General features: G+C 34.3%; 31 protein-coding genes, 1 long non-coding RNA gene and 1 pseudogene across 44 annotated transcripts; 19 read left to right on the top strand and 14 right to left on the bottom strand.

The window, feature by feature from the left end:
- The first annotated feature begins 10,894 nt into the window (after positions 1–10,894).
- On the top strand, positions 10,895–12,766 carry LOC142518945 (cyclin-U4-1-like). The gene is made up of 2 exons (XM_075621805.1): positions 10,895–11,264; positions 12,319–12,766. Exons 1-2 carry the CDS (start codon positions 10,927–10,929, stop codon positions 12,599–12,601), a joined length of 621 nt encoding a protein of 206 aa, XP_075477920.1. The 5' UTR covers positions 10,895–10,926; the 3' UTR covers positions 12,602–12,766.
- A 3,561-nt stretch (positions 12,767–16,327) lies between these two features.
- Positions 16,328–17,783, top strand: LOC142519050 (uncharacterized). Its single transcript, XM_075621943.1, has one exon. It carries the CDS (start codon positions 16,557–16,559, stop codon positions 17,583–17,585), a length of 1,029 nt encoding a protein of 342 aa, XP_075478058.1. The 5' UTR covers positions 16,328–16,556; the 3' UTR covers positions 17,586–17,783.
- Positions 17,784–22,240: 4,457 nt separating this feature from the next.
- On the top strand, positions 22,241–26,121 carry LOC142518019 (casein kinase II subunit beta-1-like). Of its 2 annotated transcripts, XR_012813453.1 has the most exons (6): positions 22,241–22,693; positions 23,814–24,032; positions 24,728–24,837; positions 24,930–25,095; positions 25,675–25,918; positions 26,036–26,121. XR_012813453.1 is itself a non-coding variant. In XM_075620594.1 (5 exons), exons 1-5 carry the CDS (start codon positions 22,441–22,443, stop codon positions 25,803–25,805), a joined length of 879 nt encoding a protein of 292 aa, XP_075476709.1. In that variant the 5' UTR covers positions 22,241–22,440; the 3' UTR covers positions 25,806–26,121. The 2 variants fall into 2 exon arrangements, 1 of the variants encoding a protein (XP_075476709.1); XM_075620594.1 differs by having other exon boundaries at positions 25,675–26,121.
- A 2,761-nt stretch (positions 26,122–28,882) lies between these two features.
- On the top strand, positions 28,883–32,728 carry LOC142518596 (uncharacterized). The gene is made up of 3 exons (XM_075621386.1): positions 28,883–30,320; positions 31,752–32,013; positions 32,188–32,728. The coding sequence occupies exons 1-3, from the start codon at positions 29,230–29,232 to the stop codon at positions 32,398–32,400; spliced, it is 1,566 nt and encodes a 521-aa protein (XP_075477501.1). The 5' UTR covers positions 28,883–29,229; the 3' UTR covers positions 32,401–32,728.
- Positions 32,729–35,387: 2,659 nt separating this feature from the next.
- LOC142519297 (large ribosomal subunit protein eL43) lies at positions 35,388–37,688 on the bottom strand. The gene is made up of 5 exons (XM_075622265.1): positions 37,610–37,688; positions 36,546–36,585; positions 35,857–35,945; positions 35,681–35,763; positions 35,388–35,584 (listed from the first exon to the last, which is right to left on the bottom strand). The coding sequence occupies exons 1-5, from the start codon at positions 37,610–37,612 to the stop codon at positions 35,521–35,523; spliced, it is 279 nt and encodes a 92-aa protein (XP_075478380.1). The 5' UTR covers positions 37,613–37,688; the 3' UTR covers positions 35,388–35,520.
- A 974-nt stretch (positions 37,689–38,662) lies between these two features.
- Positions 38,663–42,450, top strand: LOC142518858 (metacaspase-1-like; annotated as a pseudogene).
- A 5,310-nt stretch (positions 42,451–47,760) lies between these two features.
- Positions 47,761–57,162, top strand: LOC142517762 (eukaryotic translation initiation factor 4G-like). The gene is made up of 11 exons (XM_075620191.1): positions 47,761–47,942; positions 48,094–48,261; positions 48,423–48,556; positions 49,996–50,175; positions 50,314–50,387; positions 50,491–50,547; positions 51,113–51,892; positions 52,032–52,424; positions 52,522–55,541; positions 56,244–56,438; positions 56,520–57,162. Exons 2-11 carry the CDS (start codon positions 48,104–48,106, stop codon positions 56,848–56,850), a joined length of 5,322 nt encoding a protein of 1,773 aa, XP_075476306.1. The 5' UTR covers positions 47,761–47,942; positions 48,094–48,103; the 3' UTR covers positions 56,851–57,162.
- Positions 57,163–62,780: 5,618 nt separating this feature from the next.
- On the top strand, positions 62,781–73,538 carry LOC142517760 (eukaryotic translation initiation factor 4G-like). 2 transcript variants are annotated; one of them, XM_075620189.1, is made up of 11 exons: positions 62,781–62,940; positions 63,083–63,307; positions 63,483–63,616; positions 65,046–65,225; positions 65,362–65,435; positions 65,549–65,605; positions 66,168–66,965; positions 67,105–67,497; positions 67,596–70,699; positions 72,833–73,027; positions 73,107–73,538. In XM_075620189.1, exons 2-11 carry the CDS (start codon positions 63,147–63,149, stop codon positions 73,435–73,437), a joined length of 5,427 nt encoding a protein of 1,808 aa, XP_075476304.1. In that variant the 5' UTR covers positions 62,781–62,940; positions 63,083–63,146; the 3' UTR covers positions 73,438–73,538. The 2 variants fall into 2 exon arrangements, with proteins under 2 accessions (XP_075476304.1, XP_075476305.1); XM_075620190.1 differs by having other exon boundaries at positions 62,787–62,940; positions 63,091–63,307.
- Positions 73,539–74,076: 538 nt separating this feature from the next.
- LOC142517684 (uncharacterized) lies at positions 74,077–85,458 on the bottom strand. The gene is made up of 11 exons (XM_075620064.1): positions 85,424–85,458; positions 84,540–84,807; positions 84,203–84,361; positions 83,278–83,565; positions 82,321–82,596; positions 81,939–82,199; positions 81,543–81,815; positions 79,513–80,759; positions 77,311–77,466; positions 75,167–77,115; positions 74,077–74,400 (listed from the first exon to the last, which is right to left on the bottom strand). Exons 1-10 carry the CDS (start codon positions 85,424–85,426, stop codon positions 75,190–75,192), a joined length of 4,857 nt encoding a protein of 1,618 aa, XP_075476179.1. The 5' UTR covers positions 85,427–85,458; the 3' UTR covers positions 74,077–74,400; positions 75,167–75,189.
- A 2,754-nt stretch (positions 85,459–88,212) lies between these two features.
- On the bottom strand, positions 88,213–88,843 carry LOC142518325 (uncharacterized). Its single transcript, XR_012813523.1, has 2 exons — positions 88,554–88,843; positions 88,213–88,408 (listed from the first exon to the last, which is right to left on the bottom strand). It is a non-coding gene; the product is annotated as an uncharacterized LOC142518325 (long non-coding RNA).
- Positions 88,844–96,521: 7,678 nt separating this feature from the next.
- Positions 96,522–100,984, top strand: LOC142518379 (uncharacterized). Its single transcript, XM_075621141.1, has 7 exons — positions 96,522–96,760; positions 97,667–97,939; positions 98,376–98,990; positions 99,487–99,663; positions 100,127–100,272; positions 100,421–100,531; positions 100,772–100,984. Exons 1-7 carry the CDS (start codon positions 96,602–96,604, stop codon positions 100,848–100,850), a joined length of 1,560 nt encoding a protein of 519 aa, XP_075477256.1. The 5' UTR covers positions 96,522–96,601; the 3' UTR covers positions 100,851–100,984.
- A 4,737-nt stretch (positions 100,985–105,721) lies between these two features.
- LOC142518297 (formyltetrahydrofolate deformylase 1, mitochondrial-like) lies at positions 105,722–111,373 on the bottom strand. 4 transcript variants are annotated; one of them, XM_075621061.1, is made up of 9 exons: positions 111,241–111,373; positions 110,142–110,412; positions 108,793–108,905; positions 107,688–107,838; positions 107,512–107,585; positions 107,265–107,424; positions 106,602–106,700; positions 106,432–106,518; positions 105,722–106,000 (listed from the first exon to the last, which is right to left on the bottom strand). In XM_075621061.1, exons 2-9 carry the CDS (start codon positions 110,280–110,282, stop codon positions 105,854–105,856), a joined length of 972 nt encoding a protein of 323 aa, XP_075477176.1. In that variant the 5' UTR covers positions 110,283–110,412; positions 111,241–111,373; the 3' UTR covers positions 105,722–105,853. The 4 variants fall into 4 exon arrangements, with proteins under 4 accessions (XP_075477176.1, XP_075477179.1, XP_075477178.1 ...); XM_075621064.1 differs by having other exon boundaries at positions 110,142–110,406; positions 111,241–111,361; XM_075621063.1 differs by lacking the exon at positions 111,241–111,373 and adding an exon at positions 110,899–111,128.
- Positions 111,374–116,964: 5,591 nt separating this feature from the next.
- Positions 116,965–118,304, top strand: LOC142518248 (E3 ubiquitin-protein ligase ATL4-like). Its single transcript, XM_075620994.1, has one exon. It carries the CDS (start codon positions 117,096–117,098, stop codon positions 118,104–118,106), a length of 1,011 nt encoding a protein of 336 aa, XP_075477109.1. The 5' UTR covers positions 116,965–117,095; the 3' UTR covers positions 118,107–118,304.
- A 1,889-nt stretch (positions 118,305–120,193) lies between these two features.
- Positions 120,194–122,424, bottom strand: LOC142518366 (uncharacterized). The gene is made up of 2 exons (XM_075621124.1): positions 122,013–122,424; positions 120,194–120,844 (listed from the first exon to the last, which is right to left on the bottom strand). Exons 1-2 carry the CDS (start codon positions 122,104–122,106, stop codon positions 120,252–120,254), a joined length of 687 nt encoding a protein of 228 aa, XP_075477239.1. The 5' UTR covers positions 122,107–122,424; the 3' UTR covers positions 120,194–120,251.
- Positions 122,425–133,836: 11,412 nt separating this feature from the next.
- On the top strand, positions 133,837–136,148 carry LOC142519169 (10 kDa chaperonin 1, chloroplastic). The gene is made up of 7 exons (XM_075622103.1): positions 133,837–134,049; positions 134,155–134,213; positions 134,313–134,363; positions 134,825–134,890; positions 135,017–135,070; positions 135,256–135,285; positions 135,920–136,148. The coding sequence occupies exons 1-7, from the start codon at positions 133,965–133,967 to the stop codon at positions 135,986–135,988; spliced, it is 414 nt and encodes a 137-aa protein (XP_075478218.1). The 5' UTR covers positions 133,837–133,964; the 3' UTR covers positions 135,989–136,148.
- Positions 136,149–137,989: 1,841 nt separating this feature from the next.
- Positions 137,990–148,676, top strand: LOC142517707 (NAD-dependent malic enzyme, mitochondrial). The gene is made up of 19 exons (XM_075620093.1): positions 137,990–138,238; positions 139,146–139,242; positions 139,954–140,072; positions 140,849–141,016; positions 141,567–141,695; positions 142,372–142,432; positions 142,849–142,952; positions 143,041–143,124; positions 143,706–143,812; positions 144,640–144,751; positions 144,930–145,043; positions 145,236–145,301; positions 145,467–145,539; positions 145,618–145,704; positions 146,840–146,894; positions 146,978–147,049; positions 147,440–147,502; positions 147,589–147,703; positions 148,361–148,676. The coding sequence occupies exons 1-19, from the start codon at positions 138,053–138,055 to the stop codon at positions 148,433–148,435; spliced, it is 1,887 nt and encodes a 628-aa protein (XP_075476208.1). The 5' UTR covers positions 137,990–138,052; the 3' UTR covers positions 148,436–148,676.
- A 2,179-nt stretch (positions 148,677–150,855) lies between these two features.
- LOC142517884 (phragmoplastin DRP1E-like) lies at positions 150,856–164,368 on the top strand. Its single transcript, XM_075620382.1, has 15 exons — positions 150,856–151,205; positions 151,467–151,530; positions 151,668–151,775; positions 152,078–152,179; positions 152,311–152,361; positions 152,442–152,503; positions 152,789–152,879; positions 152,978–153,042; positions 162,155–162,349; positions 162,453–162,572; positions 162,647–162,717; positions 162,830–163,055; positions 163,140–163,190; positions 163,277–163,684; positions 164,002–164,368. The coding sequence occupies exons 1-15, from the start codon at positions 151,065–151,067 to the stop codon at positions 164,128–164,130; spliced, it is 1,884 nt and encodes a 627-aa protein (XP_075476497.1). The 5' UTR covers positions 150,856–151,064; the 3' UTR covers positions 164,131–164,368.
- A 1,745-nt stretch (positions 164,369–166,113) lies between these two features.
- On the top strand, positions 166,114–172,673 carry LOC142517759 (uncharacterized). The gene is made up of 14 exons (XM_075620188.1): positions 166,114–166,254; positions 166,328–166,461; positions 167,557–167,677; positions 167,756–167,820; positions 167,905–168,018; positions 168,306–168,380; positions 168,906–168,944; positions 169,026–169,097; positions 169,365–169,478; positions 169,916–169,987; positions 170,070–170,106; positions 170,671–170,783; positions 171,495–171,701; positions 172,262–172,673. The coding sequence occupies exons 1-14, from the start codon at positions 166,173–166,175 to the stop codon at positions 172,346–172,348; spliced, it is 1,332 nt and encodes a 443-aa protein (XP_075476303.1). The 5' UTR covers positions 166,114–166,172; the 3' UTR covers positions 172,349–172,673.
- A 332-nt stretch (positions 172,674–173,005) lies between these two features.
- Positions 173,006–175,508, bottom strand: LOC142519419 (phosphatidylinositol N-acetylglucosaminyltransferase subunit P-like). Of its 2 annotated transcripts, none has more exons than XM_075622427.1 (4): positions 175,246–175,508; positions 174,665–174,707; positions 173,567–173,685; positions 173,006–173,409 (listed from the first exon to the last, which is right to left on the bottom strand). In XM_075622427.1, the coding sequence occupies exons 1-4, from the start codon at positions 175,430–175,432 to the stop codon at positions 173,255–173,257; spliced, it is 504 nt and encodes a 167-aa protein (XP_075478542.1). In that variant the 5' UTR covers positions 175,433–175,508; the 3' UTR covers positions 173,006–173,254. The 2 variants fall into 2 exon arrangements, with proteins under 2 accessions (XP_075478542.1, XP_075478540.1); XM_075622425.1 differs by having other exon boundaries at positions 174,665–174,737; positions 175,246–175,504.
- Positions 175,509–180,071: 4,563 nt separating this feature from the next.
- LOC142517758 (DNA replication licensing factor MCM2) lies at positions 180,072–185,649 on the bottom strand. The gene is made up of 17 exons (XM_075620187.1): positions 185,306–185,649; positions 185,018–185,196; positions 184,367–184,545; positions 184,067–184,256; positions 183,678–183,897; positions 183,392–183,599; positions 183,172–183,306; positions 182,884–183,075; positions 182,612–182,784; positions 182,356–182,544; positions 182,162–182,278; positions 181,443–181,527; positions 181,186–181,338; positions 180,970–181,095; positions 180,701–180,883; positions 180,422–180,583; positions 180,072–180,299 (listed from the first exon to the last, which is right to left on the bottom strand). The coding sequence occupies exons 1-17, from the start codon at positions 185,563–185,565 to the stop codon at positions 180,183–180,185; spliced, it is 2,868 nt and encodes a 955-aa protein (XP_075476302.1). The 5' UTR covers positions 185,566–185,649; the 3' UTR covers positions 180,072–180,182.
- A 549-nt stretch (positions 185,650–186,198) lies between these two features.
- LOC142519243 (ADP-glucose phosphorylase) lies at positions 186,199–188,415 on the bottom strand. Its single transcript, XM_075622191.1, has 3 exons — positions 187,894–188,415; positions 187,043–187,333; positions 186,199–186,557 (listed from the first exon to the last, which is right to left on the bottom strand). The coding sequence occupies exons 1-3, from the start codon at positions 188,359–188,361 to the stop codon at positions 186,294–186,296; spliced, it is 1,023 nt and encodes a 340-aa protein (XP_075478306.1). The 5' UTR covers positions 188,362–188,415; the 3' UTR covers positions 186,199–186,293.
- Positions 188,416–195,857: 7,442 nt separating this feature from the next.
- Positions 195,858–204,514, top strand: LOC142517738 (putative ABC transporter C family member 15). Its single transcript, XM_075620142.1, is given in 12 exon segments — positions 195,858–196,075; positions 198,333–199,463; positions 199,466–200,673; positions 200,797–200,883; positions 201,168–201,815; positions 201,898–202,062; positions 202,222–202,516; positions 202,642–202,856; positions 202,942–203,247; positions 203,521–203,584; positions 203,678–203,917; positions 204,021–204,514. Coding segments are annotated over 12 exon segments (4,521 nt in total). The 5' UTR covers positions 195,858–196,041; the 3' UTR covers positions 204,149–204,514.
- Positions 204,515–205,877: 1,363 nt separating this feature from the next.
- On the bottom strand, positions 205,878–212,265 carry LOC142518076 (serine/threonine-protein kinase BSK2-like). The gene is made up of 10 exons (XM_075620700.1): positions 211,918–212,265; positions 211,152–211,372; positions 210,443–210,578; positions 210,099–210,232; positions 209,694–209,799; positions 208,330–208,415; positions 207,972–208,160; positions 207,467–207,625; positions 207,004–207,117; positions 205,878–206,400 (listed from the first exon to the last, which is right to left on the bottom strand). The coding sequence occupies exons 1-10, from the start codon at positions 211,997–211,999 to the stop codon at positions 206,149–206,151; spliced, it is 1,479 nt and encodes a 492-aa protein (XP_075476815.1). The 5' UTR covers positions 212,000–212,265; the 3' UTR covers positions 205,878–206,148.
- Positions 212,266–219,237: 6,972 nt separating this feature from the next.
- Positions 219,238–220,542, bottom strand: LOC142518412 (AT-hook motif nuclear-localized protein 23-like). Its single transcript, XM_075621195.1, has 2 exons — positions 220,470–220,542; positions 219,238–220,346 (listed from the first exon to the last, which is right to left on the bottom strand). The coding sequence occupies exon 2, from the start codon at positions 220,341–220,343 to the stop codon at positions 219,471–219,473; it is 873 nt and encodes a 290-aa protein (XP_075477310.1). The 5' UTR covers positions 220,344–220,346; positions 220,470–220,542; the 3' UTR covers positions 219,238–219,470.
- A 3,170-nt stretch (positions 220,543–223,712) lies between these two features.
- On the bottom strand, positions 223,713–225,497 carry LOC142519566 (uncharacterized). The gene is made up of 3 exons (XM_075622611.1): positions 225,285–225,497; positions 225,030–225,179; positions 223,713–224,804 (listed from the first exon to the last, which is right to left on the bottom strand). The coding sequence occupies exons 1-3, from the start codon at positions 225,495–225,497 to the stop codon at positions 223,713–223,715; spliced, it is 1,455 nt and encodes a 484-aa protein (XP_075478726.1).
- An 8,924-nt stretch (positions 225,498–234,421) lies between these two features.
- LOC142518130 (uncharacterized) lies at positions 234,422–238,015 on the top strand. Of its 4 annotated transcripts, XM_075620815.1 has the most exons (4): positions 234,422–234,530; positions 234,878–235,236; positions 235,396–237,267; positions 237,769–238,015. In XM_075620815.1, exons 2-4 carry the CDS (start codon positions 234,893–234,895, stop codon positions 237,836–237,838), a joined length of 2,286 nt encoding a protein of 761 aa, XP_075476930.1. In that variant the 5' UTR covers positions 234,422–234,530; positions 234,878–234,892; the 3' UTR covers positions 237,839–238,015. The 4 variants fall into 4 exon arrangements, with proteins under 4 accessions (XP_075476930.1, XP_075476932.1, XP_075476931.1 ...); XM_075620817.1 differs by lacking the exon at positions 237,769–238,015 and having other exon boundaries at positions 235,396–237,271; XM_075620816.1 differs by lacking the exon at positions 234,422–234,530 and having other exon boundaries at positions 234,548–235,236.
- A 14,288-nt stretch (positions 238,016–252,303) lies between these two features.
- Positions 252,304–256,710, top strand: LOC142519013 (CBL-interacting serine/threonine-protein kinase 1-like). Its single transcript, XM_075621890.1, has 12 exons — positions 252,304–252,675; positions 252,897–252,959; positions 254,073–254,144; positions 254,458–254,565; positions 254,696–254,776; positions 254,878–255,057; positions 255,158–255,373; positions 255,462–255,566; positions 255,652–255,768; positions 256,008–256,070; positions 256,156–256,230; positions 256,299–256,710. Exons 1-12 carry the CDS (start codon positions 252,442–252,444, stop codon positions 256,368–256,370), a joined length of 1,386 nt encoding a protein of 461 aa, XP_075478005.1. The 5' UTR covers positions 252,304–252,441; the 3' UTR covers positions 256,371–256,710.
- A 1,032-nt stretch (positions 256,711–257,742) lies between these two features.
- On the top strand, positions 257,743–260,476 carry LOC142519896 (large ribosomal subunit protein uL3m-like). 2 transcript variants are annotated; one of them, XM_075622910.1, is made up of 5 exons: positions 257,743–257,824; positions 257,871–258,199; positions 258,854–259,055; positions 259,477–259,581; positions 260,271–260,476. In XM_075622910.1, exons 2-4 carry the CDS (start codon positions 258,035–258,037, stop codon positions 259,548–259,550), a joined length of 441 nt encoding a protein of 146 aa, XP_075479025.1. In that variant the 5' UTR covers positions 257,743–257,824; positions 257,871–258,034; the 3' UTR covers positions 259,551–259,581; positions 260,271–260,476. The 2 variants fall into 2 exon arrangements, with proteins under 2 accessions (XP_075479025.1, XP_075479023.1); XM_075622908.1 differs by lacking the exons at positions 257,743–257,824; positions 260,271–260,476 and adding exons at positions 258,390–258,486; positions 259,821–260,243 and having other exon boundaries at positions 258,087–258,199; positions 258,854–259,063.
- A 2,743-nt stretch (positions 260,477–263,219) lies between these two features.
- On the top strand, positions 263,220–267,245 carry LOC142517975 (uncharacterized). 2 transcript variants are annotated; one of them, XM_075620523.1, is made up of 8 exons: positions 263,222–263,401; positions 263,528–263,609; positions 263,868–265,203; positions 265,325–266,011; positions 266,085–266,168; positions 266,268–266,343; positions 266,422–266,738; positions 266,870–267,245. In XM_075620523.1, the coding sequence occupies exons 2-8, from the start codon at positions 263,605–263,607 to the stop codon at positions 267,059–267,061; spliced, it is 2,697 nt and encodes an 898-aa protein (XP_075476638.1). In that variant the 5' UTR covers positions 263,222–263,401; positions 263,528–263,604; the 3' UTR covers positions 267,062–267,245. The 2 variants fall into 2 exon arrangements, with proteins under 2 accessions (XP_075476639.1, XP_075476638.1); XM_075620524.1 differs by lacking the exon at positions 263,528–263,609 and having other exon boundaries at positions 263,220–263,401.
- Positions 267,246–269,886: 2,641 nt separating this feature from the next.
- On the bottom strand, positions 269,887–271,524 carry LOC142519565 (uncharacterized). The gene is made up of 3 exons (XM_075622610.1): positions 271,278–271,524; positions 270,729–271,213; positions 269,887–270,615 (listed from the first exon to the last, which is right to left on the bottom strand). Exons 1-3 carry the CDS (start codon positions 271,522–271,524, stop codon positions 269,887–269,889), a joined length of 1,461 nt encoding a protein of 486 aa, XP_075478725.1.
- Positions 271,525–271,978: 454 nt separating this feature from the next.
- On the top strand, positions 271,979–273,773 carry LOC142519432 (rRNA-processing protein fcf2). Of its 2 annotated transcripts, none has more exons than XM_075622449.1 (5): positions 271,979–272,318; positions 272,421–272,481; positions 272,991–273,068; positions 273,156–273,271; positions 273,460–273,773. In XM_075622449.1, the coding sequence occupies exons 1-5, from the start codon at positions 272,089–272,091 to the stop codon at positions 273,563–273,565; spliced, it is 591 nt and encodes a 196-aa protein (XP_075478564.1). In that variant the 5' UTR covers positions 271,979–272,088; the 3' UTR covers positions 273,566–273,773. The 2 variants fall into 2 exon arrangements, with proteins under 2 accessions (XP_075478564.1, XP_075478563.1); XM_075622448.1 differs by having other exon boundaries at positions 271,980–272,318; positions 272,991–273,072; positions 273,160–273,271.
- Positions 273,774–274,640: 867 nt separating this feature from the next.
- Positions 274,641–277,751, bottom strand: LOC142519310 (pyruvate dehydrogenase (acetyl-transferring) kinase, mitochondrial-like). Its single transcript, XM_075622281.1, has 6 exons — positions 277,302–277,751; positions 276,101–276,359; positions 275,772–275,952; positions 275,466–275,613; positions 275,095–275,308; positions 274,641–274,992 (listed from the first exon to the last, which is right to left on the bottom strand). Exons 1-6 carry the CDS (start codon positions 277,548–277,550, stop codon positions 274,934–274,936), a joined length of 1,110 nt encoding a protein of 369 aa, XP_075478396.1. The 5' UTR covers positions 277,551–277,751; the 3' UTR covers positions 274,641–274,933.
- A 4,759-nt stretch (positions 277,752–282,510) lies between these two features.
- LOC142519564 (uncharacterized) lies at positions 282,511–283,035 on the bottom strand. Its single transcript, XM_075622609.1, has one exon. It carries the CDS (start codon positions 283,033–283,035, stop codon positions 282,511–282,513), a length of 525 nt encoding a protein of 174 aa, XP_075478724.1.
- Between the last annotated feature and the right edge of the window lie 2,558 nt (positions 283,036–285,593).

The following is a 285,593-nucleotide window of genomic DNA, read 5'->3' as shown; positions in this document are numbered from 1 at the left end:
GAAAATCTATATGAATAACATTTTAGTTGTTGCGTTGAGTTATGGAAAAAAAGGAAATAATTGTAATTTTGTATTGAAGATTTTAATTTGAATGTTTTTGTTTTGTTGTGAGTAGGTCTCTTGTGAGACGGTCTCACGAATTTTTATCTTTGATTCACAATAAAAAGTAATACTCTTAACATAAAAAATAATAATTTTTCATGGATGACTCAAATAAGATATTCGTCTTACAAAATACGACCTTGAGATCGTCTCGTACAAGTGTTTGTCTTTTGTTGTATACTGAAAATATTAAAAAAAGGCTTGACTTGACTATGAATATTTACCGGTAATTTGGGTTCATTATCTTTAATTTTATTTTATTTGACATTCATATCCCTTTTTGAATTTTTATATTTGTTTTAAAAAAATTTGTTTGTGTCAAATGTACAAAATATAGGAGATGTGAATGAAAATACACCGAATATTTACTATTTAATAATTATAAAGAGTTTTGGTTCAATTTATAATTTATCAAATATTATAGAATTATTTTAAAATTATCATAACAACATGAATATTTATCCTAATCTCCTGCACTAGTATTTAAAATATATTTTTTCCGTTTAGAAATATTATAAAGATACGTTTTTAACGTGTATGAATTAGGACAAGATGATCAACATAGAATATAGAATTTTTTTTTTTTTTGGAGTTGGGGGAGATGGAGGTGTGTTACCTTTGAATTTCAAAGTGGATAATTCATTTTAAATTTGATATTTTTGTATCACATGAGTTAAAAACAAAATATCAAATAAGCTAAACATAATCGAAAATTAAAGTAAAGTAAACGAAACTATAAATAAATTTGAGTTAGAATTCTTGGCTGAGAGCATGCATCTTCCTGGAAACCAAGGGTCGTACGTGTTGGGAATTAAACTATCAAAGATCAAACTAATTTGAGAGAAAAATCAATCTATTCAATTCATAGATTTAATTTACAAAAAGAAATAAAAACTCTCAGATCTCACAGCACTCTCAAGGCTCTCCTCTACTTGGGATTAGGATTCCTCAACTGGGAATGAGATAATTTAAACAACGAGCTGAAGCCTCTAATTATAGAGGATATTCTGCACATGTTAATTGGTGTGAATGGACGATGGCAGCCATTGGAGAATCAACAATAGCTGCACCTACCGTGGACCTTCTAGATGGTAGCTGGAGATTTCCAATTTGAGTTCTTCAATTCTCCCCTCCAGCCATATCCAAAACAAGCATTCCAGCTATGTCTTTGCATAGCTCTAACTTTTCTCGCGTTACCACTTTTGTCAACATATCTGCTGGATTCTCCTTCGTATGAATCTTAACTAGTCTCAACAGTTGTCGATCCATAATTTCACGTATCCAATGATATCGAATATCAATATGCTTTGTACGGGAATGGTACATGGAGTTCTTGCTTAAGTCGAGAGCACTTTGACTGTCACAATGTACCTTGTACTCTTTCTGCTTGATTCTAAGTTCTTGAAAATATCGCTTTAGCCACAACATTTCTTTCCCAGCTTCAGCGACAGCAATATACTCTGCTTCTGTTGTGGATAAAGCAACACACTTCTGCAGTCGTGACTGCCATGAGACAGCTCCCCCCGCGAAAGTGTAGATATATCGTGAAGTAGATTTGCTACTATCAATATCTTCGGCCATATCTGCATCCGTATAGCCCTCCAATATTGGATCAGCTGCCCCGTAACAAAGACATAATTTAGTAGTATTCTTTAGATACCTGAGAATCCACTTTACTGCCTCCCAATGCTGCTTCCCAGGGTTGGAGAGAAAACGACTCACCTTTCTCACTGCATGAGCAATATCTGGCCTTGTGCATACCATTGCATACATCAAACTTCCAACAGCTGAAGAATATGGTATTGATGACATTTCCCCGATCTCTTTCTTGGATAAAGGACATGCACTCTTGCTCATCTTGAAATGATTGGCAAGTGGAATGCTGACTGGTTTGGCGTTGTTCATGTTGAACCTCTCGAGCACACGTTCAATGTACTTCTCCTGAGATAACCATAACCGTTGGTTGTTTCTGTCTCGAACAATCTGCATTCCCAAAATCTGTTGAGCTGGTCCTAAGTCCTTCATTTCAAAAACTTAGAGAGTTCATTCTTCAACTGACTAATCTTCGTTGCATCCTTTCCCACGATCATAATATCGTCTACATAAAGTAGAAGAGCAACGAAACTCCCGTCTGAAAATTTCTGAATGTAAATGCACTCATCTGCAGCAGTTTTCTTATAGCCTTGACTTGCCATGCATGAGTCAAACTTCTTGTACCACTGCCTTGGTGCCTGCTTTAGACCGTACAAGCTTTTCTTAAGCTTGCAAACGAGGTTATCACCTGAAACCTCAAAACCTTCTGGCTGCTCCATATAGATTTCTTCTTTTAAATCTCCACGAAGAAAAGCTGTCTTCACGTCCATCTGTTCAAGCTCCAAGTTCATACTTGCTACCAAGCCAAGTATAACTCGGATTGACGTCATCTTGACTACTGGTGAAAATATCTCATCAAAGTCAATTCCTTTCTTCTGTTGGAATCCTTTGACTACCAATCGTGCTTTGTATTTCACCACTAGTCCGCTGCCATCTTTCTTCATCCTGAACACCCATTTGTTTCTTAGTGCCTTCTTCCCTTTTGGAAGTTCTACGATCTCATAAGTGTGATTCTTCTGCAGAGATTCCATCTCATCTTGCATTGCTGACAACCATGTTTCTTTGTCCTTATGAGATAGTGCTTCTTGGAAACTCTCTGGTTCTCCATCTTCAGTAAGCAGAAGGTACTCGGATTCTGTATATCTTCTAGATGGAATCCGTCCTCGTTCAGACCTACTAACTTCTGGAATAGTCTGAGAAGATTCACCATCATCTGGGCCTTGTGATGATCCTAGAACATCTGGTGGAGTGGGTTGTGGCTCCCCCTGCTCAACACCCCTTTCTTCCTCAGCTTCTGCTTCTGGCATGTATTCTGTCACTATATCGAACGGGTTTAGTGCTGCATCTGAATTTAGAGCACCAACATTTGACTTCTGAGACATTGTAGGTTTTTCAATGTCTTCTATTGTCTGGCTTTCATGGAACACAATGTCCCTGCTTCTGATCACCTTTTTCTCCTTTGGATCCCATAGTCTGTATCCAAATTCTTCATCTCCATAGCCAATGAAAATGCATGGAGTGGTCCTTGCATCAAGCTTTTGTCTGAGCTCCTTGGATACATGTGCGTACGCCAAACATCCAAATACTCTTAAGTGTGAGTATGATGGATCCTTTCCAGACCACAGTTTCTCCGGAACTTCAAAATTCAGTGGTACTGATGGTGATCTGTTGATCAGGTAACAGGCGGTTTTGACTGCTTCTCCCCAGAATGACTTTGGCAGTTTAGCCATACTGAGCATACTCCGAACACGTTCCATGATTGTCCGGTTCATTCTTTCGGCTACACCGTTGTGTTGAGGGGTGCGAGGGACCGTCTTCTCATGTCGAATGTCGTATGTTTTGCAATACGCATCGAACACCTTGGAAGTGTATTCGCCTCCATTATCTGACCGGAGAAACTTCAATTTCTTCCCAGTCTCACGTTCTACCATGACATGAAACATTTTGAACTATTCGAATACCTGGTCCTTCGTTTTCAGGAAATAGACCCACACCTTTCGAGAAGCATCATCAATGAAAGTCAGAAAATATTTATTTCCGCCTAGTGATTCATCCTCCAGGGGACCGCAAACGTCAGAGTGTACCAGACTGAGCAACTCTGATCTTCTCGTTGAATAGGAACTGAATGAGACTCTGTGCTGCTTACCAAATAGACAATGAATGCAAGGATCTGGTGCAGCATCTTTGTCAACGATGATAAGCTCTTTCTTTATTAGGGTAGACAACCCTTTCTCACTCATATGGCCGAGTCTCTGGTGCCACAAATTTTGAGAACCCTCCTTCTCAGCTACGTTGAGGGTGTCTGTACATATCTTCATGTGGGTCTTGTACAGTGTGCCACAAATGTGTCCTCGAGCGACTATCAAAGCACCCTTTGACATCTTCCATGTGCCATTGCTGAAATGATTATCATAGCCCTGGTTGTCAAGGGCTATTCCAGAAAGAAGATTTAGCCGAAGATCTGGCACATGTCTGACATCCTTCAAAGTGATTGTACTTCCAACACTTGTCTTTATTTGGATATCTCCAATTCCTACAATCCCAGAGGAACTGGAATTTCCCATCTTCACTGCTCCAAAGTCACCAGCTTTGTATGTCATGAAGTATTCCTTGTGCGAAGTCACGTGGTAGGAAGCTGCAGTATCTACCACCCATTCTGTGTCTTCTTTTGAAACGTGAAGGCATGTCTCATTATGGGTCGAACAGAATGCTACATCTCCAGGAATGATGACTAGCGTTTCTCCACCCTTGTTCTTCGACTGGGAACTGCTTTGGCCTTGCTCCTCTAGCCATTTGTAGCAATTCTTCTTCATATGACCCTCTATTCCACAGTGATGACATTTATACGAAGGTTTTCTGCCATCGGTGGATCTGCCTCTCCATTTGACTTTACCCCTTTGTTGTTTCTCTTGTTGTCTTCCTCGGGGCTCTGTGACAATGGCATGAGTCTGGTCTGTGCTCATATCCTTTCTCCTGGCCTCCTCGTTGAACAGGGCATCCTTAACCATGGACATGGTAAGTTTGCCATCTGGAGCCGAGTTGCTGAGAGAAACTACAAGTGTTTCCCAGCTATCAGGAAGCGAACTGAGAAGTAGGAGTGCCTGCATCTCATCTCCAAGCGGCATCTCTACAGACGATAATTGATTTACCAGACTCTGGTACTCACTGGTATGCTCGGCAACAGAAGTTCCACTTTTGAACTTCATATTGACTAACCGCCTCATCAACAGAGCTTTATTCCGAGCGGTCTTGGCCTGGTATATGTCCTCCAGCTTCTTCCAGAGAGCATATGCGTCTGTCTCCTGTGCAACATGGTGAAAGACACTATGATCAATCCATTGTTGGATTTGACCAATAGATTTCCGGTTTAATTTCCTCCACTCTGACGCTTGGGTTGGATCAGGATTTTCACCTTTCAATTCTACGGGATCGAACAAATCTTTACAGCTGAGGAGATCTTCCATCCGAGGTTTTCACAGCGTGTAATTGGTTGCCGTGAGCATAATCATAGCTCCAGAATATGATGTTGACTCTTCTGTGGTCATCTTCAATATTTATTTATCAAAATAGGAGCTGAATCTCATAAAACGGAGTACAACGTTGTGTCCGGAACGGCCAAAAATGGTGGAATAGGCACTTCGGGGTCAGAAATTCTATTGCTGAAAATTTTGGGATCACTACATAACTTTCTGATAGTTCAGAGGTCTCTAAGTCATTACCAAAAGCTCAGGGGCCATTCTGTACTTTAGGAAAGATAAAGACCATTTTGAAACGAGCAAAAAATTAAGGACCAAAATGCAATTTTCAGAAAATTGAATAGTGCTGATGACGTGGCACAGACTGGACGCTTACGTGGCAATGACGTGGCGAGCTTTGTTCATCATCTTCTTCGTAGAGAACTTTTGAAAAATCACAGAAAATTCGTTTGATGTCCGATTTTCGATCTAAAAATACCGGTTGACTCGTGGGAACGAGAGCTACGTCGTGGTATAATCAAAACAAGATTTCAGGCACTTTCACGAAATCGAATTTTTCACAGAGAGCTCTCCTTTGATGGCTAATACCTCTAACCAGGCTCTGATACCACTTGTTGGGAATTAAACTATCAAAGATCAAACTAATTTGAGAGAAAAATCAATCTATTCAATTTATAGATTTAATTTACAGAAAGAAATAAAAACTCTCACATCTCACAGCACTCTCAAGTCTCTCCTCTACTTGGGATTAGGATTTCTCAACTGAGAATGGGATAATTTAAACAACGAGCTGAAGCCTCTATTTATAGAGGATATTCTGCACATGTTAATTGGTGTGAATGTAGGATGACAGCCATTGGAGAATCAACAATAGATGCACCTACCGTAGACCTTCTAGATGGTGGCTGGAGATTTCCAATTTGAGTTCTTCAGTATGATCGATAAGTTTAGCATTGACTTTTACTAGTTGTATTTCCTTGGAACAATTTGTATACGCAATCATGCTATAAATTAAACATATACAAATATAACATACTCAAGCGCACACAAAAATTATACAAAGTCTTTGGTCAAGCTACCAATTTCTTCGTTTAATTTACCCTGATCAACTCAGCCGTGGCAAGTTACGGCACCACCACGTCACTCCGCCACTTTTGTTGGAGTATTATTTTTTCGCATTCAAGACGTAATGTGAGTTTAAAAAATTTTGTTATGACATTCAAAATATTCATTGGCGTCATGTGATTTAAAACATTCATATGATGTTTAGATATGTTTATTTTATGTATTTAACGTTAAATATCAAATTTGTACACGATTAGTTGAATTTGTCTTTCTTGTAAATCATTACGAATTGATCTTCTTACTTTTTTCGATCGTCCAATAAAGTTCATGATCATATACTAGATTTTTTTATAGACCGCACTAAAGGTCTAGACAATTTAGCGTCGAAAGTGGATTGTTGGAATTTTACAAATTCGGCAGCCTAGCGACGGTGGTGGAAGGGTAGCTGAATATTCCTTGCGAAATTAAAGGGTGTGGCCGAAAATCCTTGTGAGCGAGGAGAGTTTTTTGTATATTTTTATTGTTTGGTTACGTTACATATTGTATAATTTTTAAACATATTAATAAAAATACACTATCCCAAATTTACCGGGATTCATAATCTTAGTCACATTAAGATTCCTTCATTAATCTAAATTATCATGTAATATATATCATGCAAAGTCAACTCTTGGTAATTACATTATTTATGTATATGTGTGTGTGTATAGGCATATATGTAAAATTAGATAATCATTTTATATATATATATATATGTATATATATATATATATATAGTAGTCATCATTACTAACATTATATATAATTACTATATTCTAAATAAATAGTAATGTGAATTTATTATAAATAACTGTGAATTCATTATAAACAATTTGTTTGATCCTTATCATACTGCAGTCATCAAATTCAACTCTTTGAACTAGGCTATCTCGACAGGAACATATATTCCGATACATGTGCGACCTCAACGGTTCATGGATACAGCTAGCTGTGGGTTCACAATTTCATTGTGATTCAGAATAACATTTGTTCTTATCTGGGCTTACCCTAATTAGTCTCATTCTTTTTATCAACCTCTTGTTCAAGAATGTCATAAATCAAGTCTAATCAGATCATGGTAAAAGCGTCTAGTAGCATCGTCTCATGATCCCCTAAGTATCACTGATAGTGCCGGCAAGAAGCTTAAGTTGTGGTTAGGGTACAGTGCGGTCCTTTCACCTCATATACCAAGATCGAATCTGCAACCATAAGTATATCGAGAGTTGTAAATGAATTCGATAACTATATCTTTGAGTAATAATAGTGATACGATATGTGCAAATGAGAAAACATCTTTCTAAGATACACATGTCATACTTTGTCCAAAAATTCATTGCACTATTAACTCATTAGATCATATAGGATGTCTTTAATCGTTGAATATGACTCTATCAACAATATTTTGTTTGTTACGTTGAGTTATGAAAAAATTAAAAAATAATAATAATGAGGAAATAAATATCATTTTGTTACTTATCTTATACTACATATTAAGTTGGATATGATCGAGACAAATAGTGTCATGCTATGATTTTTAGCATCCCTAAAATACTCTAAAGCTTGAAGTAAAAACGGTGGTTGATGCTATAAAATCTTCGGAAAATGGCGGTACTGAATTTGGAGCTATTGTTGTGGGGACCCGGACGCTAATTCATTTCTTAATCATTTTTGGGAATAATTGGATCATTTAAATAAAGTGGGTCTAAATTTATATATTTTTTATACAAGTGCGGAACATAATAAAATCAGTCTGATATACATATCAAAAATAAAAGTACAAGTCTTGTACCATTACATTATATTCAAACTAGGGTTCAACTATTAAATATCAAGTGCTGAAACCTATTTTACTTCTGGGTCCGAATCTCCACGCTAAAGTATAATCTCTCATCCTCGTCTTGACCCTGATCATGTCCCACCTGTTGTCATGCACACATACAAACACAACAATAGCCAGATAACTCCGGTGAGAATAATATTCACAGTATAAATAACGTATACATGCAATCATATAAAAGCATATAAGAAAGCATAACAATCATCAATAACATGTATCAATCTGAAACATGAAATGATATAAAACTGTAACTCAAACTCATATCTCTGACTCGACTCTGATCTAGTCTAGTCTAGGGATCCCGGACGTTGGTATATCATATCGAATCTCTGCAATAGAAGTCGATCTACTCCTAAGCAACATCGATATAACCAAACATCCAATGTCTAGGTACCTCTGCCCAAGACTTGGCACCTATACCAATGACTCGTTCTCGTAATCTATCTGTTATAATCTGCTATTCTCTAAGTCAATAGAATAGTGATATACATTCAAATAATACAACAGTATTAAAGCAGTAACAAACAAGTATGTGGTTTAGGAAAACTCAAGTCGAATCTAACTCGAGTCGTATCTCCCGGTTAACATTGATTTATACCTTTCTTTTGTCGGTTTCTGGCTCTGTCAAAGTCTTGAATTCGAATCAGTCAATTACTCAATCTGGCAATGACAATATCGAGGAGTACAATATCAACGTATATTCCACTCAATACCAGATATAATCAAACTCAATCTAATTCTGTTTCGACGGCATAACATCACAATCTCAATATACCCAGCAATACAAATCAACATATATCAATTCCCACAACTCATAATTAATAATAATATAATTCTGATATCAAATCTCAATCAAATCCATTCTGAAAATCATAACAATTTCATACGGTATCCGTTCTTCAATCCGATTTCGATTATACGATGTCTACTATATCAAGAACACCATATATGAATCATATCTGATTCTTTCAATAGCATATTTTCAAATCATATCAAAACATACGAAAACTTATGTCTGTGTGAAGCCTGTAACGAGAGAAATACGGTACTTGAACTCGGATCGAAATTCTGACGGACGGATCTTGCACAATCACAAATCTAAAATATGAAAAGGCGTAGAGATTTTCACGGGGCTTCCTCGATCGTTTTCCTTGAAAATCTGAAGGAACAATTGCAAATTCTACATATATATATATATATATATATCCTAATGCATGCTAAGGCCATGTGGCTAACTCCTTGCACTGCACGTCTCGCGCATATGCGCAACCTCCCTCGGCGCATATGCGCGAGACCTACTAGGTCTCAGCGCGTGTCTCTCAGCAGCTCGCGCATATGAGCGCCCTCACCCGACGCATATGCGCGAGGTTCTCTGTCAATCTCGCGCATATGCGCGATGGCTCATCCTCGCACATAATTCCAATCTTCTTTCCGGCTTTTCCGGTCCGATCTATTACGTCTATAATCACATCAATTTATCAATAATCATTTCAGATTACAATAATCAAAATTCTCAGGCATTACAATTGTGCACCAATGCAAATATCTTTTGCACCAAAGAACCTTGTTCTCGGTTCAGTTTGTCTATAGACAAACAAATGTAGCAGCTCATGCTCTTGCCCAGGCTGTCCGTTTCTATGCTAGTCCATCTATTTATTTTGAGACCCTGGATTGTTTAATTGAACATTTGGATCTTTGTAACATTTCACATAATTAATGAAATTCATTTCAAAAAAAAAAATTAATCGTAGTATCTTATAAATTAAACATTTATTTTAAAATATAACATTATTTTTTAAATTTATAGTTAATATATTTATGTATTATAATTCTGTAAAATTTAAAAATAAAAAAAATCAATTTTAGTATTTAGTGTTTATTTATATAATATAAATACGTTCAAATACTACATTTATATTATAGAAATATGTTGTTAACCATTAGAATATATATAACAAAACAAAATATGTAAATTACTTAAAACTCTTGGTTTTAGTCTTAAATTTTAATAATTTAAGATATTTTGTTTCACTGTTCTCATTCAACTCCAAAACCACACACGCGCGGCACCAATGATCTTTTATTTATAGATTTATTTTGTCCTAAAGTTTATTCTTTATATAAAATCATACACAAATATGAAAACAAAAATTTCATTAGAAAATAAATTTTTTTGAACAATAATATAATATATAGAGATCTTATCATAAATATCAATATTCTAATAAATTAAATCTCATTAACTAGTCTAGAAAGACAAAACTTCATACGTTAAATATCACAATATTACTGAAAATGAAAATTAATTAAAAAACAAAATATTCCTTTTCTGAATATTGGATAAACTTTCTAAAATGTTAAAGTTTTAGTTGTTGGCATATGCAAGTGACACTAGTCTAGACGCAGGTTTTGAATTTGTCATGAGCTTAAAATCACGAAGAAAACCATTAGAAGGGGGACGGAAAGGTGTCCCGGCGTAGCTCTTCCGACGCTCAAGTTAGAGACTGAGGATATAAGAAAGAACAGCTAAGGGTGCTGCTGAAAAATAATATATTGAATAAATGAATTAATTAATCAAATCTGGTATTTATAGGGAAATACTTCATGGCCTGCCTTCCATTTGGGCTAGAGATGGGCCAGGATTAGTGGGCTCATCCATGTGTATCAGCATATAAAATATTGTATTTGAGTTTTTCAGGTAAATCAAAATTAGCAAATCAATTAGGTAAATTCGAGTGTTATTAAAAGTGTAAATATATAATTTTTAAAAGTTCACATTTCAATATCACGCTCCGAGATTCAAGCAAGACAACAATGGCAGAACTAGATAGCCGAAACATGACGCCGCCCAAGCTCATCACCTCCCTCTCTTCTCCCCTCCAACGAGTTTCAGTGTCGAACGATCTCAACCCTGAATTCAAACCAAAGAACACCTCATCATTCCATTGCCTCGCGAGGCCAAATATCACAATTCACAGCTATCTGCAAAGAATTTTCAAGTATGCAAACTGCAGCCCTTCTTTCTACGTCGTTGCTTACGTTTATCTTGATCGGTTCACACAGCGCCAGCCGGAGTTGCAGATCAATTCTTACAACGTACACAGGCTGCTCATCACCAGTGTCATGGTATCTTCAAAGTTCATGGATGACAGGTGATTACTTTGATTTATCAATTCATATTTTGTGCTTTAATTTTTTGAGTTTTATTCTCAAGAAACTTAAAACTTTAATGTATAATTTTCATGTGAATTAGTTTATTTGTAAACACATATATTATTTTCTTTCAGAAACTAAGTTATATGATAATCTAAATTATGAGAGGTTTAGCATTGGTTAATTTGGCTAGTTAATTAATTAATTAAGCTATTGGTAGAGTTTTATTTCTTGATTATTCTGAAAACCTATAAATATAAATTAATAAATACAAGTAAAGTTAGGTTCATGGACAAAATCCAGCTTTCACCTTCACCTCATTCCATCATTTTTTTCAAAACTTTAATAATTCGAGTCCCCTCAAATATTGTTGAGGATGGGTGTATATGATTCAGGTCTTAATCTTGCATTTATTTTTGAAAGTTACGGTCCAACAAAATGTTAAAATTACATGATACCAGGTAAGTTTTTTTTTTTTTTTTTTTACGCTTGACCACGTAAAAAAAAGATATTTGGGAAAATAGACTTTGTCAATTATATTTTTTTAAAAAAATGACGTACTCGACTGTATTTTAAATACATAGCAGAATGTCATTTTTAAAAAATCATGTACATTAATGTCAAATTGTGGTTTAAGAACATTCAATGGGGTGATAATAAATTATTAACTAATCAATCCTAATTACACATTAGTCCCACCCAACTAAACAGCTAGCCCCAAAAATTAATTAACGAAGTACTGGAGTGGTTAACTCAAATTATTCATAATTTTCTCAGAAACTAGGTGTCTATGCCTTCTATATATGATTCATATAATTTTAACTATATTATTTATTAGTAATTTTTTTATAACCCACCAATTTTTTTGGATATTTAAGGTATCGTTTGATGCGAATATAAGACATAATTAGTTGATTACACATCTTTATTTCACCTAACTATCTTCAAATGATTAAAGTTATAAATAATTATATTATACATGCATCATATCTAAAGAACCGAATTATATATAATTTACTTTATCTTTTAAGTTAATTAATGTTGCATTTTCAGGTACTACAACAATGCTTACCACGCAAAGGTTGGTGGAATCAGCACAACTGAAATGAACTTTCTTGAATTGGATTTCTTATTTGGTTTAGGGTTCCATTTGTATGTCAGCCCCACCAATTTCCAGACCTACTGCTCTCATCTCCACAGACACATGATTCTTCATAGTCCTAACCTTAATTTTGCAGAAGATCATCCCTCTCTCTCTACTGCAAAAATTCATCTGTGTTTTAGTGCTGATCGTCAAGATGAATCAGCCCTTCAGAAACAACAACTTGCCGTATGAGATTAATGAGTTTTTTTTTTAAAAAATAGTTTTATTAAATTTTTTGTAACAGTGGTAAGTTTATGATCAGGGATTCTTGATTTTTTTTTATTTTTTTTTTAGGTTTCTGTCCTGTAATTTTTATTTTTTATTTTTTTCCCTTATCAGTGTACAGTTTGTTGTTGGATTTCTACAAATTAACAGGCTGTTGGCTGTATATTTTATCTACTTTTATTGATATGCAGCTTTAATTTGTTTTAATTTGTTTCTTGCAGTTCACAGGACTTTAAAAAGTTACACCTACACACATATGTGTGTGTGTGTGAATGGTGACAAACTGACAATGAAAGGTCTCTGCTTGTACAAAGTGAGTAGCATTGTGAATTCAAGATTCCGTATTTCATTCTTTTATACGGACGTATTTTACATTTATTTAAACGAGGAGTGGCATTTAATTTTGTTTTGTGTATATATATATATATATATGAAACATACATTAGATTAAAACAGAAATTTTGGACCATGAGTATATATACTATATGTCATCAAAACCGGATCGAATCAATATTATCGGTTTAGCGAAAACCAAACCGAATGTTTGGTTCCGTTTGACTTGGTTTTGATAACCAAATTTAATTTTTGCTCAAATAAATTTTTAATATATTTAAACATAACAAAAGATCTTGAATAATAGTGAATTCGGATCTTGCAAGAAGATTTAAAATTCTTCAATTTGAAATGATTGATTTTTAGTCGAGAGAGTTGGTCTCTTGTGAGACGGTCTCACGGATCTTTATCTGTGAGATGGGTCAACCCTACCGATATTCACAATAAAAAGTGATACTCTTAGCATAAAAAATAATATTTTTTCATGGATGATCTAAATAAGATATCCGTATCAGAAACACGATCCGTGAGACCGTTTCACACAACTTTTTGTATTTAGTCGAATACCATTTGAAGTTGTGCATGTGCCAACTTGAGAGAGATGTAGACAATAGCAATAGGCAAAACAGTGATTCTCTACTGGTTTTGGATCTTAGGAAGATTTACCTTTGATGCGTGGGCAAACATGGAAGAAATATTTGGCAATTATTTTGAGGGGTAGATTTTTTGTCTTTCAAAATCAAATAATTTATAAAATTTTGAATATTTTTATGTCTGGGTATCCTCCATTGATTGTACGTAGCAACTCGAAAATGTTTAAATTAGAATTATTTTATTACGTAGTTTGGAAAAATTCAACTTTTTTATTAGGCAAAAACTTGTGTGAGAGGGTCTTACGGATCGTATTTTGTGAGACAGATCTCTTATTTGTGTCATTCATGAAAAAATATTATTTTTTGACAAAAACTAGTGTGAGACGGTATTACGGGTTGTATTTTGTGAGACAGATATCTTATTTGGGTCATCCATGAAAAAGTATTACTTTTTATGCTAAGAGTATTACTTTTTATTGTGAATATCGGTAGGGTTGACCCGTCTCATAGGTAAAAATTCGTAAGACCGTCTCATAAGATAAAAATTCGTGAGACTGTCTCACAAGAGACTTACTCTTTTCATTAACTTAATACCTTAAATGCAAAATAATTATTTTTTTAATTAACATCTTCACAGACAATTGGGTGCCTAGCAGATTTTCTAATCTGGAGACTTCCATGGCACCTGGGCAGCTTTCACTAAAGGTGGAGTCTCTTATTAAAGATGGGGATTGGAACATCGACCTCCTATCCAGCCATTTTAACAGGTACATCACCGAAGAAATTATCAAAATTCTGATCCCATTGCGACCAACAAAAGATACATAATTCTGGCGTTTTGATAAGGGTAAGTACTCGGTGCGAGATGGATGTCGTCTACAAAGAGGCCTTTTCTTACCTCCAGCAAACCAGTCGAAGTTCTCAGCTGATTTGTGGTGGTCGTTTATCTGGAAGTTAGCTATTCCCCCAAAGGTTCGCATATTTTGGTGGAACTTGTCTAACGACACAATCCCTACCAATAGAAACCTGCTTAATCATCATGTCCCGGTCAACCCATCATGCTCCTTGTGCCACTATGCAGAGGACTCAACATGTCACTCCCTGTTCTCATGCAGGGCGGTTAAACACCTATGGCAAGGTACTGGTTTCTACGAGACCATAAAGAGAGCAAACTGTGCAGACACCTCGACATTCTGTGGATGGACGTGGGCTCAACTATCGAAAAGTGAGTTTGAGAATTTTGCTATGATTACTTGGGGAATTCGGAAGGAAAAGCAAAATCATCTGCATGGTGGAGCGCAATACCTACAGACGAAAAACATCACATGGTGTACTTCTTTCCTTGAAGAATTCCAAGCATGTCGCAGAGTGGATCTTGGGGCAACTGCATCTTCGGTGCCGAGACAGGAAAAGAGCTGGTCTCCTCCGCCTAGTAGCAACCTGAAACTTAATGTCGATGCCTGCGTCAATGACAAATCAAACCGTTATAGAGTAGGGGGTGTGCTCCGCGACAAGCAAGAGAGGCTACTACTAGCTTTTGGAAAACAAATCACTCAACCACTATCACTAGTCCATGGAGAGCTTCAAGCTATAAGGGAAGGTTCTCTACTCTTGTACCAAAAACAATTCTAGGATGTCCAAATTGCAACAGACTCGTTACTAGCCATGCAACCAGTCATGGCTCCTCAAGACGATCTAGGTTATGCGGGTGCGTGTGCCTTGGAAGTCAGAGAACTTTTGAAAGTACCGGTAGCCTCAGAAATTGTTCACGAACACAGATCGGCAAACCATGTTGCCCACGTTATTGCTTCCTTTGTTTCTTCCTTTCATCCATCCTTTGTTTGGGTGAATGGCGAGTTTCCACATTGGCTAGTAGAACTTGTAAAGAACGATATTCATTAATAATATTACAAGTTTTATTGTCAAAAAAAATACACAATACAAAAATTCATGTAATTATATGTCGAATCGATCCGTCTCACAACAAACATAATCGATAAATATATATGCTATAAAAACGGATGGTGCTTTTAATTTGCACCAGTGATAAGATATTCCCACTTTTATGGGTTGTGATAAGATACTCTCGCTTTTAGTACCCATAAAATGTTGCGTCATCTTTTTTTAAGGCAACCCACCGTAAACTTTAAGCTCCCCAAACAGAGTGAGCATATCTATGCAACTTTTTTAAATCTAACGACGAAGAATTCTATTAATTTGCTGATATATATTATGTGATACATCTTCATATGTCGAATTATATAGATATTTTTCTTTTGGTACCGATTAAACTCTTATACTACTTACATTCGAATTATATATCTGTTTTTTTTTACACAAAAATTACAAAATTAGTTAGAGATATAAATTATACAAACAATTTTCCAATTTCACCTTATTTAATGAGTGCTTATATAAATAGTTTGTTATCTTTTTATTAGTACAAAAACTCTTATGAGATTGTTTCACGAGTCAATTTTTTAAAACAGATTTCCTATCTACCTAACTCAATATTTAAAAAATTTTAATTTTCAATCTAATTAGTTAATATGCAAGACCTCAAATTAAATAAGCTACATAAGAAAATTATTATTAAATATAGATACATACTTATATAAATGCGAGAACAAAAAAAATTTAACACATATCAGGACGGTGATTATTTAATTTAAAAAATTTATTTTACATAATTTTCAACTTCTACTTATATTTTCAGATATTTAAAAACTTAGAAGTTTTTTCAAATAATATCGTAATATAATATCAAATCAAATATGACAGGCGTTCTAAAGACAAGGCGCATTTTAGCACCGCTGCACCACGTTAGCCTCCCCACCCTGAGCGGTGGCCACTCATCTTGGTAGATCCCCAACCAAGTCAGCCCCGCCCGCCGCCCCCGCTCCACCCTTTCAACAAAATTTGACCCACCCACCATCTGTCATTCATTATGCCCTCACAACCACCCTCTCCTCCGCCACATCTCAACATACCCACCCATGGCTACCATCATATCCCCTTCCTCTTCCTCCCCCCGTGATGACGACAATATTCCCACCGCCACTCTTGCCCTCCCCTCCATTGCTATTGCCGCGGCGTCCACGTCTCGCCGCCTCCCGCCGCCTTGCTGGTCCCCGGAGGAAACTCTCGTCCTCATCGATGCCTACAAAGAGAAATGGTACTCTCTGAACCGCGGAAACCTCAGGGCCAACCACTGGCAGGAGGTGGCCGATGACGTCGCGTCACACTTCCACGCCAGCCCCCCCAAGACCTCCGTGCAGTGTCGGCACAAGATGGAGAAGCTTCGGAAGCGATACCGCGCCGAGATCCAAAGAGCCGCAGCTCACGGCGGCGTCCGCCGCTTCTCCTCGTCGTGGGCGCACTTTCAGAGCATGCACGCTATGGAAAAGGGTCATAATAACCCCACTCCGCCTTCCTCAGACGACGAAGAAGATGATTTTGGCCATAAAAACAGCGTCAAGCGCATTAACGATATGTATAATAAGAATCAGAAGGGTGTCGATCAAGGCCCCGCAAATAATGGGTCTTCATCCGGATTCCGGATCAAGATCCCGGGCATGGTATCAGCAGGGCCCGCTTTGTCGAAAGTGTATAGTAGATTCAACGACGTTGATGAACCATATCATATTAACCCTAACCCCAGATTTACTAATTCTGTTGCTACTGGCTACGGGACTTCTAGCATGATTCTGGGGGATGGGTTTTTTAGGAGTAGTAAATTGGGGAAAAGTGCTGCTCAGATTTCAAACGAAAAAACAGATTATGCTGCTGGTATGGGTGAGATTGTGGAGGTTATACAAGCCCTGGGAGAGGGGATCTTGAAAACGGAGAAGTTAAAAATGGACATGACGCGGCAGATGGAGGAATCGAGAATGCAGATGGAGTTGAAGAGGACGGAAATGATACTCGAATCACAACAGAGGATCGTGGAGGCATTTGCTAGAACAATTTCCGAGAGACGTGCTAAAAAAGCGAGAAAATTGTCCTCTCCTGAGCACGAAAGTTGAGTTATGAGTAGTTTTGAAAATAGTGATCTCTTTTGTGTTCAACATCCGAGTGCAGCTGATATTGGTACTAAAAATGGAGTTGGAATTGTTAAGACTTTGAGCTGCTTATTTCTTAGGGATTGCTATTGTTCTCTGAACTGGTTGAGCAAAGACTGTCGAATATGTTGGTAACTTGGAAGTTCCATTTTCTTTCTTTAATTTTGATTGGGGATACGATGGCTTGATTTACTTAAACTTGCACTGCGTCCAAAAGCTATCTTCTTGTTTGAATGTTTACATTAGAGCTTGTCATTCTTGAATATGTGAACGATCTTTGTGGGTGTTGGAGACTTCAGCTCTCTATGTTTTTTTAGCATAGAGACTTCGATTAAATCATTTTTGAATTCTGATTTTAGCCATTGAGACATATATCTCTGGGAAAAAAAAAAGGACTTCGATTAAATCAGTTTTGCTCCATATGCGTATTCCTTATTGATTACATGATTGAGAAGGGAGCATCGGTGCACTGTAGTACTATTTTAAATGTAAGCTATTTGCTCAAATATTCATGTTTGATTTCCCTGGTTTCTGTGTTTACTTTGATTTTTGGGCTTAAAACCCCATTATTTGTTTGTCTTTCTCAATTTTGAATTAAAATCTGATCAATTGTGTTCTTCGATAAGCGTTGATTTTTGAAGCCATCTTGAGGAGTCTACGCGATCTATGGTCTTTGATTAGAATGTGTTCCCACTAATTTTGTATATAGAATATTATGTCATATCTTATTTTTTGAAATAGTGTTGTAAAAATATCTAGTTTAAGACTATTTAAGGAGGAATACTTATTTGTAATCACTAAGCAACAATTTTTAGTGGAATAAAAGCTCAATCTTTACATTGTGTTTGGCAACCAAGATTTGGGAGGATTTCATGGGATTTGGATTTCAAAATTCTATTTTTACTGTTTGGCAAGATGATTCAAAAAAAAGATTCGAATTTGTTTAGAATTTTATGGGATTTCAATAAATATATTCAAATTCCATCAAATTTAATAAGATTTGGTGGGATTTTGATTTTAAATACATACAATTACTTTTTTATCCAATACATTACACATCATTCTCATCAACACATCATTCTCCACCAAAAATTTCTACATGATTAGACTATTTTTTCCTTTTAACTTTTTTTAGAAGTTAAAAAATTTCGTTTAAATTTTATAAGTTTTTTATGTTATTTACTGATTAATATAATAAAAATTATAGTAATTACCAAAGCCTCTTTTTATGTTTAATAATTAATTTCATGTTAAAGTTTGAAGTTATTTGACGATTTTTTAATTATTATTTTATGTGCACTATGATTAATAAATAATAATTACTTTTTGAATTTACAAATACAAATAATAGAGAAGAATTATTAATTTCTCAACTTCTTCGGGTTATTTATGTTTATATGATTTCTAAAGGTAGCTTAGTAAAATTTTAAAATTCCAAATTCGAATTTTTTTTTCTCCAAACAAAAATTAGATTTGTAAATGCCATTTTTAAATTTTAAATCAAACACCAAATGGAATTAAAAATTCATAAATTTCCAAATCCAATTCCAAATCCCATGAAATCCTCTCAAATTCTGGTGGCCAAACACACTGTAGTTTTTCTCAACTCAACTCTATGAGAAACTACTAAATCATGTAAGTTTTTATGAATCATATTATATTTGACATCTTTCATTTGATTATATCATGATTAATGAAGTTAATTATTTTAAAAAAATTTAAAAAGAATGTAAAATCTAACAAGGATCATATTTCTTTTGTTAAAAATAGATCCAGAAATCAACAGGATACCGTGTTCTCATGTATGCGTACAATCTAGTAAACCCAAAGTGATAAAAGGAAAAAGATTATTTGTTCTGTTCAATAAGCTTGGTTCACATCACAAGTTTTCAGAATGGAGAACCACTGCCTTTTCTAATCTTAAAACCTTACCAGACTAGTAAGTTTATCTTTCAACATTCAAGAATTATTCCCCGAACTAGACTATGCATATGGACCAATCATTGCCATCAAATGCCATGATTCCAGATCATGCGTTTTGTACACACACTGGCTTGTATTTTTGCTCGGTGATCAAATTCATGTTCTGTTGCTTGTTGAGGGTAAAAGAAACTCTCCGTATGTGAAGTCTGCTTCAATTTCAAAACTATCACCTCTTTCATCTCTAATGCAGGCTTAGAAGTGTGTAGCACTGACAAGAGTAAATTTCAACACTTTTACCTTCTCTTTTTTGCTAATTTCATTTCGAAATTGGTTGTTGTTTTTATTTCACCCGATATGCTTTGTGTTATCCCTTTGGTAATTGCAGAGGGGAAGCGCGGCTGGAACGCAATAAATCGGTCTTTATTCTCATGAAAGTCTGGGTTGGTGGGTAGACAGTCACGTGAATTTTTCTTAGGACACGATCAGAGTATCCAATTTTTCTCTTACAGCTCACCACTCCCCACATAATTTCCAAATGGATGACGAAAAACCCATGTGAAAATATTTAAAATACAACAAAATCCTTCAATTTGCATGACCAGCATAGCATAAAGCATTGTTCAAATGCCATTATTATTCTTATATTTACATGTTCTTGAATCTGAGCTCATCAAATATTCTGTAGATTAACTTAGCTATGGCTTATAGTATACTGCATCTTAATGCATCAGATTCTCTGTACATAGATTTCTTATCTGCATTTTTTTTAAATTCGTTACGAATATCATCCTTTGCGGATGCTCAAAATTCCAAATCTTACTCGTGCTATCTTTGTTTAATATTATCAGCACAATAGTTGAGTTCAAGCTACTCAGAAAACTCTATCTCTAACAGTTGATCTAATAACACATGTTTCGATATATTAGCACTATCAATATTAATATTAATCATGTGTCGAGATATGGATATTTGGATACACGACTGAGATATTAACATAAACGGAGCATATCATCAACCGTGTAGAGTTCTATTTTGTCCTTTGCTCGAATGTGCTCCGGAAATATGTATTTTGCTGCTACTCTTAATTTTTCCGACTCTGCTATTTATTTGTCCGGCTGATCAGTGCGTGAGTTTTATTTTATTTCTTTAGGTGAAATGGCAAGATGGTTAGTATTATAAATAATTTTTTTGAGTTTTATATTTTATATATATTGATTGATATGGGTACAAATATATATGTGGTCATCGTTGCAAAAGATTAATATATATTAGTGCATCGATACAATTGTTGCGTGTTTGTATAATAATTTTTATAATTCATTTGATTTATATTTAAATGAGGATCAAAATATAATTATAAGAAATATCGAGGGATTATACTGTAATTTTGATATATAAATTAAAAAATTAATTGAAAAATAAAATAATACAAAAATGACCTCGGTAAGAATTGAACATATAACCTAAATTCTAAGAAATAATTACTATATCCTGTTGAACTACATATAACTTGCATTAAAATTTTAACTATTTTATTAATATATATAATTATTAAAATAGACCATGACACCAAAGTTAGGTTACTCTAAGTGTCTCAAACTTAATAAAATAGTATAGATATATACATATATATATATATATACACACACCTAAATTTTCAAATTAATTTTTTTATTGCATGTGTGTGTGTGTGTGTGTGTTTTTATAGAATTTTTATGATTATATAAATTTTCAAATTATTTTTTTTATTACAAATTTAGTCTATTTAAAATTTTCTAATTTAATTTTTTTTAAACACACTATTTAATGCAATTTTAATTTTTCATGTAACGAATACTGAAAAATGGAGTGTAGGAGTCAAGGAGTTGGCATATATAATGATATTTCATGAAATGGACTTATCCGGAAGATGGATTCCACTCCATGAGACTTTGAGGCACAAAAAATATCTTGAGAAACCAACAAGAATACAATAAATGGTGAACATGTGAATTTGTGTGTGCCTATATATATATACACTATTAATAAAAAAGAGAGGTGTGAATATATTTTTTAAATTGATTTTTTGTTTCTTTTTTTTTTCAAAATTTTCAAAATTATGGTATGTCTCTCATTCAATTATAGTTAAATAAAATTGTAATATACAATAATTTCAAAATAAGTACGACCAGTCACTAATTTTTATAATGGTGATATTACCTCTATTTGAATTAAATCAAATTAACTAAATAAACTATATAAGTACTCAACGCGTGCAAAAGATACTAGTGTGTGTGCGCGCGTGTATTTTTTCCTCATCCATAGACGCACACTATATAATTCATAAAGGCATAATTGCATTCGAACCCTTTAATATTCAAAATGTCCATACCGAAGCAGTAGAGATTGGCATGTGAACTAAAAAAACTTTATGAAAAACATCGGATATTTAACAGATTAAATGGATACAAAATTCACGTAGTTTGTCGAAATTTATTTACAACGATGAAACTTATCACTACGATTTTTCGATACATATCGAGTAAACTTTGAACTGATGATATAGTTTGTATGCATCTATAACATGACATTAAAAAAATATGGATGGTGTAATCAAGAATTAAGATTTGCAGGGGGTGATGTGCAAAGTAGGCCTAATTGTTTATTTTTTGGGTTTGGAAATAAAAATAATTTTACTACATAATTTTGGAGGAAAACCGAGAAAAAAAATCTGAAAAGGAAAAACAAACAACTCCACTCCAAGCTCCAGCTGAACCATTGGCTCTGCTCTCTCTGTCCCCTTTGTGTAACGAGAAAGGGAACCCTAGTTTTCTCCGTCTCGTTCTTGCGCGGCATACGCACTGCACGAATCTGTGCAGTTGGATTGGTAGTGGGTTCGGTTCTTCTTCTGATATAGATGAATATGTACAGAGATCGAGGGGGAGGTGGCTCATCCAAGGGCGGAGGAGATTTGCTGGATCGGAAGCGAATCAACGATGCGTTGGACAAACATCTGGAGAGGTCTTCTCCTTCTACATCTAGAAACAAGGGTGCTGCCGTTACCGCCACGTCGACATCCGCCGTCACCGCGGCTACCGGAAAGGGTATTGAACACCGGGAAAATAGATCTTCATCTACCATCAATACTAGCAAGAACAAATGCTCCGATGGTAATTTGGTTATTTTGTTGGGTTGATCTTTTTTACTGAAATGTTTTGGAGCCTGGGTGATTTTATTTTTCCTGAGCCTTTTTTGTAATTGTTTTTGAATTTAGTGCGTTTTATGTTACTGTTTCTCATGATTTTCTTGTCGTTCTGTAGTTTGTGAAATTCAAGTGATTCTGTATTAATAACTGTTCTTTATGTGAAATTGGTAGATCTGGATCAGATGATAGATAAGACATTCTGAAGTTGTCAGTAAGGTTTTGAATCCGCGGATATCATTGTTGACGAATTAATTTCCTAAATAAAACTGACTTTTGTGAAGTTATTTGTAATTTGATCTAAACATGATTATTCTAGTTATTTCAAAGTAATTAAAAGCTCAAGGCGCATTTAAGTGCTCAAGTGTCTTCTTTGGGCTTTAAGCGCAAAACTAAGCTTATGCCTTATGGAAATAAATTGCTGTAAATTAAATATTCTAAAAATATTAAAATGATATCAGATATCTTTATAAAAAAATATGTAACTCGAGGTATCAAATATTGTAATCATCATCTTCATCTTCCAAATATCAAATGTATAATGCAAGGGCAAAGGGCGGAGGCAACGTGGGGCAGAGCCGCAGAGGAAACATGGGGGCAGAGGCTACATGATGATATCAGGGTTTCCTCTGTTCCTTTTCAGTTTTTGTAAACGGAGGAGAAATCACACTTTTAAGGGGCGATTTCTCATCTTTCACCTTTTTCCCGTTATTTTGTAGTAGCTGCTATTTACAGATTAGGATTCTTGAGCGAATAGAATACATTGAGTCAGATTGACAAAAGAGAATGCCTTTTAGAATCTTTTATTTCCTTGCATTTGACACTGGATTTTCCTTTTTTGTGCACATCATCCTCGCGCCTTGCACTCAAGTGCAGAGTGAATGACATTCAATGATGTGATCTGCAGTGGATTCTTTTCCATGCATGCACATAAGAATCTGGTTTTGTACACTTATGGACTGACATGAATCTGGTTTTGTACACTTAGGAAAGACATGTTTTTGTTTGTGTGCTGTGTATGCAGCTGTATAGTGAATTAGTGATCAATTAAAAATGAAAAGAGCTTGATTTTGAATGCGTTTTTTCAGAGGAGTCTGAGACAGACAGTGAAGAGTCTGATGTCAGTGGCTCTGATGGGGACGATACATCTTGGATTTCATGGTTTTGCAACTTGCGAGGAAACGAGTTCTTCTGTGAAGTTGATGATGAGTACATTCAAGATGATTTTAACCTTTGTGGATTGAGCAGTCAGGTTCCCTATTATGATTATGCGCTTGACCTAATTCTGGATGTTGAATCTTCTCATGGTAAACATATTGGTGTCATTGACCTTTTTAAAATGTTCTTTTGATTACTTTTTTTAAGTTTTGTGTTGAAAGAAACCTAATTCTGTTAGGTGTGGTGTAAGCACTCTGTTGTATGAATTGTTTTAAAATGAAATGGAGCTTTGTTCCTTTAATGGCTTGGACCTGTTAGTTGAGGTTATAATTTGCAGGATCATAATTCCATGTGGCTGTCAAGATGGGCCTAATATGCCAATGACTAAAACTCTCTGGAGTTGTTCCAGTACTTTGTTGAGTCAATCTCTAACAGCTTCAGAACCTTTTTGAGTGAAGCTCGAGCTTTAAAGCCTTAGGATTGTTTACTTGTCAAATTTTTGAGCACTAATAGTAGAATTGTTATTATTTTTAATTTTATTTATTTATAGAACTTTAATAGGCGAAGAGGGAGACCCAAAAAAACTTGGATAATAACAGTTAAGCATGATATGTATTATCTACATATAGATGATGATATAATTAGAGACATCACAGTGGCGTAGGAGGATTCATTTTGTCCACTCCACTTGTTGGGATAAAAACTTGTGTGTTGTATTATTTATTTTATTATTCTACTTCCAATTTTATCATAACTTACATATTTATACAATTAATTAATAATTAATTATACAAAAATTGAAAATTATTTTCATCGGCATCATCGTCATGTTGGCTTCATGTAGGTGATATGTTTACTGAGGAACAGAATGAATTGGTTGAATCAGCTGCCGAAATGCTCTACGGCCTGATTCATGTCAGATACATTTTGACAACCAAGGGAATGGCTGCAATGGTAACATGATTGAGTTTTTTTATTTATAGGTTAATTATTGTTCTCTTTGTGTTGGTTAAGTCTCCTATAACTCGAGTTTAATCTTAAAACAGTTGGAGAAGTACAAAAGCTACGACTTTGGAAGATGTCCAAGAGTTTACTGCTCTGGACAGCCTTGCCTTCCAGTCGGACAATCAGACGTACCCCGCTCAAGTACCGTGAAGATATACTGTCCCAAGTGTGAAGATATTTACTACCCCCGGTCGAAGTACCAAGGCAGTATCCTTACATTGTACTCTTGCTTTGATTCTTTAATTGCATTGTTCATTTGCATTTTAGTATCGGGTGCATCTGTCCATTCAAACTTTATCCCTTCACTCTTTATCTGGCATATGCGTCCAAGTTCTTGGTATTCATGGAAATGCGCATATGATGAAATAACAAGGGAATATAAGTGACATGTTCATGGTCAAATCCCATATTTATGTGAATTTCGATCTATATAAGCTATTTCTCTGTATTTTTATGCACAAACGACTGAAAAACATTATACCGTGTCTATTCCAATCATTTGATGGACAATTCCGCGATCCCCACAAGCATGATAGGAAATTTAAATAAGTTGGATATTGAATGGTGTGCTTTGGCAATGAAGATTAACAACTCTCATATAATTTGCATTTTATATCTTTGTATTGAATCGTGTTATAAAATCTTTACAATAGTCGACTGGAGAGGCACTCAATGATGGAACTGTTGAAGTATGGTTCCTTGATTAATGGTGTTTCAAAGAGCTTCCCTTATTGATGGTTTGAAACCATTTACGTAGTTTAGATACAGTTTCCTTGACTGTCAAAGATATTGATGGATCGTATTTCGGAACAACATTCCCACATCTGTTCCTGATGACTTATGGACATCTCAAGCCACAAAAGCCGACACAGAGCTATGTTCCCAGAGTCTTTGGCTTCAAGCTCCACAAGCCTTGACGGGCTAGCTCTCACTCCTCTGCGATCGAGCTCATAATTCTTATTTTATTACTCATTTGGTCTCTACAATACACAAGGGAGTTTAAGCTCGCCCAGCCGAAATGCTCCAGCAGGTATTGATGCGTCAAGTTGCTTACCTGATGCAGAAGCTATAGTTCTTCATCTGTGAGTAAATTAACCATTAAATTTCAGGGCTCGTGTAAGTTTTTCTTGTTAACTTTCGTTTTCAGGTCGCGAACTAGGACGTCTGAGTGCATACTTAAATTTATGTCAGCCTTGTGGTTTGTGCTTATTTAAACATGGGCAGATTACACAAGTGGATGGCACATGCTTATCTTTTTTCAAAAACAAAAACAAACGAAGAAAAATTAAACCAATCTTGAATCGTTTTCATCACATTTGTGGAATATTTTTAGTTCTTCGTTCTTTCGAGAGATTAGAAACCAACCAATCAAAAAAAAATTTAAAAAAAAATTGTTGGAAAGAGTATATTGTTCGGTTACAAAAGTTATTTAAAAACAATATTTTTTAGAAAGTATATTTTATAAATTATAATTTTTTAAGTTTGGGTTTTTTTTACTTTTATTTAAAAATAAATCTTAACTTTTTTTCAATATTTATCAAACTTTAAAAAAAAAAAAAACCATTTTAAAGAACTGAATCTATTTAAAGGTTTTTTTAAAGCTGTCATTTATGTATCCAAACTTGTTAAATGATAAATATACATTCCATTTTCATAGAAGAGATATACCTTCCGATAAAGATTCAAAAGGTAAAATTTGAAAGGCTTGTTAAATTTGTAGCTTTTTAGTGTAAATTACACATTTGCAGGCTACTATCATCACTTAGGGGAGGAGCATTTTCAAGTTTAAGCAAACAAGAACTGATGATATCTCTATATCTTGCAATATTTATTGGCCATTGATAACAAACAGTATATCATCTATTTTCAAACCGAATTTTTTATTTTTAAATCTTTTAACAAATTATTCGATCAAATTGATTTAAAAAAAAACACACAAAAGAGACCATTTTCGATCTAATTCAAGCTATCATGGATTAAGTTAGCTTAACAAAAAAAAAACACAAAAGATTGAATTAAACTGTCTTGTATTAAATTAGATCGAGATCTAATTAAAGCTATCATGGATTAAGTTTGCTTAATGTAAAAGTTGTTCGATCAAATATAATATATTATTATCGTTCGATCCCTTTGATGAGAACATCTTAAAATAAAATTATTTTATTATTTAACATCAAGATCTTGGGTTTATGACCAAGTTTCTGGTTCTAAACTCAATTTTAGTTACCTATTTCGATTTTCTATTAAATAAATTGAGTTATATGTAACAGAAGATATCAACTCCCACAAAATTGAGATTATCGTAAGCAAAAACAAAGGTCATTTTTTAGTAATAATAAATTTTAAAAATATATATATGATTTAACATATTTTTAATGTATTTGAAGAAAATTTTATATATGTATAAATATTTATGATGACTTATAGTTTATCTAACATCAAATCTCAAATTTTGAACGAGAAATATATATAGGTCCAAAAAATGATGTCATTTTCTGTGAAATAAAAATGTCAGCCATTTTAGAAAGGGTATATTTCATAGATATGTATGTAATTACATTGTAATATGCTATTTCTTTACGCCTTTTAGAGTCAAACTTCTAAAAATAATGATTGTTTAATACTGCTGATTACTTAAAAAATAATATTTTATTTAAATATTTTCAATATAAATCATCTCGACTGTTTAATATTATTTTTAAAAAATCAATTAATCGTAAAAACCTGATATTTAAATTAAAACGGATATATTCTGGGGTCCTATGAATTCAATAAATAATAAAATTTTAGTGTCGTTAAATTAATATATATCTAAACCTAACCCTGAATTAAATGAAACCTAACCCTGAATTAAATTTGATTTATTTAAAACCTCCGAAAAAAAATTAAAAAAAATATCAACTTGTTCTTCAGAAATTAATAAATCAAATCAACTTGTTCTTTAAAAAATTTGATTTTGATTAATTAATAGAACATGGTTAACGTGCCATTTCTTTCAAAATTTTCAAATTTTTGAAAATTTAAAACCAATTTCGAAAGGTCTACCTTACTTTGCAGCTCGAGGGTTAGCTTATGTCAAATCTAGTATTCCACCAACTCTAAAAAAAATATTGAAGATGTTTAGGTCTATTTGGATATTAGATATCATAAACTAAAAATATTTTTAAATTATTTTTAAGCAAAATGTAGAAGACTGTTAAATATTTCGAATTCAAAGAGTGAGACGATCCCACAAATTTTTATTCGTGAGACGGTCAAGCTAGTACATATTTACAATAAAAAATAATTTTTTTTCATGCACAAACTAAATAGAATATTCTTATCACAAAATTGATCTGTGAAATCGTCTCACACGAGTCTATGTGAATTCAAATATATGGAAAATGAAAAGTTGGCGATAAATTGTGTAAAACATTAGATTTGATAGACGCGTGTTATTTTTCCTTCTTATATTTAGGTGATAATTGGTTGATCACATTGTAGAGGACCAATTAACACCTTGAGCTTTTGTTCGTTATTCGTCGTAACTTGGTTTTCAGAATAGTGGTTTATGATTCGACGAATAAAGTATCAACCTATAAACTCTTGACACAAGACATAATCTAATAATAATTGTAAATAAATAAATAAATATAGTTTTGATACGTTGTTCATCTATATGTATACATATATACGTTGGTCTATTGAATATGATGAAGTATATTCAAATTTCAAGATTTTAGTCGTCTCATATTCGAGAAGTATATTCAAATTTATATATATATATATATATATATATATGGTTTTGACATGTTGTACACTGACCGTGCATATTTATGTGAGCTCTGATGATGTATCACTCATCTTTTAGATATACAATTTTGATAATATTTTATTAAAATCAGTGACGGATTATTACGTCATCGGTGTTCATATAAATATGTATAATGTATGGTATATATATTCAAAAGTACAAGAGGATAAAAATGCAAATTTGAAAGAAATGAATATAACCTTTTTATGGAAAAAGGCAACAAGGCATTTGCTTTTACGGCCGGCCGCCTCTGGTTTCATATCCATCCTTCCACACGCACCATTCCTTCCTCGGACTCTTCGCTCGCTCTTCTTCTTCTTCTTCTTCTTCTTCTTCAATTCTTTTGTTTTTCTCTCACACACTCTATCTGGCACTCTCCCTATTATTCCGTATATAGCAACCCACAAATTCGTTCTTCCCACCATTTCAAGAAGCTAATCGCATAATTTCAGAGGATAATTACGAATCGGATCGCAGAGAATTGTGGAAAATACTGTTTTTTCTTTGTGGAAGTTTTCGAAGGGAAAGGATTTGGCTTCGTATATTTAATGCATCAGAAAAAATCTGAAGTACAGATCGGAACAGAAAGCAGCGGCGTCTCTTCCGATTTCAACCCTACCCCACCCCTTACCCCTTCTTACCTTTCCCAGAAACACCCCCACTTTTTTAATAATATCCGATCAAGTCCTCACCAGCCTTCTTCTGTGAATAATCCTACCCTACAGATTCTTATCGACGATGAGAATCAACAGCAGCAGGAGTCGAATGATGCGTTTGCCCTCAGGCCCACCACCCCTTTCAAAAGACCCCATATTCAGCAACAGTTCGCCGCTTCCGTTGCCAAAACTCCGACTCTATCGAATTCCCTCCATAGATATGGGGTTTCCGCGCAGAACCCACCAACAAGATTCAATATTTTATGCACCAAGTCTCAGAAATTCTTGACTCGTTTCCACCATCACCTCCGCCTACTGCGCCGCCGCCTCCGCCCTCACCTTCGCTTAATCCTTCTCCTCAGCCTTCCCTTCTTTTATTTTCTGGTTTCCCATCCTTCAAGTTCGTTTATTCTTGATTTCCTCTCCGCCTTTGCCTTCTCTGCGGCGCTTTTGTTTTCTCTGAATTTGGCCATTCCACGGCTTCCCACCATAAGGTTGTTCCTTTCCAGGTCGTTTCCGATCAAGATTAGCTCGAAGGATCATGTTTGTCGACCGCATTTACCAGTTTTTTGGTCAATTGGGTCGCGGATGAAGGCAGATAAGAAGTCAATATCGGGGTGTTATGTGCAGGCGTATAGCAACGGTGATGTGTACGAGGGTGAGTTTCACAAGGGGAAGTGTAATGGGAATGGAGTTTATTACTATTACTTGAGTGGAAGATATGAAGGGGATTGGATAGATGGCAAGTATGATGGTTATGGGGTGGAGACGTGGGCTCGTGGGAGCCGGTATAGAGGACAGTATAGGCAGGGGCTTAGGCATGGTTATGGAGTGTATAGGTTTTATACAGGAGATGTGTATGCTGGGGAGTGGTGTAATGGGCAGAGCCATGGGTGTGGAATTCATACTTGTGAGGACGGGAGCCGGTATGTTGGTGAATTTAAATGGGGTGTTAAACATGGCCTTGGACACTACCATTTTAGGTAATATAATCATCGTTTTCTTCATAATTGACCACTCTTATATGCTTATTATTTGTTTGCTTAGTCCATTTCGGTGTTTGAGCTTGAAGTTTGAATATACTGAATTATTGTTGTGGCTGTGTTGTCCACTTTGCTGTGTTTTAAAACATATCTAGAGAAGTAGAATCTTTTTTCGATTTCATTGTACTTGTTTACTTATTAACATTATTTATTGTATCGATATGCTTCAAAAGTCCAACATCTTTTATTGTTGTCTTTGGTGTTCATTTCCATCTAAAATAAATGTGTTCTTGATGACTGTAGTTTATTTTTCCTTTGACTATTTGAGGTTTTTAGATTAGATGTGCATTTTTTGGTTGACCAAGGTTCTAAAATTCGCTAGGCATTAGTCGTGCCAAATCGGAGCCTAGGCCAAATAGGCGGGGCAAGCATTTGACGCGGATTTCATGGTATCTACATAATAAATCACATATTATAACTCCAACACAATAACTTATGCGTTCAAAATTACATAACTAATAGAATATCGCAAATTTGCTCCACTTCTTCTTCTCCATAATTTTCAACTAACTTGTTCGTCATTGGACACAAACTCAATATCATCGTTGTGATTCTTTTCTTCTTCTTCGGATGTAAATCATCATCGTGAAGTTCTGTCATTCTAGATTGCTGACGGAGATAAATTTTAGTGTGTTATGGTTCACCAATCAAATTGCATTTCTTATTGAACTTTGGTTTAGGACCTATAAAAAAATAAAATTTCATTTTTAAAATTTGGCTTTTAATTTAAATTAAAATCCCAAAATAGAAGCCCAAAACAAAAAAAAAACATAAAAGCCCTAATCGTCCGCGGCGGTTAGGACGCACCGCCCAAGGCCACGGACTATCATTTTTTTGGTGCGCGGTGCCTAGTGCCTAGGCCGAATTTAGAACATTACATTTCTTGGTACCCTGTTAAACTTAAAAGATTAATGACCCCTTTAGTAGATTCCTCGGTGACTTCTGGTATCCAAGAATTATCCCATTTACATGCTTCAAAATTAGTTGATGCAAGAATTGTAGAAAATGGTCGTGTATAGTTAGGGACTTAAATATTGTCAAGGGCTTTAAAATATTGGGCTTAGACCAAAACAAGCCATCGGAAGAATCTAGATATAGAGGCAGGAAAAAAAATGTGAAGGGGGGAGAACACTGTGTGAATCATCTGTCATTTTGTTTTTTTAATGTGGTTATTAGCTTAGGATAGGGAAAAGAGGGTGAGTCTCATTGTACGGAGGATTTCCTCTGGGAACTATATTTTCAGCATATGATATTAAATTTTAGCTATGTCCTTTATTTTGTTGATTATGGTTGATAAATTGAAAGAAACTTGTGGCTGTAACTAACAATCATTTCTAAATTAAATTTCTGATCCAGCCATCTTCTTTGCAGGAATGGGGATAGATACGCTGGAGAATACTTCGCTGATAAAATGCATGGGTTCGGGGTTTATTTCTTTGCGAATGGCCACCGTTATGAAGGTGCTTGGCATGAGGGCAGAAGACAGGGGCTCGGATTGTACACATTCAGGAATGGAGAAACTCAATCAGGCCATTGGCAAAATGGAATTCTTGATGTGCCTAGCACTCAGAGCAGCATCTCTCCTGTGTCTCCTGTTGCTGTTAACCACTCGAGAGTGCTTAACGTTGTTCAGGTAAATTTTTCATGCTCCACTGCCATTCTCCGATGTTATTTATCAGCTTAATCCAATTTTTGTTGGTAGATAAGGTGGTGTTGGGCTTGATCTTATCATGGATTGTTAAACGGGAATTCTAGGCTGTGTTTCCCATCTTCTAGGATGTTTACCAAGTTTTCATTAACCTTTCAGGAGGCTCGACGAGCAGCGGAGAAAGCTTATGAGGTGGCCAAGGTAGACGAGAGAGTTAACCGAGCGGTATCAGCAGCTAATCTGGCAGCCAATGCTGCCAGAGTTGCAGCAGTAAAAGCCGTGCAAAAACGAATGCATCATAGAAGCAATAGCGATGAAATACCAGTTCCTGTAGCTTATAACTTTGTAACTGACGACCAACTCAATCATTAGTACCGGTGATGATTTTAGCCGAAAAATTGTCGCAGGATATGACTCTAACGGTATTTGTTACACCTTCAAGTTTACTACTTTTCTTGATCAAACATAAGATGGTTTCTTGACTAAACCTGAGTTTTCGAGAAACTAGCAGGGAGAGGAGAGAGATTTCTCTCCCAAGTCGTTTGAAGAATTTTTTTTTTGCTTAATTTTTGTAAAGTTTAAATAGGTATGGAATTAAGTGATGGTATACAGGGGAATTCCTACTCCATCCAGTCAGGTCTTGTATTTGTAGTAATGTGTTGCGTACTGAGAAAATCAAGAAATATATGTATGTCATTAATCAAGTTGTTCTGTTTTATGTTTTTGTATGTCTCGAGTAATTCTTTTAATTTGGCTTGAAGAATGTTGCCTTTGACTGGAATCTAGTTTTGATACAGTATTTTTCGATATTGAATTTGATAAAAATGTCATATTCTGCTGATTCATTCAGTATTTTTTATCTGTAAAATTTCAGCAAAATACAAAATATAGCTGTGATGTTGAATTTCATATTTTACTAATTAATAAAGCCAAAACTAAGTTGTTTTTTTTCCCAATCTTATCTTCCAACTCAAAGATGAAACCAGGATCCGACAAATGGGCGTTGACGCATGTGCAAATGTCCTTTTTTCGACACATGAGGATATTCACCTCTCTCTAAGATATGTTAATGATAAAATAATAAAACTTCATTAATGACTTTTGAGGGAAAATTACTGGGAAAATTTATTTTTATATCAGAAAACTCTTGCCGACTATTTTTCAAATTTCTTTAAATGATAGAATTTTGTGAATTTGATAGATTTTTATCCTAGTAATTCACATATTTACAAGTAGAATTTCATGGATTTACTTTTTGCAAGATTTTTATTCACATTTATAAACTTTTTTTTATAGAAATATATGGATTGTATACCTTTATATCTTATTATTTTTTATTGATACTAATAGAAAATACTAAAAAAATGAAAATATATTTTATTCAAATTTTAATAAAAAAAATTAAACTTTACTTATTGAAAATTTTATATTATTTACAAGTGTACGAGCCAAAAATATATGATTGTTCAACTATTTACGAATTAATATGCATTATAGTTTTTTATTATAAAATATTTCAATCATTGATGTACATACATCGTACATTTATAAACACAAAGTCAATTCCATAATTCAAAATTTTATACCACATTTGTAATTTTATTTTGATTTCAAAATATTGTAAAAAATAGTAAATTAGCATTTTAGAAAGTATTTATATCTCACTAAGCGAAAAAAGAAAAAATATGAAGGTGAAAATAGAGAATTAACATGTGTATACGTAGAGATATATTTTCAAAAGAAAAGAAGATGAGATTTAAATGCGATGAGATGAGAGAGGTAAAAGAGAGACACGTAGCGTTTGGGTGTGAGTTAGAAGTTTGAAAAATCCATTCAGTATTTGGATTAAACCAAATACAATTTTTGACATTATATAATTGTATTTTAGGCTTTAATATTTGTACATTAATGAATTTCATGAAGTTATTAAAAATCTAACAATATTTTAATAACATCTATGCTTTTGTAGATTTTTTAAAATCAATTTTGAATACACTTGAATTTTAAAACTCTACAAAATTATATATTAAATATCACTTGTTGCGTGTAATAATTGTCCATGTTGTGTAGAACGATCGAAACATGATTTAAAATATTTAAATTACACTTTTACCATTAGATATAGGTTGTGATAAAGCAGCAAATGAGCGGTCCACAAATTGGTATCATGGTCAATATATCGGGTTCAATTCTAGCTGATTGCAATTATCAAGAGAGAGATTGTATTGTTACCATCAACTATAACTTTTGATCAATCGACAAGCGTCCGGTCCTATATAACTAGACTTATTTAAAATATACAAATATTGAATACTTCTATACCTTTAAAATCCACAAAAGTAATTAAAAATCATCAAATCTCCTGTATCGAATACAACCCCCTAAAACACCAAAATTTAACAATTTTCTAATGAATATAAAATTCGATTTTACATAATTAATGGGCATATATATAGACTTGATCACATACATGCTAACCTTGAACACTACAAAAATAATTGAATTCGATCAAATTGCTGATAAAACCATTAATAATAATTTATAATAATAAAAATATCCATTAATCTATTTCATCTAACAAGTTGTCTACTTGACACAAAATTATTGAATTTGATATCATTTGGAATGAGACAGACAATACAAGCTTTATGTAGAAAAATAATTCCTAAGACCTTTATGTAAGAATATTCTTTCTTGAATTTCATTAAAAGTTATAATTTTTTGAATAGATCACACTTGTGAAGAAAATCTTGGTTATGCTTGTTTTAAGTGTAGAGAGCATAAATTGGAGGAATCGGCATTTATTGATTTTTATCAAACCCAAAAATTTGTCAAATGTGAGCACCCAAATGCGAAGTAAACGTTTTCCCGGAAATTGGGATTACAGAAGTTCAAGTTGGATGGCTTTGCTGCTCAACATACACCAATTAGTTTGTGTGACAGGATCATAAATAAATAAAAAAAAATAGCATAGATTTTTTTTAAGCCACGTCATCATAAAAACTAAAGAAAGTTAAAATTTCATCGTTCACATCAAACAATGCTTCAAAATAACAGTTGTCGATCGTCAAAATCTTGCTATATTACCTTTCGGATCTGGATAAATTGACACAGAGAAGTCTGAAATCAGACTCATAGTTCCGATAGAAATCTCAATCTATGAAAGATTATTTCATAACAGATTGTCTCACCATTTATCTGAAAGCAACAATTGTCCCATGTGACAACAATCAAACTATGACGATTAAAATCGTCTTTCAGCTTTTCAACAGATAGAGATCAACAGATATTAGAAAGTGAAAAGTATGCATACATCATGTGACAAAATGGGGAATGCACAGTGGGAAATGAACAGTAGATCTCGAAAAAAGAAATATTATGGAAGAGTACATATAGTTGCTACAAATATCACAACTATGGAGTCAAAACACTTCAATTAGGGATGAAAATATGAAACACGAAAACAACGGCAAGACAATCTATCTCACTAATTTAACTCTCAGTCTGCTCCCTCAGCCTTCGGATGGTACTCCGAACTGTCACAGCACTAGCAGTGCTGCAAGACACATGATATACATAGAAGTAAGAAAACGATACATGACTATCAACTATCAAGTAATTCATACATGATGGAGATATGAAAGATTATTACTTCAATGTGTAGGCACCGCCTGCTTTCACTTTGCCACAGTCCTTGCATCCCCAAATGCCAACAGCTTTTCTTTTCACTGCATACTGTAACAGAACTATCACACTCAGTACACCTATAATCGACCAAGATCATACTACAAATGAGTTATGGTCAGAAACTGAATTCTCCCTTCATACCTTCCCACAGAATTCGCAAAAATACTTGCTGTGCTGACTAACTTCCATCTTCTTAATCTGCTTTCTCAAACTAGCACCATAACGGGTGCCTGAAAAGTTTAAAATTCGACATAAAAATGCAGTAGGTGTACCAGAATAAATTAAATATCGAGTTTACCACTAAGAATTCAAAAACTAGCACCCGTTGAATGGCTAAAATCGAAAATGAAGAAGCATTGGATCACTAAAAACACTGCACGCACTACCATTAGATTCATCATTCAGATCTACAAGTTCATGAAATACACCTCTTTTTGCAACATTAAGGTCACAACGTATTCATAACAGAAGTTAACGCATCACCGCCTTCCTTCAAAGCAACAAGCCATGAGCATGGACCAACAATTACTATCCCGAGATGAAATCAAAATCGATTTTACATATTAGAAAAATAATCTCCCAGTTATATAATGGAACAATACTTGGCTGTGCAAATAAATAGACCACAAAAAATTCAACTTTCATATTTACCACACATCAAACACAATTTTCATGGTGGTAAGGAACTCATGACAGAAGTTAACTCATCATCTCCACCTCTCTAATAACATGCCAAGGGCAAAAAACTAGACAACCCAATATACACAAGAATACAATGAAAGGATAGAAAACAAATTGAGAAATAAAGCAGTCATGGAAATACGACTGACCGTATTTCCCAACAATGCCAACCTTCTTGGTTCTCTTGGCCTGCACAAAGAAAATAACAAAAATGAATACACAGCTAACTGATGTACATGGGAGATGTTTGGTAGGGCTTCTTTTTTTTTCCCAAGGTAAACTTTTTAAGGTACCTTTTGGTATTGTGTTTGGTTTTACATTGGAAAACTAGTAAAGTGTTACAAGTATCGTAATTGTGTTTGTGGGGTGTTTCTTACTTTAATTCTTTGCGATGCAAAAGAATAAAATTATAGTGTAACAGAATTAGTTCTGAAAGCAATTATATTAATATTGAAAATTGATTAAACAAGACGCATACTACGATCCTAAAGACAAATGACCAATGCCCACGTAAAAGGATTGGTCACGTAAAAGGTAAGTTTGCTATTAACATATGCAAAAATAAAGAAAAAGTATAGAAAGGCACCAAAAGAAAAATTAATTAATTTTGAAGTACCGGATGAAAGGTCCAATCAAGTTGCCGGGAAAAGAAAATATACACATGGTTATAAACCAGGATCCAATTAAGAAATGTCACCCCTACTCAATGAGAAGCAGATTGCAATTTAGTGCATCAACCAAATTTTTACGAAGCTATAAAGCAGATAGTCAACCCACATTACAACAATAAAAGGACACTGCTTCAAAATGAAATTTAATTTAGAAGAAAATTATGACAACCAGCAGAATTAGAAATCCTTTCTACCTAAAAACAGCACACAAAATATACTAATTCCTATCATTAGTATACAATATTAAAAAAATGAAATTTTACAAAGATCAACCACTAATTATCCAACTAGCTTAAATTTAAACACTCATATTTCTACAGATACAAAAAGAACAGTCAAATGCTTCACAAGAACTATCATGATATTAACAACCTGATGTACCTTTGAACACGAGAAAAAATAAAAATCAACATTCTAACAGCAAGCACTTAAGTGCAGCATGAGAGGATTGAAAGAGATCACCTCCCACTATTCGAAAACACGAAAATCACTGCGATACAGATTATGCGTTCGTGTGAGAAAGAGAGAGCAAGAGGTAGTACCATTGGAGCGGAGATGGAGCTGCTGCAGAACACGATACCCTAGTTGTGACGAAATGTAGATTGCATCCTTGATATAGTAATCCACTCCAAATAGTTGGCCCATTATTTTGAAAGCCCAGTCAGCTCTGGGCTTAAGAAGCCCAATCCATATTTCAAACTGAACCGCTAGTTCCATCAGTTTCGGTGAATTTATTAGTTCATCAAGTCCGGCTTCAATTCGGAAAGTTTTAAAATCATCTTATATGTTATTGCTTGACTTGAATTTTATAAGAAATTAAGAATATATATTTCATACAAAAATATAATACTTAGACGAAAAAGTTATATTTTATAGTAAAATTCATGAATGTCCCAAGGTGTTTGGGCTTAAACAAACAACTTATGCGATCGACGTCTAAGCACTAGGCCGTAGGTAATCATCCGTCTAGTGTTTACCTTTTTTAAAACAATGATTTACATATCAACAATATATATTTGAATGAATATCAAATGAAAATATTAATCGGTTAACTTGAAATTCATCTAAATTAAAATGAAAATATTATATTAGCATATAAAATGTGAATTTGAAGTCTTATTTTTGTAAATAAAAAAATATATTTAAAATCCATAAGTCGAACACAAAATAATATAATAAAATTGCTTCAAAAATAACTTTCTAAAATTGCTTCAAATTTTACATTTTTTAACGTAATAATTTACTATCGTATAAGTAGTTGGCAAATCCTTGGCGACGATTATTTTTAGTAGTAGGTCTCTTATGAGACGGTCTCACGAATTGTTATCTGGGAGGCGGGTCAATCTTACGGATATTCACAATAAAAAATAATATTCTTAGCATAAAAATTAATAATATTTCATGGATGACCTAAATAAAAGATTCGTCAGACGAAATACGATATGCGAAATTTTTTTGCACAAATTTTTGTATATTTTTAAATGGTTGACATCTCAGCTGTTCCCATTTCCGTGGTCATATCAACTTTTCCGTTGTCCTTCTGTAAATGTGCACTTCCAAAAAAAAAAAAAAGAAAAAAGAAAAATGTGTCAAAAATGTAATTTTATACAATTTAATTGATGCGAAAGCGATGCAAAATCCACCTAAACCTCTCCGCGTTGTGTGTCTCTGGATTTTGAGATTTTGACCATTCTTCTTCCTGTCCAAGCCGGTGATCATTAGAACCCTCCTACTGCCGCTGCCACCGCCGTCGCCGCTATGTTCATGTTAGTGAATTGCTCCAACTGTCGTACTCCATTGCAGCTGCCGCCCGGCGCCCGATCCATCCGCTGTGCCATTTGTCAGGCTGTTACGCAGATCGGCGACCATCGGAACGCTCCACCACCACAACATCATGCGCCGATGATGCAAGGACCACCGCCTCCTCCCTCTCCTTACAACCACGCGCCTCCGAACCCCCCGCCTAATCCTCACGGCCGTAAAAAAGCTGTGATCGTCGGCATATCGTACAGGTTCTCCCGCCATGAGCTGAAGGGATGCTTAAATGATGCTAAGTGCATGAAATATCTCTTGATCAATAAGTTCCAGTTTCCAGAAGCTTCGATTCTCATGCTCACTGGTAAATCAAGAAAGATGGAAAAGAATCCGCGTCTTTTTTGCTGTTTTTTCTCCTTTTGTATGCATTTGGCTATTTGTGTTTTTCTTTTCTCGAGAAGTTTTGGAATTGGCACAAAGATGGTTAGTGCTTTGGTAAAACTTGAAGTGACGATATCTTCTTTCTTTTCCCTGGAATCGGATGATTTATGCATTTCAATACGGGGCCTAAAAATGTTAAAAGTGCTATTTGTGTAGTGTGTAGAAGGTTTTTGTGCTACATTGTTGGAATTCTTCCATCGATAGATTAGTGGTATACTCTGATAATGCTAAGCTGATGCTTTGTAGTGTTGTGAGTACTGAAATGTTGTTCTTTAATTTTGGTATTGAGGAACTATTTCTTTACGACCATACTGTGAAATTAGTTAGAAGAATGAAGGTGTTTTCATGAGTATGAGGGGATTATTCTTTGATAGCTTCAGGAAAACAGAGTCATCAGCTGGTTTTAATTTACTGTTCCTTGTGGTCACAAGTACTGTGAAGTGAATACTTTTTCTTTGCTTTGATTGCTTCCACCATGTTTTATATTTTAAAAGGTTTTAGTCATTATTGGTCATGAAATTGGGGGAAATTGTACAATTTTCTATTGTGGCATATTCAATCCAAATGCAGAAGAAGAAAGAGACCCCTACAGAATTCCAACAAAGCAAAATATGCGAATGGCATTGTATTGGCTTGTACAAGGATGTCAACCTGGAGATTCCTTGGTGTTTCATTATTCTGGCCATGGTTCAAGGCAAAGGAACTACAATGGAGATGAAGTTGATGGATATGATGAAACCTTGTGTCCTCTTGACTTTGAAACACAGGGTATGATTGTAGATGACGAGATTAATGCATCTATTGTGAGACCTCTACCTCACGGGGTTAAGCTTCATGCTATAATAGATTCTTGTCATAGCGGAACAGTTCTTGATTTACCGTTTCTATGCCGGATGAATAGGTAGGGAAAAGCACCTTTCATTTGTATTTTCACGAGTAACATAATCCTGTCTTTTTATCACGTCTGATTAGAAGTAGTTGGTGGTAGTTTTTGGAATCACGACTGGTATCTCATAAAATTATCAAAAATAAATGGTGCCAAAGATGTTAGAGAGTATGGTGCTTAAGTTGCCAGTAATACTTCATGGAGCCGTGGGCTTTAATTTTCAAGCTATTATGTGGCCATAACCATTATTTCTCTAAATTAGGCTACCGACTCAGGAACCAATAAAGTGGGAAAACAAACTGAGGGCACTTTGTTCATAGACCTGGAGGCTGGAATGTTTTCTGTGTTTGATGTAAATGAGATCTATGGAATCAGTTGACCAATTGAAAATGCAATTAGGTTGTTTCTTCAGTCACTTACATGGTAGAGTGATGTTATGTTCTTGTTGATCTTGTTTGGGTATCCATTAGTTACTCATGTCAATTGGGGTGCACTGTAGAATAATCCATTCAGGAATGTGTTTTTTTTTTTTTGCATAAAACTGAACCTATAATGACCAGTATGTTTCTCGCTTTCACAAGTTAGTCATCTAAGAGAAAGCAGGTTGTTAGAAAATACCAATCCCTTCAACCACTTAGGGTGATGGGGTTCTTTGATCAGTTTTACAGTCACCATCTCATTGCTATTTATGAATCATTTCTTGAAGAGTCGTTACCATGACACAGAGAAATTTTAATTGGTGTTTGATCAAAATGCGAGCAAATGGTGGGAAATATCTAGAATTTAAGAATGTCTGGAGGCTGATGTTTTCTTTGATTTGTAAAATGAGAGTTCTTGAAACTTTTCGAATGGTTTCATCGTGGCATTTAATCATGTAGACCAAAATTATAATGTTCATCTTGCATGGTTTCAATTTAAATTGTCTCACATCCTTGAGAAGTAGTATTAAATTGTCACTTGGCATGTCTGTCATTAGTATTCCTTTTTTGGTACATCTTCCAAAAGAATGATTTTTTATTGTATTAAATATCATGGTTTGCTACTTATGTCAAAACAGGAGTGGACAATATGGGTGGGAGGACCATCGTCCTCGATCGGGTGTGTGGAAAGGATCAAATGGCGGTGAGGTCATTTCTTTTAGTGGTTGTGATGATGATCAAACCTCAGCTGATACCTCTGTAAGTTCAAGATGTTGATAGGAACGTTAACATGTTATTTTAAGAAACAAGAAACATATTAAAGTATTATTCTTTTTCTATCTTTCGGTTAGGCCCTATCAAAAATCACTTCAACAGGTGCCATGACCTTCTGTTTTATTCAAGCCATCGAACGTGGACATGGAACCACATATGGGAACCATATTAACTGCCATGCGTGCAGCTATTCGAGATGCTGGCAGTTCAGGTGGCAGTCTTGGGGATGGTGCTGTTTCATCACTTCTTACTATGCTTCTCACAGGAGGTAGTGTTAGTACTGGCGGCCTCAGACAGGTATTTTAATAAATCAGAAAATATAGTTTGAATCAAAATTCGATGTTATGTGATTAATTTAATTCTTAAAAAACATTTCTAGCTTATTCATCCCAAAATATTCACATTTATAAAAGTGTAATGTGATATTCTATGGAAATAGATAATAGATTAATAGAGTCCTATGTCACGGACCGGAACTTGGCATGCTTGCAAGAGTCTGAGTCCTAGCTCTTGAATGTTGTGTTAGAATTCTCTATACAACATACTTTTATCGTTTTAAAATTCAGCAATTATATTTACGTAAAAATTTGGGTATGTCCGTCCACACAGCAGCGATCCATAAACATGTGAGAACTCTAAAGTTTTCAAAACAATGAGTTGGACAAAACTTTGTTACGATGCTGTTCCTATGAATTTTTGTCTTCAACAAATGTGATTCTTTGATCACACATTATTATTAATGTTTAAAATCTAGAAGCTCTGCCAATTCTATGCATCCTTTCAAATGTTTTCTTGTTGACATAGCTACAGTTGATGATCTTGTTTGTTTTTTCTTGTCAACAGGAGCCACAGTTAACTGCATGCGAACCTTTCGATGTGTATGCGAAGCCATTTTCGTTGTGATATTTCGGTTTTATGCATACGCAGTGTGTTTTATACTTCCACGTTTAAGATTTTCAACATACATTTTTTAAATATTTTCTCTCTCTCCTTGATTTTCTGTTTTTGTGTATGATTAGTATGCTGCAACGGGATATTCTTTGTGATTGTATATGTTTATTGGAGGAAAAATTTTAGTGATGTATTGCTCATTTGGTTTGTTGTGTCATTAGTTATGTATTGCTCATTGATGTTTATAATTTTCATTCTGGATTCTTCGAATTTGAGTTGGATCAACTTTTTCTGTTGTACACAGGATAACAATTTTAAAATAAAACAATTAAGAATTAAATCTCGTGGAATGGGTCGATTAATGAGATGATATCTTCAGGATAATATCTCTATCATATATTTAAGAATAATATATCAACACATATAGTTATATTAATGTTGTTAGTGGTAATATTACAAAATATCAGTCATTATATTAAAATTTATGATTGCTTGAATTAAATGTATTAGTCATTATTTTTTCATGTTTCTTTCGTATCGAATTCTTATTAAAAAAAAATAAGCGTTAAATATTTTTATATTTAAAATTGTTGCAGAGGTGGGATAACAATTTTAAAATAAAACAATTAAGAATTAAATCTCCTGGGACGCATAGATTAATAAGATTATATCTTTAGGATAATATCTCTATCATATATTTAAGAATAATATATCAACACATATAGTTATAATAATGTTGTTAGTGGTAATATTACAATATATCAGTCTATTATATTAAAAGTTATGATAGCTTGAATTAAATGCATTAGTAATTATTTTCCATGTTTCTTTCGTATCGAATTCTTATTAAAAAAATAAGCGTTAAATGGATAGTTTGATTAAATTTTTAAAAAATGCATAACTTTAATAAACTTTTTTAAAAAAAAAACTATGATAAACTGATAATAAATCCTAAATTTATAATTATTCAAATAATATGATTTTAAATTTTTGTCCCACCTCACGTAAATATTTTTATATTTAAATTTGTTGTAGAGGTGGGATAACAATTTTAAAATAAAATAATTAAGAATTAATATCCTGGGACGGGTCGATTAATAAGATTATATCTTTAGGATAATATCTCTATCATATATTTAAGAATAATATATCAACACATATAGTTATGTTAATATTGTTAATAGGGATGTAAACGAACCAAACCGTTTGTGAGCTATTCGAAGCTCGATTCGATAAAAGCTCGTTTGAGCTCGTTTAATGAGGCTCGTTAAGATAAATAAACCAAACTCAAGCTTTACAATATTCGGCTCGTTAGCTCGTGAACATGTTCGTTGGTAAGTTCATGAGTAATCTTTTAGATAAAAAAATAATAGTTTTGATATTTGATTTATTGATTTTGCATATTATTTATGAAATATATAGAAAAATCTATTAAATTTATTTATTATAATAAATTTACAAATTTTAATAAGAATAATATATTTTTCTTTAAATATATAATTTACTTTTTAATTATTTTAATAAAAATTTAAATGTATAATTCATATTTATTAAGTTTGTTTATGCTCGATAAAGGTTTGAATAAGCTCGTGAGCCATGCATATATTCGTTAAATAAAGCTCGAGCTCGGCTCGATTATAAACGAACCAAGCTCAAACATTCAAGAGTTCGGCTCGACTCGATTACATCCCTAGTTGTTAGTGGTAATATTACAAAATATCATTCATTATATTAAAAGTTATGATTGCTTGGATTAAATGCAGTAGTCATTATTTTTCCATGTTTCTTTCGTATCGAATTCTTATTAAAAAAAATAAGCATTAAATGGGTAATTTGATTAAATTTTTAAAAAATGCATAACTTTTATAAATTTTTAAAAAAAATTATGATAAACTGATAATAAATCCTAAATTTATAATTATTCAAATAAGATAATTTTATTTTACATGTATACTATTCATACATATAATATAATATACATACACTCGTCAAATATATATATATATATTGTAAATTGCAAGTCCCCCGGCCATAGAAAAGGCGGAGATTTGTTTGCTCTTTGGGCGAAGCAGCATGAGTTATTTATTTATTATAATTTTTTGCGTTATTTTGTTAAAATTTTAAAAAATATGGTAATTTGATAAATATTTCTTAAAAACACATTAAACTAATAAAAAACTCATCATATTGTCTTGTCAGCATTATGGATGAATATTTTGGAGTAGGTCTCTTGTGAGACGGTCTCACGAATTTTTATCGGTGAGACCGGTCAACTCTATCGATATTCACAATAAAAAGTAATACTCTTAACATAAAAAGTAATATTTTTTTATGAATGACCCAAATAATATATCCGTCTCAGAAATACGACTTGTGACACTGTCTCACACAAGTTTTTGCTAATATTTTGTATGGGGTGTTGTGTACTCAATGTGACTAGCTCGGTCAAGTATTTTTCAAAAAGTGTCGCGTTTGCGCTGAATTTTTAATTTCAAATTGGTATCGGGTAATTTTCGATTAAAAAAAATATAAGGTCTTTAGCTTTTAATAAATAAAATGAATGAAATTACATTTTACAAATATGACATTTTGTGTATTTAGAAGCATAAAATGTGAAAAACATGTCATCAAACGCAAATAAAACGCGAAAATTTACAACTACGAATTTGAGGTTTATATGAGTTTTTATTTTAAATAATGGGGTTAAACACCTGTCAAAATTTCACATGGAGTTTTAAGTAACTTTGATTTTTTACAGGAGAATCGAGTTCAATTTTCCTCATATTATGTTTGGTACATGATATTTAATTTATGCAAAAATTCCTATGAGATCATCTTATGGGTAATTTACTAAATTTTGGGAGACAGATATCTGATCCGACCATAGTCGATATAAATATTACAAAAATTAAATAAATAAGCATCCTAAAAAAAATAAATAAATAATATATATAATCTAATAATTAACAAATAGTTCACATTTAAAAAAAAAAACCGAAAAGATAAAAACTAGATAATCTCCCGGTTACAATGATCTGTCGAACAAAATTCATGAATGTGCTATTATCGAACAAAAAATTATAGTACTTATGTTAATTATTATTAATTATAATTTAAAAAGTCTGAATTTTTCATTAAAATTTCTTAATTCAGAAACTAAATTCTCTTTATTTCAGTAAAAGTAATGAACAAATAAAAATAAATATGATTATTAAAAAATTAGCATTTAAAATTTGGGAATGAAATATATTTTCAAATATAAATACCAAGATTCTGTCTGGATGAGTACATAAAAAAATCATTTTTACACAATTATAAAATGTATTTTAAGAATGAACATACGTTTTGGACAATTATTATATAAAAACTTTTAAAGTAATATGTTTTGATTTCAATCATTTATAAAATATTTATCAATTGTTATTTTAAAAATATACTTGAAAACCATATTTTAAAAATATTTTTCAAAGACGTTTTACAAAAAATTTATCTAAACATATACTTAAGTTATTTTCACTTTTAGAACATTAAAAACGTTTTTAAATGTAATCATCCAAACGAAACCCAAATTATCATGTACAATTATTATCTTTGACTCGTTTCTATAAGAGTAGGTCTCCATGAATCTTTATCTCTTACACGAGTCAATCCTACTGATATTCACAATAAAAAGTAATACTCTTAGCATAAAAAGTAATATCTTTTCATGGATGGCTCAAATAAGAGATTCGTCTCACAAAATACGATACGTAAAACCGTCTCACGCAAATCGTCGAATGAAAATAAGGGCTTGTGTCGATGGCCAAAATTCCACACAAATGAGAGAAACAAACAGAAGATAGATAATTCGATCATAATAACATAAGAGCAAAGCATTGATGGAAGATCCAACAACCCATGTTTGACGGAGTATATGGGCTCCACGGTAAACCCCGTATACCAAGCAATAATAGAACCAGAATATAAAATAAAAAAGTTATCGATCTAGCATTTGAGAATTAGGCGAATCAACAAATAAAAAACAAAAACATGTGTGAGACGGTCTCACGGATCGTATTTTGCGAGACATATATTTTATTTGGATCATCCATGAAAAAGTATTATTTTTGTTGCTAAGAATATTACTTTTTATTGTGAATATCGGTAGGATTGACCCGTGTCACAGATAAATATTCGTGAGAACGTCTAACAAAATACCTGCTCAAAAAAAAAATGCAAACACTTCTGAAATTCCGAGCAACTTCATATTTCCTTCAAATAACTAAGTTAAACATAACCCAAAAAAAAAAAAAAATCAAACTCAAATATAAATTTCATCGGATGAATGAAAAAGCAACCACAAATGAAAAGTAAAATATTGGTGTCAAATAGAGAGAACCTTACACAAATTCAATAAAACTTGAAAATTTGCAATCCAAAAGAAATGCAATCTGTTCAAAATACACTGGAAATTGAGACGTGTGATTGAGAGAGTGGAGATATGGGGAGGAAGTGGGTTTAGTGTTTATTTTATTTTTATCATTTTTATGGCTATTAGTCATTTGAAGTTTTAGATGATATCAAGACATGTGTCAAAAGTTATTTTCAACAAAATATTGGAAATGGGAAGACTAGAGGTTACGTTTGGATTTGTGAGAAAATTTAAAATGATTTTATATTTAAGTAAAACAATTTTTGTTAAATTCAAATAATTCATTGTATTTTAATCATACTCACCCCAACCGAAGAATCTTAAAACCATATATCTAATAATATGATATCTCTTTTTTCACATGATAAAAATTAAAGATTTAAAATAAATTTATAATGAACTAGAAATGAACTTCTATAGAAATTTGAGTTAATCATTTTCGTTAAAGTGAGGAAGGATACGAAATAGTTGCTATATGAGCCTATTGTGTAGTCACGCAAGCGCAGGAGGCCCTAGCTCGAGGTGTGTCGGAATGGTATCAGAGACGATCACGAACACCGAGAAATAAGTGTTATGCAGGGCAAAGTGCTACGTGCATGTGAGTCATCTCTTGAGCCTGCAGGGCAAAATGCTTTATGACGGAAGCCACCTCTTGAACCTGTAGGAGCCACCTTTAGATTCTCGATACCGGTGAATCGAGGGGTCGGGGACGTCGCGTTCTGAAAGAGGAGTGATTGTGATACTTCTTGTCCCACGTTATAAAAATTAGATATTTAAATGAGTTTATAATGGGTTACAGTGAACGTTTTTTTATAGCAATTTGAGTTGATCGTTTTCGTAGAGCATGAATGGATACGAAATAGTTGTTATAAGAACTCATTGTACAATCATGTTGGCACGAACCCGATCTCGGTACGCTACATGTCATATGGTCATTAAAAAAAAACTTAAATTATGAATTTTTCATTTAGATTATTAAAAAAATATTATTTTTTATGTAAATAATATTATTTATTATTATAAAAAAAATAAAATTAATTCGTCGCACGCGTAAAAATCCATAAAATGATATACGAAACAGTATAACAAACATACTACACGTTGACAATTACAGCTATGCTTTGTTCTCCACTGGGACTGGGATTTTAATCTTCGTACTTTTTAATCACTTGATCTCAACACAGATTTTCTTCGTCTTCTTCCTTCTTCCTTTTGATTTTGCTCTTTGGATATCGGTCATCGTTCCCGCCATTCATGTCTACCATGAGAAAACCCTAATTTGACGTTCTACATTCCAGGTAATTTTAGTTTAATCAGCACCAAAACGCAATCTTTCGTTAACTGCTTAACCGCCGTTTAGACTTTTTCTTCTCTTTCTCCCCTTTCTACGTGCGTCAAAATTATAGGTTTCGATGACTTTGATTGATCGGAGATTTTTTTTCCCTGAAGATTAGGATTTATGTCCCATAATCAATCAAGGGCTGACAGGATTGAGTCTACGCAGCACAAGAAAACAGGTCGATCTGGAAGCTTCAATCAGCAGCACCAATTTCCCGGGAGCGTCTCCGGTAAGGGTGGTGGTGGCACCTCCGCCCCCTTAAATTCTTCTAATCGTGGGTACGCTTTTCATATAATTAAACTTAATATTAGGGGTTTTTTCCGCTCATTTACGACTTGTTCTTGTTCATGCATGTGGTTATGCGTGAATTGATCGATTGATAATGGATGTTTGACGATGTCTAGTGAATTGCTTTCGTGTGTTGTTTTGTGAAATGCAGTGTTAAGAAATATAATGGCAATGCACCAGGAGTGCATTCGAGGCCAAGAAGTCCGAATGTGAGCACAGGTTATGGTAATTCATATACATCACAGGCACTGCAGAATGATGTTCATAAACAGCAGCCGGTCAACAGTGAGTGGTTTTCTTTCTCCAATTTGTATTTATTTAACCTTCTCTTCGGGAGGATTGAGATGCTTTTGATTAGTTCTCGAGGAATCTTATTTATGTGCACATAAGCTTTAAAATGTTGAGGACAAAATTGTCCAGAACAATCAACTAAAATTGTTGCCAGTAATATGTATAGTTATTGAGGACACAAGTGAAACCCAGGTGCCGAGGGGCCTAGGAGAGCCCAAGGCACACACCTTTCAAAGGCAAGGCAGAATGAGGTGAAAAATTGATATGTATATATACATATGTCAAACTATTCTCAATTGAATTCCACCATAGTCAAATGATTAAAAAATCTCACGAAGCATGTGAATTATATGTTCTAAATTCAGATTTAAGCCACTAAATTGTGGTTATCAGCGATAAACTATGCTTTTCAGACCTAAGCATTAGATATTTGCCCTTGAAGTCATAGTTTCAGCTAATAAAACCTAAATAACATGCCAAAATGATGATTAAACAATAAACTACTAAATTTTATTCAATAGAATGATTGTAATCACCATGAAAGTAAAAAATAAGAATCACCCTAAAATACCTAAGAAAGTGCTAATAAAACTTTCTGAAGCTTGCTGCCCATCGTCGTTGCTGGAGAATATTTTGGTTTGAAGTTGTTGATTCAGTGTTATCAGATTCCTTCAAAATAAATTACATTAGAGGACACAGAGGATTTTTTTTTTCATGGACAAATATATATATTTGGATTCCTTTACTACACAATTACATCATAGGATAAGGAGGATGTGTTTTTTTGTGCGTGAAAAAATTGGGTTTTTTCACTCCAGCGATGGATGTGTTGAAAGACGTAAACCGTGGATATTTCCCCCAGATATATTAGAGCCCTAATTTTTGTGCGTTAAAAAAAATCATAGGACACAAAAAGTTGCACCTTGGCTGTCATGCTTTGTAGCCTAGCTGGAGTCTGCACTTTGTCATGTAGGCGTGATCCTCTTCGATGTGGTATCTCTGAGTGCACAAACTTGCACCTGGAGAGCCTGGATCCGAAGGCGTGCCTGTAACAACAATGGTTATATTGCACTTTTTTTTGTAGCCATCTTGTGCAAACTTAAGTGATTTAAGTTTTGCCTGTCACCTTCTCTAGATAGAGGGATACAAGAGACATGGGAGAGGTTAAGAAACATTTTTGATATAGTGATTGGATAACATATTTTGAAGATTGATGTGATTGGTAAGGATTGATGGCTTCTGAAGGTTATTTTGAAAAATGGAGGGAATTGAAGTGGGATAGTTGTTGAGGAAAAACAAAACCATTACGACACAAACTTTCAATTAAAGAGAAGATCAATATTAATCTGCCACTAACAGAATTTGATCTTCCTTGATATTATGTTTCCAGGTTTTTGTTTTCTGATTGCACCTATTTTTATGACTTGATTTAGGATTGTCTAATGCACCAGTTACCAATTCAGCTTCCAATGTCAATCTGATGGATGTTACTCCTCAACTACTCAACCAAGTTGTTCCAAGGCCTTCATCTTCTGATATTTCTGTTGCAACTCCATCATTTAATCCTTCTACTGCTAGTTCTGAACCCAAGGCCCCTACTACACCAGCAAAACGTATGACAAATGATTTTAAATAGTTTAATATGTTGATGTTTTTTCAAGCATTTATTTACTGGTATACCATTGCGATAAAGATAGTGATTTGTAGACAATAGTGTGATTGACAAATTTTACCCTGTTTCCACTTTCCAGCTCCAGGAGATGCATCGAGGTCATTTCCCTTGCAGTTTGGATCCATAAGTCCTGGTTGTATGAATGGTGTGCAGGTATGTCTGATTGTGCAAAGAATCACTTGATGTCTCTCGCCCCATTTTTACTCGTTAATGATTCTAGTTCCTGAAACACGATTATTTTCTGATTTGTTTCTAGATACCTGCTCGAACAAGCTCTGCACCACCGAATTTGGATGAGCAAAAAAAAGATCAGGTTTGTTGTTTCTATTATCCAAATGTTTAATAGATGATAGCTAGATGCTTTCCTTTTCTGCCATCAAAGTTTTGAACTTCGATAAGATTATAGTTGGTTGTTTTGGATGCTGCATAATATTAGGTTAATTTTGAGTTTTTGACAGTCTGCTTGGATTGAATGGATAAAATGTAATGAATAATATGTTATGTGAGAAAGCTAAAGATATTTTATTATCCTTTTCTTGGAGGGGAAAATGCATCTAATTGTCAAGGTAACTTCAGCAGAGAAGTTAAATTAATTATTTTTCTCTCACCTGCCTTTTGAAATAAGGAGAGAAAACCCTTAGATTCAACTTTAAGGATTCTGATGATTGGTGGTTTTACAGTTGTAGCAGCAATCCACGATACCTTCTTTATATCTAATTTTACCTGAGCATGACAAGATTTTGAGCTACCTACCATCAACGTCTCTTTGTTTGTTAATGTGCCTGTTGTCTAGATCACATAATTTGCTTGCAGGTGACAGCAATTAGAATGTTAAGTTCGATTGCTCACCGTATGATTTGATGATGATTTTCTGACAGGTCCGGCATCAACCTTCAAGGACTTCTATTCCTGCAAAACCACTTTCATCCATACCCAAACAGCTTCCGACAAAGAAGGATGCTGGGACTTTTGACCAATCTAATGCTGGTGAATCTCAGCCAGTGTCCATGTCTAGGAGGGATATTCAAGTTTCCACTTCACCACCCATGACTCAAAGTCAGAAGCCTTCTGTACTCTCTGTACCTGGGATGCCCATGCAGCTACAATTTCACCAGCCACAAGTAACTGTTCAATTTGGCGGTCCTAATCCACAAATTCAATCTCAGTCTATGTCAGGAACATCGTTGCAATTGCCAATGCCGATGCCATTTCCCTTACCACTGGGTAACCCATCAGTTCAGCAGCCCATGTTTGTTTCAGGTCTTCCACCACATCCGCTGCAGGCTCAAGGAATGATGCATCAAGGACATGCCTTGAACTTTCCATCACAAATGGGTCCTCAGTTGGGAAACTTGGGAATGAATATGGTCCCACAGTTTCCTCAGCAGCAGGCTGTCAAATATAGCGGTTCTCGTAGAACCGTGAAGATCACTCATCCAGAAACTCATGAAGAGTTGAGGCTTGATGGCTCTGGTCCAAGGTCACATTCTAACGTGCAACCTCAATCACAGCATATTCCATCTTTTCCTCCCAATCACCCCATGAATTTTTATTCCAATCCTTACAATGCCGCTTTCTATTTTCCTGCTACTAGCTCTGTTCCTCCTAATAATAGTCAGGTTCCACCCACTTCTCAGCCACCGAAATTCTATAACCAGGTTATTGCTTTGTGTGAAACTATTTTTGCTGTATTGTCACATTAGCCTTGTAAAAACCATGTCTCGAATGTGTACACTGTCAATTTGGACGGAGTCGGCTTTTAAAAATGTCATGACCTTTTTATATCATTTTCTGCAGGTAACTATGAAGCCAGCCATTGACCCTAATGGGGAGAAAGAGGTATTACAACCTACAAGTTCTATATCTGTCAGAAAAGTGCAGTCTTTGAAGCCTTCAAAGTCACACATGGATGATTCGCCCCGGCCACAAAAGGAAATTGGGCCCTTGGCTTCTAGTGTTTTGCCAGAGTCAAAGCCTGGAGCAGGAACATCATTGAAATCTGAGTTGCCATCTGGTTCTGTTGATGTGGAGGTTAATGTGCCCACCACATCAGTTGTTACATTTGCTGCTGCTGATGGTTTTGCACCAAAGTCAACCACATTTGCTGAGGAAGCAAGTAATGGAATAGTTGTGCCTGATCCCATAAAAAATGAACAGAAAAAAGCAGAGAACATTGTCCACCAGGATCAGGTATTTTATATGTAGTTTAAGTCCTCTTGTATGTGGTGGTTCACTCTGAGCTAGTTTATCGTGGCTTATTGGTATAATTATTAACTCACGCTTTCAGGTCAGCTGGCAATCAACCTCTCATTCAAATTATCCTCCTCAACTTTTAGAAACTGAAGCTGTAGAATCTAAATCTGCTTCATCGAGAACTGATATGGTATCCGAACCTGTGAAGGAATTGTTGTCAACAACTGTAGGTGCGTCTTCTGAGGCTTCCAATGTTTCAAAGGAAGGTGCTGCAGAAAGGAAGACCAGTGACACACCTAAGAGTTTAGGCACCTCACACATAAAAAGCAGACAGTTAAAACCTGACACAGTTGGTGGAAAGGAACATGGAGAAGCCATAGTGTTTATCACCGATCAGAATAGTTTGGATGCATCAATGACACCTCTTCCTTCAGAATCATCAGAAATTTGTAAAATAGAGGAGAGCTCACTGCAGGAGGTTGCATCTACCGCAGATGGTTTATTGCAACGGGCAAAGCAAATGATAGAAGAGTCTTCAGGTTGCGGCTATGATGTTAAAGTGGATGATCATGTATTTGAGTCTACTCACATATCATATTTTGAAGGCGTTGAGAATTTTGCGTCTGTGAACGGTTTATCTTCACAAGATATAAATATTAAAATTTCAGACATGCCTTTACGCATAACCGAGAACATTAGCGCAAGGCCTTCTAATGACTCCAGTAGTTATTGCATAATTTCTCCTTCTCCAGCTATCATAAATGAGAAAATCTTGTCAGATACAAATGTGCAAAAAAGTGTTGTGCCCGAAGTAAAGAACAAGAAAAAAGATTTGTATGAAAAAGCAGATGCTGCCGGTACGGGTTCCGATATATATATGGTATATAAGGGTCCTGAGGAAATGAAAGAAACTGCGACGTTCTCAGAGGATTTAGAAAGAATTTCAAGTTCTAGCATCGAGCAGACATCTGTGGATGTGCCTGACCAAAATACCTCGTTAACTGGGAAACCAGCTGTGATTAGAGATGAATGGGAAAATGATGCTGAAATCCCTACTCCGCAGTTAGAAACTTCAAATAATGAAATTCAAAGTGATGATAGAGATGGCAATGGATTGGTGATAAAACGGTACCCTCGTGATTTCCTCTTCATATTTGCAGAGCAATGTACTGATCTCCCAGAAGGATTTGAAATCAATTCTGGTTTTGCGGATGCATTGATGGTATCTAATGTCCAATTTTCACGTGAGCCACACCCTAGTCCTGTACGAAATATTGATAGGCCCATCGGAGGCTTGAGGTTAGATCGTCGTGGAAGTGACTTGGGGGACGATGACAAATGGGTTAAATTTCCTGGACCCCTCGTGTCAGGTAGAGGAGATATGCGAGTAGATGTTGGTTATGTGGGTAATGTTGCCGGGTTTCGAAATAGTCAGGGAGGCAATTATGGTGTTCTGAGGAATCCACGGGGACAGACATCCGTCCACTATTCTGGGGCCGTTCTCTCTGGGCCAATTCAGCCCCTTGGTTCACAGGGAGACCTGCAAAGAAATACCTCTGATTCTGACAGATGGCAACGAGGAACTGGTTTCCAGAAGGGTTTGATTCCTTCTCCTCAGACTCCACTGCAAGTCATGCACAAAGCTGACAAAAAGTATGAGGTGGGTAAGACAACTGATGAGGAAGAAGCAAAACAGAGGCAGTTAAAGTCCATATTGAACAAGCTCACCCCACAAAACTTTGAGAAGCTGTTCGAGCAAGTGAAACAAGTGAATATTGACAATTTTGTTACTTTGTCTGGTGTGATCTCCCAGATTTTTGATAAAGCTCTGATGGAGCCCACCTTTTGTGAAATGTATGCCGACTTCTGTTTTCACCTTGCAGCAGATTTACCTAATTTGAAAGTGGACAATGAAACAATCACTTTCAAAACGCTGCTCCTGAACAAATGTCAAGAAGAATTTCAGAGGGGGGAAAGAGAGGAGGAGGAGGCAAATAAAGTGGAGGAAGAAGGTGAAAATATGCTTACAGCAGAAGAGAGAGAAGTGAAGAAACTCCAAGCGAGGAGACGCATGTTGGGTAATATTAGACTAATTGGAGAGCTGTACAAGAAAAAAATGTTAACTGCGAGAATAATGCATGAGTGCATTAATAAGTTGTTGGGTCAGTATCAGACTCCTGATGAGGAAAATATCGAAGCGTTGTGCAAATTGATGAGCACGATTGGTGAGATGATAGATCATCCTAAAGCAAAGGAACACATGGATGCCTATTTTGACATTATGGTTAAGCTGTCAAATAATATGAAGCTGTCATCTAGGTTAAGGTTCATGCTTAAAGATGTTATTGATCTTAGAAAGAATAGGTGGCAGCAGAGGCGGAAAGTTGAAGGTCCAAAAAAAATCGAGGAGGTACACAGAGACGCTGCTCAAGAGAGGCAGGCACAAGCTAGTAGGTTAGGCCGTGGTCCGAGTATGGGTAGCTCTGTCAGACGCGGCCCACCTGTCGATTTTGCTCCTCGAACTCCTAGTATGTTGCCTTCTCCAAATTCCCAGATGAGTGGCTTCCGTGCTGTCCAACCTCAGGTACATGGTTATGGTTCTCAGGATGTTAGGACTGAGGAGAAGCATTCGCTTGAGAGTAGGACAATGTCTGTTCCTCTGTCTCAAAGACCTCTTGGGGATGAGCCTATAACTCTTGGGCCTCAAGGTGGTCTTGCCAGGGGAATGGCTTTCAGGGGGCAGCAATCAGCACCTAGTATTCCTTTGCCTGAGACGCCAAATCCTGGTAATGCAAGTATGATTGGACCTGCTCTGAATGGATTCAATCCAATGCCAGATCGTTATGGCCAAAGAGAGGATTTCGCACCTAGATATATGCCAGACACGTTTGCTGCTCCGCCCAATTATGAGCAGCCACTTCCTCCAGAGCAAAGAGTTGCCTTTGGGAGTAGAGAAATTATAAATGTAGATCATGGCTTTGATAGTTATATTCCTGCTTCGCGACCTAGTCGTGGTGTACCCCCAATAAGTATGCAAGATGTATCTTCAGAAATAGTGTGGCCGGAAGAGCACCTGCGGGACAAGTCCATAGCTACAATTAAGGAGTTCTACATGTATGACCAAGTCTCCAGTATGTTTGTTTTTATTAATGAAACTAGGAAGATGTCATTAGTTCAAGTTGCATGATAAATCTAAAAACCCTAAGAGAGAGACAAGTTTGGTAATTTACCTGAAAACCAATGTTTTTTTTCTTGGTGTGATCATCTTTTGAGGATTTGAGAGTGTCCAGTCTTTCCATGTTTAAAGGTCAAGTATTCTTGTTTCTATGCTCTTCAATTCCAGGGTGTTTTCTGTAAAAAAAAAAGTATTGAATAGGTCCCCAATCTTTGTTATTGGATTGTTGATTTTCTCCTCGAGAAACTAGTTACATGCAAAGGTATAGACTGAGTGTGATGTGTCCATCTTTTTAATTCACAAGGAAATAGTTCCTTGATAAACAAGCTGCACGGGTAAGAAATATTCCTTTGAAAATGGTATTTGGATGATGAATTGGAATTTAAGAAATATTCTATTCAAGTATTTAATCATGTTTGAAGTGGTAGTGGGTTCGTGAATTAGATGACAAAGGGAATGCATTTATACCTACAACTTTGTTTGGCCGCCAGTGTGTATCATGGTTTCATTGGTTGTTTGAACTTTGAATGTTGTTCTGAGGACGTTCACTTCTATTGACTTCAATTTGGTGAATTATAGCAGACATTGTGCATTATGCACTGATACAGGTTAACTTGAAAATCTGTCTTCATTTTTTCCAGTGCGAGAGACGATAATGAAGTTGCTTTATGCATCAAGGATCTGAATACCCCCAGCTTTTATCCATCTATGATATCTATCTGGGTCACCGATTCTTTTGAGAGAAAAGACGTGGAAAGAGATCTCTTGGCGAAGCTGCTTGTTAGCCTTGTAAAACGTCAAGATGGCACGATAAACAAGGATCAGCTCATTAAAGGGTATGCTACATCCACTTGACTTTGACAAAAATAACTCATTAGTATATTACTTTTTCTGAATAAATATTCATTCTCGAACAGATTTGAATATGTTCTCTCTGTCCTGGAGGATGCTGTAAACGATGCCCCTAGAGCAGCAGAGTTTCTAAGTCGTATTCTTGCACAAATTATATTGGAAAAGATTGTTGCACTTTCTGCAATTGGGCGTTTGATATATGAAGGTGGAGAAGAACAAGGGCGTCTTGTAGAAGTTGGGCTTGCAGCCGAAGTTCTTGGAGGTATCTTGGAGATCATCAAATCAGAAAAAGGTGACTCAGTATTGAACGAGATTCGTTCAAGCTCTAATCTGCAGCTTGAAAACTTCAGGCCTCCGGGCTCAAAAAAATCTTGGAGATTAGATAAGTTCATTTAGAGGCTAGCGATGATGCTCATTTATCACCTGTAGAGATTCATTGGTTTCTTTTTTTCTTTATATTATATAATTAAAGGGGGATTTTATGCTGCGTTAATCTTTTCGTTCTTATGCTATAATTTTGTCATGAATTTGATCATTATAATTTTATCACAAGGGCCAGCAGAGCATCCAATGAAACACATATTCAACAGGAACTAAATTATTTTCATCTTTGTATATAATGTGTCGGGGTGCAACAATAGTTTTTGTTGAGAAAATGATTGAATGTTGACATTTGAACTGGTGTATAGTTTAAAAAATTTGAGTTAATTGTCATCGGTTATTGTTTTGTTTTTTTTTTTTTTTTGTAAAATGACGATTTATAATTTGTATAAACGTCAAGGTCAAGAGTTTGGTTTTCACTTATTGCAAAAAGTGTAATTATCAGGATGATGATTGTTGGGATGTAATTATTGTCTCTCTTGAGTGAGTGGTCGAACCGTGACGTTTTGGATGTTGTTCGATTTATAAGATTTGAGTTTTAACATTATTATAAATTATAATTTTTTGTAAAACGACGAACGCTCGATCCTACTTAATATATTTGGTCCTCATTTTTATTTTTTTGCTAGAATAGTTACTTTTAGTTTTCTTTATTTTTTAGTTATACTTTCTTGCAAACAGAAAGGATTAATAAGTAAAATTCACCTCAAATCATATGCCATGGTGTAAAGTTGACGACCCAAATTGACAAGGATATGAGATGGCTCTTGCAAGCAAATAGTTAAAATTAAATAAATAATACTCCTCTTGGTGATTGAAAACAAATAAATACATTAATTTGAGAAACATAATCGCGCGTGAGTCGTTCACTAGTCGTTTAGAAGAGGATAAAATCTCTTTTATGTAATTCTCCAACTAGATCTCTTTTATGTTCTTATGACGAACACTCGAAACTAAAAATTATGATCATAAATTGTTGCTTTCGAACATCTTAAAGAAATCAAGATGCTCTTGTTTTCAAGTCAGTTGCGCAAGGAAAATCCTAGCATGCCAGCTTCTTGATGTATTTCTCACATGCAACTTAAGAAAAGGTGACAAACATGAAACATTTGCATGGTGAAGCACTTGGTGTTTTCCTGCTCGTCTAGTGAGAAAACATCGGTCCTACATACATGCATAAAAGCTTTAAAGTCATTGTTTAAATCAAGGAGGGATATCTCTCTCGATCGATCCATATAATAGCTATATCTAGTCTAAACTTATTTGATAAATAAATGAGTAATCGAAGTTAGGTGGAAAGAGAAATTTCACGCTAACTTGATAGTAATATTACAGAAGTGTATTTAAAGTGCACATTTCTTTCCACATGACAAGGCATAACACATGATTCTCCTTTTCGGGGCATGAATTTTATATGAAAAAATTTATTGATAAAAAACTGATGAGTCGGATATCGTTTATATTATGTTAAATATTTTTGTTTTCTTGGTTTCTATGTGTTAAATGTATTTTATAATATTTTTGAATGTCAACCTTATTGATAATTATAGAAAAAATTGAACCATAACTAATAATATGATTATTCTTTAGATTTAATTGAAAACATTATATTATATAATTATAATTTTGTTTTGAAATACAATTGCGTAAATTTTTTTTGTGTAAATGATTGAATATTTAATTTTTAAGTAGTGTGAAAAATAAACTATTTATATTATTTTCATAATATAGGGTATACGTTTTTAGATTTCTTAATTTGTGTTCATGTCTAACTATAATTATATATAAAAAGATTAATTTATTTATTCAAATGTTGAAGACCAATGTGTTTAAAAATGTAATTAGAATGTTAATTACATAAATATTTTTCCATTTAATCAAATTAATTTAAATATCACCAAATTTATATCATAAGAAACTAATTAATTTTTTTTTATATAATATGTATTCATTACTCGAGCAATTAAATAGCTCTATTTGCTTTCTCTATAATACAACTTCTTTGAATTATCTTCGTCGTGTCCAACTTCAACGGTTTTAATGGCTAATTGTGTTTGTGATGTTTTTGTACTACTTTGTTATCTTTAAGATCCATGTCCTTTTCTTTTAGCTTGCTATTCTCCATTGCTTTATGGGACTTTTTGTTGAACTAGTTATTGTTTTGTATTATTTTTATTTTCAATATTTAGAAATTAGAGTTGATTTTCGAAAATCTTTATTGCGATTCTTGATCGAACTTTTCTTAGGCAGAAATATTACACAGTGAGAATTTTCTTATGTTCATGTTTCATATATTCTATGATAATTAGAATTGATTATTGTTTGTGCGATGTGTCATCTTTTTATACTGATCAAGAGAGACCACAACTATGAAAGAGAAATAATGTTTTGAACTAGAAAAAGAACAAGACATAAAACCAATTGCAAAGAAGAGAAGAAAAGAAGAAGATGGAGGGGAAGGCCAGCATAAGGAAAAAACGGCTTGATGATGAATCTTATAAAAAAAAATAAGAGGAGAGAATATGTGTCACTCGGAGCCAAAGATCCTAGGACGGTACATGGTCCATAATATGGGTGATTAATATATGAACCCCACCAATGACTTGGCAATGAGAAGCATGAATGAATTTAATCATGTCAGAATGAAATGCATTAAATATATAATAGATATCATTCATATCAACAAGATACATTTTTTTCAAAAACTCGTTAATTAAGAACTTCAAAGTTAAGTATATTTGACTTGGTGTAATTTTGGAATTAATGACCTCTTGGGAAGTTTATCAGAGTACATGTGAGTGGAGACATAAGCATGCTAGAAAGACCTGTGTTGATACAGTGAAGACAATCGTCGAATATAGGCTTTATAAATGATATCAGAGCATGATCTCTCCTATTACAGTGAGATTTCCATGTATTGTTCGGGGAAATCCCACCAAAATATCTATGATGGTACATGATCTACAATATGAGAAGTTAATACCTGAAAGATTATATAAAAAATATTAATTTTCACTACAAATATATTACTTTGTAATTATATTTATTTGACATGAAAAATAATAGTTTTTCCTACAAAAGTATTATTTCTTGTTATGTCAAAAATATTACTTTATAATATACACTTATATAATTGAAAAATATTAATTTTTATATGAAAATGAGTAGTTTTCACTGCAGTTATTACTTGTTATGTAAAAAAACTATCACTTTTAAATTTACATTTATTTGACTGAAAAAGATTACTTAATACAAAAGTATTATGCAAAAAAATTATCACTTTTAAATTTACGTTTATTTGACTGAAAAAGATTACTTAATACAAAAGTATTATGTTTCACTGTTAACATAAGTAAACACTTATTTGAAATTAAAATTATTATTTCTAGGTAAAAATATTAATTTTTACTACAAAAATATAATTTTTAGATCAAAAATATTATTTCGCAATATATATACATATTAGAATAAAAAATATTATCTTTAGCACAAAAATATTAATTTTTACTTCAAAATATTAATTGTTACGTCAAAAATATTAATTTATAATTTATGCTTATTTGACCGAATATATTACCATTAATATTGAAACTATTATTTTTATGTCAAACATAATACATTTTAGGTCGAAATTATTATTTCGAAATATATGATTTTTTGAAATTATAAAAAGTAATTTTTCGATCAAAAATATTAGTTTCACTACAAAAATATTACTTTGTGATATATGCTTATTTAAAAAGAAAATTAACGGGTTTCCTGCTAAAGTATTGCTTCTTGTACTTTGTAATATACACTTATTTGATTGAAAATATTACTTTTAGGTAAAAATTATTAGTTTTAACTGCACAAGTACTACTTATCATGTAAAAAAATATTACTTTGTGATTCACGCTTATTTAATTGAAAGATATTACTTTTAATATCAAACTTATTACTTTTCAAGACAAATTATATTTTTTAAGTAAAAAGTCATACTTCGTAATATATGCTTATTTGAAATGAAACATTACATTTTGGTCGAAAGTATAATTTTTATATATTACGCCAAAAGAATTACTTTGTAATTTATTCTACTTTTACTGAAAATTATTGTTGGTTTAGGCGTATATGAGTGAGAGTAGTACCGAAATAAGTGACATTCTGAGAAATTATCATTAATCAAACTGCTGACCAACGCAATGCTTGATCTGGTTGACTAGGTGGGGCCGTAAAAAAGTGACGTCAAATCTTTATGGTATAATACGATCTCTGCTGGACACATGACCGATAGTAGGGAAAATTAAGACTGATTTCTAAAGGATGTAAAACATCACATCAGATAAACATGCACCTACCCGGATGTATGAGTGTAACAGCCCGACCCATAACATCTAAGTATGTATATTATGTGTTGTCATGTATATAAAGAAATAAAGTTGCACACTGGCTAATGACTATATATTTTGATCAATTGGAAAAGCGTTTAATATTAACAATTGGTATCAGAGCGAGGTCACGATTTCAAATCTCCCTAGAAGCATATTTCTATACTAATTGATGGTAGAAAATGTTAGATTAAGCATACACAAGTGAGAGTGGTACTAGGATGAATGACCTCCCGAGAAGTTATCACGAGTCAATCTGCTGACGTTACACTACTTGATCTGATTGGATAGATGTATCGTAAAAGAATGACGCCGGATCTTAGCGGGTAATAGAATGACGCCGGATCTTAGCGGGTAATATCGTATCTGGTGGGGACAAGACCAGTGGTAGGAAAAAAGTAAGACTGATATCTAATAGATATGAAACAACATCAGCAGATAGACACACACTTCCCCGCACTCATGGGTCTAACAACTCAATCCACTAACATCCAAATAAGTGAACTCTTAGCTATCATAAATAAAGTTGTCCATTAGATAACAACATTATAGCTTTTGATCTAGTGGCTTGATTCTAACAAACATTACTTTTATAGTTAAAAGTATTAATTTGCATCGCAAAAGTATTATTTTTTAGTTCTAAAGTATTATTTTGTAATATATGCTTATTTGAAATCAAAATATTACTCTTTTTTAGATTAAATGTATTAATTTTCATTGTAAAAATATTACTTTGTAATCTATGATTATTTAAAATGAAAAATATTATTTTTATGTTAAAATTATTATTTTTTTATAAAAATTATTGCTAATGTATTAATTAATTATTTGGTCAAAAATATAATTTTTAACATCAAAAATATAAATTTGTAATACTCACTTATTCGACGTAAAAAAATATTTGATTTAATTGAAAAAAATTTGTGAAAATTATTAATTTGTAATATATGTTTATTTCACATAAAAATATTACTATATAACATATGCTTATTTGAACCTCGTTTTTTTATCGGAGATTGTAGTAATCAAATGGTTGAAACGAGGAAAATTAGGACAATTTCTTAGACGATTCTTTTCTAGTGTGGAAACAACAATCAATTTGAATTCATGCAGGGAATTATTAGTTGGAATCGTGACACCGCGTTTGTGATGAATAATAAATTTAGTAAGGTTTCTTGTGAGACAAATTATCAATCATTCTCATATTTACGATAATAAGTAATATTTTTGACATAAAAAATCATATATTTTTTTATGAGTGAGTCAAATAAGATATTTATCTCACAAAATTGACTTGCAAGACCGCACAAAATTTTTTGCCCAACTCACAAAATTTTATAAAACTAATGAACACACACAAATCGAGTGAGTATGCAAATCTTGTTGTACTATCTAACAAATAGCTCGAATTAGGATACTAAATTCTCTATATTTTTAGACAAAATTTACATCATTTAAACACCATTAATATATAGATTTATATTTTATACTACAATAATTTCCGGATAAACTAGAAAAGTATTCATGGAAATATAAAATTAATAATAATGAAATTACATGAATGTAATTAAATTTTTTTTTCAGTAGCAGTGAATTATTATTGTTAATCACTTGTTCTCTGCACAGATTGTTTTCTTCCCTTCGTATATTTTGATTTTGCTCTGTGGATATGCGGTCATGGTTCCCGCCATTCATTTCTCCCCATGAGAAAACCCTAATTTGACGTTCTACAATTCAGGTAATTTTAGTTTAAGTAACATCAGAACGCAATCTTTCATCAATTACTTAACCGCCGTTAAGATTATTTCCTCTTTTCTTCCCTTTTTGCGTGCGTCAATTATAGGTTTTGATTGATTTTTTTTTTTGATGGATCTGTGTAGGATAACAGATTTACTGAGATTATCTGGGAAAGCGGCGATTATATTTCCCCGAAGATTAGGATTTATGTCCCATAATCAATCAAGGGCTGACAGGAGTGAGTCTACGCAGAACAAAAAAACAGGTCGATCTGGGAGCTTCAATCAGCCGCGCCAATTCTCCGGGAGTGTCTCCAGTAAGGGTGGTGGCGGCGCCTCGTTCGCCCCCTTAAATTCTTCTAATCGTGGGTACGCTCTTCATATATATAAACTTCAGTTGAGGGTTTTTTTCCGCTCATTTATCTCTTGTTTTTGTTAATGAATCATGCATGTGGTTATGCGTGAATTGATAGATTGATGATGTATGTTTGAATTTTGATGATCGCTAGTGAATTGCTTTCGTGTGTTGTTTTCTGACATGCAGTGTTAAGAAATATAATGGCAATGCACCAGGAGTGCAGTCAATGCCAAGAAGCCCGGATGTGAGTACAGGTTCTAGTAATTCATATGCATCACAAGCACTGCAGAATGATGTTCATAAACAGCAGCCGGCTGATAGTGAGTGGTTTGCTTTCTCCCATTTGTATTTGTTTAACCTTCTCTTTGGGATGATTAAGATGCTTTTGATTAGTTCTTGAGGAACCTTATTTATGTGCACATAAGCTTAAATTTTGATGTTGAATACAAAATTGTCGAAAACATTCAACTAAAAGTTTTGGCCGTATGCCTACTTATTGAGGACACAAGTGATATCCAGGTGTCGACGGGTAGGAGAGCCCAAGGCACACATCTTTCAAAGGCAGTGAGGTGAAAAATTGATATGTATATATACATATATCAAACTCTGCTCAATTAAATTCCACCAGAGTCAAATGATTAAAAAATCTCAGATTTAAGCACCTGATTGTGATTATTAGCAATAAACTATTCTTTTCAGACATAAGCATTAGATAATTGCCCTTGAAGTCATCATTTCAGCCAAAAAAACCTAAATAACTTGCTAATATAATGATTAAACTATAAACTAATAAATTTTAGTCAATAGAGTGATTGTAATTACAATGAAAGTAAATGAAAAAAAATATCACACTAAAATACCTAAGAAAGTTCTAATTAAACCTTCCAGAGATTGCTGCCCGTCCTCATTGCTGGAGGATATGTTTTGGTTGGAAGGTGTTGATTTAGGTTGATCAGATTCCTTCAAAAGAAATTACATTAGAGGACCTAGAGGATGTGTTTCTTTATTCACACACAAATATATATTTTGGAATTCCTTCAATACACAATTACATAATAGGATTGGGATGATGCATTTTTTTGTGCGTGGAAAAATTGTGTTTTTTCACTCCCATCGGCTGAAGCGCTGAAAGATGTAAACCATGGATATTTGCCCCAAATATATAATAACCCTAATCTGCGTGTTAAAAAAAATATACAGGACACAAAAGGTTGCACCTGGGCTGTCGTGTTTTGTAGCCGATCTGGAGTCTGCACTTTGTTATGTAGGCATGATCCTCTTCGATGTTAGTGCACTTGGGGTACCTCTGGTTGCACTAACTTGCACCTGTAGAGCCTGAAACCGCATGCATGCCTGAAACAACAATTGCTACATGGCACATTTGTTTGTAGCTATCTTTTGCAAACTTAAGTGATTTAACTTTTTCCTGTCACCTGCTCTAGATATTTTTGAGGGATATAAGAGACATGGGAGAGGAAAATAAATAATTTTGATAATAGCGATTGGATAACGTACTTTGTAGATTTGATTTGATTTGTGAGGATTGATGTCTTCTGATGGTTATTGAAAAAGTGTAGGGAATAGAAGTGGAATAATTGTTGTGGGAAAACAAAAACCAGCCCAAACACAAATTTTCAATTTAAAGAGAAGATCAATATTAATCTGCCACTTACAGAATTTGATCTTCCTTGATATTATGTTTTCAGGTTTTTGTTTTCTGACTGCACATATTTTTATGACTTGATTTAGGATTGTCTAAGGCACCAGTTACCAATTCAGCTTCCAATTTCGATCCGATGGATGCTATACCTCAACAAGTCAACCAAATTCTTCCAAGGCCTCCATCTTCTGATATTTCTGCTGTGGCTCCATCATTCAATCTTTCTACTGCTAGTTCTGAATCCAAGGCCCCTACTACGCCTGCAAAGCGTAAGACAAATGATTTTAAATAGTTAATATGTTGATTTTTTTCAAACATTTATTTACTGGTATACCATTTCAATAAAGATTGTGATATCTAGACAATTGTGTGATTGACATTGTTTACCCTTTTTCTATTTTCCAGCTCCAGGAGACGCATCGAGGTCATTTCCCTTGCAGTTTGGATCCATAAGTCCTGGTTTTGTGAATGGTGTGCAGGTATGTCTCAGTTGCATGAAGTACAAAGAATCACTTGTTGCCTCTAACCCCATTTTTTCTTGTTAATGATTTTAGCCCCTGACACACAAAGTTATTTTCTGCTTCGTTTGTAGATACCTGCTCGAACAAGCTCTGCACCACCAAGTTTGGATGAGCAAAAAAAGGATCAGGTTTTTGTTTTTAATAGATGGTAGCTAGATGCTTTCATTTTCTGCCATCAAAATTTTCGAACTTCAATAAAAAAATATAATTGTTTTGGATCCTGTATAGTATTTTAGGCTGATTTTGAATTTTTGACAGCCTTCTTGGATTGAATGGACAAAATGGAATGAAATAATGTGTTATGTGGGAGAGAAAGAAATTTTATTTTACTTTTCTTTTAGGGAAAATGCATCTATTTATCAATGTAACTTCAGCAGAGAAGTTCAATTAATTATTTTTCTCTCACCTGTTTTTTGAAATATGGAGAGAAAAAATGGGCCTTGCCTAGAATCAACTCTAAGGATTCTGATGATTGGTTGTTAACAGTTGTGGCAGCAGTTCATTATATCTTCTTTATATCTAATTTTACCTGAACGTGAAAAGATTTTGAGCTACCTACCATCAACTTCTCTTTGTTTGTTAGCCTGTTGTCTAGATCACATAATTGGCATGCAAAATGTGGCAATAACATCAGTTATACTGTTAAGTTAAATTGCTTCACCAGATGATTTGATGATTCTTGTCTGACAGGTCCGGCTTCAATCTTTGAGGACTGCTGCTCCTGCAAAACCACTTCCATCCATACCCAATCAGCTTCCGTCAAAGAAGGATGCTGGGACTTTTGATCAATCTAATGCTGGTGAATCTCAGCCGGTGTCCAAGTCTAGGAGGGATACTCAAGTTTCCGCTGCACCACCCATGGCTCAAACTCAGAAGCCTTCTGTACTCTCTGTACCTGGCATGCCCATGCAGCTACAATTTCACCAGCCACATGTAACTGTTCAATTTGGCGGTCCCAATCCACAAATTCAATCTCAGTCTATGTCAGGAACATCACTGCAATTGCCAATGCCGATGCCATTGCCCTTATCACTGGGTAACCCATCAGTGCAGCCGCCAATGTTTGTTTCGGGTCTTCCACCACATCCAATGCAGGCTCAAGGAATGATGCATCAGGGACAGTCCTTGAACTTTCCATCACAAATTGGTCCTCAGTTGCCCCCTCAGTTGGGAAACATGGGAATGAACATGATCCCACAGTTTCCTCAGCAGCAGGCTGTCAAATATAGCGGATCTCGTAAAGCCGTGAAGATCACTCATCCAGATACTCACGAAGAGTTGAGGCTTGATGGCTCACCTGGTCCAAGGTCACATTCTAATGTGCAACCTCAATCACAGCATATTCCATCCTTTCCTCCCAATCACCCAATGAATTTTTATACCAATCCTTACAGTGCCACTTCTTTCTATTTTCCTGCTGCTAGCTCTGCTCCTCCTGATAGTACTCAGGTTCCTCCCACTTCTCAGCCACCGAAATTCTATAAACAGGTTATTGCTTTGTGTGAAACTATTTTTGCTGTATTGTCACATTAGCCTTGTAAAAACCACGCCTCAAATGTGTACACAGTCAATTTGGATGGAGTCGGCTTTTAAAGATGTCATGACCTTTTTATATCATTTTCTGCAGGTAACTATGAGGCCAGCCATTGACCCTCATGGGGAGAAAGAGGTATTACAACCTACAAGTTCTGTATCTGTGGGAAAAGTGCAGTCTTTGAAGCCTTCAAAGTCACACATGGATGATTCGCCCCGGCCACAAAAGGAAATTGGGCCCTTGGCTTCTAGTGTTTTGCCAGATTCAAAGCCTGGAGCAGGAACATCATTGACATCTGAGTTGCCATCAGGTTCTATTGATGTAGAAGTTAATGTGCCCACCACATCAGTTGTTACATTTTCTGCTGCTGATGGTTTTGCATCAAAGTTAACCACATTTGCAGAGGAATCAAGTAATGGAATAGTTGTGCCTGATCCCATAAAAAATGAACAGAAGAAAGCTGAGAACATTGTCTACCAGGATCAGGTATTTTATATGTAGTTTACAGTCCTGTTGTATGTGGTGGTTCACTCTGAGCTACTTTATCATGGCTTATTGGCATAATTATAAACTCACGCTTTCAGGTCAGCTGTCAATCAACCTCTAATTCAAATTATCCTCCTCAACTTTCAGAAAGTGAAGCTGTAGAATCTAAATCTACCTCATCGAGAACTAATATGGTATCCGAACCTGTGAAGGAATTGTTGTCAACAACTGTAGGTGCGTCTTCTGAGGCTTCCAATCTTTCAAAGGAAGGTGCTGCAAAAAGGAAGACCAGTGATACACCTATATGTTTAGGCACCTCACACTTAAAAAGCAGCCAGTTAAAATCTGACACAGTTGGTGGAAAGGAACACGGTGAAGCCATAATGTTGATCACCGATCAGGATAGTTTGGATGCATCAATGAAATCTCTTTCTTTTGATTCATCAGAAATTTGTAAAATAGAGGAGAGCTCATTGCAGGAGGTTTCATCTACCGCAGATGATTTACTGGAACGGGCAAAGCAAAAGACAGAAGAGACTTTAGGTTGCTGCTGTGATATTACCAAAGTGGATGATCATGTATTTGAGTCTACTCACACAGCATATTGTGACGATGTTGAGAATTCTGCGTCTGTGAACAGTTTATCTTCACAGGATATAAATATTAAAATTTCAGATATGCCTTTACGCATGCCTGAGAACATTAGCACAAGGCCTGCTACGGTAGATCTGGTGTCTTCCCCTGTTTCAGTCACATCTCTTGAAGGTGCTTTGATATATGAAAATGAAGACAGTGACTCCAATAGTTATGGCATAATTTCTCCTTCTCCAGCTATCACCAATCAGAAAATCTTGTCAGATTCAAATGTGCAAAAAAGTGTTGCACCCAGAGTAAAGAAGAGAAATAAAGATTTGTATAAAAAAGCAGATGCTGCCGGTACGAGTTCTGATATGTATACGGCTTATAAGGGTCCTGAGGAAAAGAAAGAAACTGCGACGCTCGCAGAGGATTTAGAAAACATTTCAAGTTCTAGCATCAAGCAGACATCTGTTGATGTCCCTCACCAAAATGCCTTGTTAACTGAGAAACCAGTTCTGATTAGAGTTGAGCCAGATGACTGGGAAAATGATGCTGATATCCCTACTCCACAGTCAGAAACATCAAATAATGAAATTCAGAATGATGATAGAGATGGCGATATATTGGTGATGAAACGGTACTCTCGTGATTTTCTCTTCATATTTGCGGAGCAATGTACTGATCTCCCAGAAGGATTTGAAATCACTTCTGATGTTGCGGATGCATTGATGGTATCTAATGTTCAATTTTCTCGTGAGCCACGCCCTAGTCCGGGACGAAATATTGATAGGCCCATTGGAGGCTCGAGGTTGGATCGTCGTGGAAGTGACTTGGGGGAGGATGACAAATGGGGTAAATTTCCTGGACCCCTTGCGTCAGGTAGAGGAGACACGCGAGTAGATGTTGGTTATGTGGGTAATGTTACCGGGTTTCGAAATACTCAGGGAGGCAATTATGGTGTTCTGAGGAATCCACGGGGTCAAACATCTGTCCACTATTCTGGTGCCATTCTCTCTGGGCCAATTCAACCCCTTGGTCCACAGGGAGGCCTGCAAAGAAATACCTCCGATTCTGACAGATGGCAACGAGGAACTAGTTTCCAGAAGGGTTTTATTCCTTCTCCTCAGACTCCACTGCAAGTGATGCACAAAGCTGACAAAAAGTATGAGGTGGGTAAGATAACTGATGAGGAAGAAGCAAAACAGAGGCAGTTAAAGTCCATATTGAACAAGCTCACCCCACAAAACTTTGAGAAGCTGTTCGAGCAAGTGAAACAAGTGAACATTGACAATTTTTCTACTTTGTCCGGGGTGATCTCCCAGATTTTTGATAAAGCTCTGATGGAGCCCACCTTTTGTGAAATGTATGCCACCTTCTGTTTTCACCTTGCAGCAGATTTACCTAATTTGAAAGTGGACAATGAAACAATCACTTTCAAAACGCTGCTCCTGAACAAATGTCAAGAAGAATTTGAGAGGGGAGAAAGAGAGGAAGAGGAGGCAAATAAAGTGGAGGAAGAAGGTGAAAATATGCTTACAGCAGAAGAGAGAGAAGTGAAGAGACTCCAAGCTAGAAGACGCATGTTGGGTAATATTAGACTAATTGGAGAGCTGTACAAGAAAAAAATGTTAACTGCGAGAATAATGCATGGGTGCATTAATAAGTTGTTGGGTCAGTATCAGACTCCTGATGAGGAAAATATCGAAGCGCTGTGCAAATTGATGAGCACGATTGGTGAGATGATAGATCATCCTAAAGCAAAGGAACACATGGATGCCTATTTTGACATTATGGCTAAGCTGTCAAATAATATGAAGCTGTCATCTAGAGTAAGGTTCATGCTTAAAGATGTTATTGATCTTAGAAAGAATAGGTGGCAGCAGAGGAGGAAAGTTGAAGGTCCAAAAAAAATTGAGGAGGTACACAGAGACGCTGCCCAAGAGAAGCAGGCACAAGCTAGTAGGTTAGGCCGTGCTCCGAGTATGGGTAGCTCTGTCCGACGGGGCCCACATGGCGATTTTACTCCTAGAACTCCTACTATGTTGTCTTCTCCAAATTCCCAGATGAGCGGCTTCCGTGCCGTCCAACCTCAGATACGTGGTTATGGTTCTCAGGATGTTAGGACCGAGGAGAGACATTCCCTTGAGAGTAGGACAATGTCTGTTCCTCTGTCGCAAAGACCTCTTGGGGATGAGCCTATAACTCTTGGGCCTCAAGGTGGTCTTGCCAGGGGAATGGCTTTCAGGGGGCAGCAATCAGCACCTGGTATTCCTTTGCCTGAGATGCCAAATCCTGGAGATGAAAGGAGGATGAGACCTGGTCTGAATGGATTTAATTCAATGCCAGATCGTTATGGCCAAAGAGAGGATTTCGCACCTAGATATTTGCCTGACATGTTTGCTGCTCCGCTCAATTATGACCAGTCACTTCCCCCAGAGCAAAAAGTTGCCTATGGGAATAGAGAAATTAGAAATACAGACCATGGCTTTGATAGATCTCTTCTTGCTTCTCCACCTACTCGTGGTGTATCCCCAATAAGTATGCAAGATGTATCTTCAGAAATAGTGTGGCCGGAAGAGCACCTGCGGGACAAGTCCATGGCTGCAATTAAGGAGTTCTACGGGTATGACCATGTCTCCAGTATGTTTATTTTTATTAATGTCCGCTGGTGTTCCATTGAGCAGTCTGTTCGAAATAATGGAACCAAAAAGATGTCATTAGTTCAATTTGCATGATAAATCTAGAATCCCTAAGAATGAGATAAGTTCGGTAATTTACCTGAAAACCAATTTTTTTTTCCTTGGTGTGGTCTACTTTGAGGGTGTCTAGTATTTCCATGTTCGTTGAAAGGTCGAATATTCTTGTTTCTATGCTCTTCAATTCCGAGGTGTTTTCTTTAAAAAAAGAAAAAACAGCATTGAATAGTGATCGAGCAAAACTTGCACAGTGAAATCCCCAATAAAATATTATTTTGTATGCTCAAAAATTAATCGCAAGTGCACGATGTCAAATTATAATATAGTGTACGTGAGTACAAGTATCGTTCCACTGAAGACTGTGTTTTACAATTGTTATTTTCAGTTATTTAACATTTAGCAACGAAAATTGAGTTGTGTGATTATTCCTACTATGCTCAAATAAATATGCAATTAAAATGATTCAACAAGTAATGAATGAGAATTTAATCGAAAATGTTGAGTTAAAATTCAATGAGAAATGGATTTGTTGGGAATCTCGGTTCACCCACCCCTCGTTCATTAATTAATTCGTTCGATCGTGATCTACGCTTCCGACAGGATTTCCTAATCTATTGAACACACTCTCTCGAGCTATGCCAAACTAATTCTACTCAATGAAGTAGTTAAATATCTTTAATTATTTATCAAGAGCAAATCGCATTTCGACCTATGAAATCCCCTAGTTTTCGACCCTAAGGACTATGACTATCGGCACGTATCCAATTTCATACATCTATGTAAATTGTAGATCCGCGAATTATACTACTCGATCCTATCACTCGTTATTCTCTCGAACTCACTCGTGATATGAAAACGTCGTTAAAGTTAGCTACGCTTTAATGACACAGTAAAATAGTAGTAAAATCAAGAATAACGCACAATCGAAATATAAATTAATTCAACTCAACGTTCGGGGTAGGATCCCCTTTAATCCCAACAAATAATAAAGTTTTAGCTACTGAAATTCATAGTCAAAATAAACAAAGCAAAGTTTAAATGATAAAACTAAATAAGAAATACTAGAGTTGACGAAAAACGCAAGAAACGATGCCCGGAATCTTCAAATCTTCAATCCAAGAGCGGAAGTGCTCTCTAAACTCGTTGACGGCTCAAGAATTCTGTCTGAATGCCCCCAAAAACGTCCACCAAACCTTCCATATCACTCTCCTCCTCAAATTAAGGTAAAGAATCGGCTGCACAAATCTTGCCAAAAATAGGTGGCGCTCGGGCGGTAGAAAAGTACCGCTCGAGCGCCATACCTTCTGTAAAGTTCATTTGGATGTGCGGCCTTCGCGCTCGGGCGGTAGAAAACTACCGCTCGAGCGCGGACTCTTCTGTAAAAATCCTTCAGCTATTCATCTTTCGCGCCCGGGCGGTAGTTTTCTACCGCTCGGGTGCCGCTCATTCTGTCCGTTGCCTTCTCTTTTGTACACTTTGCTCCATTCTTGGTTTTCCGGCCACTTTTCCTGCAAATTCATCATGCCCGAGTGAGATATGATAAAATGCAAATGTTTACTCTAAAATGAACAAAATGTAAATGAAAAGCATGCATGCACAATGCAAACACAACTAAAACTAATGCAACAGAATGCGCAAAAACGACACATATCAAATAGGTTGCCAATCTTTGTCATTGGATTGTTGATTTTCTCCTCATAAAACTAGTTGCATGAAGTGAATAGTTCCTTGAGAAACAAGCTGCAATCGTGTGCAGTTTTGGTGTTTAAAATTGTACTTGGATTATGAATTGGAACTTTATGAAAGATTCTATTCAACTATTTTATCATGTTGGAAGTGGTCGTGGGTAGGTGATTTAGAGGCAAATGGGATTGTATTTATACCTACAACTATGTTTGGCCGCCAGTGTGTATCATGGTTTCATTGGTTGTTTGAACTTTGAAATATTGTTCCGAGGATGTTCACTTCTATTGATTTTAATTTGTTGAATTATAGCAGACATCATCGTGCATTATGCACTGATACAGATTAACTTGAAAATCTGTCTTCATTTTTTCCAGTGCAAGAGACGAAAATGAAGTTGCTTTATGCATCAAGGATCTGAATACCCCCACCTTCTATCCATCTATGATATCTATCTGGGTCACAGATTCTTTTGAGAGAAAAGACTTGGAAAGAGATCTCTTGACGAAGCTGCTTATTACCCTCGTAAAACGTCAAGATGGCACGATAAACAAGGATCAGCTCATCAAAGGGTATGCTACATCCAGTTCACTTTAAATAAATAACGCATTAGAATTTTACTTTGTCTGAAAAATATTTGTATTCAAACAGGTTTGAATCTGTTCTCTGTGTCTTGGAGGATGCTGTAAACGATGCCCCTAGAGCAGCAGAGTTTCTAAGTCGTATTCTTGCACAAGTTATATTGGAAAAGATTGTTGCACTTTCTGCAATTGGGCATTTGATATATGAAGGTGGAGAAGAGCAAGGGCGTCTTGTAGAAATTGGGCTTGCAGCGGAAGTTCTTGGAGGTATCTTGGAGATCATCAAATCAGAAAAAGGTGATTCTGTATTGAACGAGATTCGTTCAAGCTCTAATCTGCAGCTTGAAAGCTTCAGGCCTCCGGGCTCAAAAAAATCTTGGAGATTGGATAAGTTCATTTAGAGGCTAGCGATGCTCATTACAACCTGTAGAGATTCATTCCTTTCTTTATAATATTATATATAAAAGGGGGATTTTATGCTGGGTTAATCTTTACGATCTTATGCTACAATTTTGTCAAGAATTTTATTATTTATGATTTTATCACAAGGGTCAGCAGAGCATCCAATAATCGCATAATCGAATATTTATGTCCTCCAACAGGAACTGAACTTTTATCATCCTTGTAACATATCTGGTCCGCATTTTTAGTTGTTTGCTAGAATAATTACCTTGGTTTTCTTCATTTTTGACTAGTACATTCAGGCAAACAGAAGGTATTAAGAAGTAAAGTTCACCTCAAATCATCTTTCTTGGTTTAGCTATGTATAAATGTATCCCCAACAAGTTGAACCGATCGATTCAATTTGAACTCAATTAATGCTTGAGCCAGCCCTATTTCTTATTAACTAGTAAGCTCAACCCAAAAAACTGGCGAGTTTTGGATGAGAAATTGCATTTGATCGCAAGTATGCAGTCACCATTTTAAGTTGATGCATAATTACTAGAAATGCCATCCAATTTTACAAGGTGGTGAGTTTTTGCCAGAGCCTGAAACACAGCTCGACCAAGTTTTCTTCAAAAGATATTAAAACTACGGGCAATATGTCAGGAGTCCTCTTTGTTCCTGAAATTAAAATCTTTGGCAATAGTTGAAGAAATTTACGGTAGAATAACAGAAAATCCATAAATATAAGCTATCCAATAAAAATAAATCTGCAGCAGTCAATTTTCATGAAACAGAAGTAAATGTTCTCCAGTAATTGCGATTTGCAGGTGGTGATGGATGACTTGAGCCAACAATTTCCCGTATTCAGAAACAATACAAAGTAACATGTGCCAAATTTAGCCGGACTAACACTTCGGAAAATGTAAAGTTGATGATACAAATGGGACAACTGACGGATAGGAGACTTCTACTTGGATCTGCAAATAAATAGTGAAAACTAAATAAATAATATTCCTCTTAGTAATAACAAGGGAATATAATAATTTGAGAAAAATAGATAATCAAAGTTGGCACGTATGGACTCTAAAGCTATCAAAAGTGGACGGTGAAAATTTGACAAGGGACGCTGACAATAGTTCAGGTTCTTGGGCAAAAAAATTTGTCCATGAAATCTGAAACCGAAAAATAATCGGAAAAGTAATTGCGTGGGTTTTGCTCTCACTAGTGGATGTGCCCTGGTACGAGATAGTTTAGAAGAGGATAAAATCTCTTTAACAAATATGATATACTTCCCCAACAATATCTCTATGTTCTTATGATGGAACATTTGAAACTAAAAAATTATGATCGTAAACTGTTGCTTCCTCACATCTTAAAGACATCAAAATGCTCTTGTTTTAAAGTCAGTTGAGCAAGGACAATCAGGAAGAAGCAATTAGCATGCCAGCTTCATATGCAACAAGAAAAGGTGACAAACATGTGCATGATGAAGAACTTGGTGTTTTCCTGGTCATTTAGTGATAATGCATTGGTCCTACATACATGCATACAAGCTTCAAAGTCATTGTTCAGATCAAGAAGGGATACCTCTGTCGATCCATATAATAATGGTATTTCTGGCATCTCAGTTGGAGAGGACATTTCATTTCATAAATGGGATTTGTCTAAAGTACTCAGTCATTTGGATACTATGAGTTGTTAAATCTAATAAAGAAACTCAACACACATCGTAGATAGAGATACCTGAAATACTTCTGTGCACATCCTCAAGATGTGAGACAAAAAGTTCGAATTAAGTCTTTATCCTTTGGCTGGTTAATAATTTTCTCAAACATTGCATTTAGGTTTGCATGACCAACCATCTCCTCAAGGATCCTGTCCTCAATACCAGTAGCAGGCTGCTTATGTTTCTCACCTTCATTAGAAGAAGAGGTAAACACAAGCTCAGATAATCGTTCCTTCTCAGCTTGTCGGCAGTACTTGTCACTCTCAGTCGTCCCAGAAGTCATCAGATGATAGGTGTAAACATATTTCTTTTGCCCAATCCTGTATGCACGACTTACTGCTTGATGTTCAACTGAGGGATTCCAAACAACATCCAGCAGGACCAACCTAGAAGCCCCAACTAAACTTATACCTTCTGAGCAGCACTTTGTCGAGGCAAGCATGACTTTTGCTTCACTCTGTGGATCATTGAATATGTTAATCATCAGTTGACGCTGCCTTTGATCTAGCTTCCCTTGCATCTGAAAAATTTGTTTCCCATCCACCCACATAAAAATTTCCTTCAGCTGATCCTTTATGAGTTCTAGAGGTTGAATGTACTGGCTAAATATGAGCACCTTTTCATTCATTGCCAAGCTGAGGCGGACAAGCTCAAAGATGAATTTTGTTTTCACACCTTCGTTGGGATTGAGCTTAGAGGCCTCAATTGCACCCATGTCAATTCCAAGCCACTGCTTTTCAACTGAACCACAGAATTGGAGAAGGTATGGGTGCACAGATATTAATGCAACCTTATGCTCAAATTCAAACGTGCTTTGCAACCCTTCTATCCTATCAATTAAACTCTTCTGTAAGGCCGGGGGTTTTAGAAGGACAACACAGTCTCTCAATCCAGGGAGACTTTGTTGAAGAATGGTGCCTTTGTGTACATGCACAAATGGTGACATGGAAAGTTTCAACTTCTCCACAGCAGAGTTAATGGCCTTCGATATTGATCGAGCATTTTTCCCCTCACGTTTTCTCCTGGGCATTTTCCTTGATGTAATCATTTCCGCAGAAAAATTTTTTGCTTGAGAAAGTACATCAGCAAATGCTGGTCTCACTAAACGCAATGTGTTGAAGAGTTCAGCAAAGTTATTTTGGAAAGGAGTTCCAGAAAGAATGACCCGCTTTTTGGTATGGAGTTTGAGGAGAGCATTCCAAATATTACTTCTCTCATTACGAGGAGTATGCCCTTCGTCAAGAACAACCAATTCAGGCTTTTCAAGAAGTATTTTCCTTAAAGCTTCACATTTGTTGTCAATTGCAACTCTCTTATTCTTCTTTCTCTTTTTCCCTTCTCTGTATTTCTCCCCAGCCAGCTTCTCGTACAAACTATAGCTGATTCCCAAGATACTTCTACCTCTATGCCATGAATAAATCTTTACCATGCGGATCAACTCCTTGTTTTGGCCGCTAGGCCCTGAGAAAAGTCGGAGAGCGGTGTTGTTTTCATTGCCCAAGAACTCCAGATTATTGAGATTATAGAATGGGAACTCGACATTCCATTTTTTGAACTCTTCTTCCCAAGTTAGAAGCATGCTCGCGGGAGCAATTATAACTGGTCGGCAACTTGGGAACAGTTTTAAATAAGTTTCTATAAAAACTATAGTCAAACGAGTTTTCCCAGTTCCTGGAGCATGAGAGATGATGCATCCACCCACTCCACTAGGATCAGAACTCCTCAGTTCAGCAAGATTAATGCTGCCTGCCAAATTTTTCCAAAGAAATTCAAATCCTTCTTGCTGATGTTTGTACATACTTTCTTTTATACCAGGCTTAACGTCCCAAACTGTTCCATTTCCATTTTTGTCGAAATCTGTAAAATCGTGTGCAGAAGATGTGGTGAGATCGAGTTGGTCAAACTCGAGAAGCTGTCCCATTTCAGAAGATCTTGTCCTTCCTGATACTCTACAATTTTTTTCTACCTGCATAAGTTCGACGGCAGTATGTTTGCCAGCTAAAAATTAAGATCATATATGAAAAGCAAACAATTAACCTCGAAAATAGAAGAACTCTTTCCAGTGAGATGAACAACGCCGCAGGAAATGAAGACAGTGATTCATGTTAATTAGCTCAAATTATTATCAACAATCTGGGTTGATCAAAAGAAATCTACTTACCCACATGGGCATTACATCTCTTGGTCCAAGCTCCACATGAGGACAATATATACATATCAACCCCATGTCATCCTGCAAGAACAACTCATGATCCCCTCTGGCACACCGGGATTGTTGAGTTTCTTCACCATGAGCATTTGTATCTACATTATCAACCTGCAGGCCATAGGAATAGCATTAGTCATCGCACTTTTTGAACTATGTTGGTCTAAATTAGTTCTTGCTCATGGTAAAAAAATTAATCCAGCTTAATAGAGGTGCAACTGACGGTCATCTGATTCTTCAATTTGTTAGCATGGTTCTTGCTGCGGTTATCAGTATCCCGAGGTTAGGAGTTTCAGGTTGACTACTTGTAAAAGTGGAATACATATGAACATACTTCCCCATATAGTTTACACCATAAACTATGCCATTGATAAATTCAGGGGCAAAAGAAGTTTTTGTTTTGAGGGGGGTTGGGTGCGGAAATAAAATTTTCAAAATTATTAATAATTATTAACTATTACTATTATTAAGTTAAAATTATGAGTATAATATTTAATCTATACTGTTTTATTAAGGTAAAGGGGATTAGAGTAACAAACTTTGGCATCGTTTTTTGCTAAACCCGAAGTACCTATTTTCTCAAATCACAAAAATATTCCATTTTTATTTTTAAAAAATATGATAAAACCTATTTCGGTAAATTTTCATTTATCTATAACTATATTATCCTAATAAAATATTTTTTTATCTTTATCTATACTTCTTGTTTTTAAAATAATTATATCACTAATAACATACAAAATTATTATAAAAAATGATTTTTAAAGTTAAAAATTTTAATATAATCTCTAGATTTTCACAGAAAATTCATTTAACACAAAAAAAAATCAATATATATGCACCTTGTGCCAAGGGAGTATTTTTTAAGTAACAACAATATTTACTACATTTGATATGTATTAAATTATCTAAAACATAATATTAATTTGAAATAATAAAAAGTAAAAAATAGAAACCATTGAATAAAAATAAATTACCTAAAAATTAGAAAAATTAAAATGCCAAATTTTCCATTAATTCATCCATAAATAAATACTATAGCAATCAATTCTGGGAAAAAAAAAAGACAAATTAAAACTTTAAAATTTGAAAATCAACAATATAGAGAAATTAAAAATTGGAAAAGATAGTATTAAACTACAATCTATTTGCATATCTATTATATTTAGGTATTTTGAGTTGTATATTTGAGATTGAGGTGCTTGGGAAGAAAAAAATTAGGTAAATGGGCAAGGTTAAACGAAAATTTGGGAGGAATTATCTTTATTCATTATAATATTTTGTATATAAAATTTTATAATTAAAAGAATTGGAAAAGTACCACCAATTTTGTATAAACATTGCAAATTTTGGAAAAGAGGGGAGACAACATCCCCCCTCCATTTCCCTTACCCCCTAAACCCTCACCTTTTCATGTAATATTCAAACTTCTAAGAATTTGAGAGGGGGCGGGTGAGTGAGCCTCAGCCCCTGAGTTGATTGATATGACAGTCTTCATAGAGATATCCAGCTAACAATTACTTAAGAGATTGGTTAAACCAAATACTCACTGTAGATGGATAAAAAAATTCTTACATATCATGAAATATATTTACATGTATTATTCTCGTTCATTTAACCGACTTCAAAAGCTTAACTATTGGTCTATATGGCAAGTCAAACTGAAACATGTGCTCAAATTTCCAAGAAACGAAAATCATTTTAGCATTAAAAAGGATTTTTTAGATGGTTCCATAGGTAGTATCTGATCAAATATCGGGTAAAATAACTGCTCTCTTAAGTAATCCAGAGAAAGGTGCACAGATCATGTACTGTTAAAGGAAAAATGTTATGAATCAGTCTCCAAAATTTCTCTGTTCACAGAAGAAACCTAGAGAATATTCCACTTTAACAACGAACAACCTGACTAGGGAAAATTTATTAAGAAGTAGTTGTAACAGTGTCATCTCTTGCTTTGAAAATTTAAACTAAAAGAAATGTCCAGTCATGTTTCCAGGAAAGTTTCTATATGGGGCATAAATTTTCTAAGAGGAATTGAAATGTGGAGAGCATCTCTATACCACATAAAATAGTTATTAAGACTGTTCAAATTCTCTATTAAAACGATAAACATGCTTTCGAATCAGAGATCACAAATAGTGATTAAGCTAGACTTACCTCGGGGAAGTTGAATGAACCCATCTGCACCGATGCCCAAGAAAAGTCTAATTCAGCAAACAATCCTTCTATCTCTTTCTCATATTCTGTCTTTTCCACTGCTTTTGGTAACTCGTCCTCAAATCTGAATTTCAAAGGCAGATTATTTTGAAGTTTAGGTACAGGTGCGTGTTTAGCTCCTTCATCACTTTCTACCTCTTCAGGCATTTGTCCCCTTTCCAATACAGAGTCTGCCATCAATTTCCAGAAATCATATCGTTTTGAAGAAACTTGCTTCCTTTTTCTCAGGTGCTTTGTTCCATCAGCCACGGGCAGTTTATCATTGTTATCATGGACATGGAAACCTGAACTGGCTTGACTACATCCACTCTGAACCCCAAAATCAATCGGATCACTATCTTCATCTTTTGAATGGTCCTTGGAGCCACTGGCTCCTGCTTCATCACCATGCTTCTGAGTGCACAACTGATCTAACTTTGGGCATTTCGGTAAGTTGTCTTCTATACCATCACTTTTATTTTTAAAGACCTCTTCTTCATTTGAATCATCACAAAGAATTGTCTTTTCGTCATAATTTTCTTCTGGGACTTTATTTGGCTTGTACGATGTCCCTTCCTCATTTCTTTTGCTTGAGGCATCGATGCTCGACCGTTTCTTTCTAAAAGAGCAAGAGAGCTGATCGCATTTTGCTTCTTCTCTGTCAAGATTAGGAAAGTGCCATTTCTTGGAAGAGCGCCTTACAGCAGTCCTTTCTTTCTTACTGTAATCTGAACACTTAGCTGCTGACAGCTTCACTGATTCAATATCTTGTACATCGTAGTACTGTGGCTCCCAACTATCAGCGAGGGAAGATTTGTCCACTCTAAAATCTTCATCATCCCTACTTTCAAAAATACTCTCACTGGAAGACAAATATTTATCAACATCAGGAGATTTTTTCACTATCCTTGTCTTTGACCTAGTCCGATTTGCAATACCAAGTTCATTATCATGTTCCAAACCGCTTGAGCAAATTTTCTCGGCTTTTAGAAAATCATCATCATCGCCACTCATGTTCAATTTTCTTTTGGACTGAATGCTTGAGTTAGAGTTGATCCATTCATGATAGTAGCTGTTGACATCATCATGGAGATTTTTGTCCCACCGTTGACCAATTTTCTTTCTTCTGAAGTCAATAGAGTCTTCTGTATTGATGCAATTTTTACCCATCATTTCAAACTCAATTTCTTCAGCTTCATTTGCCATGGCTGTCATATATGCCAAATCAGTTTTTTTCTAAAAATGATGTAATAAAGAAGAATATTCCATTACATTACGCTGATCTGTTACAATATTAAGTGTAAAGCTAAAAATATTCAAAAGATATGGATAAGAAAAAAGCTTCAACAATTCAAGCAGCAAAATTATAAGTATGTGACAAAAACAAATTACTGTTATATTGGCAATGCATGTACCCTTTCATTTCACCTCTGTATTTATTAATCTTAGCTCCACATAATTGAGTAACTGCAAATCCTGCTGCCAAGTTAATATGCTTTAGGCCATCAATATATCTTTACAATTTCCAACATCCAAACACCTCATTGATTTGTTACCATTAAAATCAGTATTTAGCCACGGACCTAACTGCATGAATCAATTATTTGGTAAAAAGAATCTGACAATTAGGCAATGTTAAAGATCTTTTAACTGAAACAGCTGACTGCATCTATGGCATGATGTTTAAAAGGTAAACTGAGAAATTCCGCCAAAAAGTGTGATTATACTGTTCAAAACATTTTACTCCTCTGTTCAATAGTTTCTGACTTCTTAGAAATCTTGTATACTTAGAAAATACTTAGAAAATATGCAAACCTGGACTATAACTAACATCTTTGCGCAAATGAGAACTCAAATGAGGAATGACAGTTTTCTAAATTGACGCGCACTCATATTGACTTTGAAGACAAACATTTTCACCTATGACCCAAACAGTAACAAATTTGTGCCAACTCACATACAGGTAAAACAGAAAAAATTCGAATTATCACCTTTTTTCACAAATGAACTTGACTTGTATGGATCTCCATTAGAATCAACACTAACATCCTCAGCGGGAAGGGAACAGAAGTGAAAGTTAGATATTTTTTTGCTCACACATTTGACTTTCTTCCTAGTGGCCGCTGCAGAATATCTTTTGTTTAGTTTTTGCCTGGTTGAAGGAGCTCCCTTTGGCACACAATGCATTTTCTTATTCCTGAACTCAGCTTCATCTATTATATCAATTTCAACTTTCTGAGGATCCATATCTTCACCCCCATTCCCTAGAATTAATACATAAAACATGAGACACTGTTATTTAAGTAGCAGTACCAATGTCTTGAGAAGTGAATCTAAGGTGAAGTGCCAACTGGCATGCGGTGAAACAAAATAAATAAAATTATCACCTTCTTTCATAAATGAACTTAACTTGTCTGGATCTCCATTGGAATCGACGCTAACATCCCCACAAGAAAGGGAACCAGAGTGAAAGTTAGATATCTTTTTGTTCACACATTCGACTTTCTTCCTAGAACAACATTCACTTTGCTTTTGCCTGGTTGAGGGAGCTATCGTTGGCGCGGAATGTGTTTTTTTATTCCTGAAATCATCTTCATCAATTATCTCAATTTCAACTTTCTCGGGATCCATACCTTCATTGTCATTCCCTAGGATGGATACATAAAACAAGGAAACTGCTACTTAAGGTGTACCAGTGGTAATTTTTTTTACAAAACTACAGCATTTACGTCTTTAATGACACATCATAAATGAATTCAAAATCGTCACCTTTTTCTACACATGGCCTCCACTTGTTGGGCTGTCCTTGACCAGAATCGTTGTTAGCATCCTTAGGAGAAAGAGATCCACAAAGGGCAGAATAGGATATGTTTTTCCTCACACCATCAACACTCTTCCAAGAAGTGGTGACATAACCTTCATTTATTTCTTGTCTGTTTGAAGGGCCTGTTTTTGATATGTCATGAGGTTTCCCGGTCATGAACTCAGCTTCATCAATTTCCTCAATCTCAACACCATGAAAAAACATATCTTCACGGCCATTCCCTTCACAGATATTGCAATGAGATGAAACAACTAATTAAGTAGTACAAGTAGCATAAGTGGTTTCTTTAACACATAGAGAATCTTGGAGGAAATCAACAAAACTGACAGTCTTTTCTTTTCCTTTAGGCTTCCAAGGCACTCTAAATTACTGGGGTTGTGACAGAGGAGGATGGAGTCAAACAAGAAGCAAAATTAAACTCTGAAGATTTAGCAACATGCAACTCAAACATCGTTTGTGATCTTCAACTGTGTGTGCAATTTAGAATTGAAGAAAATAAAAATTCCTATGGAAAAGGAAAACTAACCCTAGTCTTTTCAATTTTCATTAGGCTTTCTAAATTCATGGGGTAGTGATGGAGGAGCTAGTGTCAAGGCGACCCCAAAATCAAGTTCAGAAGGTTGAGAGCATGTGACTTAGACAGTGAGAGAGATATTCAATAGTAAGAGCATTAAAAAAACATATGAAAAGCAGAGTTCTCATGGAGAAGAGAAATGCAAATCCTATATTTGTAGTGAGGATGGAACTGATGCATCCTTTGCCAACACTGAAAATATCTTCTTAATCTTTGGCCTATGTACTACTGCTGTAATTATGTTGCCTAATGTTATCTCCATGAAAAAACACTGACTGAAATTCAGGATCCAAGTAACAGCTAGCAAATTAAAATAAAAAGGTCATACCATCAGCCATTTTCCCAAATGAACTTGATCTATCTAGCGGCCAATGTTTAGTATCACTGCCAGCATTCTCAGGCAAAACGGATCCTGAAAGACCCGCAGGGAATATCTTTTTTTGCATCAACTCTGCTGTCTTCTTACGAGTGGCTGCAGAATAACCCTCATTTGATTCTTGCCTGGCTGACGTCCTCCTTATCTTTGACAAAGAACTTGATTTCTTTGTCATAAATTCAGCTTTGTTGATTATTTCAATCTCAATGTCCTGGAGATCCTTTTCTATGTTGTTATTCCCTGCAATGAAAAGTATGAGAAAACTACTATTGAGTTGCAGCAATTGGCATCAGCACCATTATTTACAACAGCCATGTAGATAACTTCTTTAAGAAGGTAGCATTCCGTTCTTGATTGAGCAAGAGAAGGGTAAGATTTGATCATATAGGAGTAATGGCCTTCTTTTGAGGCTCTTTAAACTCCTGGGGTTTCAAAAACTCCCGGGGTTTCAAGAATCAAATTCTAAAGATTTTCTTTTTTTATTGATTTATGACAGTAGATCTTTAATAAGACAAACCAAATAGTACTTGATCTCACAGAAAGAGGACAACAGAGGCTTTAGGATCCTGAAACTTTTATAACTAGATGACATTTGAACTTTGATCTGCACATGAAGACATTCTATTATAGGAAGAATACCTTCCAATCCTTGAACACATAACACCGTTATATTTCTATTGTCTATGGTCATAACCTATGTGATACAAAGATTCCATAAGAAGTTGCTGTAAAATCCAAATCAAGCTCTAGCCAACGGAAATAAATTCAAACTGCCACCTTTTTTCTACAAATGAAGTTGATTTACACAGTCCTCTAGAATGATTAGGAGAAAAGGATCTACACAGATCAGCAAAGGATATCTCTTTGCTCAACAAACCTGCAACATGTTTCCTGGAAGTGGCTGCAGAACAACCTTCATCTGATTCTTGCCTGGTTGAAGGCCTGGGCATAGAATGTGTTCTCTTATTCCTAAACTCAGCTTCATCAATTCTCTCAATCTCGATATCATTGGGATCCATGCGTTCATCGTCACTCCCTACACATGGACAAAAAATGAGAATCACCTACAGCTTAAGTCTCAGCAACCTCTGATTCAACTTCCCCAAAAATTAAAAACTGATACAGTATTGTGTGGTAGTTTCCAAACAAGAAAAACATAAACTGCATGTTAAAACTTTACGAAGAAACATAAAAGAAATGAGCGGCAGAGTTACCGATATGGAGATCGACTCTCGGCCTGAAATTAATTTCACCTCTCTTCCTCTTCCCCAATCTTCCACGATAACGGTCACCAAATTCTCCGTTTGAGCCAGGATTCGCATTCTTGAAGCTTGGAACTTCGCTTCGTGATTTTCCCACAACATCCTCCTTGCCCCTGAGCGACAAGATTCCAATTCCACCCGAACTATGACTTGCATTCCGAGAACTCGAAGAAGAAATCTGAATCTCATCATCTCTCCCCGATCCTGTTCCTTCACCTCTCTGGATCACAAGTTCGAAGAATCGCAGTTAAAATGTCATACATAATTCAACCCTTTTAGACTTCTCTTATTACATTAAATTAAACCTATATTTAACTTACTATTTAGTAATAATCAATTTATCTACAGCCTTTTAAACTTCCCAGAATAACAATTTTTCTTTTTAAAAAATATTAATAATTGGGTCTCGAATCGTAAATTAATTTTTTAATATTTTTTCAGCTCTTTGGTCACTATTTTTATCCGACCGCAAAAATTATATTTATTTTACTTAACATCGATCGACTAATAATTTTTTTCAGATCAATAAGTCATCGTATCCAGATTCAAAAAACAACGTGGAACAAATGCTCGAACACAAATAAATGCATACCGCACCGCATTACATCACATGACAGTACGTTCAAAGAAAGAAATATATATCGCTATCATCACTTAGATATAATCACATAAACATCTTCCTTGTGCGTTCAAATCACCGTTCCACCCTCTCCCCGATGTTGTAATAAAAAAAATTGTGTGTCGGAAATGATACATTCATATAAATCCATGAGAGATCGATTTTAATATCTCGATAAAATAGAATAGAACGAAACATGATAGATCTAGAAGCATACCATTTATCTGAATTGGAGCCAAATAGCACCAGCAAATCTTTTTCTTTGCAAGTGTTTTACCTCACAAAGATTTTGGTAGAATCAAACTATAAAAGCTAGTTTGAAGATTTGAAAGGTGCCAATTTTTTCTTACTTTCATCAACGTTGAGTCAGCATCACTCATGTGAAATTTGTCAGTATTTAATTTTGTCTTTTTTTTAAAAATGTTTAAAATTGTTGTTAATTTCCCTATTAATCGACATCCAATGTGAATCCTGATTTTCTTACTGCAAATCAATTTGACTGAATTTCACTGCGTATTATTCTCAATCTATAGTAAATCTACTTTATCATGATTATATAATTTTGTGATATTTTATTTATATCACGCGTTCCGTATTTATTCGATTTTTCCTATTAACATTTTCTTAAATTAGTCTATTGATATAATTTACCTGATTAATATGATTTGTTCGGCACGAAAATTTATCAATGCATACCACGAATTAACTCATGTTCCCACATCGTATAAAGAAAACATCAAAGAAAATTTGGTGGCGTTTTTAGTGGACAAATGGCATCTTGCACTCGTGTTGATTCCCAATAAAGCACATAGGCCCTATATATATATATATACACACACACACTGGATCATGTCCATGTATACACCTCTCGTGCGGAGAAAGGGTGATTAATATATTTAATATTGGTTTTTAAATTAATTTTTGAAAACAAATAGCAAATAAATAAATAATTAAGTGTAATTTTCTCAATTTATTTTAAATTTAAATTTGAATTTGATGTCTCTTAAAAATATAAAATATATTTAAATATATGCATCGATTATTTCATTTCATTTATTTTGATTATGATTTTAGATTTTGTGATTTATATATTTAATATATTTAATTCTAGTAATATTTTAAATATCAAATAAAAAATAAATTTTTATATAACATTATATTTTTCAAATTTTTAATGAACACTGTCGACATGAAATTTTGAAATATTGATTGTTCATAAATTGACATTATTATTATGCATCTTAATCAGAACTTTAGTATAAACTCTACATTTAAACTTAAATTCTTTTCGATTTTGTTTTAAATTTAAATTTGAATATGATGTTTTTTGAAAATATAAAGTGTCTACATTGATTATGTCATTTTATTTAATTTTGGTTATGGTTTCGAGTTTTGTGATATTTTTATATAATTAGTTATGCATACTATTTACAATTTTAAATCAAAGATATTTTTATATATAATATTAAAATTTCTAAATTTGTAGTGAATAGTGTTATCAAGAATTTTTTATATATTGACTGTCTTTAAATTGACATTATTATTATGCATCTTAATCTGAACTTTAGCATTATTTTTTTAAACATGATTTCCAAAATAATTAAATATTTTAATCAAAATTCATTCACTTTTTTATTTATTCTTTAAATTTTTGATAGAAAAAACAATATATGGTTCTCTAATTATATTTTAATAAAAATTTTTATTAGTAATAGGCGCATTCACTTGCATTTTTTTGGCTTTCTTTCCATATTCCTTTTGTTTGGGAAAATGGGTTTTTCTGTTTTGGTTGGTGAATCTTGTAACAGACGATTTATTGCTTTCTGAATAAAATTACAAGTGTTACCATAAAAAAAAACATTTCGTGTATCGCAGCGTTAGAAATATTTTAAATTTAATAATCTAATACTTTTTTCGAAAAAAACCGAGTAATCGTTTTCTCTCCTAATCTCATATGATTTCGAAGTGTCTGCCTTTGTTTCGAAGTTTTTTTTCGCGTGAAATCGGTGCGACCATCAAATAATCATCGTCCTTCAAACTTTATCTGCAGTAAGCACAGTGAACTAAATTTCCTTAATTTCTCAAAAAGCTTAAAAAAATATTTTTCTTTTGTGAAAAAAAATCAAAAATTAATTTTTATTTTTTTACTGTTTTAAATTGTTGTCGGTTATTTTTGCTATTCATTGACATCCGCAATTGTGTTGAATTGAATTATTCAAAATTAAATAAATTTGTAATGGATCTACTTGGATTGTTGTTATTTGCAATCTTTAATCGACAAAAACTCATGTGAGACGCCCTCACTAATTGTATTTTGTGAGACGATATCTTATTTGGATCATCCATGAAAAAATATTATTTTTTATGCTTAGAGTATTACTTTTTACTGTGAATATCGTTAGGATTGATCTGTCAGACAGATAAAGATTTGTGAGACCACGGAGACCTATTCTCTTTACTTTTACCCAGCAATCCATCTTTATTTGGTACCAACCGAATACCAACGAGAACTGTATTAAAATTTTTACCTTCTTATTTGCTTAAGATATCTTGACTCAGGGACCAACTTTAGGTTTCCAATGATCCTGCCTAATGATTAGAATATTTGGGATGTAAAAATATTTTTTTTGGTGTGTGTGTTACTTTTTTACCATAGTTTCACTTTCACCCTATTTTTTGTTGTTGTTCTTGTAAAAGATCAAAATACAGTCACAAAAAACCAGATCATAATAAAAAGCTGCCAGATGAAATATCTTGATCTAGTGGGAACCAATATTATTAAATCAATACGGATCTTTTCATAACGCCGATTTAAATCTCAGGAAATAGAAGAAGAATCATAATGCTTGGCGGGGATTAATAAAGTTGCAGCTCTGAATCAAAAGACCCTTCATTTTCTTGATGAATCAGAGCCCATAAATGCTTGAAACTGATAAATCTCTCTCTCTTTCGCTGATCTCTCTCTTTACTTTTAAGAAATATGCATCTGATTGATTTGTTTGTTTGTTTGTTTGTTTTTTTTTTTTTGGTATTTTAAGCTACAGCCACAGTGCTCGTCCGCACAGTTTTCTTGGTATGAGATTCTTTCGTAGATTCTGAGTTTGAATTCTTGGAAGAGGAAATTTTCCATATTTTCTCTGTGGATTCGTCCATCTCAATCTGTTCTTGCCTACACTCTTGGCTGCAAAATGGAGTGTTCCCTCTGCAAATAAACCCAATAATATTTTCAACTCCACCATCAATTCCAGATTACGAGTAAAAACACATGTTTAGATAAAATTTACAGCATAAAATATATATGAAGATTTTGAATATTAACACGAAAACAGATTTAGCTAGAAAAGTACCTGTACATGAAGATATCACTATTTTGGGAGAGATGTTTATGACAAAGGAAGCAAGAATCAAGAAAATGGGGTTTAAAGTGCTCGTATTCACATCCAGAGTGAGATACAGCAGCAGACCTCATGTTTGTTTATATCGGGGAGGAGGTGAGGCGGACTAGGGTGGAGCGACAGTGTTTCCCCGGCGGTGCACGATTGGGGGGAGGAAGAGAAAGTTCGTGTGTAGAGGAAATTATTGTTGGTTTTATATAGATGGAATTTGGAGAGCTGGCAATCGATTGTGGTGGAGGCCAGTTTTTAATTTATTCCATTGTTAAAATTATTGAAGATAATAAATAATATTATATTTATCAATATGCATGAAAAAATCCAAAAAAAAGCTAGAAATAGGATTTGGTGGTTTGTAATCATTTAAGAAATAATGATAAAAACATTATATTACAGATAAATTTTGTGAGACGGATTTTCAACTCAACGTGACTTATAGAAAATTATATTTTTAAATGTTGTTATGGATCGAATTGATTCATCTCATTTTTTATAATGCTCCTCTCTCCTAGCATAGTAGAAAAACATAGTTTTGATTTCATGTGATAACAAAACCTCATCGGATGTAATCCAAATAATATGAACGCTTATTTTTTAAATATGACGTCGATCATATAGATGAGTGAACTTATTTTTTAAATATGACGTCGATCATATAGATGAGTGACCATGATCGAAAAAAAATTGGTAGGGGATATAAATTTGTTTAACAAAATTAAATATATACTTTTATAAAAAAAATCAAAGATATAAAATTGGTTGCCCATGATAGGGGAATTCGGAAATCTTGAAACAGTGGAAAGTTGTGCTTGATATTTAACAATGCTTAAAGTTTAATGATTGTTTGGCTTGAATCGTGTGGCAAAGTACACCGTAATTATTGGGGGGGACCAAAAGTTAGTGTGGTATTTTTAAAAAAAATAAAGAAAGAAGAAAAAATGTATCTCTCTAGTTTGGAGAATTTTTATTTATTTTTTATCCATCAAAATCAAAAGCAAACCAAATTTTGGACCCTCAACTCGTTCCTAATCAAGATAGATGAGTAATGACAAGCTCATTTACTATTTATAATATCAAGTTTGAGTGTTCAATTCATTCATTCACCATATTGATTTTTGGCAGCGTCCTTAGCTGCTCTCTCATTTTTATTTTCAGCACTTGACTTGAGCATGGAGGGGTTACGTCGAGACACCCTCCCAGCCCACTTCTAACAAGGGGTAGGCGCGGGTCGGGTTTTTCGGGTACCCGACACCAACCCGATCATGTCGGGTATTGGAAATGATCAGATATTTTCGGGTAGCCGACAGTCTGGAAAAAAAATTAAATTTTTTATTTTTTAATATATATATATATATATGTTTTTAACATTTTACAAAAAATCACGTTATTATATAGAGTTGTGGCTAGTCATTATATCACATTATGTCTAGTAAATTAAAAAACACATGTATTTTTCACATTTCACAAAATATCATGTCATTATATCATTTTATGATTAGTCATTTATCATTATATATGGTTATGACTAGCCACAAAAAATACATGTATTTATTAAATAAATAGACGGATAGACCCATAATTTTTTTTAAAAAAATTTTCGGGTACCCAATACCCGATCGGTTATCGGTAAAATACCCGAATCCAAAAATTATTTTCGGGTATCAGGTACCCGAGTAACCCGTTTAAAAAAAAATACCCGACCCGATCGGGTTTTATTCGACCGGTTGGACCGGGTACTCGATATCCGAAAATAAACGCCCACTCCTACTTTTAACGATCTCGTCTAAATTAAATTCGAGGTCTGCATTCGGGTGAGGATCACCTGCTAGAACCGAACAATATATTTCTAATGATTATCAATGTATATAATTGTTATTTTTTTATGTACACCTAGTAATCCCACAAATTAATGTAATTACAGGCAATGTACGCTAACTAGATAAATTATACTGTAAAACTTTGTGTGATAGACTCATCCGAAAAAATATTAATACATAGATCGATCTCGTGACCATTTATAAATAATCTTGAACGCGTGCATTAACTTTTCTGCCTCACTATATCTTAGATATTTTTTATTAATTGATAATTGAGTAAATTTTTGGTGAGACGGTCTCGAAGATCTTTCTCCGTAAGACGGACCAACTATTTTTATATCTACAATAAAAAAATAATATTTTTAATATAAAAAGTAACATTTTTACGTTAAGTGGTCCAAATAAGAAATTTATCACATAAAATTGACATGCTCACATGTCAATTGTGTGGATCAATAGTGGACACGTTTGCTTATTTATTTATATGTAATTAATTTAAAATTTGAATTAATTTTTTGTACATGAATATATAACTAGCTTATTTATTTTCTTGTTATAGTCAAATGACAGTATTATTATTGATTGATCGAAAAGGAAATTAATAAATATTTTTACCCCGACTTTGATTGCCAGTATTTGAAGGCAAACCACTCATTACACGGGAAAAAAAATTTTTGTTAAAAAATAATAATTTATTTCATTTTTCATATGTTTTTCTTATATATATTCCCAAATTATGTTGTTTATAATACACAAAATTTTTTTAGGAATGTTTATATTCATAAATCGGTAGACTCAAAAGATGAGACGATCAATTGAAAAATTAAATACACAATTATTTTGTAACTTCGGTCAATCATTGTGAAATTGAAAAAAAAAAATATTATCTTTCGAAATCATATGGTTTAATATAAATATTAAGTTTTAAAAAAAGTTATACAAGATTTTTTTTTTTTTGGAACAAAAAATTATGTAAAATAAATGAAACAGTGGGAACATGTTTTATTCTTTATTATTATTATTATTTATCAGTCCCCACACACACAGTCCTTTCCCATCACTACACCTTGGAGCTGCGTCGGACTGGACCCCACATCCCCTATACTTACACAAATGGGACCCACCATATTTTTAAATAAATCCAACGAAGAATCTATGTGAATTGGGCCCACAATAAAGCCCAAACTCCGAGGCCATTGTCTCCCTTGCCCGAAATTCAGGCCGTTGCCCACGGGCATCTCACATTTTTTCTACTATATATATATATATATATATATAATAAATATTTTTTGCATTTGTTTAATATATAATAAAATAACAATAAAATAAAGAATCTTGATTACACGTGAGACCTCGAGATGCTGCCAGCAAAACACCCAATAAGTGCTGCCATGTTGCGATCTATGCTATTCATGTCGACCCTAATTGAAGATGTAGGGTCGAATTTTAACTCGGGGCCTAAAAGTAAAAAGTGGAAGGCCTACGCACATTAGATGTGTTTTTTTTAAAAATAAAAATAAAAAATAAAAAATCATTCTTTCTATCATGTTCAAATATACAAACTCTTTTGTATCATTCTATGAATAAATTTTGTAAGACGTATTTTTTATTCGAATCAATTTATGAAAAAATTTGTTTTGTACTTTATGTATGAATAGAATAGATTGTTGTTTTTTCGCGCCTATGTTGATATTCCTTTTTTGGGAGAATCAAAAGTAACTCTGGTTTATAGACAAAAGTAACTCATGCCTCATCGGTTGTATGGATTAATTATAAATAAAATATTGCTTATTTTATGAATATTGATATGAGAGACCGTCTCATATGAATTTAATATGATTTATTCTAAATTAATAAATGATAATTTTACATTAAGATTCACTCAAATAAAATTAATTAAACATCGAACAACGTAGATTCCAGAATTTTTAAGATATTACGAGACCGAGCCTTAGTTCACAAGTCATATGGTCTCCGGTTCGAGTTTTAAGTCCCTCCCATCCCATAAATTAGGATGTGAAAAAAATTGAAGATATTATTTTATGCATAAATATGGATTTTTTTTATTAATTTCAAAATAAAAAATATTTCAAAAGTAAATTAGTATTCGAAAATGCGTTAAAATGTGATCGAAAAGCTGAGTATCTGGCCACCAAATCCATGCTTATGAAGCATGTATGCTCTTCCACCTCACCAAAATCCATGCTATCGTAAGCACATATGCTCAATTAATTATTTTGTTTGTTTTCCGTTCAATAATTACACAAATTGGATATTGAAGTCCGTTATAATTAATTCATTTTGTTCTTTTCCTTGAATAATTGAATCATTTGTCAAATTTTTCATGTGATTTCTGAAATATGTCAGATTAATCACGCATGTGATATTTACACAATATATTATTAATTTTATAGACGCGTATACAAATCTATAAAATATTGTGATCACCGATGATTTTTCAATGAGTTCTAAATTTTATTTCCTGAAAGATATTTTTTTCGAGCATTGTACTTAAATTTTCTCCAAATTTTGTTTGCCAAGATGTCTAATATCGATGTAATCTTATATTTTGGTGGTCATATAATTATCGATAATTGATCGGTCCAATATAGTATTTCATGTATTAGACCGATACGAGTATTACGATCTATTAGTTGGTTGAAGTTGTGCATAAAATGTTAAGAATCGATCCAATGAATTTTAATATGAAGTTGTCAACCAAATATTCATTTATGGAGAGATCATCTTGGCACGAAATTCAAGTCAATCTCGGTGATGGTTATACTTTATATTTTATAATGCAATGTGACAATATGCATATGTTGCATTTATACGTGAAAGCAAATTCAATCGATCATCGTGTTCGTTTTGTTGAACCATAATCCTACGTTCCACATACATCCGATTCAAGGTTCAATAACCAACCAGATATTCTACATATGGTGGTTTTCAGGATCTAGAATCTTATGTTCCACATGTCACTGAAGGACTCAGCAATATAAATTTCGATAATGTAAGTGGGTCGTTGGATAAATATATCATTGGCTCATCGGAACAAAATCATTCTCCATATTGGCCGAATACGACATTAGATATGAGAGCTCGTTGGCTGGATCTGGCCACTAATGATGATATATCTAGGAGTGATACTGAACCCGATATGTGATATAGCGAGTCTGAAGAAGAAGAATTGAATGATGATGAAGATGTGAATACACATCCAAATCCTGATGAGGGGACATTGTCTCATCAACCACCTTGTGAGACGTTACAGAGGCAAAATGTATCAATTCTTTCTGACACTTTTGAAATACCATCATTTTTCAATAGTTTTTGGAGATGAGCCTTCTGATTCTGTCGATGTACCTTCTGGAATGCGAACAAACTATTATAATCCGAGGAGAGGTGAATTATGTGTAAATATGTTATTTAAAGATAAGAATGATCTCATTGCATCTGTGAAAGATTATTCCATTAGAATTTTCAGGCGTGAGTATCGTATCATAGATATCACACACAGTTTGTGGAAATTACGTTTCAGAAATCATTCTTCTACGATCATTTGTCGATGGGCTACATGCTTCTTTAAAGTCCAAAACTGGTTATTGGAAAATAACAAGATATGACGGGCCTCACACATGTATAACTACCAATGTTGGTATAGACCATCATAACTTGAACAATGATATGGTGGCACAAACGTTATTGGAAGTTGTTCGTTGTAATCCTTCGTATTAACTGATTAAGTGTATCATTGAAAATGTGAAAGATAAATATGGATATCAAATCTCGTTTATGAAGCATGACGAAGTTTGAAACATGTTGTTTAAATTGCTTATGGTACATGGGAGAGCTCCGTTCAATTACTTCCAAAGTATATGCGATAAGAGGTCATTGACTCATCGTATGCTAATTGATTTACGACGAATTGTCAATTTTCTCGTGGTATATATATTGAAATGCTATATTTTTAATCATTTATATTTGGTTGATCCAATTACAGTCATACAATTATGTTAGTCTAAATCATGTATTTAAAATATTAATATCGTTGTTGAATTTTTGTACTTATATTGTTAAACACAGGTGCATATTACAAGATAGTTTAACCAAGAAATTTAAAAAAATAATATTGTTATCGTTTATTTAATTACATGATTTAGACAAGAATACCTAAAAGTTATCGTCATAATACATTGGAAAGTTCGATTTTCATAAATTAACTTTATTTTTTATTTTTATTTTTGTTCGAAACCATTTAAATCCACTGAATATAATTTGTTTGACACTGATTCTCTCATACGTGCCACATGTGGAGGGAGTAAAGATCTTATTACTCATATTATAATTCATCATATAAAAACCAAAATAAATCAAAACGACAATGGATACTTCAAAATGAGAAATAAAAAGGGTTGTTTTTTCCTTTATTTTTATTTATGTATATTTTAATATGTCTAATATGAGCTTTATTTTTGTCACATGAATAAGTAGGAGTGCAACGATGTTAATAAAGCAATATCTGAATAGTTAGCTCTCGGTCCTCTAGTCGAAAAACAAATTTGGATTTAGCGATTTAGAGAAAAAAGAATACAAAAAAAAATCAAAGTTATATATGATGAAAATTAAAATTTAACAAATTATACGATCAAAACAAAAAATAAAAAATCAACTTACAAGACTAAATATACACGATTAAAATTATTATATCTATCTAATTTGACATTTTACTTTTAGTTTCTATAAATATAAAATCATTTCAAATCACAATCAAACTGCGGCATTCAATGTGCTACAGGTTTTGCGTGTGCGTGTCTCTAGGCTACGTTTGCATTTGTTTTTGGGCGTTTGGAAATAATTATTTGAAAATATGTTTAATTTAATTTTGGAGAAATACAAATATTTTTAATTTTTATGTCATGTCACACACACAGCAGAAAGTGTGTAACCATTGGTGCATAATTTCTGTTTTATCTTTTAAAATAATAAATAGGAATTAAATTTATACAATAAAATTAATATAAGAATTAACATTTGCTAACAAAAAAATTCATTCTAATTTCTAAGTAATAGTAAATCATTTAAAATAAATTACAAGAAGAACAAAAAATAATAATAATTCAAAAAGAGAGAATGAAAGTTGGATTTAAAGTTCAAAATTACTTTTGTTGGGTTTTGTTTGGTGAATTTTCGGAGTTGGAAATGGTTATGTACTTAAAATTTTTATTTATTTTTTGAAATATAAGAAACATCATCAAATATTTTATTCATAATATTATTTAAGCACAAAACCATTTCCAACTCCGAAAATTTACCAAACTATTTATTTTTGAAATATAAGAAAAATCATAAAATTTTATTAATAATATCATTTATCAAAAAATATAATTAAATTTATAATAACTGTGTTGAAACATTTAGTTTTGGTGTTTCATAAAAAGATTCCAACTAAATTCGAGCAAAAAACTGAAATCAGTAACCTAACTGATCGCAAACCCAAACTGATATTCGTAAAAATTAACTTATCAAACTAGTTAAAGGACTTTTGATTTAAATCAAACCGACATGCTATCACTTTAGACAAAATTGTTACAAGGACCTTACCTATCACCGACTAAGGATCAGAACCTGAAGTAATACAGTTTTTTAGTTCCTACCGATCAGTGTTAAGGACCAGATTGAAGGTCTCTGTCAGAAGTCAACTGTTACCGAAAAAGAAGATGAATCGGCAACAAGTACATTTGCAGTCATGAACATATATTTTTTGTACAAGTTACCGTTATATATTGAGACTGTATATAAGATTAGTTGAACCTTTTGATAATATAATTGAATGTTTTTGTCAAAATAGTAATAATTTGTTTTATTTGGAATGTAAAATATATGTTTGTTAAAACATATCCAAATTAATTTTTAATCTAGAATGATAATTTAATTTCAAATGGTAAAGACGTGATAAAGAAAAAATTGATATTAAGAGTATTTTGATCATTAAAAAATACATAAAATTAATCCAATTATTAATTCATATTAAATATCATATATTTTATCGCACAATATTATTTATCTACATCTTTCGATTATCTATCACTCAAATTATTATAATTCAATTTTCCTATCGCCAAACGGTACCTAACTGGCTTCTCTATAAGACACAATAATCTTGAATTTTCCAAGAACCGGCAGATGATGGGTTCGAACACGAACAGCAGTCTCATGGTTTCCTCGAAATCATCATCGTCGGCGAGAAAGTTATCCGGCTCAAGTGGGTCCATAATCAACCGCGCAAAACGCAAACTTTCCTCTTTGTTTTGCGCTTCTTTCACTTCGAAGTCAACCTTTGAGGTTGTTTGGTATCTTGTTTTTTTTTTTGCTTTCCTACAGATTACGTGATTGGTGTAGGTTATGTCTGCTGCTAGGATTAAGACCTTTTCGTTGTGTTCATCGAGGTTTTCTTTATTGTATGAACTGTTTGAAGTGTGTTGGTACGAATCTTGATGGTTGAATTTTTTATCCCTGGTTTCGAATTTTGATACCGACTGGGAGTAATCATTTGATGTTAAAATGGGTGAAAATATCTATGTTTCCTGTTCTTTTTTAGGTGTGGGATGGGTAATGATGGGTCAATGTCTTTGGGTTCATGATATGAATCTGTGTCTGTGCGCAGAGTTGTTTAAAGTATCATATGATGTTTATTTTATTATTTCATTTAGCTTACGCCTGAAATTTCAGTTTATTGACATTTTTAAAAAAATGAAGTTTACCCCCGGATTTTCAGTTCGTTGACATTTGATAAAGATAGTACTCTTGTAGCATTGGACGGAATTGGGTCTATTGGGTAAGTTCTTGGTGAAGAATGAATCTGCTGCAAACAGATTAGTTATGCACATTTTATTCTGTCTGGTAGTCTATATAGTAGAGTACCTGGAACAACTCTTATATGATTTAAAATATCTGAATTCAGCCACTACTTGCTAGCCGCTATAACTTTTGATATAACGGCCACTATATTTAGTCCAATAATTTATGCTAGATATAATATTATGTATTTGATTCAGGTGCAAGGGAGGGGAATTGGTGAGTAGCGATATTACTTATCTGGTCTTTGATTATATGAACTTGTCAAAAATGCTTTGATACAGCTGGATTTTCGTAACTCAAATTTTAAATCTCAATGTAAGGGGTATACTACATGCACCATAACTCATCTTTAATGCCGACTTTGACTCTCTTATAATTTGTTCCTTGAAGCTAGAAGATTGTCCAGAAAAGTCATTTGTTATCGATATCAAAAAAATAGCTCCAGTCAGTAGTGACTTTCATGACTCGATGGTAGAATCATCTTCAGTGTTAAGCTTAAGCCCACACATGGTAAGCACAAGCTCCCTTTACGAGAACAGAGACTCATCTAGAAGAAATAACAGTATTATCGATGAAGCTTTTGTGGAATCTTCAATGATAAATCTTCAAACAAGCACAGATCAGATATATTTCTCGAACACAACGGAATCTCTTCCATTTCAGGCATGTTTTCATGATTGCTAGAAATAGTACTGTTGAATTCTAAATAGTAAAATATAGTTATGAGAGAATGCATGATAACACGGGTTTTACATGGTTTTACCATTAAGACCTACATCTACGACGTAAGGTCCAGATTTTAGAAATCTATCGATTACTCGGTTTAGACTAAAATCACCTATTTATATAGGCGAGAACACGTTGAAATATTATTGAAAATCTTTCCTGAAACTAGATCTCAACCCTATCATGTCAAATATAAATTTATATAGACGAGAACACATTAAAAATATTTTAGGAAATCTTTCCTGAAACTAAATCACAATCATATAATGTCAAAGAACATTGTGATCTTAATAATATCAATCCCATGATATATCCTTTTATTTCTAATTGTTTGACATAGAAATCATGAAATTACAAGTGTCTCCTCTGACAGCCTGGTGAAGAATTGGTTTCTGAGAATGCAACAAATTGCATATCTACTGCTGGTGTTCCTGATGAAACGGCAGAAATCACACCTTTCTTTTGCTCAGCCCATGATCAATCAAGAAGTCCTTCACAGGGACTCACTGTTTCACGTGCAGATTCAGACAACCTTCAATATCATCCAGATGTGGGTTTAGAGTACAATTATTCCGATTTAAGGTCTCTTTCTGTAGTTTCTGATTCTTTTCCGAGATTTCAATTCCCTGGAGATGACCATTCTCACGTGACAACCATTTCTAGTCCAGGATTTATTGTATCTAATAGTGATCAGGATTTGAGAAACGTTCTTCATCTCAATGAGCTGAGTATCTCTTCAAATTTTTTATCAAGTAGCATTGGGGAAAGAAGTCATGAATCGAGAAGAAATGGTAGGAGGCTATTTTGGGACACTTTATCAAGACACAGCTTTAGACGACATAGTGAATCACCGACCATTGGCTCCCATATGAGATGGCTTTTCGATTCAGGTGGCGATGTTGATTATAATGAAGCTGGTTATGATCTTGATTCCTTCAGTGCTAGACATCATCATAGAAGTGAAAGGAGACGGCAATTGAGATCGGAGGTGATTTTTAGTTTTTTATTTCAATTTTTATATGACACTTGCCTAAAACTGGATTTACTCTCGTCAAGATATCCTGTAGATGATATTAGACTTTATCACGTAAGTGAGAAAAATGCCTCCATACTTTTTCAGTAACATTCCCTATATGGATGGTAATTTGCACTCGAAGAAGCTTGTATAAGAAAATGTATGGGCGTAACTATGATTTACAAACAAGTTTTTCGATTTTCCTTTTTAAAATTAAAATTTGATGAAGATATTCGTACAATAATAACTATTTGTCCAGGCCCGAATACGTTCTTATCATTAAGTTATAGGCACACATAATTTATAGGAGAAATTCGAATACTTTTTGTTTGTAAGGGAATCTAACCACGATCTGTCAAATTTTTACATGAACTTTACAAGATCGATCGAAATTTATTGAAAGTAATTTATTTTTTCTTTCATGCAACACATAACTAACCTTGTCCGTTCATTTCATTCAAATGTGTAGATTTCGGAAAGAATTGTAGGCAGTGTCCTTCATGAGGGAAGCCGGGAAACTACATTGTGTGTATCCGGACTCCACCCTGATGGTACATGCTCATGCAACTCATTCCTTACGGCCGAAGAATTCAGTACTCTTGAAAGTATTTCTAGAATAATCATGCTTGCCGAGGCATTATTTGAGGTAAATCCTCGATTCCATTGGCTTCCCCTCTCACAATTTGCTTTTCTCGTTAGCTCTTCACTAGTTACTGTGGTTCGAACAATATTAGACAAGAAACTAACTTTTGGCATGCTTGAAACATTTGGAAAAACAAATTAATTCTATTACTAAAGGTGTTAGATGATTTTTCACATATTAATTGAATGTAAGCTTGCCGAATCAGTGTTGTAAATGAGAAATTTAACTATATTCTTGGATCACGATCTTGCTCGTACTTTTTGTTGCAATGGTGGAGCCAGAAAAGCAACGGAGGGAGGGTGAAACTAAATCAGTAAATCTGAAAAAAAAAATTGGGGAGACTGAAATCATTATATATATTTTTATATATGATAATAAGTAAAGCTATAACATCCTACTGGAAAATAGAAGGCGGGTCCTTGAAACTACGGCGACTGAATTATTTCACTTGATATCTATTATACAGGTTTTGAACGAAATTCATCATCAATCTTTGTCACTATCAGAATCCCTTGTCCCACTCCCTGCTCCAGAGTCTCTCGTGGATACGTTTCCTCTCAAGTATCACAAGAAGGTTAAAAACATTGAGCGTGATCCCAGTAATGTTCAGCAGTAAGTTTTCACACGTTATGTCTCATTTTCTATTTACATTTAAATTGAAAAGAAATCATAAGCCACAAACTTACCATGTGAAATGGCAGATACAGTATATTATTCAAGTTTAATTTCTTGGTCTGATACATGGTCACATACTCGACAGATGTTATATTTGTTTAGCTGACTATGAAGATGAGGACAGGTTAAGAGTTCTTCCATGCAATCACGAATACCATGTACCTTGTATCGATAAATGGCTCAAAGAAATAAATAGGTATTCCTTTGTCACTTCACGACTATGATACCTAGTTTGATCCTATAAATTTATGGTGCAACAAGCTTGTTACACATCATGCAATCCAGGCCTTTGATTCATCGTGGGACTTACGACGCCAAAAGAGAACATGGTATCCCTGGCCCACATGACTGAAGGGTCGTGTGGACACCAGGAGAAACGTCCCTATGTATACGTTTAAATAACTCATTTTCTCACTATTTTGCTTTGCTTCACCAGGGTATGTCCTCTCTGCAGACATAATGTTTGTGATGGTGCTGGAGAATGTTCTGCCTCAAATATGGCAATACCATCTTGATGATGCAACTGTTACATAAATAATGCCTCTGATAAAGCAATTGTATAAAGACATTTACAAATAACTTTCTGTGATTTATGCTCGGCTGATGTTTTTAAGATGTGTAATCTATACATATTATAAAAGTGTGAATCAAGGTCAAAGTTTTTCTATTGTGTAATGTCAACTTTATCCTTAGTTTGTACATACAGGAAAAATTTAGTGAGGATGTTTTTGTCAAATCAGTTATTATGATAAGGACAAAATTGTCAAAATATATTTATGTTAGATAATGATCAAATCTACAAAATTATTATTATTATTATTATTTTATATTATAAAAGTGTGAATCAAGGTCAAAGTTTTTCTATTGTGTAATGTCAACTTTGTCCTTAGTTTGTACATACAGGAAAAATTTAGTGAGGAATTGAGGATGTTTTTGTCAAATCAGTTATTATGATAGGGACAAAATTGTCAAACTACATTTATGTTATATAATGATCAAATTGCCAAAAAAGCTGAAACTTTAAAATTCTTTGATTTTTTTTCTTGTAGATGAATTGAACAAACTTTTTTCACAAAAAATATTAATTTGAAAAGATTGAAATACCAAAATATATTGGTTTTATTTGCTTATAGATGAAGTGAAAAAGAATTTTTTCACAAAAAACTTAATTTGTAGATTTTTTTCACAAAAAAGTTAATTTGTAGAAGATTAAAATAACAAAATTCGTTTGTTTTATTTTCTTGTAAATAAAGTGAAAATATTTTTTCCACGAAAACTTAATTTGTATAACGATATGATGTTAAATATCTTTTATTTTACGTTCATTAAGATTAATTATTTTAAAAAGAAGAATTAAACTATTGAAGCCAAATAATTAAACTAATTTTGTTTTTGTTTTAACAAGGTTGGTGTCATGAAGAAGGTTCGATATTTAATTATATTTACGAAATGATACAAGAATTATCAGATATAAATATAGATAATCCTAATAAATATTTCATTGATATTTATTTTATCTATATTTCTTTATCAAAAAGAAAGTCAACTAATATTGTTCAAAGCATTGGTTCATTATGAAAATTTAACGATAGAAGATTGAATAATATATTTGTATTAATTTTAACTATATTTTCCTCTTTTTAAAGGCTATAAACTATAACAATTATTTTATGAGAGATTCTTGCAATTAACGAATGATTGTTTTTATAAGAGATATATATTGACAAATCAGTTATAGTTTTTGTAACATTAAAATATATATCTTTGAATGTAAATTTTTAAAATTATGATAAATAAATTTTTATAAAATTTATTCATTAGCAATACACACTACTTCTCTATAGACAAAGTCAAAGTTATTTGGTTTTTATTTACTTGTAGATGAAGTGAACAAATGTTTTTTACAAAAATATTTGTTTGAATGTGATTTATTTTATTTTGTAGATTTATATTCTTTTGAATGATTTTATATATGCAAGAAATTTATCTTTAATTTGGTGAGGAAGTTTTTGTAAAATCAATTATTATGATGATGTCAAGATTATCAATCTACGTATGCCAGGCAAGGGTCAAGTTGCCAAGAAGATTGAAACTCCAAAATTCTTTGGTTTATATTTTCTTGTAGATGAATTGAACATATTTTTTTCCGCAAAATATTAATTTGAGAATATTGAAATACAAAAAATCATGGGTTTTATTTGTTTATAGATGAAGCGAAAATAATTTTTTCCCAATAAAATTAGTTTGTATAATATTGAAATACCAAAATTCTTTTGTTTTATTTGGTTGTAAATATTGCGAATTTTTTCCACAAAAACCATAATTTGTGTAAAGACATGATATTAAATATCCTCTATTTTGCATTAATTGAGAATAATTAATTTAAAACGACGAATTAAAATAATGAAACCAAATGATTAAATAATGTGGGTTGGTGTTATGAAGAAGGTTCGACGGTTAATTACATTTTACAAAAATGATACAAAGCATTATTGGATATAGAAGAAAGATGACCTTATAAATATTTCGTGAGTATTTATTCTATCTATTTTTCTTTATAAAAAAATCCAACTTATATTTTTCAAAGCCTTAGTTTATTATTAAAATTTAACAATATATGACTGAATACATACAATTTTACTAATTTTAACTATTTTCTGTATTTGTAAAGATCAGAAACTATAACAATTACTTATTTGATGATCTTGCAATTGACGAAGATGTGTTTTATAAATGATGGATATAAGTAAATCAATTATAGATTTATGTAATCTGAAATGACATATCTTTGAAGGTAATTTTTTAAATTATTATGAATAAATCTTTACAAAAATTATTCATTATTGCCCAATATTTCTCCTTATGAGTTATGATTGATAACCAGAAAGGTCAAATTTATTTGTTTTTATTTGCTTGTAGATGAAGTGAACATATATTTTTCACAAAATATTAAATCGAATATGATTTGTTTTATTTTGTAAATCTATAATCTTTCGAATGAGTTATATATACAAGAAGTTTCTCAGAAAAAAAATTAATATATACAAATTTAATACTTCCAATAATATAGTATGAAATATAAAAAAAATGTTATCGTAATTTTGAATTTTTGTATTTAAATAACATATTGCATAAATATGTTATATCAATAAGAGTTGAACACTTTTTGATAAATATAATAAAATATTAATTAAATCATATTTTGTCAATTGTCTAGAAGATAGAATAACCGAAATTCATTGATTTTATTTGCTTGTATATTAAGTTAAAATATTTACAAAAAATAAATATAATTTGTAGAATACTAAAATAACAAAATTCTTTGGTTTTATTTGCTTGATGAAACAAACTTTTTTTTCCTACAAAACACTTAATTTATGTGAAGATTTGTAGATGCATCAAATAGAGAAGAATATACATTTCTTCTCATAAGATTTGCTAATGAAGATGACGAGAATATTTTTTTTCACAGAGTAGAAAAACTGGTGACAAAAAAAAAATAATAAAAGCAATATAAATTGAAAATATAAAAGAAGAAAACATTTGACGCAATAATTAATTTAAGGTTTAGAATATATTATCAATATTATATTTTTATTTTTCATAAATCAATAATACGTGGTAAAATAAGTGGGCAACGTTATGTATTATACTTTTTTCTTCTCTCAAATTTAATTTTAATAACTATTGTGATATCAATTTTATATTATATTTTCTCCAATGTCTAATTTATACAAAATTATAATATTTATTACTACTATGTTTTTCAACAATTATTAATTTATTTAGATTGCATTTGGATAAATTGATTTCAAATTTATGGATTATAATTATAATTTTATTGTTAACAATAAAACAATATATCAAATCTTGAATCCACACATTACTTATTTACATATTATTATTTATATAAAGTAAAATAAATTTCAAATAACATTATTATTGGGTGAACTTGAAAAATATCATAATTAACATGAAATACTACTATATAAACATGAAATGAGTGGATTTGAAGTTTATGATGTTACTTCTCTAAAATAACAAAAATACATTTGAATGTATTGAAATCCATGAATTTGAAATCCTTCAATTCAAGAATAACCTTAGATTTATAACACATAAAATTTTTAAACAAATATCTTTTGCACTCATTTTATAATACATGTAGTACAAATTATATTACATTGAATTTCCTACGGATAATACTAAAGGTACAACCAATATATCGTACTGCTATATTTATAAAAATTATATCGTGAGATTTTGTTATTATCTAATGAAATTTTATATTTAATTTATAATGAGATTTTAATAAATGAAATTTCTGTATTTTTTTGAATTGTAAGAATTATTGTACAAATTTGGTTGCACATGTAGCATGACTCATTGTCTATCGACTAATATAGCATGAAATCATTAATATATAATTTTTTGTAAATTAATCTCTTCTAATCTCATTTATTTAACAATAATTATTGATAATAGAAATGTATTTTCACGTACGTCGCACGTGTCTTTAACTACTACTTCAAAATGTACCAAAATGGAAAATGTATTATATGGAATTTATATGTTCATTTGAAGCTGTAGCCGAATCTAGTTGTTACTAGTTTGGTATCTGTTCATGTACTCTGTGGCTCCGACTAGCCGGAGCAAAAAAGAAAAAAAGAAATATGATCGAGCTCAATCTGCAATTACTAAATATTTTAAATCCTAAAAAGGATTAGATGTCAAATCATTTAATTATCTACGTCTGGACGCTTTTATATTATTTGTTATACTTAATTATATATATGCGATATACATACAAATCAAATAATGTTTATATATAAATAAGTTTCATAAAATAAAATACAATTTATACAAGATGCAAATATCAATATAAATGCAACTAATACGTCTGGATATTGATACTAAAAATGTAATATATTAAATTTTGTTTTGAAGTGTGAGTATATAATATATTAATAACTAGGGTTTTTTAAATTTTGTTGACTTTTTGATTGTCTAAACCGGCCTGCCGCCTGCCTCGCCCGCCCCATCTCACCTTCTCTGCCTACGCGACCGTCTAGGGTAAAGGAGGTGCGGCCAATAGCTGCCAACCGTCTCTGCTGCCATTTAAACACTGCTTCAAAGTAGATGACTATTGCAAATAAAAAACCAAGCAGATTTTTTCTTCTTTTTCTTTCTGTGAAGAACCAAGCAGATTTAGGTATAAGCAACATTTAAAAGAACGAATGTCATAACTAAATATTCGCCTTAAGAACCTGCTATTAATTCTTCTGTTTTTGATAAATCAAAGTGTAATCTCAATGGAATTCATTAACTTTTGTTGTGATTGAAATTCGTCATGATACAAGACTTGAAGTTCTAATGCAAATTTGACTTCAGTTGATTTAAAAAGTTTAACTTCATTTACGCCATAAAAAAATGGGTGAAGTAGTTAGAATAAGGATAGTTGAGCTCCTGATAAAAAATGAAAGTATAAAAGAGTTGAGCTCTCACTCAGCCATTAGGCTCAAAATACAACAGTCCTGTTTTTCTCGTAAGGCAAAACTCGCAGCTCACAGTATGACTTTATCGCATTTGAAAGACATTGTTTCTCCAGGTTCTCAGATTTCTGTACGAAACTCCGCAGGTTATCCCGGTGAGAAACTCTCTCCACCTAAAATAATCGAGGAGATATCATGTCTTTCCAGATGTACAAACAAATAATACAATATATTACATGAAGATGTTATCACACTTTACCGAACTAACTTCGGCTTGGCGTCTAGATGACTGTTGCCAATAGAGCATTCATGTGAACTTGGATAAAGAAACGCAGTAGCAATGTACAATAATGTGTTAACATCGGGAAAAGAAAGTGTTTTCCATTTACTAGCTCGCTATGACCGCATTTGAAAGGTTATGTACTTATGTCTGGGTTAAGAAAATATGCATCTAATGAACAAAAGATTAATGTAAGTTTGTTTTCTAACTGATTTGAGAGTATTAGATGATGAAGCAACCATGCGAGAGGCTCAAGTAGTCACATGCATGGAATTATGGTAGTTAAAACAAGCCATTATCAAGTTCAAGCATGAGAGCGATTACCATTTGTTCAATTATTGGGCCTTCATCTAGTTCTTCAGTGACAAAATGACTTGTTGCACCAATCAATTTCACACCAGCTTCAAAGGCCTGTGAATGTTATGCAACATGTAAATCATGAATATCAAACTTAATGATACAGGCATCCATGAAGAAAATTCTAAAAATTGAACCTGCTTAGATGGATTCCCACCCTTGAAAGAGGGCAATAGGCCGTGGTGAATGTTAATAATATCCTTCCCATAACTCTTTAAGAAACTTCCAGACAATACCTGATATCAATAAACTGCTATTTTAAAATGCAGTCAGTGCATTGTGTGCCATAAAGAGACATTCTTTCCACGGAAGCTGGAAACAAAGTCAACAGCCAGAAGTATGAGCAATCTTTCCAGACTTTGAGCTACAAAAAAGGACGTAAAAAACCAATGCAAATGGGTTCAATGGATAGCCTTCTCACTAATCATGCATTTTTGGATTAGCTTTCCTGACAGCATTGATTTAGTATGCCCATGCCGAGTGCCTCAGAACTTGGAAGAAGGCATGGAACATGTCCAATGTCTCTCATTATTACCAAAAGAAGAAAAATAAATCCTAGCCCCGAGATGTTTGATTTATCTATAAATATCAAATTTCAATTAAAGATGACAGTTAACACAGATTTACCACAAGCCCGTGTAAAAAAACAAGAAGAGCTTCAGAAAAATAAAAATACTCCTACAGCATTATTGATCATATCAAGTCGATACAAAATGTCCATTATCAAGTCCAGATAATTTGTGTTTTATCTACAAATCATGTCTATACAACTCGATGCAAAATATTCAGGGTCTGGTCACCTGCATGTATCTAGCAAGCACAAGAAAGTCAGTATCTTTCACCAAATTCAAGATATCTCCTTCACTTTTGTCTTCTTTAGTTGTGTCCAAATAATGGTAAGGGATTCCATGTCTTTCAAGAAATCTCAGCACATGGGTGTTTGGGCCTCGATCATGATTGCTGTTACACTTCTCTCTTTAGCACTTTGAATAACTTGTTCAAAGCTAAAGACAATTACACACAGTGCTTGCATCTTCTTATCTTTACCTTATGACTGATGTAATATGAACTGGAAGCCTTCCATCCTGCCATCCATGTAACAAATCAACAAGGCAGTGATCCTGAAGCAATAGATAATAGCTTCAGTGCATGTTAAAGAAACAATACTTTTAAAAAAAAGCAGCATAAGCTAGCCAGCACAAGCTGGTGTCGGATTAACACACCTGCTTTGAAGCTAAAACTGAAATCTTATATTTAGGATCCAGGTTGGGCACCCGAACAACAGATCTCATTGCATTAAACGTCTTTGATAGCTTTAAGAAATCCTCATCCATTTGCATCCGTGGCCATTTAGCAGGGTCAAAGACAAACCCACTGTAAATTATAAAGGAGTTCATGCCAATTGCCATATGAAAACATGTTAATGCAGGTGAATCACATCTACAAACAACTGAACCATGAAACACCTGCAAAAAATGCAGATGGTTGGAAGCACTTTCCCCTTTTACATATACTTCAAGTTGAATCATTTTAATTCTGGAGAATGTATCACAGCAGATCACAACAGCTAAGCGAAGATCTACAGGACCAATAACCACATTTCAAAAAATCATCGGGGATCGTTGTCCCCGTGTGCCCATGCTACATCTGTCTTGGCACTTTAAAATTGGAAAACAAAATTGGACGCTGCTCATTCAATAAAACAGCAATTCGAAATTTGCTGACTGTCATATTACTGGAGGCAGGACTTGAACTCTTAATTTTGCCTTCAAACCTTTTTCTTTTGCAGTGAAAACAAAATATACCATTCCAATATTCTGAATTAAAAATTTAATTCCTAAAGAAATGTATCATGGAGGCACACCCACCGCTGTTTGCATGTCTGAAGAACCAACAGTGACAGCAAGTTCGTGCTACAAATTGCTAGCAAACATTTTTAGTTACAACAACCTATTCTGCGACAACAGCTTAATCAATCAACATATATACAGAGCTAAATGATCAAGCGTAGAATCATTTGTATTTTATGATATAACGTAATCAATGTAACAAAAAATGCAAATGAAGTATTTTCCCAAGTTTCAACTACATGCAATTTAAAGATTAATATCAGTTTGATTTTGGTTAGAACAAATTTCTTGCTACAGTATATTGGACTTTATCACAAAACCAATAGAGTAGCAATACATGTTTAGTTTTAAAGTTGAAACCCAATGAAAATGTAGCAAAAATGACATTAAAATACACAGAAAAAGCTAATAAAACATTTGAAAGAACAACAAAAGGCATAAGATGATAAAGGAAGAGGAGACGGGAGAGGGAAAGAACCTTCTGGCATAGAAAACACTCTCTTTTTCTGGGACAAAGATATCAGCATTCAGAATGTTGCCGCCCCTTGAAGCTATGCATTCCGATAATTTAGCCACAATTCCAACTTCATCCTGATTTTACATAACCTCAATCATTCAAATTTTACATCCATGGTTCAATAACTTCCATACAAACATCTATTATTCTTTATCACCACATGTTATGAGTAATAGAATTAATCCCAGTGAACTATTTATGTTCCTACAATTACTTTCCATGTAAATCCTATCGGTAAACACTTTTGGACTAAATTTCGACATTCTCTATGTATTTTTACAACTATTTTATATCAAATCAATTTCTCTCATAAAGCAGCCAAGTTTTTTCCATGGTTCAGCTCAATCTATATCCATTCTCTTAACTTTGTATAATTTTGACAATAAGTCGGTTTTTTTTTACTTTCAATTCCAATTCTTCAAATCTAAGGAAGTTTGAAGGTAAAGATGATTCACAAACAATAATGTAACTCATGAAGAGAGCATTAAAGTTCTTCCCTAAATGAATTAAGCTTCAAGTGTTCTTCGTGTCTAAGGACTCGAGGCGAATATTGTAAAGAAAACACTATTGTCAAATTAGATCCAAAACATTAAAATAAAAAATATGCATAAACAATTACTATCCCGCTGTAAAGTGGTGATATTCTCATCATTGGCAAATAAACTTCAATGTATGTATATTACAAATTAAGATAGAGATATGTTGTGAAATATGTGGGATCAAATCCGTAGTAACGATCAACCTTATGGACTAAAATCAAGTATATGCACCCCAAGTTACCATCAACAACAGTCAGATGTGCAGTATATGTGAATGCAGCCATAGGGAATTGAACATCCTGTACCGGCAGAGGCAAAAAATGCCTAATTTATACAATATTAGGGATCCAAATTATTACATGTGTGAGAAACAAATATATTTGTGGTGGACTTTAGGGATCAAAAACGTATATATCCATTCTTATGCTCTATTAAGTGTTTCCGATATATCTTTCACATAAGTAAATGGAAAATGTGTGCTTCTAATGAATAAATGTTTTCAATGGAGATGTTATATCCAACCAGACACTGCCAGCGTTTAAATGTGCAATATGTCATATGCAGTGTATTTCTTCAATAAAATGTTCCAGATTGTGGAATCACAATTCTGCGTACTAACACTTCATCCTGTTATTTACAATTGAGAATAACAGTACCTATCTCCTTCCACAACATCAAAAAGGCTATATCCACAAAATAACGATATTTTGCATTTCTATATTATGATATAAGTGTGCTTCTGTGTTTTTGTAAGCAAGGAAAGGGGCTTACTGGGCAATGGAATACATGAATACCATGGATTAGAGAAGGAGAGGTGATATCAACCAGGGATTCGCCAGGGAGCTTGAGAGATGTGAAGGACTTCCTCGCAAATGCATGACCCTGTGGGGATAATTTTCGAAGGAGGTTCATTCCCGAAAGACAAAAACATATATCAACAGTTGCATAGGTTTCAATGAACGGGCTCCCAAAGCTGGCAATTCTGAGGCATCACTTTAGGTGGGTACATTTCAATTGCAGCGACCCGTTCATGGTTCTGGATCTGACATGGAAATATCATGTATTTTAATTTACATACATTTAGAAATATCCCAAACACTTGAGACATAAAAAGTAGGACAATGAAAAAGATAGATGGTAGATGCATAGGAGTAACTTAGAAGTTTGTGATCATGGCATAAACCTCGGTGACTGTTCTCAACATATTTTGAATAAGTAATTACTTCAATGTATCAATTTTCCCATCGAACCTTCCAACTTATTCTTTCGACATCCATGCAAGCATCTGAAACAGAATCCACAATCCTCACATAATTTTCCCTTCAACTGAGTTTTACATAATCTGCACTCTTTCCTAAGATCTTAACCTAATTCTTTATGATGCATGTTCACTCATAAAGGTTATGACATGGGAAAATGGGAACTTGAAAACCAAAAAAAAAAAAAGGCATTTAATCACAATCTAATACACTAAACGATAAAAAAAAAAAAAAATCCAACTCTAATAAGGAAAGCCATCGAATTAGACCTAAAAATAATAAAGAATTCGCTGTGAGCATGATTTATATAAGTAGAGGTAGAAACCAGCCATTTAAATCATCTCTATCCGTGCTCAACAGACTACACTTCGTCAGTAGAACATCACCAATGTAAAATCAAAAAAGATAACTCGAACTGCGGAGTGTGGACCAAGCACAAGGGATAATTTTAGGTGAAACTAAAACAAGTAAAAGCTTATATCCATTCAGCGGAAAATTGATCTCAAATCTTTCGTAAATACGATTGCCAAACTAAAATCAGAGATTAATAATATTAAAATCGAACAAAAGAAAAAACAATTTGTAAGATGAACACATTTATAGATCTTTACCTCTCCGCTCGCTTAATTGGTGGAGGCTAAGGAAGCAGCGGTTGTCCCCTGTGTGTTTGGGAATTAGATATATTAAAATAAGATTTTGTTAGTACAAATCAAGTCTCACGATGTCCTTTCGTTTTTTTTTTTATTATTAAAATTTCAATAAATAATATCCATAAAAAATATTATTTTTTATGTTAAAAATATTATTTTGCTCTTCAAATATGAATGATATGTCTTACGGATATAAATATACGAGACAAGCTACCTAATTTTTATGCAAAATGTTAATAACGTTTTTTAAAAAATATTATGACATTCGTTTCAACCATACAACCCAACATTTGCAAAATCTTATATTTGCTAAATATCTTTTATTTTAGTAATCGTCCCTCATTTGTATAAATTAATGTTGTGATAAATAGTAGAAATATGTGTAAAGCATGTTTACAATTTAAACAAGAGTAGGTCTTTTGTAAGATGGTCTCACGAATTTTTATCTGTGAGACGGGTCAATCCTGACGATATTCACAATAAAAAGTAATACTCTTAATATAAAAAGTAATATTTTTTCATTGATGACCCAAATAAGAGATATGTCTCACAAAATACGATCTGCGAGACCGTCTAACACAAATTTTTGTCTTTGAATAAAGAGCCCTTCTTTCTCGTAGAGATGATGGAAAATGTTAAAATTCAAAATTGAATAAAGAGAAACAAGTTTTAATGAATAAGTTAATATCAATTAGCTTTTTTGAGTGTCGATATTATCTCAATGGTGTATATAATATCGTTCGGTATAGAAAAGAAGATAATGATTGATTAATTATTCTTATTTTTTGTTCAATATTTGGCTCAAACTCTACAACGTGTCAGTGTTGTGTATAATTTAATATCTTATCCAAATATATCTATTTATCGTTCGTATATTATACATCGTTTATCGTTGTATAAACGAACCAAACTGATGACGTGGAATATGTGGACATCTCACCTAACTACGAACTACAAATAGAGATAAACTCGAATACATATCATATTGATACAGTGAGATATAATTTTTAAAAAATTAATAAAATATATGGGGTATACTTGGTATAATAATCATGTATTCGCAATAAAATATATAATTAACAGCATTAAATGAATCTACTGACTTTATCTTGACTAATTATTTAACAAACATATATCTTATTTTATATTATATATTAAAGTTGACGAGGTAAAGACAAAACAATTTGATATCACGTCTTTTTGTTCAAAAATCAAATTCATCCTTACATTTTGATACTTTCCAATTTTACTCTTATAAATATCGATAATTATTTTCTTACTTTATAATATAAATCAAACTAATCATATATTTTTATTAAAAACTATTTAAAAAACAAAAATATACAAGCAAGCAACACATTCGGATACTAATAATATCTATATTATATTATTAAGTTTGAGTCACTTAGAGTAACTAACTGTTGATACGATGGTCTGTTTTAATAATTATATATATTATTAAAGTGCTAAAATATTGATGTAGGTTACTGTAGTTCAGTTGACAAAGTTTTTATTTTCTAAATATTAAATTGCAAGTTCTATTCCTATTTAGGTTTATTTCTTTCTTTCTTTTTTATTTTTTTTAAAGTTGAAATATCAAAATGACAGTGTAGTCTCTCACTATTTTTTATAATTAAATTTTAATTTTTATTTAAATATAAATCAAATGAATTATAAAAAAACAGTATACAAGTATGCAAAGCGTTCGTCGGTGCACTAAGTAATTAACGGCGGCTCCACAAATTGTAAATAAGTAAAATTGATCTTACACCTCTGGTTTCACGAGGAAATATATAGCATTTAGAAAATTAAAACAAAATAGTTCACACACACAAAAAATGGGTGACCCCTTAATTCGAAGAATATCAAATTTTAACCTAAAATTTTAGGTGTATCGGCACAGAACGTTGCCCCAAAAAATTGAAATTAATAAAACTAAAGAATCACTCAAAGTAAATGATACGATATTTTTTTCCCAATTAATCAATGATGGAAATTATTTTCCAACAAATTAAATGCAAAAGGAATGGTAATTTTTTGTCCATAATATCAATAATCAATGTTCTATTGTATGTTAAAGGCACAATTTGGTGCTAAGGATAATATATCCGTTAATTGTGTATATATTTTTTTTATTTCATCCAACGTTTAACTCAAACAGCACAGGAAATTAAAGTTATAAATCATTACGTTATCCAAATATATTGCCATCACATTTCGCGAATCAAATGTTGTCTAATGGTTGAATACAATTCTAAAGAAAAGATCGGTATAAAATTGTGTACGTGCCATATATAATCAAGACAAAAACTTGAGTAAGACAGTCTCATGTGTCATATTTTGTGAGACAGATATCTTATTTGGGTCATCCATGAAAAAATATTACTTTTTATTATGAATATCGATAACGTTGACTCGTTTCACATATAAAGATTCGTGAGACCGTCTCACAAGATACCTACTCTATAATCATATCAAACTTATTTTAAAAAAAAAAACAATAGCTCAAGTTTGGGGCAAGGAATAAAAAAATTTAATTATTATCATCAAACTTTGTAGCCAACTTTTAGGATGATGCGATTTCGCAGCCTTCTACCAACTAATGTGCCTGCTTTCCGAAAGCCGAAATGTGCCCAACCAAGTCAAAATTGTTATTCTTTTGGTCTACACCTGATTTGCACTTAGCTTCTCGTCTACTTATTCTATTTCATATCTTTGCATCAGGCAATATATTCAAACGTAACATGTCAAGATTACCAAATTAAAAAAAAAAAAGATGGAATGTTACGTTTTGTCTTATTATTTCGAATAGACTGACGTGGACGTGTGCAGCCTCACTCGCTGGAGCCAACTCGTGCTTTTTCTGTGTACACTACCTACATAGTCTGTATAAATACGAGTTACGATTTATTATCGTGAAAATGAAGAATTTAATCGATTTAAGATAATAAGCACTCGATGTAATAATAATGAGTTGCAAAAGTGTTAAAAAGTATATTGTTGTGAATAAAAGAACTCAAGGTGTTTGGATATATAAAAGGATAAAATCATTAAAATGATAATAAGAGAAGAGTAAAATTTAAAAGAGAGAAGAATATAGGGCATGTAGGAGGAAAGGAAGAAAAATGGAAGATATAATAAAAAGAAACTCATAGTGAAAGCCCAGAGCAAGTAAAGTGGACCAAATGAACGGAGACACCGTAAATCTCCACATTAATTTCATTTGAAAATTTTTAAATCCAAAAGTTTATTTTTCTGAACAAGTAAAACTGAGGTTTTTACCTCGTTTACAATATGTATTTTTCGAGATATATTTCCTCATCCTTCGTGATACCTCGTAAGAGCGCGGATTATGGATGACCCGACACATTAATTGGATAGCCCAAACCATGGTCAATACGCATGATACTTTCCTCAGCAGCCGGGCATGGAGATACCCGGGACATTCTCTTCCCGGGCATTCAAGAGCCGGGGCTTTCGTGCAATTTCCCTGAAACTTTCTACTCGGACTACCTCGAGAAGCGCACCACACTCAAGTGTATTGGTATGAGCCATCTTATCTATCAGAACGACGTGAGCTTGGCGTGTTAGATAAGTTATCAGAAAGTATGGGCAGCCGCCTTACCATACTTAGCAGGTGACACTGAAAACAAGGTAATGATGAGATTTACTACTATAAATAGCAGATACACTTCTCATTTACGGATTCTGGAATTTTCTCAAGCACTCACATATATTCTCATATATATCACTTGTGTTCTTCATCTTCAACTTGCTGACTTAAGCATCGGAGTGGTCACGCCGAACACCCCTCCGGTGCCCATTCACGAGTTCTTTTCTTTGTTTGCAGGTTTTATCTGAAGCTATTGTCCTTACTCATATTTCCTAAATACTAAACTATCTTCATCGTCCGTTGGATTGCCCGTATATCTTGTACCCGATTCACCCGGACATCAACATTTCACATTTTATAATACGATTTTTTTTCTTATTTACAAAAAAATAACTCAGTCAAAAATTATAATCTCAAATTAAAATAATATAGGTTTAGATTGTGAAAGATCCATGCATTATTGCAAATAAATAAACAAGACAACATGCATACCCTCAAATGAAGCGAAAAACCGGATGACTCATAACTTCTCTCGCATCGATGTTTCAAGTTTGAGACGGAGTCTTGCAAATCAGACAAGAACATGTCCGTCTAACAAAATGAAGCTAAGAAGACATGTAGACGAACTCAAGGCATAAATACATCAATTAATGTGCATTAGTTACAAAAATATTTTTTTAAAAAAAATTTATATTTGCACTTATTGGGTAGGAGGTCGTTGTCGTACCAAGTATAACTAAGGCCGGCTAATCTCTCAAATTTGACGTTGGAAGTTAGGTATTTTTCGGTATAAAAATTCCACAAACGAAACGTACGATGCATATTTAAAATATTAACAGTTTTATAAAAAAAATTTTAAAAAATGGAAATATCAACTGGAAAAGAAAAAGGCAGTGTCTCTTATACTTATAAAATAAAAATTTTAAAAAAATCTTAATTTTTTTTAAATTTTTACCCATGCATCAAACTTTGATTTTACAATGTAATGCTAAATGTTAGTAATAAAGCTTAATTTGATCTTATTTTCACAATTTAAAATTATAATATTTTGTTTTGAATATTATTATAAATTTACTAATTATCGTTTATATATCTATACTTCTATACTATATTTGATCAATTTGACAAACCAAAACTAAGCTTCTAGTTATAACCCAGATCAGGAAAAAAAATTGATCAATAAATAAAGAATATATTTCTTATGAAACATTCTCCCAAATTTATTTTCGTGAGACGAGTTAAAACAATTTTTTATTTAAAATAACAATATTAATATTTTTTTATAAATTGAATCAGATTAAAAATTCATCTTATAAAATCGGTGAATGAGAAATTTTTATATAAATTAATAATAATGGGTCCCCTGAGTTTGTGCACTGCATGGAAATCAGCGAATAATTTCCGATCCCTGTCCTGTATACTGCGCCACTTTATGGTTTTGAACTAAAAATTTCCTGTCACATTAAATTCTTCCACCTGATCTCTGCAACTCACTTCAATTAAAATCATCGCCCTTTTACACACGTTAAACCAGGTTTCCCATTCTAATATAACCAAAGGTTAGAGTAGGGAATTAATAATTTAGAGAAGATATCATAAATTTTTATTTGTGACACGTGTCACCTCAACGATATTCACAATAAAAAGTAATACTCTTAGCATAAAAAGTAATATTTTTTTCATGAATGACCCAAATAAGAGATCCGTCTCACAAAATACGACCCGTAAAATGGTCTTACACAAGTTTTTGCCAATAAATTTTACGTAAAACCATTAGAATTTGATGTTATAAGTTCATTAAATCTAATATAAAAAATTTTATGAGGCGATTTATATGTCAATTTTATGATATATATATAAAAATTATTTTTTAAGTAAACATTTGTAATATAAATGGTAATATAAAATTCGAATCAAACACCATATAATATAATATATTTATATATATTTGAATTTATTTTTCGTAAGAAATGATTTATTGCGTGAAGAAGGTGAACAAAAAACTAGTCAAAGTATTTGTTCCAAAAAAGCCAAGTTCAAAACAATTTCTAATTTAAAAAAAAAAGTAAGTAAAATGACCCAATCTACCATGTAAACTACTCCAACAAAAATAACACCAAAACCACCGGACAAGCTTTTACATAAATACCTCATTTCTATAATCATCTCCAATTCTCGCTCCACAGCTCCGTTCTACCCCAACATGTCAACTCCATTATCGCCGCCGCCGACCGCCGTCATCTCTCAAGTGCCGCCACCGTACGTTGACGCAGCAGAGTCTTCCACTTCAACTTCAACTTCTATTATTCTGGTTATCATAATAATCGCTTCCTCTGTTATACTCTCCGCCTCCATATACATTCTGCTCCGCTTACTTTCCTGCCGATTACACCGAGCATTCTCCACGGCCGATGATGTAGTCTCGCTACGTGGTTTCTCCAACCCACATAATTGCCACGCGCCGTCGAGCAGTGTACTCGATTCATTGCCACTGTTCACGTTCAGTTCCGTGACCGGTAACCTCACCGGCGGAGACTGTGCAGTTTGCTTGTCAAAATTCGAGCCGCACGATCAGCTCCGTTTGTTACCTCTCTGCTGTCACGCGTTCCACGCCGCTTGTATCGATACCTGGATACTCTCCAACCAAACATGTCCTCTCTGCAGGTCCACCGTGCTTCCCTCCGACGCAGATGTGCTCGATAAAATCCTCTCATCCGAAAACCGCGGCACGAGGGATAACAGTTTAAGAAACGGAGACAGCGGGAGCTTTCGGATTGAGATCGGGAGCGTCAGTCGCCGAAGGAGCGCGGCGGAGGGTATGGATGGACAGCGGCAGTCATATTCAATAGGTTCTTTCGAGTACGTTGTCGGTGACAACGGATACGAGGTTCCTGCAGAGTCCACCGCTCACAGGAGAGGAATCTCAGATTGCACCTCCGTTGATAAAGATTCATCGGTTGGAGTTCCGACACATGAGCCTCCGGGGGATGTTTTGGCGGCGGAGGTTTCAAGCGGCAGGAACTGGCTAAGAGACTACGTGGACCGGCTGACTTCCGTTTCTATCTCTCGTACAATGTCGTTTAGGAGCTCCGGTAGATTCTTCTCCAGCAGCAGTCGCCGTAGTGATCCCGTCTCCGCTGCCCCCGAGGATCTAGAGGCGAACAGTGTCGGAGAGGAAATCAGCGAGCTCTTCAGGTGGCTTTCAGGGATTTAATCTATAAATTCGTTAAGCTTCAGGGGTAAGTCCGTACTTTCGATACATAATTCCTATATGTATTTTCTCCACGTACTCTGTGATTAGCCTAGTTAAATGTAATTACCATTAGTTTAGAAAATATAATATAATTAATCAAACTGAGTTTGTTTGTTCAATATTTCTCATCATTAAAAATTTCAGTTGGATCTTTAATGTCCTAATTGATTATCATAATTTAAATGATAATCTTTCAATTAAATTGCTATTATTTACTAAAATGTCCTCTAATTACATAGTTAATGCATAAAATATCATATGAGTGCATTTGGATCGAGTCATTAGAAATTCATGATTCTGAATTCATTTTTCTTATTTAGATAAATTAAACGAAAAAAATTCAAATACATCGATATCGGTTTTACATGATAATGGTACTAATCACAGTGAATCTAAAATATTAGGTAGTTTGAAATTAATTATGATTAATACAAATATAGTATAAATAAAAGTTGTATTTGATTTTTTTGTAAATTGAATATTCATGTAATGTTCTTGACAAAAACTTTTGTGATATAAATCTCTTATCTGGGTCATCCATGAAAACATATAATTTTTTATGCTAAGAGTATTATTTTTTATTATGAATATCGTTAGGGTTGATTCGTCTCACAAATAAAGATTTGTGAGACCATCTCACAAGACATCTACCGATATTTCTTATGGTAATCGTGCTAAAAATTTACCAATTTGATATTTGAGGGGAAAAAATAGGATTTGGATGGTTCGTCTCCTTTTGTTTTCCGTAAAATTTAATGTACTAAGTACACAGTTTATTCCATGTCGATTTGTCGAAGGATCGACCGCCGAGGTTTATAAAATGTCAAAAATGACATTTATTTTTTATATATTAATTGTTTTCATGCATATAAAGACAGCTGTAGATCGACGAGTTTTACACTTGTTGAATGCAAAAATAATTTTTAAAAAAATTTGTGAACTTTCCAATTTGAAATTGTAGTAAACGATTTGAGCAATTATACATACACATTAGGAAAAAAAATAGATATCTTGTGAGACAGGTTTTACGAATCTTTATATGTGAGATGGGTCAACTCTACCGATATTCACGATAAAAAGTAATACTCTTAGCATAAAAAATAATATTTTTTCATGGATGACCCAAATAAAGATACATCTCACAAAATACGACATGTGAAACCGTCTAACACACATTCTTGCATTGGAATTAAAGAGTGCTTTGGGATTTTGATATCCCTACTTGTGTTTATTTATATTAATATATTGCGTATGCATTACGTGTTTGTATGATATTTTTATAATTAATTTGATTTGTCAAAATTGGATAACATGATAATTGTAGAAAGCAACGAATAATCATTATATTTATATAAAATGTTCTCATAATTTTAAAAATTAACTAGAGATTAAACGATAATTTGAATTGATGAAATAAAAGTAAGGGTTGCAATGATCACTTGTACCAAATAGATAAAAATAGGTGGAAAATATTTATGTACATTGAATATTTTGCTTGTAATACTCAATTTAATGAGAAAATAAAGTTAAAAGTTATAAACATATAATAAATTTCAACCAAATTTCAATAGATCCAACCCGAACCTTGAATAACGACATTGCCTATTAAATTTAAATGTGGCGTATTAATATTTTAGGTATTTATAATTACAATTATAATTGGGGTTGGAAATTTTTTTGAATATTAAAATAAAGGCAAAAATTTGTGTGAGACTGTCTTACAGGTCGTATTTTGTAAGACGCGTCTCTTATTTGGGCCATCCATGCAAAAAATATTACTTTTTATGCTAAGATTATTATTTTTTATTGTGAATATCGGTAAAGTTGACTCGTCTCATATATAAAGATTCGTGAGATCATCTCACAAGAGACCTACTCTGAAATAAAATAACAAATTTCGATTCTTGACTGAATTAATTATATGTACTAAAAATTTTAGGATTTAAATTTACGTCATATTGATTAAATTGATTAGCTACATTCGGTACATCCATTTTATTGGTTTAAATAAATTAATATTTAACTAAAAAAATCATAATATCGGCAAATTTAACCATAATTCCTCCAACATTAAACTCATGCACTCACACAATGAGCATAGATTGTTCATGAAAAAATGAGCTTGCAACAATAGAAGGTAAAAATAAACAGCGAAAGTATAAAAAACACAGAAGAATTTCGGTGACCTGCACTGCAGGCCAAACTGGTTCCACTATAACACCCACTCGTCTGCACAATCCCTTTACCAAGATTTTCAAGAACAAATGTGGTGTTTCTTTGGCTGTTACTAAACAAAACACACCAAATATATGGCCCTTTACCCTTGTGGCCTCCCAATATGCCTACTCCAACTTGGGTAAACGTTCTGTTCCTCGATAACGAAAGGGTTCTCGGATCTAGAACTAGTACGCGTGAATATGCTTCCGATGGCTCAAGATACGTCTTTTGACACCCCAATATGTGGCCAGATATGGTTCCGAAAGTGGGAAGTTCAACGCCACAATTGGGAGCGAATATTTCGGTGAAATAGTCCTCTGGTGGCTGGCAAGTTATAGTGTTGTTAGAGCTACAGTTTCCCTTGCAAGCATTTGCATACTGTAGGGCGATGCATCCAAGTCCAGGGCTGACACTAAGTTTTGGAGCCATTGGGGACGTTCTATTGTTGTTAATTATCTCGGCAAGATCAGTTGCTGCATTTGCTGTTATATAGATGAAACAGTAACAGGCCATGTATAGTTAGTTACTCGACGAGTTATACATAAATGAGATGTAAAAGCAAGTGGTACCGACTTAAAGCAAGAAGACCGACGAAGATAGTAAATCACCAAACAAAGGTTCATATTCAAGCTGCTATGATGAACTGAGCTTCTTAATAGGTCTTATTTTTCAAATGTTTATGGATATTCTATATTGCTTGAACCCCACATTACCAATGTAAGATTTGAGAAGCCAACTGCTCCACAACTTGTGTCATGCTAATTAAATATAGTGCTTTTACGGTAGAAGAGAATTGACTGTAAACATTGTCTCAAACCATGTAACTCTCTTAATGTCATGCAATCAAATTCATTGATCAACACTTTTGACTCTGTGTTCCAAAACCTATTTCAAATGTTTTTTATACTATATTCAAGGCTTAATATCTACCTTGGGAGTTCTAAAGGTTGCACAAAACGTAACATAAAATTAGTATTCAGGATTCAGGACTGTATTCTAGAAATCTTTCCAGTTGTTTATTGAAGGATCCTGAATTCTCTCCAACTTCGACAAATTCTTGAATCTCTGTCATCTTTGATATTCTTCTCTCTTTTCATCCTACTCTAAATTTTGGTTTGACCGAGTTTTCAAGAAAATACATGAACAGCAACCTCAAAGAAATCACACTTTTCATCCTACTCCAAATTACCAAACATTTTCATACACACACCCCAATCCTTTCGAGAAATCACAGGAAAATTAGCAGTTGTCTCACAGTAAGTCACTCTTTAGTAACATCCGTGGGGCGACATTGAAATCCTAAATCAAGTTTTTGGGCAATGGATCCATAATCTTAGTCTCCTATAGTTAGTTTATAACTAGAATATGGCAACAACAACATCATAGAACATGGGCAAACACAAAGGTACACTTGAGAAAATATGAATAAACGAAGCTTGTAGTATGATTTGATAATGCAAGGCTTAGAATTCCCATTGAGAATCATCGTTCTCTCCAAGATTACAAAAAAAATAAAAAAATCACACTTAGATTTTCGCCCCCATTTTCTGACTCCGTCATCCAACTTATAATTAAAAAAAAAACAAAAATAAACAAATGAACGAAAGAAGAAAAAAAGAAAACAGAAAGGCAAGAAAAAGGTCGGTTTACCACTTTTCTTGGAGCAAACGCACGCTGCGAACAGAGCAAAATTACAGAGAAGAATCCACTGGAAGTAAAAAAGTATCTCGAGCCTCATCACCATCAGTAGTAGCCCACCAACCAGAGAACAAATCCAAATGCAAGTCTAGAAAGTCTGGTTTCTCCGTGAGTGGGGATGAGAAAATTAGTTTCAAGAAAAGGTACGTAGCTTTGTTAATGGTATGGGAATGCAGGAAAAATGGGAAAGAACTAAAGGGTCTGGGAATGGTGGAACGGAGGGAGGGATAATATTGTCGGATAGTTGCAGGGTTCAAGGACAAAAGCTGGGAAAGGTGGCCCCCAGGCAGACGATGATTGATTCCTTTTACTATGGAGTCGGGCTCAACAAATCGGGTCGGGGTCATGTTTTCGGATTTAATTGAGAATGGGAATTTTGAGGACATTCTTCGAGTATCACGCGGGAGGGATCCTAAACGATTTTTTGAGTTAGCTTTCACATGGGCCCAAGCTCACAAAGACCTTGAAAACCTTATAAATAGCTCGAATCATGGGGATGAAAATAGAATAGGTTTTGAAAGTTCTGTTTCCACAGTGTATGTGTGAGTTGAGAGTGAGTGTTGTGTGTATCATAATGTAGGTGTTGTGCGTAGGTGTTGTAACACACACGACAACATGCAGCGGAAATTATGATTTTAACACACCTACACGTAGCTGGAATAATGATAATAATACGAGATACGAGATGTAAATTATGCACAAGTATAAAATACTTGTGCGGTGCCTCAGGGCAAAATAATTCACTAGAAAAACTTGTAAGTTTACAAAAACCAATACTAGTGAAAGAATAAAACAACTCCCTTATTAAGGCGAGTAACAAATTGCATCCTAAACCTCTAACAAACCGTATAACCAAAATACATAGGATGCATCAACTGAGAAGTGAAAAAAATCTTCAAAACTCCACACACTAATCAACACGGTGATTAGGTGTTGTCTTCGGATGTTGGCAGCACTTCACAGCGACAAGTTATCAATCACGAGACGGCTTCAATCAGAAAACCTTTTTTTCGTACAAATGCATCTCTGTCTCTCCGAAAGTTTTTGCTCTGTATCGTCACTCTCTCACACTTTTTTTCTTCTCCTTTGAGTCCTATTTAACATAGAAAAACCAATTTCATTAGGAAACAAACTCTTTTTAAAACAAGGATAATATCTTAAAGATATTGTGATATCATATCTTAAAGATATTATGATATCATATCTTAAAGATATTACGAGTCATATCAAAATATAGTCTTATATCACATATTGAATTTATAAGAGATCATATCATCAATTTCGAGATTATCCTCATGTCTAGAAAGGCAAAATATTAAAGATAAAAAAGGAAAATATATCAAGGAATAAAATTCCTTTCAATCTCCCTCTTTTTGCCTTTCTGGACAAAACAACCCAAAAATGGTTGTACATCTCAGCTCCCCCTGAGTTAGCAAATCAGTGACTCAGCCAACTTTAGTTGACTCCCCCTGAATTCTACCGTTAAGTCTTCCCCTGATGAAAAATACAGTTCACACAGGTGTTGTATGTTAGATGTTGCAACATTCAGATCATAACACCGAAATAGTTCATTAATCAGGAGGGACAAAGATCAGAGAGAATAAAAGGACAACTAAAATACTAAAACCATCAAGAGAGAAAAAAACTCAAAATCTCATTATCCTTCATTACTGCCATCATCATCAGCCATTTTTGCTCCACTGGTTCCAGCTATATCTGTATCTACTCCCCCTTTTTGTCCAGAATGGACACTTTCACCCAGCAGAAGCTCATAGTCAGCCACTTGATTTCATAATGTTCAATGGTTTTCTTGGCATTTTCAATCTGTTGTCGACCATGGGCAATCTGAGCTTGAATGTAGGAGATAGACAGTGTGACATAACCAGTAGGAGGAACATCTGTAGGTGGCTGTTCAGCTGTCTCAGGCACATGTTCAGATGTTGTATCATCAGTGTTGCCAACATCCGGAGCAACACTGGAAGTCACCTACGGCAGATCAATCTGTCTGTTGCCTTTAAAATACACATGAGAAATCTTCAGGGAGTCTCTAACAAGGCAGAGATCTTCATCAATGTCCCTAATGAACCCTTGAGACTCCAAGATCCCATAGATCAGTGAGGGATATGGTAGCTTAGTCTTCTTGAAGTCCCCTTCAGCATATTGTAATGCTGTCCTGAACACCAACCTCCCAAAATTAAAGGCCCTTCCAGTGCCAATATTAAACAAAACCAAGGCTTGAGATCTGGTCACAGTGGTGGAATTTGTTGACGGGGTCCAATTTCAAATGGAGGTCTTATGTAGGACAGAGTAGAAGGACGTGAGATTAGCAGCGCTCAGCTTCTTGGGATAGTCGGGGAATACTTGGATCACACCTCCAGTGAGCACAGAGGTGACATCATGTATGTCAAGATCCTCGTCAGCTTTCTCAAGATCCGGAGTGTTGTAGAATTCATTGATCACCGACGGGGAGAACTTGTAGATATGATCCCGAACAAACACTCTCCCATACTTCACCGATTCCTCATGTCCAACACTGCGCAGAAGATTACAGTAGAATTCTAACACCACACGGCGACAGTAGGGCATAACAGTGGTGACTGTGGATAGCAACTTTCTGTTTTTGAGAAACTCAACCAGGTTGTATTTCCCATAGGCAGTGACATCAATATTTTTCTCCTCAACCAACTCTCTCTGAACAAACAGCGGCCATAATGCCAAGGCATCCTCAGAATAAAATTTGGGGGAAAAAGACTTACTCACATCATAGTCAGCAGAGTCAATGTTGTGCTCGGTGTTGTCAACATCCACCTCAACACCGGCAGCAACATCAGTAGCATCATCTTCAGAAGACTCGCTAGATTCAGAGTCAATGTCCTCAGATGCATCATCACCTTGTTCCTCAGATTCAAAGTCAGATACAGACGATGAGGAGGAGTCATCAGAGGCACCAGGCCGGTTTTGCTCGAATTCCTTCATCATTTCTGAGTCAGGTTCATTCTCCTTAGCCATTTGTTTTCGGGCGGCCTTATCTTCTTTGAGCTGAGCAAGAAACTCTGCCAAAGATTGTTCATCATCTTCAGGTTCACCAGGAGATTGTTCTTCTGCAGCTTCATGAGAATCCGTGAATGGGTTTGGCTTTTGACTACCAGAAGTAGAACCAGATTCCTTAGCAGCAACAGTTGGTTTGGGGCGAGCCACCAACTCAGAATCATCATCATTGGAGTCGTCTCCAGATGAGAAATCAGGGTCCAGAATAAATGGGACGGTGGATGCCCTTGGTTTCTTGGTAGGGACAAAGTCAGGATCGAACCCTGCTTGTCTCTTTGACTTACGGCGCATAGGAGCAGGGGGAAAGGCTCTATTCACGGCCTCAAAATTTGGGGGATTCTCGACAGTGATTTCGTTCCCAGGTTCACCAGGAGCGATCATTTCCAGCGGGATTGGTTCTTCTGGTACACCCACAATTTCCATGCCCACAACATCGGTTGCGGCTGTGGGTGTTGTGTCAGGTGATTTGTCGCCCATGCTCGCAGCCATTTCACTCCTAATGTCTTGAGGATCAAAGCCAGCCATCTGTGAAATAGAGAATAGCAAAGTAGGGAAGTTCGAAGAAGACAAAAATTTACGAAGAACACAGATGCTTTTGCGCGAAAAAGAAAACAAATAGTTAGGGTAGGAGAGATTTTAGAATATGAGGGAAAATAGTAAGCCGTAAAGTTGTTCCTTATTTATCCCTAAATATTTAAGCACACCTCTCCAACGGTAACATTCTGTTGAGCCGCAACTTCAGCACCTTTTCAACTCAATTTTTACTCACCCAACGGTAACTTTCTGAAACAGTGCCATCATTATTTCAAGAAATCAGGCAGGATAAAACACCACGTCGAATTAACCCCACAAACAGTTAGAAATCAAGAAATTTCAAAATTAAGTCGGTTAGGGTTTTCTTCGTATTTCATGAATTAAAAACTGATAGCCCACTGGTCATGATGAATTCACATAACAGCAGTATGAATGACTTAAATTTATGCCTAATTATGATCAAAAATGAAATGCACACGCATGTGATCAAACTGTGATCAGTCTGTACTTAGGTGTTGGCAACACCTCTTGGCAACACTCACAAGTTGGACTCAAACTTTCTTGAACATTTTTAATTCAGACATGGTAGCTCCCACTCTAGAATAACGGTCTTCATAGGACTCCTCTAGGTAGCTTTTTCCATCTGTATTTTGACTTAGAAGTGGTAGCTCCCACACTAGAAGAACGGTCTTCATTGGACTCCTCTAGGTAGCTTTTTCCATTTTCTTCTAAACATTTTTTTGTTCTATTTTATTCTCTTTTCTATTTTTCACCATATTGCTCAAGAATTTTCTAAGTCATTATCTACATTGGACAAGATCATGTGGTACACGAGCATCCTCAACAGCTTTATGACTTAGATTGAGCACACACCATTCTTTGGAGAATATTGATGGAAAGTTTGATTCACAACTGAGAGCACGCCATTCAGTATCCTACACTTATACAGGCTTCACACAAAGCAGGATGTATGCAATATGTCTAGCATCCTAAAAATAAAATGCACATGCATGCTGGGTGTTGTCCACAGGTGTTGTAACACCGAGGACAACATCCGTGAGTGATCATTGTGTACACAAGCTGAGAGACTTCCTAAGATTGGAAAATCTCTCAAAATCCAATAGTTTTGTAAAGATATCAGCCAGTTGGTTCTCAGTTCCAACAAATTCCATTCGAATTGTACCATTATCAACCAAATCTCGAATAAAATGATGTCTAATGTCTATGTGTTTCGTTCGAGAGTGTTGTACTGGATTTTTTGAAATATCAATTGCACTTGAATTGTCACAGTATACAATTAAGATGTCACTGTTGAAACCATAGTCTTTAATCATTTGATTCATCCACAAAAGTTGTGAACAACAGCTAGCAGCTGCAACATATTCAGATTCAGCAGTGGACAGAGATACACAATTTTGCTTTTTACTATACCATGACACCAAATTGTTACCAAGATAAAAACACCCACCCGTGGTACTTTTCCTATCATCTAAGTTTCCAGCCCAGTCAGCATCACTAAAGCCCACTAAATTGGTGTTTGTTTCTTTGGTGTACCATAAACCTAAGTCAACTGTTCCAGATATATATCGCAAAATTCTTTTGACAGCCTTTAGATGAGTGACTTTAGGATCAGCCTGGTACCTAGCACACAAACAAACACTAAACATGATGTCGGGACGACTTGCACTTAAGTAAAGAAGACTGCCTATGATGCTGCGATACTGGGTGTTGTCAACACCTGCCGCAACATCGTCTTTGGACAATTTTTCAGTCGACCCCATTGGTGTTTTCATGTGCTTAGTGTTCTCAGTAGAGAATTTCTTCACCAAATTCTTGGCATACTTGGATTGACATAGAAAGATACCATCATGCATTTGTTTAATTTGCAATCCAAGAAAGAAACTTAATTCTCCTATCATGCTCATTTCAAATGTGGTAGACATGCATTTAACAAATTCATCAACATGCTTTTGAGAAGAAGCACCAAAAATGATGCCATCCACATAAATTTGACACACAAGAATATCATGCTTCGATTTTTGAATAAAAAGAGTTTTATCAACCTCACCTCTTTTGAAGCCTAAGTCAAGCAGATATTCAGTAAGCCTTCCATACCATGCTCTTGGAGCTTGTTTAAGTCCATAGAGTGCTTTCTTCAACTTGTAGACATGGTTCGGGTGGTGTGGATCTTCAAATCCTTTAGGTTGGCTTACATAAGCTTCTTCTTTCAAGATGTCATTCAAAAAGGCACTTTTCACATCCATTTGATATAATTTTATGTCCATGTAACATGCAATAGCAAGTAAAAGTCTAACCGATTCAATCCGGGCAACAGGGGCAAACGTTTCATCAAAATCAATTCCTTCAATTTGAGTATACCCTTGAGCCACTAGCCTAGCTTTATTTCTCACAACAATTCCAGATTCATCAGTTTTGTTTTTAAAGATCCATTTGGTTCCAATAACATTCACATTATCGGGTCTGGGAACCAAATCCCACACATCATTCCTAACAAATTGTTCAAGTTCCTCATGCATTGCATCAACCCAAAATTCATCTTTTAAGGCTTCATTTATATTTTTGGGTTCCATGAGTGAAACAAAACAAGAGTGACTTACTTGAGAGTATACGGAAGTCATGCATACTAGTCCCATCATTTTGCGATAGTCTACCTTCTCATTTCTTCTCGTTTGCATTCCTCCAAATGTTTCTCCAATGATCTGAGATGATGGATGATTTTTCTGAACCTTGCTGGGAATATCAATCTCTTCATTGGTTACACTGTCATCATTCTCAGTATACTTTCCTAGTTCATCATTTGATTCTGCCAGTGCAGGTGTTGTCTCCGGTGTTACAACACCGGGTGCAACATCTGTGTTAGGCAGTGTCTCACTTTCGTTCAGCAGCCCATCAATATCATCCTCGATTGTTTTTCCCGTTAGATCTGCAAGATCATCAAAAACAACGTTAATAGACTCCATAGTCGTTCTTGTTCTCAGATTATACACGCGATATGCACGACTATTAGATGAATAACCAACGAATAAACATTTATCACTTTTAGAGTCAAACTTTGCAAGATGGTCTCGGTCATTCAAAACATAACATACACACCCAAAGACATGAAAATACTTAAGGTTCGGCCTCTTTCCCATGATGATTTCATAGGATGTCATAGTAGAACCACTCCTTAAGTACACACGATTTGAAATATGACATGCTGTGTTCAAGGCCTCGGCCCAAAATCTCTTTGAAATATTCTTTGAACTTAACATGACCCTAGCCATTTCTTGCAGTGTCCTATTCTTCCTTTCGGCTATTCCATTTTGTTGAGGAGTCTTAGGGGCCGAAAATTCATGAGTTATCCCTCTCTTTTCACAAAATGATATAAAGTGTGAGTTTTCAAATTCTTTACCATGGTCAGTCCTTATCTTACCAACCCTCAGATTATGTAGATTAGTAATCTTAGCATGTAATTTCTTGAAAACATCAAATGTATCGGATTTTTCTCTAAGAAATCTTACCCAAGTAAAGCGAGAGAAATCATCCACACAAACGCATGAATACTTCTTACCTCCAAGACTTTCCACTTCCATTGGACCCATAAGATCCATGTGCAAGAGTTCAAGACACCGTGTTGTCCCAAAGTGTTGCAACACTTGATGGGGAACACGTGTTTGCTTACCCTTTTGACATCCACCACAAACATACGGAATTCCAGAGGATAAATTAGGCATACCTCTCACAGCATCGTACTTACCAAGATTCTTTAATGTCTTGAAGTTTGCATGTCCCAATTTTTGATGCCACAAGTTTAATTCACTCACCTTTGAATGATTGCATACTAAGTCTTCTCCAAGTTGATAGCAATTATCAGCAGACCTTGTACCTGTCAAAATACGAGTATTAGAATTATCAAACACTTCACAATTGTCTTTATCAAACTTAACATGCAAACCGTCATCACAAAGTTGACTTATGCTTATTAAGTTTGAGTTAAGCCCTTCGACATAAAGCACATTGTGTAGATTAGGCAGTCCATCAACATTCAAGGTTCCTTTGCCAGCAATTCTTCCTTTAGCACCACCACCATACGTCACATGACCACTCCTCAGTTCAACATAGTCAATCAAATGGTCTTTAGAACCTGTCATGTGGCGCGAACAGCCACTGTCAAAGTACCATATTCCTGCAATGTTAGTCTTTAATGAAGTATAAATAACGGAACATTTGAGGTTAAAGCAGTGTTGCGTCGGGTGTTATACAACACCTGTTCTGATTCCCATCTCTTGTAATCATCTCTCAGTTTAAAGCAGTAGGATTTGATATGACCAGGTCTAAAACAATAGTGGCAGATAAAGTGGCGTTTTCTGGATTTGGACTTCTTGGTAGATATTTGCCTTTTAGATGGAGCACCTTTTTCAGTTTGTGTAGCATTTGAGGTTTCAACACTTCCTTTGACAAAAACAGTTGGTTTTCTCTCAGTATTGGAAGATTCTCCAATTTCGAACAGGCTGTTCGGATAACCAAGTCCAGCTTTGTCATTTTGTCCAATCATCAAAAGTGAATCAAGTTTGGATGAACTTGAATTCATCTTGGCAAGAATCTGAGTTGCTTCTCCAAGTTCCTCTTTGACTTTGCATAATTCCAAATCTTTCTTGCTTAAGATTACTTCAAGTCGTGAAATTTGTGACTTTAACTCAGCATTCTCTTTGGAGAGAATTGCATTTCCTTTAGTTCTTTTGATCCAGTCTTCATATAATTCTTCGTACATCGTCTGCACACTTTCTAGAGTGACTTCATCATCATCTACCTCTTGAGTTTCAGACTGACTTGCCTCTGCAAGGGTTGTAGATTTAAGACATACTGAATTCGAAGAGGTGTTGCGGCCAGGTATTGCAACACCTGTGGCAACACCCAAAGGATTGATTTGCATTGAGCGTTTTTCCTTGATCACAGAAGATAACGATGTGTGATTTTCAGATTCACTTGATCCTTGATCATCATCAGACTCTTCATCACTCAAAGTGACAGCCATGCCTTTGTTTCTTCGAAGTCGATTGGCACACTCATTGGCATAGTGTCCAAATCCAGAACACTCTCTGCATTGTACTGAGTCCAAATTTCTGACATTTGATTGGATTTGCAATTCAGTTTTTGGTCGAAATTGTCATTTCATAGGAGTAAACTTTTGAGCTTTTGCAGAAGTGGTGATATTGGGCAACACAGATTTTTGTCCAATTTTCTTCTTTTCTCTCATAGTCTTCAAGTAATCACCAAATTTCTTAGTAATTAGAGAGATAGAATCTTCACCTAAATCAGATTCATTCACTTCTTTAGATATTTGAAGGATTTCATCATAGGAGTCAGTTGAAACTTCAAGGGCTATTGTCTTCCCTTTGTCCTTCTTTTGTAAATCAAGATTCATCTCAAAAGTTCTGAGGGAACTCATTAATTCATCCAGGTTGATTGTTGAAGTGTCTTTAGATTCTTCAATTGCACAAACTTTGACATTAAATTTCTCAGGTAGAGATCTTAAAACTTTGTTCACCAATCTTTCATTGGACATGGGATCTCCAAGACTGTGAGCTTCATTAGAAAGTTGTCTCAACCGGCTATCATACTCAAGAATAGACTCCTTGTCCTCCATTCTCAAACTTTCGAACTTTGATGTCACCATCCTTAGCCTAGTTTTACGCTCACTTGCGGATCCTTCACAGTGCTTTTGGAGTATCTCCCAAGCATCTTTGGCACATACACAAGTGGTGATTAAATTAAACATCCTTGTGTCAACAGATGAAAATATAGCATTGAGAGCCTTGGAATTAAAGTTTGAAGTTTGCACTTCATCGACAGTCCATGTACTTTCAGGTTTGAGCCGTGTGTCTCCATCAGCATCCTCGAGTTTTGGTGGACTCCAACCATGAAGTACACGTTGCCAAGCTCTTTCTTCAATGGATTTAATAAAAACCCTCATCTTTACTTTCCACAATGCATAGTTTGATCCATCCAACACGGGAGGCCTAAAAACAGTACAGGATCTCACTTAGTAGCGTCAAGTGGAAGCTCTGATACCAATTGAAAGTTCTGTTTCCACAGTGTATGTGTGAGTTGAGAGTGAGTGTTGTGTGTATCAGAATGTAGGTGTTGTGCGTAGGTGTTGTAACACCCACGACAACATGCAGCGGAAATTATGATTTTAACACACCTACACGTAGCTGGAATAATGATAATAATACGAGATACGAGATGTAAATTATGCACAAGTATAAAATACTTGTGCGGTGCCTCAGGGCAAAATAATTCACTAGAAAAACTTGTAAGTTTACAAAAATCAATACTAGTGAAAGAATAAAACAACTCCCTTATTAAGGCGAGTAACAAATTGCATCCTAAACCTCTAACAAACCGTATAACCAAAATACTTAGGATGCATCAACTGAGAAGTGAAAAAAATCTTCAAAACTCCACACACTAATCAACACGGTGATTAAGTGTTGTCTTCGGATGTTGGCAGCACTTCACAGCAACAAGTTATCAATCACGAGATGGCTTCAATCAGAAAACTTTTTCTTCGTACAAATGCATCTCTGTCTCTCCGAAAGTTTTTGCTCTGTATCGTCACTCTCTCACACTTTTTTTTCTTCTCCTTTGAGTCCTATTTAACATAGAAAAACCAATTTCATTAGGAAACAAACTCTTTTTAAAACAAGAATAATATCTTAAAGATATTGTGATATCATATCTTAAAGATATTATGATATCATATCTTAAAGATATTACGAGTCATATCAAAATATAGTTTTATATCACATATTGAATTTATAAGAGATCATATCATCAATTTCGAGATTATCCTCATGTCTAGAAAGGCAAAATATTAAAGATAAAAAAGGAAAATATATCAAGGAATAAAATTCCTTTCAGGTTTATCATCGTCAACCCGACCTCCTAATGATATGCTAGTCCTCATCTCTATTCCATTCCCTGATTCTGTTTGTTTGGAGAATTTTTATCCCAATCTGTAAATGAATCTCATCTCCATAATCATAACTTCTTCGAATACCCATCGAGTACGATATTGATTATTGAAAGATGTTGAAGTTTTATTAGTTCATATTTCTTTATATATATATATTTTTTTAATTTCTCCAAATTCACGATTCAAATTATGTGTTTAGTCTTATTTCTATGATATTTGTACAAATAACAAAAACTCATTTCTATTTTATTAGTCTTTATATATGTTCATTAAAACACTTAGATTGATATTTGGTGTATTACATTATTATTAATATGATTTTTTATTTATTATTATTCTTATCGAGACGAGTTCGAGGATGAGTACAACATCTTCTTACCCTGAACTCATACTCGAAAAAGCTCCCTTGAACCCGCCACATTTAGAATTGTCTTTACAGAGCTCCGAATTTGCGGAAAAAATTGTCATCCATATCCTACTTTTTACATTTGTAGAAAATGTTTCATTTTACTTAGACATTTTAGAATTCTAAATTTTTTCAATTTGTATCATCTTCGGATAATCTCCAACTTTAGTGTCATATTGTTTTCTTGAGTTATTTCTTGATGTTCTAACGTTTGTTTGGAACACATGTAACGAAATTTATATACTTTTTGTGAAGCTTTTTATTGTTTAGGTGATTGAATAGTTCTCGTATCCATTTTTACGCACAACCATTTAATGATGGATTTGGTCACATTTTAGTTTCACACTTAATTTTCACATCCAAATATTTATTTCTCAAACAAAATTTCCAAATATAACTCAAAATATTATTTTCCAAAAAAAAAATTATATACATTTTTTGTTATATTTTAGATCAACTTTTTGAAACAAAGAGTCACGACAAATCCACCATTCGTTTATCTCTAGTTTTTCTAATTAATATATTAATACAAATTTTTCATCGTCTCATTACACAATAATTTATTAAAGAAATAACAGATTATAAGAATTTTTTTATATATATTTTATTTTTTGATGAGTTGTGTCACATAACTCGCAACTCATTTTAAATTGAATTAATTTGATAATTTCTCGTCAATCATTTCCGTCTCGACCCGCCCCGCCCAGCTCAGCTCCGCGCCGACCCATCTGAGAGATACATTAGCGTCAGATGGACCATTTTAGAGCTGCATATAGGGGCGTGACATACAAGACAGATAGGGTGAAATTATCGGGTCGAACTATATAGAACTATTAGACCCGTATATTCATCTTTTGTACGTTGAAAGTTATTATAAACCAAATTTACCAACCCTAAGACACACCCCACTGCACAAGCTCCAACTTCCTTATCCATGGCGTCTGCTTTCATGTCCCTTGCTAAACCCTTTGCTTCTAGCAAAGTCGACCTGCCGTCTCTCTCGAGTGGAAGACCAGCAGGTTAATTTCTGTTACATTTAGCTTCATTTTCCCATTTCTTTAATTTTCTGACGATGCTAGTTTTTGAGTGCTTACATTTCTTTCGATGATTGATTTTTTTTCCAGGTCCGCGGAAGAGTTTTTTGAGGGTCAATGCTATTGTAAAGAAATACGAACCTACGAAGGTTTTTCTTTTTTCAATTTCGCTCTTCTGTAACCTATTTGCGCTAATTTACGGCCATGCAGTTATGAGGTTCTTTGTACTTGTTTCTATTTGCGCGTAGGTTGTGCCTCAAGCTGATCGAGTCCTGATTCGTCTTGAGGAGCTGCCTGAGGTATTTTTGTTCGCGACTTCTTGTGGAGTGGTCGACTGAGGAGGAAAATAATCAAATCATGTGTATTTTTTTTAAAAAAAATTTTGAGTTCTGCCATCTAAATACATTATGCCAACCTCCCTGAGTGGATTTCTTTGGGCCACCACTGGCTAAACATATGGGATATTTTAGTATTTATGTGATGAAATGATTTCTTTACCAATCTTTGGCAGGTGTTGGTTTTTTATCTCCATTGAGTTGTATATAGCATTTTTTATATCAAACTGTTGAAGAATCTCAAGGGGTTGCTTGTTTTCATCTGCTTTCTGTGTGTTACTAATTGTGCTACGATATGTCAAAATTCTCTCTTATCTTGTAAATTCGTTGTATTTGAGCACTTTATGTATTGCATACTTTGCTATTCCTAGTTACATTTTTACTTTTTTAGTGTCGTAGAGATCATTAAGCTCTTTTCCGTGCAGAAATCGGCTGGGGGAGTTTTGTTACCCAAGTCAGGAGTTAAATTTGAACGCTACCTTGTGGGAGAGGTGAGTGATGAATAACAATATTCATTGGTTGGGATTTGTCATTAGTATTGCATATCCCGATTTGATAAATCCGATATTTGAATTCAGATTCTCCTCTTTTCTCGTCTCATTAACATTTCCTTTCAGGTTCTTTCTGTTGGTGCTGATGCTGATGCTGGGGGAGTGGAGAGTGGGAAGAAGGTGAGATGGTGAAGAGTGTACTTCTTGTATTTAGACATCAAGATTTGTTTTAGATGTAAAAAGTCAACAAGATTTGTTTTATATGTAAAAAGATTCAAATGTTGCTGGCAATCCTGCAACTTATGTGTCTACCGCACTATTTCTGACTCGTCACATTCTAAACTTGATAATTTCCTTCCTTGCAGGTTCTTTTCTCTGACGTAAATGCTTACGAGGTACGCAGTTTAGGATTTCCCATTGAATGTCTTGATTAATTTTTATGAGAGCACAATATGTTTGAAACTTGGATGAGACCTTGGTAACTGTCATGTAGATGTGAGATGGTGAACAAGTTTCCTCAAGCCTTCTTGTTTTTTTTTCAGAAAATCTTGGAGTTTTTATTTTGAACGTTTGATCTTTTTTCAAATTTATTACTTGAAAGCTTTTGAGCTCCTAAACATCATATAATCTTTTGGCCGGACACCCTTTACAAATCAATTTTAGTTCCTTCATCAAATCCATCATCATAAGATGAGAGTCCCCATCTCTCACACCTCCTATTTACCTCTCATCTCAATAATTTTAGGATGCTTCAGATTTTGTTTTATGGGATAATATTTAAAACTTAAACAAACTTGCTGGGATGCTTTTAATTAGTCTTTGATGTATCATACACAATAACTTACCTGTGTTTAGTAAATTCCCTAGCTGTTATGTCTGTTACTATTTTCTGAGACAAGTTCTGAAATCAGAGTTTTGTGTGCTGGTTAGTTTCTTGAATATGTGACTAGAATAACTATGTGCCACCCTCGAGTAGTTTGTTAAAGTTTAGGTTCAAAACCTTTATGTTTTGTGTTTGTTCTTTTGCAGATTGATTTGGGAACGGAAGCAAGGCATTGCTTCTGCAAAGCAGGTGATCTGCTTGCTTTGATCGACTAACGCATTTTCAAATGCAAATCTCAGATTTGGCCTTTGATTTATCACAAGAGGTACAATATCGACTATGTTGAAGCAGGCTATACTCTGTGTAATCTATTGAAAGAAAATTTGCCACATTTTATCGAATAATGAGTAACGTTGAGGATCTATTTTTAGTTTATGTTCTCCACTTCGCCTGAGAAAAGACGTTTTAGTGGATTTTTCTTTGATAGAACACTCATGGAAAGATCAAGTTTACAAAATAGTTTTGATTGCAGAGAGAGTTGGATTCAGGGTCAGCAGGTTTCTACCCGAATCTGATATGTATAAAAAATTGGCCCCGTTTTAGAAATTTTCCCTTGATCTTGACGATGTGGTTTTTACATAGTACTTTCTGTTTTGGGTCCAAATTTTTGAACAAGGAATGTAAATTCACCTTAACAATATCAATTAATTTTCGGTCGAACTTTTCATCTACTGTAGATAGTATCAATGGACATGGCAATGAGTTGAAGATTAAAACTCTCGGCAATGGGTAGTTCGAATTAAAAAATTTGGGTGTTTTTTCTTATCCAATGATTTATATTATTTTTCAATCGATTTATTTTAAAAATTATATAGTAGGAAAAAACCACTGTTTAAAATAATGAATTTACTAACTTGTTAACCAAATAGACAAAACAATTTATTTTTATTATTTTTGTAATAATATCAGTGATAATATTATTGATAGTAATATATTAATAAAAAATAGTATTATTCAAAAAATATAAGGATTAAAATTATAAAATATAGCAATAATATTAATTTAAAATTAATAAATAATGATCATATCGATTAAATTAACATAGAAATAAGATTATATTAATCTAAAATTATTTAAACATAACCCACACATATAAATATAACATATATAAGATATTACATATAACATAAAATCAAGCGGTCGTAAAATAGATTTATTAATATAAAAATATATAACTGTGAATTTGATTAAAATAAAAGGCAAAAACTTGTGTGAGACAGTCTCACGGATCGTATTTTGTGAGATGAATATCTTATTTGGGTCATCCATGAAAAAATATTAGTTTTTATGCTAAGAGTATTATTTTTTATTGTTAATATCGGTAGGGTTGACACGTGTCACAGATAAAAATTCGTGAGAGCGTCTCACAAGATAGCTATTCTTTGAAAAATAGAAGAAGTAATAACTAATTAAATTTTTATAGAAAATTACATGCTATATAAAAATTTCACAAAAAGGGCAAAATGCTATGCCCATTAAAAACGTATATAAAAATTATATTCAAGTCCTGCCGAAAATGAAACTATTACCTAATATCTTCCCATTGTTTTCATCCAATTTAAGAGACGAGGGTGACCAGTCTGAACTCAAGGCAAAGTCTACTTCACATCACCAGATAAATAATTCAACTCAATCATTCAATCAATTGTTTTATAATTTTAAAAAAATAATGTTGGCCGAATTCACGAATCGTTTTTGCGAAACATATATCTTATTTGAATTACACATAAAAAATATTAATTTTTATATCGAAAACATTATTTATTATTCTAAATATAAACACGATGTCACGAAAGAGCTACTATATAATTTTATATAATTATTATTTACAACAAAATAATCATAATTTATTAATTACTATTTCACATTATATTCAAATAATGTAATAATCACGATATTGTTTATTTTAATTTGCCATTTTTTAATTTTCTAGGAGGCATTTACAATTATCACATCTTACAGGGTGTAAAATTGCGATTCCTCTATCTGATCGGTCAGAGTACTTGCGTCAACGCGGACCCGCAATTTGCTCCGTTTGCCCGAACTTCAAAATCCGTTGACCCGACGACCACAACTTTCCATTTTTACTCCACTGAAAATTTTGACTATTTCTCAACGTACAGTTTTTCTTACGTCAAGTACAATTTCTCATGCATCCACTTTCTCTGGCATTAGTCAATGTGTTGTGCCTATTACGATTTCTTCAGTGAAGTAAACTGATAACATAAATAACTGAATCATTACTCCTGGAGCTACATGTTCGATTTCCTCTTCTAAGAATGGTGAATTTTTCGAATCAGACGAAGATTTCGTCCGCTTTGTTGAAGCGTTTGCATTCTCGGCGGGCTAATGTTGCCGCGGTGAATGTGAATGGTTCGAGGTTTTTCACCACGGCGGAGGGCCACCGTCCTACCATTGTTAACAAGCGCAGCCTTGATATCCTTCACGATCCATGGTTCAACAAGGTGAGAACGAAAGGCGATCGACGTTTTTTTGGGTTAATTGTGTGTGTGGGATTCGTGCGTGCTGTGATTTAAAGATCTTTAGGATCTGTGTTAGTGGTGGTTTGAGTTTAGGATGGCTGGCTGTGATTTGGTTGTTAATTCTAAATTGATCCTGTTTGTACGTATGAAGGTTGAGTAAGTATTTGGTTTGGCGATTCTCGAGGAGTGCGTGATTGATAGTACTGAAATTGCACGGTGTATTGTTAGTTAGTGTTATGTGAAGGTTAAAGTAAGGTAAACGGGATTAGGTACAACATCCTATTTATGAATCACACTATGAACTAATGTAGAAATATAAGCAGGACTGACACGTACCATCAATTTCATCTGGCATAGTGCATAATGTCTGTATCATGAAACATAATTGTAATTGAAAATATTTGAATTACTTGACTTCACCACAACTGTAATGGTTTACTGTGAACCTAAAATCAAGTGGAGAGCCCAAAACCGCAATGGTTTGCTATGGAACATGTAAAATACCCGCGTAACCGAACAATCATCAAGACCATATTTAATATTTTGATCCATTGGACAATGGTCCGAGGAGTTTGGTATTTGTGACATTAATGACACTTTCTATGTCAATGCTTTAACTCTAACTTGATATCTCTGTATCCCAATCACACTTGGTCTTTTATTCTCTATTTTGCTTAATAACTTGGAAATTGTACACAGTAACAAGTTACTGTTTCTTCTTTTACAGGCATTGTATTTTTAGGTTCTTCTCGTGTTTAGTCTTTTGTGGACATTCACCATGTCTCTTTCACAAAAAAATTACTCTTCTTTGATTTCTTTGTTTATTATGTTTGGAGACGAGCAAACATCTTGGATGTTTGGTTTCTCATTGTCGTGTTCAATAATATAGGGAACTGCATTTTCCATGACCGAACGTGATCGTCTCGACCTTCGTGGGTTACTGCCACCAAGTGTAATGACTTCTGAACAACAAATCGAGCGGTTTAGTAAGTTATATCCACTGATTGATTTGTATGAATTATGTCTAAATGATACTTGTTTGTGTATACTGAGCATTTATAACCACGCACGGGTCGGGTTTTAAACTTTCAGAAAATAGTATATTTAGGTAAGTTCCATTTTTGCCCAAAGTAATTGAAGAATTCTAAATCACAAGAGGACCATCAAATTTGCAAATAATTTATTTAGGTGCAAGATCCGGGATACAGGGTTTGATAAGCGAATTAAGAGGCGATTAGTTTTGCTAAACGGTTCTTCCAAGCCTACCACTATTTTGAATTGATCGTAAAATAATAAACCTAGATATATTTACCTTTATCTGTTATTTATAGACCCCCATCAGGATTTTTATTTGTACAGATGTTGTGGAACAGATATGCAATGTGAGATAAATGCCACTTGGCCGCTATCGCCCAAAGACTTAAGAGTCGCTGAAGAATAGGAAAATTTGCAAACTACTTTAAATTAAGAATGTTACAGTTGCTGAGAGACTACAAAGAGAGTCTATCAGACTTTGAAAGGCCTGTCATTTTGTATATATTAGATCGAACTTGTGAAGAAATCAATATTTTCCAGTTTGTACCACAGAAGTGCTTGAATAAAAGAGTTGACCTTTGAGTTTTTAAGTCAAGGAGTAACATTTTTTAGTTTAATTTTCTTATAGTGCCTGTCTTTGCTTTTCTTTCTTCAAATCACAGTGGTGGACTTGAAAAGGCTTCAAGTAAGTGCTAGAGATGGGCCATCTGATCCGTACAGTGTGGCTAAATGGCGCATTCTTAACCGCTTGCATGATAGAAACGAGACAATGTATTATAAGGTCAGTGAACTATTCTTTATTTCTTTTCCTTAGTCCTATGGCAACAGCGATGAAATATTTAAGTTCTCGAGGTAACTGCATCATCGTCCTCTCAAGTAGGACATTGATACTGCACTATAATCTCCTGACTGTTTGCTAAATCAAACAACATTCTTATGATATTGGTTGCCCATGCAAAATCAAGGTAAATTCTTTACTTATTCATCTTATAATCAATTTTTATGTCTTAGTGCTAATTTATGTACTTCAGAAATCAGACTCATTACTTTATAATTATTTGCTAACTTTATTTAACATATCTAATGATGGAAGGATAAAATTAATGCAAATAAACTAAATTGATGGAAAGTTACCATTGATGGTGTTAAATTGATGCACGTGCTGAGAGAACACTGACATCCCATTATGACAACAAAACTAAAGGCATGCATTAAGACTGTTAATATTTTACTGATAGTCGAATAGGTTGGACCAGTCAAAAGTGGATTGTTTGCTGGATGCCTTTGATTCCTTTACAATTGGCATCTTATTCTTCTCTGATGTGAATCCTATTGCTTACCCGCCACACGTCTCAACCTTTTACTTACTATTACGTTATCCGAGAACACCACCTTTGATGGATTTATACATCTTGTGATATAGTTGATTATTTTCGAGATTATATATCTCTCTCTCTCTCTCTCTCTCTCTCTCTCTCTCTCTCTCGCTCTCGCTCTCGCTCTCTCTCTCTCTCTCTCTCTCTCTCTCGTTTTGTAATCTCGATTTGATGTTTACAGGTTCTGATCGACAATATTGAGGAGTATGCACCCATAGTCTATACTCCAACCGTTGGTCATGTTTGTCAAAATTATGGCGGCTTGTTCCGACGACCTAGGGGAATGTATTTTAGTGCAGCAGATCGCGGAGAAATGATGTCTATGGTTTATAATTGGCCAGCCGACCAGGTTTGTTATTCTTGTTAGTGTCTTTGTCTGAGAATACTGCTGACTTTAGCTGTTTCCATGCTCAATTTTTGAGAACAGTTCAGTGTGCCAAGGACATTGATTGGTGATGTCAAAATCCAAAGTATCTGATAATGTCTATCTGAGGGCGGTTCTTTTGCTTCACTAATTGATGCTAGATACCTAAGTTTTAAGTTGTAACTGTTCTGTTGTTCCTACATATCTTATCACCAGCATCAAATGAAAGTTGCATCATGCATTTCAATTACCTGATGAGTGATGAATGGTTTGTACTAGAAGACTCCGAGTCATTTAAATGCCATAGAGATTAGGCGAGTTGACATCAAATTGCTTTCCAATAAACATTACAAACAGGTTCACAGGCCTTGATTCAACATACTTTTTTCCTGTACACTTACATAATGCCTAGTGGCAGGTAAATAGCAATGCTGTACAACATGAAAATGTATCGAGTTGTTTCTAAATTATTATTATTTTAATGTCTCTTCAGCAGCATCTTACTGCATTTTAATTACCTTCTTTTTCTATACAGGTTGATATGATTGTTGTAACTGACGGAAGCAGAATATTGGGTCTTGGAGATCTTGGGGTTCAGGGTATTGGAATTGCGATTGGAAAATTGGACCTTTATGTTGCTGCTGCTGGGATAAATCCTAAGAGAGTATTACCTCGTTCTTTCTTAATATATAAAATTGCATTAGATATGTGAAATCGAACCTCAGCAAACTAATATCCTAAATATCTATGAGAAAAACCAAATCGGATAGAATTAAGGAAATCAAGAATGGTATATATTATAATTCCAAAAATAACAATTTTCTTTAGTAGCAGTCTCCCAAAATTACCAAGTGGGACCCAAGAACTTCTTAGTTTTTAAGAAGCAAAGTGTATCGTCTCTAACTTTTTATAATTCTCCTGTCATAAGATTTATAATATTGGTAATATAGTTCCATTTACTTGATTTTTTAGGTATGTTCACATAAAAAATATGTTGGAAATTGAAACAACTGAATTTAATTTGAATATATGGCTCTATCATAGTTTGCTTATCTTTCCTCCTTTCTGATTCTTTGTATGTTAGTACTCTTGGATTTCCAGCCTTTAATGAGTTGCATCTTCTATAACATGTCCTATGATTTAGTTGCTAATACAGATTAATTTTTGGCCACCAGTGCTATTCCATTTATATTTCTTGTTTTCTCAGTGTTGATCTGATTTTTTGTTTTGGCCAGTAGTTAAAAGGCAGGTTTTGATTTCTGTTGAACAAGGGTAACATTGTATATAATTTCCTTCAATTGAAGAGGCTCATTTATGATCATCTTTGTTTGATGCCATAGGTACTTCCTGTCATGATTGATGTTGGAACGAACAACGAGAAGCTTTTAGAAGACCCCTTGTGTAATTGTCTTATCTTCAATCATAATAGATAAAGACTGCCATGCATTACTTCTCGGAAACCCACTCCATCTTTTTTCATACATTATCAGACATTTTCCCAAGCATTCTGAAAATTTTTCCATCTCTCAGGGCTGTGAAGATATATAGGCCATGCTGATGTTAATTATGTGTTTGTTGTTAGATAAAATGAAGTCATTAGCCAATGTTACCCAACCTTGTATCAATAGATATCTGATAGTTCTGAGGGTTCTCAGTGAAGAATCTATGGTATTTTGTACAGTTTCATATAACATCAGGTGAATTTTGACATAAGCTCTCGCCTTGTTTGAATATATTGTTATAGAGGTTGTTTTCTCTTCTTCTTCGTTTCTGCGTTTTGAGGATTTCTTAACGACCTTACCGCTTTAACCTTACAGATTTGGGATTGCAACAGCATCGCCTTGATGGAGAGGAGTATATAGCTGTTATTGATGAATTCATGGAAGCGGTTTTTACTCGTTGGCCACATGTGATTGTCCAGGTGCTTCTTTATGTGCTTTGCAGGATGATATTTTCTTCTGATTATGCAAGGTTTAGTAAGATTATTAATGCATATAAGATTAGTGCAGTTTGAAGATTTTCAAAGCAAGTGGGCCTTCAAGTTGCTGCAGCGTTACAGGAAAGAATACAGAATGTTCAATGACGATGTTCAGGTGGGCAGTTTTAAATTTAGTGTCCAAGTGTAGTTGAGAGTTTAGCACCCAAAGGATTGTCACTTGTATAGTTCATGATTATTCATGCTGTCAATTTACCGTAGGTTTTTAAATCATATCATAGATCGGTGGTTCATTGAAAATTCTTTGGATGCTGGAGACAGTGGTACGTTAGCATATCATGTTTTAGACATGTTGGCATGTTCGGGCCATAAGATCGGTGATGTGCACATATTATCACATGTAACCCATCTCTTGTTCTTGCAAGATTGAACTTAAGCTTCCAAGGTTGGGATCCTGGACTTCGAATAAACAAGAGTGAATTACTTAGGCCGTGGTTGTTTTATGATTACTCATCTCCGAATACATAAATGCACAAACCGAATCCTAGTCATGGTGACTGTTGCGATTATTTTTTGCTTTCTCTTACAAATCTAGTGACACAATCTAATGTTTGATTTGTCAAGGAAATTTTTTTTCCCAAGTGGTTACATGGTATAAATCAATTTTGGTTGCTGAGTCTTCGTGCTTTGATCAAAATTCATATTGTATATATTTTTACATGCCAATATTCACTCTAGGGAACAGCCGGAGTTGCACTTGCTGGTCTTTTAGGAGCAGTCAGAGCACAAGGTAGACCAATGATTGACTTCCCAAAAATGAAAACCGTTGTTGCTGGTGCTGGAAGGTAACTTATTTTTTTCTGTTACAGTCCTTTCTTATTCTCTTCAGAAGTATTAGATAGTAATAGTATCAGTCTTAAATATTATGTGATAATTTTGAATGACGTGCCTATTTTCCCTCTTCCCAGGTTTGTAAGAAATATTTAGTATTAGTGACTGAATTGAAATGACAGAAGAGTATTTACTCCTAAGAAATTGTTAGGATTGATCACTTCATGTGGAAATTCTATATTACAAGAAGCATGGTGTCATAGATTGATGAAGCATTTCTCTGTAAAAGATTCCTGAGAAGTGTCCATACCAAGTCAATAGGGATGTGCTGAGCTATTGACCATGTAGTGCGCATGGATACAACGAAACTTAAAGAATCTGATGAAGCGTGTATCAATATGATGCATTCCAGATTAATTTGATTCAACCAAATCAAGAGAACTATCTTATCAGTAAAATATTTGAGTGATGCAGGTTAAAGTAGAGAGTAAAAACGAGGTGAATTATTTACCAGGTATAGAACAATAAATTTTCAATTAGATAGTTATCAAGAGTATATTTGGAGAAAATTTTTGAATCCCGGCTAACTTTTCTAGTGGTATGTGTCTTCTCATGCATACCTACTAGTAAATTCGATTCTTCTCATTGATGAAACCTTCAAATAGACATGCATGTGCCTTTCCTTCTACGAATTCCTATGACATCATTAATTTGTGAATTGTATTAGCGGAAGTCTCCTATCATCAGTCTAGCCTCGTTCCAAAGCCTAAATATTTCACATGGATTGAAACACATTCTTCTATTGTGCAAGCATAAAGGTAGTGAATCTTTGTTACTGCAGTGCTGGAATTGGAGTTCTCAATGCCGCAAGAAAAACAATGGCAAGAATGCTAGGAGACACTGATGTTGCTTTTGAAAGTGCAAGGAGCCAATTTTGGGTTGTTGATGCCAACGTAAGTGGTTTAGTGGTGTATATTTGATTTGGTTTTTTGATGTTGATTTGCGATTAAATTTACTTTGTGATTGATAACAAAGGTGCTTCTGACTATTTAGGCTGGGACATCTACTGCGTTTTTTTTTTCTTACTTAACAGCAATTGTTGTATTACAAGTATAATGCTTTCTGACTTAGGGACTCATAACTGAGGCACGTGAAAACATAGATCCAGATGCTCTCCCATTTGCTAGGAAAGTCAAAGAAACTGAACGCCAAGGGCTGACAGAAGGGGCAAAGCTTGCAGAAGTGGTCGGTATCCTAAACCTTCAGGACCTTTCAATTGTTTTATTTCTTAATGATTAATGTCTGGAACAGTCTACTATGTTATTGTGACATAAATGTTGTGAACTATTAACTGTATTGAATCATTGATGCGTGTCTTCAAAACTAGACTTGAGACGTGGTTAAAATCATGAAAAATTTATGTGTATATCTAACCAGGTGCGGCAGGTAAAGCCAGACGTGCTTCTTGGCTTGTCAGCTGTTGGGGGCTTGTTTTCCAAAGAGGTATGAATATCATTTTCATGTTTTCTTATTTCCTAACATTTTATTATTCCTAACATTGTAAGATGTCTTAATCATATATACAGTTCTTGTTGCATTTCCTTTTAGATCCCATCAATATTTAGAAACCGTTGGAGCAGTAACTAGAATAAATTGATTTTTATTCAGGTTCTAGAGGCTCTCAAAGAATCAACTTCGACTAGACCAGCAATTTTTCCAATGTCTAATCCTACAAGAAATGGTAATATTTGATATATTTTTTAAGAATGTTATCTGAACAATTTTGTCATTTCGTAATTTTTTAAATATTTATTATCAGCTGAATGCACACCTGAGGAAGCATTTTCCATTGTCGGAGAACACATCATATTTGGAAGTGGAAGCCCTTTTAGCAATGTTAATCTGGGTATGGATCGCAATTGTGCTTAATTCTCCAATTACCAACATATATATATTTTTTACTTTCTCGCCATTGCATGCATATTCCAAGTAGGGATTTGTCTGTAAAAATGAGTAATAATGTATAAAGAGTGTGCATGACAACGACCCTCCTAGCACTATCAACCCAAAATGTGATTGTGCTTTCTTATGAAGTGATGTTTAAAAAGCGTTCTGTCCAGATATTAAACATGATTGACCCCAAATTCTTTAGTTAAATTCTATCTCCACGCATATTTGCTAAGATTCTTTATAGTTGAATGTCAAGTCATAAATTGAAGTCCTTTACTGCTCAAACATATGGTTTATTCTTATAGACTTTGCCTAGGGAAACTCACTTTGATTGACCTATATGCTGGTTTCCTAGTTTTACGCCACCCCCCCCCCCCCCTCCCCCTGAAAATATAAATCCCTCCAGTTTATATATAAACTCATTTGAGGAGATCAATGTCTTTGTTGATGAAAAAAGTGCTTTGACCATGTTTTAAAAATGCTTCACTGCTATGTTGCATGTAAGCACACTCTGTCACATGGCCCAATTTTCTCTCTCTCCATTCCACCTACGGAACTTGTGAAGCAATGGAGAGAGATTACAATGTTTTCATGGTTTTAGATTTGTTTCTGTAGCTATTCAAGTAAGAATGGATCTTAGAATGCAAGAAACTCCCCAAAAAATAAACCTCAAAGATTGGCAACTGTTTGATAGCAGTGTATTATACTAAGAAACTGATATAATAGAGATAATGTCAATGGCCTTCAAGCTCGCTTCACATGATATAGCCATCTTTTGAGTGACCAATATGTTTCTTTTGAGATTTCACGAGAGGAGTACTTTATTATGTTATGGTTGTGTATCTACACAGATAGTTCAGCGAGTGCATTTGGATGTCAGTATGTATTCTAGAGAATTACCAAGCGAAGCGTGCTAGTTAATACAGGGATGTGGAGAATGTAGGCCGGTAAATGGCGTGCAAGCGAAAACCAGTGAAACAGAGAATATAGGCAGACAAATGTCTATTATGATTATTTGGTCTAAGATAATTTAGTTGTTCTTTCTCTTGAAAAAACTTGTTGTGTTCACTAAAGGGAACAAAATTTCACAGGAAATGGTCATGTTGGCCACTGCAACCAGGCAAACAACATGTTCCTTTTTCCCGGGTTAGATGCTGAATTTTTTTTTATCTATGATTGATAACCGATATAGTTATCATTTGTCCTAATTTTTCTGAGAAATGACGCAGGATTGGACTTGGAACACTTCTATCTGGATCTAAGATTGTCTCAGATGGAATGCTACAGGCAGCAGCCGAATGGTACTCCATAGAGCATTCAAATTTAGTCTATTACCTAAAGATATTCATCTCCTAAATTGTTCTGTGTATATATGGAACAAGTAGAATTTTTGAACAATTTATCAGGGCATCTGGTGCTTCTCAATTGAAGCTGAACTATACAAATCATCTGGATTTTACGATGACTAAAATATATATATTGGAATCCTTTTGTGCTAACAAATACCAAAAACTGCCATTATGTGATCGGTTGCAAAGTGGTTGATCTACTGTTGTTATTAGGTTCTGCTTCATTTTTGGGAAAATATCAATGATATTTCAGTTACATGATATTGGGAAGAGATCCTTGGCATATCAGTATTTCTTTACTTGGATATTCGCTACAATTATATTCTTTGTTTATAACTACAGCCTAGCTGCATATATGACTGAGGAAGAGGTACTTAAAGGAATAATATATCCATCAATATCGAGGTATTCAAGCATGTGTGAATATAATTACTATTTAGTTATTCAAACCACACCGATATTTTTTCTTAAATTTCAAAACATCCAACCAGAATACGTGATATAACGAAGGAGGTCGCTGCAGCAGTCATTAAAGAAGCCATAGAAGAGGATCTGGCAGAAGGATATCGCGAAACAGATGCCCGAGAATTGCAGAAATTTAACAAGGTATATTTCATTAACATGGACAAGCAGGTGAGGCTTTTTCCTTTTTATTTTGAGGCCTTCTCTTTACCTACAATGGATGAGGATGACCATTATAAATATTTGATGTCTTCTATTTTAAAGAGATGGGTAGCTAATTCGAGAACCTCAAAACCAATGCTAAAATAGTTGGAAAATCATTTTCAGAATATCTCGTGGTTGCTACCTGTACAACGCACACCAACTCAGCTGAGTTGGATCCCTTAATTTAGTGGAAGGTTAGCATGAATGCGTACTAGGAGCCCTCTTTTAGGTGCATAGCTAGCAGTGGAGAGGATTGATGGTTCTGTTGAACCAAAAAAAAATCAAAATTTTTTATCTCATTCTTTTAAATATAAGTTTTCCTCCTATATTATTTGAATTTTCCCACACGAATTAAATATCAGTTCGTTCCTGAATATTCTCTCTGTTTTTTTTATATAATTATACATGTTGCATTTGAGTTAGATTCGGTATCGCAGTATTTTATGTTTGTTTCTGGCAACAATTTTAAGGAGCAAAGCAAATCCTTTTGTGTGCTGGTTAATGTAGTTTGGCATGACACCTCTGTGATATCGACTCACTTGGTCATTGTTTGAATCTAACGGCTACATTGATATAAATATGATGACTTTTTTGCAGGACGAAATTAAAAATTATGTAACGGACAATATGTGGGTACCTGATTACGCAAAATTGGTTTACAAGAATGATTGAAGAGCCCTTCTTGTTAGGTTACTCCTCTTTTCACATGTTCCAGACTTGCGCTGGGATAATTAAGCTCCAATACTTTTGCCAACACTTACTTGAACCTTCCACTGCAACAAAAATTTGCTTGTATTATATTAATCTACTCATCCATGAATTTTTAGTCTTGAGAATTTGCTGGACTTGTACCAAAATTTGTGTTTGTTTATAGTGAAGTTCATTGATTTCTAAATGAAACATATTAAGGATCGTCGCTCGACTCTCCGATGCGTTGGCCCTTGTTGAGTAAACATTCTATCGGACCTCATATTGATCCAGGATTGCATAGCAGGTTTTATATAGAAATATCTTTAACTCGTTATTTTCCGGGTGTGCCGAATAAATCTACGATGTAAAAATATTTTTTGATCAATATTAGGATAATGTTATATAAAGTGCAAAAACCATATCTGTTAATCCGACCTGCCCAGCTCCAACGGTAAGCTCGCCCGCTTGCCCACTTTTCAAATTTCAAATTATCATGGCATGTATCCTTGAAAAGTTGACGGCACAGAATACCCCAAACAAATGAACGAATGAAAGGACGAACGGATTGGGAAAAGTAACATTAAATCTTCACACCCCTTTCTATAAAAAGATGATGAAAGTCACCGTATCCACCCAAAATGACTGTATTGTGACAAAAATAACTGACCTGCCACAGCCTATACGTAATTCCCATAAAAAAAAATTCTTGTGTAGTCTTAATTATACAAAGTGAACGACAATTGATAGCTCTAAATATTTTTTCGAACTATGTATTATATATATTAGTATTTTTGTACAAACGTTGTATGTGTAAAATTGTGGATATAATCTAAATTTATGCATTTTACAGACGTCTCACAACTTCTATCTCAATGCAACCTATGTTTAAGGATTTCAGTCTTCTATGTTTTAGCTCGATTATAAATTATGACTTGAATATTTTCATTAGATAAATGAAAGATATATAGCAACATCCACAATGTTATTCAAATCAATGTGATTGAACACCAATGTGATGTCAATGTAGGTGTTATGTTAATAGATAAACAAAATTTCATTTATAAATATTCATACCCTTTCACAAATCATTTCATTCATATAAACACATTATTTTACCTCATAAATCACTCTCAAAATCTCTTATATACTATCTGATTATGTCAATCTCATTTTTAATATTTATTTCTAGAATCCGAAATTGATGAAAATAACATATGATTTTTAAATTGTATGCAAATATATTTTGAGAATTTGAGATTTTTATTTTTTACCGTAAATTTTTACTTTTAATAACTGTGTATTTGATATTTAGACCACACGATTTTTGAAGAGGCGACCGAGACGCCTTAATTCCCTCAAAAATATATGTTCGAAATAACGACTGTTTTCCACCACTCACGGGAAATTTCGTAAACTTCTAAAACCACGCCCAAAATAAAAATATCTACCGCCTGCTTATTTTTAATTAACAAATTAATACAATGATTTTATCACAGTACTCCCTTAATTATATAAAAATTGCACCCATTAACCTCGCGTAGTGTTGCCGCCTTAGTCCCCCTTGTTAATAATGTAATATATTAACAAGACAAATTTAAATTTTTTAAATAAGTAATTTACAGTCAAGATATTGGTAAAAAAATGCTGAATATATGATGCTAAATAGAAAAATCATATAATTAAAGGATCATAATATCCTTATATGAACTATAATATAAACTAACAGTTGAATCATCGCAATCCCGAAGGCATTCAGATAGATTTTAAGGCCACATACCAAATTTTTTATTTTTTTCGTACAAAAATATATATGAATTTCATATAATTAGGTCACTGGTTATCATAACTCGTTGTGACGAGATATCACTCGAGCTCAACTCTATTTAAATTTTGTCTATTGAGTTTGATCGAGTAATTCATTTCAAGCTCGAGCTTGACTTGTGCATGTTTATCGAACTCGAGTTTGGATATATATTTACAAAATTATAATTTATTTTTTATGCTTCTAAAAATATGCGAGCTTGACTTGTGCATGTATCGAGTTTATCGAATTCGAGTTTGGATATATATTTACAAAAATATAATTTATTTTTTATGCTTTATAATATAAGTATATATGTGTTTTTATTACTTGAGTAGCTCACGAATTATTCGAGTATAAATAATTGAAATTCGAACTTGATTCGAAAAAATATTAGAGCTATGCAAATCATATTTAAGTCGAATTTTAATCGAGTTACTCACGAACTAATAAGAGTAACTTATCACATATACGACCTTAATGACATCTCATGGACAAGAATAAATAACAGGGGATATAAATGAAAAATAACAAAGAAGTGAAAGGCAATTTCCTACAGTTGAAGGGCCAAAATGCAATCACATATTGTTTATTCTGAAGTTTGAAAAAAATCAGTCCAACTTCAACTCCTCTCTCTCTCTCGAACATTTCATCTTTCTTTTACTTCAATTAGATTTGAAGTTTGTTGATTGTTTTTCCAATATATTTCTCCTATTTAATTCAGAACGTTAGTTGTACTTTCGATTTTGATTTCTGTTCAAGAACGATATAAAATTCGTTTTTTTCCCTTTGAAAAAAAAAAGAAGAATTATGGCGACAATGGAGAGTTTGATCGGGCTGGTGAACAGGATTCAAAGGGCATGCACAGCCCTCGGTGATTACGGGGGTGGTGACGAGGCTTTTTCCTCTCTCTGGGATGCTCTGCCTTCCGTCGCCGTTGTCGGTGGACAGGTACTTGTTTTTATAGATTTTCAGCTGTTTTGAGGTATCTGTCGTTACATGAATCGCAATCTCATATAAACTCAGTGAATTTCTTGTCAGTAGCTTGTAAAATTAGCTGATCTAAGCAAATATAATTGAGATGTTTTAAGTTTGTTAGGTAAATAAGTTTTCTTTGTCGATTTTAGTTGTGAGATAAGTGGTGTGGGTAATTCATGTGGTTTGTGATTATTTTATGACTCATATTGAAGGGTTTTTTTTTTTTTTAAACAGAGTTCAGGAAAGTCATCTGTGTTGGAGAGCATCGTGGGGAGAGATTTTCTTCCTCGAGGCTCTGGTTAGTTCTTACTGTTTATCTGTCTCGTTTTTTCCTTAGAAATAGATGGTTATGTTCGAAGTGCATGCTTGAATTGATTGATTAGTGGGGCTACTTCATTAATATCCTGCACACCTTTTTAAAATTATTGACTGTAGGCATTGTTACAAGGCGGCCCTTGGTGCTGCAACTGCAACAAACTGAAGATGCAAAGCAGGAATATGCTGAGTTTGGGCATCTACCACGGAGACGATTCACTGATTTCTGTATGTGCTGTTTAGGAATGACTTCGAAATTATCTTTGTTCTGGTTTGCGTACTTTTGTGTTAAAAAAAAGGATCTCACTTCAGTGGGATTTGATCGGAGTTATAAATTTTCAAATGTGAGTACTAAGTAGGGTTCTAGTTGTGCTGTCATTGTAAGTCCCTGTTTCGCCTAATATTTCTGTTGTGGTGTACATGCTATATTTATTATTTACCATTATCATTTAAAAATCAGCAATTTTAACTGTTTCACTGGTACTTACCAAACAAAGGAACTGTTTTGGTCCTCTCATGTTCTCATGCAGCCTTGGTTCGCCAGGAGATTCAGGATGAGACTGACAGAGTCACAGGGAAGTCAAAGATGATTTCTCCTGTTCCTATTCACCTGAGCATCTACTCCCCCTATGGTAATGTTGTGTTTTGGCAATAATTTCTGATTGTTTCAGCAGAAAGACAATGACCAGAATTCCACTTTTGAGTTTTTTAATGTTGTTGTTTTTCTCTCACATGTGGGTTTTTCTAAATCATTGTACTGCAGTTGTCAATTTAACTCTGATTGATCTGCCTGGTTTGACTAAAGTTGCTGTTGGTAAATTTTTCTCTCCTCCGGTGGTAACAATTTCATTTGAATAAAGCTTATGTAATAAGAAAACCTCTGTTTTCTTTCAGAGGGGCAACAAGAAAGCATTGTCGAAGATATCGAGAACATGGTTCGCTCTTATGTTGAGAAGGTAAAGATAAAATCGTTATCTTTTACTATCCGTTACCATCTTTGTGTTAACTCAATATTCCTCTACCTTAAGCCTGGAATGTGCATGTTTCTGTAGGATTATAAATATATGGAAGCATTTGTAAAACATTTATTGCAATTTCATAGTGTAAAAGCTTCATTACTCAGGAGCTAATTAGTTTCTTGTCACTGCTTGGGCTATTAGGCTGGCTTCATTTTTTTTATACGAGTTTTCTATTTTTGTTGCAATTTAACTATTGTACTGATAGTTTTGTGTCGTGCGCAGCCCAACAGTATCATATTGGCAATATCTCCTGCGAACCAAGATATAGCAACCTCAGATGCCATTAAACTCTCAAGAGAAGTGGATCCATCTGGTAGTTTTACTTGACATATATAAATTAAACCATGAATGTTGACTGAGATTTGTCATGTCACCTGTGTTGCAATTTTAATGGCTCTTGCGATTATGCAGGTGAACGCACATTTGGGGTGCTGACTAAGCTAGATCTGATGGATAAAGGAACTAATGCAGTGGATGTAAATTTTTGTCCCTATCACTATCTTCTAGACACACAAGTACTCGAGCACAAGCACAAGCACTCTGGAAAGAGTGAACCACAGCAAAATATAAACTATAGCTATGTATTGTTCTGTTGAAACCAGACTAGTTTGCATATACAAGAACAAGAACTTGCTATTGTCACGCCCCGAAACTCGGGATTTGACACCGGCGTTGTTCATCAATCACACAATCGAAAAACAACCAGCCTCGTAGCACAGTATAAACCGAAACCAGTTTATTTCATAAATTCGCAAAAACAACCATTGTCTTTACAACTGAATAAATTGAATAAATTGCGGAAGCGTTTACAATTAAAATAAACCTACTAAAATTCTTAAATCCTTGCAGCAAAATTCTCGAAATTTAAATAATTTTACCAGCCCCAAAATTGATCCGACTCTTTTTCCTCAACCTGTTCCTCTGATTTATCTTCGGCTTTATCTGGGAAGGTTGTAAGTGGTGAGTATTTTGGGAAATACTCAGCAAGTGGGGGCCGTTCGAGTACACAACAACATGCATATAAAACTCGAAATACGTACACACACACACCATGCATAAATTGACTCATACCATATTCGTATCCTTGACCTGACACTGAGATTCCTCTACTTTCAATGGTTTACTGACGTCAGTCCCTAATTTTTATTCCTCTAAGGGGGCGAGGCCGGATCGGTTATATCCCCACCGTATGAGGGTCATATCATAGTTGGGATTCCCTCCCATATCAAGTTGAATCCTCACAGTGTCAACATAAAACTCATGCACAAATCGTAGCCAGAAGGGGTAGAAGAAGAATTGTACTCGACCGAAATTTCGAAAATACGAAAATGCATACACCGAAATTACACATTTAAAACAAGCTCACTTACCTTAGATATCGTAGGAAAACGTGAATAGAGGGAATTCCTGCACTGGAATTTCGAACCCTAGCTTCGGGGTTGGACTGCAGCAGCGCTTCGCTTCTTCGCACACTGAGAGAGCAAGCTCTCGAAAATCCTAAGAAAACTAGGAGAGAAACTCGAAAAACTGGAGTAGAAAATGGTGTGAATTTTCGAGTTATAGGCCCTCCTATTTATAGGGGTTGGCTGCTATCTCGATAGATGTCGTCCGCGCGTTTAAACTTGAATCAAATCTCCATCCAAAATCGTGATCAAATCTAAATTTTATTCTTTATCCTAGACCTAAATTTCGAAATTCATGTATGTATCCCAAGGATAAATTTCGAAATTTATGCTTTGCCCAGCCTGCAAAATTTCAACTTTTGTGTCTAATTCCCAATATTCGGTAGACTTTTTATTTCCTAAAATAATAAAAATTATATTTCTTAAATCCCACAAATTTGCTGACTTAAACCCGAAATTTAGTAGTATTTTTCCCAAATAAGATTTTGATTATTTTCCTAAAATCCTGGTAGTTAAATCTTTCCCAAGCTGCATTTATCGTGTAAACTTTTCCCTTTATCTATGATTTTCGAAAATTCCCTAATATTCTTTCAATATTATTTTCGAAAATCCCATGATAAAATCCTCAAGATTTTTAGTTCCAAGATTGGGTTATCTTCTTGCTTAAATCTTTATCCAGGTATATCAAATCTTAGATCTATATCCGGTAAAATTCTGCATATCTCAAATTCCGAAAAAAATATACACGATATTATTTAAATTCTTGAGTTCCAAAAAATGCCACATCACAAATTCCGAAAATCTCGCAAATCTTGGTACAAAGTATTATCATGATAAAATCTAAAATCCTGGATTTTACATCCCTCCCTCCTTATGGGAAGTTTCGTCCTCGAAACTTGGGTTGGCTTGGTCTCCGAAGAGGTACGGGTACTGGTTTCTCATCCATTCTTCTAGCTCCCACGTGGCTCCTCTTTCGTTGTGGTTCGACCATTGTACCTTGACGTAGGGAATGATTCGTCGTCTCAGTACTTGGTTCTTGGTGTCCACGACTCTAATGGGAACTTCTTCGTACTTCAGCTCTTCTCCCAAATTACTTTCGATTATGAGCGGTTCTACTTCCAACACGTGGCTTGGATCCGAGATGTATTTCCCTAGTTGGGACACGTGGAAAACATTATGAATTCTAGACATGTTTGGCGGCAGCGCCAATCTGTATGCCAGTGTGCCTACTTTTTCCAAAATTTCAAAGGGTCCTACATAACGGGGGTTTAGCTTCCCGGCTTTACTGAATCGGACAACTCCTTTCATAGGCGACACTTTCACGTAGGCCTTCTCGCCAACGTTGAATTCCACTGGCCTTCTTTTCAGATCTGCCCAACTCTTTTGTCGGTCTTGAGCTGCCTTGAGTTTCTCTCGGACTACTGTAACCTTGTCTACTGTTATCTGTACGAGCTCGGGTCCTACTACTACTTTTTCTCCCACTTCATCCCAATAAAGTGGTGATCGACATTTCCTTCCATAAAGAGCTTCGTATGGGGCCATTCCGATGCTGCTGTGATAGCTGTTGTTGTAAGCAAACTCAATTAAAGGTAGATGAGTGCTCCAATTGCTACTAAATTCAAGAGTGCATGCTCGCAGCATATCTTCCAAAGTTTGGATGGTTCTCTCCGTTTGTCCATCGGTTTGAGGATGATAGGCTGTACTTAGGGTTACTTTCGTTCCCATGGCCTCTTGAAAGCTCTTCCAAAAGCGCGAGACGAACCTTGGGTCTCTGTCAGACAAGATGCTCACTGGTACTCCATGAAGTCTTACAATATTGTCCATGTACAGTGTAGCTAATTTGTCCAGATTGTAGTTCATACGGACGGGTAGGAAGTGTGCAGATTTTGTAAGTCTATCTACAATTACCCATATTCCGTCCTGACCTTGCCTTGACTTTGGCAATCCTACCACAAAGTCCATGGAGATATGGTCCCACTTCCACTCAGGTATCTCCAACGGTTGCAATAATCCTCCGGGCCGCTGGTGCTCTGCTTTGACCTGTTGACAAACCTGACACTTAGAGACGAATACTGCCACATCTCTTTTCATTCCGTTCCACCAAAAATTCCTCTTAAGGTCTCTGTACATTTTTGTACTGCCTGGATGGACTGAAAACTTGGACTTTGTGCTTCTGATAGTATTTCTTGGCGAAGGTTATCGTTGTTCGGTACGCACAGTCGTCCATTCATCCAAACGACTCCCTTGTCATCAATTTGTAGATCTTGAGACTTCCCGTTTTTGACTTGTTCCTTAAGTTTCTTTAGCTCGGGGTCTCGGTCCTGATTTAACTTGACGGTCTCCTGCAGACATGGCTGGGCGGAGAGTGAAGCTAGAGTGATCTTGCCTCCATTTTTCCGACTCAGAGCATCGGCCACTTTGTTCGCTTTACCTGGATGGTAACTTATAGTCAAGTCGTAATCCTTCAATAGTTCGATCCATCGCCTTTGCCTCATGTTTAGTTCTTTTTGGGTGAACAAGTACTTGAAACTCTGGTGATCTGTGAAAATTTCGCACTTGGCACCATAGAGATAGTGCCTCCAGATTTTTAAGGCAAAGACAACTGCTGCTAACTCAAGATCATGCGTAGGGTAGTTCTTTTCGTGCGGTTTCAACTGCCTTGACGCATAGGCGATCACTCTTCCCTCTTGTATGAGTACGCATCTCAGACCTTCCTTAGAAGCGTCACTGTATATGGTGAATTCCTTATCTTCAGTAGGTAAGATTAGCACTGGTGTGGATGCAAGTTTTTCTTTCAATGTCTGAAAACTTTTCTCGCAACCTTCGTCCCAGATGAACTTGGAATTCTTCTGAGTGAGTCTAGTCAGTGGTATAGCTATGGAAGAAAACCTTCGACGAACTTCCTGTAATAACCTGCCAGTCCAAGAAAGCTCCTGATGTCTGTGGCGTTCTTAGGTTTTGGCCACTCTGTGATTGCCTCAACTTTCTTGGGATCCACTGATACTCCTGCTTCCGAGATCACATGTCCTAAAAAGGATACACTCTTAAGCCAGAACTCACATTTCTTAAACTTAGCATATAGCTCTTTCTCCCTCAGTGTCTGTAGTGCAAGGCGGAGGTGCTCTTCATGTTCTTCCTCGTTGGGAGAATAAATGAGGTTGTCATCAATAAATACCACTACGAACCGGTCCAGAAATGGTTTGAACATTCTGTTCATTAGGTCCATAAAGGCTGCAGGCGCATTAGTCAACCCAAAAGGCATCACTGTGAACTCATAATGCCCATATCTTGTCCGAAAAGCTGTTTTGGAGATATCTTCAGCCTTGACCTTCAGTTGGTGGTATCCAGTCCTCAGATCCAATTTAGAAAAGATGGCGGCTCCTTTAAGCTGATCAAACAGATCGTCTATCCGAGGTACATGGTACCTGTTCTTGATTGTGATCTTGTTCAATTCTCTGTAATCGATGCACAATCTCATACTACCGTCTTTCTTCTTTACGAAGAGTACTGGAGCTCCCCATGGGGACACACTAGGTCGAATTTGCTTTTTGTCCAGCAATTCTTGGAGTTGCTCTTTTAGCTCTTTGAGTTCAGCTGGCGCCATCCTGTAAGGTGCTTTAGAGATTGGTGCTGCACCAGGAACCAGATTAATTTCGAACTCAACTTCGCGGTCCGGAACTGTCCCTGGGAGTTCTTCTGGGGAAACATCTGGGAACTCACATACTGTTGGGATGTCTTCTATCCTCATTTCGACTTCTCCTTGCACTTCGTTGATCATTGCTAGGTAGATGTCTTCTCCGGATTTCATGGCCTTCCATGCCTGGGAAGCGGAAAGGAGTGATTTTCGTTCCTTGGATTTACCATGATACACGATCTCTGCCTGATTTGGGGTTCGGAGCTTAACTCTTTTCCCCTTACAGTCCACTATGGCATTATTACTGGCTAACCAATCCATCCCTAGAATGATGTCGAAATCGACCATAACCAATTGTATCAAGTCGGCACTGAAAGTCTGATTAGCGATACCGATCTTACAATCCTTGTGAATTTCATGAGTTTCTATGGTCTTACTCGTAGGTGTGGCTATCCGAAAAGGTTCAGTTAGAGATTCGGGCTTAAGTCCTAATTTCTTAGCAAACCTTTTAGACACAAAAGAGTGTGTAGCACCACAGTCAAACAATGCATAAGCAGGTACTTTTTGAAGTAAGATGGTACCTGATACGACTTCATTGGCGTCGTCCGCCTCTTCTTGGTTCATAGCGAACACCCTGGCATTAGGCTTATTCTCCTTTGGTTTGTTGGGGTTAGCTCCCACATTCGGCCCAGTTCCCTTGTTGGGCCCAGCTGCTTGGTTGGCGGCTGTAGGACAATCTGCGATCCTGTGCCATGCTTTCCCACATCCGAAGCACGCACCACTGGCTCTTCGACATTCCCCGGGGTGTCTGAAACCGCACTTCGGGCATGGCTTGGGTCCTTGATGGTTGGCCGCTGAGGTTTGCCTTGAGGAAGGTCCGCCTGATTGGTTTGGCTTTCTGAACTTCTGACCGCCCTGAGAAGACTGACCGGCGTGGGGTCGCTTGTTCTTATTCTCTCCCTCCCTGCGGCGGATGTCGGTTTCAGCTCGGATAGCTGCGCCCATAAGATCTGCAAAATTGGCGGGCTGGTAAACACTGCTAAGGCTGACTGGATTCTACTGTTTAATCCTCTCTTGAAGCGGTGCAGCTTCAAAACTTCGTCCGCCATGATGGCCGGAGCATAAGATCCAAGGGCATTAAACTGAGACGTGTACTCCACTACTGACATGTCTGAAGCTTGAGTAAGATTTTCAAAGTCACTTAACTTCTGCAATCTGACTTCTACCGGGTAGTACTGTTTTAGAAATGTTTCTCGGAAGTTTCGCCATGTGATTGGTCCAGCAGCGATACTGCTTCCCACCATTTAGCTGCTCTGTCGTCCAGGAAAGGCACAATCACATCCACTTTGAGTGCCTCGGGAACTTCCAAAAGCCTTAACTGAGTCTCGACACTCTTTAGCCAACTCTGGCCAACTTCGGGATCAGCGTCCCCTCTGAATATCAGACATCTGTTCTTTCGGAGGGATTCATAATGAAATTTGATTCCATTCGGTGGTGGTGGTGGTGGTGGAGGTGGTTGATTGGCATTTGGGTTTCCCAACCCTTGCAGTGTCGTGGCCACTATGGTGGCTATGGCCATAAGATCAGCTTGGCTTGACTCATCGTTATTTGTAATGACTCTCGCAGTTCGCAGTTATGTTCTTTAACGAGCTCGAACATTTGGAAGACCTCGTCAATTCTTTTCTCTGCTGTCTCCAGTTTGGTAGTCAGATTTTCCACTTGTTGCCTCCTCTCAAGATTACTAGCTCTCAGCCTCCTGATAGTCCTATCCTGGTGTCCTATAGCCAATTCCTTTAAATGTATAGCAGCCTGAGCGCGCGTGCGATGCTGGTCGGTGATTATCCAGCTGGGTCGTCTCCCTAAGAGTAATCGGGGTCACTTTCGTACGAGCAGGTGATACGGAAACGAGCCATTTCCTGAAACAATAAAGAAAGGAAACGCTCAGAATATCAAAAATAGGATAAAATAAATATCAAGAACTAATAGAGCAAGGTATCGAAATTTATATGTATTTTTCGAAAATTTCCGAAAATAGGAGGTTAAAGCTGGCGGGTTGACTCGAGGATTCGGCCGAGTTGACTCGCCGGGTTGACTCGCCGGAGTACGGTCGGAGTAAAGGCGCGCGTTGGCGAAGAAGTCAGGGTCTCGGAACCGGCGATGTCACGGCCAGAATCGGTCGGAAGTTACCTAATTTGGCCGGAAAATTCGCGCAACTCGCTAACTATCTCGAATTTGGGCGTTTACGATTGGTTGATCCAATCCGAAAATTGATTGTTGAGAAACGTTACCCATGGATTGTGTATCGTTTGTGTAAAATTAATTTAAAATCGGAGTAGTATTGGTAGGGTAATTGGACAAAACAAAATTCGGCGTTTAGGGTTTACACGCCCTAGTTCTTAGATCTAAAATTACGGCTTCACCCGAACACTAAATCTGAAATTGGTTGAGGGCTATTGTTCGTTTCGTCGAGACGATTTCGGAACTGGTCTCTGATTGAACACACATTAACGGAATCGGCGGAAAAGCTCGGCGGCGCACGTAAGGTGCTGTTTGGCCGAAATCCGAAATTTTTTTTTTTTTTTTTTGAAACTCGATTCTTCCTCTCGGATTTTGAACCTGACGGCTCTGATACCACTGAAATGTCACGCCCCGAAACTCGGGATTTGACACCGGCGTTGTTCATCAATCACACAATCGAAAAACAACCAGCCTCGTAGCACAGTATAAACCGAAACCAGTTTATTTCATAAATTCGCAAAAACAACCATTGTCTTTACAACTGAATAAATTGAATAAATTGCGAAAGCATTTACAATTAAAATAAACCTACTAAATTCTTAAATCCTTGCAGCAAAATTCTCGAAATTTAAATAATTTTACCAGCCCCAAAATTGATCCGACTCTTCTTCCTCAACCTGTTCCTCTGATTTATCTTCGGCTTTATCTGGGAAGGTTGTAAGTGGTGAGTATTTTGGGAAATACTCAGCAAGTGGGGGCCGTTCGAGTACACAACAACATGCATATAAAACTCAAAATACGTACACACACACACCATGCATAAATTGACTCATACCATATTCGTATCCTTGACCTGACACTGAGATTCCTCTACTTTCAATGGTTTACTGACGTCAGTCCCTAATTTTTGTTCCTCTAAGGGGGCGAGGCCGCATCGGTTATATCCCCACCGTATGATGGTCATATCATAGTTGGGATTCCCTCCCATATCAAGTTGAATCCTCACAGTGTCAACATAAAACTCATGCACAAATCGTAGCCAGAAGGGGTAGAAGAAGAATTGTACTCGACCGAAATTTCGAAAATACGAAAATGCATACACCGAAATTACACATTTAAAACAAGCCCACTTACCTTAGATATCGTAGGAAAACGTGAATAGAGGGAATTCCTGCACTGGAATTTCGAACCCTAGCTTCGGGGTTGGACTGCAGCAGCGCTTCGCTTCTTCGCACACTGAGAGAGCAAGCTCTCGAAAATCCTAAGAAAACTAGGAGAGAAACTCGAAAAACTGGAGTAGAAAATGGTGTGAATTTTCGAGTTATAGGCCCTCCTATTTATAGGGGTTGGCTGCTATCTCGATAGATGTCATCCGCGCGTTTAAACTTGAATCAAATCTCCATCCAAAATCGTGATCAAATCTAAATTTTATTCTTTATCCTAGACCTAAATTTCGAAATTCATGTATGTATCCCAAGGATAAATTTCGAAATTTATGCTTTGCCCAGCCTGCAAAATTTCAACTTTTGTGTCTAATTCCCAATATTCGGTAGACTTTTTATTTCCTAAAATAATAAAAATTATATTTCTTAAATCCCACAAATTTGCTGACTTAAACCCGAAATTTAGTAGTATTTTTCCCAAATAAGATTTTGATTATTTTCCTAAAATCCTGGTAGTTAAATCTTTCCCAAGCTGCATTTATCGTGTAAACTTTTCCCTTTATCTATGATTTTCGAAAATTCCCTAATATTCTTTCAATATTATTTTCGAAAATCCCATGATAAAATCCTCAAGATTTTTAGTTCCAAGATTGGGTTATCTTCTTGCTTAAATCTTTATCCACGTATATCAAAACTTAGATCTATATCCGGTAAAATTCTGCATATCTCAAATTCCGAAAAAAATATACACGATATTATTTAAATTCTTGAGTTCCAAAAAATGCCACATCACAAATTCCGAAAATCTCGCAAATCTTGGTACAAAATATTATCATGATAAAATCTAAAATCCTGGATTTTACAGCTATTGCCAGTGGGTATTATTCTCTTACAAACAATTTTTTCCCTGTGTTGAGCATTCTTGCATTAAGTGCATAAAGTTTCATGTTGTTAATTCAGTTTCATGATTGTTTATTGATGTGTTTATATTTGCTTATCGTCTTCCAATTTTTGCGTAAATCTTATCTTCGTAACTCTTTTGTTGTTGTCTCCTCTCTCTTCCGTTGTGTTGCCATTGCATTTCAAAATTTTCATGTAAAGATTCTATCTCTCGACTTGCTCGATGACTTTCGTATGACACCCTCAATAGGTTCTGGAAGGAAGATCATATCGTTTACAACACCCATGGGTGGGTGTTGTGAATCGTTCGCAAGAAGATATCAACAAAAGTGTTGATATGATTGTTGCTCGGCGGAAAGAACGTGAGTATTTTGCTACGAGTCCCGACTATGGACACTTGGCAAGTAAAATGGGCTCCGAGTATCTTGCGAAGCTTCTTTCGAAGGTAGTCTTGCTTTACATTTAAATTTGACTTTCCCGTTGCACGCATGAGTAGTGCTCTTGTTATTGGTATCATCTAAGTCTCGCGTTGTTGGTTTTATATTTAGCATCTTGAAACTGTCATAAGGGCTAGAATACCAAGTATCACTTCACTGATCAACAAAAGCATTGATGAACTAGATGCTGAGCTGGACCACCTCGGAAGGCCTGTAGCTGTCGATGCAGGGGTGAGCTTATTACCTAATTTTGATTATCGATTAGAAAATGAACAATTTTTTTGGTACTGAAGTATATGTTTCAGGCTCAATTGTACACCATCTTAGAACTTTGCCGTGCTTTTGACCGAATTTTCAAGGAGCATCTTGATGGAGGGTATGTTTCTATCTGTGCTCTTGGTTGCTATTGCTTTCATTTTACACCTCCTTTGTTCTATGCATGCGCATATTTCATGGTTCTAATTAGCAGTATGTATTAATTATGTCAGCCGACCAGGCGGTGATCGGGTTTATGGAGTTTTTGACAACCAATTGCCAGCTGCTTTGAGAAAGCTTCCATTTGATCGACATCTCTCATTGCAGAATGTGAAAAGGGTTGTATCAGAAGCTGATGGTTATCAACCACACTTGATTGCTCCCGAGCAAGGTTACCGACGACTTATTGAGGGTTCACTAAATTATTTTAGGGGGCCAGCCGAAGCATCTGTGGATGCCGTAAGTATATCTTTTGGAGCCATTTCTTCACGACTGTTTTATGTTTTTCTGTACCCATGACCGACCAACAAAACTATTGTTCAGGTTCACTTTGTTCTAAAGGAACTCGTGAGAAAGTCAATTGGGGAATGTCAGGTTAGCTTTAGGTTATTCATAGTTGTATTTTGGTTCTTTTTTTGGGTGTACCCATACGTCATCTTTTTCTTGATTTCTGTGCTCAGGAATTAAAGCGTTTTCCATCTCTGCAATCAGCAATAGCTGGGGCATCAAACGAAGCATTGGAACGGTTTCGTGAGGAGGGCAAGAAAACAGTGATTAGATTGGTTGATATGGAATCATCTTATCTGACTGTTGAATTCTTCCGGAGACTTCCCCAGGAATTCGAGAAAATGGGAAACCCAGGGGGTAAACCAAAGGAGAATCCAAGGGAAAATTCAGCAGCTGCCCCGCCCCTTGATCGTTATGGTGATGGACATTTCAGGAGGATAGGATCAAATGTTTCATCTTATGTTAATATGGTGTCTGAGACTCTGAGGAACTCAATTCCAAAGGCCGTGGTTTACTGTCAAGTGAAGGAGGCCAAACAGAATTTGCTAAATCACTTTTACATTCTGATTGGGAAGAAAGAGGTATTGGATGTTTCCTCTTTCATTGGTATATTTTTAATGTGTTTCTTTAAGATTTGTTGCTCCAAAATTTGATGGGAAATTCTGGTAATAAACTAGCATTGTTTTGCCAGACCATGAAGCCTATATTAAATTCTGTGCCAACCATTTTGGGTTAGAATATCGTGTAATTGGTATTCAATCTAGACTATGCAATTTAACAGAAAAAATATAGCATAATTGTATTCAAATTAAATGTCGCTATAGTTATTTCTTTTATGGTTCTGTTACCTGGGATTATCGTTCTCTAAAGAAATGTTGTCATTCGGTGATTTGTGTAGGGTAAGCAACTCGCGGACTTGTTAGACGAAGATCCAACATTGATGGAGAAGAGACTGCAATATGCTAAAAGGCTTGAATTATACAAGAAAGCAAGGGACGAAATCGATTCTGTCTCATGGGTTCGATGAATTTCAGGTTGCGGTGGAGACATGTTATTCTGTAAGATGTATGTTTTAATAAACCACACGGTACCGACGCTTACAAAATCTTGATTGTCATTAGAACAGGGGTTAATTCTTGCATTGTTTGGCTGGCTTGATGGATGTATTTTTTCACCTATTATTCATTGTACTACCTCATGTAAGGATCAGTGATACATCTATGAGTTTTACGTATCAGATATTATTGTACATAAGTTTTTGGCTACCTGTGTTTAGATTCTGTCTTTGGTCCACCCGTCTAGGCGAAACTGGTTCATTTTTGTTACCTTGTAATTTCATTTTGTGCATTTTGGTATTGTTTAAACTTTCACAACTATTTAGGAATTTTAAGTGTCTCAGGCATCTAGAACATTATATTCTATCAATGAGAAGAATAGTTTACTGTTCGAACTTTCGGTATGTTGGCCTTCATTTATGTCACGTTGAAGTTGCAGCCTTGCTTTATATCCAAGGAGAAAAAGTTCGAGACGTGGCCGACAGATTTCCAAGAAGTGGGTGGGGTCGAGTGGTGGAGGGGGATCGATCTTGGGCTTAAAATGGAGGGAGCGTTGCTGAAGAAGAGGCAAAATGGCGCCACGAAAAACTGCCCTTTAAACTACGTAGTGTTCAACTATTTAAAAATTAAACGATCTAGTTTCTTGGGCTATCTTTTGTTATAATTTAATATTATAATTAATTGTATGAAGTATGACTTCAAAATAACAAAATCAATTCCAAAATGTCAATCTTCCAAAAATTTTAAAAAAAGGAAATCTATGGTTGTTTGCTTCTGATTTCAAATTGTAAAAGATAATCAGAAATTTAGAAAATATAACTATCTAAATTGGCTAAAAAGGGAAAAAAATTGAAGAGAATATAAAATTTTGTATATAGAAATTTGATTTGAGAAAGATAAGAGCCCGTTACCCCGAAACATCCAAAAACCATAAAATATCTTACATAAAATTAATGACATTTTGAATCCTATGTATTTAGAAGTCAAATGCGTTTGTTATATTAGGCTTTACACCTGTTTTTTTTTTTAATAAATATATAAATTTGGTATGTTTGGTTATATTTTTAGGTTTAAATAATTCTTGAGAAAATAATTTTGAAAAATATTTTATGAGAATTAGCATATTTCTGGTAAAAGTAGGTCACTTGTGAGACGATCTCACGAATCTTTATCTGTGAGACGAGTCAACCGTACCGATATTCACAGTAAAAAGTAATACTTTTAGCATAAAATTAATATTTTTCATGGATGACCCAAATAAAATATACATCACACAAAATACGACATATGAGATCGTCTCACACAAATTTTTGCCTTCTGGTAAACCTTTAAACTTTTACGTTTCATATCAAACCATTTTAAAAGTTTATCAAATAATCTGTCATATGATTGTTTCAAGTTATTATAATAACTTAGTGTGTATTTTAGAATAATGTCATTTGTTAGTAGCTTCTTATTACTATAACCGGTTAATATAAAAATTTAGTATTAGTCGATGATTTATAGTTCATTGGACATCAAGATCTCAAATTTGAGACGTAGTCTCAAGATCGAGACTTAATTATAGTCTACACCTTTTCAAATCAAAGAGAAAAACTTTAAAATCAAAGAGAAAAACTTTAGTATTAAAATTATTGTTGTTATAATGAAAATTAACAAAGATTCATAAATTGTAATGAGAAGCACAAAAACTTGTAGAACAAAGCTGTATTTATTTCATTTTTTAAGTCGTTATTTATTTGACATTTAATAAATTCGTATTTTTGAAACATATAATGAAATTTACATTTGGTTTTGAAATGAAAAAAATAAATAGTGTTTAATTTAGAATTAAAAATAATTATAAAACTGCAATCGTACACGGTCTAATTCCGGTTCAGAGGAGAATAGGACACCCAATAACGGTTCGGCCCAGTTTTATTGTTCAGTAAGCCCATTTACAAGATGACGAGAGGCCCAAGGAAATAAGCTCCCCGTGTGCTCTTGAGTATCCTCCATTTGCGAGACTGAGAAGATGAACGTCGCGTGTTGTCTACTCCAGCTGCGGCAAAGTCCCCCGACCTCTCTAATCTTAAGAAGATGCAGTTTTTTCAAAGGTACGTTTGCTCTCATTTGCTGGTGTTTTCTCGTTGTTTTATAATCTAAAATGCTGCCTCCTATTTTTCGTAGTTCTCAATTTTGGGCCTCCGAAGATTGTGTGTCCGGTGGTGTGTTTCGGAAAGAAAATGCAGACCACTGCCTATGGAATTGTGGATGGAAGCTACGTTCCAAGTGTTGATGCTTCGCAAGGGAGCAAAAGTCCGGTATAATTGTTGTTTTTGTTTTTGGGTAGAAATATTGGTTGTTCGAACGGTTTCAGTAAAATTTTAATTAGATAATGATCCATGGGCTATTATCATATATTAATTTGCTTGGAAAAAAGTTCACAAATTGGATGACTCTCTAGAGTGGATAACTGATGGATGCAATCTTCAGACTGTCGGAAAAATTAGTCGGGTGGTATGATCTGTCTGAGCTGAAATCAAATGCAGAAAAATTTATTTGCGTACTCTGCATCAGTTGATTTTTATCTTAATTTTGTTGCTATCAGTTCAGAGTTCACCATTGTAAAAGTTTGTAAAAGCTAGAAAACAATGGATAATTAGACAGTTTCTCAATTTTCATGTTTAACGTAGTTTGGTTCTGCATAACCCTGATTTATGGAAAATTTGAATAGATCCTTTTTTAGATACTTGAGAATACTTAAGATATCTCATATCATGATTCACATTCTTGTTACTCCTTGTGAGACATTTGTTCATTATTCAATCTAAAATACAGCTCTCTTGTGAACCATTAGTTCATTATTCAATATAAAGTATAGCTTCCATGATATCAGCGTCAAATTAGGTTGAAGGGGTCTGTCTTGGTTTTGTTTGCATCTTCTGCCACCCATCTCCATCTCCTTTCTAAATAAAGCCATTTTTTGTCCGTATAGAGATGCATAAAACATCGACTGAGCTGGGGCATAAATCCAGCTAATTTGTCTTCATTCTATGCTATTTAGACCCTGAATTGGCTTTTTTCTGAGGGTTGTGTCTTGTAAGATGAAACTACCGTATTTGAATTTAGTCTATCCAAATGTAAGAATCACGGTCTTGAATAAATTTAAAAAATAAATATGACATTGAACTGACCAATGAATATTCACGGTGTGAATTGTGATTTATGCAATTGAGAATCTCATGTCTTTCTAATGTAAGACCACATTCCTGTTTATGAATCATGATTCATTAGAATAATTACTCCTCACTATATCAACTCGGATGGTCATTGTATCCCTTTATTTTAAAGCATGTTTGTCTAATGTAGACCGTCAAAGGGTTGGTATCTTATGCAATTTGTTGTTTAATTTTCAGGACCAAGTGGCAGTGTCTTTAGAAACTGTTGGTGCATTTCAAAAGCTTCCCATGGTGATGCCGTCGGTTGATATCCTTTATTCAGCATTGAGGAAGGCAAAGAGGATCTCACCCACAAAGGGTAATTGGTTAGTTCCCTCTCCTTTATGGACGCAGTATCAAATTTCTAATTAAAGCCGTCTTTAGTTATGCTCGGCAGGCATTGCTAATATTGCGAAACGTGAAAAAAATCGAGGAGCAAAACAACTTGATGCTTTAATGAAGGTCGATTCTTTGACATAAATTTCCAAATTAATATAACCGTTTAAATTAGAACTTGCTTAGTATTTAGCCCACTTTTAAATTCAGGAGCTTGCGGTTCCATTGAGGACATACAAAGAGAACTTCCCCAATAAAAAAATTTTGCATCCTTATGAACGTTCTTTGATTGAGTTGACTCTTGGAGATGGAAACTATGAGGAGGTACGTGCTATTTAAAGAAGGTTCCCTTGGTATTGTTTGCTCTATTTCTCCACTTCATTCTTTTGAATGTGAGACTGCCTTCACTATTCAATCCTTTTATCTCTCATTTGACTATGTGACTAAGGGCTTCGCATTGTTTGTTGTGCTTGTTGGCATATTTTTCTTGCAATCAACATAAATTCATGGTCATAAACTCCTGCTGCAGAAGAGTTTTCATATTAAATAATTTTATGTGGCAAGTTTGCCTTCCATGCTTCATTTAGTTCTAGATTCCTCCTGACCGACAGGTGTTGGGCAAGGTTGATATGTTGCGGAAGAAAGTCGTATCAGTAGGAAAAGAACACGCAGCTCATTGTGCCAAGGTGCTTTTTCTACCATATATATTAATTAGCTTAATATGGTAAACGCCTTCATGTTTTGGTTAACAGTTGTCCATGTCATCTACATAACGAAGAAATGTAAATATATGTTGAATAATGAAAATATTCATTTCAGCGGCAAATATTTTGGAGGAAATATTTTGACTGAATTTTTTTAAAAATTAGCCTAAACGGCTATAAATTTCCCTTGATAATCATCGGTCACACTTATTCCAATGAGAACTTAAGATACGGTGTAAATGGAGCATCTGAAATTTTATAAACCAGTGTAGGCGATGTTAACCGGTTCACGAGCCAGATGCTAATCATAAAGTTTGCGGTAAGATGGAAAAGACAGCTATTAAATCATTGAAACAAGTTATCAAATGAATACATAGTAACTCTCGCACTCCAAGATTCGAGCTCATTCAAGTTATGCTTTGCATCATCGTTCTAAAATAGACTTGGCTATATTTGTGTACTGGTTACAAAAACTCTCCTGCTGAATATTTAAATGATTTCTGGCAGTCACTCTCAAAGCGTGAAGCTGAGGAGCGCTTGAGTGAGGTTAGCTTTTCTACACATGCATACTGTGAAGTTCATTTGACTGTAGGTTCTTAGCTAATTTTTGTTGGATTTTGTCTACAGGGAATGAATAAAATTGAAGAAATCTTTAATTGTGAAGGAAGAGCTGTAGATGAGTTGTTGAATATTGCTAAGGTAAAATTGTCTTGTTTAGAACGTAATAGATTGAGTACAAGGAAATGGCATGAATTTTAAAACATTAATCTAAGCACCATGTCAAGTAAAAGTTCATACTAACTACTGTACGATATCTCTCGTAATGTAAATTAAAAATTTATGATATACTTTGTTAGTCCTCTATAAATGTTTATGCAAGCTATGAAATAGGAGTTGCATTTTGGTAGTGCTGATCTAGTTAAGGTGAATGTAATTTTTCACTTTTTATGATTGACGTGTTGACAGACTCTGCGGGCAATGCCTGTAATCGATTTGGAAACACCCACTCTCTGTCTTGTTGGTGCACCTAATGTTGGAAAATCATCATTGGTACGTCTACTGTCAACAGGAAAGCCTGAGGTATGTATCTGGATGATCAAACGTCATTTTGTATAGTAGATCATTTTGAGTTCGATCACATATGTTAATTATAATAAGCTTCTTGTGAATTTTACTCTTACAAGGCTTAGTTTTTGTGTTCTGGTTAAAAGGTTATCTATGATTATGCTTCCCATAATCATTTATGGACACTGAGATTTTTATCTTGTATATATTTATATATCATACCAATCTTTGAAATGATTTTATTGAATTTTTTATTTCGGAGGAATGTTTTTGCTAATAATAATGTGATGTTCAATTTTCTTACAGACGATAATAAATGTCCACATAAACTGCTTTATGCATTACTCCATTTATCTGTTTTTATAGCTTGCAATTATTGACTATCCACTGTTCGATGCTGTCATTTTTGTCATATTCTAACGTTGACTAGTCGCCATTCACTGCCTTTTCAGGTCTGCAATTATCCATTCACAACCAGAGGAATTTTGATGGGTCACATAAACTTGAGCTTCCAGAATTTTCAGGTTCCCTTAATTTAGAAGGATATCACAACTTTATGTCAAAGTCTCTCATCTATGTTGATGCTCAAACTTTAATTTGTTATAGGTAACAGATACTCCTGGTCTATTAAGGAGACATGACGGTAAGGCACTTTTTATATTGTTTCTTTTCCTAATTAGTGAGTACAATTCTTACTTGTGTATATCGGAAAGCTACCTCTCTCTTTGGCACACATGATGAATTGGTTTGTGAGGAAATGATAGTTTGTAATGGGCATTTTAAGTTCATCTTTTGATGTTTGGTGCATTGAGTGTGGAGGCATTATAAGGTCGATATGGAACAGAATTATTCCGTCACTTGATCTAGATACTATTAAAAGGTTAATCATAGTGTTACTAGTCTGTTGTCCTATTCATGTGGGTCATGCATTGAGTTCAATTAATCTACGGATCACAATCTTGTCCCATTTTAGGACGAGATGTATAATTTTTCCATAGACTTGCATCTCTTTTTTAGATGAACTTTAGGTTGGTCTAGACTTCTGCAGGTGGTATGACTATAGTATCATGAATGACGAAGATGCTCTGATTTTTTTTTTGGTTGGTGGGTGCAGGATAATAATGTTGGTTGCTATCATTGGTTTGTTAATTTTGACAAATTAGTTTTGGCGTGTAATTGAACACATCTTCTCTTGTTTAACCTGCAGAAGAAAGGAATAATCTTGAAAAATTGACGCTCGCTGTGCTCTCTCATTTGCCAACTGCTGTACTCTATGTGCATGATCTCTCTGGAGAGTGTGGGACATCACCTTCTGATCAGGTATTTAATTTCTTTTTCTTCCTTCGCTACAAGTGCCAAAGTCCACCGGATCTGCATCAGATTTGAGTCTCTTCTCAAGTGCCATATGAAATAAACTTCTCACTGAATTTTTTTGACATGATTATAATCAGAAACAATTAAATGCATCAGTTGGTTGCTCTCTGTTTCCTGCCTTTATCCTAATTTAGACTGCTTGGTGTTCTACTAATACGCCAGAAATTAATATTTTTGATTGTGTATAGTACCTGTCCCTTGATATGCTTCATATGAACTTCATCCTAAATTTCTCATAACATTGTGGTATAATTACCCATTGAAAAATACCTCCAGAAAAGAAGGTCTAATTTATGGGAAAACCATCACCTTCAGTTATCAAGTATTATGTAGAGTTTTTCTATTTACTTGTTTAGCGGTTATGCTTATGCTTATAATGCTTATGTTGTGCTCCTGGGATAGAAAATAGTACCTCAAACGACCAGTGCACACATTAGCTGGTGTTTCGCTGTTGTGTAATTTATTGACCGAAAAGATGGAATTTGCATAAGCAGGCTAGGCTAATGCCCTGCTATCTGCAAGTTTATGCAACAGTCGGAAACCTTTTATGTGCCCTTATTTTGAATGACCAAGATGCCTAAATTCTATCTGCATCAATATGTTGTGGCTGTAATGGGTACTGACACATTTTTGCCATGTTTGGTGGTTTTTAAACAGTTTGCCATTTACAGAGAAATAAGAGAGAGGTTTAGTGACCATCTTTGGCTTGATGTGGTCTCCAAGTGTGATTTGATACAGGATTCTCCTGTCGTCTTCATCACAGAAGATAGTAGCACTGATAATTCAGAGCTGGCACAGTATCGTCAAATTGGACCTGATGGAGCTTTGCGTGTCTCAGTCACAAATGAAGTGGGTATTGACGAGGTATGCATTTAAACTTCAACTTGCAGGGGAACGAAATGCAGAGTGCCGCTGCAATGAATTTATTTTTTGGTTACTTATTGTTATAACTAACATTATCGGGACGGGTACGGCTAACATAATCTCACACTATTCCATATTCTCTGTGGCCGGCATGCAAGAAACACGCAAACCGTATCATTGCCAAACCAGTTGGGATTCACTATATAGACATTTTATGCTATGCTAGTTTGGAACGCATTATATACGTGAAATTCTCTAGAAAACTCCCCAGTGCACTTGGTTGCACATTCACACAAGTTGGTCCTATTAATGGTTAATAAACACCTTAAAGCGCACCAATTCGCATACTAAATTTACTGACAGGGAACATCTTTATTTGTCACTCTTGCTATTGCTTGCTCAAGTGAGCATCCTGTAGGAACACTTCAATGTAACACGTGGCTCTCTGTAGTTGCTACATTTAACTGCATTGCAGTCTATTGTATTCCAAAAGACGTAACAGCTCCCCCTTAAAATCTATTTAACATGCACTAATTGTGGCTACCACGTTTCTCTTGCAGTTGAAGAGAAGAGTGCATGAACTGCTAGGTTCTCAGTTAGCAAAGATAAAGCACTTGAAAAACAATCAAGAAACTCCAAGGTCTTGAAGTAATGCCAGGACATAACGCATATTGTCATTTCCTGGGATTATTACGTTACGCATCTGCACAGATATGAAGAACACATCGAACCAATGATGGTTCGTGACAATAGAAATATTGTCCACAAATCAGCCCAATTTTGCAATGCCCGCTGCTTAGCACAACGAATGAGTAGGCTACCGTGTTTGGATGTACACAAATGTGTTTCTGAATGAAACATTATTTGTATCTTTTGATGCAAGTGGATCTGTTACGTTATGCTTAGATTGTACGCCACAATGAATTACGTTAGAATTAATCTCTGTTATGTTTATGTTACATATTTTGCTAATTCACCATTTGCAGTCATGTAAGCCAGAGATATCTTATCCTAATAGCATTGAAACACAAGGAACTAAAGTAAATACACGTCGACGCAGCATTGAAAATGCACGTATCAAAATAAGTCATTTGGGTCATGATCACTTTTCTCTGGCTTAATGCACTTTCTAGTTTCATGTTTGCCGTCGCATTAAAAGTTTTCTTCAACTTTGATAAATAAATAAATAAAGTCTTCTTCAACTCAATAGAATACATGATGTTAAAGGGATGCTCTGGGATCCTTAATTTTTCAAAGAGAAGGAATCTAACATAATTTGATCGATTCCAAAACGCCATTCTGGATATTTCTCTAGGAGGGCAATGCATTATAACTTCACAAAAGTATGTACCAAAGGTCCAAAATTCCTCCCTTACTAGTTTCATTACAAGATGCGCACACACACACACACGTGTGTGTGTGCGTGTGTGTTCAACCTTGCGAATCAATTCCATAAACTTATCTAAGTGAGAGAAGAATCAAAGGGACACAGGACATCCCCAGTAGTTGCATGATAGATTTGTACCAGATAATATACAGATTTTGAACAACAATTAAGTGACTATATCCGTGACAGAGTTATCATTCAGATTGCTAAACACGATGTCATTAATTTGGTTGATGTCAATGTCATATATAGGTTCAATGGGGTACTCATCATCGTCATCTTGTAAGAGGATGGTATCCAGCGGTTCCCTACTGAATTCATCTGCAAAGGAGAGCAGAAGCAAGGCAATGAAATTCTCGGAGGTAAATAATCAAGTCACATCACAACTATTTCTATTAAGCCTGTTTGTTTCAGGTTTACTAACAGCCTGAGAAGATGGCATGCCAAATGTAATGCAATTTATAAGAAGTCAGCGTACCAAACATTGAGCTCAAGGATGTAGGAGGAGGGGTAGCCAAAAAGTTGAGACCAGTATAAAATCCAATAGCCAGTACGATTGTGACCACAACATATGTCGGCACAGCCAATGCCCAATACCTGAAAAAGTTATGCACGCAATAGTAGGAAGATAATAAAACAAATCTATAGCAATTTCAAGCAAGATACCACATAAATTTTTTGCAATCCATACCATACAAATGACTAGTCTCGTTACGAACTTACATGACATTTGAAAGGTCTAGCTGACATATTATATTAAGAGTAGGTCTCTTGTGAGACAATCTCATAAATCTTTATTCATGAGACCGATAAACCATGCTCATATTTACAATAAAAAATAATAATTTTTAATGGGCAACCCAAATAGAAGATTGATCTCACAAAATTGACTCATAAGATCGTCTCACAATATATTTTGTGTTATATTAAATAATAACTATGTGAAAGCGGAAACATTTAGTGAAGTTTGTAACCACTGTAACCAAATAGCAGTTATCCATGCAGGCAAACTGGTGGTTTTTTTTTTCAAAAAGAAAATTATATTAAAACAAGGCATACTGGTTGAAGTTGGCTAAAACTAGGCTTAGAATTTCAACTAAACCTTCTCCCCAGTTAAGATCACATCTTCCCTCGGCAGCCTGGTGACACGACAACCACGCCCAGTCTCTTTCAACAATAATTAATCCCCTTTGCTCATTTAAAATCAAACGTTTCAAATAGTGGCATTAGCGAGTTTGCGTAAAAAAATCAATAAGAAACATTTGATCCCAATAAAATTTCATCGTAATTGAGTAGTGTATTGGTGAAGAAAACTGCTTACGATCTCACTGAAGTGATAGATTGTAGTAAGTTAACTCAATAAACTGGAATTGGACTATAACAGAAAGAAGAGAAACTAATAATCAATGCCATTAGGACCACTTCAATTTGTAAAAGGTCAGCTGCTTTAAGTTGCTAGTTTAGATAACTCTCTAGCGAGTGCAGAATAAGCATATAAAAAGCATACGAATGGACAAAAAGAATTGAAAAAACGTTCCAAACCTGACAAGGAAAGCACATATTCCATAATACTGACCTGTTTGGATAGTAATAGATCCCCATGGAATGTAACCAATGATCTGGAAAATACGCCCATACTATGAAAATGGCTGATTCAGTTAAAAAAAAAGGATAAATTTTCAATAACATTGTAAGTACCTACAATCTTGAAGAATGAAAGATGCAATTTTTAATTTGTTAAATTTCTATGATGTTACATCCAGTTATCCAACTAAATTTCTTGAATTGGAAAAAACGAAAAAAACAGAATCTAGAAAGTCCGATTTTCATCACGAAAAAAAAACTTGGCGACGAACCAGTAGAGAGGAACGTGGTAGAGACAGTCATAAAAAGGAAAAATATAATGCGTAGCTAGTAAATTTGATTCTTGTGATTCATCCAATCATCCCATTCATCTTTGCCCTTTTAAGTTGGAAACTAGGCAACCCCATAAGATTTATCTACAGAAATTTTGGCCCAATTTGGATATCGGTACGAGAAACCAGTCTAGTTTTACAAGATAACCATTGGAGGGAATTAAAATACCTGTGCAATAAGCAAACATTACATATACTGCTAGGGCAAAAAAACCTAAGAAACGGAGAAGTTGAAACTCACCGGTAGCGACGACCGTGGTGATGGATCCGACAAATCCATAGACTTCTGAAAGTTTAGGTCCGTGCTCGCCGGAAACACCGAATCCGGTGGGATAGCGGTCGTCTGAATCCGGAGAAGAAGGTACGTGAGCTCGCCGGTTTCTGGAGAAGCTTAGGATCCTCCGGGGGCTATTCACTTGATCTTCCATCACGCCAACTGAAGTTGCGGAAGATGCAGTAGCTGCCACTCCATTTTATGTAAAGTAACGGCACGTGTGTAAATCCAATCAATAAAATATGTAAAAACGACCGTTTATATAATATTTGATTTGATTGATTAATTTGATTAAATTTTATTTTTTTAATATATTAATAAATATTTATAATATTATTTATTATAGATAATATTGTAATTTCAAATTAATGATTGGATTGATATAAGATAAATGATTGATGATTTGATTGACGTGAGATAAATGATTGATATATGGATAAATAATAGGGTGCATCAAACATGAGATTGAATTGGATAAAAATGTGAATAAAAATATGAATAAATAATATAGCGAACCAAAAGGTACCTTAATATATAAATAACTATATATTATTTCAATATTAATCATAAAATACAATCGAAATCATGAGTTTGAAATTTTTCGCTCCAAACGCAAAATAAGTGCTACAATTATTAATATTAAGTAGATATTGCGGATGTCTCCTAAATAGTAACGGAGATGTGCTACCCCATCATACAATGGGTCGAGAGGGCAGTCAACTAAACAGTTTGGAAAATCCTAATTTAACCGCCAAAAAAAATAAATAATAAAAAAAATTGGTACACAAATAAAAAAAAATATCATACATAAATAATTCAAAACTAATCAATTATAGGATAACAATGAGATGGTATGGAGAGAGTTTGGTCAAACTTGACACCTATCCCATGTAAGAAACTATAGATTCATTATTCGTCCTATCCTTTTTAAATATGTTCTGGACTCGTCCCACCCTGAATCCGAAACGGGACGGGTTGGACTTGTGAGACCTGGGAAACCTCGAATTTTTTTAGCGACACTGTACAAGATTTATGGGTGTGTTTATGTAATGACAATATGTGGAGATGCAATAATAAGGAGATATCTTCTCTGTGGCGAAAAAATAAAAAATTGAAACTTGAACTTAAACCGTGGTCGTATGTGGTGGTAAGAGGATAGGCGGTGGCAGACACCAGTTGAAATTAAAAGCAAGAAGAAATTTTTAGGAATTTAAGAAGTTAACTGTATAGTTCAAAAATGAAAGTGAGAAAGATGGCTTAGGCGTTTAGGCGTTGATGGCTTGAAGAAAGGAAAAGTTAAAAATCCTAGGAGTATTTATATGCATTATATTTAGAGCTAGTTTGGTCGGAATATTATTTAATGAATATATTTAAATTTTATTATCAAGAATTATTACATATATTTTTTAATATAATTTGATATTACCCTATGAGAATTGGAGACTTTTGTCAAATTGATTTTTTTTATCGTTGCATTTGATTGAATGAAACTATTAATAAAAAATAGAAAAAAAATTTTAAAAATCATGTAATATTTTGTCTAATGAAACTGAAAGGATAGCTGCAGCTACAGATTGATACCGGTGCATTTCTTAGACGATCAATAGTGATCGTGTTATATTCTTTACGAAATTGAGAGCTCTTCTTTTTCACCATTCTCACGAGCTTGTTCATTTAATTTATTGTATGTATAAATTTTCATTCATCTCGTTACTTCATATAGACAAAACAAAATTTGGTTTTACATGGATAAATCTATATACCTATAAAAGTGTGGATCACTCATTTGTTTTCCAATTGTGAAAAGACACAAATGTCTTCTTTATTAATATGAACTATATATATTACCTATAAAAGTGTAGATCACTCATTTGTTTTTTTCAATTGTGAAAAGACACAGATGTCTTCTTTATTAATATGAATTCAAAAAATCATATAAGGATATATATGTAAAATTGTAACAAATACTAATAAATTGTTATTACAACATACATTGATTGTAGTAATTTATACCATTTCAATAATAAAATGTAACTCTTATATTAAATTTATCAAATAATTGATCTTTATACTACATTTAAATATTTTATTCTTTTAATTTTCTCTATACATTTTTTTAATGATTTTATTATAATTTTGTAATTATATTTTAGTGCAATTTTTAATTAAATAATAAATAAATTATAGTATTATAAGAAGATATATAAAAAAATTTAACTATATGTCCAATAGTAGAATAACATGATAAATATAAAATAATATGATAATGTGAAGTTTAATACTAACATATTTTATGGATTTTTAAACAAAGAATTGAAAGTAAATAGTTTAATAACTTTATTAAAAGAATTTATATCAATAATTATGAATGTCACATAAAATATGAAGCACTTAGAAAAATTTGGAGAGTTTGACTATAGTAAGAAAAGTAAAGATTTTAGTAGCACTTTTAAAAAAGATTACACATACAACAAATTTATAAATTCATTACACAAAAATTTGGTGATATTTAAAATATCTACTAAGATTGATTAATATTTAGACATTAAATGTCTAAAGCTAAACCTGACTATGGTTCTCAAGAACAGTAGAACCAAAATCAGACTAAATCTTTTCTTAGTTTCAATTCTAAAATCATTTATCATAATTTTGCAATTTAAAAAATCTTTAATAAAAAATTGTAAAATAAGAAATTTTGAAAATAATATTACATAAAAATTGAATAGATATTCGATAATAAAAAATACATTAGAGAAATAATATTTTCTTCGTACATAATTTTTACAAAAAAATATTAAAAGAATAGCTTTTTTTAATAAAAATATATATTTTTTATTAAAAATATTAAAAGAATATATATTTAACTATTATACTTATAAAAGTGTAAAAAAAATAACAAAGTTTTTCATTGTAAATTTTCTACTATTCTCATAAATTGTGTGTTGTTAGATTAATTGAATGAAAAAATTTTTACACAGTCATTAAATACATGAAGATCATAATAGTGTTTTTTTTATTTTTTAATAGAAAATTTCAACATAAGAAACTTTGAAAATAATGTTACATAAAAATTGAATTGATATTTGATAATAAAAATACATTATAGAAATAACATTTTCTTGCTACATAATTCTTAGAAAAAATATTAAAAGAATATATTTTTAATTTTAAAAAATCATTAAAAAATTAAAAGAATATATATTTAACTATTATACTCATAAAAGTGTAAAAAGAATAACAACATTTTTCATTGTAAATTTTCTATTATTTCATCTTTACACTAACTTTAAATATTTTATTCTTTTAATTTTCTTTCTACATGTTATTTTATGATTTTAATGCAATTTTGTAATTATATTTTAGTGTAATTTCTAATTAAGTAATAAATCATAGTATCACAAGAAAATATAAGAAAAAATTAATTATATATACAATAGTACAATAACAAGAAAAGTATATAATAATATGAAATTTAATAATAATATATTTATAATTAAGAGATTTAGCTATAATAAAAAATTAAAATATTTTAGTAACAATTTTTTTAAAAAATATATATATCAGACAAGTGTTTTAGTGGAATCCTTCCTACAGATGAAGAAAGGGGTATGAGCATTTTTCTCCGAACATCCATAAAATTCCTGTGTCTTTACTTTTCATAAGTTTTTACATTTCAAACTATATCTTGTTATTTGAATTGCCAACCGGTTGAAAATATCATTAGAAATATTGAATCGTCTTCCACACTTTTCACGTGGTTCATATTCTAACCGTTTGAGAAAATCTTTCAACCGCCTAACAAGATTGAAGACAAATTTTAATAGCATATATTTTTAAAGAATTTATTCACCTCATCTAAATTTTTTTCTGATCCCAACAATATACAATCACTAAACACATACAAATACATAATATATATATAATTGTAATTGATAGCTTAATGAAAAATATAAATTATATACTTTTAAAAAATTATTTATTAACTAATGTATATGAAAATTAATTTATCTATGATATATAATTCTAAAACAAATGGTAAAAAAATTCTGTATGAAGTTAAATAATATTTAAATTTAATATTATATATTATATTTTGTTATCAATATTATTATTTAATTAGTTTGATAATATTTGGATGAATTAATCATAAATATTTTAAATTAATAATTATTTGTCCTTAATGTGTTTCACTCATATAAATTATTATTTATGTATTTATAAAATCCATAATTTTGTTGATTTTTAGGTTATTATAACTTATACGTGGTGCTTAGATATATATATTTTCAAAATTTGTTTCAGTTCAATTCATTCTATATATTATGCTCATTATAATTTATTATAACATAAAATCAATTACTTGAATTTTAATTTGAAAAACAATTTTGAAAATAAGGTATATAAGTTATTAATTAATTACTAAACCAATGTTAAGACTCATAAGAACTTTTCTCATAAAATGGAAAGGTTTCATTGTTCTGTTTAGCGAGAAATAAGCTTCCAAAATTGTATCCAAAAGAAGAATTTGGATGAAAAAGAACTATTTATACTAAACTAAAAATAAGAAAAATGTGTTTTACTAAATGCGTGTTTTGTGAATCTTATTTTACCAACACAATATAAATAAAAAAAAGATTCAAATTAAATTTTTAAAAAAACAAATTTTAATTTTTATTAAATAATTAATATTCAAGTGCATCGCTTCTTGGTAGTTTTACTTAAAAGGTCATACTACATATTCGAAGGAAATTTATGTCAAGATAAAAACATCATTAATCAATTCAGAAAGCACCGTATTTTTCAACGCTACAATATAAAACCACAAGTATACATACTGTGGAGTTTCCCCATGTGCCCTGCCCTTCGGAGGTCATGATAAAAGTTGACGAGTGAGGCGAGGGATATCAGTGTGCAAGATGATGCCTTATTATGCCCTTTGCCTCGTCCAACTCGAAGTTGGCACCAGAGAATTCCGAGCTGCTGAAGAAAGCATTCAGATCAGTGATTCCACGGTCGAGTGCCTGAGTGGAAGGTAGTGAGTTAATCTACCTTTACTTGATCAGCCCTCTGAATCTTAAATGACAAAAACAAGAATTCAAGGAACTTGTGCAAAATTTTAGTCCAACTCCCGGGTTTAAATTACCTTGCTTTGCAGTTCTGCTACTTTCACATCGATATATGAAAAATTTGCAGCAGAACCAGACATGATTTCTTCGAATTGCAGGGCATCCTTCACAAGTTCTCGGAGAAGGTGCAGAACAACACCATTGAAATCCCTTTTGAATACCATGTATCCTCGGAAGCTCTGCAGAAGTTTAAAATCATTTTAATATAATCTTTCAGATTGAGAAGCTTTGGCTCGAAAAAATTAACACTTGAACAAAAGTTTTTCACACAATGACAATGGCCAATCCATACATACCTTCTCCAAAGCCTTCTGCACACCAAACTTTTGGGTTGAGATGAACGATTCAAGCAGGACACGGATAGCCATGTCCACATCTTCTTGAATGACATGCTGTCTGAGGTGCATTCTTGCATGAGCTTCAGACATTCGTATCATTGATTCTATGTGTCTCACCGCAATAGGAACTCCTTGCCCATGCTAGAAACAATATACAACAAAATAAGATAATTTATCAGTTCACACTTGTTCAGGAAAAAAAAAACTTTGCACAAGTGAAATCTTACAGATGATTCTCTTCGTAATTCAGCATAAACTTGGGTAAGCTTGTCTAAGTCAGCATGATGCAACCTTGGGAACACATTCAGTTTAGCATACGTGATGTATTTCTTTAGCAATTCCTGGGGTATTATCTGCATAGATATATCACAAGTGTAAATCAGAACATATGTGATCCGATTGACTTTAGTAATTGACAGGTGCAAGAGTTAAGTGATGAGGACCTCGCACTCAGTTTTTCCGACGGAAGCTTGAACATCATCCTGAGAATTGGTTGTGGATCTGTCACCCAAGTTGGCACCTTTAGGCTGTGACTTGCAGTGACTATCAACCACGAATTGTGCCAGCATCTCATCAGTTACTGGGTCTACAACATCCTACATGCTTAAAATATTTTCCCTGGTGAGTAAGTACTAAATAAAAGATTATGAAATGTTTTAAGCAACAAGTAAACAAAACAGTAAACTAAACTGAAATAGACCTTTATGACACAGAGTATGTCAAAGCGGGAAACAATTGGATCAGTAAACTCCACATTTTGAGCAAATGTCTTTGATGAATCGTATCTGCAAGAGGACGTTTACCAGAATACATATAAAGAACAGTTATGGGAGAGCTAAAAGCCCATTTCAAGCAGTCAACTTCATTGAAAAATGTTAAAAAGAAAAAGAAAATCTTACAAAAATATTTAGCTTTGCCTTTTGTTTTAAAAAGCATTGAAATAGTAATGTCACTGAAAAGTGCACAGATATGGAGAAGAGAAATAATAAATATGCAACTACGCATTTGGAATCATATAGACAGCCTTTCTGTTTTTTCTTGTTGGAATCTAAGATGCATTTGGGACCATATTACAAAGAAAGAGAGCCGAGCAGGCGAAGAGAAACAAAGAGGATTAAATCAAAATTTCATTCATGCTCACCCCCGACGAGGCCTAATTAATCTTAAGCTGTTTTCTTATCAAACGAGCAAGTTTAAGTAACTTGTGTAATAGAACCCATAGGACTGATAACTCTTACACAAATTGTCAATCTATCCAGGCCAAAAATAGGCACTGAAAGCTGATGATTCATATATCAAATTGCCCATTGTTTGGCATCAGTTAAGAGCCTTGAAGCCTAAGCAGCATGAGGTGTTATTGTCATCAGCTAACATCATTCGTTAACCCGTCACATTAAATGGAACCTCTATATTTTATACCTTCCTCCAACAGGATTCGCTGCAGCAATGACTGAACAGCGTGCCTGGAGAGATGTGACTATCCCGGCTTTTGATATGCTAATACTCTGCTGCTCCATTGCTTCATGAATGCTTACCCTGAATAATGAGTAACTTTTACAGGAATGACGATGTAATGAAACCAAGAGCACATGCATCCTCAAACAATTTCTCACCTGTCTTGATCATTCATTTTATCAAATTCATCAATAAGACATATGCCTCTATCGGCCAAAACAAGAGCCCCTCCTTCAAGGGTCCATTCTCGTGTGACTGGATCCTTGTGAACTGCTGCAGTGAGACCTACAGCAGAAGCTCCTTTACCAGTTGTATAAACAGCCCTTTGTCCAGTTTTCTCGACGTACCTAATGATTTGTTCGGCTGATATTAGCCTATAATTCACACAGAAACAAATGATCAAAATGTTCTTACTTGAGGAACTGGGACTTGGCAGTGCCTGGATCACCCAACAGGAGTACATTTATATCCCCTCGTAATCTGTGTTTCCCTTCAACATTTTTCTCTTGGCCACCAAACATAGCAAGAGCTATTGCAGTCTTTATGTCCTCATGACCATAGATTGATGGGGCTATGGACTTAACAATCTAAAACATTAAAAAGTAAACAAAGTTTAGTAGGAAAATACATTGACATTAAAGCAATCAGTGATAGAGCAGGTATTCAGTCAAGACTGGTGAACCTACTCGTTCTCCAATTCTGGGATCTTTGGCCAGCTTCTCAATTTCTTCTTTGTCCTCTTCGGTAAGCTTGTAAGCTGAAAAGAGGTCGTGTTTCTTGGTGACATAATTTGCTTCAATAACAGTGGCAAAGACAGGAAATCCGTTCTTTGTATTCAAAGACAAGTCAAAATTGTTGGTGTATATGCCAGTCACCTCCTGGATTATGAAAATAAAAAATGTCACCCAAATGAAAAGATTTAGCAAAGAGTTGAGTTACAGTGAAAAATAAAGGTTCAAAATGTGATGTATTACAATCTCTTCTCCGGGTCGGGCACAATCGATGAGATCATTCAACAGTATTACTTCCTTGTATCTCGGAAGTCGACCTGCAGGAACAATTCCAGGGCTTTCTTGGAGAGTGAGTTTCTGGTAATTCCTATATATTGTCTGCAGCATAGAAAGGAGTTCAAATTAGAACAGTTGTCACTTATAACTTGGGCTAAAATGAAAGTAGCAGAAAGAGAACATAAACCTGTTCAATGTTAACAGTGAATGGTCCCTTTGATTGACACTCTGGACAAGAACCAACCTTCACCTCTGAATATGAATTCTGAAAAAATGGCCCCAAAACTGTTCCACATTTGTTACAGTCATATTTAACTTGCTGCAACTGAGGAAAGACCCCTGTGCGTCGGGTCACAACCCCACCAATGCGAATCATAGTGTTCAAATGTATCTGCCTGTGAAGAACAAATGAAAAGTAAATAGCACATTAAACAAACATTCCTTGGAAAAACCATTGACAGACCCAATAATACCTGATGTTGCGTATCTGATCATACACCGGCAGGTTCGTGATGCGCACGTAGATTTTTTGATGAATTTTCCTATAATTTGGATGCAAGTCAAATACAACCTTGTTGGCAACTTCTTCCATGACTTCAAGGACAGACTGTGGAGCATCTGCCAGCCAGATGGCAATGTTTGGGTGTATATAGATGAATTGTTTGTAATCAATCTCAAGGCTACATTTGTTAACTGCAGATGAAAATCAAAAAGTTCAAATGCAGGCAGGTTCATATCATGTGCAACTCATTGACATAAGCAAGCATTCAGCAGTTACCTATTGAATGTTATAAAGGAGAAAAGGAAAACTATCAACTCTGCATTCATGCTGGAGTAGATGGTAAGGGAGTAGATGTCTTACCAGCTACCATTTCATTTATTTGCCGTAAATACTCAAAATCTCTGTGCTCATTCTTAGGGTTCAGATATGTGAGCAAGAAATCCTTGATTTTTTTGGCAATGAAGTGCCTTACTTCATCTCTGGTAACCCATTCCCTGAGAGTTCCTTGAACCCTGTACATCTCAAACTCGCCCTCATAATTTTCTTCATCCTAAAACAATAGCCCACCGATAAAATTACTTGTTTGTACATTTTATGAATTTAATTTAATTGATAGGCAATGCAGAGTTGGCCAATTTAAAACTTGATAGAACTCCATACATCATAGGGTTCATCATCTGTCTGATCAGTCATGTGGACATCTTCCCTAGAGTTTCCTCTCTGGGATCTACCTGGAGAACTAGCCATTCCATCAGCATCATCTGTGCTTCCCGGTGTGGACGGAGGAGGCCTTTCAGGTCTCGTTCTTTTCGATGGTCTGTACCCATCATCATCGGTGTCTAAGGTAGGAAAAAAAACAGTATTGAGCTGTTCTAAGTTCAGAGTATGGTATTCTCAAAAGAAAAAAAAGTTAATAGTGTGCTAAAATACATGACAGCATGATATATATTAAAAGCATGTTTTCGTATGAGAATTTTTTCTGCTCCTTGCTATGTAGAAGTCAAACCTATCAGAAACAAGGCCAAAGACTACTATTTCAAGAGGTAACCTTGTGTTCGTCTGGTCGAGGATGCGACATTTAAAATCAATGATTAAGTTGGACGTCTTAGCAGGTTGCCAACCAGCAAAGCCAGATGTAAGAATCAGGAGTACAGGAGAAAAAATGCATTCTCAATAATATCAAGTAATAGGAATCACTGCTAAAAAGGAAATAGATCCAGAAGATAAATTAAAACATTAAAAATAACACAATGCGGAAAAATCGTGGAAAGGGGGGAAATTGATCAAGAAGTGTAGAAATCAGCAGTGTACCTTGTTCGCGAAGAAGTTCGGGAATCCTGCTGTTAAATACGTGAACTTCTCTGGCATCAAGTTCAATCTCAGCGGCTCTGCGGTCGGCAATAATCTGGTTTAAATCCCTCTCATCCTCCATGGAATCGTCCAATCCTTGGGACTCGTACTGATCCTGCTGATCCATCCTCCGGTAATCACTACAATCATCACGTCATAAGACAATCAATCATCCATGATTCGTTCATTAACTCACAGTAAAAGATAGGCTTTTTCTTCAGAAAAAAAATAGAGTAAACTGAGACTGACTCCATGAAATCGTCGTTGAAAAGATCCTCTCCTTGCTCTTCTTCTTCATCATCGTTTACGTTGTCCTCGAGCACGTCCCCGATTATTGGCGGGTCAACAGAGGCCTCATCGTCGTCATAATCGGAATAGTTCTGGCTGGAGTTGAGCGGCAATTGATCAGTGTTGAAACCCGTTGATGTAGGAGAACCGGGACTCGATGGCCGATCCCCATTATCGCGCGGCCGATTATCGTTATCGTGCGGCGGGGAATCGTCAGCCATGAATGAAACTTCACTGAGCAATCACGGATTCGTGCATGAGAATGTGACTAGGGCATCCTAATAATGAATTTTGGCGGGAATAATTCCCGCCAAGTGTGTCTGCTCCGAAGCCCGTAACAGAAGAATCCATTTCGCGCTACAACTCCCCCGCCACAAGCCCATTTAAGCAAAAACCGAAACACGAGAGTTTTTATTTTTATTTTTTATGGTGTGCGAGAGTTTCCTTAAAATTAGTCATGTTCTAATACGTCGTCCCAAATTTAAAATTTTCGTGTCAAATGAACTACAAATTATTGACACGTGTTGAAGTTTTAATACATCCACCATATAAATCAAAATTATCGCCGATAACTTTTATTTCGCGTTTAGGACGTGGTCTCGAGTTTTGAGAATTATAGCAAAATCTTAACCCAACTCTAAATTTCGCTTAATTGTTTAGGTTGATGTTATCATAAATTCTTAAAGCTCATCTAACAACAAAAGGCATTATCTTTAAAATACATAATTCATTTTTATACATACTTCGTACTTCATTTATCGGTTCGGATCAAGATTTTGTTTTCAAATTTCACTACTCCAAAATGCATAAACCCATGCATTATGTGTGTTATGTGACCCAAAAACGCATGCCAATGGTCGGAAACCACTTTATATATTTGAATTAAATTTCCTTGCTACAACCACGAATGTACCAATAGACAATAGTAGTATCATTATTCTTACATCAATCATTGATTTGGAACATTCACTTCCCTCAAAACTTTAGCAGCATCCTCTGGGAAAACAGGGTTTATGTAACATCCCGTTCCTAATTCAAATCCACCGGTTAATGTCAGCTGGGGAACTATTTGTATAAACCAATGAGTGAATGGTAACTCCGAGGAGTCGACTTGAAGTGGTGCGGTGTGTATCATCAAATTATAAGGCGGGTCTTTCAGTTGCAAAGAAATCTTGACGAGGATGAGCTTTAAGAGCATAGCAAGATCGAGTACCTGCGATTTCCAAGAAAATAAATGAAAATGCCAAAACATAGGTTAAAAACATTACTGTCAATACACATTATAATGAAATAATGACAAAGGCCAACCAAAGTATGATAACTCAACGGCTTCTGACCAATTGTGTTTAAAGTGATAATACTCATTTTCGTAGTTCTATTTTCGGTCCTAATGCTAGTTAGGCTATATTGGATTGTTGACATGGGGGAATAGGCACTTCGGACAACTGGAGTTATGATTGATAACCTTGTATCATATTAATTTCCCTTCTTTTTCTTGTTTTCTTTTTTCTTCTTTTGCATTTGCGAGGGAGTCTCTCATCACAAGTCCAAAACAAGAGCTTACCATCCAAATAAAAAACAATACATCACGAAAATGTGGTAAAGAAAGAAAAAGTACCCTGTTTTTATCTATAATCCGATCTTAAGGCTTAAGGCAGCAAAATAAGATAACTAGAAGGAAAAAAAAAAACTAATTACCTTCTCGTGATCAAGCTCGTGAAAATGAGAAGAGTGATCACACGGAACAACCCATATCTCAAAAGGAAATGTTGCAGCAAATGGGGCAACCGAAATGAAATGGTTCGACTCGTCAATAAGTAGATCATCCCGCTTAACTTGACAAAGACCACACTTTCCGGTTTGCACAAAAAATTCCTTCATGCTATTGATCCTAGCAGAGACTGTGGGAGGAATAACTGGAAGCGCCATAATCTGACTATGTGGATGACTCATGGACGCCCCGGCTGAGGCGCCGTGATTTTTAAAAACCTACACAACATATATGGATTAAATGATATGTAAATCATATAGAGACGATTCTATCGTTTTTAAGCCTGAATAGTGTGCTCTCAAGGGTGAATTCAGCTACACTTAAATGAGCTAGATAATGAATCCTGAGTATGCAATCGACCATTAAGTAAAAATATTCAAGTTCTCCATGTATACTATTTCTGCTCCCCACTCATATTAGATTCAGCATTCCATTCAAATACAATCACAGGTAGGCCACAGTGAATCGATCTTGTTATCTAAACTGAGCATCGTTGTAAATCATCAACACAATTCCATTTAGAAGTAAAACAATATATTGTTTGATGGAGAAAAACAGGGAAAAAACACCTGAATAAAAACGGGTTTAACATATCTATGCCAGAATGGAATAATCCAACGAAGTACTTTTAGATCGAGTCATTTGAAGTCAATGATTTAAAAATCCATTATTTCAAATTCATTTGTTCGGATTCAACTGATAACATGCTATCTTTATTCACATTTCAAAATCACTTCATAACAGTCATTTAAGAAGTAATAATTTGATGGAATGGAACCTGAACATATTTGATGGAATCAAATTCCCGAATCTGTTCGATCCTCTGGATGTAGGCGAGTAAGACATCAGCGATTCTAGCCGGGGGATTGTCCTCCAGATGAACCCGGTGAGCAGGCGACTCAATCACCACGTCGTGAAAACCGAACCCGGGAAGCGACGCCAAACCGCCGTCTCTCTCTCCGTCCGTGAAGTCCAGCCGCCGGCTGAGAGCTGGATACAGGTTCTGGATGACCCGGATTCTCCATTCAGATGTGGATTCGTGAGGGACCCGGAATATCTCCGGCGCGCACTCGTGTTCGTGACCCGCGCAGAAAGGGCATTCGGATTGGTTCTTAGAGTTGTTGGGATCAGATTTGGACTTGAAATCCGACGGCCGGCGTGATCTGGCCGGCGAGAAGATCACCCATCGATTGTGTACTGCGTCTTTCCTGATCTCGGGGCTCCGGTTTGTTTCATCTGACGCCATGGCGGCTGTGTGAAACTTTTTGGGCTACTTTTGAGAAATGTTTTCTAAACACTTTGTCGGCCCATTAAGTACACACTTGGCCCAGATTTGGAGTCGCTCAATATTATTTTTAGCTATTTATTCCAAATCACACACCCACACGTGTGTGTGAGAGAGATAAATAACAATATTTTTTAATTGGAAGATGCAGAAAATTGCATTTTTGGTCAGTATATTTGCTTTTTCGTGATTTTATTATCGTGTATCGTCAAATTTTGGTTTTAATTCGGTATTTTATTTGTAATTTTAATCATTTTTTTAGAATATTAATATGACATTACACATGTCAGCGAGACATCAGAAAAATGACTAAAGATATCATAAAAATGACTAAATATCAATTTGAATATATTAATATATCAACATTTAATTAATAAATATCAATCTGAATAAAAAGTTTATAAATATGTAATATATATATATATATATATAACATTTAAATAATTTTTTCCCGAGTGATGATGATCTGTATGATCATTGCTAAAAAAATTAGAAAAAGGGACCCTACACGTGGGAAAAAGTTCACTTGCCCACCACCTTACAAAAATGAAATGATTGAAGATAAATTATTTATTAAATTTTTTCCCTAAAAAATCGTAATTTTTTATTAAAAATATATAATATTATTTTTCCGAAGCCAAATAAGACAAAAGTAATTATAGTTCTTTTTTGCAAGACGTGTCGCATCAACCAATTTTTTGGTCATATAAAAACAAAAAATGTTATTTCACTATAAAAAAAACTCATTAACTTTTTTCAAGACTTCAAATTGTTCAAATATATCAACTACTTTCGGAGTAAATTTCTTGTGAAACGATCTCACGAATTTTTATCTATAAGACAGATCAATCTTATCGATATTCATAATTAAAAGTAATACTTTTACATAAAAATAATATTTTCTCATTGATGATCCAAATAAGAGATCCGTCTCATAAAATACGACCCGTAAAACTGTCTCACACAAGTTTTTGCCCTATTTTTTTTAATAAGCATCACTAGTAGCTCACATTATCAATTCATTTATTTCATATATTTATATTTATGTAATTTATATATGATGTATTTTTAATATTATTACTTATATTTAATAAATATTATTAATTTAAAATTATATTTTTTTTACAAAAAATATTATATGAAAATGTATAGGTTTGAAAACAAGGAATAATTGTATCATTCGACATGAATAACATGAATAATTTAAAATTCGATTATATAATTACTCAATACGTCATAACTAATAAGATATATAAAATTTACATGTGATGTTTTTTTATAAGACGTCATTGAACAAAGGTGACTCGTTAACCACGTCGATATCATTACACGACCATGGAATCCCCAAAAAAGCTTGCCATATCCACAATTCTACAGAGACGACAGCTTCAAGCACGATTGTTGGCACCCCATGATCGTCTCGAGTAAATTGGTCTTTCCAGTCAACTAGACAATTTCTCTATTTCCAATACATACAATGAAGACTACACAACATGTTAGGAAAGTCATGTCTCCGCTTATACATTTCAAGCAAACATTGGATGACGCTATTGTCGGGTCTTCTCAAATATTTGTCCCCAAATACTTCAATCACACGTCGACAAGTTGAACAAACATTCGATGGCAATTGTTTCCGCAACAAGTAGGTAATCATTGTAATGGTCGGTAGGGGCTCTATAAGTCAATTTATGGATAGCCATAATACATTTTTGAAGTGGCAACAAACATTGTCTTCCCGTAGCATCTCTCCTTAATTGAAAATATTCTAATGATTTTGTAAGGCATCGACTATGCGAATGAATAGTCCTCTTTGCATTCGGAATCGTCGAAACTCATATATAATGGCTCATTAGAGAAGTCATGGAAGAGGTGATCATGTCCAAATTTACATCCCCGATTGAAATACTTTGAAATTTCGAATCATTCGAAATAAATGAACACATAAAAAATTGTAGGATGAATGAACAAAATTGAAAGATTTCATGTGTATTTACATATAAAAAAAATTAACTCCTATTTTTATTAAAAATTATATTTTATAACAAAAAAAAGTGTTAAGTACACAATATTTATTAATAAAAAAAGAATTGAGGAAAGAGCTCCTTCGTAACTCTTTTGGTAAATCCATGTAGGCACTAACAAGTGGGTGCTTGAAAGAGCTCCCACCGTGGATGACGTTATTCGCCCCAAAACATATTACGTAAATAAATACGAATATCATTATTAAATTTTTATAATTATATTGATAAATACATTTATATGTCACAAGATATTTTTAATCCCGTAATTATAAAAATTTAACAATGTCATCACTAATTTAATTACATATTTTTGGATAAAATGACTAAAATTTATTATCATAACATAGTTTCAAGACTATATTGATTCAACGGAAGATACACGATGCTTCAAAACACACATAACCAAAATTGACATTTTATTTAAAAAATAATATATATCACTCAAATCAGTATATAGTACATAATATAATTTTCACATAAAAAATAATATTTTTACTCAAATCGTCATACATTGCGTAACTAACAAAAAAACTGATACTTTTGCAATAAAAAATATTTTGAACATAAAAAATTATATTTTCATGTGTAATGTCAGATATCCATATCACAAAGTCAACCAATGAAACAGAAGGAGTTTTTGTGCTTTTCATTAATGTTATTATTATTTTTATGATGTGGGAACCCACAACCGTTATCTTTTTGTGTGTGTACCTCCGTTTTAATGCAATAGCTTGCACACAACTCTAATCAGGTAAATCACACTGGACAAGTCTGTATGACCAGCTCACTCGAGAAAGTGTTGGTAGGAGGAACCGAATTCCTAACTATTGGTCAAGTGCTCACCAACTTTATCAACTATAACATTAATGGACTAGGTCTTTTTGTTTTCATCCAAAAATAAATATTTTCCCAATCGGTAATGATCTTTTATTGTTCAGTGTTGCGTTTGGGTTTTTTATTTTTATTTTTTTTAAATAAACTATAGAGTAATTGATTTGTTTCTTTACAATAATATATGTGAAATATTTTTAGAAATTTAGAAATATTAATCACTTAATTGAAATGTAAATGGAATTATATATGGGAAACACATGGCCCTTAAAATACCAAATACAAAATTATCAAAAAATAAAATATAAATTTAATTAAAAAGTAAAAAAACACACATAAACTATTAACCAAATTAAATAAAACAACAAAATTTATTCAAACATATGCACATGCAACGATATGTGTAAGATAATATTTAATAACGGGGTAGGTTTTTGTATTTTGTAAAAATAAATATAATATACATTTTTGGAAATTTCACATTTTTTTAAATTAAACCTCACTTTCATTGAACTCTATTATTGAATTGGCAACCAAACTCTTTAGTAGAGCTCAGCCCTTGAAAAGGATCAGAAGTACGTTTTCCCTATACTTTCACGGTCAAAAGCAAACCAATATAACGAGCAAGAAAGCAAAATCCTCTTTACCTTTTTTTTTTGTCAAATTTTTTTGAAAAAAATCGAAAGCAAAATCGTATTTACCTTTTCAGGCATATATACTAGGAGAAACACTTTCAATATATTTGTATAAGATGTTCGCGAGAACGGACACCTCATTTGAAAACAAAAAGTACTGATCAGTCTCATATGTTTATTTTGAATTGGTATGTTCTCGCGGACAAAAACTTGTGTGAGACGGTCTCACGGGTCGTATTTTGTGATACAGATATCTTATTTGGGTCATCCATGAAAAATTATTAGTTTTTATGCTAAGAATATTATTTTTTATTGTGAATATCGCTAGGTTGATCTGTCTCACAAATAAAAATTCGTGGGACCGTCTCACAAGAGACCTACTCGTTGTCGCGAACATCTTGTAGAAAAAGTTCCACATTTTATTTTTTTTCTCTCCATAAAATCTCCCCAAAATTATTGTATGATTTTTAAAGAATGCAATACAAAAACACATGGACCTTACTCAAAATAGGGATATGTTCAGGCTTCAGTCTTCCACTGAAATTTAAAAAATGAGTTTCATTTTTTGTCTCTAATTTCTTCTCAGTTTAAATTTTCCTTTACCTCAATATTAAAATTTTCATACAATACTTTTTTTCTTGATAAGCAAATTTTCTTTTAACATTAGCAACTCGCAATTGTTGAGTTCAATTACTTTTTAAATTCTTTTACAATTTAAGTCGCAACTTTAATTCAGTTATTTTTCAATGAGAGTGTTGATTGAAACTACACACATCAACAACCATGTTGACGTGACAAAATGTTATGTTGGAAAAACAACAAATTGCAAAAACAAAAACAAAAACAAAGATAATACCGTGAAACTGAAATTCGATAATATTGATTACCGATGTCTTCACAAAAGAATTATTTTTCTCTAATCGTTCAAAAAATGTCGTCGTTGAAATGTAGATCTAATCATCTAAAAAATGATGGTAACCTTGATTGTGTGACGTGAATTAAAAAGTTGAATTATGTGAAATATATATGAGGTCTGCCATTATCATTCGTAAAAGATTTAATTTGATATTTTATTTTATTTTTTGCGTCAGAAATTGATTATCCTACTTATATATATGATACCCAAAATCTTGTCTCAGCTAAATAATATCCTATAGTATTGAAAGGGCCCTAAAATAACTGATTTCGAGTTTATGATATATTTCTAAAGAGTATGCTATCTTATCGGACGGTTTCACGAATCTTTATCGATGAGACGGGTCAACCTTACCGATATTCACAATAAAAAGTAATACTCTTAGCATAAAAATTAATATTTTTTTATGGATGACCCAGATAAAAGATCTGTATCCAGAATACGATCCGTGAGACCGTCTCACACAACTTTTTGCCATTCCTAAAATACTTTACCCACGAGTGTATTTTCTTACATAAAAAACCCCACTTTTTAAATAATATGAAAATGTACATTCTATTTTCATATAAACAAATATAAATTTTTACATTTCCGAGTTTTGCACTAAAAATATAAAAAGAATTAAAATACACGAACTATTTACTAATAACATTCTAATAAGGTGTGTTCGAAAAAGTTGGATGTTGGGACAATTGTTTTTAGGTAGAAATATTAAGTGTTTTTTAAGATATGTGTTGGTTTCTCGAAAAGTTTGAGATAAAATGGTCAATTATTCAAATTGCGACCCGAGAATCTAAAAATATGTGGTACATGAAGAAATTGAATTATGTTGTTTTGATAAAGGAGTATGTCTCTTGTGAAACGATCACACAGGATTTTTATCTGTGAGACAGGTCAACCCTACTAATATTCACAATAAAAAATAATACTATTAAATAAAAAATAATAATTTTTCATGGATGACCCAAATAAGATATCTGTCTCACAAATACGAACCGTGAGGCCGTCTCACACAAGTTTTTGCCTTGATAAAGAAGAAAACGTCAGAAAATTGTATATATCTTTGATATATTATCTTTTATCTATTTTTTTGCAATCTAATCTTTTTTTCTGACGTGAAATTAATGTGACATCGATGTGATATTGATATGTATAGTATAATATCAACACTATCAATGACAAAAATAACTAAAATTCTCAAAAATCGAAAAATGAACGAATAAAACTAAAATCTGATAATATTATTATTAACAAAAATCGTGAAAAACAAACATACAATATAAAAATTAAAAAATTTCCCCAAAATAATGTAATCACAAATTTAAAGGTGGAATGCGACAAAAAAAAAAAAAAAGAAGAAGAAGATCAAATTTAATCAAATCAATCAACTCACTGATACAGCCAGGGAATTTCCTTACAGCCACACCACCAAACTCCAAACATTTCATAGTGGGGAGAATATGCCTGCGTAGACTTTATATTCCACCACCCTTGTCTTGTTTTAATCTCAATAAAATAATATTATCGCAAGTCGCAACACATATAATGTCCTGGAAACAACTGAATTTAAAGAAAGAGGACGTGTAGAAATTGAGTATATATTTAGATGTCATTTGTTTATAGAGAGGAATTAAAAAAAATCATTGGAACCTTTAAAAATAAGTAAGAATGCAGAGAACAAATAATTTTATTTTTAACATTTGAAGTGTATCATATCCATAGAAAAATAGAGGACGTTAGAAGTTACGTACGTAGCTGAGTTGATCAAGTGTCTAAATTATGAGGTCTAAGTTAGAAGTTCGAATCTCACAAAAATATTGTCTACTTGAGCTGTATCTAGAGCTCTCTACAGATTTACATGATGTGTCTGGTTTGCAAGTTACTGCAGATATCCAAGGTTTATTCAGTGCAGACGTTGCTAGTTCCTCGTTTTAAAAAAATAGTGGACTTTAGATACATATGGTAATTTAGGACTTTAGATACAATCGGTAACATACAACTTAAACATAGATAAAGTGGTTATCTTAACACAACCAATTAGTTTAGGGGAAATTATGATTTTGATGATGTATGTATTTGGCTCGAATTTTAATTTATAGGCTAAAAATTATGATTGTTTTTTTTTTTTGGGTCCTCAATCTATTACCATATATATTTTGTTGACACTTTACCAAAATTTATCCAAATAAATGTTGATAATCATAATATTATCTTATTTTATCATATAATTTAACAAATTGCAAAATTTCATTAAGCTTCAATTTTTTTTAGAAAAACAAGACAAAAATTTGTGTGAGACGATCTTACGGGTCGTATTTTGTGAGACAGATCTCTTACTTAGGTCATACATGAAAAATTATTACTTTTTATGCTAAGAATATTACTTTTTATTGTGAATATCGGTAGGGTTGACTCATCTCATAGATAAAAATTCGTGAGATTATCTCACAAGAGACCTACTCTAAAAACAAACACGTAAATCGAGATACTAATATAAGTGTGTGGATCATGTATATATCACATGGTGTTATAAATTTGACCCTCACATGATCTATATATATATATATATATATGTAATATAACATCATGACAAAATTAAAGTATCTGTACTCAGGGATGTCATCTCAATACACCACATATAAATTTGACCCTCACATGATATATATATATATATATGTGTAATATAACATCATGACAAAATTAAAGTATCTATAATTAGGGATGTCATCTCAATATATATATATATATGTAATATAACATCATGACAAAATTAAAGTATCTATACTTAGGGATGTCATCTCAATATACACACATATATATATATATTAAAGCAAAAATCTATGTGAGACGATCTCACAGGTCGTATTTTGTAAGACATATCTCTTATTTGAGTCATTAATGAAAAAGTATTACTTTTTATGCTAAGAATATTACTTTTTATTGTGAATATTGATAGGATTAATCCGTCTCAAATATAAAGATTCGTAAGATCGTATCTACTCCATATATTAAATTACTAATAAACACAATTATTGGTGGTGTAATATGGTGACCTCTTAATGTGCTTCCAAGCTCTCCACCTAGTCTCTCCCTTGTGTGTGTGTATATATATCGATCAATATTGCCTCTGTTGAATATAGAAAAACTCATTTCTTCCCAATCTTCCTCTCTGTTTTTTGCCCTCCTTTTCTTCTTAATTTTCTTTTTTTTTCATAGCTCATTACAGATCGAGGAGAAAATGGTGTTGGAAGAGATTCTATTCAGCAGTTCAGGTAAAGCTTTATTTGTTTATTTCCGCTTCCCGAGAACTCGAAATTATATGTTTTTATTGTTGCCTGAAATTAGTGAATATTTAATCTGATTTTTATGAGAATGTTTGTCGCCAGATGTTTATAGATTCAGCTGCTCTAATATATACTCTCTGAAAAGCTAGAATTTATCGACTTCATCTGTCCCAAGTAATATTATATATTCTACAAAAAAATGTTATGAAATAGTCTCATAAGTCATAAATGATTTATGAGACGAATATTCAAATCGATCCGACTCAAGAAAAAATAATAATACTTTCAATTTCATATATATATATATATATATATATATCGGGTCGAACGATTTCACATGTATAAATTCGTTAAATTGTTTTATAAGAGATGTATTTTATCTATGTGGGGCGGTGAGATATATTTTACTTCTTTTTAAAATTCATTTATGTTCATCTTATTTTCAACGTAATCTAAACATTATTTTTTTTGAATAAACAATATATATTAAATAAACCAAATATGGAACAAGCAAAGAGGAAATTAAATAGAATAAGTAAACAGTTTTCCTAGTTATGATATTTGGTACATTTCATTTTAAAACACTGATTTATAAATCGAATTAAGAAATAAATGTAATTATAAAAATTAAATTATTTTATTTGATTCATAGTAATATAAATTTTTAAAATGATATTGATTTAAAAAATAATATGATTTTTTTTATAATGTTCCATTAGGATCCAACAAATAAAACAAAATGAGAGGGCATGAAATCAACGCACACTTTTAAGGGAAAAAGAGAAAACATGCACGTGTGCTGCACTTTAGATAATTTGTCTATTTGCTCGTGGCCCTTTGTTCTTTACACTTCACAATGGATGAATGAGTGAATAGGAGGGATATTATTATTATAATTTTTATGATAATTTTAAAAAATTATTGGTTTGGTATTTGTCGTTTGAATTCATAATATAAAAACTATTTTGGTTCGTATTATGTATTTTATTTATTATTTAATATTGAAGAATATGGTGTGATTTATTTATTTATTTTTTTACCATTGATATTTTGTATAAAAGGATTTTTTTTTATTTTTTTTTGAATTAGAGCAATGAAAAAGTCAAATTAAAATGTAATTATTGTGTATGAAATAGCAAATTGCGGAACTAGAGAGTGTTCACATTTGCAAATAAGTGGCTATTGTAAATTCATGTAATTTAGAAAAGGTAAAAATATTCTTATTTTTCAACTTTCCTGTTTTTTTTTTTTTTAAATGATAGACTTTTGTAAAGTCACCAGATTTCTATAGAATTTTACAGAGTTGGAAGGTTTCTAAGAATAATTAAGTTGAGTAAATAAATCAAAATTTTATAAAACGACAATAAGTAAAATATTTCAATGTATTCATTTTGTATTTTCAGGTACAAGATTTTTTATTTTATTTTATTGTATATTTATATTTGTGTGGGTGGGGGTTAAAAATACTTTAAATATAGAGTTTTCAGGGAAGAAAGAGTTTCGTGTGAGTTAAATTTTTGGGTTGAATTAAATTGATATTTTATAGTTGTATTTTAGATTTTAGTTCTTGTCCTAGATGATTTTCATTCTGTCGTTAAAATTCTATTAAATTTTTGAATATATTAAACTTTTATAGAGTTTTTAAAAATAAATATTGAATATGACTTAACTTTTTAAAATTTTATTACGACTGAAATCATATAAAATCTAAATATCTCTAAATTTTTAAACTCCGCCAAATCTTTGAAAATCATTAATTCTCTGATATTAAAAACACCTTATTGTAGCCCCAGTAGGACTCTCCTCATAATAAATAGAAGAAGATGACACGGCGAATTAGATTTTCTAATCAAAGAAACGACCATGACACGAGGTTGCTGGAAATAAGATTTAAAATTTTGGTTTTGAATGATTTTAGTTAAAAAGAAAGTTTCAAGATCAATTAGAACGATTAAAAGAGTCTGAAATTCAAATATTCAAAGCAACCCAAATAAAATATAGTGAATTTGGATTTTAATATTAGTTTTTAAACGATTATCTTGAAATCCAGTTATAGGTGAATAAAATTAGTCCAAAATTTACTACGGTTGAGTTTGGATTGCAGACAGTATTATTACACTGAATTGAACTGTGTACGTGTGTATATATGTATGTATGTTGCAAGATTCTGTAGGACTAAACAAGACAGATCATTCATGTTGTTTCCAAATTATTGTTGACTGTTGTGTTGTTTTCTGATGAACAGATTTCGAATTTAATCGATTTCGGATAGCATGGACAGAACTAATCTCTCCCTGCTTCTGGGAAGATGGCAGCATAGCTTTGCAGCTTGGATTCCTTGCTCTATTGTCATTCCACTTCGTAAAACACGTGGCTTCGCTCTGCGCAGGCAGAAAGAAAGTTAATGGCGTCGAAAAATATCCCACAGATTATAGATATGGCTTCTCTTACAAACTTAGCATAATCTGTTCCATTATAATGCTCTGTATCCATTGTGTGATGGTGCTGGTGTTGCAAAGAAGAACGATAACTCAGTGCGAATCCACAGTTCTATTTGTGGTCTCCAGGATTATGCAAGTGGTATCGTGGGTGATCACGCTGATTGTGCTGTACAGAATCAGAAACAGAACACACCTCAAGTTTCCGTGGATCTTGAGATGGTGGTGGACGTCTAGCTTCTTGTTATCCCTTGCTTGTGTTGTGGTTGATGTGCATTGCATTATAACGAACAATGATCGCCTTAGAATGCAAGACTATGCTGATATGATCGGTTTTCTTGCTTCTGTCTGCTTGTTAGGTGTATCGATTAGAGGAAAAACGGGCATAGGGTATGGCAGTTTAGGTGATTTCACGGTTCCACTTATCAATGGGGTTAAGGAAAAGCTAGCTGGATTACAGAGAGAGAGTCCTTACGGCAGTGCCAGTCTTGTCCAACTAGTCACATTTTCTTGGCTCAATCCATTGTTTGAGCTTGGGATTAAGAAGCCAATTGATCAGGATGAAGTCCCAGACGTCGATGTTAAGGATTCTGCGGGTTTTCTATCCAAGGATTTTGATGAATGCCTCGAGTATGTCAAGAAAAACGATGAAACTGCAACCCCATCTATTTACAAGGCAATGTACTTGTTTGCAAGGAAGAAAGCAGCAATTAATGCACTTTTTGCCATCACAAGTGCTGCAACTTCTTATGTAGGGCCATACCTTATAAATGACTTCGTGAGTTTCCTAAATAATAAGAAATTTAGGACTATAGAAAGTGGTTACCTTCTTGCGCTAGGATTCCTCGGAGCAAAGGTGGTCGAGACGATAGGACAAAGGCAGTGGATTTTTGGAGCTCGTCAGTTGGGTCTTAGTCTAAGAGCTGCTTTGATTTCTCACATTATAAAAAAGGCCTAATCTTGTCAAGCCAATCCCGCCAGAGCCGAACCAGTGGAGAGATCATGAATTATATGAGTGTGGATGTACAAAGAATCACAGACTTCGTATGGTACTTGAATACACTTTGGATGTTACCAATACAAATCTCATTAGCACTTTATATTTTGCATATGAATCTAGGAATGGGAGCTCTAGTTTCTTTAGCTGTAACAGTAATCATAATGGCTGGAAACATACCATTAACAAGATTTCAGAAGAATTACCAGACAAAGATAATGGAAGCCAAGGATGATCGTATGAAATCAACATCAGAAGTTCTTCGGAATATGAAGACACTTAAATTGCAAGCATGGGATAGTCATTATCTTCAGAAGATAGTAAGTTTAAGGAAAACAGAACACAATTGGCTTTGGAAGTCACTAAGGTTGTCAGCATTATCGGCATTCATCTTCTGGGGTTCACCGGCCTTCATTTCAGTTATTACATTTGGTGGATGTGTTTTGATGGGGATTCCGCTCACAGCTGGGAGGGTCTTGTCTGCACTGGCTACCTTTCGAATGCTTCAAGATCCAATATTCAATCTACCGGACATGCTTAATGCGATTGCACAAGGGAAAGTTTCAGCGGATAGAATTTCGTCCTACCTGCAAGAAGATGAGCTTCGGTCAGACGCAGTCCAATTTGTTCCAAGTAATGAGACAGAATTCCACGTAGAGATCGATCATGGAAAATTCAGATGGGACACAGAATCACAAAATGTAACACTTGATCAGATACAACTGCAAGTAAAACGGGGAATGAAAGTGGCGATATGTGGAACTGTTGGATCTGGGAAGTCCAGTCTACTTTCCTGCATACTTGGTGAGATGCAGAAACTGTCGGGAGTGGTGAAGATCAGTGGATCGAAGGCTTACGTTCCTCAGTCTCCATGGATATTGACTGGGAATATAAGAGAAAATATCCTATTTGGAAAGCCATATGTAAGTTCCAAATATGATAAAACAATCAAAGCTTGTGCCCTGATAAAGGATTTTGATCTATTTGCTGCTGGAGACTTGACAGAAATAGGAGAAAGAGGGATAAATATGAGTGGAGGCCAGAAACAAAGAATACAAATTGCTCGGGCGGTATACCAGGATGCTGATATATATATTCTTGATGATCCTTTCAGCGCGGTTGATGCTCACACAGGCACACAACTCTTTCAGGTTAGGGACATTTTTCTGCCAGTTGGATTTAGAGCAATTGTTACAGATGTGATGTTGTGCTGACAACTATAGCAATCATGTACCGTGGAAAAACTGATTAGATTTATTATTTGTATTCTACAGGATTGCTTGATGGGGGTCCTCAAGGACAAAACGATATTGTATGTTACCCACCAAGTTGAATTTCTTCCTGCAGCTGACCTCATTCTGGTATGCAACAAGAAACATACGATGCCAGTTCTTGTGTTCGGTCAAATAAACCATGAAATGTCAGATCTCCTATTATTTGAAGAAATTTTAGTGGGATTCTTTATGTGCTCATCGTTGCACATATTAGAACATAAGAAATAAAAACAAACACTGCTACATGGAATACCTAAACTGTAGAAACAGCTCTATTTTTCATATTATATTTGTTCCGAATTAACTATAGTTTAATACAATAATTTCCAGATATACTCAATATTTTCACATCATAACCAAAATATTGACAGGTGATGCAACATGGAAAAATAGCACAAGCTGGGACTTTTGAGGAACTTTTGAAACAAAATATTGGGTTTGAAGTTCTAGTTGGAGCACATAGCCAAGCTATAGATGCGGTCCTAACAGTTGAAAGCTCGAGTAGAACCTCTGAGTGCGTCGTTGTTGACAATGAAACAGACACAGACACCAATACAAATCAAGAATTCCTTAATACTAAGCAAAACTCTGAGCATAGTCTATGTGTTGAAATAACTGAGAAAGAAGGGAGACTGGTGCAGGATGAAGAAAGAGAGAAAGGAAGCATTGGAAAAGAAATATACATGTCTTACTTGACTACTGTGAAAGGTGGTGCCTTAGTTCCAGTCATTCTTCTTGCGCAAACATCATTCCAAGTGTTACAGGTCGCCAGCAACTATTGGATGGCATGGGCTTGCCCAACAGAAGGGGATAAGCCAGTGGCTGGAATGAAGTTTGTGTTGCTTATTTATACACTTCTTGCTGTTGTTAGTTCACTTTGTGTGCTAGTCCGAGCCTCTTTTGTCACTATAGCAGGTCTTCAAACATCAGAAAAGCTATTCAGCAAGATGCTGAATAGTATTTTCCGTGCTCCAATGGCATTCTTTGACTCTACACCTGCAGGAAGAATCTTAAACCGGGTAAGTAGATTAGAGTAGATCTATATTTGGTAAACCAATTTTAAAATTTTCAGGGATCCTCAAACATTAACGCTGAGAACAGGCTTCCACAGACCAAAGTGTCCTGGATTTGGAGATGGCAAACAAATTAGGTTGGTGTGCTTTCTCGATAATTCAGCTTCTTGGAACTATAACAGTGATGTCACAAGTTGCATGGGAAGTATTCGTCATTTTTATCCCAGTGACAGCTATATGCATTTGGTACCAGGTAAAGTACTGTTTTTAGTGCTATTAGGCATAGGACTTTGACACAAAATTATTGTATTTGTACGTATTAAAACGCATCCTTTACCTTCGGAATCATTTATTCATACTTTTCGTGCAAGCATTAGAGAACATGAGATTCATGATTGTTTCGAATTTTCAGCAATATTACATACCAACAGCAAGAGAATTGGCTCGTCTAGCAGGGATTCAAAGAGCCCCAATCCTCCACCATTTTGCAGAATCACTTTCTGGAGCAGCATCAATTCGAGCTTTTAACCAACAAGAACGCTTCACTGATGCAAACCTTTGCCTCATTGACAACCATTCAAAGCCATGGTTCCATAATGTATCAGCAATGGAATGGCTCTCTTTCAGATTGAACCAGTTGTCCAATTTCGTTTTCGCCTTCTCATTAGTTTTGTTAGTTACTCTCCCAGAAGGAATCATCAACCCAAGTACGCATAACATATTATGATGCTTATGTTTCTATATGTAGCAACAAATTTTTCTACGGCTAACCAGAATGATCGAACATGGTTTTAATTTCTGTTGTTTTTTACTTATGGATCCTTTTTCACAGGCGTCGCTGGGCTGGCAGTCACTTATGGAATAAATCTAAATGTTTTGCAAGCTTCAGTCATATGGAACATATGCAATGCAGAAAATAAAATGATATCGGTTGAACGGATTCTTCAGTACTCAAACATCGTAAGTGAATCCCCCCTCGTGATTGAAGATAGTAAACCACCAGCATGCTGGCCAGATATCGGAAAAATCTGTTTCAAAAATCTACAGGTAATACTTTCACATGTTCATCTTGTCAAGCTATTAGATATTAATGTGCTAATGCTATTTTCCGATTCAATGCATGACTATGCAGATACGCTATGCCGAACATCTACCATTTGTCTTGAAAAATATTACTTGCACATTCCCTGGAAGGAAGAAAATTGGGGTAGTGGGAAGGACAGGGAGCGGTAAATCAACCCTCATACAGGCCATCTTCCGAATTGTAGAATCTGGAGAAGGCAGCATCATCATTGACGATGTCGATATATCAAAGATAGGCCTTCAAGACCTGAGATCAAGGCTCAGCATCATACCACAGGACCCAACCATGTTTGAGGGAACAGTTAGAGGGAATTTCGACCCTCTAGAGCAATATACTGACAATGAGATATGGCAGGTACATGACTATAATCTATAACAATATAGCCTTCATGTGGCAATCACCTGCAAGGCAAAATCTTGCTTTACTGCAATGCATTAAACTTTTAAAATAAAAGTCACTTCAAACATTGACACAACGCTGTGCATCACCCAAGTGAGCAAAAACTATAAGCTTTTAACTGATAGGTAAACAACTTCGTCGCTTTGTCGAAAATCTGTGAACAAAATAATCCGTTCAAGAAATTAAATTGGATATAAAAAGTTGTTTCTAAGTTAGCTTTCTTTTCAGGCATTGGATAAATGTCAACTAGGATGTATAGTACGCCAGAAGCCTGAGAAGCTAGAATCTGCTGGTCAGTTTTTTTAATTTTTACTGCCAGTTGTTCAATTTCAATCAAAGTCGTTACTCTTTGAACTAAACAAATTAAAACATCTGACATTGACAGTGGTTGAAAATGGAGATAACTGGAGCGTTGGCCAGAGGCAGCTCTTCTGTCTTGGAAGAGCTCTACTAAAGAAAAGCAGTATTCTTATTCTAGATGAAGCAACTGCATCGGTTGATTCTGCAACTGATGGGGCGATACAAAAGATTATAAGTCAAGAATTTAAAGATCGTACTGTTGTCACTATAGCTCATAGGATCCACACCGTTATAGACAGCGATCTGGTCTTGGTTTTGAGTGATGGTAAGAACCAACGTAAGAAATAAATTTCCTAGTGTGTTTTCAAATATACTCCTACTTAAGGGTATGAATCTTAATGCGTGACTGTTGTTTTACTCTTGAGCAGGCAGAATAGCAGAGTATGACACACCAGCCAAGCTATTGGAAAGGGAAAATTCTTTCTTTTCCAGGTTAATTAAAGAGTATTCCATGAGATCACAGAGCTTCAACACCAAGTTGCAGCAAGAACTTTGATCCCACCAAAACTCCGGAAATTTAACCAAGCATTGACTCGAAAGAAATTATTCTAGTTCCGCCATACATTTGTCAGAAAAAATTCCAACAAGTTTTAAACAAAGGTACCTTTGGCATATCCTTCCAGGCTTTCCAGCTTATCAAGAAGCAATTCTACCTAGCAAAGCTTCTGGGAATTAATCTATGGTTTTACAGCAAATAAGATTAAGAAACGTTCGCAAAGTTGCATGAAATTGCTAAGAATGCCACGATTTCATTTTGAAATCCTATTTCAAGTATTACACTACATTTGATACCACATCTTTCGTCCTGCTGAATATTCATGTCGGACTCTGATTTAATACAATATAGATGATTTTCACAGCATTTTACCTTCAATCTGAAGGGAATTTAGCCATACCTGAAATTCACCAAAAATAAAGCTCCATGATTGATGGGAGATTTCCTGGTCTGGAAAAATGCACGTCTCAGTTATTCCGTCTTCCGTAACAAATCCAAATGCAAATATGGGTGAACGGTGTTGAACCCCGATTAATCTGAAATCTGGACACCTTTTGAACTCGAGTTTGTGGCAAATGTTTGAACTTTTGATAAACCCACCCCGATAAATTAACTTCTGACCAAACAGCTCGAATTTCAAACATAATTTGAATTAAACTCGAAACCAAAATCCTTCGTTTCTTGAGTTTCAGATTGAGCTTCAAAGCAACTTGATGGAATAAGATTTCAAGCTCTTAACATAAAAAAACATATGAAATGCTATAACTTATTTTAGTTGCATAGTCTGAAAAGGAGAGACCAAAAAAAGCAATATGCAAAAGATTACGACACTCCATTGATCAAATTCATTAATGAAAAGTTGACGTCGCAAGTACATTTCAACTCAGCAACCAAATGATTCACACAAGTTATTTGTACGGTGATCCGTGACATGCTAGAATCAGACTTCTCGACAAATTTTACGAGGGGGATACGCTATTGTTACTGGAAAATTTCGATACAATGAGATTCAATTACACGCATTGCATTATTGCAATTACAATCTCACTGACAAGGATACAGACTAAAAAATTTGACACTATAAGATTCATTCAAGAGAGCAGTGTTATTCCAATTATAATCTTGGAGTTCATGTGAGGTCCGGGGCCGAGCGGCTCCTGACAGGATTCTAGGTGGAGTGAACATGGATGAACCTTTCTTACACCGGGAGGATAGAGATTCCGAAACTGTTCAAAAAGTGCATTTTTTTTCGGTAGCTCATCATATAAATAACTCTAAATTTAAGTGTGCTTGACTTGGGTCAATTTTGTGATGGATGACCTTTGGGAAGTATCCCAGGGTGCGTATGAGTGAGGACATAAGCACGTTGGAAAGACCCGTCTTGATACAATGTCCTTGATGGGTGACCTCCTGGGAAATTTTCCACGGTACGTCTTAGTGAGGACACAAGCACATTGAAAAGACCCGTCTTGATACAAGAAGACAATCGTCAAATCTGAGGTGTTACATATTCACGAGAGATCGGGAATTCATCAGTCCATATCCAGACTCGAGTAAGGTTCAAAATCACTTTGAAATCTATCTTTTAATAAAAAAATAATTTACTGTGCTTGAGAATTTTTTCAAAAAAATAAATCAATATTTTATCATATTTTTTTATATGTAATATTTCATGCGTTTAATTTTTAATAATTCATACGAACTCAACTTGTTGAATAAAATATAAACACGATTTGAAACACCGAATATTGCATATCATTTCATCTCAATGTGTAATCACGAGTAATAAATCCAACTCTCCATAACGTTGGCCTAAAAGTTGATTTATACATTTCTTTTATGGACCTACTTAACTACAACAAATATCATCAAACTTTGCTACAACCGGTCCGAGAATTCGATACTCAATTTTCCTTGGACCAATCTTGCGAGGTGCATAGAAGAATCTAATCCATCAGCAGCAAGGAAACCAACTTTCCAAGATACTGCAGCGTAGTAGTTTAGCTAGGCCAACTATTTTGCTTCTTAGTTTCGAACGAGGCTCCGTCGTTTAACATGTCTTGAGCATCGGACTCCATTCCGAGCTTAGAAAGGGCCAGAGCTTGCATGTAGAAGGCTGTAGGCCACTCAGGCAAGCAAACTTGAGCCTGCATAGCGTCTCTCAATGCTAGTTCTGGTTGGCCTATCATCAAGTAGGAAAACGCCCGTCTCACAAAAACCGTGCCAGAGGGAACAGATATCATCGATACTAGCTGTGGATAGAGGATCAGGTGAAACGGTTTACAGGTCAGAATTTTTATGAACTTTAAAGTTGTAAAAATACAGTGAGGATAGAATACAACATAATACAGGATTTACGAGGTTCGACCATAAAGACCTTCATCAATGACACAATGGTCCAAAGTATTGAAACTTGATCAAAATCTATTTGTTTGCAATACGATCGTCACCTCTTCATATAGGTAAGAAAATCTACATGGTTTTAGGATAAATATGGTAGCAAATGTTCCCATAACTAACCAGCAATCAAATTATATTAAATCTGATTCTAAAATTTGCCTTTTATTTTCTAACAGAACAGTAGAATGAACCGCTTATGAAATTTATAATCAGGTAACAACCCTTGAAAGAACTTTTAACTACAGCATTTGGGATGCTTATAGGACATCGAAAACCTGATCAGTGAGTTCAAACACATCGGCGGCAAAGCATACATATGATGATTTGCTTTGGTACAGAGAACTAACGATTTGAAGGAATTTATGAAGTCTCTTGCAGAAAGGAATTTAAAGTTGGCATGGAAAAAGGCTACGCCATCAAACCAAATAAATGAGACCCAAAAAAAAAAGAGAAACCTTGGAGTAGTAGTCAACTGCATTCTTGAAATCTTTGTCTCTAAATGCAATATCGCCAAATTTCTTAGTATTCAGCATATCCTGAACTTGTTGCGTCCATTCTTGGAAAGAAAGCTTCACCAATTACAACACAGAGTGAGCGTGCATAATACAAAAATTTCCTCTCATAAACACTAAATGGGAATAGATAACAAAATCATGTATTCAAAAGAGAGACCTAATACCAGCATAAGGAGAGTGTGCCAATTTATATTGATTAACACAAGATGACCTGACTTTCATTTGTTTAATCAAGTTTGTAGAACTGAGTGTTTGTTATCATACCAAAATTTATAGTTAACGATCATAGTACCAATCAAATTTTTAAAACCATACATGAAGCCCATACAACATATTTCAATCGTAGTGTCACAAAATAAAAAATCATTAATTCCTAACAAAAAAAGCGGGAAAATAATCTGACCTCATTGTCTGGACCCTCTTCATCTTTATAGCCTGTTTTGTGCAAGATGTCATGAACGACAGAAAGGTCAATCCTCTCGCAAGCCTTTCCAAGAGGAGAAAACATGATCGGGAGAACCACAGGGGTTCTTGTGAAACCCATTAGTACATGTGATGCAACCTAGAACAGCAGAGATCTCTTTGTAGGTCAACCTTGTACACTAAGCTCAGTAGCTGCCCCCAGATGAAATTTAAATTGTAGAAATACAATGAAGAAGAGAACTCAATATTTACGTGAATTGGCCACGAAAGCCTACGTCAATGACCGAAGGGCTAAAACTCCCTTACTCTTAGTTTAGCATACAAATTCACCTTTTTATAAAGAGAAAAATATATCGAATACATATAAAAGAAGAACTTCCCCAACACTAAATATAAAAAAATTATCATAGTCTTAATAACATTTTTTCACTCATTTCTAACAACTCTTCTCCATATAAGGACAGGTGAAAAATTGTGAGCTATACCTCCTTTTGCTTTTGAAGACGTGCAGCAGCCGTAAGAACAAACTTGAAATCGGGCCTTTCTCTGGCCTCATATTGGAGGCACTTTGAGGCAAGTTCAACCAATGCAGTAGCATCATCATTAGCATATTGGCCTTCCAGAGACGAGTCCGTTAGCAGCAGAACATTTTTTCCCCTGATCAAATCTAATGCCTGGAGGAAAAAACAGACGTGCAATTTTCTAGAGACTCGTTGAAAGAACATGCACACAAGTTTATTTTCGTACATCGAAATATTAACTATTTATATAACGTCGATTGCTCATTTTGTACCACGTAAATTATCAAAATATTAGCACTCTTAGCAAGGGAGGGGTACATACATGGCTAGGTGGAATATGCTTTCCACTCAGAAGGTCCAGAAGAACGGTTCCGTAGCTATATATCACACTCTCTGGGATCACCCTGCCTGAAAAGGTACAAAGAAATGAAATATATTGTTAAATTATCAAAAAACCGAACAAGAACTCCGGTAATTTAGCAAGCATGCATGATTATTATAAAACTGCAAAGAGAAGTGAGTTAGAAAACAAAGATTGCAAGATTTGATAATAACCAAATAAAAACAAAACAGCATAGAGTTCCAACACAAATAGAAATTATCTAAGGTAGAAAAGTATAAAAGTTGAAGTTGTTAAAAAAATAAGGCATAAAAGTGAAAATTTTCAAACCGGGCAATGGCTGAAATCTGAATATGTTCCTACTTCAAGACACCAAAAATAGGTGAAGTGCATAACGTACAGAACCAACAAACTTGCAGACCATGACACGAATTCAAATTTTGATTGCCAAGATCATCAAAAGAATAACTTGGCTGAAAAGGGAAATAAACTGAGGACTATACGATATGATTATATATTGCTTTCTCTAGCAAGGATAGACATGCAATCTTTCAGACCAGTCAAGATAGGCAAGGCACAGCCTACTGCATCCATTACTTCCTATTTCTTCAAAAAGTATCAAAAGGAAATGTACAAAATTTAAGTCATGACTTGTGATTCAGCACTCCATCAAATGGAAGCCAATCTTCACAATAAAGATGTATGAGAGCAATGGTCGTCTTATATTTCTCTCAGAATACCTCAAATGTAAAAAACACAACAAAAATAAACAAATAACCCATTTGGAGCCTGGAGGGACTTGGTTGGCAAGTATTTTCCACCCTTATTTCATAAGAGTCTCTACACCAACATAATCTATATCATGAAACCGTGAGGAATAACCCTCCTGTGAGATAGAAGAAGATTATAAACTAGACATGTCTACTAGCATGCGGAGATAATCAGACAACCTAAGAAATGGAAGTCAGATCTATTTTGGACATGTTTTTCGATATTCAGATGTGAGAAAAAGAACTAGATGAGAATGGGAGGGAATTTCAGGTAAAACGACTGCCATTTTCATTTACTTTTCAACTTAGTTTCGAATCTAGGCCACAGATTTACACACAAATAATAGTGCAAGAAGACTAAAGATTCTAAAATTAAAATTTCATGGATATGCATTCTATATTCAATAAAACTAATTGTAAACCAATTATACAAGTGGTGAAAGAACTGGTTCACTAGAACGAAAGTCCGGGTTTGGGTCACATAGAATGCATACAAGAATGAAACTTAAAAAATACATTAAACAAAATTCAAATGATGTGGCATAGTTCCAAGGAGTGGTGCGTACATGAACTTACCTGTACGCAAAAACTCAGGAGGAGTGTAAGCTAAATTGGTGCTATAACTCTTTCCATCCCTACTGTTTTTCATCAAGCCAAAACTGGATAGTCGGGGGTCACCATCCTGTACGTAAAAACTAATCCAATCAGACAACTTGTAAATCTCGATACCTATTATTTGGCATCGACGGATAGAGCATATTTTTTATGTTTCTATGACAGTTTAGATAGTTTGTGTCTCAAGTAAAACAACACCTAAGGGAGTATCATGAAGTTTAACATCCAAAAAGAAGTTTGTGTTCCAGAACTGAGAGATAAACATATCCTCTGTACTTTCCCATGCATCATAAATGCAGACGAGAGACTGAAAAAAGAGTAGAAAATGGCAATACTTGGAAAGAAACTTAATTTCAAGCTACTAACCTCATCAAAAAGAACTCTGTAAGCATTTAAATCGTGATAGATTTTGCGATTTTCTGAATTGCAATGGTCAAGAGCTTGTCCTATGTGGTATGCAACTCTCACGCGCATTTCCCATGGCAAAGGCTGTTTATCCCCTACAACCAAACAAGTAAGAACACAGTAAGAGACTGCAAAATAAATTAAAAAAAACCATGTTTTACAATGCAAAATTTTCATAGAAATAGAGTGGCATCATGTCCAATCAGGGTTATGGGCTAACAGAGAACAAGTCTTAGAATGAAATCAAAGAAATAAAAATTGAAGTTCAGAATTATATCAGTCGAGAAAAATGAACGTGTTCATACAGTGAAAGAGATGCTTTGAAAGTGTATCATTGGGCATATATTCGGCAACTAACAGGCGTTCATCCCCTCCTACACAACATCCAATTAAGTTCACTAATCTCTTATGTCTAACCTTGCCAACCCCAGCAGCTTCTGCCTGCAAATGAATTAGATCAAGAGCATCATTATTGGCAATGTGATTTCAGAGTCCAACAAAATTCTCCTAAGAACAGATTTCCATAAACATAATCGTCGTTATAAACAATCAAGTGGTTCAGTGTCAAATAGAGCTTGTCTGTCAAAGACAAGTGGTTTAAATTGATTGCATAGAACTGCAACGTATGCTTCCAAAGCAGATAAATCTATGATGCGAATCACACCATTATATATAGCAAATAAATTATTCTGTCCCAGTAGATAAAAAAGGGACCATAAATCCAATTTTTGGAAGGAGGATAATATCTGTGACAAAAATCAGTAAATTTAAATAACTTAAAATAATACCACCCAAAAAAGAATCTACAACCATCACACCCCTAATATGCAACTGAAAATAGTATAACTGACGCCAATTTAAAACTGATAAAGTGACCAAGAAATCCAACATAGGAGACATCAAGTCATAGTACCAAGAACTACTTTTAGACCACCATAAAGAACACGGAGAATAAAAATTATGCCAATGTGAATAAAAGGAGAGATCAATCCCCTTATGATGAAGAAAACCCACCACAAACTGCTGAGCATCAGGCCACGACTGCTTTGAGAAGCGCTTAATAGCAACAAGCCGATTACTTCGAAGTTTCCCTCTATAGACAACGTTAGGTGCCTTCTCCCCACTCTCTGAAACTATCAGCTCACTGCTGAATCCATTTGTTGCTGCACGAAGTTCTGCAAGCCCAAATTCTTTGAATGCAGGGACTTGACCTTGATCCACTGTGTCACCATTCCCTTCAAAAAAAAAAACATGTACATCCTCCAGTTTTAACACATGTAAAAGGTAGAACATTGTACAACAAATACTGTGTACATGCCAAACAAACTATAAGTGCAAACCTGTTACTTAAAAACTTAAGTCGACGAGAAACGAATCAAAGAGGAACAAATCTGATCTTATAAGTTCCAAACTGTAATGAGGTTTAACGTGCCTCTAAGCAAATAGGCATGAGTAAGTCGCACAAATGAGTCTGGGCAAAAAAAAAAATTCTCTCTTTTTTCGGCAAAACTAGGCATCTCTGTGTATATCATGCACCCATTTCTGCAAATCTCCCCCATAAAGAAAATACAAGTTCAGACTCAATATCCACACACGAACTGATATGAGATATGCCAAGTCAATTCCGACGAATAAAACTTCTACACTTACAACCATTATTCACTAATTACTAACAATGTGAGAATCATCTTAATCACTTGAAACCACACAAATACACACACCAAACATCCAATCCAAAGAGATTGATGAGAAGGACAAAACAATGAGAAACAAGGAATACCCGGATCCGGTTTCGAGTCGGGCTGTGAAGATTCCTGATCAGGGGAGTGGACATTAGCAGTTTTGGACTGCAAACATCCCATCTTCAGCCCGCTCACCTTCACACTCACGTCTGGTACGAGCGTCTGAGTTTATAGTATAGTTATATATATCCCCACAACATTTATGATTTCTGAGCAAGAATTTTGATGGGTTTACAGAAACAAGACTCAAAAAATTGTGCATTTATGAAAGTAGAGAGAGACCTGGGGAGACTCAAAAGTGTGTGTGTGTGTGATCGGAACAGCGAGAACACGGAAGGCAGGGAGTGGGGGCTTGGTGTCACATGATAAGTGGATCATTACCACGTGAAGACACTGCCGATTCTTGTTATTATCTTACACTCTTTAATTCTATTTATATATTTTGTGAGAAAATTTCATATATTTTATTTATAATACGATTTATAATATTTATAAAAAATAATATTTTTATCGTAAAAATGATATTTATTTTACGAATCGGATCGAGCATCTTTCGCACAAAATCATTTAATGACAGGATTTCATGAAATTTTTTATGATATACCTATGGTATTTCGCGGGTGACAAAAAAAAGGTTATTATTACATTTTTATTATTAATGATATTTTGAAATACAATAAAAAACGTTCTATTTCATAAAGAGTAGGTATCTTGTGAGACGGTATCACGAATCTTTATCTGTGAGACGGATCAATCTTACCGATATTCACAATAAAAAATAATACTTTTTTCATGGATGACCAAAATAAGATATCTGTCTCACAAAATACGAGACGTGAGAACATCTCCACACAAACTTTTGTCTTTTTATAAATGACATCGTAACATAACCATTTCATCTAATTATCTAATATTTATGGCAGTACTTAACAAGGCCAGCAAGATTTATATTTGTCTTGTATGGTTATTCTATATATTAGTATCGTCCTCAATTTGGTTGGGTCGGGAGATGCACTCATTCTACTGTACAATTTAAGTTGATTTGGTTGAAAAGATTTCAACTCATTTAAAGACAGATGTAAATGGACCAACCCACGTTGATCACGGACTTGGATGGGTTTGGACTGGCCCGCAGATCTGGAAAGAAAATAAAATTAAAAAAAAAATTATATTATAAATTTATGATGATATATGTATTTTTTTAAACAAAAGTCGTGAATTTTTCTATTAATTATTTTGTACAAAATATAGACGTGTGAAATCAATAATTAGAAATTTTATTGATATTTTTTATAAATATTTATTTATGAAACGAATAATTTTGACTAATTATAATAATTTTTTATTTATTTTATTTTTTCTGGATCAGCTCGCTTAATCCGCAACCCACCTTACGTTGGATTGTGTTAAGTTGGGTACTGAAATGGTGACCTGCCCTCCCCAACCCAACCCAACCCCTCTCATACCTTGTTTTTCTTAGAACTATGAATCTCGATCGAACTTCTAGCATATTTTTTTTCCAAAGAGATGTACATATCATAAATACTTTTAATTTGAACGAAATGATCTATATATCTTAGAGTATGTCTCTTGTGAGACGGTCTCACGAATCTTTATCTGTGAGACGTGTCAACCATATCGATATTCATAATAAAAAGTAATACATTTTCATATATAATCCAAATAAGATATATGTCTCACAAAATACGACTCGTGAGACCGGCTCACACAAGTTTTTGCCTATATCTTATATATTATTTATTAAGTTTGGGTCTAACAAAAACAAAGACGATTTTTTCAATTCCTAAAATAGCTTTCTTGTTTTCACGACAAATTAACTTTATAGAAACGTTTTTTCTAAAAAAAGTCATTAAAGATCATACAATTTTAAATTTTTATTTACAAATTTAAGTTCTAAATTTTTTTTAACAATAGTACTTATACAAAAAAAAGATCAATTATATAAATACAAAACGAACGGTAGAGGGACACTACTATTTAACAAAGTAAGACTTTGTGGACAACCTTCATTTTGGAAAATTGAATTTCGAATTGAATAAGCTCTCGGCTTAGGTATACAGAGTAGTTGAAGCGTAAATATCTGAACCACATGAAATAGACATTTTGGAATATCAAATAAAATCTTCCAACACTCCACATGACAATATAATACTTGTTTCATAAATATATAGCATATAACTTAACGGTGTCAAAAACGAACCCGACATGAGTTGTTACGGAAAAAAAAGGTTAGGTTTGGGGTTTTGGAGTTCGGATCAAATTGGGTTGGATCCCAAAATGAAATCAAAAAAATTTAGTCAGGTTGGATTGGGTCAGGTTCGGGTAGATCCGGGTTGACATGCTTTTTCTTTAAAAAAATAATTTCTTTTATAGAATTAAGAAATATTGTCCATATTTTTTATATTGTATATTTGAATTTTTTATTATATCTCGATATGATAAATTTTGTACATGTAATATTTATTTTTAATGTTTATTTGTTATATTAAGTATATTTTAAATTTTTTTACAAGTTGATTTTCGAATTATTGATTTATTCATAAAAGATTCATAAAAGAGGATGTCTGATCAAATATTTATTTTTGAAACAATTTATCGAAAGTTATTTTGACATTCTTGGATATTTTATTATTATGATATTGATCTCTTTAATTTTTAAGTAATATTTATTTTTTGAATTATTTACATTACCTAAACAATTGTTTTTTTACGAATTAATTAATTGTTTACACAATTTTTACTATTAAATTTAAATATTTAAATCTACGAAACATAATTATCATATATTTAAGCAATATTTTGTTATTATGTATTTAAATTAAAATATTTATTATGTTTTTTTATTTTTATTGAATTATTTAGTTAAATAATAAAATGCATCTATATATGGGGTTTAAATTAAAATATTTGTTATTGGTGGTGATGTGGGGCGGGCGGGGGGCGGGGAGCATCTATATATGTATAAACTTTGCCCCCTTCAATTCTTATGTTGATATTTTTATGCATTAAAAATTCTATTTTCTTTTCAATCAAAATAGTATTTCGTCCGTGCGATACACATACTGTTATTTTTTGTCATTAATTGTTAAAATTAATAAAGTATGAGTATTTGAATAAACATTTCAAATTATTGATATTAAGTAATGAATATATTTAAAATTTAAATATTATTTTAAAGGATTATTATAAAAAAATATATTTATACCATTTGAAATAACACTCATATGATGATAATAATCTTCTGCCATCGAATCGATGAATAAATTTTATTATTTTTTAGAACATTTTAAAAAATTATACTAAAGTTTTGATTAAAATATATAATAATATCAATTACGAACAATCAATAAATAAAAAATTCATGATGACATTTTTCACTAAAGTTGAAAATGTAATATTATGTGAAAATTTTAAATTTTATTTAGTATTTTAGAGAATAATGAGAAATTAATATATGAATGTAACATATGCAGTAAATTATATTTTCACGAGAAAACATAGATATTAACTTTATAGATAGCTGATCTTGTAATGATATTGGTCCTAAGCCTCTTTTTCGCGCCAGTTTCGGCTAAAGAACTGAGGTGCATTATGTATGATGTAATGTATGAAGTATGGGACTTCACCCTCCATGTTTTTAACCTCTATTTTCTCTATTTCCTTAAATTATCCGACTTGTTTCCCATCAGTCTCAACATTTACTTTTCTTTCTACTTTCTTCTTTTCTTTTTTCTCCTCTATCTTCTCTTTAGATGGTATAATTTCGACGTGCTTGCGCACCCTTTCGCGCATGTATTTTACAAGTTTTTCGGATTCGATCACACATTCAACCTTTATAATTTGAGTCTTTATGTCTGTTTTCACATTATGTACACTTGCAAAAATAGTTTTGAATCACGCAAAGTTTTTTTTTTGAAAAAAATTGATTTGCATATATGATACCAAACTATAATTGTACTTTTGGTAGAGCAATCGAAATATGATATACGAGATATTGTATAGTTTAAAATATTTGAGTTGCATTGTTAACATCAATTATAAATTTAAAAACATTTTTATTAGATATGTATCCTAAATATTTAATGTAAAGTAAGTATTTATCAACTAGTTTTCAAAAACTATATAAAGATATGGAAATATGGTAATTAATCTCGAAAGTTACATTTTTTTATTTTTTAACTGGCATGTTTTTCATTTTTTTGTCATGTTGTCGGTCAATTTACTATCTTAGTCTACTCATTTTTTTTTATTTTAGTCTTTTATCATTGGATTGGATGACGTGACGACGAAAATTACTAAACGTGTATGGTGAAAAAGTACCAGTATAAGTTAATGAGTTAAAATTGTGAATGGAACGATAACATGACGAAAAATAAAAAACGTGCAAGTTACGTGACAAAAATAAGTGAGTTCATTGTTATTAAATAACCAGTTTTACATATATATCATCAACTGAGTATTCATGAGACTAGATAGATGTAATATATATTAAAATCATTTCATAAATTATATGAATAATTTCAAGGGAAACAAAAAAAAGAAAGTAAGTGGATTAATAAAAACAGAACTGGGATTCCCAAGAGAGGTCTTTGGATGTCGACTGCACATTTTGGGCAATGCAAATAAGCTTTGTAAACAGTTCTTTTCATCTTTTGCCATTTTGATCCTAAACAAACTTGGAATTTTAAATATATATATGTTCAACAAATAAATTATATTTATATTGTATAAATATATGATTTTTATCTATTTCCTTCAGGTTGTTGGGATTTGTTTGGGTTGGTTCATCCCCGAGTATCATTGATTTAAATAAAATATATATTCATTTAATTTTAAAAAAATTTAAACTATTCAAATAAGTAAAAAATAAATAAAATGATACAAATTACTATTTACTGTTTCACAGCTAATTTTATGCGTAATGATATTCATCTTATTGGCATTATACCTTAATTAAATCAAAATGTTGTTTTATACATTTATTTTACATAAATTATGTACATTATTATATATTTATATGTAACTTCAAGCAAATAACCTTCTTTCAGCTTAGTCGTTGAAGAAGATTGTTGATCACAGTATATAGGTTTCTTTCAGTTTTAATGATCCTTTTGAATTATTTTTAAATCACGGAAGGAGGATTGAGCAACGGTATTAAAAGTCACGGGGGCGATTCACATGTCTTCGGGAGAGTTACCGTGAACACTTATTTGAGCATCACTATATATATTTGTGTGTGATATGTTGCACATCCTAAGTCAAAAATTATATCACCATAATGCTGCTCGTCGTCGCTCGCATACAGCTTCTTGCCGCCGTCGGGATATAAGCTGTGTTGCTTTTTTTTTTTTAATGAAAACTATAGGTGAGTGATGGCGTCCATGGGTGACCAAAGGGGTGTGAAACATATCACACACACACATATATATATATAGTACTTACTATGCACACACTTTTGTCGGACATAATCGTATGAATATTATGTATTGTGCATATTAAAGTTTTTGATAATGATTTTTCCTTTTTCTAAGGTCAAATTTAAGAACTGTATTAAAGCTAAAATGTGTGGAGCTTTTTTGGGATTAAGAAAAAGGGCTTAAACAAAAGGTAGTTACTACTAGGGGCCAGAGTCTCGGGAGTAAAAAAAAAAAAAAAAAAATCAAGAAAAATACGAAATGTACGGACTTTAATTTTTGAATTAGGACTGAAAATTGTTTTATAGAGTTTATATATCTTACATAATATATTTTCAAATAAAAAGACTAATAAATTTATCATTATACTAAGAAATTACATGGAATTATCGCGTGTGGAGGTGCGAGTGAGAGGAAATAAGGAATGCGTTAATTGGGATTCTTATTCTTAAGCTTAAATCATGCCCTTTTTTTTTTGTTGGAATCAAATAAGATTTAATGTATGAATTATTGTAAATTTTTTTTAAATATCATTCTTGCATTCAATCATTTTTTCCAGATGATATGAAGTTTATGATCAGAATTATTTGTTTTACATTCATTTCAATATATTATATCAGTTATTCGAAATACTAAAGGGATCGAACAAAACGAATGAACGATTTAATATATTTTGAAAAAGAGATCAAATTACTCATAAAATTATATAATTCAAAAATATGATTATCATTTTTTTTGTACTAGGGATATCTTTATTGTAATTACAACTTGAATTTACGCCTAAGTATTGCATAGATGCATTGAATATTATATTGATAGCTTCAACTCCATTTTCTTCATTATAATTTATATCTTCTTACCACTAATCTTAAACTACCCCTTTTTGTGCCCTTTGGTACCCAACTCATACAAAAGTAAAATCAAACTAAGACTAGACTATATATAAACATATATTATTGATTTCTGGACACCCACTGTGAGCATCGCTGAACTGCTCAACGGTATATGTGTGTACATACATAAAAACCCTAAATATAAGTCGGGCATTTTGAGAAGGGAAAAAAACATTAATAGAAAACATACATCTATAGCTATTTAAAGTCAATAGGAACATATATATACATATAAAGAATGTTGTATATTAATATCAATCTCTCTGCTATACATATGATATATTATATGAAATATATACACAACTGAACGAAAATAGTTGTGACATAATTGATTCATAAAAGAATTTCGAGTCCAGAAGTTCATTCAAACCGATTATAAATATATCTGGACGATCAGGTTAGGTAATTTTAATTTAAATATCAGATTATTACGTATGGAATACATATATTTGATTTTGCATGGGATTATAGCTTAATCTCCTCTCACGAAAAAAATTATAAGCATAAAGTATTTGATGTTCTGTCCAGCTCTAATCGTATATTCTATATTTTTCTACGCATTTAGTTCAACTCGTGAAGAATTATATACCGATTGTAAATTCCTAGAGATGAACGATTTTTCTTAATCTGTCAATCAAGGCAAGTTGTTGTTTTTTTTTCCTTTTTTTCTTTTTGCACCCCAAAAAAAAGAAGAATTTTCTTTGTTCTTGACATTACCATTGGTCATAGCAGAATTTTTCTTCCCTTTTACTTTTTTACACACTATTTGACTTGTTTATTATCATTAAATCATGTAAATTCACTTGTATTATATTCGGATTTTGCATTAATCTACGTTTATTGTGGAAGTCCATGGTCTCCTAACACTGAGACAGAAGAATTTGGTCTTTTGTTACGTATTTTAAACTACTTGATTCATCCACAGATCTTTCTTGTGTTTGTCTATCAGGTTTATTCTAAGTAAATTTAGGAAATCTATCAAATTTATCATAGATTTTGGTAAGAGAGAAGCTATGTATGTATCTCAACATTACATATATAACAAGTTGCATTAAAGAAATGTGCGCACAAAGTCTTAAATTTCATCAAAAGTTCCAGAAAAGATGATAATTTTGTTCATCACAGGCAAGAAAAATCAATTAAAGTCTAATTCATGATAATTAGCACAAACAATATAGTAATAAAAATTTAAATGTACAAGAGAATTGAAGAAGTTTTAGAGAATTCTTACTGATACTTAATTCTCTAAACTTGTAACGTGCCCTAGTACGATGGCCGTCCACCGCCACCGGAGTTTCCGGTCCATGCACCGCTGTCCATTGGGAGCTGTCCGTTAGTCATGTTGAGTGGCAGATTGAAGAAAGGAAGTCCCATTGATGATGGATCAGGAAAATGATTCCCACCCACTCCTCCACTTCCACCACCATTCCCTCCGCTGCCGCCCAGAGGCTCAGACGCCGATGGCGGCGTATGCATCTGGAGTTCTGCTTCTTCTTCCTCTAATGGGAGCCTTTCATAGGCCACGTTAGTAAAAGATGCCGCAATGATGGTAATGGGCCCTGAGGCGATCAAAGCGCCGACAACATTTCCTCCCACCACCTGTCCTTGCCCGCCAGCCAAATATATAGTCAAGCTGGTAGCTCCCGGCGGCGCAGGCGGCGGCAGGAACGACCCGGTCAATGACAAAATCTCAAATCGGCCTTGTAGATTTACGACGCCGCCTGCCGCGGAGGGCTGCCTCAAACTGACGTTGGTGACCGTACCCGTCCCGCTCAATATACAGATCCCTCGCTGCCGCTTCCGTGCATAGGTGGCCACGACATCGAACACGTCCCAGCCGCTACTGACCTCGAGTATGTGTGCCCGTAGCGTGTTTGCACTTTCCCGGGTTATGATCACCGGTGGTTTAGGTTTGTTCTTGGATCCCGCCGGACGGCCTCTGGGCCTACGCTCCACCGCATCACCGGAGTTATTATTTGAGGTGACTAAATCGAAAGCCTGATGGGAATCATCAGTATTTTCATTCGAAAACCGGTTCCGATTCGATTCATCAGCCTCAGATCTTTGAAGATGGACCTCAGGTCTCTGGAGCTGAGAAACAAAGTGAGAAGCTGAACCTAAGTCCAAACCAGCCATATACTACAAGAAAATTAAGATAGAACAGGAAACAAGGAAAAATAATAATTTTCAGCAAAGAAGAAACAGTATAAAAATGATCTGAATTAATATTTTATAAATAAATTAAAGCACAAGATTTTAAACCTAGGGCGAATAGAAAACAAGAAGAATCGAGTGGGGAGAGAAAAGGTTGAGGAGGATGGAGCGTAAAGACCGTAGAGAGACACGGAGAGAATATATATATATTATATATATCATGAGTAGGTCTCTTGTGAGACGGTCTCACGAATCTTTATCTGTGAAAAGTAATAATTTTTCATGGATAACCCAAATAAGATATCCGTCTCACAAAATTCAACTCGTGAGACCGTCTCACACAAGTTTTTGCCTATACGTGTGTTTTTAATCCAATACTTCAACTGATGCTCAAACTCATATGTAAACTGAGTCGACGATTTGTACATCCAATAAATGAATATTAGTTCATGTTCATATAAATATACATCGTCAGTAATCATATATAAAGTACATACAAAAACATGAGTGACGAGCATATTCAAAGTTGAGAGTAAAATATTATTACATTAGCTTTAGCTGTAATAATACCCCGTAATGGGGTTAAATCACATGAGGTTACGTTGTGCTTCTTTAATAGTATCCATTCGTGTAACTGTATAATGATGTATAAATAATGTATAAAGAATAATATGATTCTTGATTATTATTAGCGGATTGTGGTACATGCGATATGTGTGTTCCGTAAAAAAAATAAGCAATCAAGCAGCTTTTAGTTTTAAATTGAAGTTATAATTTTTTGAAATTTAAACGATATGAGATAAAATAAAATGTAAATAAAAATATCATTGTAATATAGTAAAATTATAAAGTTAGTTTGATAAAATGGAGGTTGTTTTATGCAAATCCAAAATTACAACATGATTTCATATAGTTAGTATATAACGCTTTTGTATTATAGATAATAATAGATTTAGTCATTAATGTGTTAAAACTCTTGTGAACAATATGGTTCAAGTCTTTATTCAGTAATTGAAAATTTGTATTTTTGATATGTATGTTCATCTCTTTGTGATTTTGATTCTCTATGTTATCAAATTTCAATCTCAATCTCTTATCTATAATTTCTTGTGGAAATGTTAGCCATTTTTTTCTACGTGGCAATGATGTGTTACTTACATGTGTGGATCTCATGTCAGCATTCCTGATGAAAAATGATTAAAATTATCAAAATAGATAAATGCAATAACAAGACTAAAATTTGATTACATAAACAAATCAAAATCGCACATAATAAAATATACATGATCAAAATTGCTAACATATATAACTTTTTTCTTAAAAATTTAAATTTTCGTGCAGTAAATGACGTTATATATATATAATTTTGATATGTTGTACACCTATCGTGCACACCTAAATGAGCACTAATGATGTGACATTCACCTATTGAATGTGTAATTTTTATATATTTCATAACATTCAATAAGTGACTGACACCTCATCGATACTCACATAAGTGTGCGTTTTGATATGTTGTACATTTATCGTGCACACTTATGTAAACACCGATGATTTGACACTCACCTATTCGATGTACTATTTTTATATTTTTCATCATATTCAATTAGTGAGTGTACGTGTACATGATAGATGTGCAACATAGGTTCTCTCGAAAAATACACATAAAATTCTAAAATGGGAATGGACTAAAGAATTTGTTGAATTTATGAAAAAGGAAAAAAAAACAAGGACACACGTATTGCTCTCCAATGGAGAAAATGCTTCAAGTATCTATGATTAAATGTGTGTAGAATCAACAGAAAACTACCCTATTTATACACAAGAAAAAAAGTGTTATTCCAAAGTGCACTTCTATAAATTAAAACACAACTTTAACACTCCCCCTCAAGCTTGGAATAGCTTAACCATTCCAAGCTTGAACAACAGATTTCTATGTTGAGTTTTGCTCAAAGCCTTGGTAAACAAATCTGCTGGTTGTTCTTCAGTTTTGATGTGCGATGTCTTGACTAACCCGTTACGAATCTTTTCTCGAACTAGATGACAATCGATCTCTATATGTTTCGTTCTTTCGTGATACATTGGATTCGCTGCGATGTGTAAAGCCGCAGTGCTGTCACAATGCAACATTACTGGAAGCGTTAACTCTAACCCCATATCAGTTAGAATACCGACCAACCAAACTACTTCACATGTCGTGTTGGCCATTGCTTTGTACTCTGCCTCAGCTGAAGACCTTGAGACAGTCGCTTGTTTCTTAGTTTTCCACGAAACCAAAGATCCTCCCAGCTTAATGCAATATCCAGTTATGGATCTTCTGGTCATGGGACAAGTTCCCCAATAAGAGTCACAATATGTTGTCAACGAAAAAGAGCGTCGTGATGAGAGTAGAATTCCTCTGTCAGGTGCAGACTTTATATATCGCAACACTCTCAATGCTGCCTCTAAATGCGATGTCTTAGGAGTGTTCATAAATTGACTTAATGTCTGTACCGCAAAGCAAATATCAGGCCTTGTCACTGTGAGATATATAAGTCGGCCAACTAATCTTCGGTATGCACTAGCGTCGGGTAACAGAGGATCGACACTAGTATCTTGCCCTGCACTTTCATCAAAATCTTTTGACGTAAACCTACCATTTTGTTCCATAGGACTATCACAAATCCTTGCACCAGATAAGCCCGCATCTGATATAAGTTCAAGAGCATATTTTCTTTGGTTCAAACATATCCCTTCCTTTGATCTAGCAACCTCTATGCCGAGAAAGTATCTCAGTGTTCCCAGATCTTTAAGTTTGATATGCAGGTTTAGGTGCTTCTTGAGTGTTTCGATTGATTCCTCGTGATTGCCCATGATCACTATATCATCTACATACACCAATAATATGGTAATGAACTCTCGCTCTTTCTTAACAAACAATGAGTGGTCATGCTTTGATTGGCAGAATCCAGCACCTTTCATGATGGATGTGAATTTCAGATTCCATTGTCTCGAAGCTTGTTTAAGGCCATAGAGGGATTTCATCAACTTACATACCTTAGTGCGTTGTATCTCGTTCGGATTTCGAAGTCCCTCGTGAAGCTCCCCCTGACTTCGAAAGCCTTGAGGTAAGACCATGTAAATCTCTTCATCAAGATCACCCTGGAGAAACGCATTTGTGACGTCCATCTGGTATAAGGGCCAATCAGACATGGCAGCAACACTTAGAAGGCATCGAACTGTGGCAATCTTAGCCACAGGGGAAAAAGTATCATGAAAATCCACACCAAAGAGTTGAGTATACCCTTTAGCAACAAGACGTGCTTTAAACTGATCCACACTGCCATCGGGATGGTATTTAATCTTATAGACTCACTTATTTGCAATAGGAATTTTCCCTTGAGGAAGATCAACAATCTCCCATGTATGATTACTGGCCAAAGCCTGTAACTCGAGGTCCATAGCATGTTGCCAACGGGGATCAAGAATTGCCTCATGGTAGGTGGAAGGTTCTTTTATTGCAGAGAAAGATGATAGAAAAGCACGATAATCATGGGATAGACCAGTATATTGAACATAGTTGGAAAGAGAATGTGTACAGGAGAAAGATGAATGAGAGTTAGAGCAAATGTAGTCATGAGACCGAATGGGTGGTCTGGAAATGCGAGTGGAGTGGCGAGTAGGACAGGGGACATGATCAGGAGAAGGTGCTTGTGGGTGGGGAGGCGGTGGTAAGGGTTCAGGGATAGGAATGGGCACATCTAAGATGGAAAAGATAGGCTGGATATCTGGAACACGTGAGAAGGGAAATATATCTTCATGAAATACGATGTCCCTGGAAACAAAAAATCTTTTGGTGGTTAGATCTTGAACCTTGTATCCTTTTTGGTTACTGGAATAGCCAAGAAAGACACAAGCACTGGCACGAGGGGCAAATTTATCTCCTTTGGGTAAAGTGGAAACGTAACACAAGCAACCCAAAACCCGTAGATGTGAATAAGAAGGCGAAGAACCAAACAATGCTTCAAAGGGTGTCTTATTTGATAAAAGGGGTGTTGGTGTTCGATTAATAATGTAAACCGAAGCAAGCACACAAAATCCCCAGTATGGAGTTGGAAAAGAAGCTTGGAACATCAAGGAACGAGCAATGTTGAGGATATGTCGGTGTTTGCGTTCCACTAAGCCATTTTGTTGAGGGGTATATGGACATGAACGTTGGTGGAGAATGCCGAGGGAATGGAAAATGGCAGAACATTCCTGCTGGCAAAACTCCATAGCGTTATCAGTCCTAATGGTTTTAACATCAGCCGAAAATTGTGTCTTAATGAAAATCAAGAATCGCTTGATTAAGGGAAGGACATCTAATTTAGAATGCATGAGGTATACCCAAGTGGAACGCGTGAAATCATCAACAATAGTAATAAAAAAACGCTTCCCATGATGCGTGGGCGTATTAAAGGGACCCTAGACATCCATATGTATCAACTGAAATGCCATAGTGGAACTAGAGGACCTGCGTTGTGGAAAACTCATACGTGTTTGCTTAGATAAAGGACAAACAGAGCAGTGAGACAACTCAAATTCAGCAGGCAAAAAAGATAACATTTTCATTTGGGATAAAGAAATATGTCCAAGGCGTTGATGCCATAAAGTTTCGGGTGACACGGAAGTACATGGTGAATGGTTTACAGCGGAAAGTGACGATCTATACAATTGAAATTGAGAGGCTGGCAATGTAGAAGGAGTGGAAACATTGCTGGACTGCAAACTGGAATTGTCTAGGTAGTATAAGCCATGACTCTCCTTACCAATCCCCATTATCCTCCCACTTGAGAGGTCCTGAAAGACACAAAAACAAGGGAAGAAGGTGACAAAACAGTGATGTTCCTTAGTGAATTTGGAAATGGATAGAAGATTGTGACGAAAATCTGGAACAAAGAGGACATTGGAAAGAGTAATGGCTTTGTTAAGATACATGGATCCTAAATTGGTAATTTTGGTAGTACTACCATTTGGCAATTGGATTGAACCCGTGGCAGTGGCATAAGACTTAAAGTTTCCAAGGAAACCATGACGCCCAACTATGTGATCATTTGCGCCTGTATCAAGTATCCATCTGGTGTCAATATTAGAAGAAGGTGGAACAATACCTGCCATGTTTGCAGAAGAATCAGAGGAGTGAGTTTCAGTGTCTGGTGGTTGCTTCGCAAGGAGCTTGACAATGGCAGCATACTATTCAGGGGTGAAAAAGGACCCAGTGTTCTTGGAGTGCATAGATTGTTCAACCTCTCCAGGGTTTAAAACAGAAACATTAGCTCTTCCTATCGGCTTATCTCTGATGTCGCCTTCCCTATTGTACCTTTGATTACCCCCTTTCCACTGTCCTTTATACAGTTTGTGTCCAGGAGGATACCCTACCAACCGAAAGCAATTCTCTTTGCGATGACCAAGTAAGTTACAATGCTCACAACGAACATCAAATTTCTTCTTATTTTGAGCAGAAAAAAATGCAGCAGAGTCGAGTTGTTGTGGAACAACACTTAATAGACTTCGATGTGATTCTTCTTGTGAAATAATGGCAAATGCATTATTTACAGTAGGGAGAGGAGTCATCATTAAAATGTGGCTTCGAATATGCACAAAGCTTTCATTGAGTCCCATGAGAAACTGAAGGAGCTTATGTTGTTGATCAAATTCAACATATTGCCTCGAAGATTCACAAGAGCACGTAGGTAATGTGACTAGAGATCCATATTCATCCCACAGCTGTCTAAGCTTTGAATAGTATACGGAGATCGAGTTATTACCTTGAACAAGACAACCGATTTCACGATGAAGTGTGAAGATCCTGGAACCGTTCACTTTGTTGAATCGTTCACGCAGATCATTCCAGACTACAGCGGCATCAGTTGAATACACAATTCCATAAAAAATCTCCTTCGACACAGCATTCATAATCCAGGATAAAACAATGGCATTACATCTCTCCCATTGCGATATTTTTTCCGGTTCAGAGGCTGGCCTTTTACAGCTTCCATCGATGAATGCAAGCTTATTCTTAGCTCGCAAAGCAATTAACATGGCGCGACTCCAGATCCCATAGTTTTCAGTACCGATTAGTTGCTCATTGATCAGATTGAGCCCTGGTGTGTCGGATGGATTGACATAAAGCGGATCCAGAACATCATTCACAGCTGAAGCCATCGCTATCAAAGTAGATTCCTCAGCGACAACGAAGAGAAAAAAAATTGCAGATCCTTCTAACAATTATGATCAAGCAACATAATCAAATCAAAAAAAAACCTAGGCTCTGATACCATGTTGAATTTATGAAAGAGGAAAAAAAAACAAGGACACACGTATTGCTCTCCAATGGAGAAAATGCTTCAAGTATCTATGATTAAATGTGTGTAGAATCAACAGAAAACTACCCTATTTATGCACAAGAAAAAAAGTGTTATTCCAAAGTACACTTCTATAAATTAAAACACAACTTTAACATAATTGGTTCAAAACGATATTTATTATTTTGACAAGTATAAAAAAATCAATTTGTTCAACTTTTCTTCAAAAATAAAAAATAACAAATACTGTTCAACTTTTGTAAAAAATCATTGGTGTCGGATGGTACATTCCCCACGACACACAGTTCATAAATAAATATAAAAAAACTGATTAGTGTAATTTATAAATTCATCCCATGTTTGGCTATAAGCAATATTCTAGCTAGTTGATCATATTTTTAACTTTTAGTTATGATTATGTGGCAAATGAAATATTTTCGTATTATTTAACAAAAAGGTTAGTAAAAAAATATGGGATCAATATTTATATATCCCTAATATTAAGTTAAAGAAGATGAAGTAATATTGTTTGGTGGCTTTATTTTTTTGGGTTCTTTTTTTACTTAAAAGCTAGGTTTACATGTAAAGTAGTATAGTATGTTGTCCAAAAAATGTTATATGATGTCAATATATAATATAGTTTTGATATGCTGCACACCTACTTTGCATGTTTATGTGAGTATTGTTGGGAAAAACCCATAAACGGCAGAATCTATCATGCTAAATCATTAAGAATTTGACTGGAAAATTTAAGTGGAAGCGTACCTGAAGCCATATTTCTGAATTTTGTAGAACGCGCCTTGATCTTCCAGACCTACGCACTCTTTCTTTGAGAGAATCCTTTAGTTTTCTCTTCTAAATTATTTTCTTAATTGAAGAGAGAATAAGGAACTTGATAACGCGAGATTTGGGACCATGACCCATATATATAGATAATGTTATCATTATCTTTTGATATTTATGTTTTAGCTCATTATAAAATAGAAATTGCACTTATGCCTCTACATTAAAGGCTCACAACCTATTAGATACAATAAAGCTCAATAACTCGAAACCTTAGTTGATCATTTTATTTTGGGCTTAACTTAATAGACAACACACAACACATAATTATTCACATACAATCTCATATAAATAAAATTGATTCAACAAATATCGTTGAGATGTAAATCACCTATTAGATGTAATGAAATATATAAAAATTGTATATCTAATAGATGAGTGATACCTCAACACTATTCAAATAAGTGTGCACGATAAATGTACATTAAATCAAAATTGTGTGTGTATATATATATATTAGAAATCTATATCCTATCATCATCTCATTCTCCGAGTCGATGAAAGTGTACGTATAATCGTGAAATTAGTTAAACTTATCATGATTCGGGGTTTTAATTTAGTGGGATAATATTAAAAAATTTATCTTTTCATACCACTATTTACTTTATATGTATTTAATCTATTAATTCTAAAATAATATTTGACTAAGAATAAAATGAAATATATTATTTCCCTTGATCATCGAATTAAAAGAGCACACACAGTGACAGTGCACATCAATTTTAATTTATGAACTATGACACGAAGGGATAACGAAGGGACAGGGTGACTTATTTTAGGTTATGTGTATATTCGCGGCGGATGGGGTCCTTTTTTATTTTATTTTTGTTTTGTCCATAATTAAAAAATTCTTAGCACATTAGGTCAAAAACCAAAAAATAAATAAATTTCGTCTACTTATTTCGATTTTTATAATATAATTTTTATGTGGAAAAAATAAATGCCCTATAATCAAATAATCTTTTCAAAGTTTATATTTTATAGCATCTCCTGACCAGCTTTTAGGTTTCGACAACTTTTGTAGGATCGAACGTTTGTTGTGTTATTAAAAGATATAACTGGTGATAATGATGTAACTCAAATATTTTAAACTGTATAACGACTCAAATGTCATGTTATGAATAAAACTACAAATTTTTTTTAAGTGATGAAAATGAATATATGATGTTGTTGACCTGAAAGTATTAAATATTAAAGATTTATATGAGTTTGCAATATTTCTCTTAATTCTTAATTGAAAGAAAAAATATAAATATTTAATTATGTTTTGCCGAGAGCACATAAATCTAAACCCAATCTGGTCCTCAGTCTCTTCATGCCATGGAATCATTCTCGTCAAAATCATAAATCACCATCAATCTATAATCACACTTATTTAAATATTAATATATTCTGTATTCTTCTTAATTAATCATTTCAACTTTATAATTAAAAATATATATTGTTTGTTTGAGGTGCAAAATTTCTCATACTTTAGGACAAATTTTGTGGAGTCATTCGTGGGACTAACATGCAAGCAAGTGGTCCTATGGCCAACTTGTCACAATGCTCCTCCCATTTTGCTTTGTGTCTCAATAAATGGGGAGAAAGATTTGCTCTAAATTTGGTTCAAATCAATGATTTATGAATATAGAAACATTAACTTTATCAAATTTTAACGTTTTCGAAATCTTGATATTGTAAACTGTTGAGTTCAACCTACTATTATGATATTATCTCAAGTGTGTATTCGACAATTCATATTTATTTTTAAATGCGAAATCCATGATTTTTTTTACGTAAACTTTATGCATGAAAATGTATTAGAAATTTAAACTATTGTTTTTTGGTCTTTGTTTTATTTTGTTTTCTTAACTAACCTCTTTATTTTTTACGAGATTCAAGTCAAACTAATTGGCCTTTAAACAATTATTTCGTATCACAAAAACCGATGTCAAAGGATAAACAAATTTAACATGGACTTTTCTAATATTGAAGAGTTAATTTTCGAAATAAAGACCGCTATAATTTAATATTATTAGATTATGTAGATCTTTCATTTTTTTATGGAATATGATATATACGTTGATAATCTAAAGATTAACATTTGACCACATAGTAAGAAAAGAAATTATTCTGATTTGAGCTGAAATTTTGAAATGATATCAAAACCCTCAAATAAATAAACTTATTCTTTCAAACATTTTTTTCTCTAAAAAATTTTAAAAATATCACAAAGAGTTTTCAACCAACCTAACTTATAAAATCATAAGATTGAAATTGTTAAAAACCGCAAAATACATTACTAATATGCACGACCAAAAATACATTACTAATACTACACAAAATACAATCTAACTAAAATTTGATTACATAAAAGATCAAAATAGTAAATAACCAAATATGCATGATCAAAAAAATGTCCAATTTTGACGTTTATAATTTATCTGTTTCATAACTTTGGACATATTATGTTAGTATCAAATGCTTATCATTAGGTCAAAAGATATATTCGATGGTAACGATGCAAATAAATTCTTTTAAATTGTACAAGAATTCAAGCATAACGTTTCGATTGCTCTATCTAACAAGGACAATTATTGAAATCTACAATCTATTTTCCAATAAATTCACTCATTGCAATCAATAAGAAACAAACTCGTGACTTTTCCTCTGATATCAATACTAAGACCGAGCGAGCGCTTGCCATTTTATCACAATTCATAGTTGGGAATAAAGTTGCAACTCAAATATTTTAAACTCTATATCAACTCAAACACCACGTTTCGATTGTTCTACTCAACATAATATTTATTAGGAGTATCTTAAGGGGGAAAAAAGGTTGTATTCCCACAAGCAAACATGGCTCGTTGGATTCTTTGATGACTTGTGTTCTTAGCTTGTTGTATTATGGCGAATAATATATTAATTAACGACTTTTTTCCTTGATAATCACAACGGCGGGGTTCCCTATCCACCAATCGAAACGTCCACGGACCTAAATTAACTTATTAACTCACCATATTCTCATGCTTAAATCCGATGTCCCCACCATGTTTTCTACCTAAACTTTGTCATATTTTTATTATAAAAAATACCCCTAATTCCGTCATTACACTACATAGAGTTGATAAACGCACTTAAGTTGCATCGATTGTAATATAAACAACGGTTATAAGTCGTTGGATCGGCCGTAAACCGTGATCGAAAACGATAAAATATTAGCGGAATAGTAAAACGATGGTGATTTTAACAAACTCTCTTGCTCTTATGATGGCAAGTTTGGACCATTAGTTCCACCAAATAATTTTAAGCAAGTCCAAGATTTTAATTAATGGCTTAAAATGAGGAGTTCTAAATTGAACCCCATCCACTCAAATTGTTCAATGAACAATTATATAAATTGATGTATAGTTCTCACTACTTGTACTTGGTGACATAAAATAAATGGACAAATTAATTGAATAATTTTGTATTTTACGAGAGAATCCGTATCCGCAACCCATCAGATCGACCCCTATAGACTATATTTGGACGTGGGACATGAAGGTTCCTTTAGAGTTTAACACAGTAATCTGTAAATCTTTCTCTTGTTGTTAACACTTAGCCACACTAATGAAAGGCGGAGATGTAATATAATACCTATGCTCCAAAATTGGAAGCGGATAGTATTTATTTCTATGATGGATTATAAGTTCAGTTGTTTATCAAAATTAAATATCATTTGAAAGTTGAGGACAAATTTTAGTTAGTCCTACATTTTGAGTTCAATAAAAAAAAATAAAACAATTAAATCAAGTGGTTTTGTTTGTAGTCGAAATGATAAATGGGCCGATTGAGGTGAAAAGAGTTAAATTTTCAAATGCCTAAATTTATTGGGCTTTTGGAGAATTTTGGGCGGGTCGTATTTGGATTTCAACTATAAATAAAATACATAAATATAAAAATTTTAAAAACAAATATATTCTATATGTGAAGTTTGAGGTTTATTAATTTCTTCTCCGAAACTACTCGCTCGAATTAAAAAGCCCATCAAATAGAAAACTTGATTGTATAGTTGATTCTTTCGATAGTATTGATTTTGTAAACGTGATTGTTTTCTAATGATTATTTTGTCATGTAATTTCACACAAGTGCGCTTACTTGAGCATAAATATCTTTGTGTTATTTTTGCTTTCACTTGATACTAGAGCCAACTCTTCAAGTTACTAAATGAGATTCTGGTTATTTTTGTTTAACATGATAAAATTCAATTGACGTGTTACTTGTCAATGTTGTACTACGACCAATAAGGATCCAGTTATGCTCTTTGGAAAGTCAAAATAAGATTTTATATCAGTGTAATTAATTTCACGTCAAAATACCATATTAATTAAATCCATAATTTTTTTTTCATATGTTGCTCTCTCTTTGGTCTCTATATCCCATATATCCATTCTGATGGGTCATAAATATTTACTTAATCAAAAGTTCATCTCTTATTTTTGAATTATGATAATCTAAACCAAGCCCACAGAGTCATCATAATGCCTATAAATAGTGCAAGCTTTCATTTTGAAGATAAATTCTCATTTTAGCTCTTAAAAACATCTTTATTTACTTTGACTTTGGTATCAATTATTTGAGTACAGAAGGATTTTCACTCGGGTATTCTTGGTGTTACCGCACTCTGTTCGTGATGACTCACTATTTTACTCTTAGGATTTGCAAAATGACATCTGCATACCTAGATCTTACAGCCCCACATCAACATCTACTTGAATTTTCATAGTTCATGTGACAATTTTATTTGACTACATCACATTTGTTATTTATTTAAGAGAAATAAAATTCTCTCTCAGTCAATTTTTTTAGCAACTCCTCATCAATAAATCTTCTCCGGCAAATAAAAAAATAATATAATTATAAAAGACCAAAATGTCTTATTAAATTTGGCAAAAACTTGTGTGAGATGTTCTCACGGGTCGTATTTTGTGAGGTGGATATCTTATTTGTTCATCCATGAAAAAATATTACTTTTTTATGGTAAGAGTATTACTTTTTATTGTGAATATATCGGTAGAGTTATGAGACAATTTCACAAGAGGCATACTCATTAAAATTTAGTATACTTATACTCTCCAAAAAGTAATAACGTAAAAATTCTATCCCGTAAAATATCAAGGAAGTTATAAGTTTACATTTATAATTTTAAAAAGCTTGATGGAATTTAATTTCAAACGTATGTGTAAACAGATATTTGTATTATTTTTTATAATATAATTTTATTTTTATAATTATGAAATTTAAAAAAGATACTATGATGTCAAATATATTAATATCTTTAAACTTGGTTATCTTATTTTATTCAAAAACCTTAATAATTTTTTTTCAAATAAAACAGTGCATCTTAGATATTCAAAATAAATTTATATTTTATAATACTCTAATAAAATAGCTTCCACTTATTATTGTTTAATAGATTGTACTTAAATAGAGAAGCTCGGGGATTAGTTTGGAAGTGGGAGAGAAAAAGAGCGAAGGAGAAAAGAAAAGAAAAGTAAAGAAAAATTTTAATTTCCTTATATTTTCCATCCGAAGCAAATTTTTCTTCTCTCCGTAACAAAATTTTTCTTTCATTAAAGTCTCCCAAACAACCAATATTTTAAAGGCAAAAATTTGTGTGAAACGATCTCACGGATCGTATTTTATGAGACGGGTCTCTTATTTGGGTCATCCATGAAAAATATTACTTTTTATGCTAAGAGTATTAATTTTTATTGTGAATATCGGTAGGATTGACTCGTCTCACAGATAAAGACTCGTGTGATCGTCTCACCAAAAACCTACTATTTTTTAAAACTCTCATTTCTCTTATTAACCTAGGAGACTGGATTGTTTGGTATATAGCTTTGATTTAAAAATAAAAAATAAAAAACCTATTTACAACTTTAAAAAAAAATTCTCCTGGAGACTAACCATTTAATGCGTAATTAGGGGTGGCTACGGTACGGTATACCGTACCGAACTACGGTACCGTATACCGTACCGAAAATTCCATACCGATATTGATACCGAAAATTCGGTATACCGCGTGCGGTATACCGAATTTTCGGTATGAAAAATTTCATACCGGTACCGTACCGACACCGAAAATTTTGTCGGTATACCGAAAAAATGTCGGTATATCGATGTTTTTCGGTATACCGACATTTTTTCGGTACTTAAAATTTTAAAAAAATAATAATAAAAAATTATTTTCGGTATTTCGGTAATACCAAAAAAAAATATACCGAAATACCGGAAAAAAAAATTTTCATATCGACACCGATACCGAAAATTTCGGTACCGAAATTTTTGGTATACCGATTTTTTCGGTAAGTTCGGTATTTTTTTCGGTACGATTTTTCGATATTTCGGTATTTCAATATTTTTTCTCACCCCTATGCGTAATATTGGGTTCAGAATATTAACAATCTTAATTTTGATAATAATAAAATTTATCATTATATTTCTATCATTTTTACTCAAATGTGCAGGGAGACTAACGTTAAGCTACAATCTTATCACAAACTAAATTACTTGTGTAAATGTAAAAAAAAAAGCCGAAAATTTAATATTTTTAACTTTAATTATCTGTTACTCAGAGCTCGATTCATCTCAAAATATTCAAATATGTTTGTGAGCTACATAAAAATAAAGACTCAATACCTCAAATATTTTTTTTATTACATAATTATAATGATCAAACATTAAAATTCCCGAACTTGAACAAAATCAAACATGTTTTAACTTAAATAAAATATTTTTCGTCAAGACAATTTTAATCTCTCCCCAAAATACATAAAACGAAAATTTAATTTCATGGATTCTGCACACGTGTACGCCGTAACTTCCATAGATGCGGGATAGCTTGGCATTAACCAACGGTTGAGATTTGACTTGGTATCAGGAAAATTCCCAGGTCCTTGCCGACTGCCGAGGAGGTCTCCTCTTTTCTCCCTCCATCTACCCAGGAGCCCCGACAAAGTCAAGCTCAATTTCGGTAAAGTCTTTGCATTTTTTTGTTTTGATTCACTAATTTTTTCTCAGTGAATTTTAATACTTACGGAATTATGCCATCGAATTTGCGCGAATAGTGATTTTGTTTTTTTTTTTTTTTTAGGTTGAGTTGTTCTTTTAAATCGTATAAAGATTTAATCTTGACTGTGGATTGTCATGGTTTCGATTTTTTAACGACACAGTTCCTTATTTTGTGCTGTTGGCCGCTGAAAGTTCGTGCATTATTGTTTTGTTAGGGCTTTTTTACTGGAAAACATCGTCGTCTCTTCGCTTGATTTTGTTCCCGTTTGTTAAATTTTAATGTGATTTTTCCAATATTTATTGATACAGGTTATGTGAATTGTGATGGGTACAACGAAGAAGATTATAGCCATATGCCAATCTGGAGGGGAATTTGTGAGCAATAAGGATGATGGGTCCTTATATTATGCGGGCGGGGAAGCTTATGCTTTGGACCTGGATCAGCACACCCAATTGAAAGATTTCAAACATGAACTTGCTGAAACATTTCAATGCAGTGTGGATGGGATGGCCATCAAGTATTTTCTCCCTGGGAACAGGAAGACCCTCATTAGTATATCTAAGGATAAGGACCTTCACCGCATGGTTAACTTCTTTAAGGAATCTGACCAAGTTGAGGTTTTCGTATTTGCTGCTGCCCGAAATGTGTCCAATATGCCTGCCAGTAGGTACTTTTCTTCTTGCAATTGTATCATGTTGAATATCAATTGTTTCCCCTGCCCTGCCCACAGAATTGTAATTGCATGTATGCCAATTTATTATCGGAACTTTGTTGAGGTCACTTTAGTATGTTCCAACTGGAATGCTTGATTCTCTTAATTATACAGGTCTAGCAGGACGATTGCTTCTGAGTCAGAATTTCCTATTGATGTCCCTGTGGACCTTATGCAAACTGATGATGCGATTGTCTTAGACGAACCTATCGAAACTACAACTCTTGATGCTTATCCTTATGGCCATGAAGATAAGCATCGTAGAGCAGCGACTCAGTGGGAGAATATTATCACTGGTGTGGACCAAAGATTTAATACGTTTGCCGAGTTCCGTGAAGCTCTGCATAAATACTCGATTGCCCATGGATTCATCTACAAATATAAGAAAAATGACAGTCATCGTGTTACTGCCAAGTGCAAAACAGAAGGCTGTCCATGGCGTATATATGCATCTAGATTGGCTACCACTCAACTAATATGCATAAAGAAAATGAATCCAGAGCACACTTGTGAAGGGGCTACTGTAAAAGCTGGTTATAGGGCGACTAGGGGATGGATAGGCAGCATCATTAAGGAAAAATTGAAAGTTTCTCCAAATTACAAGCCGAAAGACATAGCCAGTGACATCAAGCGTGATTATGGCATTCAGTTGAATTATACGCAAGCTTGGCGAGCTAAGGAGATTGCACGAGAGCAGCTTCAGGGTTCATACAGAGAGGCTTATTCTCAGTTACCACTCTTTTGTGAGAAGATAATGGAGACTAATCCCGGTAGTCTTGCCACATTGAGTACGAAAGAAGATTCAAGCTTCCGCCAACTTTTTGTCTCGTTTCACGCCTCGATATCTGGCTTTCATGAGTGCCGCCCTCTTATTTTTCTTGATAGCACTCTTCTTTACTCAAAATACCAAGGAACTTTATTAGCAGCTACTGCCGCAGATGGAAATGATGATTTTTTCCCCATAGCCTTTGCTGTGGTTGACGAAGAAACCGAAAATAACTGGCACTGGTTTCTGTCACAGTTAAAATCTGCTCTCTCAACATCTGAGCAAATTACTTTTGTTTCCGATTTCCAGAAAGGCATAAGAGCGTCTTTGCTCGATATTTTTGGCAAGGGATGCTACCATGGTTATTGTCTGCGCTGTCTTGCTGAGAAACTTAATAAAGATCTGAAAGGACAATTTTCACATGATGCCAGGCGGCTCATGGTTCAAGATTTCTATGCGGCTGCATATGCACCAAAACACGAGGTGTTTGAAAGTTGTGTAAAAAGCATAAAGGCCATCTCAGATGAGGCTTATAATTGGGTCATTAGCAGTGAGCCAGATCACTGGGCTAATGCATTTTTTGGTGGGGCGAGATACAATCACATGACATCCAACTTTGGCCAACAGTTTTACAGTTGGGTGTCTGAGGTGGATGAGTTGCCAATTACTCAGATGATTGACGTATTGCGTGGCAAGATCATGGAACTGATTTATAGGCGAAGGCTTGAATCGAGCCAGTGGGTCACAAGATTGACACCTTTTATGGAGGACAGGCTTCAGAATGAGGCGGCAAAATCAAGGTCACTTCAAGTGTTACTCTCACATGGGAGTGTATTTGAGGTCCGTGGTGAATCTGTTGACATTGTTGATATCGATCACTGGGACTGTAGTTGCAAAGGATGGCAACTCACAGGATTGCCTTGCTGTCATGCTATTGCTGTTCTTGAATGCCTTGGCAGGAGTCTCAATGACTATTGCTCTAGATACTTCACGTCAGACAGCTACCGTTTGACTTATTTGGAGTCGATCAACCCCATACCAAATGTGGAGAAACAAGAGCAAAGTGAAGTGCTGGTAGAAGCAACTATTGTAACTCCTCCGCCTACTAAGCGCCCTCCAGGCCGACCGAAGATGAAATTGGCGGACTCTCTGGATATCATTAAGCGCCAGCTCCAGTGTAGTAAATGCAAGGGCCTAGGCCACAATAAGAAAACATGCAAGTAAGTTTTTATATTTTCTCCCTCTTTCTTTCACAGTGAAGGTTCTAAGCAATTAAGCAGTTGGGAACTTAAGATTCAAAGATATTGATATCTCCGCCGACTCATGTTACACGACGCAGTTGACTCATCATTGAATGATGACAATGACACTATCACTTCAGTTTCATGCATCACAATCATATTTCATGTTTCCTTTACTGAAAATTACGCTGCCACAACTGCCTGACTTTTTGTCCATTTAGTAGTAGTACCCCTGGAATCATAGCTCCAGTGTAATGTACACGTCGCATGGTTTTTGTTTTTGTTTTCATGTTCATGCATGTAGTTCAAAATCGGAGAAAAACTGAATAGTCATACGATTTGTTAAATCATTTCAGTGAATATTTCAAAATGTAAAGGGAAAAGAAAAGCAACAGTTTATTTCCAGTTGTGAAGTACAATATCAAGAATGGCCTGCGCTTTTTCTCGTGATTTGATTTTGTTTGTTTGTTTGAACTACAGCAAGGCGAAAGGGGTGGAAGAACCAGAAACTCCACTTTTGATTGAGGGGCCGACGAGCGAGCGACAATGAACCGGAACCTGAACCTGAACCCATAGGAAGCAGTTGATTGATTGATTGATTGATTGGTTTTGATATCTGTCTTCACATAATTTCTTCTAGCTAGCTTACTCGTGTATCATCATGATCAACGACGTCATAGATATATGATCAACAGATTTTGCAGTTAATTTCAAGAAAGCTCTTCTTTTAGGTTTGTTCGGATATTATAAATATTTTGTGAACTAATTTTTTCATCGTTTCACTTTCGTTTTCCCCCACCACTTGAAGGAGTCAGAGTGTCGGTTGTTGCTGTTGCGGTTGCTGCTGTTATTTTGGGTATTGGTCGATTCAACTTGAGATGATAATAATTTCTTTAAAATATGTCTGTCTGATAATTTTCAGTTAGAGAAATCGACAATTTATTTGACCTCGCATTTTAAGTCTCTTCTTGAATATAATACTAAACACTTCACATATGTCGCATAGAGGTTAGCAGAATGGATATATCTCTGTCATTTGCAATAAAACAGGGGCGTTTTTAAAAAAATTCGAAGAGAATCCACCTAATATAATATAATTTTGGCAAAAATTTGAGTGAGACGGTCTCACGAGTCGTATTTTGTGAGATTGATTTCTTATTTGGGTCATCCATGAAAAAATATTACTTTTATGTTAAGAGTATTATTTTTTACCGTGAATATTTGTAGGGTGACCCATCTCACAGATAAAAAATCGCTGAGACCGTCTCACAAGAACCTACTCACTAACTAAAGCTACCACCATACATGGTATCCATCATCTCAGCTCAACTCAACCATATAATATACAAACATGTACAGAATCACGAAAATATCTCCATGTTCGTCGGATCTTTTTGTTGATTGCCAAGCTTAATTCATATAGTCTGCACGCCGCATATGTGGTGTTGCTTGTTCTAGTCGCTCTAGTGGTTCTAGTTCTTGTATTCGTGTCCCGCTTATCATTCACCATGAGGAACAATAGAGTACTTTTCGTGTTATTATTGGTGGTCGCGGCGGTAGTGCTTTTGATCAACAGTACTACCAATGTCGACTGCAAGGCCACTATTGAAAAAATAGAAGAAGAGTCGGCGGGTAAACATGGCAAGGAGAGTGGCGGTCGTTCAGAATCTTGGGCAATGGACAAGTTATCTGAAGGCCTTGGCTTTATATCTGCTGATGACCAAGACACTAAGGGATAGTTTGGTTTGTGCGATAAAGATATATTAAATGATATATGATAAAAATGATTATAAAATTAAAGTAATAACAAATAATATATTATGATAAATTATATGATATGATTTTAACTTGTTTGATTATTTTTGTTAATTATATTATGATTATTAAAATGTCCTCATCATATATAATTAGTAATATATTTTTAAAATGATCGAATAAATAAATAAAATTTCTAGAATTAACTTATTTAATAAAATTAAAATATTATATTAATTATTAAATTTTCATTAATTTCAATTTTCGAAAACAACTAAAAAATATTTTTTATATTTTTAGTCAAATTAAAAATTATATTTAAATATTATTAAATTTGTTGAATTTATAATTATTTTAAACTTTAAGATATTACAGAAAAATTTAAATTAATCATATATCATCCATTCTTTTTCAAAAGATTATATAAACACCAACAAATGAATAATAATGCATAATGTGAGGGCCGGGTGCAGGCTGAACGGGTCCAGGGGCGGAGGCACAGCTTTCTTCAAAAATCCGGGTGGTCCAAAAAATGTATATGTGAATTTTTTTATAATTTTGGATAAATATGATATTAGCCCGGGTAGATCAATTTAAAATATTAAAGAATTTTAGAGTTTAAAATTTTAGCTCGAGTAGAATCGGATTCCTGACTCCGCCATTGAACGGGTCTATCATAAACTTAATCATATACACCAAACACATGATAAGTAAATGATTAAAAATCAATCACCGGGTGTATAAAGGACAAGGCATGTGAATCGGTCGTGGAAGCTTATGAGAAAACCGGGGAAGCAAATTAAAAGATAAAGTAGAGCAGGTGGTCTGCGACATGGGGAAAAAGGTACTGGTGGAGGAAGGCAAGAAGAGAGAAGCCGAAGATACGATGAATTGGGCCAAAGAGAAAGCAAAAGAGGGGTATGAAGCAGCCAAATCCAAGGCGGAAGAGACGTATGGATCGGGTAAGGATGAGCTAAGTCACCACCAAGAGCTGTGAACATATGCATGCATGCACCATCTGTTCTGCTGTGGTTTTTAGTTCCCGGGTTTGTCACCTGAAGTGCTATAAAATAGAAAAAACGTACGAGTGCGCTACTTTTTTTCCCTTTTGTTTGATTTCCTTTCATGTAATCATGAAAATAATCCTGGTATGTAATGTTTAGAACACCGATCCCCAAAATCAAAAAGCTCAAGGTTCCCCTCTCAAGTTTGTAATAATTACTAAATTGTAATAACGATAATGCATTAATGTTAAATGGGATTAATTTGTTTGACCACGATATTCAAGAATGGTCGAGGCTTGTCAATCCGAAAAGTCATCAAAAGTTTAATTTACAATGAATTAAGATTGTGAATAATTATGATATTACAGTCTAATTTTCTAGTGTTCGAATACCCAATAATCTACTGTTTAATTATTATATATATTAATAAAGTGTTAAAATTTTAATACAAGTCATATATAACTTAACCGATAGAGCCTCTGTTTTTTAAGTATTAAGTTGTAATATCAATTGCTATTTATTTTTTTTATTTTTTAAAATCATATATCAAAATTATAGTGTATTTCTTTATTATTTCAAATAATTACATTTTGATCAACATTTAAATATAAATCAAATGAATTGTAAAAAAATATTGTGCACTAGTATATATTAAATTTTGTGGAGTTGTATATATAGATTTAACAATCTTTTTACCTTGAGTTAATTTTTGGGTTGTAGTCAGACACAAGTTCGTGATCTTAATATAATATCAGAAAATAGATTATCGTTATGTGTTAGAATGTCTTTACGAGTCATTCGTTAATATCTTATAAATTTCACGTTCTAATGTTTCATGTTCTATTGTTTATTATTTGACATGAGAAAGTATGTTAGATGTCACATCGGTTAGATTAATTTTTTTGGGAGTTTTACTTGCATAATTCTTTTTTTAGCTAACTTTTGAGTAGAATTAAGTCGAGTTCATGATCTTAACTAAGAAATTTCAAAAACTTATTTCAGCGGAATGGGGGCAAAAAACTTTATTTATTCGCATCAGAGAGACTGAGATGAAGTTAGACATTTTTTAGGAGTGAATTTTTTGAAAATTTTATTAATAAAGATATAACGTGTTAGCGAAAAATCATAAAATAATAGAGCTAAATATTGTTGATTATCTTTCTCTCGTTTATAAACAAGTACATAAACAACAAGTTGAGGCAATGATGTTTTTTTGTCTGCAAGACGAAATTGCATGTATCAAAGTGCTATACTTTGCAGAATCATTTCTAAGATACAACAACTTCAAGTCGAGAGATCGCAACACTACAAACTTTCGAAAGCAACGAACAAAATACGCAGACGAAGTGAAGTAATACGCAGCAAGATAACAAGAAGAAGAATTAATGATGTATCAGAAGGATTATTTATAATTGACCACCGGATGCGTATAATAGACATGTCTTTACAGGACAGGATGCGTAGAAGTCACAACTCTCTGCGAGTAGTGAAAGGACACATTGTTTGGTGCAATCAGCATACTGGACACTGTAGCGCGTTTCTACAGTGAAAGGACACATTGTTTGGTGCAATCAAAACCAGCAGGAGGCGCGCACCCGCGCGAGAAGACGAGCAGCAACGCGCTTGGTTCTGTGCCATACACATTATTCCAGCAGTAGGCGAGCATCCGCGCGAGAAGACGCACCTAGTTTTGTTCGGATGCATCTTGGACAGCTTGTGCACACTGTAGCGCGTTTCTGGCGTGCACAAGCGTGGTCCAAATAAATTTCTTCCAAAAAGATTAATATTGGTCAAAGACCGCACCGTGCCACGGCGCACCAGCCGCGCGCGTCAGTTCCACCGAGACTCAGCCTATCAACGTCCTCCTCTTTCTAAAAACTGCTGGTACCATTTGGGGCCCAAACCCTTAGCTCACACTTAGAGTTAATAAAGAGGACTTTATTTGGCACATTTGTAATGTGTGACAAGTCTTTTCTTGGCACATTTTCCAAAGTTCATTCACTACTCATCTTCTTCATTTATCCAACATATATATATTATGCTTGGTATATATATATTTACTAGAAATAATGCACGTGCGTTGTACGTGAGCAACTTAATTTTGATAATATTTAAATGAATTAAAATATGACTAATAACATTTATTAATTGAAACAAACCAAACCACAAAATCAAAAATCATGATCATAGTCGGTATATGAATCGGAGAAGTTATCTTATCCACATGGCACACTTTTCAATATACTTCTTGGTTGATTTTGATAACTTAACAATTCTTTGTCGTAGTTTGTTACAATATACATATAACCATTTTGATATACTCAGCAAGTATATATATGATCGTCTTTAACATCTATTATGTTTTTTAAAATCCTCATCTGGGATATGACATGCTCGTAGTTTACTTCCCTATCAGGACGTTTTTCGGTTTTCTACATTATTTTTATCCAGTAATCTTATTTTCCAAATATTTATTTTATTGTTGAATAATTTTTCAGTTTTTGACAATCATCAACTATAACTCATAAGAATAAATGTTGTTTTTAGTCGTGATTGGTTTTTACTTTTGATTAAAACTATGTATAACATATATATTCTTCAACAACATAACCAATGAATGATGCTGTAATTTCTTCAAACATCGTGATATTTGTAATATCATTTTTATATATTTAGTATCAATATTATCAACATATAACTATAAGTTTAATAAATTTAAACAATTATTTATCAATCAGGTGTGAGAAAAATTTGAAATTTTTTTCAAATGACTATATCTTAGAATTATGTCATCGTTTAATTTGACGCAATTCAGGAAAGTCATTTCGTTCTTCATTTTTTAGAAGATTTGGAACAATGATTGCGTGCATCATATCATGGGGATAATATAGTTTCAATCTCATAAACAAAACAAATTTTATTATATCGAGTTTACATTTTGTTTTATAATATTTTATATATTGTAGGACCTAGCGCTTGCCACTTTACCAAAAGCTATATCTAGTAGTAATGGTGCAACTGAAATCTTTTAAACCACACAGCAGCTCAAGCACCACGGTTCGATCGCTCTACCAAGCAGGGACAATTATTGCACCCAACAATCTCCCTCCCAATAATTGCACTCCTTGCAATCAATGGGAATCGAACCCGTGATCTTTGCTCTGATACCAATTGCAAGCGCTTTACCAAAAGCTATAGCTGGTGGTAATGGTGCAACTCGAATCTTTTAAACCGCACAGCAGCTCAAACACCACGGTTCGATCGCTCTACCAAGCAGGGACAATTATTGCACCCAACATATATTGTGGAACGACATACAGAATTAATTATTGTATTTTAAAAATCTTGAGAAGGACACGAATAACGTAATTAAGATATGTATATGAGATATCATTCAAATATATATATCAAAATATTTGTCTTATTCAATATCTCATCTAATAATACAATTGTTTAGATTTCATGAGCATCTTATAATAGACAAAATTAATTTGATGAAATATTGTATAATTCAATTTGAATTTCACTATTCGGCTAAGTGAATTTATTTGGCGAGCATCTTATAGTTCTCTATGTTACCATCATATATCTCATGAATTAGTTTGTTAGCCACTTTAACTAAAATAATAGACAAAAACAACCTCTTACCACCTCGAAATCTATCGAGATAATATTGAAAGAAATAAAGTGCAACCGGGTCAATGTCTCAATTTACTAAAAATGCACAAAATTGATTTATTGTGTCAACAAAGTTTTATAATTGTTCTCATACCATTAAAAATAGAATGAGAATTATACACATTTTTTTCATATATTTCTTTTTCTGAATGAAATTTTTTTTTTTTTGTTTATTTTTTGAGAAATATTGATATTTTATATGGCATCAATATGTTGCAAACCTGAAGTAGCAACATAATCACTATATAACCCTTAAAGGTTTACACATACAATTTTCTAATTTCTTCTTCATTGTGCTGCGTTGAAATTTAAGTATGATTTATTCTTGATCTTAATATTTTTCTTTAAATAAGCCTTCAAATATATATGTAAATGTTTCATGTCACTTAGTTAGACATAATTTAAATATCTAAAAAAATATGTTTGAATTATATCATACAGAAATAGAGACATAGTAATACGCAACATTATTTTTTTTAACATATTTTTTTCATCCATTATGTTTGTCATAAATTTTTTGTTCAAAATTTGATTCATTTCTTAACTACATGTATGAAGAACCAATAAATTAAATAATTCACAGAAATCATATATTACCCTCTTCGTAGAACATAAGACCCAAAATATGTGACTTTGATTGTTGTACTCTCATGCATATTCTCATATAAACAACAAGACAAATAATAAATATCAGAAAAATCAATAGCCGCCAACAATACTAAACAAAACGAATTTAAAAAATTCATGACACAAACAACCTTCATAAAAAAATGATAACCCAAAGTTCAAAAATAATTTATTTAGTACAATAACAAAGAAATTGAAGTATATACGAGCAACAAAAAGCATAAATCACTCTCAAATTAAATACTAACTCATATTTTTCAAAAATTTTATAAATTTTTCAATATTTTTTTCAAATAAAGAGAAGGCGCCTTATTAATGTCATGGTTTCATAAATATTTTACTTTTTAAAAAAACACACAAAGGAAAAAATGGTGCCTCAAAATCATCATGAAAAATCCTTTAATAAAACCTTAACAAATAAAAATATAATACGAAGTCACACAATTTTTCTTAAATCAAAGAAAAATATTAGACCGTTGAAAAAATATATCTGACAACGACAAAACATATGTTAACTTGTGATACAATTAAAATTTAAAATCATGCATAATCATTTAATTAGAACAAAATCGTATGCCAAAAATCTATTTGATATTATCTCTTTTAACAATTTATCCATGTTTGTTGTCCACCAGAAGGCTCATAGATCTATTAATTTTTTTAGTCCACCTATTAATTTCACAATAAATAATACTACAAAAATAATATAATCAAGCACATAAAAACTCAAATTCAAATACCTTCAATCAATTTAAATAAAAATTTTGAATAGAGAATATAATAATGTTGTAAAAATTTTGAATACTGATTTATAGACAGAAGTCTGGAAATACATTTGTCTCAATAAATAAAAAAATATTATCTCTTTATATTCTGAGATATAAGCTAAAAATGAAGAAACATTTCATCGTTTTTAATATTTTCTAAGTCGTTTCAAACTAAGTAATATAAGCAAACTGAAAACATGCATTATGTGTTTAAGAATTAACAAAATATCTGAAGGAAAAAAATAAAAATAATCATTATTGTGGGATATATGGTTTTTTTTTATATTTTCTTTCGGTGAACAAACAAATCACATAAGGAATCCAAATACAACATGATCAATACAAACGGCATAGAATACCAAAACATGTAATGTTGTGTTAAAAAACCCTATTTCATTGCAAGAACACAAAATAATCAAATGAAGCATATTATTTAGTAATATTTATTTAGCAGCATATATAAAAAATTGACTAAATAGCTTAAAAACAGTGTTTGGAATAACTTACATACAAGCATTTATCTCAATCATATATCTCTATTGACACATAAAGAGTTTGAAAATATCTTTATTCTAAATGAGAGAAAGAAGCTTTATATAACCTTAATATTTATTAATAATGTATTTTTATTCAATCCGACTCATCTCCCTTCATCTGCTCATTATTAACTATCATCAATATGGAAGATATTTTTCATTGAATTTGATCGAAATGTATAAATTTAGTAATTAAAATTAAATTTAAAAGTAAATTAAAACAATAATTAGTTTGATTGAGTTAAGTAAAACTAACATAAAAATAGCTTAAATAACATCATGAATATGACAAATTGTAAAAAAAATAGTAAAATGGCAAGGTTACAAATGAAAATCATATATTTAATAGATAATATTTATTTAACATCATATATCGAAAATTAACTAAATAGCTTAAATGTTTATATTGAAATCACCTACATACAAATATTTTATCTCAATCACATATATTTGTTGATACATAAGTAGTCTTAAAATATCTCTATTGTAAATGGGAAGAAGATGTTTTATATGATCTTAATATTTTTTCATTATTTAATTTTTTTCAATATCACTCATCTCCATTCATCTTCCTATTATTACTTTAATATTCATAATATTAATAATTTTTTTAATGTAAAACATTATGAGAGTGATTTTCTATTAATTTGATCTCATTGTATAAATTAAAGTAATTAAATTTAAATTTAAAAATAAAAATAAAATTAAAATAATAAATAGTTTGATTGAGTTAAGTGCTTTATTAATAATCCTATTAAACTAACGTAGAAAATAACTTAAAGAACATCATGATCATTATACAAATTATAAAACAAAAAAAGGATAAAATAGTAAGGTTACAAAGTAAAATCAAAATAATAATTAATTTGATTGAGTTAAATACACTATTAATTATCAAATTAATCTATTATGAAAGACGACTATAAACAAAACGGTAAAATAGTAAGTTTACAAATAAAAGTCACATATTTATAATAATAAAATAAAATAAGATAGATGTTAGTAATATTAGCGAATTTTTTAAATGTATAACATTATGATAAATTTATAAGTAAAAAATCAAAATAATAATTAATTTGATTGAGTTAAGTACAATATTAATTATCATATTAAACTAACATAAAAAATGACTTAAAGAACCCCATGAACATGACAAAATATAAAACAAGTGAAATTGTACAAAAGAAAACTCACAAATGAAAGTTAAGTACACTATTAATTAACATATTAAACTAACATAGAAAATTACTTAAAGAACCAAATGAACATGACAAAATATAAAATAAATAAAAGGGTAAAAAGGTAAGCTCACAATTCAAACTCATACTATGAATTAACATATTAAACTAACATAGAAAATTACTTAAAGAACCAAATGAACATGACAAAATATAAAATAAATAAAAGGGTAAAAAAGTAAACTTATAATTCAAACTCATATATTTATAATAGTAGTAGATGAGAAAATTGATATCAAAATAAATTTAATAAAATATAATTAAAAAACTACTAGAAATAATTACAAAAATAGTATTATCTTCGTTACACAGTTTCTTAAAATAATAATCAATTTTCTCATAGCTAATAATGAGCATACCTAAGACACGAGTCAATTGAAACCAAAACAAAGGTAAATAGTTTTGTTAACTAAATCAAAGATATATAATTTAACAAAAAATATGCAAACATAGTTGCTCATTAATGGATTCCAAAAGAAACTAAAACAAGACAACAGAAAAATTAAAGATATTAGAACAATATGTTCATATAAAATTAAGAGTAGATCTCTTGTGAGACGGTCTCACGAATCTTTATTTGTGAGACGGGTCAACCCTACCCATATTCACAATAAAAAGTAATATTCTTAGCATAAAAAGTAATAATTTTTCATGGATGACCCAAATAAGAGATCCGTCTCACAAAATACGATCCGTGAGACCGTTTCACACAAGTTTTTGCCTCAAATCAAATACTAAATTTCAGTTAAAAAACTATTGATTTAGTTAATTAATAAATTAGAGCTAACACGGAGCAAGGAAAACAATATTAAAAATACTTGGTTTTTAGATAAAATAAACAAATTAGAAAACATATATGTCGATAAGTCCGGTTTGCATATCCATCTTTAGTTCTTTGGACACTAGCTTTATTATGAATGGCTCGGCCAATTGTGTGGTTCATTTTCTAGCTCGCAGAGCTATAGATGTTTCTCTAGATTTTCAATGGCTAGATGAAAATATTTCATTCTTGGCTTTCTTGTGTTGTTCTTCGGGATCTCCCGGATCGATTTTATTTTATTTTTTAATGTTAAAAAAAAAAACATCTTTTGAGAATTAAAAATTGTAGCAAAAATAATATATTTTCTTAGATAATCAATTGAGAGAGACAAGAAAAAATTTAGAATAATAGATTTGGGATTTTTCATTTGTAATTTAAATTTTGAGGTTGAAAATTTACAATTCTAATTTGAAAATTTGGGAATTAAAAAGATTCGAAAGAGGGGTAAAATAATATTTTTTTATTTTATTTTATTTTATTTTTACATAATAATTTTATAAATACAATTCTTTTTTTTTAAAAAAAAAAAAGCCTGGTGGCTTCAATCTAGCCACCTGCCCGTTGACGCTCAGAGTAAGTTGCTTTCTTTATCTCACTTTTCTTAGTGATTGGGGTCCATCCCCCTTAATCCGTTCGCCGTTGGTCCATCTAGCACTTCGGTGGGATCCGTCCGGAGGTTAGAGCGTTTGGGTTATTGGGGTCAGCCCCGGCGGTTGGCATGCACGTTAACCCCTTTGATCATTCTAACACCTAATGGTCGTCTGGAAAGACTCGTTTACCATTAATCCGTCTAGCGCTTTTTTTTGTTGGGGTCCGCCTAGGATTAGAACACACCAATCATAGAAGGCACTCGGCGTATCGGCCATTCTTCTCCTATTCCTTTCATCCGAGGGACCTTTCACTAGTCCCAGTTCGACTTCTACAGTCCAAATTTTAGTTGCAATAATACTTTTGTTGATTGATTTCATGCTCGGAAAGCGGACAAGTGGGACACGCAAATAATTGATGCATACATTATTTCTGGACTGTAGAGATGATTGTTTCGTCCGGATAATCCACCCCTTTTGTATAATTAGACTGGAGAGTTGTCATATACATTCTTACATACATTGATTAGGTTTCTTGTGAGACGGATCGACCTTATAGATATCACAATAAAAAATAATAAATAAAAAATAATACTCTTAGCATAAGAAGTAATACTTTTTCATGGATGACCCAAATAAGAGAATCCTGATTCATCCCAAATCCCGTCCCAAAATATCTCGACCTGTGTTTTCCTCGACCCAAATTGTCGAGATTTTTCTTGTCCCGATCAATATCGGAAAAGAAATCGGGAATATAGTTTTCACCCGATGTAATTCTCATCCCGATTTGATTATATTAATAATAATAATTTTTATTTTAAAAAATATATATTATGATGTTATTAACACATTGAGTTGGAGTTTAAAATTTTAAGTATAATATTATTGGGTCGAAGTTCATATAAAAATTGACTTAATCATATAAGGGCTAATCTCATTTATAGAGATTAAATTTAATTAATTGTTAACTAATTTATCCAAATAAAAAAATATAGACAAATCTATTTATAATTCATATAAAATTATACAAATAAAAAGATATTATATCATCGTTTTCTCTCCTTCGGTATGAACATATTGTTGTGATCAAGAAGGGGGTTTGACTTATCATCGTGAGGAAATCATTTATTGTGATTACTTATTGATTGTCAATTTTTTTATTAATAAAATATTATTTATTTATGGTTTTTATATTTATTAAAAAATATTATCAGTGAATGAATATAATTACTAAACATTATTTAACTAAAAATATATTTATTAGAGTTGTCAAAATCAGTTAGATCTACCATGCTAAATGACGGACGGTAGCGAGTTGCGGACTAGTCGGCCCAACTTGTTAAATATAACTAAAAATTGACGGATCGATTGGTTAAATAGATGAATTGAATTGATAATTTTTTTAACCTCACTCAAATGACAGTTTTGTCGGGCAACGGACTGGCCCATTCCGCTGCCCGTCTCGTCAAGTCTAATATAAATTGATGTGAAATGGAGCTCCGGGAAAATTGTGTAGTGGTTTAAACAATTACTCGGTATGTTAATTTTTGTTTTAGATATTTTTGGACTAATCGATAAAAAAAAATTTAATTTGAGAGGAAGTTGTTACAATTGAGTCTTGATTTTTAACTATGAGGCAAGAATATCATACAATATATAATTAAATTTATGTGTTACTTGTACATTTGAATATGTTTTTTTAAAATAAAAAGTTTATGTAATTATATATATATATATAAATTATTTAAAATCCAAAGAATTTTTTATATATAAAAAAAACAACGAATCATTTAAGCACGTAAAAGATTACGTGGAAGAGACTGTTGAAAACAAGAATCTCTTTTTGCTTCTTCAATCATCTAGAAAGATGCCACGTGTATTTTTTTTAAAATCTAAATAATTTTATAGAGTAAAATATTCAACGATAGAGTACCAATATGCCCCTAAAAAAATTTGTCATAAAACGAAAATTTTAGACACACAATAAAATAAATCTTACTCTACAACATTTCATTATTTTATTACTTGATATTTTGTGTTATTTTCTCTATAATTAAATAGACCATTTTCTTAAATCAGAATGTAATATTTGTGTCTGTTAGATATATAACATCTGAATTGTTCTGTTCTTTAAAAAATTTGAGTTGAACTATTATCGCTAACATCCGGACCTATATTTTGTATCACAGGTTAGATTGACATTGATTGTAAGTACTTGAATTATTGTGAGAGATATTGTCGAGATATAATAATTGTTCATATTCATTAAAATAATCGAAATGTGATATTTGAGTTGATATACAATAAGGATCGTGCTTATTAAGAGGTAAATGAGTCCAATGACTCAGGCCCATATCCTTTTTGGGGCCCAAAAATTTTTTTTAAAAAATTATTATATATAATACTAGTTAGTAGATAGCACAAAACCAATTATTTATTAAATGGAACTTGCTATTTATTCCTCAATCTTCCCCAATATTCATCTGCAGACAAGCCCTAATCGACTCCAGTCGTTGCGTCGTCTCTAGGTTTGATTGAAAGACTCGTGAGGAGCTGTAAGTCTATTTTATCGTATTTGCTTCGTTCGGGCTTCTAATTTTTTATTGTAGTTTTTTACTTTCTTCGGGGCTTTATGTGCTATCTATAATCTAAACTTTTGACTGAAATTTTGGTGGATATAATGCTTATCCGGCTTTCAATGTGTAGTGTATTTTCTGTTTTATTTCAAAGTATTTTTTCTCGAAATTTTGGTCACGAGTCTTTCTCAGACTCTGTTGTCTCTGTTTGCTCATGTTTTCTGTTTCGCCCCACGTATGACAAGTTCTCTTTCTTCGTACGAGCTATTTGTCTGCCTCTGTATTTATTGTCCTGGTAGTTTCCATCTGTATATGAAAAATGTTAAACTGCTTCATATTTACCTTCTAACAAAGGATCCATGATGATTGGATTTTTGTGGAACATATTCTATTCCTATTATTGCAGCACAGTACAACTGCAGCAAACTTGTGTGTGTCCATAGTTAATACTTGATATCTAGTATGCGTGGCACCAAAAATTTACAAGCATATCATGCGATTACAATTTAGGATTAATAATGTATTTGTATGATATTTTTTCTCGAATCTCTATGTAGCAATAACAATAGTATGACAATAAGTACGTAAATAAATAGATAGACTGGGATGATGTAAGTGAATTGCTCCCATAAAAAAATAAGTGGATTGTATTTGAATTCTTTGTCATTTATTTATTAAATTGTTCATTGATATATATTTTGAAATCTTAGGTTAATCATGCCTCCTAAGTACATGTTTGGGTCTCAAAAAAGAAAAAGAAAGCTAAAGATTGAAGAAATGATTCAAAGTCAAGCTGGAGATAACAACAAGTACTTTGTTTCGGCCATTGATGTAGTTAATTAGTTGAAGAAAAATCGGTCATTGATGTAGTGAATTACTTGAAGAAAATGGATGGGTGTTTCCCAAATACTCATATTGCTTATAAAATCTTGTTGACAGTCCCGGTCACAGTAGCAAGTGCAGGACAAAGTTTCTCAAAGTTAAAGCTCATCAAAACTTTTCTCCGATCAACCATGTCACAAGAAAGATTGGATGGATTGACTATATTATCGATTGAGAAAAAAATTAATGAACAACTTGATTATACAGACTTGATTAATATTTTTTAGCTCTAAAACTGCTAGGCGGGTTGTTTTTTAGTGATCATTTTGGACATGTTTGATATTTTTATTCATTTAGTTTTTTATATTGTCTTTGACGTATTGATTTAATTTGAAAAATTGCTATGGAACTAAAAAAAATATGTACACACATTATGATTCAGAGGTCTGTTTTTAAACGTTAGACTCAGACCCAAATATTGTTTAAATCGGTCCTGTATACAATTTAAAATATTTGAATTTTCATTGATTATAAGTTTGGGCAAAATGTTGTATCATGTTAAAATACTTATTAAATAACATTAAATTTTCATTTTAGGAACGAGTAAGAGGAGACTGCCTCAATTTCTACTACCCAATCCAATGATCAATATCTATATATAGCTGCACAAAACCATCGTGTTATTAAATATTCAGTGTTGCTCAAGTCCCGGAGCAGGCAAACTCTACGGTTAATCGCCGGAAATGGTGTTTCTGCACGCAGGAAATGACGAAGAATTGCGAGGATCGCGCGAGGAGCCGATCTGCAAGAGGAATAAGAAGAATGGGATGCGGTTGGGGAAGTACGAGTTCGGGAGGACACTGGGAGAAGGGAATTTCGGGAAGGTCAAATTCGCCAGGCATACCGACTCCGACCGCCCCTTCGCCATCAAGATCTTGGAGAAGAACACGATTCTCGACCTCAAGCTCGCCCAGCAGGTACTCTAGCTGATCAATCGATCGATTGTTGAGAAACTTTGCTGGTCGACGGTTTTGCGTCCGTGTTTGGATTTTTACCTGTTTTTTCTGTTCCTCCGTGTTGTGATTCAATCGTTTGGGGTTGTTTTAGACTTGTAGTAGTAATTTTGGTGAATTATTGTTTTCTTCTTTCTTTTTCTTTCCTTCTTTCTGACATATTAATTTCGATTGGAGGAGTGCAGATTAAGAGGGAAATTGGAACTTTGAAGCTTCTCAAACATCCAAATGTTGTCAGATTATATGAGGTATGTGTGTGTGCCTCAACCTTGTATAGGAATTAAAGCTACCTCGCCATTTTTTGAACGACAAATCTGATCATGACCAGACTAATATTTCGTTGTTTAATCATTTTTGCTTTGTGTTTTTGGTGAGAAACATCCAATCGGGCTTTCAGTTTTTGTTAACAACAATTAATCAATTGCTGGATAAGGTTTCTTGTTCAAATCGATTAAGTTCATAGATTCATTTGTTATCTATCTAGTCTATGATATTTATTCTCGGAAATGTCGATGGTTTTTTTTTTTTTTTTAATAGCAAATGCCAATTTTTCTTTGTTTGCGATTTTACGGGAGAGACAACGCACGGAATAAATAGGGAAAAGGATCTTTTGTTTGAGACATCTAAGAATTCTAAAAAGTAATATAGGTGGACAGTCGGTCTATTTTTTTTCAAAGTAAATATCTAATTTTTTTTATCTTTTTTTATAATACAAGTATATCATATTCAAACTCAAAATTAATGATATATTCATCTTCGTTATCTAATACAAATGGATTGAAAATATGTCGAATATTTTTTTTAAAAGAAGGCGACGACGATCAATTTTTTTAACGACGTCGGAATATATCGTTTTTTAAAAAAACCACGTCTGAACAACGTATTTCAGAACACAGGAAGCAAGATTAGGAGGATTTTTTTGTGGTGGACACACAAAAGTGTAAAAGCGAAAATAGATAACGATGATTCATTTTTAACATCCGCATTTGGGGCCCATCATATACGTCTTCTTGTGGTGTATGAATGTGACTCGCCCAATAAATTTCACACACATGTTTTTTTGTTTTTGTTTCTTTTCTTTTTTTTTTTTTTCCTGTGTGGGTTCACACACACACCACATGGTAGCAATAAAGAGTGTCAACAATATAATGTTCACTTGAGAATATAACATGTAGCAACAGTAATTATGATGATAAATTGGTAATATCACCAAAAAAAAAAAAAAAATACGTTGTGGGTCTTGATATACGTCATCAGAAAATTGTGGGTTTCTTGCTTTCTCGGTGTCCCAAGTGCGCTGCATGTTTTTTAATGTTATGGACAACTGGTGCTAACATCTACTTGAATGAATATGGGAACAGGTCTTAGCGAGCAAGACCAAGATATACATGGTCCTGGAGTACGTGAATGGTGGTGAATTATTTGATAGAATTGTAAGTATCCTTTCCATGATGCAGGCGTGGATTAATATATATATTTTGTTAGTTCTCTGTTAAGAAACTAAATAATCTATTTTTGGAATACCAATTGTGTAATTTTTGGTGTACACTTGTCCTCTTTAGAATTATCCATGCGTGTGAAAATGTTTTTAGATTACGCTTCTTTTTCTCGTAAGAATCTTGAAATTATTGCCTTTTCCTCCCTTTCAAAACCTTAGATGCAAGTGCAACGGTCAATAACTATCAACGAATTTCACATTACCATACATTATTATAATTACAGTTTATCATTTTTCATTGTGTACAGGCATCCAAAGGGAAACTCCGGGAAGCTCAAGGCAGGAAGCTCTTCCAGCAGTTAATTGATGGTGTTAGTTACTGTCACAACAAAGGCGTTTTTCACAGAGATCTCAAGGTGAGTGATGTAATGACTATGACTAAATGATCGTAGAATTCACGGGTCGCCAATATCAATGCAACCTTCCTTCACCACCAGTACAACTGTCGATTGTCTAATGGGTGTTGCTTTGCATAAATTAATGCAGCTAGAAAATGTGTTGATTGATGCAAATGGAAACATTAAGATAACAGATTTCGGCCTCAGTGCGTTGCCTCAACATTTCAGGGTAGCCCACGAATCTAGATACTCCTTAAATTATGCTATTTTCAATACCATCTTCTTCTTATTCGCTTAATTATATTTTTCCAACGAAATATACCTATTCAGAATGATGGCTTATTGCATACAACTTGTGGAAGTCCAAACTATGTTGCCCCTGAGATTCTCTCAAATAGAGGATATGATGGTGCGGCCTCGGATACGTGGTCATGTGGTGTCATCTTATACGTGATTCTGACAGGATACCTTCCCTTTGATGATCGAAATCTCGCAGTTCTTTATCAGAAGGTTCGGTGCCTGATCCCTAAAAATCTTCTCAGGCACGAGGATAGAACTTTAAAATCCTTACTCCATCTTTTGGAGTTTAATGTTCTGAATTGTGTATCAGATTATGAAGGGAAACGCTCAGATACCAACATGGTTATCTCTTGGGGTCAGAAACCTAATAAAGAGGATTCTAGATCCCAACCCTCATACACGGATAACCAGGGATGAGATCAAAGAAAATGACTGGTTCAAACAAGACTACACCCCTTTAGATTCCACGGAAGAAGAAAATGAAAATGCTTGCACAGATGATGACGTATCATCTTCAAATGAGGCAGTGAGAACTAAATCCTTTATTGTTGAATCTATTTTCTGTTAATTTTTATTCCATGCTGAAACCAATGCATTCTCAATCTGCTGTTTAGCATTCAGATGCAGGAAAAGATCATCATTCACCAGCACTAATCAATGCATTTAAGCTAATCGGAATGTCCTCTTGCCTAGATCTTTCAGGATTCTTTGAAAAAGAGGTAAGAGTGATGATAACACATGTATATATCTTTTGGAACAAGTTGGCGATATTAATACTAAAATTTGTGAACTATTTATTTTCAGGATGTCTCTGAGAGGAAGATCAGATTTACATCAAATCATTCTCCAAAAGAACTGTTGGACAGGATAGAAGATACAGTCATACAAATGGGATTTCATGTCCAAAAGAAAAACGGAAAGGTTAATTTTTTTATACACTGATTCCTATCCGTGTCCCATGGGATCAATCTTTTACCCAGTAGTTTGGTTTATAACCTGGACCAACTAATAATGATTATGCTGAATTTCAAAATAAAGTAAATTTAGAGAAAATGCATCTAACATATCACTAAATTTTAGTTCAGTCATAAAGACCTGCATTCAGGGCAAATGCGACATGTTTTCTAATTGACTTGTGTGAAAATTTTGAATACGTACAGTTGAAAGTCATGATGGATCGCAAATGTCAGAATGCGTCTGGGAGTCTCTCAGTTGCTGCTGAAGTAAGTTCATGGGACATGAGATGCTGGTTTTGAACCTTGATTTTTCTTAGCTCGAAAATCATGGTAAATATTGCTACTTCTTCAGGTTTTTGAGATAAGTCCATCCTTGTACGTTGTTGAGTTGCGAAAAGCATGCGGTGATCCTCTAGTGTACAAACGGGTAACATTTCTTGAACAGTCCCTTTGTTGCTTGAATATAATTTCTAACACCCAGCTTCATTTATGCAGTTGTGTGACAAATTATCAAACGAGTTGGGTGTACCTCAAATCCAAGAGCAGCTCTCAGCTACTGGATTCTGAAAGTTGTGTCTTCAACATTGCTGGTAAAGCAATTCTTGGGTACTCATTCTATTATAGCTAAATGGAAACCACGTGAATGTTTAAAGTCGACAAAAACTCAAGCCCGAAGCATGTGTAACCCGGCTAGAAAGACATCGCCAAATAGAAACCACTCCTTTAACATGTCCCCTGGTGTAGATATATATACCTCTGATGTAATAACCAGATGGTACATTCCCTCACCATATATGTGAACAGATATAGCAGATAAGGAATGTGCAATCCTGGGTTTACTTGCACTTCTTTTCTTCCTTTTGATGTAAAATGATGTTTCAGTATGAAAATGATATTATTCAACTAACGAACGATTTCATCGAGACTAATAATAATGACAACTTGTGAATTTATTTTCTGCAAGGCAAAAAAGAGTGAAAAGATATCCAATTTGTGTAGTTTAAAATTTGCAATTTGTTCGTAACCAAGTTTTGTAGTTTAAAATTTGCAATTTGTTCTCAACCAAGCCGAGTGAAAAATTACAATTAAGCAAACAAGTCATAATTAACCAAATTTGACCTCTCCATTGAGATCCGGCGTCAACCACCATGCAAGCAAAATCTGGATCTCAAATCCCCTCTCATCAAGGTTAGAATTAGAACAGCTAAAACAAAGATACAAAGGAGAGTTCAACAGGGCTCCGAGTTGAATCGATAAAACGAGGAACAATTTATATGAGCGTCGATGATTTATAGTTCAACTGAAATCCATATCTCAAATTTGAGTTCGAGTCCAAACTAAATAAATCTATTTGTTCATATCTTTCCTTAAAAAAATATCTTGATAACAAAAAACTCAGCAGCCAAATATTAATTAATTTGTAAAAGCAAATTTAATTGATGCGGCGAATATTTTGGAAGGGTATTTTTTTTAGTCGCGTGAAATTGTAAAATTTACCAAAAACTCCACTACCTAAACCTTTTATATTTATATAAATTAAAAAACTCGAAAAATAATTTTTTTTTTAAAACTAAACTACCCAATTCGACTTGATGTTCATAGCCAAAATCCATCTACATCTATTTTTTTCTTCCTAAATTAGCTACACTAATTTTCATTAAGCTTAAAAAATAAATCGATCTTAAACTATTATTTTTAATATATTATTCAATTTTTATTTATCCCTTTAAAAAACAAAATTTATGGGATTTATAAATATGTATTTATTATTAATTCAAATAAATATTTGAAAGATAATTATATTAAATGTTTACAATCAAATTGTTTAATATTTTACAATTTAATGAAATAATTTTTCATATAGGATTGATTAAATAAATTATATTATATTGAATTTTATATTAAAATTTTATGTTGAAAATAAATATATCACTCACAACTCTGATATTTTTCCCTCGTCACACGCCCTCCAATCCAATCTTGAAATCAGACCGAATCTCCCATATCAGCCGCATCCAGAGGTCTCGTTTCTCGCCTCGCCCACGTCTTCATCAGCCGCATCCAGAGGTCTCGTTTCTCGCCTCGCCCACGTCTTCATCTGCCGCAGATCCCTCTTGCAGTCTCCAGCCGAGCCACCCATATTCTGCCGAACTCAGCTGAGAGCATTCGGCGCTGAGGCGGAGAGTGGTGATTCGGCGAGTTCCCGATTCATAGAAGCGAAACCCGGAGTAATGACCCGAGACTCGAAGAGGACTGGTGCAATCGCCGTTAAATGTAGAATGACGGCGTTATGGGACAAGTGGGGCGCCAGGATTCCCATTACGGTTCTTTGGCTGGATGATAACATCGTCTCCCAGGTCAAAACCCCCGAAGGAGAAGGCTTTTGTGCAGTTCAGGTTCATAAATTACTAATTGCAGCATTCATCAACCTCTATTTGTTATGTTATTTGTCTCTCTTTATTTTTGTGTTTTTAGTTGGTTTCAGTCAATGTGGCAATTCTCCGATTCGTCTCAGCTTTAGTATGAGTTTTTGCTTCTTGTAATAGAGGCTGATCAGTGATCACTCTCTGTATTAGTTTTAATCAGTGGATTGTGGTGGCTTATGCGCTACAGCATCATGGCCTTAAACTTCCGTGGCATTGCTTGGATGATGCTAGTTTCTAAATGGAAAGTGTTGAATCAGGTGAATTATATCGAGATTTGATTTTCAGATACTTTCTAGTATCTTCTGTTTGATGTTTGTCAGCATCCGCATGCATGAATTGGTATTGAAATTCATAAAAACTAAAACAGATGAGACAAGGGGCTTTTGTATTTTTTTTTTTCAGGTGTCAAATTTCGTGCATCCTCAAATTTTTCTTCTTTTATGTTAAACCGATCGATTAACTATTTTTAAGGATTTTTTAATGAGTTTATTGGATTCTTGAATCTAACCTGTATGTTTGAACAATCTGAAATATATTTGTGCCGCTGCCATGTGCTTGGTAGTTTTAATTGAAGCTTTTAGAGTTGCAAAATTTTTTATGGGCTTCATGTCTGCTGGTAGCTAGATTGGGTGCGGACAAAAGAAAGAGAAGCATTTGAGGATGCCTGAAGTGGGCCATTTCAGAGCGCAGGGTGTGCCCATGAAAAGGAAGCTTAGGGAGTTTCCTGTAACTGAGGATGCTCTTCTTCCAGTTGGTTCAACTATTGGTGTGCGCCATTTTGTTCCATGTCAGTTTGTAGATGTCACCGGAATCACAAAAGGAAAAGGTTTCGGGGTGACAGATTATTATATTGCATGTGATAAGTGCTATCTGCTTTCGTAGTATATATATCATCTTTAATATAACAAGTTACATGAATTATCTGCAAAAATATTGACCAGGTAAGTTTTCGAAAATTGAACTTCTTGATAAAGTTGTGACAGTTGTGTTCTATCTGAAATGGAATGCTGTGTATAGCTCGAGGCTAGTTAAAAAGAATGTGACAATTTGATTCCAGGAAAGAGAGCTAGGTTGCTTGAATTATACTAGAGAAAACCGTTTTCTCCTTAGACATGGACAAAATTCTTTTTAGAAATGATTTCTTTCATGTCTCCGTTGCTGCTAAAGTAAATAAGCTTAGGAAATCTATGTTACCCTGGTGAGTGGTTGAAATTTTTCTTCAACTATTTCATTTTTTCTGCTTGTAGGGTGGGATGAAACGATGGGGCTTCAAAGGTATGCCTGCATCTCATGGTGCATCATTATCACACCGAAGTATTAGTTCTACTGGTCAAAGAGATACTGCAGGGAAGGTATAATGCTACAGTCTAGTTGTTTTTAATCTTATATGATTACTTTTGTATACATTGAAACTCACAATATTAACTATTTTTCCTTTATGATATGATAATATAGCTCTTTGTTGGACTGACTTAAGTTATACATCCTTTGAAAGAGGAAATGATTTGCTCGAGTCCTAAAAAAAAATAAGTTAGATATGATGTTTTTAGCATGAAACATCTGTGACCCAGGAAACCCTTTCTCAACATAGGAACCTTTGATAGCTGATATCAGCGATGCTGATCCTTTTACGGCTGCGGATTGATCATGACAACTTTTCCATGTTTAGTGTTTCTATTGTCTCCATGATTAGTGGCAGACACTGTTTATTGCGGTAAAATTTTGAAGAACGGGCAATGAAAATTTTCGTTTTTCCACACTAGACTATATAGAGTTGCAAGGAATGTAATTCAGTCCTATTGGTTTAGCTCGCTGTTTCTGTTCATTTGGTAAAAGCGATTAATAAATGTATTGAACCAGAAAGCGATCATCAACCAGAGGAAATGGTTTCGGAATTGAAGTCTTTGGCAATTTGGTTTTTAGTATTCTCTCTACTTCTCTTGGACTTATCGTGTATTATTCCTTCTTGTTTTGTGTATGTATTGTGTCTGAAGACGTATGCATGGCTATGAGATGGTAATGTGCTATTTGTATTTTGCAGTGGTTACTCCAACTTGAGCAATGGAATTGATCACGACACAAAATCAAGAACGAAAGTGATAGTAATACATTAATAAGTTTGGGTTGTGATCTTAAAAGTTCGGGTTTTGTTGAGGTGGGAAGATTCAAAATGAACTTAATTTGGCCACGGCCATTTGGCTTTGTGGCACGTTACACTCACGTTTGAAATGAGATTATTTTTGGGTCGATGTTTTTTCGGTAAAGTCCAAAAGTAAATATACAAGAAGTATAGACCCAAATATTAAATTTAGTCTAGATGACGGAAGAAATACATAAGAACCAATTTTCCCATAATAATGGACCCGTTTCCGAAAGTATGAAATTGTTTTGCTAAAGCAGTTAACATTAGGATTTGCCGAAAGAAAACCCATATCATTATCAATATAAAAAGTAGAATTTATCAACTCATAAAAAAAGTGGAATCTATGCTTTAAAAAAAGTACAATCTAACTTTCGAAAAAAAATTTAAAAAAAAAAGTGTAACATAAAATAATGTATATTTATATCTATTTATTAAAAGGACGTGCGACTATCCACCAACATTGAAAAATCTCAGCAAGTCAAAATGATTCCTTTCTTTTAAAAAAATGATTCTTGAAGTATACCGATTCCTTTAATGTGAGAAAAATAAAAATTAAATGAAAATGATGTGGGGAATATTTAATAACATGAAATTTGTTTAACCATAAATTTGAAATATAATATTCTCAAATTTTAACATTTATTTGGTCTTTATTTTTTTTAACATCATTTTGCATATAAAAAAATTGAAAAATATCTCAATTCAAAAGAATGTATGATCAACGTCATTTTTCAACTATCATCGAAAAATGATGCTGTTGGATTTCGATCTTATAAACTCGTTTCATTATGATAAACTTGAATATTAAAATAATGGGACTCTGGCTCATAATAACAACATTATTATAATTAATATTAATAGCGAAAACGATTGTTACAATTTATTAAACTATACTGGTATGATCAAACATACTAATAAGATAATCCATAACTTTGATATAACAAGGAGTAGGTCTCTTGTGAGACGGTCTCACGAATTTTTATTTGTGAGACGAGTCAACTCTACTGATATTCAGAGTAAAAAGTAATACTCTTAGCATAAAAGAATATATTTTTTCTTTGATGACCCAAATAAAAGATTCGTCTCACAAAATATGACTCGTGAAACCGTCTCACACAAGTTTTTGCCAATAAGAAGGTACAAATTTTGGACTAGATAGAATAACACCCAGATCCAACTATAATATTTTTCAATTTTCTATTTCATCTTGTTCAGGTTCTGATATTCCGATATCTGACATTTATAATAATAGAAAAGATAATAGAGTTTAAGTCTTTTAGAACTAAGTGAGAACATAAATTTTATTTACTTAACATACAAGTCGAAATATGATATAATTGCGTAACATTTCAATATGATGTATCATAAAGGAAAATGACTATAAAAAAACTGAAGTCAATACTAATATAATAATTATATGGTAGGCTAAAGAGATGATTCTCACCCATATTTGGTGTAGCATTTTCCCCCACGTACTCACACAAATTCAATATACTTAATCATTTTCGAGCCAAAGTGAACTTACATTTTCGGACCGAAGTCACATTATTTAGATGAACCATATACCCAAGTTGATCACTGGTTGTTCATTGGAATCACTTTTCAGACCGAAGCCACGTTGTCTAGTTAACTCAGTTTCCGGTGCGATGACCGTTGTTCAACAATCCAATAAACAAACATTCGTCCATTCATTTACAGTAGTTTTGAATAGTATCTTCGGATTATCAAACATGAATTAAAATGTGATAACTGTGAATATGATACATTATTTAATAAAGATGATGGTAATTTTATCATAAATGTCAAGCCAAATGTCAAAAAGCTACAAAGAGAGAATTGCCGTAACAAAATATCACCTCAACAACTTACTTAATAGCTTTCTTTCTTACTCCGGCTGCTTCAATAATCTCTAGAATAATAATTTTTGTGATATTATATGTATTATTAAGGCTACTAGATTTTGACTACTTTAATGTTCGAAATTTGATCAAATTTGAGTTTGATGTTATATAATATTTTACAAGAAAAATCATAATAATTCGAAATCATCTGCAGAAAATATGAAAGTTTTACAGTAGGAGTATTTTAATTAGTTCTACAATTTTTGTTTTGAAAAAGTTTTCAAATTCCAAACATATTTTGCAATGATTGCGTATTTTCATGCTGGTCTTCAAAAGGTTTGATTGCCAGAAGAAGGTAGTTTTCGTGATTGTTTCCATTCATCGGTCGGAACTTCGGTGTACTAGACATATGAACGACTTTTATTTTATATTTATGTCCAGAATCAATTTTCATGATAATAAAATGTAAGCATCAAAATAGTTCATAGACCTTCCAAATAAAAGAAAAACAACTTATCATACCTGGGTTTTCAAAAAAAAAAAAAAATTCATAATAACCTATACAACTTTGAAATTTGGACTCAAAACCTAAAATCAGAGTAGAAATATTCAATCATTGTTAGTTTTTAAAAACGACAACGTGCCACCATGACGGTGTGTGTGTACCCCTGCCACCGAGCGTGACCAAGATTTTAAGGGAAAACCACTGTGACATGTTCTACAATTTTTATTAATTTAAATAATTTAATTATTAGATACATAACATGTGTATAGAAACATCATCTAAATGTTTATATATATATATATATATATATTAAAAAAATATACTTTTATTATCATTCTCCAAAATATATCTCTTCAATTTTTTTAATATTTGTAAAATGATATTTATTATTTAATTTCAACTTTAAATCTCTCTAAAAAATTTATTTTTGTCGTTATTATTAGAATAGTTTAATAAACAAGAAATATAATCAAATTAACTCAATAATAATAATTACCATAAAAAGGGAAGAAACCCTAGAAAGTAGAAAGCAATGTCCACTCACAGAGTCACCACTCGTTTCCTTCGATCCGATCCAACTCAATTCTCTGAATTTCGAGAAAATCAGAATCTGATCAGCGGCTGCACTTTCAATTCCTCCGTTGGGAATCCTCTCTACTGGTTTTGTAACCTGAAGTTTCGAGGTATGAAAATCCCAAGCATAGTTTTGCGAAATATCTTGAATATGTAATCTTTGATGAGTGTATGTGTCTATGTAAATGTTGAAATAACGATAGTACGGAATTATTATGAAGTTCTTTTGGATTGAGGTGAACTTGTGGTGCTGTCAGTGTTTGGTGAAATATTGGTCCGGAGACTTTAGTTTCTCACTTCCGTTGTTCGATGGATGAGGTGGTTCTGATTACTTTTGACGTTTCCGTTGTGAAAGGATTGATTTCTTGCCTTTTAAATTGTCGAATTTCGCTTTTTAGTCATGTCATCATTGGCATTGTGCAAAAAGTTGCTCTAGTCTGGATTCTGGACTTGGATTTCTTCCCTCAGCTAATATTTAACTGTTCAAAGATTACCAAATCTCTGACAGCACTAGAGATTTCTCAATGCATTTGAAACGGGAACTACTGATAACCTTTTATTCTTTTTCTCGGACAGTCTATACGCTTTCCACTGGGATGATCTGAAGATGGCCCCCCATCGCTCCTCCAGGTACGTGGATCCGGGTTGGGAGCATGGTGTTGCTCAAGATGATAGGAAGAAAAAAGTCAGATGCAATTACTGTGGCAAAGTAGTTAGCGGTGGAATCTACAGGTTGAAGCAGCATATAGCTCGGCTTTCTGGTGAAGTAACGCATTGTGACAAAGCTCCAGAGGAGGTTTGCCTGAAAATGCGAGCAAATTTAGAGGGGTGCCGTATTGGTAAGAAATCAAGGCAAGTTGAATTTGATGAACAATCATATTTTAATTTCGCTGACAATGATATTGTGGAGGAGGAAGAGCCTGTTGCATACAGGAACAAAGGTAAGCAATTGTTAAGTGACAAAGGATTGGTGATAGATATGGCTCCGCTTCGTTCATTAGGATATGTTGACCCTGGTTGGGAACATGGTGTCCCTCAGGATGACAGGAAGAAGAAAGTAAAATGCAACTATTGTGAGAAGATAGTTAGTGGAGGTATCAACCGGTTCAAGCAACATTTGGCTAGGATACCTGGTGAAGTTGCTCCTTGTAATAATGCACCGGAAGAAGTTTATCTCAAGATAAAGGAGAACATGAAATGGCATCGCACAGGACGGAGGCACAGACGACCTGGCACTAAGGAGATTTCCACCTTTTATTTAAATTCAGAAGATGAAGACGATGAAGCTGCCTGTCATATTGGCAATGATAAAATAGTACTTGGTGATAGAAGATATAAAAGAGATGATGGAAGAACTTTTAAAGGGTTGTCCTTGTGTAATGGGACTGAATCATTGTCAAAAAGGCCAAGATTTGATGCTAATGTCCTGAAGATGCCCAAAACTGAGATGCAAGCATCTGGAAACCAAGTGAAAACTGGTTCCTCCAAAAGGTCCCGAAGAGAAGTCATTTCTGCTATTTGCAAGTTCTTCTATCATGCGGGAGTGCCTTCTCACGCAGCCAACTCCCAGTACTTTCAGAAAATGCTGGAGTCGATTGGTCAGTATGGATCAGATTTGAAAGGGCCTTCAAGCCATTTGCTATCTGGTAGATTTTTACAGGATGAGATCTCGACCATCAAGAACTACCTTTCAGAGTTGAAGTCTTCCTGGGCAGTTACGGGGTGTTCTATTTTGGCAGATAGTTGGGAAAATCTTCAGGGTAGGACGATGATCAATATTTTGGTTTCTTGCCCTCGTGGTGTGCACTTTGTTTGTTCAGTTGATGCCACAGGTGTAGTTGATGATGCAACCTATTTATATAAACTGCTTGACAAAGTGGTGGATGACATGGGGGAGGAAAATGTAGTACAGGTATCTTTTGCTTTACACATGCTTTATAATTGCACAAAATGTATATAAACCATTTATTATTTACCGATTGATTATTCTCTCCTCATTCTTTCTTCCTTCTTGGCGATAACTATATCTGTAGGTAATCACTCAGAATACTTCCAGTTATCAGGCTGCGGGGAAGATGCTGGAAGAAAAGAGACCAAATTTATTTTGGACGCCTTGTGCTTCCTATTGTATTGATCGAATGCTCAAAGAATTTATGAAGCTAAATAGGGTGGGGTACTGCATAGAGAAAAGCCAAAAAATTACGAAGTTAATTTACAATTCGGCATGGTTGTACAATCTTATGAAAAAAGAATATACTAAAGGTGAGGAACTTCTGAGGCCGTCTATCACTCAGTATGCTTCAAGTTTTACCACGTTACTAAGCTTGCTTCACCATAGGGTTGGTCTTAGAAGAATGTTTCAGTCAAACAAGTGGAATTCCTCTAAGTTTTCTAAGTTGGACGAGGGTAAAGAGGTGAAAAGTATTGTGCTGGATTCCTTATTTTGGAGGAAGCTACAGTTTGTTAAAAGATTAGTGGACCCTATAATCAAAGTGCTTCAAGAGATCAATAGCGATGAGAAGCTCTCTATTCCATATATTTACAATGATATGTACAGCGCAAAGCTTGCGATTAAAAACAATCATAATGATGATGCACGCAAATATGAAACCTTTTGGAGATTGATTGACGATCAATGGAGCTCATTATTTCACCATCCCCTCTATCTGGCTGCTTATTTCCTGAATCCGTCTTTCCGTTATCGTGCAGATTTTATCCTGGTAGGATCTTGAAGAAGTCAAGAATCAGATTTCTTTGCATTTTTCTAATGTTTGTTTAATTTGCGTCTTGTAGCATCCGGATGTCGTACGAGGCCTGAATGCATGCATTGTTAGATTGGAACCAGACAGTGCTAGAAGAGTCTCAGCATCCATGCAGGTGTGAGCATACTTGTTTATCACGTTTGTATTCTAAAGGAAGAGTTCTAACCTTGTGTGCTTATACATACTCTTCTAATGTTTGGCTTTACTGTACCAGATTTCCGACTTTGGTTCTGCAAAAGCTGATTTCGGAACTGACTTGGCTATCAGTACTAGATCAGAGCTTGATCCAGGTTATACCATTTGAGATAGTCTGATAAGTTATATATTTCAAGAGTACTTCCACGAAAGCCAATCTTCCTTTTCTTCAGCTGCTTGGTGGCAACAACATGGGATTAATTGTTTGGAGCTGCAACGAATAGCAGTGCGTATACTAAGTCAAACTTGCTCGTCTTTTGGGTGTGAGCACAATTGGAGTATGCATGATCGGATCTATGGAGAGAGACACAATCGTTTGGCGCAAACAAGATTGAACGAGGCTATGTACGTTCACTACAATTTGAGGCTTCGGGAGCGCCAGATAAGAAAAAGTTCGAGCGACTCTGTGTCTCTTGACAGTGTTCTACAAGAAAGTTCATTGTATGATTGGGTTGCGGAGACAGAGAAACAAGTGTTGCACGAAGATGAGGTACCCCTTTAGGACTTGCTCTCTAAGCATGTTTATTTGATAGTATGCTTGTAAGTTGCCAATGAACAACTTTCATCATAATTTTTTCATGCAACTCCTAACGTTTTGTCTCGAGCATCGTATTTCAACAGGCCACCACCCTTTATACTGACTCGGAGCATGGAGATGCATATGAGGACGATTTGCTGGAGTTCGACGAGGGATCATTGGAGATGGCCTCCCTTGCAGATATGGTAGAACCGTTGAATTTTCGGACTGATGCGGCTTCAGACGATGATCAAGATCTTAACTTTCTTGATGACGATGACGATATGACCGATTAACTAGTGCATCCTAATCTGTTTAAAATGCAGTATGCTTGATTTTTCCTTCTCTCTCATTTAGTGTATATATGTAATTATATAATATGACCTTGCTGCTCTGTAAGTTGTGAAGTTACTTTGTGTCGGCCAAATTTGTGAAAACATGTTAATAGAAGAAAGTGCAAGGGGCATCCATTTTTTGTTTTTTGCTGACAATTAACTAATTCAATCGACACAATCCATAAAATAAAGAAATTCTTACTGACAAGCTTTATCCCTCGAAATGTGCTCAGCAATTTCTTTTATTACTATTGAAAATTGTTGGTAATAATTTCTTTATTTTTTGGATTGCATAAAAATAATGCTTCTATCTAAAATTGTAAATATTATATTGCAAAAAAAAAATAGATAAAGTAAATGATTGTATAATTGATTTTTTTTTTTTAACATCAAAAAACAACTTTATTAATCTTCAATTTGAGAGTTACAATCGTTCATAATGATTGTGCTAATAGAGATAGGCATAACTACAGAAATATCAAAACAAGCTTGTTGGAGAGCCGTTTTAATCAATGTATGAGCGACTCTATTAGCTTGTCTCCTAACATGATCGACTTTGAATCAAGTCTGATTCCTGATGATGGCCCGATAGGCTGAGATAGTGAGGCCAAATTCAGTAAGGTCTTGTGCGTCAGAGTAGATTACATCTGCTGATATTTTTGAGTCTGTTTCTCTTTTATCCAACTTAGAGCTTCGAGGATAGCAAGTGCTTCTGCTTCTTTTACAAGTGCTGCACCTTGGTGGAGACTTGTTCTACAAATTATGAATGAGTCATTTGAATCCCTGATTACCATTCCAACCGCAAATGATCTTTTATCGGTGCCAAAGCCCGCATCGACATTACATTTGAAGAATTCTTCCATGGGTTTCCTCCAGACCACATTCGCGTGCAGGTTCGGTGGCTGTGTTGGCTGTTTATATATTGATCTTACGGCAAGCCAATCATTTAGAGTGTCAAAGGCGTATGTAATCGTCCGATTTGCGGAATGCGAAGTGTTGTTCCAGATTCTGTCATTGCGTGAGTGCCAAATGCCCCAAAGAATCATCACAAAATTTCGCCGTCTCTCGACGTCCAGCCTTTCCAAGATATTAAAGAACCATTCTTCAAAATGTTCGATCTCGGGGGGAGTTGAATTGACTTCAATCTTCACTTGAGATAACTCCCAGCAAGCTTGGGCGAACTGGCATGTATAGAATAGATGCCAAGGTTGTTCTAGCATAGAGTTACAATTTGCACATGTGGCCGGGACCAGAAGGCTTTTTTTCTGAGGATTAATTCTTGTAGGGAGCCAATTCCGCACCATGCGCCACGCGAAGGTTTCCATAATTTATTCCATGCACCAGGTGCATTGTTCCCTCTTCCTGTGTAGATTGTATTCATGGCTAGATGATACCCCGATCTCACTGTATAATTTCCATCTTTGCTGTATCTCCATATTCGAACATCTGGAACGTTGGTCATTAGGGGAATATTTGTGATTTCTGAAGTGTCTCTTGTACAGAAAATTTCTTCAATGAGCTCTATATCCCATTCATGTGTAAGTGGTGCCATTAAATCAGCAACCTTCGGAGATTCTAGACCCGGGGTGATTTGGGATTCTACTCGAGGCTTGTCCAGATTTCGTAGTCACGGCTCTGACCATACCGAAATGTTGCTGCCGTTTCCAATTCTCCAACGATAACCTTCACGGATTAAGGCCTGCGAATGCCAAATACTCCTCCATATAAAGCTAGGATTAGATCCTAAAGCTGCTTTCAGGAAATCCTTGTCTGGAAAATATTTTGCTTTGAGAACTTGAGATACAAGAGTATGGGGGTTGGACATTATATTCCACCCTTGCTTGCCCAACATCGCAAGATTAAAACCATGGAGATTACGGAAACCCAGGCCACCATTATTTTTCTTCACACAGAGTTGGTCCCAGTTTGTCCAGCAGATACCTCGTGAGTTGCCTCTCGTTCCCCACCAATAAGAGTTCATCATTCTTTGGAGTTCGTCGGCTAAGGAAACTGGGAGGAGGAAAATTTGCATGCAGTAAGCTGGGATGGCTTGTGCCACTGATTTGATAAGTACTTCTCTCCCGGCCTTTGAGATAGCTCGTCCATGCCAACCTGGATTCGCTTCCATAATCGGTCTTTGAGATATGCGAAGATAGCCTTCTTCTTACTACCTATGAGCGATGGTAGGCCTAGGTATTTTCCTGTGTTTAGGGGATTCGAGACTCCCAGAGATGAAGAGAGATCGGCCTGGAGGGCTGAAGGAACATTGCGGCTGAACATTATTCCGAATTTGTGCAAGTTGATCATCTGCCCCGATGCTACTTCGGAGGCTTTAAGGATGTCCACGATCTTGTTGCTCTCCTCAGTTTCTGCCCTGAAGAACAGAAAACAGTCATCAGCAAACATTAAGTGTGAGATAGGCGGGGCTCCCTTTGCTTCAGCTTTGGACATCAGTGATGAGAGTCCTTGTGTACAAATGATGAATAGGTAAGGGCATAGTGGGCAGCCCTGTCTGAGACCTCTCTTTGCTAATATTGGCCCGACCTTGTTGTTATTAACTTTGATGTTGTAGGAAACTGATGTGATGCAGAGCATGATATAGTTCACCCAGCGGTTGCAAAAGCCCATCCTTAACATAATCGACTTTAGGAAGCCCCAGTTGATGCAGTCATATGCTTTACTAAAATCAATTTTCAGAGCTACATCCCCTTTTTTCCTTTGGATTTTCGGTTCATGGAATGTATTGTTTCAAACGCCAAGATGACATTATCTGTGATTGCCCTTCCTTAAGTAAAAGCAGACTGATGCTTGGATATAATGTCTGGCAGGACACCCTTCATCCGATTAGCGAGAACTTTCGCTATTAACTTGTATAGAACATTACAAAGCGATATGGGCCTCAAGTCTTTCATAGATAAGGGTGATTCGCATTTTGGAATAAGCACAACATTTGTATTGTTCAGCTTTGGTGGAAATTGGAGATTTAGTAGCCATTTTTTGCAGTCACTGGTCACCGGAGAGCCCACCAGATTCCAGAATTTCTGGAAAAAACCCGGGTTGAAACCGTCCGGTCCAGGCGACTTGTCAGCTTTCATTTGAAAAATAGCTTTCTTGAACTCTTCATCTTTGAATGGCGCTGTTAGGCTCTCGTTTACTTCGTCTGTGACCACTCTATCTACGACTTGCATGACAGGATCATGGATTGCATCAGCTTCCTCGAATAAATTCTCGAAATATGTCGAGACTACCTTGCAAATATTTGTAATGTTTGAGTGCCTTACCCCTCTGTCATCGACGAGCGATTTGATTCGGTTTCTTTCCTTTCTTTTGGTAGCCACTGAGTGAAAAAATTGTGTGTTAAGGTCTCCATATTGAAGCCAGTACTCCTTTGCTCTTTGCTTCCAATGCAACTCTTCCTGACTGAGTAGCTTGGTGAGATTATACTTAATTTTTTGAATCCCAACTGCATCTTCTTCACAACCGGACAAACGGAGTCTCTCAATGTCTTTTTTACACTATTCGATCTCATCTTTGAAAATATTGTATTTCTTTCGACCCCACTCAGCTAGCTTAGTAGATAAGCCATTTTTTCCATGATATTGTCCCCTTCGCTGTTCTCCCAATTGACGGTGATAAAGTCTTGTAAATTTGGCTCTTTAAGCCTTTTGTTTTCAAACATAAAATCACGAGTTCTGCCCATTTGCAATCGAGGTGTAGTGTTGATGAGAATTGGTGAATGATCTGACACAGAAGCGCATAGGTTATGGAGCTGAGCATTGGGAAACTTTTCCATCCAGGAGGATGTTACTAGAGCACGATCGAGACGTTCTTCAACGGACGTGGTCGTCCCTTTCCCTCTTTCCCATGTGAACTGGTATCCTATTAATGGTAAGTCCGAGAGTCCACTATCCATTACCGCTTGCATAAAACCCGTGTACAGCCATTGCGGATGTTCGTACTTTCCTTTCTTATCATCTGGGCTCAGTAGATCATTGAAATCGCCAATTATGCACCATGGCAGAGTAGATTGAGTGCTGAGAGAGCGGAGTAAAGCCCAAGACTCTGGTCTCTTTCCCCTTTCAGGAAATCCATAGAAACCCGTAAGGCCGCCAACTTGGGATGTTATTCAAATCAACTTCTATATCTATATGGTTGCGAGAGAATCCTGTAATAGTACAAGCCACTGTTTGTCTCCAAAAAACCGCTAGACCGCCACTTCGACCAAATCTATCCACAGAGAAGGCACCAGCAAATCTTACCTTCACCCTTATTTCTTCAATCTTTACCGCATGCACTAGTGTTTCGAATAAGAACACCACATCGACCCTGTGAGCTTTGATAAGCTCACAAAGGATTGGAACTGCACGAGGATGGCCAAGCCCTCGGCAGTTCCACCTCGTGCAGTTCCAACTCAGAACAATCATTTTAAAAAATGGTCGCATTGGATCTTAGGGTGATTAGGACACTTATCAAGCTCGTCTTGTGCTTCATGATTGTATAATTGATTTAAAAATGAAAATCCATCATCTGTATTTTATCACGTTTGTGATGGATATATCATAAATTATTAATATCATTAACACCGAAAATAATTTTAGTTATATATATCATTAAAATACAAAATTAATATGTACAAAACAAAAGGAGAATGGGGGTGTGAATAAATAAAATGGATAATCTTAAAAAAAATTAAAAAAAAAACTTAAACTATGAAAAGGATTTTATAATTGGGAAAATCTTTTTTTTTTCGGGGGTACAAGTTAAAAATAATGATTTAATTAGATTTTTGGAATTTAAAAAAAAGAAAATAAATAAATAAATAAATAATTGAAACTAATGCGTATCTTTACTCCAGTTATATATGTATAAACCCTAATTTACAGAATTGTCTGCCCTGCGACTAAAAACCCCTATTTACAAAATTGTAAGATCTGTGCCCTCGAGTGACCTTTTCATACGAAATCTGAAAGATCTCGAGAGATTTCGCAATGTCTGAAGACAAAGCTTTAATTGGGCTTTCATGGCAACCTAAAATCCCCTTGCTAAAATCGTCATCTCCTAAAAAGGAAAGCTCTTCATCGAAAAGCAATGCTGAATCCTCTTCGCTCTACAAGCAAAATTCTCAGCTCATAGATGGCCTTTTTGTTCCTCCGAATAACCCCAGATATCTGAATAAACTTTTTAAGAAACAAATCAAGGACACCGCTGGCAGCAATTGGTACCTAGTACTCTTTTATTTTGTTTCAACTCGCTTCTTTTGTAGTTTACGGGTAGGCAAAAGATGATTTTGTAATGTGGGTTGGCCTTCAATTTGTTATAGGTTTGACATGCCTGCTCAAACTATTACTCCGGAGCTGAAAAAAGATCTCCAGCTATTGAAGGTGATCCCTTCCTAATCACTGTCTTCTGCTGCCCGAACAGTATATCATCAAAAGAAGCCAACTTTTGCATATTATGCCGAAATATTATGTTACCAACAGTTTTCTGATAAGCAAAAGATGATAAAATTCTGAAATGATATAACTTCCTAGACAGATGCATATCTGGCTATCCATCCTTTTCAAGAATGTGATTACCTTTTGAGTATTGTTCTTGTATGGCCTATTGTGAAGTTATTCAGGTTTCTGTAGGATATTATATGAATTGGTTGGACCTCAATTGCTGTTCTTTGTTGATTTTGTTTGTTCTGTGACTAGTTCAGGCTTATAACATTTAGAATCAATGAAAAAGATGGAGTTTTTGCTGGATCTCTGCTAATAACTTTTTTGACTGGTTCCACAGCTAGTTTCAACAGGGAAACCAATCTTGTTATGATGTCTTGTTGCTGGTATCAATATATCAATTTGCAAGAATTCTCTTGATAAGAAATTGTATTCTATGATTGTTACAGTTGAGAAATGTCATTGATCCAAAGAGACACTATAAGAAGGGTGATTCAAAATCAAAAACACTTCCCAAGTATTTTCAGGCAAGTTGGTAGTTTGATGTAAGAAACGTATCATCTGAATGATCATTATTGTTTTCTAAGCCATTGAGTCACCTGATAATTTATCAGGTAGGCACTGTCATAGAGTCGGCAACAGAGTTCTACACTGGCAGGCTGACTAAGAAAGAGAGAAAAGCCAGCCTTGCTGATGAGCTGCTATCAGATAGAACCCTTGGAGAGTATAGGTACCTTGTGCTTGCCAGATTTGCACATATCTTTTATTTTAGCATGGAGATACTGCTAAAAATAGGCATTGAACCCATTGCTGATGTTTCTGACTCCTGTATTTCCAGGGAATTTCTTTGGTATTACAATGAACAAAGCTGGCCATGCATCATGGTTATTGATTTTCTGAAATTCGTATTTTATGCAGGAAACGTAAAGTTCGAGAAATTGAAGAAGTAAAGCGGCCAGGTGGGGTGGGCAAATGGAAGATCAGCAAGACAGGAAAGCGGAAGGATAAGAAAAGAAAGCACTAGTATACTCATAATTTAAAACTGCGACCTTTTTACCATTAATCAGCCTGCAGGAGCTTTGTCTATGCATTGTTATTCAAATGAATATCTCTAGTTGAGCTCCCATGGAATAGTGTGTGTTCCCCTTGTTATTACTATTATTTTGAAGACTTGTGCTTCTAACTGAAATTAGCGTAAAAATCCATGATGTTGGTTTCATATTCTTAGGTCACGATTGGTATATTAGAATGGAATAAAGTAGGAGTAGGTTTGGTCTCACGAATATTTATCTAATCTTTATTTGTGAGATGAGTTTTTAGCCATAAAGTAGAAGCGAAATCAACTTAGGAATGGAATGAGAATAGGAATTGAATAATAATAGATTTATTTCATTTAAATAATTGATACCAAAAAATGAAAACATGGATGTAATAAAGTTATTTTTAATTGTCAAATAATTTCTTAATTAAATTTCAAAATAAGATCTAATCAAAGATGATTATTATTATTAAAAAATAATAGAATTATAAATATTGATATTTTATTAATTATTATAAAATTAATCATGAAAGTAATATAACTATTGATCTTAATTTTATCTTTATAAGTAGTATTTTATTTATTAAATAATTATCTTTCAATAAAATATTATCATATACTTTTATATTATTATTATTATTATTATATAATCATTAAATTATTATTTTAATTATTAATATTATCATCGTTATTTTTTATACATATAAATAATAGTGATTCATTTGATAATATCATTATTTGATATTTTAATTTTAATAATTGTAATAAAATATTATTATTATTTTGATATAGATTTATACAAGTTAAATTAAATAAAAAAATATTTTATAAATATAAAAAATGAGAAGTAAATGACTCGGAATGATCTGGATGTAATGACTATTCATATGAAAATGGGAATAAATCATTCTCGTTCTAATATCATGTGTAAAAATTAGTCGAAAAATTCTTGATGTTGTTTTCACGTTCTTCGCATTATCTTATGTAAATGGTTCAGTCTATCCACGTGAGACAGTAAGTCCTAACATATATTTTATATAGGAGCAAAACAAGTTTGAGAAATTATAAGACCTGAAATTGGTATTTTGTATGTATATTACGCAAGCAGTTTTAATCAGAAGGGGGAGAATATGATTTAGTTCTTGTACGCAAGTAAGGTATAGAAATAACCAAAACGGGGAAAATTTCAGAAAGATCTAAAGCAATGTGCAATTGACAAGTAAAAACAATCGACATGTAATATTGATCAACAATAAGGTGCACCCAAAATGACGATTAGATTCTTTTGGGTGTGCCGGTATTTACGGAAGGAAGCTCGTCTTCTTCAAATTCATTCGCGGGCAACTTTGACCCTCAAGGCAAAGGTTCTTGAGAATCTCCCAACCGGGACAAATGGAGGTAAGCATCTGTTCCTGTATGGAAAACAACGAGTTAGCAGATGGGATTATAGGCATTTATAAGGCCAGTGCCAGTCGCATCGGCCTGCTAATGAAATGTTTGAGAAAATAATTTACCATATCCTTCCATGGAGATAATTTGCAGATCCCCTCCAAAGTACTTAGCATAAAGACGGCTAATGGGAAGACCATAACCATAACCAGCCATAGTTGTTACCGCTTCAAGGTCCACGTCGGGCTGCTCATCCAAGGGGTTCTTTGCAGTACTGTAGAGATATGTAAAAATTCTAGGAAGGCCGCTTCTTGGTATTCCACCTCCTTCATCAGATACCTAAAGAACATAGAGAATCGACCACAATAATTGCATCGGATATAAGTGTAGGGAAATAGTAGATTCTCAATCAACCATAATTACATCATATATAAGTGCAGGGAAATAGTAGATTCTCGATTCGGAATTGTGAGAATATTAGAGGAAAAACACCTACCTTTATCGTAACATCTTCCAGTCCATCAGCAACAATAATTCGGATAGGAGGTGGAACCTTGTCGGAGTCCATATATCGCTCTTGAACAGCACGAAGAGAATTCTTAACCAATTCAAAAACCATCAAATGCAAGTGTGGCGGTACATACCTGCTTTAAAAGAAGATATGATTATAGTAAACAGAGGTAAAATCTGAACAGAGAAACTTCCAAAATTTCAAAGATTTTCAGGGAATGTATAAAGACAACAATATACAGCCGGAACGTGCATAAAAATTTTAAAAACTAGACCTAATCGATTAACTTACGGAAACGTGAAACTCTGGTCTCCGTAGATATTAACATCTGGTGCACTGCCATACTCCCGCCAGCAAATGGAACGGGCATCCTCACTCGCATTTGTTGCAACCTCAACCGGAGACATTTTAGTATCTATATAGCCGACAATATCAGGAGTCGGATTTGGGTCGTGCAAGGCCACATGCTGCCCTGCCCTCAACATAGTTTTGAGTGGAACGTGAAATATTTTAGCAAATTTCGCCACACCAAAACTATATTCAAATTTGAGATAGTGGACGTTCCAAGTAAATAGCAAAACAAGACATACGCAGGCCAACTTAAGAGCAAGAAGACTAACCAATGAGCATGCGAATCCCAATTCTAGACATATAGAATCGATCCAAAAACTGATGAATTTCCTCCAGATTCCCATAATCAGTTTTAAGATTCATATCTTTCTTCAACTGCTGCACTCCCAAAGCCATCATAGGGACCACATTGTTGTGCCTGACTTTTATCATCTTAATCATTTGCGTAAAATCCAACTCATCGCTCTTATCCTTAATATCCATAAAGGATCTAAGATCACGGAAAGAATCCAGATACCAATCTCTTACCTAGAAAACAAAAAAAAGAACATAAAATGTAATGTCATTGCTTTAACAGGCTACATCATACAATTACTGGCCAGCTAAACATTTGGCAGGCAAAATTAAAAACAAAGATTTTTAGTACTCAAGGGAGGCAGAATCTGGTTCACACTAGATTATATACGAATATAAACATATGACGACCTCCCGGAACCTCCCACTCTCTCCCACTGCAGCAGCTAATAAATGATATTACAGACCAAGAACTTGCTATCCTACACACAAATTCAACCACAGAGCCAAAATGGGGAGGAACACCTAGACAAAGATAACAATAGATGAAATACACACAATCCAGAACAAATAATCCAGTATCCACAGGATATATTTTATGTGCTATAAAAATTATATGTGGCTGGATAAAAACTGAGCTTAAACCAAGCTCGTGATCTGCGCAAATTCCTAATGTCAACTCTTACGGAAAAAAGAGCAGGTATCTCATCCACTACATAGCAACAACAGCACACATGAACTCTCACAGAGCGAACAGTTATGGAATAATCACATCAAAAGGCACTTGCGCCAATTTCCATTCCCAAAAGCTCCTTTTTCTTAGTAGCTTGTAAATAGTAGTAGCTTGTAAATAGTAAATTATTTGCGTGGAAAGGATCTCAAGTCAAATTTAAAATAGATTAAAATAAAAGATAGAACATCTAAAGAGTCAACTCAGTCGTTCTACATGGTCTGCCAAATTTCTACACTTGACCTCCATAGTCAAACCAGAGAATAAAATAAACAATCCATTCCAAATTTCAATTCTCCAACGCCAAATAACGAAAGAACGAAGGAATCGATCGTTACAACACGAACCCACATCAACACTTACCGATACTTGAAATATGCAGAAAAGGGATGTCCTGCACAAGATGGAAAGGAATTCAGCTGGAATGTACACAGAGAAGAGAGTACCTTGATAACAGCAGGTTTAAGAGACAAGCCATAGGGGAGGGACTGCAGTTCAATAGCACGGCGAGCGATCCGAATAGGCAGCTCCTTGTGGAGGAACTGGGCTGAGATGAGTAGATTCCGGGCAGTAGGTCGGGATCCGAATTTCATCATGTAGCGGAGGCTGACACCAGTCTGCTTCATGCTACCCCATTTCTGCACCTCCTCCACGAGCCCCTTGGAGAAGCCCTCCCAAGCTTTCTTAGCCGCCATTACCAGCGAAAACAAGAAATCGAAAGCACCCCCACCACCACCGGATTATCGGGAAACAACATGCAAGAAACGAGGAGAAATCGAAGGGAGGACGGCGTATACGAGACGATGGTCAAGCTAGCAGAGGAAGTTACAGTGAGGACAGTTAAAACAGAAATTTGTTGGTTTTTAGAGAGAGTATGCATCGTACCTTTTTTGGATGAAAAGTGCGCGTGGCTGGCAGACTCACTCGGGTTGGGTTAACTCGGTCTCGGCAGGAGAAAAAATAAACGTAAAATTGTATTTTTTTGGTTTTGTATATTTATTTTTTATGATTTTGATCATTTATTTGTTATCTTGTTTTTTGAAGATTTTAGTCGTTTTTTTCTCGATATGACATCTATCTTTCGAGAATTATTGATTTTGAATTTGATATAGATTTAGAATCGACGTGACACTATAGCGAAATATTATGTAATTGAATGAGTAATATAGATGAAAGAATATCCTTCAAAAAAAATATAGACACATGAATAACAATGTTGGAAAAGTTAAAATCAAAAGGATATGGGTAGAGTCGCTAATTTGGATTGTGAGCACCTGCGCAAAGGTCACGGGCCAACTCAACTCATGCTTGGAAGAAAAATGAAAAAAAAGTATATTTTGAATTTATTGTCAAATATGTATTTTTTAATGAAAGTTGTGAATATTTTATATTAATTACTTTGTGTAAAATGTAGACGTGTGAAATATTGTTATTTTTTTATAAATTTTTATGAAATTAAATGAGATTAAATTTTAAATTAATTATAATGATTTTTTATTTTTTGTATTTTATGTGGGCCGGCCCACGGGTTGAGTTGAAGATTTCTAGCCCGTTGAGATGGTGGGCTGGCCCGCCTCGTCATCTGTTTCTATTTTGATTTATGTAATTTTTAACAAAAAAAATAGAAGTCAGATTTTGATTTTTCTATTTTGATTTATGTAATTTTTAACAAAAAAAATAGAAGTCAGATTTTGATTTTTTCCTTTAAATTATAATTTGAAATTTATATCTTTAACAAACTTATAATATTCTACCATTGTCTTCGATTATTTTTACCATATTTTTCTCTCATATTCACGCTTTTTTTGGAGATTTTTAAAATTTTAAGTTTTATTTACATATGAGTTTTAAAAAGGTTTTAATTGAATTAATAAAATTTCAATCATATTTTATTATAAACATTTATTTTAGAAAATGATGTTAAGAATAAACGCTTACTATTAGGTCAAAAAATATTGTTAGTAAATACGCAACTTTATTTCTTTATACTTGTGTCAGCGTAAAGCTCTGTACTAAACGACAAGCGAACATGAGGGGTTGAACTTATTTGGGTGCCAATGAGTCAAGTTGTTAAGCTCGTGAATCCGGAGAAGAGTGTGTCTCAGTGCTGATGTTGTTTCATATCCCTTCGACATCAGTCTTATCTTTCCATATCGTTAGTCATGTCCCCAACAGATATAATATTACTAGTTAAGATTCAATGTCTTTCTTTTACGTCTCACCTAGCCAACCAAATCAAATGACGCAACGTTAGTAGTTTGACACGCGAGAACTTCTCAAGTGATCACTCGTCTCAGTCCTACTCTCACCCATACGTATTAAACCCAACTAACAATATTTTACATTTTTTTAATATAATTTTTGTTTCTGGAATTGTTTTTACATAATTTTACATTTATACAAATTTTGTCGGTCATTTTTTTAAATTTTTTTTATTAATCTTACATAAATTTTCAAGCACTCGTATTATAACACGATAAATATAACTGTGATACAAAAACTAAAATTGTAAAAATAATGTTATAAATTCATTGTTGCTAGTATGCATACCAAAAATTAGATAATTAAAATATGCAATATTTATATGTAAGTTAAGATATTATTGTCATTTTATTAAAAATTAAGTTTGTAAGCAATTTTTTTCCAACTTCAAAATTTTTGCTTGTATTAGCTTTAGATTTTTATTTCAAAACACTTCTTACTTTTGATTTCCACCGACTTTTTTATAATATCTAAAAAAATCACTTCAAAACAAGTAGAAACTTTTGCCACAGCCTCTTACTTATGTTTAGGGATGAGTCCAAAATAAACCAAACTAATTGATTTGGACGAGTTTTTAGTTATGGTTTGAGTTTTTATAAAACTAAATTTTATCGATTTCACTAAATAACAACCCAAACCATTTTATGTCACATTTCCATAAATATTTATAGGATATATCATATCTACAACCTAAGTAGGCAAGCTTTTTCACCTTATGAAAATGGCGAATGAACTCGAACTCGATACCTTAATTAAAACGATCGTATATGTGTTAATATGTTAAAGCTAACTGTTTGCACAATATTTGGTGTTGCTGGCGTGCCAGATGTGAAAATGCACCGATTTGTGTGAAAATGATAAAAATCTAACTTCTAAAAACAAACGAAAGTGAATTCTAAATTGGACCGTCGGTTCTAATCTCCTAAAACAACTATAACGCCAACATGAAGAAAACTATTGGAATTTGAGGAATAAACGCCTGACTTTGTTTATATTTTCAATAAACCGTAGGAATTTACAAGACGTAAACATATAAATATAAAGTTATTGAAATCTAAAACGAGAGAATGCTAGAAATATGCTAGAAATCTTAAAAATTATCGCTTGAAGATTAAATTTTTGCAGAGAGTATTTTTGCAAATTTTTGCTGTAGAGTTGTGTTGTGTCTAGTAGTCTGTTTGCCGATCTCTTTTCTCCCCATGGCTGTGCGTTCCACTCCACTCCTCCATGATTCACGTTCCCCGATTTTCACGCCACGACTTCAACCTCCCACGTTCTTGCTTGGACGTTATCTGCTTATTTAAATACACTAATGGGCCTCTTGTTTTTCTCTAATAATTTAAACTTTTTGGCTTAGACAATTAATTGAGCTCAATTTAATTTTTTGTGCAAACAAATGCCCCCCGCAAGCATTGGCCCATTGGGCCAATATGCTTGTATGTAAGCCCGGTTCAATCCATTTATTTGTAGCGGCCCGTAGCACAATTCCCGTGAATTGGGCTTAAATTAATGGGACTAGTGCTTAAGCTCATCTCCCTTGGACTTGAATTTTCTATACCGCCTTTGAATTTCCTCCCCCCATTTGAATCGTTCCAGTTCCTCTTTTTCTTTCTCTCGCTCCCATCACAGAAGCCCGTCGCTTCGCCAACCCGGCGCCTCTACCACGGCGATCCCCGAGCTCCTTCCAGCCGTTCTTTGCTGTCGATTGCACTATATTTCCGCCAACAACGCCGTATGGCTCACGATCCCCCTCCGGCGAATCCTTCCGGATCCATCGCCGCGGGCGCCATTTCTGCTCCGGCCACTATTTCTGTCTCGTTTCCCGTTGCGTTCGTCGGCTCCGCCACTGGTCTTAATCCCTTCCTCGCCATCTCTGGGTCGTCGATTTCCCATTCGGTAGCCAAGTCAATTCATACATTAATTTGATCACCATCAAGCCTTAATGGTGTTTGTGAATTTGCCCAAATGAAATCCACTAGCATTTCCTTGTATTGCATGTCTGCTCATAACAGATATCACTGGATTGAGATTGGCCATGGGTTGGCCTCAGCTCCCTGGTGCATTTGACACTTAAGCATTTGTGTCATTTGAGGTTACTTGACACAGGTATTTCTCGACTCTTATGTGCTCTTACATGTTGCATCCATTCAAGACGACTCCCCCGTCCCTAGCATTATGCATTGCACTCCAGTCGGGCCCCTTTCCCGCATATACGTATATGCATTTGCACTTCAGTCGGGCTCCTTTCCCGCATACACGTATATGCATTTGCACTTCAGTCGGACCCCTTTCCCACATACACGTTTACTTATTGTTCTTGCATGCGGTGATTCCGCCTTTGATTTGTTGACTGTTGGTTTGGTGTTGTGGTTGTTGGGTGATGGATGTGGAACGAAGGTGGGTTTGTATGTGATGTTGTGTATTGGATGTTGGGAAGGAGTTTCTATTCATTCTTTGATCCACTTAACCCAACTTATTTCAATAGCTTCAATCAAAACCATATGTTGGCTTAAAACTCCCCGCTTTCCTCCCCTGATCTCTTGTTGAAATAAAATGAATTCAATATTATAAAAGTGGCCTCCTGGCCAACTTGAATGGATCGTTTTTTTTTTATTTCATAATCAACAAATATTTACATTAATGGCCCTACGGCCTACTTCAAATAAAATCTTACAACATGAACATGAAGCTAGAACATACAAAAATGGCTGGTTAGCCTATTTTTCTTCCAAAGTCAACTTTTGGGTCCTCTTGGGGTTCGCATAACGCCCTTGTTCTCTTCTGTTCTTCCTTTATTACTCGTTGTCCGCTTGGTGAGCTCAACTCCCCGCTCAGTGTGTTTCTTTCTTGCCGTATTCTAAGTGGCCTCAAGGCCTACTTCATTGGTCTGTCACTGCACATGCAAACAACCAATTCATATAATGACGGTACGGTCTACGTCATCATGATTTCTCGTACCACAAAACATTGGAAATATTGACCGTATTCATATATAATAAGTGGCCATAAGGCCGACTCCATAGTGAAACAAAGGGCCTTCAAAATAATGAAAATGACTTACTGTCCCACTTTTCCGATCAATTTAATTGTTGAATCATAAACAACAGATACTTATTTCAGTGGCCCTAAGGCCTACATCACGTGACATCTTGAAATAGGGAACCTAATATATACAAAAGTGGCCCCGAAGGCCAACTCCCCATTGAATATTAGCCTTCGAGTTTGCTTCACTCGCAAGCTTTTCCTACTTCTTCCCTCATACTTGGAAAATACGACTTGAGATACTTGCCGTTTATGCATCTTTTGTGTGGATGGGCCATCTAAGCTTGATAGCCAATATGCATTTCCGTCTAACACCTTATGTACCTTGAATGGTCCCTCCCAATTGGGAGATCATTTGCCCAGCTCCCTATCCTTTGTTCTGAGTGGTAGTATGGCATTCCACATTATTTCTCCTTCATGGAAACTTTTATTGTTAACTCTTTTGTTGTAGATTCTCGCCACTTTCTGTTTCTGTAAAAGCAAAGTATTGTACGCTTGGATTCTCAGCTCACCTAATTCTTCTAACTCCATGATCATTGCTTCATTATAATGCTCAAGGGAGGGTTCATTTTGCTTTGCCACTCGCATTGATGGCACCATAATCTCCAATGAGAGCACTGCATCATGGCCAAAGGTAAGAGGAAAATGGCTCACTCCAGTGGCAGTCCTCTTGGATGTTCTGTATGCCCACAACGTTTCTGATAATAGCCTTGGCCAATCCCTGGGATTCTCTTCCATCATCTTTTGTAGAATCTTTATCAACACTTTATTTGACGCTTCGGCTTGCCCGTTGAACTGTGGGTAATGAGGGGATGAGTTTATCAATTTAATTCCATAGTCTTCTGCAAATTCCCTCATATCTGAGCCTGTGAACATAGTTCCCTGATCCGTGGTCAATGACTCTGGATTCCAAATCTATGAATAATATTTTCTTTCACAAAGTTAATGACATCCCCTTGCTCTGCTTTCTTCAAAGGCACGGCTTCTACCCATTTGGTGAAAAAATCTGTAGCCACAAGGATGAACGAGTGGCCTTTAGATGATGAGGGGTAGATTTTCCCTATTAAGTCCATGGCCCAGCCCTTGAATGGCCATGGTTTGACAAGGCTGTGAAGCTCATCCGCCGGAGTTCTTTGGATGTTCCCGTGTCTCTGACATGGCTGGAATTCCCTAGCATATTTGATGCAATCTTTCAGGATGGATGGCCAATAGTAGCCATACCTCCTTATCAACCATGTCATCTTTATTCCAGATTGATGCGCTCCACACACTCCCTCATGAACTTGCTTCATGATCATCAAAGCTTCTGGGAAGCCTATGCATCTGAGGAGCAAACCATCTAACCCTTTCCTGTACAAATCTCCCTCCACTAAGACGTAATTAAGAGCTCTCATTTTTAAACCATGTGGAATATCTCTCTCGGTTGATTCTAGCACCATTTTCATGTCATCCCTCCAGTCACCAGCTAAGTTTACATCCAAGTTGAGCGTGTCTACCTGAATCCCTCTTTGCTGAATTGAAGGGTGGTTTTTCTTCTGAATCAACACTAGCCTGTGTGTGAGTTCTGGAGACATCTTCAATCCCGAAGCAACCTGTGCCAACTCATCTGCCTCCCAATTTTCTTGTCTTGGGACGTGTACTAATGACACTTCTTCAAAATCATCTAGGAGTTGGGATGCCGCAGTATATTATGGAGCCAAGGACAAACTTGTGCATTTGAACTCCCCTGACAGCTGTTTGAGTACCAGCTGAGAATCCCTTGATATTAACAATTCTCTTGCCCCCAAATCTTTCAGAATTTCCAACCCAATGACCAGTGCTTCGTATTCCGCTTGATTGTTGGTGCATGGAAAATCCAAATTAAAGGACATAGCGGTTTTCACACCTCTTAGGGAGGTGATCACAATACCAGCTCCAGCTGCTGTTTCTGTACTCGATCCATCGAACTTCAACTCCCAGGGTTGAACTCCCACTCCACAAACTGGAAATCCAACCTGTTCTCCAATAAACTCATCAAGTGAAGGGTGATCAGCTAAGAAATCGGCAATAGCTTGGCCTTTTATTGACTTTTGGGGGTAATAGGTCAATGTAAACTCGGCCAATGCCAAAGACCATTTACCAATCCGCCCAGAGAGAATGGTTCTATTAAGCATGTATTTAATCAAATCGGTTTTAGCCACCACAAACACTCTTGATTGAATCAAATAATGTCTTAACTTAGTACATGCATAATACAGTGTTAAGCATAGCTTTTCAACCACAGAGTATTTCACCTCTACTGGAGTAAGGAATCTACTCAAATAATAGATGGCTTGTTCATTTCCTTCATGATTATTTTGAACTAGTAGACATCCAATTGATTCATGAGCAGCAGAGATGTATAATTTAAGGGGCATTCCATACCTGGGAGGCATAAGAACGGGCGGGTTAGATAAATATCTCTTGATCACATCAAAAGCTTTCTGATGCGACTCTTCCCATTTGAACTCCCCGCTGTCTTTAAGCTTCAACAGCTGTGAAAACTCCTTTGTCTTCCCTGCAAGGTTAGAAATAAAACGCCTCAAGTAATTCACTTGCCCAAGGAAGCGTTGCAACTCTTTCTTGTTTCTAGGTGGATTTGCTTCCATAATAGCTTTGGCTTTGTTTTTATCCACTTCAACTCCCCTTTGATGTACAAGAAATCCCAGAAAGTTTCCTGCTTTCACACCAAAGGCACATTTCAATGGATTTAACTTCAACTCATGTTGCCTCATTCTTTGGAAGCTTTTCCTCAAGTGTTCAATGTGATCAGCGGCTTGTTTGGATTTCACAACAATATCGTCTATACACACTTCAATATGATGTCCTATCATATCATAAAAGATCGAGTTCATAGCCCTTTGATACGTGGCTCCTGCGTTTTTTAGCCCGAATGGCATAACAAGCCATTCAAACGTACCAACAACTCCTGGGCATCTGAATGCAGTTTTGTGAGTGTCATTTTCTGCTATTTTGATCTGATTGTAGCCCGAAAACCCATCCATGAAGGATAACAATTCATGCCTAGCCACTGAATCAATCAACATATCAGGTATCGGCATCACATATACATCTTTGGGAGTTGCACAGTTCAAATCTCGGAAGTCGATGCATATTCTGACCTTGCCATTCTTTTTCATGACTGGCACAATGTTCGAAAGCCATTCGGTATATCTGATTGGTTTTATAAACTTGGCCTTTAACAATTTCTCAACTTCTTCTTTCACTTTCATTTCGACTTCTTTTGACATGCGACGAGATGGCTGCTGAAATGGTTTGAAACCTTCTTTGAGTGGAAGCCGGTGTTCTACCAATTTTCGATCCAACCCTGGCATGTCATCATAACTCCATCAATCTTTGTATTCCTTCAACATGCTGATCAAGTCTTGCCTCAACTGCTCCTCCAGTAGTTTACT

This window comes from Primulina tabacum, chromosome 11, assembly GCF_025594145.1.
Source record: "Primulina tabacum isolate GXHZ01 chromosome 11, ASM2559414v2, whole genome shotgun sequence".
Lineage (NCBI taxonomy): Eukaryota > Viridiplantae > Streptophyta > Magnoliopsida > Lamiales > Gesneriaceae > Primulina > Primulina tabacum.
The sequence above is the reverse complement of the archived record's forward strand: the minus strand, read 5'-3'. Positions and strand labels throughout refer to the sequence as shown.

Bases quoted from the DNA above. Each gene is read 5' to 3' on its own strand.
- LOC142517759 (XM_075620188.1), top strand. From the start codon at position 166,173: ATGAACGTCGCGTGTTGTCTACTCCAGCTGCGGCAAAGTCCCCCGACC. The intron at 168,945-169,025 runs GTTAGCTTTTCT...TTTTGTCTACAG, and splicing joins CTGAGGAGCGCTTGAGTGAG to GGAATGAATAAAATTGAAGA. The intron at 170,107-170,670 runs GTAAGGCACTTT...TTTAACCTGCAG, and splicing joins TCTATTAAGGAGACATGACG to AAGAAAGGAATAATCTTGAA.
- LOC142517760 (XM_075620189.1), top strand. From the start codon at position 63,147: ATGTCCCATAATCAATCAAGGGCTGACAGGAGTGAGTCTACGCAGAAC. The intron at 65,606-66,167 runs GTTTTTGTTTTT...CTTGTCTGACAG, and splicing joins ATGAGCAAAAAAAGGATCAG to GTCCGGCTTCAATCTTTGAG. The intron at 67,498-67,595 runs GTATTTTATATG...TCACGCTTTCAG, and splicing joins ACATTGTCTACCAGGATCAG to GTCAGCTGTCAATCAACCTC.
- LOC142519565 (XM_075622610.1), bottom strand. From the start codon at position 271,524: ATGATTGTTCTGAGTTGGAACTGCACGAGGTGGAACTGCCGAGGGCTT. The intron at 271,214-271,277 runs GTACTATTACAG...TAACATCCCAAG, and splicing joins TTGGAGACAAACAGTGGCTT to TTGGCGGCCTTACGGGTTTC. The intron at 270,616-270,728 runs GTCAATTGGGAG...GAGATCGAATAG, and splicing joins ATTTACAAGACTTTATCACC to TGTAAAAAAGACATTGAGAG.
- LOC142518297 (XM_075621061.1), bottom strand. From the start codon at position 110,282: ATGAACCTCCTTCGAAAATTATCCCCACAGGGTCATGCATTTGCGAGG. The intron at 108,906-110,141 runs GTAAGCCCCTTT...ATGTAAAATCAG, and splicing joins TTCATGTATTCCATTGCCCA to GATGAAGTTGGAATTGTGGC. The intron at 106,001-106,431 runs GTAATCGCTCTC...CGATTATTTTAG, and splicing joins GCCCAATAATTGAACAAATG to GTGGAGAGAGTTTCTCACCG.
- LOC142517707 (XM_075620093.1), top strand. From the start codon at position 138,053: ATGGTGAATTTTTCGAATCAGACGAAGATTTCGTCCGCTTTGTTGAAG. The intron at 144,752-144,929 runs GTAAGTGGTTTA...TTTCTGACTTAG, and splicing joins TTTGGGTTGTTGATGCCAAC to GGACTCATAACTGAGGCACG. The intron at 147,503-147,588 runs GTATTCAAGCAT...ACATCCAACCAG, and splicing joins ATATATCCATCAATATCGAG to AATACGTGATATAACGAAGG.
- LOC142519419 (XM_075622425.1), bottom strand. From the start codon at position 175,432: ATGGAAGATCAAGTGAATAGCCCCCGGAGGATCCTAAGCTTCTCCAGA. The intron at 174,738-175,245 runs GTGAGTTTCAAC...TAACTGAATCAG, and splicing joins CACCACGGTCGTCGCTACCG to CCATTTTCATAGTATGGGCG. The intron at 173,410-173,566 runs GTACGCTGACTT...TCTCCTTTGCAG, and splicing joins ATCCTTGAGCTCAATGTTTG to ATGAATTCAGTAGGGAACCG.
- LOC142517975 (XM_075620523.1), top strand. The intron at 266,344-266,421 runs GTTATACCATTT...CCTTTTCTTCAG, and splicing joins TAGATCAGAGCTTGATCCAG to CTGCTTGGTGGCAACAACAT. The intron at 266,739-266,869 runs GTACCCCTTTAG...GTATTTCAACAG, and splicing joins AAGTGTTGCACGAAGATGAG to GCCACCACCCTTTATACTGA.
- LOC142518130 (XM_075620815.1), top strand. From the start codon at position 234,893: ATGGGTACAACGAAGAAGATTATAGCCATATGCCAATCTGGAGGGGAA. The intron at 235,237-235,395 runs GTACTTTTCTTC...TTAATTATACAG, and splicing joins TCCAATATGCCTGCCAGTAG to GTCTAGCAGGACGATTGCTT. The intron at 237,268-237,768 runs GTAAGTTTTTAT...TTTGAACTACAG, and splicing joins CACAATAAGAAAACATGCAA to CAAGGCGAAAGGGGTGGAAG.
- LOC142518248 (XM_075620994.1), top strand. From the start codon at position 117,096: ATGTCAACTCCATTATCGCCGCCGCCGACCGCCGTCATCTCTCAAGTG.
- LOC142519013 (XM_075621890.1), top strand. From the start codon at position 252,442: ATGGTGTTTCTGCACGCAGGAAATGACGAAGAATTGCGAGGATCGCGC. The intron at 255,374-255,461 runs GTGAGAACTAAA...TCTGCTGTTTAG, and splicing joins TATCATCTTCAAATGAGGCA to CATTCAGATGCAGGAAAAGA. The intron at 256,071-256,155 runs GTAAGTTCATGG...CTACTTCTTCAG, and splicing joins GTCTCTCAGTTGCTGCTGAA to GTTTTTGAGATAAGTCCATC.
- LOC142517884 (XM_075620382.1), top strand. From the start codon at position 151,065: ATGGCGACAATGGAGAGTTTGATCGGGCTGGTGAACAGGATTCAAAGG. The intron at 151,776-152,077 runs GTATGTGCTGTT...GTTCTCATGCAG, and splicing joins GAGACGATTCACTGATTTCT to CCTTGGTTCGCCAGGAGATT. The intron at 152,362-152,441 runs GTAAATTTTTCT...GTTTTCTTTCAG, and splicing joins TTTGACTAAAGTTGCTGTTG to AGGGGCAACAAGAAAGCATT.
- LOC142519564 (XM_075622609.1), bottom strand. From the start codon at position 283,035: ATGTTCACAGGCTCAGATATGAGGGAATTTGCAGAAGACTATGGAATT.
- LOC142519243 (XM_075622191.1), bottom strand. From the start codon at position 188,361: ATGGCGTCAGATGAAACAAACCGGAGCCCCGAGATCAGGAAAGACGCA. The intron at 187,334-187,893 runs GTTCCATTCCAT...TATGTTGTGTAG, and splicing joins ATTCCATCAAATATGTTCAG to GTTTTTAAAAATCACGGCGC. The intron at 186,558-187,042 runs GTAATTAGTTTT...TGGAAATCGCAG, and splicing joins ACGAGCTTGATCACGAGAAG to GTACTCGATCTTGCTATGCT.
- LOC142518379 (XM_075621141.1), top strand. From the start codon at position 96,602: ATGATGGGTTCGAACACGAACAGCAGTCTCATGGTTTCCTCGAAATCA. The intron at 100,273-100,420 runs GTAAGTTTTCAC...CATACTCGACAG, and splicing joins GATCCCAGTAATGTTCAGCA to ATGTTATATTTGTTTAGCTG. The intron at 100,532-100,771 runs GTATTCCTTTGT...TTGCTTCACCAG, and splicing joins TGGCTCAAAGAAATAAATAG to GGTATGTCCTCTCTGCAGAC.
- LOC142518412 (XM_075621195.1), bottom strand. From the start codon at position 220,343: ATGGCTGGTTTGGACTTAGGTTCAGCTTCTCACTTTGTTTCTCAGCTC.
- LOC142518076 (XM_075620700.1), bottom strand. From the start codon at position 211,999: ATGGGATGTTTGCAGTCCAAAACTGCTAATGTCCACTCCCCTGATCAG. The intron at 208,416-209,693 runs GTAAGTTCATGT...GTACCTTTTCAG, and splicing joins TCCTGAGTTTTTGCGTACAG to GCAGGGTGATCCCAGAGAGT. The intron at 208,161-208,329 runs GTATGTACCCCT...TTTTTCCTCCAG, and splicing joins AGCATATTCCACCTAGCCAT to GCATTAGATTTGATCAGGGG.
- LOC142517762 (XM_075620191.1), top strand. From the start codon at position 48,104: ATGTCCCATAATCAATCAAGGGCTGACAGGATTGAGTCTACGCAGCAC. The intron at 50,388-50,490 runs GTATGTCTGATT...ATTTGTTTCTAG, and splicing joins GTTGTATGAATGGTGTGCAG to ATACCTGCTCGAACAAGCTC. The intron at 51,893-52,031 runs GTTATTGCTTTG...CATTTTCTGCAG, and splicing joins CACCGAAATTCTATAACCAG to GTAACTATGAAGCCAGCCAT.
- LOC142517684 (XM_075620064.1), bottom strand. The intron at 84,362-84,539 runs GTAACTCTGCCG...GTCCATGTGTAG, and splicing joins GAGAGTCGATCTCCATATCG to GGAGTGACGATGAACGCATG. The intron at 77,467-79,512 runs GTAAGTCTAGCT...TATGGCCTGCAG, and splicing joins GTTCATTCAACTTCCCCGAG to GTTGATAATGTAGATACAAA.
- LOC142518019 (XM_075620594.1), top strand. From the start codon at position 22,441: ATGAATATGTACAGAGATCGAGGGGGAGGTGGCTCATCCAAGGGCGGA. The intron at 24,838-24,929 runs GTAACATGATTG...ATCTTAAAACAG, and splicing joins CCAAGGGAATGGCTGCAATG to TTGGAGAAGTACAAAAGCTA. The intron at 25,096-25,674 runs GTATCCTTACAT...TGACTGTCAAAG, and splicing joins CCGGTCGAAGTACCAAGGCA to ATATTGATGGATCGTATTTC.
- LOC142519566 (XM_075622611.1), bottom strand. From the start codon at position 225,497: ATGGCAGGTATTGTTCCACCTTCTTCTAATATTGACACCAGATGGATA. The intron at 225,180-225,284 runs GTCCTCTTTGTT...TGTGTCTTTCAG, and splicing joins AAGCCATTACTCTTTCCAAT to GACCTCTCAAGTGGGAGGAT. The intron at 224,805-225,029 runs GTAAACCATTCA...ATGGATGTCTAG, and splicing joins ATAGATCGTCACTTTCCGCT to GGTCCCTTTAATACGCCCAC.
- LOC142519310 (XM_075622281.1), bottom strand. From the start codon at position 277,550: ATGGCGGCTAAGAAAGCTTGGGAGGGCTTCTCCAAGGGGCTCGTGGAG. The intron at 275,614-275,771 runs GTAAGTTAATCG...CTTTTAAAGCAG, and splicing joins GACCAGAGTTTCACGTTTCC to GTATGTACCGCCACACTTGC. The intron at 275,309-275,465 runs GTAGGTGTTTTT...TATGTTCTTTAG, and splicing joins TGGAAGATGTTACGATAAAG to GTATCTGATGAAGGAGGTGG.
- LOC142519297 (XM_075622265.1), bottom strand. The intron at 35,946-36,545 runs GTCAGTCGTATT...TAAACTTTTCAG, and splicing joins TGGCATTGTTGGGAAATACG to GCACCCGTTATGGTGCTAGT. The intron at 35,764-35,856 runs GTATGAAGGGAG...GTTCTGTTACAG, and splicing joins TTTGCGAATTCTGTGGGAAG to TATGCAGTGAAAAGAAAAGC.
- LOC142519169 (XM_075622103.1), top strand. From the start codon at position 133,965: ATGGCGTCTGCTTTCATGTCCCTTGCTAAACCCTTTGCTTCTAGCAAA. The intron at 134,891-135,016 runs GTGAGTGATGAA...ATTTCCTTTCAG, and splicing joins AACGCTACCTTGTGGGAGAG to GTTCTTTCTGTTGGTGCTGA. The intron at 135,071-135,255 runs GTGAGATGGTGA...CCTTCCTTGCAG, and splicing joins GAGTGGAGAGTGGGAAGAAG to GTTCTTTTCTCTGACGTAAA.
- LOC142519432 (XM_075622449.1), top strand. From the start codon at position 272,089: ATGTCTGAAGACAAAGCTTTAATTGGGCTTTCATGGCAACCTAAAATC. The intron at 272,319-272,420 runs GTACCTAGTACT...AATTTGTTATAG, and splicing joins GACACCGCTGGCAGCAATTG to GTTTGACATGCCTGCTCAAA. The intron at 273,272-273,459 runs GTACCTTGTGCT...TATTTTATGCAG, and splicing joins AGAACCCTTGGAGAGTATAG to GAAACGTAAAGTTCGAGAAA.
- LOC142518366 (XM_075621124.1), bottom strand. From the start codon at position 122,106: ATGGTGATGAGGCTCGAGATACTTTTTTACTTCCAGTGGATTCTTCTC. The intron at 120,845-122,012 runs GTAAACCGACCT...TCTATATAACAG, and splicing joins CGTTTGCTCCAAGAAAAGTG to CAAATGCAGCAACTGATCTT.
- LOC142518945 (XM_075621805.1), top strand. From the start codon at position 10,927: ATGGCAGAACTAGATAGCCGAAACATGACGCCGCCCAAGCTCATCACC. The intron at 11,265-12,318 runs GTGATTACTTTG...TTGCATTTTCAG, and splicing joins TCAAAGTTCATGGATGACAG to GTACTACAACAATGCTTACC.
- LOC142517758 (XM_075620187.1), bottom strand. From the start codon at position 185,565: ATGGCTGACGATTCCCCGCCGCACGATAACGATAATCGGCCGCGCGAT. The intron at 184,257-184,366 runs GTATGGAGTTCT...CTATTGTTTTAG, and splicing joins CAGATGATGAACCCTATGAT to GATGAAGAAAATTATGAGGG. The intron at 182,785-182,883 runs GTAGGTTCACCA...TTAATGTTTTAG, and splicing joins ATCCCAGAATTGGAGAACGA to ATTGTTAAGTCCATAGCCCC.
- LOC142518596 (XM_075621386.1), top strand. From the start codon at position 29,230: ATGCATCAGAAAAAATCTGAAGTACAGATCGGAACAGAAAGCAGCGGC. The intron at 30,321-31,751 runs GTAATATAATCA...TCTTCTTTGCAG, and splicing joins CTTGGACACTACCATTTTAG to GAATGGGGATAGATACGCTG. The intron at 32,014-32,187 runs GTAAATTTTTCA...TTAACCTTTCAG, and splicing joins GAGTGCTTAACGTTGTTCAG to GAGGCTCGACGAGCAGCGGA.
- LOC142519896 (XM_075622908.1), top strand. From the start codon at position 258,141: ATGATAACATCGTCTCCCAGGTCAAAACCCCCGAAGGAGAAGGCTTTT. The intron at 258,487-258,853 runs GTGAATTATATC...GCTGGTAGCTAG, and splicing joins AATGGAAAGTGTTGAATCAG to ATTGGGTGCGGACAAAAGAA. The intron at 259,582-259,820 runs GTATAATGCTAC...TTCTCAACATAG, and splicing joins AAAGAGATACTGCAGGGAAG to GAACCTTTGATAGCTGATAT.
- LOC142519050 (XM_075621943.1), top strand. From the start codon at position 16,557: ATGGCTACCATCATATCCCCTTCCTCTTCCTCCCCCCGTGATGACGAC.